Here is a 234,011-nt window from a genome sequence, read left to right as displayed (position 1 = left end):
GGACGTATAGAAACAAAGTTAGAAGCGATTTTATTTCAGATATTTTCATTGCCTCTACAGGTGCGAATATTAATAGATTTCGATTACAAATGATATCACTGGCTTCGGAGAGATTACAAGAGGCACTATGCAAATTTGGACTCCTTTATATTTTTTCCCGTGAAGCTGCGTCAAGTTATAAAGATTGTTTAAACATTGATGCTTATATCAAAATAATTAATTTTTTATCGACATTATACGAAAATATATTTATCATAGAATAAAGAACGCTTCTGTGTTAAACGTTTCATAATAAAACAAATCACTGTCGAGAATCAGGACTATTAATTAAAAAGCATTTTTCGTTCGTTAATTAAAACCCTTCTATCTTTAAAATTATTGACTTTAGAGAAATAACGTCTAATATGAAAATTGTTCGTTTCAACTTATATTTTCGATTATAACAAAAAATTAAAATAAAATAATATTATTCAGCACAAAAAGGATAATAATTTTTGTCCATTATTTTACCTATTAACGCTTTTTTTTACAAAAACTAGTGATCTCATCGAATAAGTGTCAGGACAACTTTTATTCCTCTTCTTTACCTCTACAATAATGCAAAAGAAAATTTTTTAAAATATTGAACGGTAATTCAATAATTAATTGATAATGAAAATTTAATTAATCCCTTATATTTCGAGAACACTATAAACGCCAGAGGGCTATCACGCAGATTCGGAATCAGGAGATCAACCTGAACAAGAATCTTTAACAACATTACCATATCAAATGCGAATCCGACGGAAGTGGTATGGCGTCCGGACTAGTAAGACGCAAACGGAAAAATCTTTTGGCAGATAAAACTTGGCAACTCCATCGTGATAAACACAACATTCCTGTGGCTCGTCAGGCTCCCTACTCCCTCGACATGGCTCCATGTGACTTTTAGCTATTTCCCAACCGCTGAAAGGAACCCGATTTGATTCAAGAGAAGACATTATGAAACCTACAACGGCCCGATTAAAAACCATTCCAACGAAGATTTCTGGCGACCTAAGGTTGGATACTTGTTGAGAACACCTCGCATGCGTCAATGCGTCACTTTTCTGTACTGTTTATAACGAGGGTTTAGCAACTCTTGAAGTGGGAATGCCATTGGTGAAATTGGGAATGCCACTTGTGAAATTGGGGAAATTGATGCAAAAGTACTTTAGGTGGTTCTGGGTCTGAAAATTTAACAAATTATATATTGCATTTTTGCTTGTTTTATGTATGTAGCAAAGATATTCTATTTACAAGTCTAGTCATACCTTCGATTATATTAATGTCGTGTTCAATTAAAGTTTTGCCACCAGCATTATTGGTAGAAGAAATGCGAGCATTTGTACAAGAATATAGCCCACCATCCAGTCTTCGTGTTGATATCGAATTGCTCCTGAAATTCTTTTGATCTAGAAAATTATAAGGGGAAAGTTACAATTAGTAATTTTCGACTACTTTAATCCTTATAAATTAGCAAAGACAGATCTGCCATAATGTTTTAAATCCTGATCCAAAGGAGCATTCAATTCTTTCACTGGGAAAAACAATTGAAATCTGTATAGGAGGATTATAATATAGTTGTAATGGCCTATATCGCCGATGTTGTGTAGTGACTAACCGTTTTTCCGTTGTGAAAAGCTTGGATCCAAATCTTACACCTTTTGGGATTCAATGTGATTTTATATCCAGAAACTTGTCTTTTTCTTATTCCAGGATTCCTCACTTTTCATCATTAAAAATATAGAAAAACATAATGACTCGTGTAAATTGTTTTTATTGTTAATTGCTTTTTCATATAAAAATACCGATTTGCCGCAAATGCTATAAGAAGTGGTTGAAAAAGAATAGTAGCTATCAGTCCAGAAGGAAGGCATTTGTTTCTTTTATTGTACTAGTGTTCGTCCTCGAATCTTTTGTTCTTTATTCATACACCGAGAATAATAACATATAATATAAAGGTTTATATTACCCTAAAAAATTTGAAGATACTGATTTGTTTCAAGTATATAATTTTAATTATGATAACATACAGATTTTGCAATATTATATCTGGCTAAACACGCATCATGCTAGTTGAAAATTCATCTTCTTGTATGAAGAATTTAACTATTTTAATTTAAAAAGTTTTTATGTTCGAATATTAATTGTTTTATTGACTGGGGTTTACTGTGAATATATTACAAGATAATACACAAATTTAATGTATTTTAAAAACATTCCTCAATTTTCCACAATTCTTTCATTTGTATAATACATAGACCAATAGATAATAAATTTTTTTGATTTCAAGTGAGTGTATAGTTATTGATTTAAAATGAAATTCGCCTTATTACCCAGTTACTTTGGCTATTAAAGTCGTGCAGACATGAAGACGGTTAAGTGCCACCTCGGATTCACGGAATTAGATGAAAGAAAGGTCGACGCAGATAGATTCGTCTAATTACCGTCATTTGGCCTATTGTCCGGGAATTAAGCCTAATGGCGTATTCAGCCTAGGACATATATATTGCATATAATTCCATCGTACCCTGTGGCCACCCATATCATGGTCCTTGGAAGTGGCCATGAGTTTGATTTCCAGCCCTTTTTACAGAGAACCAGTGTCATTTTCATTAATGGTAGTTGCTCCTTGTGGGAATGCGAATTTATTTTTATTGAGAATGACCAATACGTAGAATGCGCATAGGGATAATATCTTTCCTATATTATGTTTTGTAAATTGCAGTCTTTTTAGGATTTATATAAACTTCCTTCTTGGTATAAGAGCAATTATTTAATCATTTATTATTATATTCCAATAAACTTAGTAACTTTACAATTTCATATTCACAATAGTAATTTTTGCAAAAGTGACGCTATATCCTGGTTTGCACTGTATTATTGTAAAAATAAATATTATAGTATTAAATGTTATATCAAAAAGTTTCTATATGAAAATTGCTGAATATACAATTATATAATTAATTTTTGGTATATTAAATAACAATTATGGTTTATATAGACATCCATATTTAAATTTTATTTGGAGAGATAGTTTGAATTCAAGAGTAGTAAGAATAAAAAACTTACCAGTTTTTTTGATTTCGTTCAATTCTTCTACGTGGTATAACGCAGTTGCTTTAATTAAATACACAGAACCTGAAAAAAAATAAATATTAGAATACATATAAAAATGGGATAAAGTCCACCAGTTTTGCATTTATATACGAGTGACTTGTTTCAAATTGTAACATATATTTACTTTATTATACTTTTTTGCAAGAATGTTAATAATAATAATAATAATAATAATAATAAATCTTGATTGAATTCGTAAAAAAGGATATGTATATGGCGATCAGATATAACACGAGAACCCAAAGGGTGAAGTACAGCTTAAAGCTGCTTTCAAACCTAATAGTTTTTAAAAAGCTCACAATAATTAATTTCACCTATCTTTTTTCCAAATATTTAAATAATAAACTTTTTCAAAATACAACTTTCTTCCTTCCAATAGAAAAATTATTTACACTTATGCATATTCGAAAAATTCGTGATTTCGTCAAAATAATAATACATATATTTTAAATAGCATTAAAAAAAGAATTAGGCTTTATTGTACTGATAAGTTTTTATTTTTAACAGTAATTCATTACACAGAAAAACGTTGGTCACTTTCGTCTCATGCCGATATTTGTGGCGTGCTTAACCACGCTGTCGCCCACCTGAACACCTGTCAAAGCAACTACTTTGAGATTTTGACTAAGTAACTATTAATAAGGAAATCTTTTATTTTATATTTCTAAACGAGGTTCGAATATTCCCAAAAACATGGGACCGACCAAAAGATCCTACAGTAAAAGAATGGACACAATTAACAATAATAATCCTTTGCAGACTACATCTTATTTGGCTGAAATTTACATTATAAGCGATTTAAGTACATATTGAGATTAACAGAATATCCTAAATTATATACGTTTAAAATGTGATATCTGCCATAATATAACAACCCAAGGTGTCAAATTGTTACAAATAAAAAACAAGGGGTTCACTAAAGTTGCGGCTCAAATAGAAGTTGGTATCATTTAGAATTTGAGCTCCAATAAATACCTGTAGAGAGCCAAAAGGGCTCCTTTAGACTTTAGAGCGCTCTTGAAAAGAACATGGAGGCGCATTCACAAAATCACAAACTAACCGCTTGCAAAGTAGGGCTTCTTCCTTACCTGCTTAAACGTATTTTAAACTCAAACTTATTATACATCAGCGTTATCTAAATGCTCAATTTTGTTATATACTTGTTGGATGAAGAAATCAGGCTCAATTATAAATACACCCTCGCTAAAAAAATCAGTAACCGAATTTGAAAAGGTCAATGAAAAATCAATATTTTGAATTGTTTTTATCGCGAAATAAAGAATCTATTATAATATTCAGGGAATTCTTTGAAACCAACTACGTATTGGCCGCAAAACTTCATTTTGAAATTTCCTGATTTTTCCCTGAAAAATTTGGCATATTCTCTGACCATTAATATTCAAAGACCAGATTCTGCATCCTGTAACACATTTAACACATAATATTATATAAACGGAATAAAAAAATTATGATTAAAATTTGCAATTTAATTTAATTGAGTTTTCAACTCAATTGTTGTTTTCCAAACGAAGGAAGGAACTGAAAAATAAATAAATAAATATAAGGCAAATAAATTGCTGGCAAATAAATTATTTATAGGAATGTCCTTATTTCTCCAATTTCCAGGGATCCCGTCGTAACGAATGGTCACCACGGTCCTTGGCTCTTTCTGTAAGAAAAGAATAGGGTAATAGATCCTTCTAACATAAGTAAAGCTTGCATTTAAAATTTATAAAAAGACTATGTCAGCTGGTACTGTATTATTTTCTTTCACAAAAACACATAATCTATATAAAGGGAATAAAAAACTTCCAATTCAAAATTTTAATTTAATTCAACTCAGTTTTCAACTCTATAGTTGAATTTCAAACAAATAGTTAAATTTTTAGTAATAAAATTACTTTTCGAGCAACAAAAGGAATTTTATATAAAATAGCCAAATTTTTAATCAAAGGGATGCATTTTAAACTAAAACGATGAATCTGCAACTAAAACAATGTATTTTTAAGCAACTAATTTGTTTTTTTAAACCAGAAGTTTAATTTTCCTACCAAACAGACGAATTTTTGACAAATAAAGAATTTTTTCCGGATTTTTCAGCCACCAAAGAGAAAAATGTGCATCCAAATTGTTGAACTCTTAAATTAAAAGACGAATATTCTGTAAAATACAGTTGAAATTAAAAAAAAAAAACAATAATTTCAACCAAGAAGATTAAGTTTGTACTAAAATAGGCGAAATTGATACTAAAAATATAGTTTTTACCAAAAATCGAAAATTTACATATTCAGTTAAAAGAAAGTAATTTTGAACACACAAAAAAACGAATTTTCAACAAAATAATTTAATTGTCAACCCAAGCGATGAACGTTCCACCAGAAAAATAAAATTGTCACAAAGTGATTCAACTTGTACCCAAGTAATTGAATTAAAAAAAATGATTTTCGACAAAGAATTAAAACTTTTAACGAACGAGATTAATTTTCAATCCTTAATCAAAGAAGAATAACTTTCAACATTGTTAATTTTGTCAAGTGTTGAAATTTTTGACTAAAAATATAATCAGCAGGTGGTAGGGAATTGAAACAAACATAACTAAAAATGCAAAGCAAATAAATTACTAAACAGAATTTAAATCTTGTAACATTTGTAACACACTCTTTTATAAACGGAATGAAACAATTTAAAATTAAAATGTCTTAATTTATTATTCTTGACAGATATTTAAAGTGTCTCTTATAGAAATTCCCTGAATTTTGCATGATTCTTTTTTAAATCTTACTTTTCACTTCACCTGACTTTACCTGACCTACGCGTACTGAACCGAATCCTCTATATGATCTTTAATACATATTTCGTTCTAACATAAATTTGTAATCAATTCATTTTAATAAAAAATATTATACTAAGGTTTAAATCAGTTATTTGCGATAAGACTTCTGGTTAATATTGAATAGAAATTCAAACTTCTTCCCAATAGTTCCTAAATGATGGCGTTGTCATAGCTACCCAACAGGCGTATTATTCCAAATTTATATCGTCAAATATGCATTTTCTGAATAATTATCGAATCGATTTTTTGTATTAAATGAAATATAAAGAATTAATAAAGCAGTAATCAGAGAAAATTCGTCAAAGACCGATAACGGGGAAAAGGGGCTGTGGAATTGTGCTGCTTCAAAATATGTCGTCATTTCGCTGAACATCGCAAAAGAACGCTCGGATTGGCATACATTTCAACGTGGCCACACCTTTTGATGAAGGCCAACAAAACTTTACCAATTTTAAATTTGCTAGTTTATTCATTATTTTTGATTTTAAACAGGTAAATCATTCCCATTTCCGAGACCTAATTTCCTAATTTAAAATGTCAGCGCCACTGTGGGAGAATTCCTGACTAATTGTCAACCCAAGAAGAAGAAGAAGAGAAGAAGAAGCTTCAACGCTTGGACGCAGTGACGGAGCTTTAGCAGTTACGTTCAGTTTAGCTTCATTATAGTTTAACCTTCAAATCGAAAAAAGAAGAAGCTTAACCTCTTTTAAGTTAAGTCCGAGTGATAATTATACGTGAAACTAGCAGAATGGAAGACAATCAACTAATGTGCCTGAGATGGAAAGACCACCACAGTACCCTAATGCAAAAATTCGGCTCATTAATAAAATCCGACAACCTAGTAGATTGCACTTTAGCGGCCGAGGGGAAGTTCCTAAAGGCGCACAAAGTGGTCCTTTCTGCGTGCAGTCCGTATTTTCAGGTGTGTTTTCACATTTTCTAATCTGCAATAACCTCTAATTTTGTGTAGCTTTCCAGTGAAAATAAACTAATTGTGGTGAATTCAGAAAAATACACTAGAAGCCCTCATGAATTTCGCTTACGACAATCACGAATCGGAGCAGGGTGTGAATTTGTATAAATTCAGAAATAAGTCATTTATTCTCCAAGTTTGCTATTTTTCCGAATTAGGCAAAAAATGTTGAGGGGATCTAATTCACTCAAATGCCTTAGAACGAATTAAATTCAGTGCCAATTCATTTTAATTCGCGGGGTTTGAAGTTCAACTCCAATTCGTCTGAATTCGTCAATGCGAATACTGCTTAATTCTTCGTAATTCGGCAAATTGAAATTCGAACTCAAATACGCCCTAATTCATAATTGCGAATTTAATCAAATTATGATTTATTCAGTTCAACTCGTAAAAGGAGAACCAACTTGTGGAGCATAAGGCACCCTTGTTATTCTAACAAATAGTCCCGTAGCCCATTGGGGGTTCTCTGGATTGTTACACGAAGGATCGCTGGTTCGATTCTAGTCGTATACACTTTTTTTTTAATTGACTTTGACCATGCATTCAATTAGCACAGTTTCAATTCATCCCAATGCGCCCTAATTCCTTGCAACGTATATGTAAATTTATACCATTGGAATCAAATTCAGTTTGCGATTCTTGTTTTCATTTCTCCTGACCATTAATATTCAAAGATCAGCTTATCGATATTTTAACATCAAACCATTTACGAACGGAATAAAACAAATTGATATAAAAATTTTATTTTTATATTTGAAACACAAGAGATGACTTCTGCTATAAAAGATTCATTTTTTATCAGAAGAGATGAAGTTCCAACCAAACAGTGAAAGTTTTTACCAAAAAAAATGTGACTGTAAAAAAAAACTTCCACCAAAATAAGTTGACTGTTCAACGAAATAGTTGAATTTTCAAGCTAAAATGTCCAATGTTTTAGAAAACAGTTGACTTTTTAAGTTGAAATAATGGACTTTCAACCAAAGAAATTATTTTTAAGCAAATAGTTGAATTTATTAACCCATTAAGTCCCAAAACGAAGAAATTTCTCTCTTACGTTTGAGCTTGAATAATTTTATAAAACAGGCAAATAATTTATTTAAAATTTTTAATTATTTCGGTAAAAAGGTATTTGAATATTTTATTTTTAAACAAAATAAAAACATTTAAGTGACGGACGCTAAGCGGACATAAATGAGTTATGCAGAGATAAGAGCGAGAGGATATAACCGCGGTTCCACTGTACTTCAATTCTTATGCTTCAACTTAAGTGTTGCACAGCCGAGTCATGTAAAATTGTATATCAGTAAACATTAACTTTTAATTTTATGAAAATAATATCAGTGCATCACGCAATGGTTGGAAAAAAACGATATTTCACGCACTGCATTGGATTTTGGTGTGAAAATGACGTAAAATAGCAATAAAATTATTTTTTATAATCTTAATATCATGATTTTACCTATTTAACACTAAATATTTTTATTTTGTTTCAAAATTAACTATTCAAATACCTTTTTTACTGAAATAATTCAACATTTATATGATTTGAGCGAAAAATATCGATAAGAAGAAATTTAACATTTTTGTTTTTCGTTTTTTGGCCGCCATTTTATTTTTATAAATCGTAGATAATAAGCGACAATAAAAAAATTCCTTCCTCTATTTTTTGATTGAAAAAAAATTGCTTAAGAAAAAGATTTTTTTTAAAATTTTTGAATTATTAATTAAAAATCAATATATTCCGTTTTTTGAACCATTGCATCGTTTAGAGCATACCCAAAAATAGTAAAAAAAAGAGTATTTTACAATAAATTCTTTTCCTTTTTTATAAAATGATTCAAGCGCAAACGTAAGAGAGAAATTTTTTCGCTTTGAGACTTAATGGGTTAACCTAAAAAGAATAATTTTCAATCAAATATCCAAATTTTTTAAACTCTAGTTGACTTTTACATTCAAAAAGATGAATTTTTAACGAAAAATGTAGTATGTAGTCGATATTTTAAATTAACAACAAGATTTAAAGAAAAAAATTTAATTTTCAACTGAATTCGGAATCAAAAATGTAATAGATGATGTTTCAACCAAAAAAGATCAAATTTCTACCAAAAGGGATGGATGTTAATACCAAAAAGACGAATTTTCAATCAAGAAGATTCACTTTTTATCAAAAAGTAGAATTTTCAAAGCAACAGTTCATTTTCGGCAAAAGAAAAAATAATTTGGTTAAACTTTTACTGAAGCAGTTGAATTTTCGAATAAAAAATGTAAATTTTTAACTTTCAACCAAAGAGATGAATTTTGAATGAAAGAGATAAATTTTCAACTAAAATAATAAATCTCCAACAAAAAATGTTTTTTTTTTTTGTAACAAAGTGGTTCAACTTTTAAACAAGCTGTTCAGTTTTCAACAAAAGAAGATGGATATTCAACGAATAATGTAATAGTAGATATTTCAACGGAAAAATGTTTTTATTTTAAATAAATAATCGTTAAATTCCACAAAAAATATGATTTTTGAACAAAATCGTCGAATCTTCAACCAAATAAGATTTATTTTCAATCATATAGTAGCATTCTAGACCAGAAAAGATGAAATTTCGATTAAAAAATGTGAATTTTTAATAAAACAGACGAATTAAAAAAAGTTCATTTGCAACCCAGAAAGATTTCAGGTGCATTTTCAACACCAAAATATTAATTTTTAACAAAAAGTAACATTTGTACCAAAATAGTTGAGGTTTTAACCCAGAAAGACTAATTTGCAACAAAAAAGGTTAGTTACCTAAGACGGCCATATTTTCCGAAAATTTTCGATTTTAAGGTACTTCAGAAGCAAAAGCGATTATATGCACCTTAGTTTGATTTTTTCTTTACAAAGTTCATAAGCTTAAAAGTTAAAAAAAATGTTTTAAAGGCAATGAACTTAAATGTTGAAAAAATATGTATTTGTAGACGGGCCCCTTTTTAAAATTAAAAAAGCTATGCAATTAAAGACTAGATATCGATTAATTTTATTCGTAGCGTAGTATTTAAACATATTCTTTACATTTGTGATATATTCATGCAAAGTACATTATAAAACGTAAAATAAGCGCTAAATAAGGTATAATAGTAAATAAGTGTTAGCGAAGTTCAAGGACGAAATATCTATGAAAAGTTATAAAATTTCAAATATTATTCATCTTAGGTCAATAATGTACTAATATAAATCGAAAACCCAACATATTAAAAAAAATTCATATTCATGATTAAAAACAATCACGAGGTTAGGTAATGTTACAACTGATTGGCGGGAAGTTTAAAAATCTGAAATATTTTCTATATCACTTTGGGAATTATTGAATGTTTTTTGTATAAAATTTCGACTACTTATCGTTTCCCTTTTTTACTGATGTCTGCAACATTATTCTTAATGAATACTCGCTGGTTTTCTGCAACTAATTTTTAAAGAATATGCAAAACACATTCGAGCTCAAATCATTACCACCGGTACCTCGCAAGTAAAGCAGATTTCACTTTTACCTACATTTTTCTAGCCTAAAAGGGGCTCGTCTTAGGAATTTCGCATGATCACAATGTTTTAAATATTTTTATTGAACAGCATAAAAATTAATAGAACGTAAGTACCTATTGCAAAGCTTACAAACTTAGCCATAAAAAATAACGTACTCCTTCAAATTATTAGAAGTTATTAAATCACAACTTCTAAAACAGGTAAAATTTCGTTCTCTAACGTACAAAAGTAATTTTTAATTTCTGTTTTTGTTAATTTACTTCCAGTACTTGCAAAATAACTAGAATTCTGAGTTTCCTGCAAAAATAATAAGGGTGGCCCGTCTTAGGCAACCTTTCCCAACTCCAACGACTTCCAGACCACTAAAAAGTTTAATTAAATAATTGTCAGGATAAAACTCGTTGTAAACTTTTGAGACCAGTCTGGTGTCATCGTCGCACCTTTCGTATAACAATTAATAAAATTTGGCAGAAAGTTTTTCTAATTATAATAAGTAAGGTGTGATGATGAGACCAAACTGGTCTCAAAACTTAACACTAAGTTTCATCCGGAAGTTTATATGATAAAACTTTTGAGTGGTTTGGAATTCGTTGAGGTATATTTTTAAAGTTTCAGTTTGAAAAGCATTCTTTTATATTTTAAAGTTTTATGACACAATTGAAAAAGTAAATTTTGATGTGAAAAATGTATTCATGAACTTATGTATAATTCTGATTTCAGGGCCTTCTGCGTGAACATTATGATGAGCACCCCGTTTTCATACTCAAAGATGTTAAGTTTAATGAGTTGAAGGCCATGAAGGATTACATGTACAAGGGAGAAGTGAATATATCCCAAGATCAATTAGCAGCCCTCCTCAAGGCTGCAGAGTCTCTACAAATAAAAGGGCTTTCGGAAAGTAATCCCTAGGCAGACTTTATCACAAATCTTTGCAAGAGATCTACCCAAAGAACCGTCAATCATCTCCATCCCACAGGTAAGAATCACGAAAATCATATCTCTTAAATATAAAAATATGCGTACGTCCAAATGTATAAGGCCCAGGTTGTCGGTCACAGAACCTATTCCACTTAAAAATGGTGAAAATCTACATTTATTTAAAAAAAATAATGACAAAAAATTGTAACAGTTAAATAAACATGCCAATCAGTCCTTGTTGACCAGCCCTATCCCAATCCCCGACCTTTTGTACAGCAACTGTTGTCGCTTATAAGTTCCACATGACAGATGAACTCATCCGGTAGCCACCAGAAAGCGCCTCATTCGTCCTGCTCGAGAAAAACATTGAGTCTAATGAGTAAAAACTTTCAAAATAATAAAATAGCGGTTTTTAATGTATTATTCTGGCTTTTGCTGATAATAGTGAGATTTAGTGCATTTTTATTAATCTTTTGATACATAAAATATGGGTCGTTACATGCAGGTCGTGCAATTCGGGATACAAATCCGGCAAGAAAAGCAGACCCTTCTTTTCATTCCTTCAGGTTCAGATCGTCTTCTCGAATGCGAAAAAGCAATTCTTCGACAGGATTACACTTTACAAAGTTGTCAATTTGTTTTTGAGCTATATTTTTTACCTGATCAAATTACTAGAATAAACGAGAAGTGAAGGATTCCAATGACAAGGTTATATCCTCGTTATGTTTACATAGAAGTCATACTAAGAATTAAAAAAAAAATTTTATCACGGATAAGTTAACGAAACAGGAAATTTCAGTGTTTTGTCTGCATACAAAAGTAATACGAGAGTTTATTATCATAAGTAATATTTTATAGAACTTTGAGAAGAATTATTGATAAAATTATAAAGTAGGAAAGTAGGTATGTTTTGTGCTTTATGTTTTTTAAACTCACATTTTTTTGAATTCTCAACCACTTTTGACCTAATTGAGATATTTATCATTTTCATTTTGATAGTCTTTATTGTATTATTTTGAAACCCACCGAAAAATATAAAAAGCTTCAAAATTAATAAAATGACGGAAGTTTTTCTGAAAGTATTAAGAGTTGCTTTAAAAAAAAACCCAAAATTATATATTTTTTGCCAAATTCGTTTCAAATTTTAAGTTTCACAATAAAGATATCTTGTGAGTATTATGCGGGATAAATAACTTTTGTCGTCAGGCGAAGTTTTTATCATATAATCAAATTTTCTTACTTTTCTTTTAAACACCGACAGATACGAAAAAAAGTTGAGATACTACTTTGCAAGTCTAAAAACTTTTTACTGAAATGACCCTTACTCTTCTTTCGGCTTAAAAAATAGTTTAGCCCGCATAAAGCTGATAGAGACTTTCTTATATTAGCAGAAACTTTTCAAAAATATTAGGATGAATAAAAAGCTGGGATTTTTTAGAAACTATATTTTTGTTTCTTAAAGTTTGATGAAAAAATTTAAGATTTCTTGGTAAATGCCACCTTATCGTTTTTCCCAATATTTAAACAAAGTTTCTGCTAATAGAAGAAAGACATAATATCAGCTTTGGGCGGGTTAAACCATTTTTTAGGCCGGGAGAATTATATTTTGAAATAAAAAATTCATTGCTGAATTATTCTCGCAAACGATGCAAAATATCGCAAAAGGCCAAGGGCTTATTTTCATAGGAATTTTAGGCCTGAAAAGTTTGATCTAAAAAAAAATATATATCTTTTGTTTACAAAAAGAATTGGAAAATCCGATTATACGAAAAAAAATTCTCCTAGCGACAAAAGTTATTTGGGCCGCATAAAACTCACAAGATATCTTTATTATGAGACTAACAATTTTAAACGAAATTGGCAAAAAATATATAATTGTGGGTTTTTTTTTTAAAGCAACTTTTCATAGTTTTAGAAAAACCACCGCTATTTTATTAATTTGGAAGCTTTTTTTATAGTTTTCACTGGGTTCCAAAATAAGATAATAAACTCTTTTAAAATCAGAAAGAAAACGATAAGTATCTGAATCAGGTCCAAAATTATTAAAGATTAAAAAAGCTAATCAATTGAAGGAGTATGCCAATCTTCTTTAAGAATAAATCCAAAACCCCATAGTTGAAGCCAATTTAGCTTATCTTGAGTTCCTTCACTGATCCACTTATTTTGTAGGTTTCTTAAAGTAATGATGAATATCTGCATGTCTTAAAGGTGTTATTTATGTTCTATTTGCATTAATATATACATGATACTAAAAATTTGCATGTATGATCGTACATATATTGGATGTTATTAAGGTGTGAATTTTAGAAAAATATATTGAATTTATGGATTTTGCTTATATTTACTTATTCGTTTAATCCGTTCAACCCCCCCCCCCCCTCCCACATACACTTTTTACACGTGTATTTTGTTTAAAAAATGTATTATTCTTTGATAAAAATAGATTATGTAATAAACATTTGTTTTGAAATACAGAAATATTTGCACGCAACAATTTTGATTGGCTTGTTATATTCAGCCAAAAAAATTTCTCGGTCTTAAAAATTGAATTAATAACATTCAAAGTTATTTAATTCTTCATTTATAATACTGAAGAAAATATTAAGATACTATTAAATTTTTTAATTTCGTTATTTAACTTTCTAAAGTATCTTTATATCATAATTTTATTTTGTTATATTTTTTATTATAACACTTCGTTTTCTCTTAGGATCTTTATTTTTTCCAATACTTATTTACACATGTTTAATACATATTGTTAAAAACAACCATGTGTAAACTTATAATTTTAATAATTTTATATTCAAATTTCATTAGAATAAATCCATATATAATAAATATAAATTGTTAAACGCGTTTAAATGTTGCTTGCATTATATGAAATGTTGAAAATCCAGTATAATATAGCACTTTTAAAATAATCTTCTTTCAATAATCCTTTTACACTTCAATGACTTTCATGTTTTTTAAATATTAATTACCCATAAAAGAATTGTTGGTCTCAATTTTTTAAACTGAAACGATCTGGAATGTTTTTATTTAATATTAATTATTGAGTTTTCCATAAGACCAATGCTTTTCCAGAGCAGAACAATTGACGCGTCGCCCGGCGGATTAGTACACCCGAGAAGTGCAACTTATAAGCGACAACTACTTTTCTCAGTAGTCGGACAGGGCTGTTGTTAACATATTTTTTTATTTTTTGAACACCTCATGCTATATCAGGGTGTCTACTCGAATCACGAAAAAAAATTCCCCGATAATTCCAGGTATCTCAAGTTTTTTCCAGGTATACTTTTTCATAGGACGGAGCCATTCAAATATTTTCGTTTTTTTTTTAACCAATCAACTCGGAATATGTATACATTTTTTCGAGTTTATTATAAATAATTTCTTTAAGCTTCTGGAAATTCAATTAAGGTTTGACTTATGTTATAAAGCCTTGACAGATTATATTCCACTACAAGATATTCTAAAATCTATTAGAACCATCAATTAATTAAGCAATAGTAAAAAATATAATTAATAACTTCTTGAATTTTTATTTTACCTTCTTATTCAGTTAATTTCTTATGCACCTTCTGTGCATATTCAGGTCAAATTAATGTGGGTTCGAAATTAAATTAAAATCAAACGGCTTTCAATTCCTGAACTATTACATTTTAAACAAGAAAGATGAATTTTTAACCTAATAGTTTAATTTTAAACCAAAAAGAGTTATTTTTTGTCAGAAAGACGATTTTCTAACAAAATGCATGAATTTTCAACAAAATCGTTAAATCCTCAACCAAAACATGAATTTTTAACCAAGTAGTTGAATTTTGTACCACAAATAACAGCTTTCGACCAAAAATAGAATAGTGAATTTTCAGTTAATAAATTTATTTTTAGCCAAATTGATGAGTTTTCAACTATAATACTGATTTTTCAAGTGGAATAATTCAATTTTAAAACAGCAATTTGAATTTTCGACACAAAAGATAAGTTTTCAACCAAGAAGGTTAATTTCTACCATAAAAGACGCATTTTTCACAAAATACTATACATGAAATTCTAAACCAAAATAGATGAATTGTCAACCAAAATTTGAATACCTAAATTTTCAGTTAAAAAATCGTTTAACCAATGAGATGGATTTTTAACTAAAATTAAGAAATATTCAATTCAAATAGTATTTCAGTTAAAAAAATTTCAACCAAAAATACTAATTTAAAAAAAAAAGAAATAGTTACATTTTCAAACAAAGTGGTGAATTTTCGATCAAAAAGATGATTTTTTAACGCAGAAGGTTTCACACAAAAAAAACGAATTTCCAATTAAAAAATATAATTTTTCAACACAAAAATGAAGTTGAATAATTTTTAATTTAAAAAAATTATATTAAACCAAAGAGATACATTTTTAACGAAAATGATGTTAATATTTATCTACTACCTTTCAACAAAATAGCTAATTTTTTAACCAAAATATATTTTAAACATTTTTAATAAATTTCAATTAAAGCTCAATTGAAAATTCAAATATTTTGATGAAAAATTCGACTTTTGATTTAAAAAATCATCCCTTATCTGTAAAAATTGCACCGTTTTTTTGGTTAAAAATGCAATTTTTTAATAAGAAATTAATCTATTTTAGACGAGGATAAAAGTTTTTTGTTTAAAATTACTCTTTCTAGGTTAAATCCAATTGCTTTTTAGTTTAAAAAATCGTTTCTGTTGAAATATCAACTATCACATTTTTCGTTGAAAAGTCATGTTTTTATTTAAAAAATTCAACTCCTTGTTTGAAAGTCGAACTGAAAATTGAACTATTTTGTTGAAAATTTTACTGATGGGTTTTAAAGAAAAAGCGTATCTTGACATGAAAAATTCAACTTTTGGTACAAAATTCAACTATTTGGATAAAAATTAAACAGTTTCGTAGAATTTTTTATTAAAGATTAATTCTCAATAGAAATTATACTACAGTTTTAGAAAAAAAAACTTATCTTTTTAGTTAAAAATATATGTACTTTATTGAAAATTTGTTTTTCCCGTACAAAATTCAACTATTTGGTAAAAAATTTAGGTAATTTCTGGAAAATTCATTTTTTTCGGGCAGAAAAATTATCTTCTTAGCTGAAAATTAAACTTTTTGGTAAAAATATATAGATTTGGTTTACAATTCGTATTTTTTGGCAATAAATAAAGTTTTTGTGTTTAAAAATTAATCTGTTTTAGTTGCACATTCATAAAATCTTATATCTAATTTCTTATTTCTCTTTCCTGCGATAACGCAATTTAGGACTTATTAGCAAACGAGTGAGCGATAGAACGAAAGCGAGAGTGCAAGCGAGAGAGAGCATGAGAATGCAAACGCATCTTAGTCTACTTAACTTTTACCTTACCAGTACTTACAATTTTTACGCTTTTAATCTAAGCGACTTCCGTTTCCTTTTTCTTTCACTTTTCTATACCTCCATTTACCTTTTTTCACGTTCATTCTTTCATTCTCTCTCATTCGCTCCTCTAGCACCCTCCAACTTCTTCATCCATTTTTCTCCTAATCCATCTTCCCCTAGAATCTTAACCACATTCTCTTGCCAGCTTCCTTTATCTTCCATTCCTCTCCTACATCCTTCCCATACATGCTTCCTCCTCCCATTCACGTATTCTACACTTTCTGTTTTCTTCTTTTTCCCAGTACATCCCCTCCCTTACCTCGGTTCCCAATCCCCTCCTTTTTTATCATCTTATACCATTTATTGTATTTTGATTCCTCGACCCCCCCCCCCCACCTTCCTATTAATTGTCTTTCCCTCTCCCTTTTTTCCAATTCTTCATAGTTTACTCCAGTCCTGTCTTCTATTTCTCTATCATTAAAGAACTCCCTCCTTTCTTCTTTCCATCTCGTTAATTCGATTGCCCTCCGACTCCTCTATTCTACCTCCATCAAACACTTTCTCGCCAACTCCCCTCCCTTTCCCTCCCATACCTTCGTCTGAAATTTCCATGCACTCTTTTCCGCTCTAATACTTCAGCTGCATATTTTGTTCATATTTTTGGTTTAAAAATGTAGCTCTATAAAAAATGTCATCTTCGTTAGTTAAAAATGCAACTTATCTGTTATAAATGACCTTATCCAATGAAAATTCACATTTCCGGGTTGAAATTTAACTGATTCGTAGAAATTTTGGATTTTTGGCTAAAAAATTAAACAATTTGGCAGAAAGTTTTTCTCTTTGATTCAAAATTGATGTATTTTGTTTAAAAAAATCATCTTTCTAGGTCAAGTCTAACTGTTTTTTACTTTAAATTCATTTTTTTTTTTAGTTATCACTAATTATATTTATCGTTTAAAATTTATCTTTTTGGATTGTGAAAATGCAACTCTTTGGTTGAAAGTTGTACTAGTTTCTTAAAAAGTCTTTTTTTTTTTATCTTTGAAGATTCATCATTTTAGTTGAAAATTCGTTGTTGTTTTTCTTGGTCCAAATCTTTTTTTTAATATCAACTATTATATTTTTGTGCGAAAATTAGTATTTCCGATTGGAAATTCAAACGTTTTGTAAATAATTCGTCAGTTTGGTGTCAAAATTCAACAATTTTGTAGAATATTCAAATTTTTGGCGAGAAATTGAAGCGATTTGTTGGGAATTCATCTGTATTCATAATCAATTTTTAAATCTGTTGCAAAGTCCATGAATTATATGAATAATAAAAAAAGTTTATTATTTTCACATGTACTTAAAATTTAGTGTAAATTTAGCGTATTGATATTTTCGACAAAAAATAGTTTGCTGACAAGTAAAAATGAGAAAAAGAAGTTTGATTTAAATAATGATAAATTCAGTAATGTAAATTTACTTTTGCAAATTAAAAAACGTTCTTGGATTTAATCATTTCAATTTTCAAAACAAATTGAAGCATGCTCGAAAACAAATTCCCTGAGATTTTTAGGTTTTCCAGGTGAGTAGACACCCTGTTAATGTATCCTCCCCCCCCCCCCCCCCCCCCCCCCCCCCCCCCCCCCCCTTCCACATAAAACCCCAAAATCGACAATTTCAACATTACCTCGTCTGTTTGATTTCAGTGCAGATTTGGATTTATCCAAATACGAGATTGGACAGTCTTTTTTTTAATGTCCTTCGGATTTAACGAATACATCTACATCACGGAAATCGCGCTTCATGCTCGATTAAAAAAGTATATCCAAAATGCGATATTTTTTATAGTATGTTGAACTTCATTATATTGAATGTGTGTCTTATTAATTTCTGTAACATTGATCTGGTCTGTTTATTCAGATATCACAAAATAAAGTACAAATTTTACTATTTATAATTATTTTATTTGAGTTACCCTAAGAAAGGTCTGCGCACCTTTTTTTTAGATTATTAAATAATTTTACTCTTTATTGGTACGTAGTGTTTTGTATTTTGTATTCGAGTTTTTGATGGATAAAACCACAATAATCACAAGAATCATATCACTCAAATATAAAATAGTGTTTACCCCTTCAAAAAGTTTGACATCGTCTATTCTTTTTTATTTCAAGAGAGTTCTTAATTATTTTTTTTACTTACAAGTTCTTTTTCGCAATTAAAAAATATTTTATCGATTTTATTTTAATTTTAATTTATTATTTTTATTGATCTTTTCTGTTTCAAAAAATGTATAATAATTTTGTTTAAAAAAATCTGTTTTCAATTTTTTCATAAAATTAATTTAAATTCTATAAGTAGAAACTAGCAAATATATATATATTTTTTTTGATAAAATAAAGGAGTCTACGTCCGATTTTAAATAACCAATTGAATCGATACATAGTCACAAAATAGCGTTTTAAATTACCAATAGGTACACTAGGGTGGGATAAAATTTTAAAAGAAATGAATCAAATATTTTGAGCTGAAGGGATAACACAATTTTTGTAAAAAACTTGAATATGTCGAACCTGAAATATCTCCAGCTTGAAAAAAAATACATCTGAATAGAATCAAAAAATTTTAAAAATCCAAAACCCGAACAGAAGATTTTCTTTTAACCGATTTCAAAATGCTTCTTTTTAATACTTTTTTCTAATCCCAAACCAGGATTTTGTTCACCCTATAGCTCAAATGATTTGATTAATTTGATCATCTTCACTCCAACCTAGAGTAAAAGCATACTGATTTCCATTCAATTCTAAAGATACAAAGAAGTTTATATTGATTTTCCATTAATACTGCTGATGCCGGCGATGCGCAAAATTAAATCTTGCTAAAGGGTCATTAGTACCTTACCTTTCCCTCCCATTTATTTTTTATTTTGAAAGCCATTGTTACATAAGGCTTTAACCCTTTTATAAATTTTCCGATAAATACAATACCAGATTTAAATAAATTGCCTTTTAAAAAATGAGAATGAAAATTCTTTTGATAGGAAATCTAAACTCTTAAATTAGTATTTTTATATTTTTCCCATTAGCGTCTTTTGCATATGAGTCAAAATTCCTGAATAATAGCTTACCCAATAGTTTTAAAAATTCAATTGTTTCTTACTTATTTTTGAAATTAAATATTTTATGGAAATTCAAAAAGAATCGATTACGCCCAAACTACGAGCTAAAAAATTCGAAAAAATACAGTCATAACTTGCAATAAATTAACTTCACAGCAAAATAAAAAATTAAGAAAAAGAGTTGATTTAAGTCATTTTTTAATCTTTTGTTTTTATAAACAAATGCAATTTCTACTCAGTGTTCCATCTTAAATTGAAATTTTTTGATGGGGTATGTAGTAAGTATAATTAACAACAAGAAAATGCAAAAACGGTTGTGTGCTAACTGATGTTGTTTCATCCGCGTTTTGTTTAGTATTTGGTGGTTAATTTTCGTTAACAAGGTGAGCAAAAATTTAATTTTTTTAGCACTTACCGTTGAGACCACAAAACCGTTCTTACATTTTCATCTTGTTAATTATATTTACTACATACCCCTTGAAAAAATTTTAATTTAAGAGGGAGCACTGAGTCAAAATTGCATTTGATTATGAAACAATTATTAAAAAATGACTTAAATCAACTTTTTTTTCTTAGATTTTTTATTTTGTTCTGAAGTTCATTTAATGTGACCTATGCCTGCATTTTATTCAAATTTTTTCTGCTCGTGGTTTGCGCGTAATCGATTTTTCAAATAAATTCCGTACAATATTAAATTGCAGAAGTAAGAAATAAACAATTGAATTTTCTAAAAACTATGGGGTGGGACATTGTGGCATTGGTGCACACTTGACGACTGTGTGATACTTTTTATTTTTCATGACTTCACGAAAAATGACGTGTCTACTTCAGGGATTTGGACTCATTTGGAAATATATAAATTATTTTGAACATTTTTGTACATATATCTTGCATTTTCTACTCTTTTGGCATATCGAGCAGAATTCTGCAGTACCAACCGCTGCTACTTCTTAATTTCTCAGAAGGTTGCAGCTTCTCTCTACAGTTGCATTTGGGATATGAGGGCGTATCGAAGAAGAAAAATATTTTTGTTTTCTTTTGAAATAGAGATAAGAAAGTTGTTTTTCTATAGTACGTGCCAAAATCAAAGCTGTTATAAACCTATATGTAGCACTTTACTATCGAAACTATGATAAGTTTCAAGAACTAGAAAAATGCCATCAGTATCTGTCTCTTTTTGACCAATTTATTATAGGTTCGCTATTGGATTACAGCATCTAGTTTTATATTATCAGAGCCATATTGAGCCTTTTGCACAGAAAAAAAACATTTCTTTAATTACCGCAACTACGTTAAACGTCAAATTAATGAAAATTCTTTTATTTCTCAGTATTTTAAGGGCGAAAATGTTTCTGCATCAATATATGTATCTCTGAAGCAGAAGCGGCGAAGCATTTTTTTCTAGGTGGGGGCAGGGGCATATGCTTATAATATTAAATGGTACAATTTGGTCATATTAATAATGTCATGCTAAGTATAAATTGAACTTAAATAATGAACAAAAATAAACAGTAAATAATAAATATAAGTATAAAATTCACATTCACGAAGATTTCAATGATTACCTAAAGATTTCACAGGTTCCGAAAAAATTTCGGATATACTTAAAAGATTTTACAAAGAATGCAGTATTTTTTCTAAGATTTCAAATAATTCGCAAAGATTTCGAATAGATTTAAAAGACTTCACAAAGAATTCTATTATTTCATAAAGATTTCAGATACATTTCTCTGATTAAAGAAAGATTTCAATGATTTCACAAAGTATTCAAAAAGAGTTTTCAATGATTTCACAAAGTATTCAAAAAGAGTTTTCAATGATTTTGCAAAGAATTCAGATAGATTAAAAAGATTTTAATGATTTACCAATGATTTTACAAAGCTTTCGTATAGATTTAAAAGAAAGAAATCATTTTTCAAAGATTTCAATAATATCATAAAAATTATCGAATATTCAAAAAATATTTCACAGATTTTCAAAGAATTCATAAATATTTCAATGATTTCACAAATACTCAAAAGACTTCGGACACATTTAAAAGACTTAATAATGAATAATATAACCGAATATTTCAAAAATATTTGAAATATTTTTAAAGAATTAAAAAAGATTTCAATGATTTTCTGAGGACTTCGCAAGGACTTCACAAAGTCTTCTATTATTTCATAAAGATTACAGATAGTATTTAAAGATGTAGCAAAGATTTTAATGAATTCCCAATGATTTTACCAAGATATCGAACAGATTTCAAAAACTTCATAATAACTGCAATGCTTTGTCGACGATTTAAATAATTTTACAAATATGACCGAATAAATAAAAAATGTTTCAAAGATTTTAAAACATTTCAATGATTTCCCAAATATTGAACAAAGATTTAACGATTTCACAAAGGTTTAAAAGATTTTGGCATAATTAAAAGAGTTCACAGTGACTGCAATCATTTCTCAAAGATTTCAATAATTTCACAAATAATGCCGAATATTTCAAAAATATTTTTAATATATCGCAACAATTGTTAAAGTATTCACAAAGATTTGAATGATTTCAAATATCTTGCGAAGACTTCAGATAGATTTTAAAGGTTGAATAAAGAATTTTTAATGATTTCACAAAGATTTCAAGGGTTTCCGATAGATTAAAAAGACTTCACAAAGACAATGATTTCAATGATTTTATAAGTATTTCCAAATGTTTTAAATGTTTCGCAAAGATTTTTAAAGAATTCACAAAAACTTAAAAGATTTAAATGACTTCTGAAATATTTCACACAGATTTAATTAATTTCACAAATATTAACAAATATTTTAAATAGTTTGCAAAGATTTCCAAAGAATTGACAAAATTGCACAAAGATTTTGGATATATTTAAAAGTTCACAAAGACTTTAATGATTTTCCAAAGATTTCAATAATTTCACAAATATTACCAATTACGAACTGAACTTATTTCAGAAAGATTTCAATTATTCCACAAAGATTATCAAGACTATCAAAATAGACTTCAGAGATTGAGAAAAGCAAGAAAGAATTGAAACATTTCCATTTCCGAAGATCCGATGAATTTAATCATTCGATTCCAGAGGGGGTGAAATCAATACTTTACCCCTCTTTGGTCGCTTTATGGGGGGGGGGGAATTACCCCATGTACCCTCCGAGACTCCGCCGCCTCTGCTGTGTAGTATAAGCTATAAACCCAGTACATAATTATATATTCTCCCATTAATGTTTAAGTATTGAGTATTGAATATTGAGTACTACAATTTAATATTAAAAACTAAATTAAATCTTTCAAACTCAAAGCTTCTGAAATTCTAGAATTTTAACTTGTTATTACATAGTAAAATTAAAAGTTAACATTGAAGCTCACTAAAGAAATTTTTCTAAAATGAAAAATCAATGGAATTATTTTTTAAAAAACTTTTAAAATTAATAGTACTTTTAAATGGGAAACATTAACGGCATGTGATACTTCTGCGTGTGGTCAATCGGGTACAGTTTCCCGGCTTTTTTCCACAAAAATGAAAATGTTTAAAAACTGAATTCGGAGATGCTATAAAATATCATAACGGACGTCCCTGGACTCTTTTTGTAAGGATAATAACCAAGAAAATGGTATTGTGCTAAATAAAACTTGTTTATGTGCATTATTTTGAGGTGTTTGGAATGAACCCACAAAAAAGTGTGCATGGACGTCCGTTAGCACGTTCGCTATCATTCCTCACATTTTGAAGACAAAATATTTATTAATCTAGAAAAATAGCCGGTGGAATTTAACGCTGATAAAATCGATACTAATTCCTAAGCGCCATGCAAATTAATCAAATTTAGCGAAATATATATTTTTTAATTAACCCACAAAAAAGTGCAGGGGCGTCCGTTAGCATGTCCGCTATCATTTCCCAAATTTTTAAAACAAAATATTTATTAATCTAGAAAAAAAGCCGGGGGAACTAAAAACTGGTAAAATCGATAATTTTCTAAGTATCGCATGCCCTTAAAAATGGAAAAATTTCTATTTCGGAACGTTAAAACTTTAACGAATGCGAACTTAATTTAAAACTGAAGAAATTTATAGTAACCAAAAACTGTGATATTAAAAACATTTTTATTCTAAGACCCTTAAAATTTTTTATTATTTTAAGAAAATTCAAATCGCTTAAAAATTAATAATTTTTAAATAACTAATTATACTTTCAAAAATTCAACCCACTCATTTTGAATTGCAAAATTAAAACCTATAAAATTTTAAAATTATAAATTTAGCAAAACTTTTTTTATTACTAGCCCCAAAAGCCCATGTAAAGAAACAACAACTTATTTAATCTTTACCTTTTTTATTTTAAACTTAATCCCTTATTTTTAATATCAAATCTTTCTTCAGAATAATTTTTTATTCTAGAAATTTTCGAATCAAATATTTTAAAATTTAAAATGGTTTATTTGTTTAAATCTTCAACTAAAAACCGGACAATTTTAACATCTGACACTAAAAATTACAAATTAAAACAAAGAATACAAAACAATATTGCTATAATATAACATTTTTAAAAATATTATACTTTAGGCTTTTCAAATTAGAAATTGTTTTATATCTACATATACAATTATTAAATTCGAAACAATCAAGCCTTCTAATATGAAATTTTCAAATATTTAATAGCGAAATGGCCCGTAAAATTTTAATAGTCAATTTTAAACTGCAATATTAGAGCTTCTCCTTATATGTTGATCCTGTAAAATTACAAATTTGACTTAAAAACTTCACAATTATGAAATTTTCCGCATATGTTTCAAATGAATACCTCTTAGAATGAAAAACGGAAGAATCTCGAATTTATAGTATATGTAAATTAGTTCTTTCTCGAATCATCCTGTCAATTTTACGTTGGTCCCAGGATTTTTTTGCAAGTTTCTACTGCTATTAGTTGAAAATGGAATTGCTCTTTTAAAAATTCACAAATTGGTTAAGAATTCATTTACCCTATTAATAATTAATCTTTTTGGCTGAAACTTAAGATCTTCGGTTTAAAGTTATTTTCTCATTAAATTCAAATTCTTGTATATGGAAATTCATCTATTTCTTTGAAAATTTGTTCTTTTTTATGGAAAATTCAATCTTTTTTCTTGAAAATTCACCACTTTAGTTAAAAATTGAACTATTTTGTTAAAAATTCTATTTTTTTCTGGTGTAAATATTAACTATTAAACTTTTATTTGAGAATTCCTTTTTTTTAATTGAAGATTTATCATGTGGATTGAAGACTTAACTATTTTATTAAAAGTTACCTTTTTTCTAGCTGAAAATAAATGATTTTAACTAAAAATTTAATCCTTTCATCTTTGGGGTTGAAAATTTAACAGTTTCGTTAAAAATTAATGTTTTTTGTTAGAAAATTTACCATTTAGTTGAAAATGTAACTATTTTGTTAAAAATTCGTTTTTTTCTTGTGTTGAAATAATTACACTTTTTTTGAGAATTCATTTTTTTTAATCGAAGATTTATCATGTTCATTGAAAACTTAACTATTTTGTTGATTCTTTTTTCCTTCGCTGAAAGTCAATTATTTTATCTTGAAATTGAATCCTTCATTTTTTATTGAGAATTTATATATTGTGTTAAAAGCTCAACTATTTGGTAAAAAATTTATGTGTTTTACGTGTGTCTAACGTAATTTTTGGGTGATGACTTACAAAATTGTATATCAGTTTTTTCACGAAAAGTATTTAAAAGTGTTTAAAATTACTCTTACATGGGCATTATTGATCTTCTGGGTGTAAGGTTGTTTTTATACCTAAAGGAAAAATTTATAACGGTTAGGAAATATAAAAAATTGGTCAGGGAAAGTTATCAGGGAATTTCGAAATTCGGATTTTGTAGCAACACTGGATTTGTAATTTGAAATATTTGATTAATTTCATTATCTTGCCAAAAAATGACAAAAATCGTAAACTTACTGATTAAATGGTAGATGAATTATTTAAGAAAATCTGCATTTTTAAGATTAGAAAATGTGAACATTCCAAAGGTTTGCGAAATTTAGGTTTAGGTAAGTAACTTAATTTACAGAAATGATTAATTACACAGTTTAATTATTACGTTTAAAATTAATCCAATTTTTCTTGAAGAAAATTAAATTAACGAAGTCCTTCAAAATTTTAAGCGCTTTATTTGAATAATGAACACCAACTTTAACTTGGTTGTAACCAAATGTTTGAGTTTCAAACAAATAATTATTTTAATTTAAAATAATGCAATAAAAATATTTTAAAAATTGTAATTTTTTCACCGGTTGCAAAAATGCAAATTTTAATTGATATTTAACAGTAAAATTATTTTTGCTCATATCAAATACAAGTTTTTATTATGCTAAACATATCTGGCTTTAGTTAAACAATACAATTCTACATCAGTAAGTATTACATTTTTGTCAGTTTCATTATGCACACAAATATGTCAATCTTTGCCACTGTTTCTGTCCTTCAACTGAAACTGATTCTTAATTATATGTGTGAATTTGGCAACATTCTTTTCTTGGAGTTTCTTAAATTACACAATCGGCATTGAAGAAAAGCGACAACAATGCTTTTGAGATTTTCGTGAGACACCAATAATTTTTAAAAGAAGGATTTTTTTAAGACGCTACAATGAATAGAAAATAAAAGTGGTTAGTTATAAATTATAAGCTTACAATTTTATTATCCTAATTGAACTCAGAAAAAAAAATAAATCGTAATGCAAAATTGAAGAATTGGATTTATTTTTCCACTTATTTCATAATTGTTTTAAATGAAATTAAATGTTTTGAATTTTATAATTACAAAAAACAAAAAGTGTTAACTAACCGAAATTTAATTATGTAATTATCTTCTTAAGTGAGATTTTATATGTTTACTCAATATATCGACAATATATGAATTATTTTCACTCTAAACGAAATTTTAAGTTATTTCAAAGGACCAGAAAGTATATTTTTTTAATCAACAAAATTTTCACGTAAAGAAATTTTCACGGATTTTATGAGATTTCAAGGGATTACAAAAGTTTGAAACTATTCCAAACAAAAAATTTCATACAGAATATCAATTTTTATAAAGGTATTTCACGAGATTTTAACGGAAGATAATTTTTAAGCAAAAGATGAGTTTTTGAACAATAGAATTACTGTCTTGAAAAAATACAATTTTTCAACAAAATACATACATTTTTAACGAAATTGTTGAATTTTCAATTGAAGAAGACAAATTTTCAAAGAAATGATTGAATTTTAAACTAAACAATTTCAGTTAATAGCTAAAAATGGAATAGTTCAATTTTCAGTTAAAATAATTTTCTATACAAAAAAAGAAAAATTTTAGACCAGTCATGAATTTCAACATAAGATTTCCGCGGATTACAAAGGATTTAAAGGGATTTTAAGAAATTTTAAGCGATCTTGAAATATTTCAGAAGAAGTCACGGGATTTTAATATTGAATCAATCCATTTAACCAGTTTTTTTAGTCAGCTTTATCCATTAATAAAAGTACATCAGAGAAAAATCAAGAAAATCAAAGCATGAAAAATGGGTAAACCACAAAATAAAAAATGTTCATGTTTGCATTTTTTTAAATGTATTTTTATAAGTATTTATGTATATTTTCATTTCTTATTCTCATCCATTTTTTTCTATTGTTCTGTAAGTATAGAATCCAGGGTTGTTCATAGTATTTGTCTAATTAAGCTAGAAAAAAATACTATGAAAAACACAAAAATGACTGAAAACCTTACTTTTTCTCGAGTTTTTTTGTTGTTCTTTCGTTAAATGTATTTTTATCAGTTAAAAATATCAGAAGTTAAAAATTTTTTTTAATGTCAGCTGAAAAAAAGTATATATAATGTAAAAACAGAAATTGAAAAAATGATTATTCCCTACAAATAAAAAAATTATGAAGATAACAATTTTTTTAATACACAGTTTGCTAACATATGAAACCAAGCTATATCAGAATTAACTCTAAATTAATTATAATTTATTATAGGGTCCTAATATACGCTACTTTTTTGCGTATTATCTTCGAGTTGCAAAATTTTGTTTCCACAACCACAACTAGCATAATTTTCTCTGATACGTCGCTTTACGTATTTTATTATATATTTTTGAAATGTTAAAAATGAATCGAAATTCCTATTTATGTGCCCTGGACTTCACATTCTTTCTCCTCTTGTTCCTTTTTTTGTTTGTTCTCCACTTAAAAGCGAATGTAATTAATAACACACAATAATAAAATCCCTTTTTATTTGGTTCAAAAGTCTACTATTATATTTTTGGTTTAATAATTTTTGACGACAATTCAACAACTTTGTTGCAGAAACATTTTTTGGGTTAAAAATTCAAATGTTTCTGTATAAAATTGAACCATTTCTATTAAATGTGTATATAAATTAAGGGTTTAAGAGCATAAGGACTTTAGTGTCAAATTTCGGAAACGCGTTTTATTGCCCTAAACTGATTTTTCGATCTAACTCATGTCTCTATAGAATATTTTACACTAAAATATACTTGGATAGAATTCTAAATTGAATAAAAGCGATTAATTATGAATCTGTTACTTATAAGTTATTTGAAAAATGAAAATATTTTATCAAGTTTCAATCGGAATCAGAATCGTCTTGTAAAATCCATTATTGATCACCTTGAACCCTTGAACTGAAGTTCCAGTTTTAACAATCATTCGTTTATTTATATTTACAGATGACCAAGGCAAAACGTTTTTATCTGAAATTTTCAAATTTAAATATTTAAAAATTCCATTATTTAAGTCTTAAAAACTGTATTTTCAAACTATTTAACTTTAAAATGTACGTTAAAAATGAGTAAATGATTTGATTTTGTGTTCTATAAATCTGTCATATTTCCGGTCAAAAAATAAATTTACTCTCATTTCCCGGTCTCGAAAAATTCCCCGTTATTTCACAACATTATTCAGGAAATAATAAGGCGTCTCGAAAGATTTTAATGATTCAAAAAGACTTCCAGAGGTTTCAAACACGTTCAAGAGGTTTCAAATATTCCTTTATTAAATTTAAATATTCATCACTTTGGAAAATAGGAAATATTTGTGTTGTCTCCTTTTCTTGGAAAACAATATAATTTCCAAAATAGGTTAAAAAAGGTGAATATGTGATAACCTAGCATGGCTGAGAATTTTTAGTTTGTTTATTAAAATGATAGTATTTTTCAATTTTAATTTATATCAAAGAGGACGTTTGCTTTGCAAAATACCATAAACAAATGTTAAGCATGGACAAACAATTCTTTTAAGTTTATTAATTAATAATAAAACCTAAATGAACATGAAAAAAGATAAAAATTGATTTAAAAAGTTTGCAAAATAATTAGATAAAAAACACACAGATAATCACCTAAAACTATAGATTTAAAATTTGTATGGTAAATTATGCTTGAGTAGTGGAAATAATTCTGTTCTTAACATTTTGCTGCCCTACTATATACCTTAAACTTTTTTACACTTTTAAAGAGATGAGACATGGATATTTCAATACTCTGTCAGTACAGTAAAAAATTGCCGGTACCGGTATCCAAACAAAATTATCAGCACTGACAATAAAATTTCTGGAAAAATTTAAAGGGATTTGGGTTTTATTGGAAAAGATTAATTTGAAGTTAATTTTGCTGAATCAAAAAAAAAAAAGGAAAAATTCGAATCATTTTGAAGATAATATTAATTTTGTAAGTCTTAAAAAGATAAAAAAGTATTTGCAATTTTGAAAAGATTACGGATATCCTCAAAAGTTTTTAAAGTTCGTAACAAACACGAATTTTTCCTGATATTTTGTAAAATCATCTAAATAAAAACAAAATCTTTAAAATGTCCTAAATTCCTTTTTTGACACATCTGAAATTTTTAAGGTTTTCTGAATTTGATAACAAATCTCAGAAAAATTATATTCATATAACCTTAACAACAACTAAACAAATAATCTTAAAAAAGGATTGCTACATTAGAAATTCTTATTTTGTATTGAAAATTGTTTTTTGACGCTAGTTTCTTCAAATTGACGTATTTTGGATTTTTGTTCATCTTTTGCAGCTTTCTGTTGAAATACGTGAACCTACCGAAGAAACTATAGAATCAAAGTCTAAGCGCAGGATTTTACTTATTCAATCAGCTTTTCTGTTTCTATTCATTAGACCACTATTGCTACAAAGTTCCAGAAATAATCATTGCTTCAATTTATTAAATCAATTCTGTCCATTGAAATTCAGGTATATATTAATAGAAACTATTAAGGTTTTATAGTTTGAATACACAATCATAATAAATATTAATTATTTGACCCTGTTACTTGCGATCAAGCAGGGTAGAAATCATACATTTTGAATATCAAAAAAGATAACGACGAAATACACAGTTTTAAGATTTTACATGGAACTTTATTACATTTGTTGATGTAACATTACCTCAATCAATAATTTTGTAAAAAATGTCAACACCACTTTTCGGTACTTGGAATCATGCTCTTTAAGGTCCCGGAACTCCCAAAACATTCAATGACAATGACTTTGTTAACACAGTAAAATCTGAATAAAAGACCAAAATGAATTTTAAATCAGGAATGTTCTACATTTGAAGTCGCAGAATCTCTCGAGGACGGAGTATGTTTTTTTAGAGGACATTAGGCAAGACTTATTTTTCGGATTTGCAACAAACAAAAAAAGTCTACAAAGTTATACGCATAGTATTTGAATTTTTTGCTTTGTTTTTTAAAAAACTCGAAATTTTTTCTTGCAAGCTCTCTAACTTTGGACCTAATTCAGATATTTATCCTTTTGTTTCTGATTTTAATCAAGGTTAATGAATATTGTAATAAAAAGGTGTTTTTTTTCTCAAAAAACCCACACTTATATTTTTTGTCAATTTTGTGTTGAATTTGTATTTTAATAAGAGACAGATAGGAAAAATATTCGGATAAAAGCCTTCATGTCTAAAAAAAGTTATTTCACATCGTTCACAAAAAAAAAAGTTTTATTTTATTTAATTCTCTCAAACCAGAAAACCTTTTTTATTTTTTTTTCAAATTTGGAAAAACTGAAAAAGATAATTTCTAGAAAATTCCGTCTTTTTTATTATGGCAAATATTTTTGAAAAATGTCTACTAGGAGAAGAAAGGCATCCAATCAGCTTTCTCACATAACTTTTTTAGACGCCTGCATGAAAGTACAAATGCAAAACAAAAAATTAGCAATAAATATAAGTATGGGTTTTTCGAGAAAATCGTCTTTTGACATTCTCAGAGAAGCCACAGCCATTTCGTTTATTTTAAACCTTTTTTAAAATTTTCCGGCGGATTACGAGAGAAGACAAACTCTATTAGAATCATAAAGAAAACGATAAATATCTCAATTAGGTTAAAATGTATAGAGATTTAAATAAAAAATGTCGGGTTTTTTGAAAAAAAAGCAAAAAAACTTCCAATATGCATAACATCGTAGGAAGTTTTTTGTTGCAAATAGGAAAAATATCTGCCTAATTTCTATAAACAACATTTTTCGTCTCCACGAGATTCTGCGACTTCAAGAGTAGAACCTGCCTGATTTAAAATGGATTTGTTAAAAATAATTGCTGATTTAAGCTCCTGACAATAAGACATATATCCCAAATTTTTAAAAATTAAATATAATTAATTCAAAATCCATTCACGGCGATATAAGAAAGTTCAAGAAAACATAAAATTGGTTAAGAAAAAAAATGTTGTATGATTTAAATCGATCTCACATGAAAAATGTTTAAATATTTAGATTTCTACTAATTTTTCAAACGAAATTTCTTGAAATTCTTTGGGATAATTAAAACAACTTAACATTTTTCAAATGATTTCAAATTTCGTTATCTAGTTATAAAATTGATTTTATTTTGATTTTATTATTTTATTAAAATTGATTTTAATATAAATTAGAATACATTTCTCTAAAAAAAACATTTTAATTAAATGAATTCGAACAAAATGCGCGTTCACGATCCTGTATTTTTATTTTCTAAAATTAAAAACATAAACTTTTTAAAAATCCATATTATTAAACTTTAAAATTTGTTCTAAAATTTTTTGAAACGAACTTTCATGGATACCAATATTTTTTATGTATCTGAAGATAATAACTGTTTCTATAAATATTGTTAGTTATGTATTGTTAACTTTTAAATAGCAATATTTGTACAATCTTCGAATGAAAATGGTTTCTATTTAAAAACTTTACATGTATCATTAATAATTGATGGGTGACCATAAGGGTTCAGAAAAGCGAAAAACATTTGGTAAAATCTAGATGTCCACTCTAAGATAAAGCAAAAGTCCACTCCTTCGAGAAAGCTTACCTTAATTTATTGATCCAAAAAAGTTTGATTAGAAAAAGCTATCTAGTTTTGAGGTAATAGATGTGAAAGTTGACAATCTCAAAGTGACACTGAACCCAAATTAGAACAGGCTTGACTGGGGATTACGATAAAAAAGTAATCTTCAGTTTAAATAAAATATAAAAACTTTCTTCCGAGATAATCAGTTTTTCAATGAGAGTAAAAAAGTTTTAGCCTAAAAAAATCAGAAAAATAATAATAAAATTTTTTTTATATAAACAACTAATTCTGGTCCTAGAAACTAAAAATTTTGTGTGACGGTATCAGACTGAGATATACGATTTTTTTAATTAATTAATAAATTTTCGAAAATGTGTTCGTATCTAGTTTTGTAAAGCCACCCTTCGATTCCGAAATTTTTGAATTTTGCACGTCTAGACATTGTCTAGAAGCACAAAAACAAAATTATTTCATTTTATACGCTTAATGTATAATTTTAAACGTTCATTATTTGAAATTGTATAGGCACTAAAATAACTATTAACTATTAACACTTTCAAATTGAAGCCTGAGGGTCAAAATAATTTAAAATCAAAAACTGTTTTAATTTTAGAATATTAAAATGAAAAAGACCATTTATTGGTTTTATTCTGGTCTCAAATAACAATTTAGGTATTTTCACATAAGAAAAAGTCAGAGAAAGAGGTTTTATTAATTTCCGTCAAAATCTTTATATTAAATAAATATTATATGGAATGAATATTTAAAGAAACAATGTTTAACAGCTACTAAAAATTGGGCTTAAGTCTGCTGAACTGCTAAAAGCTGGTCTTTGGTAGTTTTTGTAAATTTGTTGAATTCTAGGAATTATTGACATTATTGAAATTTAAAATAAAAATTCTTTAAAATGGATAGATAGGCTATTGCATTTTATGATAGTTAATTTCAAAAAAATTAATTTTCAGGGTTGCCATTTTAATCAAAGAAAAAAATTCTCGGTCATTTGCCGATACCCGAAAATTTTTCACGATCAATAAATATAAAAAAAATCGAACTCGAAAGTTAAACGTTTTTCCATTTAAAGTAATAAAAAATAAACTAAAAATTATAGCACTCAAAGTGAAACTCTTGAATTCTAAATGCTTTAAATTGAAGTTTAAAAGTTTTTTAATTCAAAAATGTTGTATTTAAAGACCAAATATAAATAAAAACGTAAACAATGAAACGTACTAACGCTTGAATTGAACTATTTTAAAGGAATCACAGATAAACCGTAAAATTTAGAATTTTTAAATTTTACAAATTATGTGGATTTGAAAGATTCAGATTTAATTCCAAAAAACATAAATTTACATTATGATTTTCAATGCTTTAAGTTAAAGAATCAATTAATGAACTTAAAAAATTTTAATTATATCTATTATTTTCAGCAATTTTAAGTTAGAAACATTAAAAATTGATTTTTTTTTAAATTGAACACTTCTTAAATTAGAAGTTAAATTATTTTCATCTTAAATGGTTTAAATTCTGTTGAAAAACTTCAACATTTTATTTCAAAATCTAAAGAAATCTAGAAGTTGTTTTAAATTTTTTCAAATTTAAAATTATTTAAAATTTGTTCCCGAAGTTCTAAATATCTTTTAAAATGAATTGAATTCACCTTACAATTATTAGAAAAATCTTCCAGATTCTTGTTTGACAATTTTGGAAATCCTTTAAAATCTTTCTAAATGTTTTTTAAAATAGTTTTTTAAAATGAAAGTTCATTTTCAATTTTCCTAGTAATCTCAAAAAAAATGTTTCTTTTCTTTTTAATCCATTCAAAATTCTTTTAAAGCTTATACATTTTTTGTTGGAAACCTGCAAACATCTACGTTTTGTTTTAATTTAGGATGTCGCTATTCGAATCGAAATTTTAGTACGAATAGCCGAATTTTGTCGGTATACACACTTCTTTCAAATTATTAAAAATCATTTTAAATGTTTTACATTAATTTGGAACCTTTTAAAAACTTCTAAATATCTCTTAAAATTTATGAATTATTTTCTAAAAGTATTAAGTGTTCAATTGCTGTTTATACATCAAAATTCAACAATTTTACTTACAAATTAAAACTTTTTAAAAAGAACAATTGAAATTGTAACATTTAAAGTCAAAAGGTTTTCGAAATTTTAAGGATTCAAGGTTTCCTATGCCAAACAGTTCAGTCTTAAATTGTTAACTTTTAAATATTTTGTTTCAATTTACTCGTCTTAAATAAGCAGTCAAATATTGCGAAATATTAAATAGATATTCTTTTTCTGAATTAAAAATTGTACGATTGAATGGGTTAAAATATAATGTTACAGATTAAAACAAAATTTTTTATTTTTCATTTGAAATTAAGTTTATAATGTTGAAACCAAAAACTTACATTTTTTAAATTGCAGACTTTCAAATTGAAATAGCTTAATTTTTATCTTTAAAATCGAGAAATTCTTAAATTTTGAACGGATTTAGAAGCATTTAAAAAATTAATTATTGTTCACTTTTTAATACACAAAGTACAGATCCGTTTAAAAAATATTTTATTTATTTATATTTATATTTGAAAAAATAAAAATGTTTTTTATCCAAAAATTTCCACTTCAAATGCTTTTCCTTTTTCTTTTGCGAATTACGCATTGTGAACTGAATGATATCATGATTGAAAAAGATAAGTCAATTAATTACTTTTAAAAACTTTTGAAATCGAACTGGAACATATTTTTCTTCCAAAGATATGTAATATTCCCGGTCCAAAAATAAATTCACTGTCATTTCCCGATTTCCCGATCCAGCGGCCCACTGAATTTGTATAGATTTAACTAAAAAATATTTTTTCTCCAAAGTTTTATTTAAATCCTAGAAAGTTCAACTTGAAATTAGTCAAATTTAAACATATAAATTAATTATAAAAGTTACCTCTGAAAGTTAAAAAAAGATTTCACTATAATCTAGTTTTAAATAGAATAATTTTGTATATGTGAAACGAACAATTGTATTTTGAATGATCGTAAATTTCAAGTTTTAAAGACAAAAAGGGAAAGTTTTTCGAAAATAAGGAAAAGGGGAAAACGCAGGAGGATACCGAAAAGACTGTCCACTCTGCATTTCTTTTATTAGTCATTAAATATAAATATGGACTAATTTTTTAGTGATTGCAGTAATTAATCAATTCGCCAACCTTTCAATTTGATTTTTTTCAGTATAAAATTTTGTTTTTGACGTAAACGAATCAAAGTGTGTCACGGGCACGTTTTGAAACCTAAGCCTCAGATTTGAGGTTGATAAAAATGAGCCTATCAAAACTTACTAATTCGCTTGTTCTAAAAAAAATTGCCGGCTTTTGATAGGCTAACTGTTATCTCGACTCCCGTCCCGGAATTAGGTTTTCCAACATGTGCCAGGTGTACTGTTGCGTGTTTTATCGAATTCAGTGGTGTTTTTTGTGAGTGCCTGCATTAAAGGGATTACTTTTATCGTGAAAAAAGTAAGGTAAAATAGATTAAGTGTGTCAATAATTCTTTTTTTCCTTATTAACTTGAAATAACTTGTAAATGTGTTACGTTGGTTGGGGTGACATGGCCTGTTTAGAAGTTTCACAATATTGCCTTCTTATGCCTTTAATGATATCAAAAAAGTTCCACAATTATTTATTACTTTAACATATTTAAAACATGTAAAATTTTGCATTTCTCATGTTTCATATTACTATCGAATTAATAATGCTCCACTCATTTTTAGTGGCTCATTTTTCTCTAATTAAATTAGTAGAATTTCACTCGTAGATAGAAAAATTTAACAAATTTAGATTTGCAGAATATTCAAGTCTATATTGTGAGGTATAATTCTTTAATAGATGTGTTTTTTTTTCAAAGCTAACAATTTCATGATTATAAATTATCAGCATATAATAAGTATCTATATCGCTTTTTTAATATACCATATTGAAATAAATTGCCTGATAATATATGCAGATGCAGTTATTCTAACAGGAAATTCAAACTTTTAAATTAGCATTTTCATCTTTTGTTCCGATAAGCATATTCTAGATATTTTGGAAAGTTGGATACAGATATTATCTGCTGCAGCTGCTCTATACTGGCGTATGGAGCAGAATTCTACAGTACCAACGGTTGCTGATTCTCATTGTTAGTTCCCCACAAGGCTGCTATGTGGATAATATATCAACCCAATGAAAAAAATCGACGTCATTCTAAAGCTTAAATCATTTTTATGGCACAAAAATGAATAACAACTTTATTATTGATATTCGTGATCATGAATTTAAAACTTAATTTGCGAACTAGAAAAAAACCCTAAAGTAAAAAACTTTCAGATTTATAATTTGAAATTCAGAAAAAAAGATGTTTCGAAGTACCAAAATTGTTTTTTGAATTTAGTCATTTGAAAAAAATAAGCGCTTAATCAATAAACTTAATTATACTTTCTAATAGACGGTGTCTACTTATTTTCGCTGACAAAATGCACGGGGTTTCCTTTTCCTTGTAGGTATTGATCTTTTTCTTTCTGATTCTGGTAGAATTTCTCGTCTACTTTAAAAATCCGTTGGAAAATTTAAAAAAAGTTCAAAAGTGAGAAAGATTTGCGGTTTTTCTAAAAATATTTAGTCCATTTGCTCAAAAGCACAACCGTTTTTGTTTCTTCCATTTTTTTTCTAGACCCGCCCTAATATACATGGCATGTTCCATGCTAGTCTGCCATCTGCTTGCGGCTTGGAGAGATGAGTTTTTTTTTAGGAAAAACAAAAATTCGCGTTTTTTGCCAAAACGAGACAAGATACGAAAAAATTCAAATAATCAAAATTGTTTCTCTAAAAAAGCTATAAAATAAAGTTTGTCAACACTTTTTTCTATCTCGCGTTATAATCGAAATTTTTGCCAAAAATATGTATAAAATCTTGTAATATTTGTTTTTTTGCTAAATAATACAATTTTATTGTGTAATAGAAAATCAAAGAGAATTCAATTTGAACAATGTTTTGGTGGAAGAACATAGAAGTAAGAAAAATGGCAAGTATCGACTATTAAAAAAAAACTGATTTTTAAACAAAGAAATAAGCTGGCCATCAAGAAGATTAATATTCTGTCACAAAGGATGTACTTTTAACAACAACAAAAACTAATTTTCAACCAAATAGTTGAATTTTCAATTGAAGAAAATACATTTTAAACCAAACAATAAATAGTAAAATGTCCAGTTAAAAAAATTAATTTTCAGCCAAAAAAATAATTTGCAACAAAATTGTTAAATTTTGAAAAAACGGTGTTTTAACTAAAATCATCAATCACCAATGAAAGAAATTATTTTTTAACAACAAAGATGAAGCTTCAACTAATAAAATTACCTTTCTACTAAAGACGATTTTTCAAAAAAGTAGATTAATTTTCATCTAAATTAAATAAATGTTCAACTTAAAATAGAATAGTTAAATTTTCAGCCCAAACATAATTTTCAATTTAAAAAAAACGACTTTTCAACCAAACAAATGAGGTTTAAAATAAAAAGATGAGTTTTCAAACAAAAAGATGAATTAGGCACCAAAACGATTTACGTTCTACATGTACCAAAAAGGACGAATTTTTAACAAAATACAAGAATTTGCAACGAAATAGTTGAATTTTCAATCGAAGAAGATATGTTTTCAAAAAAACATGCGTTGATAAATTTTCAGTTAACAAAATAGTTAAATTTAAAAAAAATAAGAAAAAAACATTAATTCTTTTGTTAATTTTTTTTATTACAAAAGTAGTCTCATTATTTGAAAATTCATCTTTTTGGTTAAAACATCATTCCTTTGGTTGAAAATTCAGCTATTTTGTTGAAAATTCGTTGTTGAACTCTGTATATTGTCAATCTGCTTATATTTGTTAACGTTAGTATTTTCTGAAATTTAGGTTCCATTTAACAATGAATTTACTGTATAATTTCATGCACTAAATTTATTTTACCAAAAATTTTCCTAGAAAATTGTAATATTTGCAATTTCGTTATTGTTAAACTTTATTATGATGTTGGCAGGTTCCTTTCTATTTCGAGATTCATAATTGCTTGCAAAATATATCGATTATTTTAAAAATATCGGTTAAAAATTAAAAAGTCTGAATTGAAAGTTTTTCAAACTATTAAATAATCTTCTTCTTTGTTCCTTATGACGCCATTAAATGTTAGTGTTAAGAAAAAAATAAATCTTAAAGGATTTTATACCCATTTTCTTAAAAGTTCGGGAAACAACGCAAAATAACGCAAGATAGAAAAAAGGATCAAGAGAAATTTTTCTATAACTTTTTTAGAGAAATAATTATGTTCCTTCGACTCTTTTCTTATCGTATGTCGTATTGGGGGAAAAAAGCTTAAATTTTCGTTTTTCAGTCCAAAAGTGGTTTCTTCCATTCAAGGCGCGGACACAGGACAAATTGTCATGGAATTTACTATTTACATTAGGACGATGCTAGAAAAAATAAATAAAACGAAAGAAACAATGGTGGGGTTTCTGTGTAAATTTACTTTCAATATTTACAGAAACTCTGTAGGCCTTTTGTTGCTTTTGAGCTTCTTTGAAATTTTCCAACGGATTTTGCAAGATGACGACAAAAATGTTCTCATAAATAAAAAGGAATTTTCAATAAATCTTGACCTTAGCCGGAAATAATCTAATAGGCTATTAAAAGATATTACTAATCTGTATGTGCTGATTTAAAAGATATATAAATATATAAATATGATTTCCGGTTCGAATTTGTGTTTCCGGTCAATTCCCGGTTTTATTTTAATTTCCTAGGGTTTTCCGGTTAGCAGACCCCCTGTAATAATTTGGCGTAGTTTTTTCTTCTCGTATAGCTCAAAAAGAAAACAATAAAAACTAACAATAAGTCGTCATATAAATGAAAAATAAATCTGACCGTTTCTTCATTTGTTCCTTGCATTATTGCTGCAGTTGGACATCATCTATTTCCTACTTTCTCCCTTAAATTTATTTTAAGGAGAATCATATTTTAATGTGAGAACTACATCCATCAGCATCATTTTAACGCTGAATGTTACTCAATACTAGAGTGGAAAGTTACCAACCACACTGAAACATTCAGCTACTGAATCTGAAAAGGATCATGAAAAATATCGAAAAATAAAAAGTTGTGTTATTATTCGTATTGCTAAATAAAGAATTACTTCTTATTATATTCTAGTCGACCTTGAAATATAATAATGAATCGGATATTTAAATTAATTGTTTAAAGATTGAAAACAACATAAATTCTAAAGTAATATAATTATTCAAAATTTCACTCGTAAAATGCACATTCTCAGGAATAAATATTTGTCTTTTTTCAAACTTATGAAACATAAATAATTTATAGTGATTTTTTTGTTTTTATAATATATAGTTTATAGTTAAGTCTTTTAAAACTTTGTTAAGTTTTTTAACATAACTATATATTCTGAGAAAGGTGTAGCAGCTTGAAAAATTAAAATTGTTCTGTGTATCCCAGTATCATTTCTGAGAACTCAACAGAAATTTAATATTATAAACGTAAGCTGTAATATTCTGCGGAGCTTTTATAAATAGTAATACGAAGATAATACATTCAATGTTTCTTGTTACGGAAAAACGATTTTTTCTTTTACATTGTAATGTAAGCAAACTAAATTAAAACTGAAAAATTTAATTGTTGTTTAATTAATAAAAAAAAGATTCACTCATGTTTTCAGAGAATGGGATTTTTTTATAGATTGTAATTGCATTATTTTTATAATAAAAAGTAAAACAGGGGAATATAGCTGAATTTCACTTCCATTTAATGCGCACCCAAATCAGGGGAAACCCACAAATTACGTAAGACAAATGTAAAATTAATCAATTTGCAATTTAAATGTTGAATTTTTAACTTAAAAAGATTAGTTTTTGACAAAAAATTTAAGAATTAAGTTTTTAGTTAGAGCAATTAATATTCGACCAACTTAAAAAATGAATGCTTAAAAAAATAAATTTCAAATTAAAACGGGAAATTAAAAAAAAAAGAGGTGAGTTTTCCTCCAAGAAAGACTAGTTTATAACAAAACGAATGAAATTTGAACTAAAAAGGTAAATTTTCAGGAAATAAACAAACTAATTTTCAAACGAAGAAATAAGTTGGTCACGAAGAAGATTAATATTCTACCACAAAAGGTACACTTTTAACAACAACAAAAAACTAATTTTCAACGAAATACTTGAATTTTTGATTGAAGAAAATACATTTTAAACCAAAAATTAAATCCTTAAATGTCCAGTTAAAAAAAATTAATTTTCAGCCAAAAAAAAATAATTTTCAACAAAATTGTTAAATTTGGAATATAAACGGTGTTTGAACTAAAATCGTCAATTATCAATCAAATAAATGAATTTTTAACAAAAAAGATGAAGTTTCAACTAATAAAATTACCTTTCTACTAAAGACGAATTCTCAAAAAAGTAGATGAATTTTCATCAAAATTAAATAAATGTTCAACTTAAAATAGAATACTTAAATTTTCAGTTCAAAAATAATTTTCAACCAAGAAGATTTATTAATATCTATAAAAAAAGATCAATCTTCGACAAAAAATTCAATCGTTAAATTTTCAGTTTAAAATATGAATTTTTAATTTACAAAAAAAAAACGATTTTTCAACCAAACAAATGAGTTTTCAAACAAAAAGATGAATTAGTCACCAAGAAGATTTACGTTCTACATGTACCAAAAAGGACAAAATTTTAACAAAATACAAGAATTTGCAACCAAATAGTTGAATTTTCAACCTAAGAAGATAACTTTTCAAACAAACATGCAACAATATATTTTCGGTTAACAAAATAGTTACATTTTGAAAAAAGGACAAAAAACAAACACTTATGTTAAATTTTTTTTAGTACAAAACTAATTTCACTAGTTAAAAATTTATCTTTTTTGTTAAAACATAATTCCTTTGCCTTAAAATGTAGCTATTTTGTTGAAAATTCGTTTTTTAAGTGAAAAAATTTTTTTTCTCCTAATAATGAACTATTAAATTGGTGCTTGATTTATTTATTTCTAATTGAAAATATGTTTTCAATTAGAAAATTAATTTTTTTGTGGAAAACTAGTCTTTCTTGGTTAGAAAGTCAACTCTTTTGTTGATAATCCCTCTTTTTAGGCAAAAAATATTTTTTCGTAGAAATATCACGCATTACAGTTTTTGTTGAGAACTTGTAATTTTCTTATGTTTGTTTCACTGTTCACGAAGAAGTTGAAATATCAACCATTACAATTTTTTTTTTATAATTTTTATTTTATTTTTTTATGTTGATTCACTTTTAACTAAGAAGTTGATTTTTCAACCAAAAGGGATGAATTTTCAACAAAAAATGTAATCGTAGATATGGCAATACAAAATTTTGTTTAATTTTTAACCTAAAACAGTAAATTTAACCAAAAAGACGAATTGTTAACAAAATAGTTTGATTTTAAACAAAAATATATTAATTTTCCAAAAATGATGCAATTTTTTCCAAAATTGTTGAATTTTAAAACCGAGGACGAATTTTTAATCAAAAAGACTTACTGTTTACCAAAATTGTTGAATTTTCAACTAAATAATAAAATTCCCTTTCTTGGATTTTCAGATTTTCCCTGAGTTTTCCTGACCAGTTTTAAATTTCCTGATAATTCCTGACTTTCCGGAATTTCATGAACTGTAGCAATCGTGCAATAAATTTGCTTAAAGTAATTAGCTAACGATTTAAAATCTATTTGTAAATTCTTACTAATTAACATTTAGAGAAAAGTTAAAAGGCATTTTAATGCTTTTCACTTATGATTGCAGAAGTTTGAGAAACGTAAATTTGAAATGGTCCTATTTTAAATATTTCAATTTGAAAGCAGTCGTTTTGCACAATTTTTATTCAAAATTCTTGTTAAGGCTTCTAATTTAAATATAATTAGGGAATGTTCCAGAATTATAATTTAGAAATATTGCTAAAATTGTAATGCTCTAAATTGAGAATCGGTTAATGTGTAAATTACTAATATGAAACTACTCAACTTACAATGTTATTGAGCTAAAAACTACAAATTAAATTTTTATTTAAAATTAAATTTTTTAACGTTTCATGTTTGAATAATAAACTTCAAGACAAATTTGTCCACTGCAAAATTACGAAATTTGAAGATATTCAAATAAAAATATTCAATTTTTTACGCTCTGTATTAATAGTAATGGCACGACTGAAAAATTCCGAAAAATAAAATTTCCGACATTGTAAAATTCATAAATCAATAAATTCCGAATTGGAAAACCTCCGAATAATAAAATTCCCGAAAAGTTTGTATTATTAGCGAATAATAAAATTCCCGACATTTTATAATATTACAGATTTGGAAAATTTCCGAGTTGAAAAAATTTAATTGGTTATTTATAAAAAACTTCGCTTATTGTATTTTTAATGAATCAATGATAAAAAAAAAATTGTAATGGTTAAAGTCGGTAATTCTCTAGTTCAGAAATTTAATAATTCGTCAATTCTCTGTCGGGAATTGTCCAATTAGCTAATATTATAAACTGTTAGTACATTTGATTATTCGGAAATTGTATAGTGCCAGGAATGTTATTTTGCGGGATCTTCAACTGCCTCTTAGTAATTATAAACCTGAAATTACCTAAAATAATATTCACACACAAGTTCTACACAGTATAGATTTTCGCGGGATGAATATTATATTACCGAATCAAACTCGAAATTGATGTCAGACAATATTCCTAAAAGATGTCATGGTCTTCAATCGTCAAATTCTAGAATCTAGATTGGAAGATAAAGTCGCCTCAGATTACAAGCTTTTTTCAACCTAAAAATACCTGGAAAGGCTAAACGTGTAAACAAGATACGTATTCTCCCTTTTTTCTATACAAAAACATCGAAATTTTGATATTTGTCTACTATTCTAAAAGTTCATAACACTATTCTCTAAATTCAGTCTTATTTTATATTAGAAATTAAAATAAATATTCTAACGGATATAGAGTGGAACATCTTTCGCGATTTATTCGCTGAATTTTCCCCTACCAGGTGGTCCTGGCAGGGACCTCGAGTATTGATTTTTATACATATAAGCGAGTTACCCCCATTTATGACGCTGAAACCCTTTTAAAACCTCGAAAATAATATTGCAGCCAGAATAAAAAAAGAATTGAAGACTATTCCATGGAGTTCTTAATTTCTGAATTTCTAAAACCGAATTCTGTGTGCATCTATTAATTTTTTTATTACGAAATTTGGTTAAAATCTGCTATACATTATCGATGGCGGTCAGAAATATAGAAAAGGAAATTTAGAAAAAAATTCTTAACTAATAATGGCGAAAGAGCAAGGTTATAATTTCGCGACCCTTTCCCTAAATATATAATTTTTAACATAGTTTATTATAAGAAATAACATGAAAAATCTTATTATCAATACTTTCTATCAGACAGATTTGACAAAAACTGCAAGAAATATAGATAATATAATCGAACATTGTTGCATTTCCGAGAATTTTACAAAGACCTCGTGGTCCTCGTGTTATTTTTTCTAGGACGCTTACTGCGTCACATAGTAAAATCCCGACCAAAACCACCATTTATCTCATAATATCGCTTCCCATATTAAAAAACACCTAAAACCTCCTTCAAGGTACATTATTTTCATTCCTATTAAAAATAATAATCTAAATATTGTTAATTTGTCATGTTTCTGAACAGACATAATCCTATAAGCTCATTTCAAACTTGACTTATTTTGCACTGAAAATCAAAAACATAATTTGTAGGTAAATAATAAACATATTTTACCATTTCCTGCCTGAATTAATCGAGAAAATATTTCCTAAAACAGGAAATCAGCTATTATTCCGATATCTGAAAGTTGTTGCTGCGTCCCTGTTGTCGTTGCCGGTTACCACCACTTCCTCCCACTTTTCACTGCGTGGATGCGCAGGGATGCTAAATAGGTTTCTGCGCCGCGTTGCTTGGCTCATGTGGATGTGGGACCCGTACAGCCAGCGAGCCGCGAGGGCCATCATTGTGTAAAAAGACCTCAACAAGAAAGGATATAGTTCGCGCTGAGGGTCCGGATGCGCAGTTCTTCCCTTAAGGATTCGTCCTACTGTGATAATAAGAAGACTGTGTCAAGGTAAGTAACCTTTTCCGCGAATTTCCGTTTTTTTTTTGTTCCATTTTTGTCACGTATCGCTGATAAATATTTTTCGAATGACCCAACGGAATCCGGGTCAACGCGTCCCTTCGTATTTCCGCATTTCCTCTCTCCGTAACAATAAATTCTTTTTTGTTTGCGGTTTTTTAATTATTTGTAGAGCCAGTGCGGGTTTCTCGATCATTTTTTTGCGGCGAATCAATATGCGTTGGTTTTTAAGCTTTTTCAACAGTCTACTCGCCATCTTGTCCCGCAAGCCCACAAGTCGGCCATTGTCGACTTCGTGTTCAACTCGCGGTCCAGCAACTGTATGTTTTGAAAATCGATTTTCGGATTTCAAGTAGATGTTCGCGATGATTTTTCTTGAAATACGGGTCTAGCGAATTCAGTGTAATCATATGACTTCATGGTCCGGCTATATAGGGTATTATTTCAGAATTACGTGCGAGCGTCGAATGAAATAGAAAGTGCGGAATTATAAAAGTTGAGGTTCTTTTTTTTCCTCGTCTTTTTTGAAAGTATTTTTTCATTGTATGAAGGATTATGCGTATCAGGTTCGAGGATTAAATTTCGGGTTGGGCGGTTTCCCATGATTATGGCGGTCGCGCCTCGTCCTTTCCGAGAATCGCGAGTGCGCATGTCCGCGGTGGTCTTTTTATTCTCTTGTGTCTCGGGAAGCCTGCGCTGTGGTCGTGGTCGGGAAGACGGGTTTTGCGCTGCGCCATTGTTGAAAAAGGAAGCGCTCAATGCGCTCGCTGAGCAGACTCTCCCAAAGCTTGATACTTTTCACCGACCGTAGCTGTGATATTAGACTTTTTTTGTACCCAAAGCTAGGTAAGTGTGCTTCTCATTCATTATCGTTCGGAAATTAATGAATTTTCGCGGAATTACTGGTTCTGTTAATTTTCAAAAATCCAGCCGCGAAACGAAATGCCGAATCTTACCGAATTATATTTTGGCCTTTTTTGTTTTTAAATATCGGTTTGCTGTTTTTTATCATTGAAAATTTCCGAAAAGCGCTGTTTTTTGGAGACACGCTTAAAACGTATAACATTTTCTGATTATTTGCGTGTCGTAAGGCCATTTTGTACGCGAGGGACTCGATTGTCGGCCATATTGGGATTTCGCTTCGTCTAGATTGTTCCACAGGCGGCGTTCAACAAACTCCATACAGAACGGTTTAAATCTTTTTGTTTGTTTTTGTTTTACAATATTACGAGTCTCGTGGAAGTTGATGCAATTGGCACGGGAGATAATATAGATTATGCAATGTTGCGAGACGAGCCCTACGAACATTTGCGAATTACGACCACTTTGTTACACATGCGCCTTTCCCCTTGTCGGCCGATCAATACCGGCTCGTCGCGCATGTGACGCCAGGAATTGATTTTAGTTTTATTCGGCCCTATGCGCCATTATGGGAGTGGAATGATGTTTCCATGGCGCTTCCTGCTAATCAATAACTCTCTCAGAACTGCGCGTTATAGCCTTTTTGATTTTTAAAAATCATTTTACTTATTTTTTTTTTTTATAAGTAAAGCCCAGTCAACTTTATTTATTCAACAATAATTTAAAAATATTATAAAATCTTTTATCATGCCATGGAAACATACTTCGGAACGCTTTGGCCTTACCCAATATTTTTTAAATTGGAATATGATGTTTATTGTGATGATTATTTATGCCAACGTGACATTTGTGATTATTTTTGCCCATTTGTTGTGTCTAATTGTTTTATACCCGTTTTATTAATTTAATATTTTTTATATTTAAACCTTTGCAAATAGCAGTCTTATCAACGGTTTCAATTTTATTAAAAAAATTTTTTACTACTTTGCTAGGATTTTCGGACAAAGAATTCTGATTACAATTTCAGTCGTTTGATAGCTTCAAAAGTTTTCTAATTTATTTTTGTTGAAACTTTTTCGACTCCATTTACAATATAAAAATTCTAATTTTATATTTCAGCCATTCCGATTTTTTTGAGTAAATTTCCAATAGGAAACTAAAGATTTAGAATCGTAGCCTCATTTTAATTTTGTTTTATAAATCTAGGAATGAGTAAACTTTTTGAATCATCATTTTTTAAAAGGTTTTTTTTAGCGTTTGTATATTGACGAAGAATAACGTTTTGGAACTAGTACATTCTTATGACATGAAATTAGTTTATCCTCTGTCGTTTTATTACAATATTTTAAATAATCTGTTAGACTGAATGACATTATTTGACACGTTATAATGTTGAACTCTGTATTTCCAATATGTAAGTTCCATTTAAAAATGTATTTACTGTATGATTTCATGTACTAAATTTATTTTAGCAAAAAATTTCCTTGAACATAGTAATCTTTGCAATTTTGTTACCGTTTTTTTATTTTCCTAATTGCTTGCAAAATTCCATAAGTTCGATTGTACAATTTTTCTGCTCCTGTTTAAATGTCCTTGGTTTTTCGAATTTTGCTTTGATATTAAATGGCTGAATTTGGTAATATTATTATCTCCAGTAAAATATTTTCTTAGACTTGTATTCTCCTGACTCCGCCAAATCTGGTCCCTCGTGCATTTTTTGCCGGTAAAATAGCAGATGCAGGCGTTCGTTCGTGGCATGCGCTATTTTATTGATCTGAAATGTACGCAGCTTCGACAGAGTCAAATAGCGCGCGTGCAATTCCATGAAAATAGACCCTGGTAAAATGATCGCTCAAATGAAAGCCTCGTGAAATTCAATAACAATTTTCAAGCTTATTCGTTTTTCTATGTTCCTAAAATTCTGTTCAATGATGGTTCTAACTCGTTCGACCGTTAACTATTGCATTTAAAACTTCAAATGAAGTTCAGGGGTTTGAACAGAAAGTTCTTGCAAACTGAATTTAAGTTTGTCATATTTTTTTCGAAGGAAATTACTTCTTTAAAAAATCAAAGGTTTTTCTTATTTTTAGAAATTTTATAAACTTTACAAAAGAATGCAGTGTTATATCTTTGACATGGGTCCAATTTTGTAATCAATTTCAAAGGTTATTTTGACTTGGTACACGAAATTTGATGAAAAATGTAAAGTACGTAATCATAGGCTATGTCAATTATATTCAAATGTGTACTCGTTTTTGTTCTGAAGTAATTCGGATTTTGAACATCAAATTTAATAGTAGTAAAATGTTAATTTTTTCCCATTTTTGAATGTTGAAAAATTAATAATAGAACAAATGTTTAAAAAGTAGATCAAAATTTGTTATCTTGAACTTGTTTGGAAATAAGGTGCACTGCAATGGCAGCTCTAAAAAGGCAGAAAAGTGACTTTCCAAAATCTAAAACTCTGGTAAAAAATTAGTTACTAACTTTAGTGATAGAATTTTAATTGTAATAACAATTTACGTAACGTTTTTCCTGATAAGGCAGTTTTGTTTTAAATTGTGCATAAATTTAACTTCCCTAAAGTGACAATGTATACACTATTGTAATATGTAAATATTTATGAATTGTATCGAGTTGTGTACATTTCCAAGTTTCCTCACTAAATTTTTTTTTCAATTAGAAACGTTTTGATTTAATAATTAACTCTTGAGAAATTTAATACTCCAACGCGAATGGGATTTTCTATTTTTCCTAGTTTCCTTCCAATTTGTTTCTCTTAACATTAAACGGAAAAACAACCCTCGATCAACATTTAAAAGTTGATCAAAGGGTTTATTTCCCAAGTTTATATAAAAAATTTAAAAGTTAAAATTTCACTAAGGCTTTATCCCATCGCTTTTGAAGGTAATTCTTTACGGATGAGTAATTTACGGAATAAAAATGCTTTTGATCAAACATGTGAAGAGGAGTTAACAAAAAAGGGGCTGGGCCGTAACTTCGATCGAGCAGAGACCCGGGTGAGGTCAAAGCTTGGTGCGTTCCTGGGCTCAGGGCAGCGAGACGGTTGCGCATCAGCAGCGCGCATCCTTGGTGGAAACGCATGCGCAACATTTGCGCGTCCTCCCGTCTCCCGCATCATCCCCACTGCTTCGACCATTCCCGTTAGAACACGCACAAAGGGAAAGGCCACACCGTCCCAACCGACGCGCTTGCATCACAGCCATTTTGGAAGCTTCGGCGGTTGGAAGCGGAGCTTTTTCACTGCTCGTCCGTGAACTCGGATCAAGACTATAACGCGAAGTCGTCAAAAACGCGTTTAATAATACGAAGTTGTTTATAAAAGCGGTCGTTCATCAACACGGGGGCTCAATGTTCGCGTTAACGATAATAAGAAGGTAGCATCGCCAACAACGCCTTTTTTCTGTTTCCGCTCCAGCCTGACAAGATAACGAGAATTCAGCAGAATGGAGGACGATCAACAGTTCTGCCTAAGGTGGAACAACCACCAAACGACCTTAATACAAAATTTCGACACGTTACTAGAATCCGGTACCCTAGTGGATTGCACCTTGGCGGCGGAGGGGAAGTACCTAAAGGCTCACAAAGTGGTCCTCTCCGCGTGCAGTCCTTACTTTGAGGTGAGTTGTCACATTTTTTATATCTAATAATCTATTTCTTCCAGCTTTGAAGGCAGTTTTTCCTCGTGTCGGTCATACCGGCGAAATGAAAACGAGGCCACCGGCTTTTTTTATCGTTCCGGTATTCACTGACCTCAATTTTGTATTCTTGCTTTCCTGATCATTTTTGAGATACTAACTCGAGAAATGCATGCTAGAGAAAGGAAGCTTCTTAACGTTACAAGAAAAAAAAAACGTTTTTTAGGTTTCTTTGTTCCCTTGGTTTTCCCGAGTTGGATCAATACCAAATAGAGAACACAGGCCAATGCGGTAACAAGATGGCGGCTCATCTTGTTCGCCGTTTGGGCGGAGGCAGTCGTGCTTTGATAGAGTCTGTCCGGCGGAAGGGGAGGGGTAGAAGCCTGAACCCCCCTCCAGAGTTCTCCTGATCAATACAGGGAAAGCAAGATGGCCGGTTTCCAGGGCAGAGGTGCCCTGGGATTTTAGCTGTATGGCTTGGGGGAGGCAAAGGGGGGAACTTGCCGCCGCCTCACCCATACTTCATTCTCTCTATTCATTGAAGCATACTAAGGACTCTTGTTCTTGCTTTCTTTTTTGTTAATCTCGTCAGGAGGCCAGGAACCTATTTTCTCTTCGAGATTTTCTGAATGGGGTCTCCCTATTGTTCAAATCCTGCAGAGACTGGTTTTATTTCACGGTTGTAATTATTTTTTCATATAGGGAATGAAGTTCATGGGCCGTATGAAAAATGAAATTTTGAATGAGTGGATATAAAAAGATTTTAGGGATACGATTTTGTTTGCCTCTAAAATCTTTTTCTTGTTCCAACTTTACATCCTAGGTTTAGAATTAATGATTTTATCTGCAAGCTTGTGTCTATAATTAAAATTTTGTATAAATATTTTTTTTTTATCTTGTCGAAGTTTTCAATTAATTAATTTCAATAAGCGGTCCGCTATGTTTCAATAAATTTTTATACTTTTTAAAATATTTTGTTTTTGTGTTTGCAGTAATTTTCAATTATGGTTTGAAGTATTTTATGTATTTTATATGCGTCTTAAATTTAATGTTTTAGTTAAAAGGTCACAATTGAAGTTTATTATTTTTAATTAAAAGTTCTTTATTCTTTTTTTTCCGTTCTCTAAAATAGTTTTAATAAATAAAACTTAAAACAAGTTTTAAAAATATCTTGATTTCTAATTTTCAAAATTTTATGTTTATAAATAGCATTTGAATTAATAATCTCCAAACAAAAATAGGGTTTGATTTTTTGTACTTTAATATTGAAACGTTTGCCAGCGTCTAATGGTGGTTAGCTTTTTTTGCTCTCCCCCTTCGCTTCGTTGGCAGATCATACTTAGTATTCTGTCCTCCTGTAAGACTCTTATCTCGTAACCTTACAGATCGGAAACTGTACGAGACATTTTGTTTGAAACCTCAAATTGCAGTTTAGAAAAGCCTATTCAATTTGATTATTTTCAATGAAAAACACTTGTTAATAGCCGAATGTGTGTTAACGGTTTTTTTTATCTTTCTGATTGCAGGGCCTTCTCAGCGAACATTATGATAAGCACCCCGTTTTCATACTCAAAGATGTTAAGTTTAAAGAACTAAAAGCCATGATGGACTATATGTACAGGGGAGAAGTGAATATCTCCCAAGACCAATTGGCAGCCCTCCTTAAGGCCGCAGAGTCTTTACAAATAAAAGGCCTCTCGGAAAGTAGAACTGGTGGTAACGCCTGCCCGAAACCAGACACCAGGCAAAATAAAGTCAGCTCACAACCGACGGCTCCGTCGTTAGACATTCCACATGCGTCTTCCGGACTCACAATAGAGAAGAACAACAAAGTTCCCAGACAGAGTTTGGCTCAGAGCTCTGTTGGTGACCTACCTGAAGATTCTGCCAGCCCCTCCATCCCCAAAGGTCTCTCCTCCAGGTAAGAATCACAAGACGCAACTGTTCTGTAAACAAAAATACTGATAATCTTGATTTTTGAATCTGCTCTAATACTTTTCTTCTTTTATGATTGCAGGGAAGGTTCCCAAAGTCCTGTCTCCAGAAAGAGAAAAAGACTTAGAAGAAGAAGCGTCGGGGAAGACAACTCTGTAGAAAACCATGAATCCAACTCTAGTGATATGACCCAAGCCAATGTCCCAGCCATGGGAATCGCCCCTGTTGCCGATGAGAAGTCTCATGCCGACCCCGCTGACTCCCTCGGCAGGTCGGCACTGATGCAACAGTTGACGAAACCTGCCGATGAGATGCTTCAGGTAATTATCAATTCTTTATTGAAACTAAACTTATTTGGAATTTTCGATTTTTTCTTCCTCTAAAATATGAGATATGTTCGCCAGCGTCTAATGGTGGTTAGCTCCTTTTTTTGGCTAACTTCCTTCGCTTCGTTGGCAGATCATACTTCGTATTCTATCCTCCTGTAAGACTTATCTCGTAACCTTACAGATCGGAAACGGTACGCGACAAGTTTAGTTCGAGCCTCTAAATATATTTTGATTTTACACCAAATTTGTGTTTTTTTTTAAACTTGATTTTAATTAAATTCTCTTTTCTTTGTCTTTTCCAGCTTCCTGTCGAAAAACCTGAACCTACCGAAGACATGATACAACCAAAGTCTGAGTATTTGGACGACCCGGAGGAGAGTGTGGAAGACTTAACGTTAGACGACGATATGAATGACCTCAATGAAATGGAAGATAGTAATAGGGCTGGTCCAAGTACGCATGATCCTTCGCAACATCCTGGTAAGTCAATCTATCTTTTCAAATATGTATTTCTCCTTTTATTTTCGCAATTTACTTAGCAAGATGCAGTGTCGAGTTGCTCAGCTCGTTCAGAAACTTTTCAAATTCTAGTTTTTCATCTTCAAATATTCTAATTCACAAATTTAAGAAGCCATTGCAATTCCCAAAGCTCCGGTATTTTTTTGTTCAAATCGTGAACCTAGTAAACTCTGACCTTTGAAATTAAAACTGGATTTTTTCAGTTCAAATACTCAAACGGGTTGCATTTTTGTTTTGTTATTTTTTACTCGGGACGTGTAATTATTGGCCGACACTAGTTTGGGTTTCCTCGTTGCAGGTGGGGGGGCATTAGCACGGTGTCGGCCAAGAAGGGATTCGGGTGGCGCCCCTTGGGCCCCACATTTCCTCGATTATAAAAAGGGGCCGAATCCGAGACGTTTGCCATCAGATGTTGATGTCGGCGCGTTGCTTACGTCCCTGGCAAGTAAGCAGGGTCGAAAATATAGTTTAGATTCGGTTAAAATGTCTCTGGAGGCGATTTTGCAACAGGGTGTGAGTACAACTCATGCCTCGGAGATGTATGGCATTAACCGCTCGACCCTGCAGTTCTATTTAAAAAAATTAAATGTAGTCAGACGGCGATGGATTCAACCAAATACCCCGGTTCGATCTAAACCGTCTTAAATAGCCAGAGTAACACTGAATATAAATGTCTTTACGAATGCAGTATTTAAAAATACATTTTCTTGTAAAATCATTTACAATTAGGTTGAAATGTTAAGCATTCGAATTATTGTTAATACGCCTAAGTTAATTGCTCGTTAATTTTCTTTGTGTACGCGAAAGATCGAATTGAACAGTGGTATTTCTACTGTGTATCCTCCACCCCTTGTACCTACGTAAATAAACGTATGTCTTCACGACTTCAAGCGAGGAGTGTGAATGTTTTTATTGTCTTCTGCGTCTTGCTAAGTGATTTCAATGTATACTTAATTGCAGAAGTTAAATTCAGGTTGTTAAAAACAAGTCCATTCCCAAGATTTTCGTATGGAATAACTTTTTAAAGTCCAAAAATCAAATGTTGATTAATCTATTTTTAGTCTTGAAAAATAGGTGCGACAATAGACAAAAATGTCATTTTTTTATAGGATCAAATTTAGCAAGTTTTGCGTATTTTGAACTATCAAAAACTTTGCAAATAATGCTATATCTGGCAGCAATTTTGTAATTTTGTCCTTTGAGGATGAATTCGTTAAGATTGTTGTAATGCTTTTGCTGGCCCATGTTGTCCCTCATGTGTTGGCAATTGCAATTAGTTTACACACAAACTTTGCGATATTCATTTTTTTAATTTTTAATTGTTCTTACTGTTACAAGATTCATACTTTTCTTTACTTTTGTAATTTAGGAATTTATTTAGTTAAGGTTGACGTATAGCTATTTCTGATTCATGTTCCCTCATGTATTAGTAATTGCAGTCGTTGTACGCCCAAACTTGGCGAAATACATTCTCTTATCTTCGAAAGTGTTTTCCATATGCCTGATAAATTTTTTAAGTGTATTTTTTTCTCAAAGTTAATTCCAAACTTAAAACTAAAGATTTACAAGTCGTAATTGGATTTGTGTTGGCCACTGGAATCACTGATATTTTTTTTTTTTTTGTACTTGTACCTTGAGAATCAATTTTCATGTTTAGTGCCACGGCCTCTTGCTTTAAACTTCTGCACTGATCAAATGTTGTCAAAGCTGTGCAGAATTTTAGAAATAAGAAGCAAGGACGATCGTAATTTAATGTTTTCGCTCTTCATGGGCCAGTGGTCTGGCGTTATTCAATATTGCTTTGCAGTTTCTTGGAGTGGATTGTTTATGATTTAAAACACTTTTGTGACCATCTGTCATCATCCTCAATAATATGGTGTTTTTTTTTGTTATTGCTAGAGTCGTTTTATATAATCTTTGATTTTAAATTCATAGTTGCACGTTTTTTTTGTTATTTTTTCTAACAAGGTTTAGCGGCGTGGCATGTGACGGGCGACAGAAGTAACGCGGGTGGCGTTGTAGGAGTACCTGGTGGACCTGGAAATCAAGATGAAGTCTTTCTCGCAGCCCACGAGGCCGTCCAAGCACAACGCGACTCACAAGGTAGGCTCATCCTCGCCGTTTTCAATTCGCCACTGACCCCCGTAACAATAGGCACTCTTAATTGGCACAAAAAATTCTTAACCATCAAGAACAAGTCAGTAACGTGACAGTTACTATGAATTTTTTTCTATTCAAGTCTTTGTCACTATTTTTGCGCAGGTGTGCTCTTTCAAATGGTTGCTAAAATTCAATTTATTTAATAAAACACATTCTCAATTTGATCAAAATATACATGTTGGAACTGAAATTCACGGAGAAAGTTTTGTGACGTGACTATTTGAAAGGAGCTGCTGTCTCGAAATATTCCCAGGCGTGTCGTCAAAGTGACCCGTTGGAATAAAAAAAAGTGCCCATTGCGCAGGCGGGACAGGGTTTTTTTCGCTGCTGGATAACGTGGTTCAACCTAGATTTCGGTACGTTCAAGAGTAGCACGGTCTCTGAAAGAGCTTTTCTTTCTGGCCAAGGCACGTAGTTTTTTCGTTAGCTGTTTATGGTTTCTTTGTTTTCTCTTTTTTTAAATTCTAAACTGCCAGTCGCGATGCGAGGCCGACAATTTTTTTATTTTATTTTTTCCTTGTCTGCCTTTCAGTAATTTCTTTCGCCGTGTTCTGTTACTCACTCGACGACCCTCAATCTCTTTCTCACTCACTTTGTCCTGTCGCCCTCGCACCGCGACATCTCGACCTCTCTCTCCTCTGAAAAAAACGAAAATAGAGGCACCAGACTACGACGAAGGGAAACAAGTCCCTCGTCACTTGACTCGCAAATAGGCGATTCTTCGCTCTTTGAAATTGTCTGCTTGGAAGCAGATTTCCTCTCTTTGGATACCAGAGGAAGAGAAAAGAGACACTTCATATTATTATAATTCAGCTAGAATATAGTTGCTACTTCATTATTCAGATAGATTTTAACACGTGTTCTTTTGCGCAAATTACTAATGAACTTTTTGAGACCTCTCTCTTGATCATCTCCATATTTTTTTTTATGTAAAATTCTTGAGAACGCGTCATGCTTTTTCATCCCACAGAGGCGGGTCACTCGAGGAATTTGCCGATGCGCATATCACGTTTTTGTGTGTGTTCAGCCGAAGGTTAGGTTACACTTTCTCGCCACGCACACATACATACACAGAACCCTAGCTTAGGATCGAGGCATGCGTGTTGCTATGAGAAATTTAATCCGAAGTAACGCGAGAATATCAAATGTTCTCTTTTGAGACCAACCGCGAGTTCCTCCCTTTTCTCTCTTACCATCTTTGTCCACAAGACTCGACAAAAAATACTCTACGATAACAAATTTCTTTAAAAAACATTTTTTAACCGTTATGCAATATATAATAGCTACAACACAGGTCGTGCAAGAACATAATTTACCTGTAGTCTTTTTTACCGCGTCATTCCTCGTGATCAAGTGGCAGAGGAAATTTATTTTCCCACGTCAGTTTCCCTTTACTTATAAAACATCCCGAGAACTAGAATACAGAGTTTTCTCTTTTCGATGCAAATCGGGGGAAAAAGATTCGTCTGAATTTTTTTCAGAGCGGAGGGTCTGGTCGAGAGACGGTCCCACGAAAACTCGTTCACCTTGAGAGAGAAGCGAGACTCAGTTTTCGTAAGCTTAGGGGCCGACTATGCAGTGTTAGTTTCTTTTTATTAATTCCTGCCGGACACGAGTGAGAAGGGAAGAGAGAAGAGGAAGAGAGCGGTTTGCGAACAATTTCTAGAAGTTTTTTTAGCCGCTCGGTCGTCGATTTGTCGACCCAGTTTGTTTATTCTAGGTTTGCAATATTGCGGGAGCAACGAACTTTCGTTGCGCAGTCGCAACTGCCATCAATAAAACCTGAACGGAAATGACTCATGTTCAGGATTGAAATTTGAAACCAGATCAACGCTTGCAGTAACGCGATCCTCTTGCAATACGGTATCTTTTTTTTGATAAGAATAACATTCGAAAGCGGATATTAAAATGTTGAACCACTTGGTCGCTTGTGGAACGACGAGCCGACTTGGCAACAGTGTGTTGTTACCGTCTGGCGGAACCAGGCAGCTGCTCTCTCCCCTTTTGAGGGCCGCATCTGCGAAGCGACGGCAGCTGTCGCTGGCAGATGTTGCAGGAGGGAGACGGCCGGAATGCTGACCCTCGCCTCTGCAGGGCTTTTTTTATGACCGGGAAATATTTTAAGCGAAAATTCACCGCGGCTCTGCGAAAATAATAGACGCGCGCGGTTTGGAAAAAAATTAGGTGGTCGCCAAGCGCCGGTGATCCAACGTGGGAGAGCAGGTAAATACGGAGAGAGAGGAGCGACCTCTCTGTCAATGCCAGCGTGAAACCTCTTACCGGATTCAAATTAAAATTTAGATTATTAGCTATAAAATTCCGTTCGGGTTTCGAATTTTTTTTTTCGCAAACGTAAAAGATTATATCAATTATAATATCGAATTAGCCACAAGCCCAAAAGGTGCTAGCATTGATTGCGGAGGTCGTTTTTATCGTCAGAGACTTGTTACCTTGAATAATTTGATTAACGGTTCGGCAATAGAGGAACTTTCGTCACCTTTCTCATTTTTATTTTTTTAATAATGTTGCGTGGTGCCCAATACTACTTGAGTCAGAAAGTACGAATACTGTTTTCGTTTTTTTGCTTCAGTTAGATTTTGTTTCGTTTATGTAATTTAAAATACTTTTCGGTAATATGTAATACTTTTGTATAATATGTAAAACTTTTGTATAATATGTAAAATTGTAGAATCATCGCTCGTTTAGCGCCGAAGTTGCGCCACGTTGTCTGCAGTGCGTAGAGTTCAGTTTATTACATGTGTTATTGTGAGTAACAGGGGCGGCAAAAGAGGGTTTTAAATATTGTCCGGAGGACGGGGGTCCCTCGATTCATGTTCAAGGACGGTCCTTCTGACAAGTTCACGAGAATCCTCTTATGCCGCGGGCCTGACTAAGTCCCTCAGATCCTCAAGAAAAAAGAGTAAAAACAGAAGGCACCCCTCGTAGTCATGTTCGTGTTTTTTTGTTTGTAGTATTTTTTTACACACACGTAGTTTAAACAGGAGGATACTCTTTGGAAATATTGTGTTTAAGTACGAGGGCAGGAGATTTATATTTATTCGCACATCTTAATTGTTTGATAATTGTTCGTAAACGACGCGAGGTCAGTTAAAATCTTTCTTTCCACTTCTTGCACGAGAATGACTCGTTTCTCTTAACGACTCTTTGCTCGCCTTAAAACTGTCCGCGCGTCGCAGTCGTAATTCAAGTGTGCCAATATTATATATTTTTCTAACCGTATGTAGACACAATCTTTAACCGTTGTGCGTTTTCTGCGTAATTCGTCTTGCATGTCATGCTTCCTTCGGTAGTGTATTTACACTTAACTCACAAGGATTGCGCGCTCGTTCTAGAATAGCACGAATTTTTGCATACATTGGTGGTGGGGATAAACAATATCTTTTTTCTCTCCAAAAGCTCAAAGTGAGCATCTCTTGATTATTTCCGTGACTGCTGGACGAGCGCGCACAAAGGATTTTTTTTACTAACCACGTGTACATAACTCGCTTCTTTGTTCGTAACGCATATACATCAGATAATTAACCCGATTTACATATCTACTTTTATATATATGAAAGGAATTCCGTATATATGTACCTCTATTTATATACATACCCCGTATCTTGTATATTATGATACTGTTCTCTTCATTCATTATTACATCTGATGATTATTGCCAGATATATTATGTACTGCATACATATATCTGGCAATGTACTCACAAACACATACATTGTTATTATGTCGATGGTATTGCGCTTAATCGTACTCAACTTTGGTTGGGTCGATGTGGAATACCATGTCTTGCATATTTTCTTGTCTTGTATTTTACTTCCCAAGTGTCTAGCCACCGATTCTTGGAGATGAGGATGATTTTGAAGAAATCTGAGAAGACAAACTTGTAAAAATGTGTGTCCGTCGCGGTCGAGCGATTTCTCGATCGAGATGCGACTTCGCGAGTGTCCTGGAGATGTCAACACCAATCGCGAAAATCGAGCAGCGTGCCTTTTGTGCGTTGAACGATTCCCTCGTTTATCCCCCCTCGCTTTTTACACTCGCATCTCGATTTTTTGTTTCTTTTTTTCGCGTGCGGGAGCTTTTAATAATAAATCGGGTTTCCTGAGTGATAGCAGCAGGAGATTTGGTTATGATGCGTCTACTTTTTTGACGGATCTAATCGTTCCATGCGCTCAATTTAAACAAAATGGATGCCATGACGATGAGATGACCATGAAGGGATCGCTAAAGTTTTGGTAAAATGGTAAAATTGGTAAAACAAAATCTTTATATTTACATATTTTTCGTCATGTCTTTCGATTTCAAATATTGTTGTTTACATGTGTGAGAGATTGTGAAAGGTGCGTGCAAAGCGAATGAACAGTATTTGGTTTCATAATATGTGACGAATATTTCCTGCATATAAACATGTTATCTAGAAATTTTACTATGAGCGAAATGGATCGGTCATTTAAGATTTTAAATATTGGATCATTTGGCAACCTGGAAAAGTTTCTAAAATTATTTGGTTCATTTTTTTTGGCGCAACATTCTCGCAATGATTTGCAAATTTTCTTTTCAAAAATTTCAACTTTTTTGAAATTGGAGAAATTAAGTTTTGAGCAACCATTGATAGTTTATTGTTCCTTCTACTTTGTACTCGCAATTTTTTACGGACCTAAAGTTCTAAGGATATTTTCTATGTGAATAGTTCAGTTCATTTAGAAATAAATCACTTTTTTTCGATTTTTTTCTTAATGGCATGAGTATTTGCACATAGCCAGTGAATTTTTTCTCCGGATTCCATTTTTCGCAACTCCATTTTCGAATCGGCATCGGAGATTCCTGGAGTTTTTTTAAAATCGGTACAATGGATATTCATTTATTTTTGAGGTTTCGTATTTTAAATGTAAATGAATATTCTAAAAGTTGTCAAAAAAGTTTCTGAGGGCGTTTTGGTTCATGAGATCTCTTGAATTTTGATTCCCCTGGAAAAGTTTATTGATGATTTCGCGGTCAAGTGTTTCGCGATTGTTCTCGGAGGTGAAGAGCTGCGATTTCAGTTCTTCGCTGAAGAGTACCGAAGAGCAGTCTCCAATCCGAATGTTCAATTTTTGAACTTTGGGAGCGGAGTGAAAAAGATGACATAAACTATTTAATGACCTGGCAATTGGCATGACTGATAAAAATTTGGTACAGAATTGGAAAAAAGGATCTGATAGACATTTGGTACAGTATTGGTAAAAAGCTTCTGCTAAAACCAGGTACAGTATTGGTAACCAGGTATTATTAACTATATTATTTTCTAAAGTCCTTTTAAGAAAAGATTAAATTGGGTGTTGTGAAAAACAGGAATTTAAATTATTCTTGTATTGTTTAAATTCATTTTTTACAATTTACCTCCTGTTTCATCTCTCTTTACTAGGATCTTTTTCATTGCAACTTGTTTCTATTTTATATGTATCTTGTTCAAATATTGTATTTGTGCTCTCTTCATAGCTAATTCGTTTTCCTTTCGATGAAACTGATCACTAGTAAATCTGACTTTCTGATTTTTTTTTTGTTTATTTTTTTCTAATGTCTTTTATTTCTGATGCGTTCCATCTAGAGGTAAAAGAATTAGTTGTTAAATTCATTTTTTTATTCCTCTTTCTATAGGGTACTGCGAGAATCGACGGTGGCTGCTTTTAGCGCCTTTTTTAAACATTGAAGCTTTTTCAACAAAAATTTTAGTCATTAAAATGCCGTAAGTTTAAATTTAGTCCCTTTTTTTTCGTAGTACGAATTAAATTTTTACTTGCGTTATTTTCGTGAGTAAAGTGTTTTCTTGAAACAGGCTTACTTCCTTTTTTGAGCTCATATTTTCCTTACAGGGTTCTTGACTCTGAAATGAAAGAATGGGTCTTCTAATACTTTTTCTCTTTCTAGGTGTGTCTACGTTTCTGATTATTTTAAAAATCGTACAACATCTCTTACACTTGCACGTCTACACTCAATCAACTTTGCTCCCATATTTTGTGTTTTCGTTTTATATTTCAGGGATGTATCGTATATAATATTGTTTCCTAACTCTTGATTTTTCTTAAGATCTTTCATTATGTTATGAAAGTTATTTTATTTTTATCTTGCATAGATACTGAAAAATGTAGGAAAAATCAATGCATATGTTTGTTTATATTCGATTTAATATTTCAGGTTTGTCAACATATTTGTAAATATTTATTTTGCTCGAGTTCCCATTTTTCATTATTCTATGAAGGATTTTTTCTTTCTTAGATACTGTAAAATGTACTAGAAGCAAAAAAAAATCGTATTTTTCTCTTTTGCAGCTTTTCTATATTTCTTTCAGCTAATTATTAACCTGTTTAGAAAAATGAGTTCACATGAATTTGTGAAATTCGTGTAAACCTGTTTTTGTAAGCTCGTTCGGTCAATGAAATTTTGACTTGGTGTGCTTGTGATTTTGTACTCGAGTGTGTCTGATATCTGCTTGTGTGTAATCCGTCTTTTCTTTTCAGCCTCTTCTTGTATAATCCTTGATTTCAATTTTTCTTTGAACAAACTAGCCTTGGGTTTTTTTCCTTCCGGATTGAGTCCAATGCCTTGTTTATTAAAATTGAAATCAAACATTCTACGAAAAATCTTCAATGTGTGTGAATCGCGTAGTTGATCGAGATTCCCTTTTGGTATCTCGGTCATTGTCCAGCAAATCGCGAGTCACGAACTTCTATGATTTCCTTTTTGAATCTTGGAAGGCCGTATTGTTATATTTTGAACTTGTGAAGAAGAATGAAGAAAAATTATCTGGAAATAGTGCTAGTAAAATTGAAATATCAGCTTGCTGAGGTTGGATTTTACTAGTCAATGGAGGAAAAGGACTTGTTAACGATACTGGTATAATTGGTAACGCTAAAAAAAAATGGTTGGATGATAAACTACAACAGGTAATATTGCGTAAGTATTTTATCTTGCGCGTTGTATCGGCGCGCTGGATGCTCTTTCATATTCAATTCTAGAATATTGCATTGCTGATAATTTAGCTTTTTGCCATTGAATATGATTTCTGTTTCTATGAATTAAATTTGCCTCTTGTAATAAGTTAATAAATCTTCAGCAGTGTTTTATTCAAACAATTATTATGAACATTATAATCTGTTTTTTCTATGAATGAATATTTAATTTAGTTTTAAGATTTGATTCTTGGACACTTTAAGATTTTAGTCGTTCAAGGATAAACAATTTTTCATTATTTACACTCTGACAATTGTAAAGTTAAATTCAATTGTCAAGCAGTGTGTGTTGAATAATTGTTTTTCAGTCATCGTACTAGAAAATTTGTTTTTCACCTATAAGAGGGATATAAAATTTTTCAATTTCAAAATTATTTTTTTTCTTTTTGCTGGTTTTTAAACAATATTTTTCAGCTTTTACACCACAGCGTTGACAAATTCCGCGTCGTTCATATTCCGTTTTGAGGTTCAAATGTGTGAGAGATTGTTGGCTGGCTGTTAACCGCGATGGGTAAAAATTGTCGAAAAAATTTCCAATAATTTGAGATACATTTTTATTGTCTAAACATGGTTGCACCCTACGGCGCCAGGTTGCAAACGATGGTTCATGGACAATAATGGTTTATCCTAAATTTTGGAAATTCTGGTTAAAATATGGAGATTTAGGGAGAGGCCTCAATCGCAAGTTCATTCTAATATAAATTTAAATTTCAGCTGCAAAGGATCACGTATTCACGTAATTACACCGTTGCTTTTTTCAGAATTCTTTATGGAGGTGTTAGATTTATTCGTTTATAAATTTCGAATTCGAGAATTCATGCAGCCTGACGTATTTCAATATTGTTAATTCTCATGCGTGACGCCGTGTGATTCTCGAATGTTGGAAAATTTTCATTTTTCTCGAGGATCAGAAATAAAGCTACAGTGTGATTGCTACTTGTTTTTTGAGATTAATGTATTTTGGCGAGCAAATTGATTCTTTTATCGCTGACTAATTTCTCGTTGCGTTCTGCGCAGGGATTTTAGTCTTCAATACCAGTTTCGATTTTGTGAATCACCACTACAGTCTCGTCGGTAAAAAGAGCCAAATAAATTTGAATGTTTGGAAATTTTTAAACAATTCGTTTTACAATTTCTGAAGTTTTAAATTTTGTAGCGCGAGGTTTAATTATGGATTTTGAGTAGGTGTGAATATAAAAGCGATTTGTGGTGACTGATAATTAGGGACTTATTTTTCGCTAGGCTGCTCTCTTTTACAATTTCCCCTATTACCAACAATGCGTAATTTAATCTCCCTTTTTCCCGATGTTTCTAGCATAATCTCTGAAATACTTGGCCAGTTCTTGAGCAGCTAGAAATTTTCAGTCATTTCATTGCAGCTTAATAATTTGTTAAAAACATTTTTAATCTGTTTATATTGTTGTTTTTCATTAAGTGCAAGGGCACCAGGTCCGGGCGTGAATTAGTATGATTGTGGAGGAAGTAAATGGTGTTTCAGAATTTCTTGGATATTGTTGCTTACGGTGTGGCAAAAGATATTCAGTCCAGTACAGCTTGGATCGTCATCAGAAGTACGAATGTGGAGTCGTGAAGCAGTTCATTTGTGGGACCTGTTATAGACGATTTACAAGGTTGGACATCATGAGGGCCCACCAAAAAAGAGCTGGTCACGAACTGGCACCCTACTCCAGGGAACGGAACTCAAGGATCTTCAGGGATCCCTGATCGGCAAACTGGACATGGGCATACCAAATCCAGGTAGAAGGCGAGTAAATTTTTCTATCCGGATTTAGTTGTTCTGGCCAATTTCTGAGAAGGGTAAACAAAAATGGGGCATTCCGTGTTTTATTATGAATTTTATAATTTGTAAATTATAAAAATTGTGATAAAGCTATTGTATACTCGTTGTCTATACTTGAGAAATTGAAATGTAAATGTCGATGGTAGCGTCTTTTTTTCTGATTGTCGCTTATTGTACAAGTATAAGACTTTGCGAAAAGCGTTCCTTTCGAGAATACGCAATCATCTAGTCTTTTTTTTTAAATTATAAAACTTGTAAATTCGCACGTTCTTCAAATTGTTTGTTGTTCGACCACTTTTGTAAAAACAAATCTACGACTTCTAAAAGCTTTTTGTATTCAAAGTTTGTACTTTTGTAAAGATTTATTATCAATTTAGTTTTGAGATTGTTTATTTTTGACGAAATTGTTTGTAAATGCTATCAGCATCGGGAAAATTATATTTGTTAATAAACTTATATTTGTTGGAAAAATTTAATCAGGCATGTGTTGCAGTAATCACTTTATTTTTCATATTCAAAAAGTACAACACGCGCAGACTGCTTCTAACGAGTTCAGTTAAATTGTAGAATGTAGTTAATCTTTTGAACTCTTATTTGCAGACTGCTGAACGTTGCTTTCATTATTTCTAAGTTCGACTTGCATTTCCACTCCTCGGATCATGGATTGAATTTTTAAATTGTAAATTTCTCGAATAAATAGGTGGAAGCGCAATATTAGGAAATGTTAAGCCTGCCGCAAAATTCGTTAGATTGCAAAAAAAAATCCGATTCTGCGTTCCGATATTGCGGTTGCTTTTTCCAGCCTCGAGTTTATGGCAAATGACAAATTTGGAATGCGAACGCTGCAGTCGAGTTTACAAAAGATACAGCTCCTTGCGTCGTCATCAGAGGGTCGAATGTGGCAGAGAACCCTCAATAAAATGCACTATGTGTCCGTACAAGGTCTACTATTCGTCGACTCTAACATTACATATGATAAACGTTCACGGTTTTAAAATCACTAAATAATTTTTTTTTGCCATTGAGATAAAAAGCTATTCCGCACGTACAATTTTCTTGTTTTCACATTTAAAATCAATTTTTTTTTTTTACGAGACTGCGTCGATTTTGGACCTCTGGATCTTCAAAATAATCGTGAGGACGATGACTGTTGAATATACAAAAAAAAGTTGAATAAAAAACCATACATGGAATTTTATGCTATTTGTGATTTCCTGAACCTTTCCCGCTTTTCAGGTTTAGCTTGTAGAATGCGATAGTCGAATCGATCGAGGTTCAAATTTCAGGAACCAACTTGGGAAATTTAGACAATAGTTATGTACTTTTTTGGCCGTAATTAATGAGCGACGATCGATTCGATTTTTATGTCTTACTAACTTTAAAAAAAAATAGGGGGCTTCAGGACGTATCCATGTGGTTATTAAGTTCAAAATGCTGTGAGATTATGGAAAACGTTGGTGCGTTAGAGGGATTAGTCGTCGAAGATTCTGATCAATTCCATGAGACTTGATGTGATTTTGAGTTTTTCAAGTGAAGTAACTTTTTGAAAAATTACTTTAATTTTAAAATTTTTTTCTTTTTTCAATTTTTCTTTTCACAAATAAATTTACTTTTGAGTTCTTTTCGTTATGTCTTGGCTGCAATTTTGAGTAATTTGTAGGATTCCTGAGAAAGCAGGTGGCGAATGGTAGATTGGGTAGACGAAGTCAAAAAAAAAAAAATATATCAGGGATTTCATTTGAAACTTAGTCGTGGGGTCGATTCTTGCAGCTGGCAGTTTCTCATCACGGTCTGAGTCAAGTGGGGTCGTTTCGCACCCCATGGCGGATTATCGCAGACTATCCTGTCCAAGCTGCGGTCGTAGCTACAAATACAGAGGCGGTCTGCTGAGACACATGACTGAGTGCTTTTCGGAAAGCGAGAAGCTGGATGCAGTGGCTACGATGATTCAGCAGCAACAACCAGTCGCCGCCAAGGACGTCGGGGTGCTCTACAAGTTCTGGAAGCCCTAGAACTGACACTTAAAAAAAACCCATTAAATATGACAAGCGTCTTCCTTACCTTAAGCTAAAAAAATCCTTTCCTCTACTCAGGTGGGTTTCCTGGTCCTCATAAGACTAGGCCCTTTTTTTTCTTCTCATTTTCGAGCTCTGATGCAAACAAGGCTGAAAATAAGAAACTTGTTGATTTTGAAATTTAAAAAATTTTTCTTGTAAAAAAAAGAATAAATTTGATATAATTTGTATTTATATAATTGAGCTAAGATCTAAATTGTTCATAAAAGAATTGAAAATCAAAAAGTTGTTATTTTTATTGAACTGGTACTTTAAATAATCATTCATGTTATCACTCAGTTATCCCTCACACGTAAGATAAGTTCAGTATTTTCCTTTGCTTTTAATTTGTTGATGAATACTTAATTAATATAAATTTAAAGAATTAAAATTTTTCAAATTAATAAATATTAAAGTGTAATCAATTTTGTGGACAATACGGAATTCGTTAAAATAAGGTTGACTAGTTTGTAAATAAGATATGGAAATCGTGGGTTCGATTTTACTTCCTTAGGATTCTTTCAAAATTTTTATGGTTTCTCTAATTAACCCTTGACCACTATCTTTACCATTCTTATTATTTTGGCCATTTTAATTTAAGTTGAGATTTATGTTCAGATTTGTAAATAATAGTATTAAGGTAGTTGTTAAGGGTTGATTAATTAATTGGTGCATGTCAAAGATTTTGTAACAAATCACTCAGAATTCATATTCGATTAATGAAAAATAACAGGAATATCTGTCAGCAAAGACGAATTGATAACGCACATTTTAATGGAAATTGTTGGATAAGAGGCATCACATCACGTCGAAACTCAGTGGATATGTTGGGTGAAAATATACAAGGAGGCATTTTTACATTGGGTTGGATTAATTACATATTGGACATTACGGGTGTACGAAAAACGACTAATAAAAGCAGTTCGTTTTTGGGTCAGCATGTATATAACAACGGCCTAAGTTCTAGACTCTGCACAAAGTTATTTCGGACGAATTTTAAGAAATTTAAAAAATATTCTTGATAAAACAATTTAAAAAATGTACGTTTTTAAAGTTAACAATTTTTATTTTGCGAATTTTATTTGAACTGTTGTGCTGAGTCTTCTGGGATGAGCTTGAGTCTTGCCTTTCGTTTTGCACGCTTGCCTCGAGCTTTTCCGCTGCCGAGACAAAAAGAACGAGGAGTCCCCTTTCTTGTGAATGTGTGTGCGTGTTTCGCGAGCATTAAAATATTCAACAAATTCGAATTTTTTTTATTACTTTTTAAAACAGAAATTTTTTTGACAAGAATTTTGAAGTTTGAAAATTTTAGTCAGTTTAACATCCCAGTAGTAATTAAACTTTTTGTTTCAATAGATTTATTAAAGCAAACAAAATAATTCAGATGGACCTTGTTTAAATCGATTAACTTTTATTGATTTACCATAGTACTTCTTTTTGTCCTTTTTAATCACTTTTTTTTGTTATTTATAAATAAAACACTGAAAATATTTTTTTTGTTCACATCAGTGCAAATACATTTAACAAATTTCTAAAAATCCAAAGTAAAACAAACTTGAACATTCATTGCTCTTATCATACTCCTCGTTTAAAATATATTTGAAGTTGCTTCTTACGATTTCCTTTTCTTAATGCACAATTAAAGAAATTTGTTTATTGTTTAATATATAAACTAAATAAGTGGTTTATGTAGTGCCAAGTCAGATATCTGAAAAAAAATATCTTACTATGATTTTAAAAATCAAAATATCAAAAATTATCGAAAATATTAAAATTCACAAAAAATCCATCAATTTTCAGTTTTTTTACTAAATAATATTAAAATATAATTATTTGTTAAAAAAATGTTTTATTGAAAAATTGTAACTTTTTAAAGCCATAGAAAAGTTTACTTTCCAAATTGGAAACAGAAGTTGCAGATAACATTCTCCCGGAAAAATAAGCAGTCATTAATTAAACTGGAATTATTTTTCACAAATTTTTAAGCGACGATCAGAAAAAATTCAAATTAAAAAAACATGGTTAAAATTATTGTTTTTGTGTGAATTTAAACATTTTTCATCAAAAATAACTATAAAATACATCAACTTCCTTTAAATATAAATTTTGTAATTGTAATGAATCAATCATTTATTTTGTCTCCCACTAAAATAATTATTTTAAATAATTTGGTCTAGTCAAGATTTCTCTTGATACTAATTGTGAGAGACATTGTTTCTGGTATATTTGACTAATTAAAAAACTACTGCTTCAAACTATTGAAACAGGGGGGACTTTTATGTTGCCTTTTTTTTTTTTACATGTTCCATTGGCTTCAAACCGTATTCAAAATTTAATAATTGAATTTTATTGATCTTGAGTCACCCCAGTTTTCGCATAATTTGTTCGATTGTGTTCCATTAATGTTTGGTTGATTGTGAATGTGTTGAATAATAAAATCTAACAAATTCTAATGAGGGTGAATAAACAGTAGAGGTGGCCGAAAAGATTTTTAAAAATAATAAACTTAACAAATTCCAATGAGGGTGGGATAAAGCGTAGAGGTGGTCGAAAAGATTTTTTTAAAATCGAAAACGCGTGGTCAAAAAAAAAATACGGGCTGGTACACTTATCACCCACCTAATCTTTGATAAAAATAACAAAATATTTAGTTCCCTCGGGGGTCATATATGACTCCTGCTTTCTGTGTACAAATTGAAGCACCGCTTTTTAAAGCAATTATTGATCCTTGATGACGCAAAAGTATAAGCTGTAGATAAAAAAGTTATTTATTTAAAAAAGAACAAATTTCCGTTTTTCTAACCGATTTTTTTCATTAATTCAAACATTTTTATTACGTGTAGGCATTTCACGCAAAGAAGTGAGTTAAAAGTCGAATGTTTAAATTTTATTGAAAAATTTTTCGTTCTGCGGTTATAAAAAGGCATTTTGTTAAGATACTTTCTTACTAAGAAGTTTAGAGAAATATCTCGTTACTTTTTTTTACTTACTTTTTCACGTAGAATTTTAGTGCCCCCTTCGAATTTTATATAAACAATAAGAAAATGCAAATATTGATCATACTTTGCTTATATTAGGCTAGAACCAATTAGGGGGCAGGGCCAATAATTGGTACTTTTACGCTATTTCAAAAAATATATTTTTAACTTAATATATTTGCGCGTCAAGAATCATTAATTGCAATACAAATTAGGTAGAAATACTTATGCAGAAGTACGGGTTCATAATGTGACCCCGGGGGGAACCCTGAAACTTTAGCTGGGTACTGAGGGTGCCAATGCATAGTTTTTTTTTGCCCCCGCTGTTTTAGATTTAAAAAAAAATTTCGACCACCCCCGCTAAACAAACGTGATAAAAGAGCTCAAAACCCAGAAGTAAAAAGCCTCCCTGTATGTTTACAGTCAGCCCTGCAATGGAGGGTGGTTTGCCAGGCGACCTGAGATTTCGATGCGTCATGTGTGGACGAGGATATAGATCTCGAAGCTCATTAACTCGCCATTCACGTTATGAATGTGGCGGATTGGGGTCGAGATACACATTCACATGCACTCTCTGCGGAAAATATTTTTGCCGACCAGACCATCTCAAGCAGCACATCCTCAATATACATGGTGGATCAGTCTCTAAATAGCCAAACGAGAAGTACCTTCATCATTGGAATATTCAGCCTTTTGGTTGGGTTTTCAATCCAAAAATTGCTGCCAATGATGCTTCCGAAAGCACCAATTTTGCTTTCACGTCAATCCTGTACTATTTTTTTTGTAAATTGAGAAGGCATGGCATTTTTAAAATTTTGTAAATTAATATTAATTTTACATCTACAACAACGAAAAAATCTATTTTATACATTTATTTTCGAGAGATATTTAAAAAAGGGTTGTTAGAATCCGAGAAATTGTAAATTGCTGGTTAAAGAAATTAGATATGAATTAATAAATAAAAAATGTAGGGTAGCAGGGCTCAACAGAAGTCAGCCATTGACTGTCATGACTGACCATAAAGACCTTAATCCTTTGTGCAGTTTGTAGGATACTTGGAAACTAACGAGGAAAAAATGACATAACAAAGTTCTTCCAGGCACTTGTGTCAGTCAAAACTTGTCGGAAAGTGGTGAGCCTTGAGTTGAGCATCAGTTTTTGAAATTTAACCGAATTTTTGTTTATTATAGTTTGACTGGGGTAAGTGTCCCAAATAAAACTGCAGACTGAAAAAAAAGTTTTGATTAAATCTAGGAATTGTTACAAAAATATTGTAAATATGAATTTTATTTACTGAAAAGTGCAATTAAATGATATAATTGATTCTTTTCTTAGACTAAATCATATTTTGGAAATTGTTACTTAATTTTGAAATTCTACTACTGAAACTTAAAAATAATTTCGTCGATAATGTTAAATCCAAATTCTCTACGAAGACAATATATAGGTAGCAAATTAAATATCTTCGTGCAATTCGCTGTTCGTAAACTCTAATTTCCTTTATATGTACTATATAATTTATCACCTAATGCAAAATTTGATAATCTCAGAAAGCAATATTCTTCCGTTCATGAAATGTGAATTTTCGGTTGAGACGGGAAAAAACTGCCAAAAAGTGAATGCCAAATGGATAATCGAATATATGAATGCCAAATGATGATTCCTAATTCTAGTGCAATGTACGTAATCGTGCTTCTAAGTTATTTTAGATGATTTCTGCGAGTAGGTAGTCAAACCAAGTTTTTGCCGATTGTGGTTTATATAGAGAAGATAATCTGTTAAAGGGAGAGTATTTTCATTATAAATATTATAAATATGTATTAAAAATCTATTTTGACAAAAGTAATGAGTTACTTTCAGAGTTATATAATTATGTTCATGGACGATATTATATATGATTCGCATGTGAATTTTTTATACAGGGAATAAATATGTATCAGAATAAAAAAAAAATAAGGCTCTTGCTAAAAATGATCAAATGATCAAATTTGGGTAATTAATGTGGATTTTTCTGCTAGAAAATATTAAGTCTGGAACTGAGAACCTTATTATTTGTTTGTGGCTGTACTGTCCTTGGGAAGCCTTTCGTTATCATTGCACAAGTGAGCAATCTAAAATGACGTCAGAGGTCCTGTGGCATGGGCAGAATTGTCAGGAAGGTTAGGCGTGGACGATAACAATAATACTGAAATGATTGAGAATTTGTGAAAAAATATTCTTTTTGCGAAAGTAAAGAAAGAAAGAAATAAATAAAGAAATTCATTGTTAATTACATTTCTGAACTGTAAGTCATTCCCGCAAATGTTCAGCACTCTTTTTATCGGTAAGGTTCTTTTATTAAAAACATAAAATAAATAGCAGTTGAGGTTATGTTGTCTGGCCAATATAACCTCAAAATGTTGATAATTTCATTTTTCCGGTCAACACTTTTACACCTCAGAAATGCAATTATTAGACAGTTTCTTACTTTTACTTTCAGAATATATTTTCACCAATTACGACCGATTTTAGTATTATTTTTTTCAACCAAGATTAATTTTTCGGTCAATTTTCCCCCACCACAGGACCTCTGACGTTATTTTGGATTGGTGTGCATCTAATTTTGTAGATTTTCTATATAGTTGGAATAAAAAAATTGGAATATTATTGTCTTGTTTCTTTTATTTCTAGGTTTTTGAAATATAAGCATGATGAATAATTGCTGATTAAATAATCTTGCAAGTTTTTAGATACTTTGTATGAGTTCGAGATAGATTCCTGAAATAATATCTAAAAGTTGATAAAATTTTAAATACCGTAAAACGGGGAAATGGAACACACGAAATCTTAAAACTTCGCGAATTAAATTGAATTTTCTGATTGAAAAAACGGGTGCAGATCCTGTGTAGGGTAAAGTGGCGCACATGACAAGCGTGTGTCCAGATTAGCCCCGTGTTACGGTAATTTGATAAGATTCAAAAATGAATTTCTCACGATAAGACAGTTTGATTCTTTATTTAAGATAATTATAACTTTCTTAGTTTTCCAAATAATAATTGTAAATTACAAAAGACCTGGTTGAATGTTAAGATTAATGAAGATGTTAGAAATTGTTCAGTTGAAAAATATGCTTTTAGGGCGTGCAAAAAAGAGGCGGATTATTTAAACTTTTCCAATGAGAAGAGATATTGTTTAGTCTAGAATCTGGACTTTCGTATGAGCCTATCCTCTCGTAAATTGACGCCACTACGTTTTCTCTCTCGTTCCAGACGTGGCCTTCACAGCGGGCGGAAGCAGAGATCATCAATGTAAGGAATGTGGCAGGCGGTATAAAAACCAGTCATCGTTGTGTCGACATAATCGCTACGGTTGTGGCTCCACTAGGCTGAAATGTATTTGTCCTCAATGTGGAAAAACGTATTCCAGAGCTGACACTCTTGTTGAGCATATAACTAGAGTTCACTCATTCTCCGATGATCCCAACGCATACAATTTTAATGATTTGCTTCCAAAAAGCGAGTTTAATTATACTGAATAAAACTAGAAATAGTTTGTTATATTGTTGCTCTATACCTATTCTGTAATACTCTTTTTGGATTTCTAAATATCCCAAATTTTTCATTCTAAAGATTATTCATTCTGAGTGCCGTAGGTAATCGGATAAAAAATTTGATTAACTAATTGCCAATGACAGGAAAAAAGAAGAGATATAATTATTATCTAATTTTGATATGAAAAAATGTAATTAGCTTGGAGTCAAATTTGATCAGCGAGGGATTGTAGTAGCTCTAAATAAGTTGAGCAAAGTTTTTATAATTATAAATGAAGCCAAGTTAACCTGATCTTTCAAAACGCTTAATTCGGTTTGTTTAAGGTAACTTTGCGTAAAACTTAAATAAGATTACTCAAGCTAAGTTCCTGTGAAGTTTACAAAATTTCAGTTTCAGATGTTCAAAAAATATGCAGCTTTTTATGGAAGGGGGGGGGGGGGCATTTAAGAACCACTTTTGTTGTACTATATTTCCTTCAATATTAAAAGCTTTAATGTTTAACAAGTTGAAAATGCAAGCTTACTTTCAATTTATAGATTGTTTACAAATTTAAAAGTAAACGCCGGTTAAGATTTTTTATGTTTATGAGCTTGAAATCTTTTAGGTTTAGTTAAATTTACATTAAATTATAAATTAAAAAAAAAACTTATTAAATGTATCAAGTTTGTTAGCTAGCTTTGGTTTTTAAGCTTGTAAGCTAGATTTAGTTCTTAAGTTTAAGCTAAAACCTAATTTAGCTTAGTTCAGGCTAAACTGAGTTTTAAATTTTTATATGAACATGGCCAGCTTCAGTTAACTCATAAACTTAGAAAATTAGGCTTTTATATCAGCTAAAGAACTTGAATGAGCTTTTAAAATTAAGAAATAAATCAGGGAAATTGATGTTAAGAATAATTAATTAAAAATTTTTTATTTAAATATAAAAATGTTACATTAAAATTCTGGTCTTTAAATCTGAATGCCTTCATTATTGGTCAAAGGCAAATGAAAAATTGGTTAAGGAAGAATCAAGAAAAGGTCTTCGAATTAAAAAAATTTCGCCTCTAAACTTATTAAGTTAATTTCGTATTTTTATGAGTTATTATGATAAATGAATCTGAGAATTTAGATTAACTAAGCTTAATGGCGTCCCATGCAAAATTGGTTTGTACAAAAAAATCAGTTAAGTTTGATGAGGACTTTCCATACACAATGTTATTTAGTTTTTGTTTTTAAATTGGAACTTCGGATATCTTTATTTCAAATTATAAACACTTTGTTTAAGCTTAATTCGGGTTAAGCTATTACATTTGAATAGTTTCAAAGAAAGTATCATTTAGTAATGTAACTATAATTATGCTTTTATTTTCTTTACGAAAATTATCTGAAAATTGATTAGGCTGCGTTGGAAAAAGGTGGCTTAAAGAAAGTAGTTAATTTAAAATAAGACACAAAATTGTATGCCAAGTTACTATTGCCTACCTTTGTCTTTTTAAACGCATTTTTTTATAAATTACTGCAAATTTTTAGTTTCTTTACACGTTTTTCAATTCAAAGTACTAAATGTTAATAGCGTTATTTTTGACGAAGTATGAACTAAGAATAAAAGAATTTTTGTGATTTGAAAAACTTGAACGAAACTAAGAAAATTCTCAGAAAAAAAGCGATATACGAGAGATTTTATCATAACATTGTAACATAATGTAAATTTTATTTAATTCTATTAGTAAAAGTATATTTTTAGTAGCAGGAAATTGTTATTGTACAAAGTTATAAAAGAGCAACGTGCCTTGAGATAACAGGAATTCATAATTTAGTTATGAAGTTCCAAACTGTAAATATCTCTGACAAATAAATTGCAATAATTTTTTTTATGTAAATTAAATGTACCTTTATCTGAATAGGAATGTTCAAAAACAAATTTTGATAATATATTTATAAACGAGAAATGACCCCAAAGTTAAATTTTGCTTATCACCTAGTTGTTTGTACAATATACATAGATATAATAGATAGGTATTCTGTTTATAAAGTTCTATTGAACTTTTAGTTCGAAACCAGTGAAATGATTTCTACCTTGAATTTCGAGGGATTAAATGTATGTCCTTCATGAATTAATAATCGTTCACAAATTGTATACGACATTTAATAGAATAAATGATTTAGAAGTTCTGCTACAGTTTCAGGAAATAAAATTATGATGACAATTTAAAAATGGTTTATTTCTTTCTATTGTCGCTAAATCTTTAGGACTTGCTACATTGTGTTGCATTATTATTTGCAGGTAAAAATGGAAATTTCAGTTTCTGAAATTAAATTTCAATTACAAAATATTTGAGGCATAAACAAGTGACCTTGAAATATTTTTAATCAATGTATTTAATACTTAGATTATTTTGTTTGTACAATTTTTAACATATTGCTGTTATTGCCTCTAAAGTCCTTTAGCCTCTCTTGAAACTGAAAATTTTAGCAATTCGAGACTATAATTCGATCTTTTTTTATATGTTGCTTACAGGTACGAGACTTTATGAAGAAAATTACTACAAGTTTCTTCCAGAAATTTCCGGAAACAATACGACCAATGCAAATTCTGCATATCATCCTTGTCCACAATGCGGAAAAATTTATCGAACTCATAAAGTCTTGGCTGAACATCGTAGAAATGAATGTTGTCAGTATCCAAAGTACAAATGTCCGTATTGCAAATCAGCTGCGAAAAGACGGGCGAACACTTACAGACATATTCGTTTATGTCATCCGGGTCAACAAATTTTCTGTATTTATATTTAAGAAGAATATTTTCTTTGAAATTATTTCTAAAGACTTTTCATAGTCTGAAATTATCTCCAAAAATTAATAAGAGAAATAAACATAATTTAGGTTTTGGAACGATATGTTTCTATTTTTCAAAAAATCTTCGACACCGTGATTTGTACAAAATTAGCTGATTTAATTTGCGATTAGTAGATAATCATTATAGTTCTAAGCGTCGTCGCATAAAAATTTGATACAGTAATAAAAAATTTTCTTATATAAAGCTGCTTATTTATTAGAATAATAAATCATTTTTGTGCACATACAATTTTTTGTATTCAATTAGTTTAATCTTATTTTGAATAGATGGTAAGTGTAATTGGCTAGAACTTTTAAGAATGCGATTTAGTGCATCAAGTTAAATATTATACACCGGAGAAATAAAAGTATTCAGCAATTGTTGTTTCAGTGGCGTACTTTGTCTGTTCGTTTTTGTAATGCTTTAGTTTTTATTTTGTGGCTTGCAGATCACCTGGATTGATCAGAATAAATAGAAAAAATTGGTAAAATTATATGCGCCTAATCTCGAGTCCCTTCTTGACTGATTACAGATTCAAATTACAATGCTGGTAATGTATTCCACGTACAACCGAAGACTCATCATCCAAATTTTGAGTGCCCCAAGTGTGGCAAAACATACAAGGCAATGAATAATATGTCTCGGCACTTAAAATACGAGTGTGGACTTGAAGCAAAATTCAAATGTCCATATTGCCCTGCTAGATCAAAACAGCGTACAAATACTTATAGGCATGTGAGAATGTGTCATCCAGGGCTTAAAGTCGATTTCGTCGAGATGTGATTCTTGTGACATTTCTGTAAATAAAGTTTTTCTACTCTAAAAGCTATTTTGATTTTAACTTCAGAATCTCTTCTGCATCCTATTAGAAGAGACAGAGAGAGAGAGAGAGAGAGAAAACTTATATAAATTGAGGGCCCGGAACGCAGCTCGGCTGTCACATGCGGGGCGCACCGGTTAGACCAGCGGAAAGCAAGCGCCCCCACGCTGAGCAAGCACGATGCTATGCGTACCTTACTGCCTGTTTGGATGGTTTTCGTGGCGCCCGCTTGCCACTTGTCAACCGGGGTTCTCCGCATGTGAGAGCTGACCTACGCTCATCAGCTAACTTCACACTGACTAATCTGATCTCTGCTCCCTATTTCTAACCGGTTGTTTGATCAGGATTAATAAATAAATTAAAAATTAAATTAATAAATGCTTTGAGATTTTTTTTACAGGAATAATAAAACATTCTGCGACAATAACAGCGGTTTAAGGGGTGAGCTTTTTTCATCAAGATCTAAAAGACTAAACTCGTTTTGTACACAATTACCTTTCAGTAGGAACTAACCATTTTGCACTGTTTTGATTGAATTTTAATTTTACATTATATATTTATTTAATGGTATTGAGATGATCAGGGTAGAGATAATCGGTTTTATATTGTGGAAGATAGATTTGATATTAGTTCCGTTTTGATCTGGTTACAGCAATTTTTTGGGGTGATTATGCAGCCTCTGAAGGATTATCTGGTCAACATTATGGAGAATATCGAGATCCACTCAACGATCCAATCCTTGGGCATGTTTGCCCAACTTGCTCAAAAGTTTATAAACAAAAAAAGGCGCTATTTAGGCATCTTAGATATGAGTGTAACAAAAATCCGAGATTTCAGTGCTTATATTGTCCTTATAAAGCAAAACGGAAGTCCCATGTGTTTCCGCATATCAAAAATAAACATAAAGGTAGAAAAATCGGGGCTATCGACTTAGAACCAGATAGTTAATTCATAAAAGCATAGATTTAGTTTGGTATTGTTTTCGTTTATTCGTCGAATTATAGATTTATCTTAAATCGTCTCAGTGAAGAATTTTTTATTTTTAAGGAAATTTTATTCAGAGCTAAAAAAATGGTAGAAAGTTTATAGCTGATTTCGGATTTTGTAATCAAGACAATATTTTACTTTAGAATTGACCCATTTAGTCTTGAAGTAGAAATTTCAAAATATTATTGACCTAAATATATATAATTGTTTATGTACTTAATTTTGACTACGCTATATTAGTTTTAAGAATCGGTTTATATAAGCACTATTTTTTCTGACTTAATGTACAAATATTGTGAGCGATATTTTATCATTTGTAATTTAAACAAAATTTCATGTACAGAAATGTATTACTGGACTTTTAGTTTTAATTAATTTATTTACTTTAGAGCTTTCTCCTTTTCAAAATGTTTGGTAAAGCTTAGGATTTTTGAATGTATTAAAGTTTTTGAATCAATTTGTACTACCCTAAATCTTAAGATTTTGTAATTCTGCAATATATTCTGTTATTTAATATACACAGAACCCGAATTTTGTACAAAGACCAAAGACATATGTGTGAATCTTGATAAATAAAAGACAATTTTTTTCCATTTGAATCATATTTTCTAGTTACCTATATCCAGTTCACAAAATAAAATTCTATCCTACAGAAAAACTACTTGAAGATTTGATTGTCTTGAAAAGTTAATAATATAAAATATGTTATTTCACAATTTAATTAGATATTGGAAAATTGGACATATCTAGAAATTGTTTTTTTTTGCCTGTCGATTAAGCAAGTCAAAATTATGTTTTTTTTATTTACTCATCTATGTTACAGAATTTCATTCAGGTAGCGGTAAATTAACAAAAATGAAGCTTTTTAAATTATATTTAGGAAAAAGTAGCTTTGCAGTGGCTAGTCGAAAATGTTTAAAAGTAGTTTTGTACATAAGTGTCGTAAATCCAAAAGTATTCAGGTGTCCCTTATAAAAAAGAAGTATTGTTAAGTACTGGACCCAGTACTTTTTCCGCAAAAAAGTATTAGATTTCCAATGCTTATTCGCGAAAGAAGTATTAGATCCAATACTTATCAACACTTCTTTTCCAGATGGGGTTTTTCTTGGAAGTGGATTTAATGAAAGATTTTTGAGCTTTTGTTTGTTTCTGTGTTCCAGAGTCAGGTGAATATCGTTGCCAGTATTGTAACAGCCCTTATTCTACTACAAGCCATCTGAAAAGACACATAACCCGAGGTTGTTTTAAGGATCCTTCTTTTTCGGTGGAGGAAAGAAAAACCATGAACCTTATGGAATCGAGAAATTTTGTTTGTCCAAATTGCTCTCAAGGCTACAAAAATAAAAGAACTTTAGACACTCATTTGCGATCTGTTTGCGGCCAAGAACCTAAATATCAATGTCCTTATTGTGGATTGAGGAGTAAACACCCTCCCAATATTTATACTCATATCAGAAGGCGACACAAGGGAGAAGATTTATTTTTGGTTGTTGACCAAGGAGAAGAATTTCCCAAAGGAAAGACACTCAAAGTCGAAATTCCGAATTCCTAATAGAATTTTTTCAATTATATTTATTTATAGACTTGGCGTATAGAGAAGCCTATGCCTCAGTGAGAAACTGTACATTTTTACAATAAATTGAACATTATATTTTGAAAAAAAAATGAATTTATTATTTCAGACGTCATTTGTTTTTGTATTCAATTGAAGCCTTCCATTTTCCATGGCATATGTCGTGTTTTTTGCTAACACCATTTACTTGTATAAGATTGGATACCTTACAAATTAAACTAAAATTTTTAATATTCAAAATGGCATGTTCACTAGGGACCATTGAAAAAATACTTAATGCTGTCTAAAAATATTTTCTTATTTTAAATTGTCCCTATTGTGTTACCAAATACATAACCGGCAAGAAATAGGAGACCACTCTGGTGGAACTTTTTCGACTAATGGCACTAAAATGAAGTGCTTTTGTAAATTATTTTGAATATTGGGAAAACAGTTGAAATGTTGAAGGTTTTTATTTAAATTCTGAACAGCTCCGGAAATTTCTTTTTAAATACACACTTAAGGGTGTGCCGCTTTGCCCCACATATGCGCCGCTTAGCCCCTTGATTTAGCCGAAGTCGGAACTTAAAACGAAAAAGTCATAAACATTGAAAATATTCGTACAATGAAAAAATTATGATAAATTACGGATATTTTGATAAAATCCAACTTTAAAATAAGCTTCAGAATAATTAAATATATCCATCATTTCAGGAGTTAGTCGTAATTTAAGAAAACGTTCATTTTTTGACTTGTTTTTGTAATATCTTCAACAAATTCATGCTACTTTCAGGAGAACTGTTTACTTTATGCTCTATAAAAATGACGATAGTGAATGCAACTAACAAAATACGGACGGTTTTCAATTAAAAAAAAAATCAATTTAATTTTGACAAAACTTGACTTTTATTTAAATAATTATCCTTTATGATAAAAGCGTTACATAATTTTGAACTGCTGTGCTTACAAAAAAAACATAAGGTTTAGTATATCTTTTATTAAAAAATTAATTTCAAATTTATTTGTATTTTTTCAGAAACAGGATATTCACAATCTCATCCCAGACTGAGTCTTATGAATGCTACGTGTTTGCCTATGCCCAGGAATTTTTCAACCAATCCTCAAAGAATTTCTGATATATATATTTGTCAATATTGTAAAAAAAGTTTTGTAAAACCTACTATTCTTGCGAAACACCAGACCTTTTATTGTTACAAAAATCCTCGTTCAAAATCAAGCATTTCGAATCCTTCGAAGCCATATCGATGTTCAAAATGTGGTGCTAGGTACGGTTTAGAAAGAACCTTGACCCACCATTTAAAATATGATTGTGGTCAAACCAAAGAGTGTCCCTTGTGTGGAAAAATATTTTCTCAAATTTGCAGTCTAACTAGACACATGAAAAAAAATTGCTCAAATGTCAATCCTTTAAATTGACTGATAATAGTTTTATATTTCATTAAGTGTTTATTTCTAATATAAAAAATTGTTAAGTGACAGGAATAAAAGTTTATCCTTATTTTCGAGATACGTTTCTATTTTTTTATTGATCTTTTAAACTAGCCTAATATCTCTACATGCGAATTTACAAAGTAGGTGAAATAGATGAATCAACATAAGAACTAGTAATTAAAACTTGAAGCATGATTTTGGTGAAATTGAATAGCTTTCTACTTTTTTTCAATAGGATCAGCCATTAGTTACAAATTTTGGATTGTGTTACAGGGTGCAATTTGAGTGAAGTCGATATGGGTTCACGGAGGCATAACTGTGAATTTTGTGGAAAGTACTTCAAACGGTTGAGTAGGCATCAAAAGAAGACTTGTTACTGGAATCCCGTTTCAGAAAGCTATGGTGCTTGGAATGATAAACCTTTTTCCTGTAAAGATTGCGGTGCTTCGTATGTACGCAAGGCGAGATTACATTATCACTCTCGTCACGAATGTGGGAAAATTCAAAAATGTGAGACTTGTGGTGACACTTTTCTATATCTAAGCGGTCTACGTGAGCACCAGAAACGTTGTCCACTACAATGAGTCGACAATCATAAAAATGTTATATTTTTTCTACAAAATAAAATTTCTGTACGAGAGTTCAAACTGAGTTCCTAATTTTTTCGCACTCTTCTACCAACTAATCCATTTTGGATACTTTACGATCTCTATTTTAAGCTTGGCTAACTCAAATGACCTGTCAATTTTTAACTAGTTTCAAAGACTGCAACCTTTTCTAATTGTGTTGCAGAAAACAAGACCGTGATCAGCAATGTAGAATCAAGGAAATACAACTGCAATTTTTGTGGAAAATCATTTCTAAAACTACTTCGTATGCGGGCTCACCAAGAAAAATCTTGTTATTGGAATCCCCGATCTGAAAGTTTTTATGCGAAGAGTAAAAAACCTTTTGTTTGTTCGGATTGTGGAGCTTCATACTCTTTACGAGGCAGATTGAATTTTCATTCCCGCCATGAATGTGGTAGAATTCAAAATTGCCGCTACTGCGAAAGAACTTTTCTACAGTATAATAGTTTATACAAACATATGCGACGATATCATTCTCTATTAATGAGTGCATCGAAATAAACGAAAAATCTACTTTAAAAAATAAAATTTGAAAATAAATTTATAAAAAACAACTTGGCTTCAGTGTGACTAATTTTTTTATTGTATAATGTCTATGCATGCTTTATTATATAAAAGATCGGCCATATTTGAGACCAGAAGTACCTGATATTTACTTATTCTACATTAATAACGTATCTGGCAATTAATTTCATTATTAGGAGTTGATAAATTTTAAGATTAGTTTGTTAGTTTACAAGTGTTTTTTTGTATTTTGTTACAGACGTTACTACGCAAGAAGAGTTGGAATCTCGACCTCACAATTGCAAATTCTGTGGAAAAGTTTTTACCAGAGCCAAGTATTTGCATATGCATCAGAGGACAAGTTGTCATATGAATCCCCAATCGAAGAATTATTTTACACGAACTCAAAAACCTTTTTCTTGTAATATTTGTGGTTTATCTTACTCGACTCGAGTCCAATTGAATTTTCACATTAAACATGAGTGTGGGAAAATCCAAAAATGTAGCCTGTGTGGACACACTTTTTTGCACTATAGTAGTTTGTACAAACATCAGCTTCGATGTACACCAACTATGAATAATAAAAATTAAATTTTCTTGTTGGTAGGTTCCGATTTTTTCATGATATTTTTTATATTTTTTCGTTATTTTCTAGAAATTATCGTATCTAAAAAAGACTAACATTATGTTTTATATTTATGCAAACATCTGTGAATATATTCTTAAAAGTGATGGTATTGCAATTAACATAACTATGAAATCTTAGCTTTGTAAATAAAAATGTGCACTTTTTTTGCATTGCACATGAATGAATGTCGTTTCCTGTCAAATTATATTTAAGTTAAACATTATTTCAAGTGCTGAAAACTTTAATTTCTATCTTAAAAAGTGCCTTCAAGTCTCATGTGATAAAAGGTGATCATTGCTTATTCGATGTTATTTTTAAATTCATTTTTCTTAATCACATTCGAAAAATGTTACTAGAAACAATTAATACCGTATAAAGTCGAAATTTGCGCTGAAATCTAAATTCAATTTGGAAGTCTAATTTCCAAAATTGTGTTCCAGGTAGCATGACTTTTGCGACTGATGTTGGTGTTCGATCCTACACCTGCAATTTCTGCGGGAAAATTTTTAAAAATCTCAGAAGTTTGAACAAACATTCAGGGAATACCTGCTACTGGAATCCTCAATCTGGAGGATATCAAGCTCAAAACAAGAAACCGTTTGCTTGTTACGAGTGTGGAACAGCTTATACAAGAAAATCTGGATTAAATTTTCATATCAGGCATGAATGTGGTAGAGTTCAGCAGTGTAATCAGTGTGGAGATACTTTTCTTCATTATGGAAGTTTGTATACTCATAAGTTACGTCGATGTACTTCCAAAAGTACCGAACCTGAATTAAATATTTCAGAATCTGTTCGACAAGAATCTGCTGAAAAAAATTAAAATCCTCGATTTCTTTGAGAGAGTTTAGAAACGAGGCTGAATTTATAAAAAAATGTATTTACATAGCTGAGAGAACAGAGAAACGCTATCTGATTCCTCGAGAGTCAAAAAGTATTCTTTTTATATATAAACTTGTACTTGTAAGTTTGAAAATTTGGGTAAATATTGTTACATTTCTTTACAATTTTACTTGTTATCTCAACAAGACATTGTTAAGTCAAATTTGGTTAAAAACAAAAATCTGTTGTTCCTTGTTTCGTTAGGACAACCAATTTGTTGAAACCAAATATTTTTTTCTCTTTTAGAGAAAGTTTAAAGATCAGAATATATTCTCCTAAATTTAAACAATTGGTAGCGAAAATGTGGAAGAGCGTTGAAGTATATAATTATATTGGATAATTGAAAGAAGTCTGCTATATTCAATGTTATAATATAAAGAATTGAGAATTTTATACCCGTTAGTCTTAATTTCGTAATTTGTATGAATAAAAATTTAAGCAGTATTATCTGAATTGCACAGTATATTGTAGTGATCATATTAGTTGTACTTAAAATGCTAATGCTTAATTGTTGGATGCATTTAGTACAAAAAAAGTACATGCTTATTTACGTATTTTTTATGAACAATTAATTCATTAAGTTTGACTGAATAAAAAGATTTATTTCTCCGTATTTGTCAGTTATTTTATTTCAGATTTTATAATATATATGCTTGTTGTTTACACCTAATTATTTGCACCTTTCGCACTACTCTTACATGTTCTCAAGAATGTTTATTTTATAGCAGGCGGTATTATGTAAAAAATTCCTGCATTCTATGCATGAGCTCTCCTATTCAAATATTGTAAATTTCACTACTGTTTTTGTACCTTCATCATACCATGTTAGGAATTTTTTACTAATAACTTTTATGCACTTGACTAACGGGGTTAAACAGATCATTGGTATACGGAAGGTAGATTTAAAATACTAAAATATTAGGGAATGTTATTTTTAGTAAACTACATTTTTTTAACTGTTAATCGAAAATTTTGATTTAATTATTATTTTACTTAAAATTCATATCTGATATGAATGGCAATGTAGAAGCAGTAGTCATAAATAATTATTTTAATGTAATGATTGTCTAGTTCAATTGATACGATTTTTGATATTCTCATCTGATTAGCCTTTCGCCAACTTTGTTTCAGATAGAAGAATCCTTCCTTGTGAGAATGATGACAGTGCCGAAGTCAATCGAGCACACACTTGTCATTACTGTGGAAAAAGTTTTACTAGAATTGGGTTTTTGACAAAACATCAGAATAAATATTGCTACTGGAACCCCAAATCTTCTGATTATGGAAAACATAGGCCATACATTTGTCCCATTTGTGGAGCAAGTTACTCTAAACAGAGTATTTTGAATTCACATTTGAGATTTGATTGTGGCAGAACACAAAAATGTAACGAGTGTGGAAAGACATTTTTGCACAGTAGCAGTCTTCGAAAACACAAAACTCGAGCATGTGTGGCTAAGACATTGATATTTTAAAAAAAAATAATCTTTTTATCATGAATGTTATTCTTCTCAATTTAAAGCAAAACTGAAAAAATGTTGGTTCAATCATTAAAAAATATTTTCTTGACTTGCCCAATAATTTTCTCAGTATTTTGTGGTGATAGACGAGCTTAAAAACTACCAAAGTTTTAATGCATTAGTAATGATGGAAAATAGGGGCTAGCCGAAAATATTGATTGTAAACTGATATATTAAATAAAATGATAACTATTTCTCTCTAATCGAAATTCTGCTTTTTATTTCTCCTCAATTTCTAAGTTCGGAAAATATTTTATTTGTTTTCAGTCGTACAGTCTCTCATGCGTATTAGTTAACAGAAACTCAGAGATGTAGGCTAGAAGTTAAAAAATTAAAAAGATGTTATAGTAAATAATTATTATAAAAATCTTATTTTCAGAATCTTCTAAGAATGCAGAACTTCCTGAACTTCAGGATCTTGATTGGGAATCTCCACAGGAATTTACTTGCGAGTTTTGCAACAAAAAGTACGAAAAGTATAAAAGTCTTTCGCAACATCGATCAAAATATTGTGTACAAAATCCAAATGCATGTCGCAATAGAAGATTTTTCCAGTGTCCAACCTGCGATTATAATTCAGTTTTCGTTTCGAATATGTCGCGGCATATGAGGACTAAACATGCAGATTTTGAAACGAGTTTTTCCTCTACTGACCCAGCCTTTATAGAATAATGCTTTGTAAATATTTGTACATTTTTGTGTCTTTAATAAAGCGAACTTGAGGAAATCACGTTTTTTTATTCGCATAAACTTAGATATTATGACATTTCTAGATTTGAGTCACATGAATAATTTAATCAATTTTTTCCATCAGTTTCTTCATTGTCTAATTAGTAATTTTGCTCATAAGAATGCACATTCAGGAAATCATTTTCACGCAGGCTCACCTTAACAGAAGAAGCTTTTAATTTGTGTCAAAGTGTAAATAATGCCTTACTTTATTTTATTTAAACAAATAAAATGTTTATTTTTTGGTTGAGTAATATGAGTTTTTGCCTAATTTTCAGGAATAACGGATTCTTTCCCGGCAACTGTACTTGATGCTTTTCATCATATTTCTGGGGTTCAATCTACCGTTTCCGAAAGTAAGTTGTTCTTTATTTAAAACAAAATCAGATCTTATATACGTTTATCTTGATTGCAGAAAGAACTGTTCAATCGGTTATTACAGTTCGTCCTGATATCGAACTGATTAATCCAGGTATTAATCAATTTGCAAGTTCAAGTAAATCCAGTGAAAGAAATTTGGACCCTCTGCAAGTTGTTATTAAAGACAAAAGTTCGGGAATTAATGCTTTAGGTAATTTTTATGCTGAGAATGTAGTGCACTACAAAATAAAATGAAATTTAAATATTAAAAATCAAAATCAAACTATAATTGAAATTGAACTCTGATAAAAAGAAATTTGTTAATCACAATAGATAGAAAATTAAATAGATGTGTAATATTAAAATGGATTTAATTTCAATTTAGCATCAAAACCACCAATGGGATCGTCAGCAGGCAATGCCTCACAACCAAGTGCTGAAGGTAATTTAAATAATTATAAATCACAGATAAAAATGTAATTCTTAAATTTCTGTTAATAATTAGAAATTAATGATTTGTGCAAATTGTAATTATGATTACAGAATACTTCAAGAAAATAATTAATTTACTTAAAATTGTACACTTTGACATAAAGGATATTGGATCCAAACTAGATAATGTAGATAAAGTTAAACCTGCTTCAAATGAGAATGATTATACGATCATCTCACGTTATATTCCCATTAATAATATTGAAAAAATCAGCGATTTTGAGACTTTAATAATCACAGATAGAGAAGCTGTTTCTCAATTTGTAAGTATTATTATTATTATTTTTGGATTTTTATAAATAGCGTTCTTCATTTATCTCAACTTAATCGGAAATTGAATTTAAAAATTGGCTCAGTTTGGCTTTCTTACTAACTAATGAAGGTGCTTTGTTTCTAGAGAAAACTGATAGCCCAGACTGGAGGCCGTTCGGCAAAAGATAACATTCACAGAGTGCTGAAAAAGCTTTTCACAAATTCATGCGCTTGGCAGTGTTCATGGAAGGGTCAAAGAAATAATTACCGAGTGTCGGATTTAAACTTTATGCAAATCATGAAAAGTAATTGGAAATTTGCTATTTAATCTATCAACCAAAAAGTATTCAATCATTATTTATGTATTTTATATTGTTATTTCGATTTTCAGACACATTTTGTTCAACTTTTACGAATATAACAGAAGCTGAGTTCGAGACTATTGCTTCCGAGTGGTTCAGATTTGCAAGACAAAGACTCGTCAGGGAAAGCTTGAAAATGGCCCAAAAACCAGAACAACAGTTCTACAATAATTAATTATCGATTTTAAAATAATAATTAAAAATAAGTTGTAGAGGGTCAGAAAAATGTCTTCAAAGTTCCGCTACCTAATTGAATTAAATTTTAACGAATGTAAAACAAATCTTTTACAAATTTAGGAAGGATAAATTTACACAATACTCTTTTATAACACACTTGAAATAATTTTGAAGAGATAAACTGAAACTTCAGAGATTAGGGTGTTTGGCCAATCTAGTGGGTATTTTTAGATATTTTATTGACAAGAGGAACTTACACCCTTTGGAATTTTTTTAGTTATATACTTCTCCCAATAATAGAACATTACCAAAATTGTAACAGTATAAAGGAATAAGATGCACTTTTCAGCCATTTTGGAGAAAAACGATTTTAAACAAATCCATATACGTTACAGGGACTTTTGGTTGGATTTAAATCAATGTAATTGTCAATTACAAGTAAAAATTTTTAAAGGAAAAAATTATTTTAAAAACTCAGGCAACAGGAATTGAACCCAGACTTTCCAGTTAGAAACTTTTTTAAAGCCGTTTTTCGTGGATAATTGAAAAGCGCATCTTATTACTTTAGCATTATTACAAGTTCAATAATAATAACCTATTACAGGGTGGAGTATGCATTCAAACAAAATTCCGAAGGATGTAGCTTCCCCTTGTGAGTTAGAATTAGAGGAAGAAATTTTATGTTTACGATTCTTTAAACGACAGATAAAAAGTATTTCATTTGAATATTGAATATTTTGCTTACTTCTAATATTAAAGGATTTTTGTTTGTATAATATTCTTCCGCTTTTCAATAAATCATCCTTGTTATGCACATTCAGCTTTTTTATTCATTTAATCCAAAATTGTGAAATCTTATTTGCTTTCAAATAAAGGTCTATATTAGTACCTTTATTCTTAAAGCCTTATATTTTGAACTAATTTTCTTTTAGAAAAATTCTTGTCAAAATGTAATTAAGCAGATAATTGTTTTAAATGTGTGTTACGAGTGAAGGTACTTCAGCTTTTGAATAATGTATTACTAGTGGGTTAATTCAAATCTTTCTGAAGAAAAATTTTCATATCTGCCAATTTGAAACTCAATTGAGTTTGACAAATTTTTTCTCAAGAGCGTGTTTGAAATTTTTCTCGAGGGACTTTAACCATATAGATTAAATTAGAGAACGCCTCATAGAAGGATCTTTTTTCGAACTTAAATTTATTCTTCTACTCTGCAGGATATCCGCAACTTCACAGCTTGATGAAGAGACCTGGAGACGAGAAAAAAGTTCGCCGTCGATGCAGAATATGCTATAAAAATCATAGGGCTCTAGGCTACTCTCCAAAGGATTCTATGAGACTTGCAAAAACAGTTTCAACTTATTGTGCTGGATGCGACCGTGCACCCACACTTTGCATGAATTGTTTCAAGGACACTCATAGTGTACAAGTGCTACACGTTGACCATGGAACAAATATACCGCCTATGGCTTATATTCATCAAAGATATTAAAATATATTATAATTTCTATTTGTGTTGAAAGATATCGCAAATATTTTATTACTCTTATGAAAACTAGGCTAACTAGAGAGTTTGTAAAGATATAGATCAATAAAATTATATGATTAGATTTCAGTTACTTCATTTTTATTAGTTTAGTGGGTTTGCTTTGGTTTAGGACAATAATACGAAGTAGTGCGTTTTAATTTGTTTGGGGAATTAAGTAACTTTTTCTGTTATTAAAATGAATGCTTTTATAGATGTTTATTTAGTTTCCATGTCACTTTATTAAGTCTATTAAAAAATCTTTTATATGATATTGACCATTGTTTCAAATCAATGACTCATGTATCTATTGATAATGAGTTATTTTATGTTTCAGATACATCAGTCGGTCTTAGGCTGAATCCTGCCTTAGCTATGAATCCTTCCAACTTTCGTTTCCTCTGCACGGACCCAGTGGATAAAGAAGTTAAGAGATTTCCCTGTCCAAACTGTCCCAGTGTATATAATCGAAAAAGTGGTTTACTTTGTCATCAAAGATACGAGTGCAATCAAACACCTCACTTTAAGTGCCCCCACTGTAACCTGGTTTCCAAAAAATCATCTAACATTCAAAAACACATTCGCAGAAAACATCCCGGCCTCCCCGTTCATTACGTATTTATTTAGTTTTTCGTGGGTAGAGTTTTTACAACACTTTGTATATACAAATAAGGAGAACAATTTTTGTACGAATCAATAAATAATAAAAGTCTGATTGAAAGAAAGCCCAAGATAACTTTTACTCACAAGTCACCTAGAATATTTATAATTTTTCAGTTAATTCTGTAAATTATGCAGAACCAGTGGTGCAGAATTTGCTTTTTCGAATTGCGGGAACACTTATATGAAAATAAAAGGATTGTCTGATCACTGCGAAACGAGAGAACCGTACTTCAAATGTGTATCAACATATTCGAACTCTATATAAAAATACGAGAGTTTTTGCGAATTATTTGAGAGGAATTTCAATTAATTTATTCATTGTAATCACTTAGTGAATTAAGATTTTCTTATGATGCTTCTGGCCATGTTCTGCGACTACATGTGTTTTTAGAACTTATAAAAACTGGGGCTTATAGCTATTTTTTCCTTTGAGACGTTTTTAGTGTCCTTATGGATGATTTCGCTTCCTTTCTGGTTTCAGAAAAAATCTTCTCAGAGCATTTCGTGGGTGGAAATTTGAACATGTTCTCTGCGTTTCCTCTACAACCTAATCTCACCTTCCCTTGTCCGAAATGCAGCAGCGTTTTCAACCGAAAACACAATCTACAAAAACATTTGAAATACGAATGTTCACAACCTCCGAGATTCAAGTGTCCACACTGTCAATATACCTCAAAAAAGACCAGCAACGTTAGAGCTCATATTCGAGCAATTCACTTTGGTTCCAAAGTTTTTGTTATCGATCTCGCGTCACAACGTAGCGAAGTTTATACTGGCGAAAAATCAATAGAGCATAAGTGAGGCTCTCATTTTTAGAATTGCAAAGTGTATTTCGGCGCACCCAAGTGAGCAAGTTTTATCTCGGTATATACATATTGAAAGTTTCTATCTCAGGAACCCGATTGACAAGGTTATATCTCGGTGGAAAAAATCTGGAAGCTCAGTAATTGCCATCTAAATTTTATGGTGCCCTCTAGCATGATAACCCTTTCCGAGAACAAACCCCTTAGTATGTGCATTCCGAGATAGAACCTTGTTTCGAAATGGTGATTATAGAATTAGTTGAGATTTGAAGAATAACTTATGGCTAACTTAAGTTTTCAATCCCCATGTTTGAACAAAAAAGCTGTGAGGTGTATTTTTATCATGCAATTATTAGGTACTGAGTAGCAAGATACTTGAAATGAATTGAAGAGTATCAAACTATAAGAACCTAATTTGAAAAAAACTGAAAATTTTCAGATTTTATTAATATAGTTATTAGTATATACAATTGATTTTATTTTTCAGAGATTTTTTATTTCTTATTCACATTCAGAAAACAAACTGCCAATTTCTTTTTAGCCAACTGTTTTAATAGGTTCATTGTCTTGAATATAAAGGCGTTTCGGGTTTTTTGGTTTGACACCCTACAATTATAAAAATGATATGTAAATATATGAGCTAAGAATATTCATTTTTCATTGAATTACTCAAATCTAGCTTTCTTACGTTGCCTAGGAATTGCTGATAAAACACATTTTTAAGTACAATTATTTTTAGTTAAAAAATGTAAAAAGATTTGTAGAGCAGAAATTTTTGTGAAGTTTACAGGAGAGAATAGGAAGAATCTACTGCTACGAATGTTGTATTTTCAGAATAAAGTATGTGATACTAGACGACTTTATTTCATTCTTAAATGTGGTGTGGTTTATTAGGTAGAAGTAGTGATTTTGAAATGATGAAAAATGTGTTTTTCATACGCATCATTGTATCTATTTTTCCTCTGTTTCAGTTATACAAAACTTGGGTGGATACTACCACAGTCAACCACGGATTCGACGCAAAATTAAGTCCGCCAAGCACAAATTTGCATGCCAAAATTGTCCTAGTTCATACAAGCTTCTGAAATATCTAAATTATCATACGCGCTACGAATGTGGAAAAGCTCCACGTTTCAAATGCGGATATTGCAATTATGAAGGAAAATATTCTTCGAATACACGCACACATATTCGCAAAAAGCATCCAGGTTTTGAAATGTATATCATCGATCATTTAAAACAACAACATTATTGAAGAAGATCGATTTATGATTCTGACGGTTGCCTCTAATTGTTATTCTTTTTGCAGTACAAGTGTTTTAATATAAGATCCTAATTGTATACAATACCACTAATAAAGTGCAATATTCACTCTGTTGCTAATTTTCTATGAATCGATGAAACCAAAATTCAAATTCAGTTTTTTTCTTTACACCTTAATCTGATTTCAAGTCTATAAATAAAATTCTACAAAAGTAAAAGAGATTATTTAATTTTCTTTCGACATATCGTTTTAGGTCGTTAGACTTTTTGATCTTTCCAATACAAAAAATATTAGGACATACAGGAATGTTAATCTATTTGTCCACGTGTGTTCTTGATGATCTTAAAATAATGAGCATAAATTTCTTTTTTTTCAGATACCCTGTTTTTCAAAAATGATCAATCTAGAGGTTTCGCATCATCCGGAATGCAGAGGATGTCAGAGACAAAGCCAAATGATTCTACCATGAAATTTCCCTGTGGATATTGCTCGAGCATATTCAGCCGAAAACACAATTTGCAGTACCATTTAAAATTTGAATGTAATCAACCTGCCCGTATGCAATGTCCCTACTGTGAATATCGCACACGCCACCCGTCAAATGTTCGTGCACATGTTCGCAGGATTCATCCTGGAAATGAAGTTTATGTGATAGACGTTTACAAGACTGACGTTTTACTGCCAACGCAACATTTCTAAGATACATTTTCCTTTTTGACAGGCTTGTTCACAGAAGTATTTTTCTTTTTAAAAAAGGGCTTAATGTACTTACGATCTTTCCTCGATCAAACTTTCTTAGAATTGCTCAGATAAAGTGAAGCTAATGTTAGATATTAGGACTTAGGAGTTTATACAATTCTAACTTTGATCTCTTATAGTGTTTAAGTCCCGTAGGTGATTCTCCACCTTGACACTAAATAGTCAATACAATATTATTATAGACAATTTAAATTTAACAAAATATGTTCCTTTAATATTAAGTGAAAATGTATACTTTGAGTTTACTCTCTTTTCTGTCTGAGACAAGTTTTCATTGAATTACATTCAGTATTCGATTTTTGGGATATGCTGAAATAAAATGCATCTTCCACGAAATTAGCGTCTTGAATATTATTTTAGTGATCTAGACTTGAATATAGTTGTAGAAAAATATAAAAACTTGATTTAACTGCCGATCTTGTGGATCGATTCAAATAAAAATTAGTTAAAGAAAAAATAGTATTGCAATTGTACTGACACTTTTTGTATTTTTTTTTCAGGATATCAACAGCAAGTTATTCACCTAGACCATCCGGTCCATGGTTTTGTGAATAGAGCAGACAGCCAACAAGAAAAAGGAAAATTTCCCTGTCCAAAATGCTTTAGTGCCTTTACACGAAAAAACAATTTGTACAATCATTTGAAATTCCAGTGTGGAAAATTGCCAAAATTCGCCTGTCCCCATTGTCAGTATCGAACTAAACATGCCTCAAATGTTAGAACACATGTTCGAAGGATACATCCCGGCACGCCAGTCTACGTCGTCGATCTCAATCAGCAAGAAAACACAGCTCAGCCGCTATAAAAAAATCCAAAAATCTAATTAGAATAAGAGTACAATCTAGCTTCATAATGAAAATGAAAGCGACTTTTATGTAGCCTTACAATTAGTATTATTTAGTATTATAAAAATTCATCTTTAATATGTTCTGAAAAGCCTCTTTGTAAATTCATACATTTATAATTTATAGTTTTGTAATAAAAGTCAACTGCTTAGCTTCTTGATTCATAATCATTCTTTAACTGTGATAAACTTGTATATGATGAAACTGATCCATGTTATTGCGTTTTATTCATTTGAATTATGCTACCAAATTAATTCTCTATCCTCTTTGCAGAATTCAGAACTGTTGATGGGAAGTTTGCATGCCCGAGCTGCCCTACTTTGTTTAGTCGCATCAACAATCTTAGAAGGCACGTCAAATTCGAGTGTTGTCAGGATCCTCGTTTCCTTTGCCCGTTTTGCCCCTACCGTTCAACAAGGACTTTTGACGTTTACAGACACATCAGAAGAAAACATAAAGATCATAATGTATACACCATTGACTTGTTTTCCTCCTGAAAACTCAGATATCATTTTTAGTTTCAATAATTTAAAATTCACTGGAATTGTAGCTCAAATAAAGCATGTTTGCAATAATAGTCATTCGTGTATTTTAATTCCTCATCCATTTTCATCTAGATTCTATCATACCTTCATGAAATTCTCAGTCATAATGCATGTTTGGTTTTTGTCTCTTATTATGCAAATTACTTCTGGATGCTTTGTCTGTTCGATTTTCAAAATGATTTTAAGAATAGTCACAACTTCATTCGAAAAGAAATGTTATAGCAGTCGGATTGTATTAAAATATACTTGTAAATTTAACAATGACATTTGGACTATTTTTATTATCAAATTTGAAGTCTTTTGCAATTAGTATACTTCTTCCCAACTCAGTAGAACTTTTGGATTTTTTGACAACTTTTCAAAACCGCGCAAGCCACATATTTCCTAAGCATCTTAAAATTAATGTCTATTCCAAAATCTAATTTATTATTTTCCTTTGATTTCCAGAGTATGGCGAGTACATGTTTGTTGGCGAAGGGGACCAAGCTGAAGTTGTATGGGAATGCATAAATATATCTGATGAAAATGTAGAAAGCATCGCTAGCCGTACAGATGAAATTTTGCGTCAAGGGAAACTAGCAAAGAAAACTAAAAAAAGAAGCCAACCAGTCAGAGAACCCCAGGTTAAGTACCTAACAAGATCTCGCTTGCGACTACCAGAAGAGTCGACAAAAAATAAAAAAGTTCTTGAATGTCCAAACAAGTGTGGAAGCTCCTTTTTCTACCAGCACACTCTAGAAAAACATGTTCGTCACATTTGTGATCAACCCATGAGGTACAAGTGCCCATATTGTTCTCTTGTCTCCAGAAACCGTAACAATCTTAACGTTCACATAAAATTCCGTCATCCCGGGTACAAGAATTACGTGATTGACACCTTTATCGGAAAAAATGAACCACTTTTCGAAGATGAATATGATACGTCTTATGAGCAGAACATTGAACACTCATGGAACGAGGAACACGAAATCAAGATTCTAAGCGTTTCCAGCCTTGCAAAATCTGAAGACATCAAACACGAATTTGAAGATTTCAAGGACGAATCTATTATAAACAAGAGATTCTCTTGCCCCAACAACTGTGGCAGTTCGTACAAGCACGAATACACTCTAAAAGCTCATGTGGAGTTTGCTTGTCACCAAAATCCGGCACTGAACAACTTGCATCTGGAAGAAGAGGAATCAGAGCCTGGAACAAATGAGACGACAATGATGGAAGTTACGAAATTCGAGTCTCCTGAGGAATTGCCGAACCCCATGGCACTTGCAGAATCTTCAGAGTTTAAAAATGAAGAGGGTAAATGGGTTTGTCCCAAAAGCTGTGGAGGTACCTTCAGCACTCGAGGTAATTTGAATTACCATCTGCGTACATTGTGTGGAATTGAGCCAAGATTGGAGTGTCCCTATTGCTCCCACCGCATGAAGCAGCCTTCCAATGGCTTCACTCACATCAAAACTCATCACCCTGATGCTCAGCTCTGTTTGGTAGATACCGTAACAGGTGAAATTGTTAGACGAAAGAAAGACATGGGAAACGCTGATATGACAAACATCGACAACTATACATCTAAAACTCCCGAGACTAAAAAAATCTCTCCAACTAAGCTGGCAAGAACTTGTCAGACCTGTGGAAAGGTATTTAAATTACATCATACCTTGTCAAGACATCTTGCTGAAGGCTGTGGACAACCACCTCGTTTCAAATGTCCGTGGTGCGATTATCAAGTAAGGAGACTTTCGTACGCTTTCTTCCATGTAACGAAGAATCATCCAGGGTTGAAGGTCTACATGGTAGATTTGCTCACTGGAGAAAGCATCACCGATTCGACTCAGATAAAAAAAGAAGCCGTCGAAGAGGTTAAGGAAGAGAAGCCACTTGCTCCTAATCCAGTGCACTCTTTAAGACCCAAGAGAGCCCAGACCTCTGTTCCTGCTGGTCTTCAGAAAAAGAAACTGATGTGTCCAAGAGGCTGCGGTCAGTACTTCTTCTTCCAACCAAGTCTTCAGAAGCATATTAAATACAAATGCAGAAAAACCAGTAAACCTTTCCAAAGTACAGGTTCTGCTCGATTCAAATGTTCCTACTGCGTCAATAGTTTTGTTCATCGTACGAGCGCCCTAAGACATCTAAGGACCCACCATCGTGGTAAGACAAAGATTGTGATTGATACCCATGCGGAGGAAATTGTACCCGAGACTGCTGCAGCAAAAGTACTTGAGCGTAATCAAGAGAGAAAGACTCAAACGCGGACTTTGAAGACTCAGAAGGAGAAAACCGATAAACTGCCAAAATCCACTGATAATCAAAATGATACTGAGAAGACTGACTCGAATTCTCAGGGCACTTCCGAGCTGATTCATTGCCCTAACAAATGCGGAAGTATGTTTGAGCATAGTTTTAATATTAGTCGTCATTTACGTCAATCCTGTTCTAAAGTTCGTCGCTTCAAGTGTCCACATTCACAATGTACGTACCGTTCACAGCAATTTAATTTGGTTGGAAAGCACATCAAGAGGACTCATCGACTGAGCAAGATTTACGCTTATGATATTTTCACCAAGCAGTTGGTCTACTCAGAACCTAAACGTCGCCCACGGTCTTTGGCGCTACCTAAAAGGGCTATACAGGAACCTTCTGCCTCATCAGAGACAGAAGTTGAACAGAAATCGGATTCAGTAGTTTCTAAAACATTTGCTAAAAAATCTAAATTGCAGAGCCGGTATCCGTGTCCTAACAATTGCGGAAAATCTTTCAAAGTAGAACGCTCCGTAGACACTCACTTGAGACTGATTTGTGGCCGTAGTCCTCGATATAAGTGTCCGTATTGCATCCAAGTTTGCAGACATCAAGGAAATATAACTATCCACATTAATCACCGACATCCTGGGAGAAGAATTTATTCGATTGACATTTTGAAAAAGAAAACACCTAAGGAAGTAGGCAAGCAGACAAGGAAAGAGAAACAGGCTGAAGAAATTCAGGAAGAAGTGGAAAAGGAACAACTGCAGATTGCAACTGGATCAGATGACTTGTATGATCAAAATGTCCCTGATAATGAAACCTCTGAGACTGTCTTCCAGCCTCATTTGATGGATGTACCTGTTATACAGGAGGCCAAGAAGGCTAAGATAACCAAGATGGCTAAAAAGTCCTTGCCTGTAATGAAACAAAAATTGGATTGTCCTAACAATTGCGGTCGCAGTTTCATATCAACTCAAAGATTAAAAGTACACGTAAAGTCAAACTGTAAGAACGCTCCCACTTTTAAGTGTCCATACTGTGAGACAGTTTGTGCACATTCGTGGAATATCTCTATGCACATTAAACACCGTCATCCTCAATTTTATGGCGTTAATAAGCAGCAAGATGTTGGGACTGAAGAGGATGAGAAACATAATGAAGATTTGACAAAACAAAACGGAACGGGCGAACAATTAATGAATGTGGATGAAGAGATTGCGAGTGAATCACATGAAGTAGAGCATTTAGAACAAAGCAATATTGATGTTGCTAACGATATTGAGGAGGATGTGGAGATGGAGGAAAATGTAACTGAAGATGTGGAGATGGAAGAAAATATAACCCAGGAAGTCGATAATGAGAATGCTAACCAGATGGAAGCTACCAACGACGTGGATAATCATGAGATTCCGAATGACGAAGATGACGATATTGAATTTGAGCTTGAAGATGAAAACGAGATTGAACAAGAGACATCGCATGTAGCAGAGGCAAATATCACAGCCAATATTTCCCTTAATACGAGCAACTCGATCAACCCAACTTCACCGAAAAAATTCCCCTGTCCTAATAATTGTGGCAGTTTTTATTCTAATCCCAGTAGTTTGAAGACTCACGTACGTTACGCATGCGGCCAAAATCCACGATTCAAATGTCCCTATTGTACGTCAATCACTCGCCAAACTTCTAATGGTTATGCACATGTAAAGAAAATGCACGAGGGTCGTCAAATTTATCTGATTGATATTGTCACCAATAAGTTCATTTGTGGATCGAGGTATCAACCATCTATAAAAACAGCAGAGGTTCTTGAAAATCAAAATCTGGGGCAGAATGATCTTATTGAAAAACAAAATGCCCCTGATACCCAGGCCTTTGTTGGTATTGATCAAGTTGAAGCGATGGCTGATGATTCAAACGATGAACCTGATGAGCCAGATGAACCTATCGTAGAAGCTGAGGAGGAATTTGGAACATCTGGAACGTCAGCATCGCCAAAATCATCACCAGAAAAGAACAAACCTTTCCTCTGTCCTAACAACTGTGGCAGTTCATTTAGCCATGAGTACAGCTTAACCAGACATATTAGAGATCAATGTGGCCCTCCGCGTTACAAATGCCCTCACTGCTTCTACATCACAAGACAGCCCTCGAATGTGTACACTCACATAAAAAAGAAGCATCCTGATGAGAGGATCTACATGATTGATACTGACATGAACCAAAGCTGCGACGAACCAGGATCACCTCCTGGAGATGATGAAAATTAATTATAAGGTGTGTAAAAATTTATTTTAATCCTTGAGGGTGGTCAACGCATGTTTTTCCGGCGAAAAATTTAAGATTGCCTAATTTGGCAATTGCTCTGGTTGATTATGCCCAAATTGGCTTCATGTCTATTTCATTGCGGGATACCATTGAATACAGCTTTATTGTGTTACTGGTTACTTGTTTTGGAGTGTTTTATCTTAAGCTTCCTAACCTCGTTTGTAACAACGTTCGAGCAGAATTCTTTAGATTCTTTATTGATAAAACGTAAATATACTTTATAAAGTTGGAATTGTGCATTCTCCGCGAAAATAAAATGACCTTGTTTCTGTAAATTCCTACTCTGTATCTTGTTCTTTGCTAACCTGAGGATGTTTTCATTTATTTTTTCAGAAATCACTGCACATGCGTTTGGGGTTCCTCGATCGGTGCCATTGATACACACGTGTTCTACTTGTAAGAGCACTTTCCAAAGGAAGAGTAGTTTCGTAAGGCATATGCGCTACATTTGTGGCAGCGAACAACGCTTTAAGTGTCCATATTGTTACAGTAGAAGTAATTTAGCTAGTAATGTGTATAAACATGTTCGCTGCTTTCACCCGGAACGCGAAGTTTTTACTATTGATGACGTAATGCTTTGTAAAAAACAGCCCTAAGTGGTAAATAAACGCATATTTTTTAGCACAACTCTACCTCTAATCAATTTTCCTTGACAATGCTTATTCGTCAAATATTTTCTGATACTGATAATAATTTAAATTTTAATCTAATTGGGTTCTGGCAGATTTTATTGGGAGGCATTATTGATTTATAATTTGTACTATTTTGATTTGTAAATATAAATTTAATAGAATAAATATTGATTTTACTTTTCTTTCTTTTTATAAAAGAGTTTTAGTATTAACAAATGATTAAGAAATGTACGACAGTTATTAATGCAAACTGCCTTTTTGTTTTCAGATTTCTTAGAAAACGATTCAGCGTATTCACCAGTCGATTATGAGGCTTCGCGAAAACATTCTCAAGGGATTGTGTTTGCCTGTCCAACTCACAATTGTTCAAAAACGTTCAGCTGGAAGGGTAATCTTAGCAGACATTTGCGATACGAGTGCAACGTGCAACCTCGGTTTCAATGTCCGCATTGTCAATATAGATGTAAAGTAAAAAGCGATGTGGGGAAACACATAGTGAGACGACACAAGGGTTTAGAAAGTTTTGTTGTAGATTTAATGCAAACACCTACTCCCAATGCAACTAGATGGTAGACTTTAATAAAATTAACAAGTTCTTTTGTAAAAAGAATTCTGGTTGTTGTTTATTCATGCAGACATCACCTAGAGCAGTAAAACTATTTTTTCAATAAGTTCAATCAAATTAATAAATGTTCGTATTTTTGGATCCTGGTATTAAAATTCTAATTGTTGCGATTAAATATTGTTACAGGGAACATTCGACTATGGGGTCACCAAATTGCTTCGGAAGATTCTTTTTACCCACAAAGAAATAGAGAAAATTTCAATACAACCCAAAATAAAGAAAAAAGAAATAGACGATTTGGTTGTCCAAATGTGGGGTGCAACAGCATGTATAACAGGAAGAATAATTTAACGTATCACATGAGAAATACGTGTGGATTGAGACGTCGATTCAAGTGCGGATTTTGCAATTATATGTCTAAAGTAAAATCTGACATTCGTAGACATTCTTTAAAAAAACATATAGGTAGGGAAGTTTACGTGATTGACTTATACAAACAGGTCTTATGATATTAATAATGTGACGGATACATATATGAGATAAAGAATAGGGAACTATTTAAATAATTGGTCCAATTGTTGTCGTTTAAAGTTTGTAGTATAGTTTATATCTTTGAAATTGTGACATTTTCTGATCTCTTTAAGACTTAATAAATTTAACAGTTTACTTATGCAATAGCTGAAAATGCAAGAAAATGTGTGATATTATGAAATTGTTTTTTGGTCATCTTCTGGTGCTGTATCCATGTGAAATAAAAAATGTACAAGATGATGTTTTTGGTGTTTCGCATGAATTATAAATATGTAATTAAATTAAAGGCCCAATAGAAATCTTGAGAGATTTTGGATCCTTTTTTTACTCGAAGTCCTAAACAGTATATAGTTTTATTTTAATTCTTCTGAACAAATTTGGTTTTCTTTAGAATTTACTAATGATTACATGTGTGGTGTTTCTTGCTGACTTGTGAGAGTGTAACACTTATTTTTTCTCTCCTAGACTTGCACTCTGATCTCATCTTCACTGGAACGGAAGAGTACATTAGAAAAAATTTTGAAGAAATGCACCAGAGTTCACAGGAAGATGTTTTAGCGGAATTTGATGTATCGCCAAGGAAAATGTTTCCCTGTCCAAAATGCCCAAGCACTTTTCGACAAAAACCGAGTCTTACAAGGCACATCAAATACGAATGTTCTCAGCCGCCGAGATTTTCCTGTCCCTATTGTCAGCACCGAAGCAAAAAAACTTCAGATATTTATGTCCATGTCCGTAGAAGACATATCGATTGCCAAGTTTTTGCAATCGACATTCACGGTGATCCCAGCGATGGTAGCTTACATCGAGTGCCATAATATAGATTACAAATTTTGCATTTTTTTAGTAATGTGTAGGAGAGCAAGGTTTAAAAATAGTCAATATTCAAATATTTTTTATATTTATATAATAAATCGTAAGCCGTTTGTATACAGAGATTTTTATATATATTTTTAAGACGTTAAACATTTTTTTTTTAAGTCTTGCGTTGCTGAAATATTTAGGTTCCTATTCTGATTTTTACTACTGTACAGAATTGTTGTAAATATTAATAAAATTTTACAATGTGAATCTATATTCTTTCATTTTGTTCTTTAGTCAGAGAAAATGGGTTGAAATAGATTTCAGAATTGTGTTAACGAGATTGTATAACACTGGTTGAATTAAATCTTGGAACTTCGTGTTTTTGTTTGCATGATGGGTTTATTCGTGTATCTTCACTCTGCTTGAAAACTTATTGTTATTTTGAAAAGCCAAAATATTCACTTCACAAACGGAATCACCATGCAAGCGTTACAATTCTCAGTTTTCTGCTTCAATACTTTATACTGCGCTCACTTTATTATTTTATTCTACTTAAGATTTGGTTACATCGGCTTGTTTTATATAATTTTAGTTAATTACAATTCAATTGAATACTTTTTTTTATTAAATTTTTTTTTCATCGACAAAATGCATAGATTGAAGAAACTGCTACCTGCTTTCGCCTGAGAAGAAAGAAAGTGTTTACATACAGTGTAAGCAACAGGTGTAGTAATAGCAAAATTAATAATGCTTGGAAGAGGAAGGAATTTTCATTTAGAATACTTATTTAAGATGCGTTAAAGTTTTTTTTATTGCTAACAACATTTCCTTATTTTTACAGCACTTTTTCAAGTGTGTGCTCTGCCCTGGATCGAAGGAAAATCCACCGGAAGAAGTTCAAGAAAATCGAGGACGCGATTTCCATGTCCACGCTGTCAAAAAAGTTATACGACTAAAAGCGCAGTTACGGCTCATTTTAAATATGATTGCGGCCGACCACCGAGATTTCAATGTCCCTATTGTGGAAGGCTTAGCAAGAAGAAATTCAATATACAGGATCACATTCGTCACAAACATCCCTCTAAATCAGTTGTCTGTAACACTCTATTTTGAGTGAAGCCAAAGATCTAACTGTATATAATTGACTTAGATTGGTCTAAAATAAGTGGCTGATTGGATTTTCACGGGTCTATTTTTTTAGCCATTGTTCAGCCTTGGGAAAGCAATGGCTCCTCAATTTTTCCATAAGAAATTATTAACCATTTTAAAACATGTAGAATTTGGTCAAAATTTATAATGATTATTCTTTAAGTCTCTGAGATTAAAATTGGAAAAGAGAAGCACAGAAGGTCAAATGTGTACAATAAACACAGGCGTTTGACAAATAGGGGGAAAACTGATAATTTTACCGGAGGTTCATATGTCGTTTGACAGTTGAAAACGGACCTAATAAAACACGGTCTGCAGGTATACAAGCGCAAAGAGCCGCATTTACTTTAACAAGAATCTTTAAAAGATTTCCGAGAGCTGAAAAATGACTATTCTATAAAAAAAAGTATATTTTTTCGGCTGAACTTTAGAAATTTGGCGGCGGTGAATATCCAAACAGCCAAATATTTTGTACCACGCTAATAATGGTCTCATAATAATAAATGATGTCGTCATTGACGATACTACGTTTGTTTCGTAAAAAAATGTCTTCGGTTATTGATCAGATTATTATTGTACAAAGTTTGTTCTTAGTAGAAAAAGAAAAATATTTTTATCTAAGAGTTGTGAGTGTGGTATGAAGTCAAAAATTATGTATTTTCATTATTTAACGATTTTGTTTTGAGCGCCTGGTTCGTTTTGTTTTTGTCGTAAATAGTGCAAAATAAAAGGGTACAGTTTGCAAAAGTGTTCATCTAATTATTATAACTTCAACTACAGTGAAACTCTTAGATATAGCCCCCTCATATAGTAGTTCTTCCGATTATTGATGCCGCACCGCAAGTAACAGTAAAAAGAGATGGGAGCGGAGTTTACTCAGGCGTGACCAAACAAAAGCGTTCACATCTGGAGCGGAACTCTCTCCGGTTTGTTCTCCCGGAAAAACTGACACAATCTCAGTCATTCACTGTATTTGCATCAACAACTATTTTCAAAAGGACTAAATTCTTCAAAGCGATTTCATATTTCACGTTAACCTAGCCACATTTCTTGCAAACTGACAAAAATCTTTAATATAAGATTTCTTCTCTTTTTGATTCTAATTGACAATCGATATAAATTTTTTTTAGGTGGCATGTATGGGTACCACTATCAAGAAGAAAACTTCGAGGTTCAGTTTAACCCGGTAACCGGCAAGTTTCACTGTCCCAAATGTAATAACGGCTATGGGAGGCGAGACAACATGGTGGGACATTACAGATACCAGTGCGGAAAAAGTCCCAGGTTTCAGTGTCCATATTGCGGCAAACTTAGCAAGAAAAAATTCAATATACAGGGTCACATTCGTCACAAACATCCCTCTAAATTAGTTGTCTGTACCACTCTGTTTTAAATGAAACCAAAGATCTAATTCCATATAATGGTATTTGATAATAATAATTTATGTCTTCATTGTCGATGCTAAGTTCTATTAAAAATGTCTTCGGTTATTTATCAGATTATTATTGCACAAACTTTGTTATTATCAGCAAAAGACATATATTTTTATCTGAGGTGTGTGTGTGTGTGTGTGTGGGCGTGTGAGTGCGTGCGTGTGTGTGCGTGAGGGAGAGAGAGATTAAGATGTTCAGTAATCTGTATTCTCATTATATAACGATTTTGTTTTGACGACCTGATACGTCTTGCTTTTGTGGTGAATTGTGCAAAATAAAAGGGTACAGTTTGCAAAAGAGTTTATTTAATTATTATAAATACAACTTCCACAACTATTTTTAATAGAAGAACTTCATTCCTAAAGTTTATGGGATTTCTCATTTCCGACTGCATTAGCTATCTCTTCTGCATGATTATCTCAAAATCTAAAAGACGCAGAAACCTGATAAAAATCTTTAATATAAGTATTTCTATCTCTTGGAATCTAATTGACACTCGATATACATTTTTTTGTAGGTGGCAAACATGGTGGGCTGCATTTTCAAGAAGACAACTTCTGGCAGAAGCTCGAGGTTCAGTTTAACCCGGTTACCGGCAAGTTTCACTGTCCTAAATGTAATAATGGCTATGGGAGGCGGGACAACATGGTGGGACATTATAGATACGAGTGCGGAAAAAATCCCAGATTTCAATGTCCCTATTGTCCTATGTGCGCCAAAAAAAGTTCCAACATCTACCAACACGTCAGAACTGTCCATCCCAACGAACAAGTCACACTTGTTAGACTCTATTGATTATTGAATTAGAATTTAATTAAATCTTCGTACCATTTTTATCATTCGCATTTACAATTGCTCTTGAGATTTTTTTTTTTGAGTGTACGAATTAATTTTTGCTAGGAGATATATGTATTATATGCATATCAAAATGGATCATCGAAATCATCGATTTCTTTTCAAAGAATACGGAAATTGATCATTGTCATAGTAATGAGGTAAAGAGCTGTAAATATTTGTATAGAAAACAATAAAATTGTAAAAATTAGGTTAAAACTGCAAGTTACATACCGTACAAATAAAAAAGAAAATTAGTGCTTCATTAAAATATATTTAAATCGAGCTTATGATATTGTCATTCTTCCAAATTTATCATTTCCCAAATTTCCTGGTTAAAAATCGATCTTCGAGTTCTAGTTATGTATTATCTGTTTAATTGATACTAATTTTGAAAATTCGCCATCGGTTTCAGAGTTTTTTCTCTGAAGCTAGATTTTACATTTAGTGAAGAGAATTTGTTTTGGGATGTATGAATTAATTTCTAGTAGAAGAATGAGAATAGAGTTTAGTTGGATAGAAAAATTTTTTGGTTCCTTTACAATAGGGTAACTGAGTCTATATGTTTTTATGTTTAAAAACACATTTCAACGGTTTTAATTATTCCACTTTGTGTAATGCTTGCAATCTTTTACCAGAACCTCGATTAGGACCGTCAAATTCGGGGTTTTGAAGACTAAGTAGTACTATGAAGACTCTTGAAGTTGCTCTTTTATGATAAAACTGAGATTAAAAGGCCAAATTCACTCCCATTTTTTAAAATTGTGAAACAAGAAATAATATCTATACTGCGCTTCCAACCATTTCTGATATTAAGACAAATTTACTGGCGATGGTTTTTTTTATAATTATAAAATTAAAAATGTATGATATTTCATTAATTTATATTTATTTCAAAGAATGATTTCGGAACTAATAAATAATATGTGGTGACTTTTACATTATAAAAATTTGTATTAAAAATTAAAATTAATTTCAACTGCATTTGAAATAAATTGTCAGTAAAAAAAAGGCTGAATTTGACCATTTAGTCTCAATTTTGCCATACAATTGCACATTGAAGAGTGTTAATAGCCCTCTTGAATTTTTCTCAAAACTGCACAAAATTTGTTTTTCACATGATACCCCGATAAAGGATTGTATGCATTCCACACGATGGAATAATTAATAGTATGACATTTAAATCGTTACGCTTTTGGCATGAAAACACGAAACAACCTCTAAATATTAAAAGCTTTTAATCTTAAAAAAAAGTAATTATTTTCTCATAAAAATAAAGAAAACTTTTATTATGGTCTTAATACAATTCTGCTGCTTTAACCAGAATTTTTTGTTGATTGAATGTATAGAAGAATATTGATCAGAAAGTATCAATGAGTTGTAGATATTTTACTCTTTTTACAATCAGATTTTTTTTTTAATTAGCTAATTTAGAATATTAGGTTCCTCAGATTTAAATTTAAAATACTCAAAAGGGGAACGTGTCTTTTTTACTAATAATGAGAGCTAGTATTTCTGAAGAAAATACATTTAATTTTAATTTTAATAGTATTTTTCATTAACATAAAGTTTACAATTATTAGATCTAATAATATCAGAATTATTAAAGGATGAGATTGGTTGGATTTAATTTCTTCTATATGCTTTGTGATGAGCTTGTAGTTTTTCTAAGCTAAAATTCTTCGACTTTAAATATAAAAAAATGCTTATCTCTTGCATTTTGGAAGTAGGAATATGTTTTTATACTCGAAGTTCAATTCTGGTACTAAATACAAAAAATCATCATCGGTTTCAGACTTTTGGCGCCGTCAACGTGAACAGCTTACAGAACAGAAGGACGGCAGTAGTTCATCAGCATCTCAAAACGAAAAATCCAAGTGTCCAAAATGCAATAAAGTTTTTTCTCACAGTTATTCCATGTACAGACATTACAGATACGAATGCGATTCTTTGCCGAGATTCGCATGCCCCTATTGCCACCATGTTTCCAAGTGGAGCCATTCTATTTATAACCACATACGGAAAATACATCCCGGACAACCCGTTACTCTCAACAAGCTTTACTAGCATGAGGAAACATTTTCAAGAGACTGGTTACTGTACATATATTTTTTATACAATAAAGAGAGAAAATAATTTTAAACTTTGTTTTGGTATTTACAAAAATGCTCTGCCCTGAAAAGTATTTTTAAAATTCATAATGCTGGTTTTCTTTTGCTTTGTGGGTTTCATTCATTTTTCTTATGTTACTCTTTTTTATTTGTTTTTGTCTTAAACTAAAATTTCTAAAATTATTTCAGGAAACTTTGAGAAGCTCCGCTGTCCACGCTGCTCACACTCATTTTTAACCTGGGAAAGTATGCAACGCCACTTGCGGTCTCATGCTGATATTCACGAAAGTCGTTTTCACTGTGTATATTGTGATTACTGCTCGAAATATAGTAGCAATATTTATAAACATGTTCGACGAGTGCATAAGTTAGTCACGGTATCTGCGGGGACAAATAAATGTTTTAATAGATAAATTTGTACTGGCTCGTGTCTTTCTTTTAATTTGATCATTTACATTACAATTGCAATACAAAAAATTAATTCTACCGAAATTCAAGTTTTGTTTTCATGTGCGTTTTCAGATAGCAGCTCTAGAACGAAAAAAACAGGTTATTTTTTCCTCGTTCTAGTACTGAATTCACTATGGTGTGAAAAATGTGGAAACACTGTTGACATTTATATGGATATTGTGATAAAAAAGAGAAGAAGAAGGCTGTCGGCAGACACGTTTCTCAGTGGAATTCAGACAAGACGAAAACACGCTTTGCGACTCTGCTGATACTATGTATAAAAAATTTTTAATAAATTTTATTTTTGTCATTTTGAAAATTAAGTTTTTCGAGTTTTTATAGCTTTGCCAATAATGCTAGAAATTCTTCAATTTTTAGCAATTTTTCAAGAGTAAAGAAATAGAATCAAACTCTTCATCCAGAAAATCTGTAAATTCTGACAGATTAAATTGATTTGATTTTCTCTGTGTGCCGTCTGTTTTCTTTTGGAGGAAATCAGAAAACTGACCAGAGAAATTTTATTGTTCATAGGTCATGGTATCACATACGACTCTCACATCTTGGATATCATAAGGACGAATACAAATTTGAGTGGAGGAGCAGAAAAACCGGGAAATGATCAACCCATTTTTCAAGGGCCACAGATGGCTTATCATTGTCCACGATGCAATGCTGGCTACACCTATAAGAAGACCCTCAAGACTCACATGAAATACGATTGTGGTCGTGAGCCCAGATTCCAATGCCCCTATTGTTTAAAACGCGATAAATGTTCCTCAAATATTTACAAACATGTCAGAATGAGGCATGATGGGCTTCCAGTGAGAGTGATCAGAAACTAGTTTGTTCTTCCGATATTTAAAATCTCAACCCACAGTGTAAAACTTCCAAAAAATAATGCGCTTAATTAGTTTTACGGCGGATATTTGGTCAGTATCCTTCAGTATACTTCAATTTGAGTCTCAGATTTGAATCTCCAAGAGGCAAAAAGTTTTTGTACAAGGGTTATTTCGCCATTTCAGATAACGTAATTTTTTGATAGATTGGTTAATCTTTTTCCGACAAGTTGTGTAAAAAGTAAAAAAAATCAATCCGTCAAATGACCTCAAGTAAGGGTTACTCAGACATATGCCTAAATTTAAACAAATCGTATCTCAATTAACTCTGCTAAGCTTCATTTTGAGTCTTCCCCGAAGAAAATAGAACTGAAAGAATGGATTGCATCATGGGGGTGTTTTTAACCTTCAATTTTCCTATCCCTTCCGCTTTTGTTCCAAATGATGGTTTGATTACATTTTGGAAAATAAAAAGGAAATCGATTTTTCCCAATTGTTCACTTTATGGGGCGAGTATAAAGGCTAAGGGCCATGCATTATATTTTTTTAGACGACATAAGAGAGGGACCGATGCTGGCACGAGATTATAAGGGCCTCTTAGAAACCCAGAACATTGTTGAAAATTGGTAGCGCATATATAAGCATCGTCAAAAACTCTTTATTTTTAAAATAACAATAAAAATGTCTGAATTTTGAAACAACCCTATTACAATCAACAAAACTTTGAAAGAGACCTGTATTTTTATTTAAAAATTTGTAAATACCTTGATCGTGCTTTGAAGTTTTTATTTTCACAAAACTTGTGAGCTGACATATTTTTAATTAGTCTTCCGTGCTGTATTGCCTGAATTAATATTTATTCTTCAAATAGCGTTTCACACAGTAGTACTTCCTGTTAGTCAAATTATTTATTTATGAAGGTTTACAAATAGCAATTTAGTTGCAAATGCATCCATTATTTGATGATGTATATCAATCTACTTTAAAATAAAAAAAGATATAAAAACGCATAATAGATAAGCTGCTTTAATTATCTTTTTAGTCTTTACAGAAGACTTTATGATTTTCAAAATTAATTTGACATAAATTATGAAAAAATTCCGTATTATTTATAATTGTAGAAACTTTGGCATTAGTATCACACAAAAAAGAATTGACACTTGTCCTATTTCTGTTGACTCTTGACTCGATATTACCTCGAAACTTTGACTTTTAATCTTTGTCTTTTGAATTCTGACCTTTGCCAAGACCTGTTCATAATTATGGATTCTTAACAGAGAATTATCTGTCCAGGATTTTAAAAAATTGAATTAAAAAGCAAATCATTTTTTCGTTCCAGATTTCATCTCGTCGATTGGAATGGTGCCGCAGTAAGGCGTTGAATGTGTCTGTTAATATCAAAAGCATATTTTATTTATTAGAATACTAATAAACAAATTAATAGTTTTAATTTGCAATCATTTCATGTATGCTACCTTAATTTTTTTTTAATAAGGAATGTTATGTATTAAGGGAAACCTTTCATTTTTATCAATTAGAATATCCTTGGAAAGTAGCAGATGGAAAACTCATATTTATTTTTTTACTTACCCTATTCTTTTCTCATTTTCTTTTTCAGTGTGGAGGAATGACTTGTACAATCCTGAAAATGTGCAAAAACTGGCTTGTCCTAGGTGTACGAAAATGTTCAAGAGAAAAAAGGATCTCAATTATCATATAAGACATTTTTGTGGTATTGGAATCCGTCTCAAATGTCCATACTGTGAAAAATATTGTAAACATTCTGGTAGCATTGCATATCATATAAAAACTTATCATAGTGGGAAAAGTGTATATTACCTCAAACTAGTTTAGTTAAATTTATTAAGTTTACGTCTGACTTGCAATTAATTCCTGAAATCTTCTTTATCATCTAGATGTAATTTAGGTATGCATTTTGATTCTTTAAATTTTGCTTCAAAAATAACTATTCAATTTGTTTTGCAATAAATGATACTCCTGACTACTGTTTGTCTTTTTTGTTGTAAACTAATTCGTATTTATATTTAGGCCTACTATGTCTTTTCTAATTTCCATCGTACAATGTACTCTATCAAAAGTTTTATTCAGAAGAGGATCCCGGAAGATTTTGAGTGAGTACAAGTAACTATAGAGTAGGAAGATAGTTATCAGTTTCCGCCTTCAGAATTTTTTGAAAATGCTCGAGTTGCTTATAGATGTACATTTTGTTATCATAATCTGTTTTTCTTTATCCGCCTGGGATTGAGAAGTGTTAAACTGCACGGAACAATTTGTTTGTAACTTTGCATTTTATTAGTGACACTCGATTTTGATTTTTTTTCAGGCACTTTCTTCCAAATCATGAAGTGGAACTCAACGAATGCATCCGAATCTATGCAGGACAACCCCAGCGAGGAAAATTCTAGATATAGGCTTCATTTAAACGAAAGAAAAAAATACGAATGTTTGAATTGCAGTCGACGCTTCACTCAAAAAACAACTATAATGAGACACCTGCGGTATTTTTGTCTGAGAGGTCATCAATACAAGTGCCCCTATTGTGACATAAAAGGCTCCTGTTCATCAAATATTTACAGACATGTCAGGGCTAGACATACTGGAAGAGAAGCTCGTGCCATAAAATTATTCTCCTCTATGGATCCACGTAGGCTAACTTAGTTTGTATTTATAATTACAAATTAGAATAATGAGATTGAATAAAAAAAATCATTGGTACCTTTTGAGCGACCTAGTTATAGAGTCGTGTATTATAATTGTGTCGTTTATTCGTAATATATAATGTACATGTACCAATGGGTCTTATTATTGTCCTTAATATTTAATCGGATCGATAAATTATAGGAATTTCTGGGATTCGTTTTCTTCAGACAGTTTTTATAAGCTGAGATAAACGATTCTCTAAAGTTACAATGTAAAAATTGTACTAGAAACTACATTTTTTTAATTTGCACGAGGTGTTTGAATATTTCCTAAATTCCGTTTCCCCTAATATTTATCTATCCTAATTGCAAATTTACTTAATTTGGATTTTTCAGAATTACCATTTGACATAATTTTTGTTTTACTGAATTACTATGTGACTCATTTTTTTTCTTCCGAACAGCCTTGTGTATCTTTCCATATATTCCTAGTATCTCCATCGGTGCGCTGGAATAGCTCTTTTTTTGTATGTTAGTAAAGAAAATGTTATTTTCATGCTACACATTATCGAAATTGAAACAATGTTATTTGTTTAAAGTTTCAAATTAGGTTTCCAATCATTTTCGGAGACTACCAATGAGAAAATATGAATTAACACATCGTACAATAATCCTGGCAAAGCGGGATATAAGATTTGAATTTGAATATAAAGTGTAATGTGATCCCTAAAGTCCATTTCGAAAAAAATACTAAATATCAACAATGAAACATAAAAAGAAAATTTTAAATAGTATAAAGTTTAAACTTACTAAGCGAGTACTCTCGCTTTTGAATAAGTAATCGATGTAATGTGTTTAAAATTGAGTTAAACAAAATTTATATTTGACAAAATATTATTTCATAATCCGTGAAGAACATAGAAAATAATTGCTCCAATTGCTCCTTTTATAAAATTATAATTTCTATTTTTTCATCTGAAAAATATTGTTTTTTTTTCTCTAAAATATTTCACCTATTGAATAAATTATTTTTAATGTTGTTTACTTATTATTATATTACGTGTTCATGAATTAATAAATCAAAATTTAATTTAATTTCAATTAAATCCATTATATTCCAAAGTGTAAGTACTCGCTAAACACTCCAATGGTAAGTTTAAATTTGTACACTTTTACATTTTTTTCACGAATTTCTTTTTATATGTTATTATACATAACATTTATTGTGTTTTCAGGAATAAAAAGGATTATATTTAAGCTTTATGTAAATCGCTTGTAAAACTGTTTTTAAATATAAAATGAGAAAAATTGTTTTAATTTCAATTTGTTTCACGAAAGTAACATTTTGTTCACTAAAAATACAATATATCGAGGTTCGCAGAATCGAAGTCCGGCTGTATTATAAAAATTATGTCAAATTATAATTCGCTTTAACAGAAAGTAATTCGATAAAAATAAAAACTATGTAAATTAGAAATTAGCATAAATAAATATTATAGCAAATTGCTATTCAGGCAAATGATTCTAGGCAAAATAAATATCAGGGAAAATACAACTTGGGGGATATTCATGCGTCTCAATTGAGCCACTTACAAAATATAACATTTTCAACAGTATTATACTTTATTGTAATTTATTCTATTTTTTTGTAAGTAAATTTTTTTTACCAATGTAGTAAACTTTGAGTTAATTTATTTTCTGTTTATTAATTTTATTTATAAATTCTGTACATTATGGTCTGTAACTAACAGATGGAAATAATATTTTGGAATGAAAGTAGCTAAACTTAGACAGTCGAGATTGTCAGATTGATGCGAAATTATAATAGTAACTCATCAATATTGAACTTTGGAATTGAATTTTCAGGTACTGGCCAAATCTTTCACCAAAGATGTACGACTACCCACAATCATTTCTGTCCCTTCTGCTATCGTGGTTTCACTCTTAGGAAGAATATGTTACGACATTTACGTTTACGCTGTCCACAAACGACAGAAGGATATCAAAATTTTACTCCATAATGATCTAAAAATCAAACCTATATGTAGATGTAAAATAATATTTTTTGAAGTTACAAACTTTTTTCTAATCTTACAAATTGCGAGCTTAAAACATATCCCGAATTTAAGTTATTCCAAATTATCTAAGTTTTTTTACCAAAGGTATTCTTGATGAGTTTTATAACTAAGACTTGGCAGAATTGTATTTAAGTGCTTTCTTCGAATATTTGTATAAATTAATAAATATCAGAAAATAAATTGTTGTCGCTCTTTTTGTTCTTCCAAATTCTCCTTCGGATAAAATCTTCAAATTTTCACAAAATGATAAATGGGCTATGGAATTTGGGATTAATTGATATGAAATTGAACTAACCAACTTTATGTATTATCTTGGAAATAATCCTTACGTAAGTAGATATTTACTTGGCCCCATATTTACTCATTCTGGAGGTGGTATATAAACTGCATAGATGAAATTTTTCCCCTCTAATTCTTTTCTTTTACTTTTCAGATTTTTTTCTCTCAAGAAGCTACCGTCAGAAAAACCACCTGTGTGGTCAATGTGGTAGAGGGTATGTAAATGCCAAGGATCTGAAGAGACACCAAAAGTACGAATGCAATCGCAATCCTCGTTTTCAGTGCCCTTATTGCGAGAATACGAGAGCGAAATACCGATCGAAGATCTATACCCACATTCGCCATTGGCATCCTGAGGAGGAAATTGCAGTCATCGATCTCGAAAATAACGAATAAAACATTCTTTCATGTTTTTGTACAAAATAATAAATTTTGAAAGTCTACAAATTGTATTACGCATTTCTATTAATTGGCTTCCATTTTAAAATACTCGGAATAAACTTTGTTTCAGTCTAATGTACCGGGTGCGTTTGTCGAGTGAGTTCCGCGATGGGTAACGACTTTCGGATGCTCGATTCCCCGCAGATGTATATTTTTTTCAGAGGAATAAACCTGAAAATATTTCACATTGATTTTAAATGAAAACGATAGTAGCAAAAAAGTTGATACAAAATATAATTTGTAAAAAGTAATTATTATTAGTTTTCTCTATAATTTGGCACTTTTCTATGAATTTTGGCTACAAAGAGGACTTGTGTTTTCAGCATTTCCTGTTTTCAACGTGAGTCAATGTGAGTATACAGCAGTTGAAACTGGGACCAGGCGAAGATATTCCAACATTCCAATCCAAGACATTCATGCCAAAGGAAATTATCAGTGCCCCAAGTGTCCAAATTCATACAGATGGTATCGTGGACTACATAGGCATATAAAATACGAATGCGGAAAATTGCCCCGTTTTCGGTGCCCATATTGCCCATATATTGGAAAACATCGCTCTCATGTTTATTCACATATTAAAACAAATCATCGCGACAATGCTGTATATGCTCTCGATATCCAAAATGATAATAAGGACCTGTAAATAACATGTCTTCGAAAAATTCCAGTATTGAAGATTCGAGAATGTTATTCAAAATTCAGATTTTTTATTGCAAACATTCTTTTAAATTTATTTACACAATTGCCAATTAGATATAGTAAAATGGGGCTAAACGGCTTGTTTTAAAGGGTTTCTTTACAATAAAGTAAAAGAAGGAATTTAAATTTGAATGAGCTTTAAAATAAAGCTTAACATTTGTGAAAAATAAAAAATCGCTAATCTTAAAATTCCTTATTCAGAGAATGAGATAATTAATTATAAAGAATCCCATCCACACACTACTCCTTTCCCCTGCCGAGTGAGTCACGCCTACCCCGAAAGGGAAATGGCTTAATGGTGTAATAATAATAATAATAAAGTTTCGGATGAGCCGGTTTACTCCACACGCAACCGTTTGGCCCTCTTTTCCGGTATTGGATATTCAATTTAGATGTTCTGAATTTAGAAAGATAAGAAAATTATTTTTCACAGAATCGACACTATGGATACACTTGTACATAATTACATTTATCATAGAAAAATGTGATGCAGTGTCCTTCAACGTGTGTTGAATTAATTTATTCCGTCTGGTTTGTCAGTGTAAATTGGAATTTTTTAATTATTGGAAATGTTCCTCACTGTGGCAATAAAATAGACAATGTCAGCGAATTGTCATTCAATTCTGTAAAATGTGGAGTTGCTCCCTTAATACAAACTTCCCCTTTATAAACTGTTGTTACTTTCCACTGTATTATTTTTATTTTTAATTTAAAAAGTTTACTATTTATTTTTTTGGTGGTAAATGGTGGATTTCTGTTGGAATAATTTGATTTTTTTAGCATGATTGTAACCATTTTAATTAATATCACTCTTGCATGGTTTTTTATCACACAAAGAAATGTTATGATAAAAGGAAAATATTAATTATGATTTTCCTTATTTCTTGCATGAAGAAAATTGAAAATAGTTTTTTGAGACCAATTGGTTTGTAAAAGGGTTTAAAAATATGGCATATCTTGTCTGGTTCAGTCAGCCCGATATAAAAGAATTAACATCTTTTTTTTATTAATTTTCGGTTTTATGACTAATTCTCTGGTTATTTTAATTTCGAAATTTAATATGGAATATTCACTGTCCACAGGCTGGGTGTCAGCTATAAATTTTCCAAAGTACTATCCACGGAAAGGTACCAGAACACCGACTACACCGAATAATACTGAATTGAAATTCGCCTGTCCGCATTGCGGAGCTAGAAATAAGCGGAAGGACCACATTTATCGTCACATTCGCAGGAAACATCCAGACCATCCAGTTTGCTACGTCGATCTTTCACTATTGTGATGAAATTTGGAATCCGATTATTCTGAAAATTACCATTTTTTAATTTTTAAATTAGGTTTATATTGTCTTTCTTTTATATTTTCTACTATCTCATTTTCTATTCCGTGAAATAATAATTCATTTGAACAAAATAAGTTATTTTTCTACTTACTTTAGTAAACAACTCAAGGGTTTTTATTTTAAGATGAATTATTGTTTGCGAATGAAAATGAAACGTTTTGATTTCTAAAAACAATATTTGTTCATTTGGTAATGTTTGAAAAAGTGACAAGTGTGAACTGCATACTATACCAGTTCGATATTACTATTAATTCTTTTATTCGGCTAAACTTTAAGTTTCCTTATGATTTTTGTATGTTGCTTTATTTTTCGAAAATACATTTTTTGAAATTTACTTCTCGTTTATTTGTCATTATTATAATTTCAGGGGTCACAGTTTGTTGCATATTCCGCTGCGTTTTCCCTTTTTTAGCAAAATTCTCCTTCCTCTACCCAATTCTCAAAAATATTTTAAATATTAAATATTCTATGTTTGGTTATATAATATTGGAATTAATTAATTATTTCTATTAATAAAAAATTCACAAATGACCGATTTGACCGATTTCAAACTAAATTATTTAGGATTTAAATCACTTTTCAAAGCTAAAATAATTTTTCGGACAACAAACTATCTCGATTTAATTATTAATTAGTGTCTTTCAAAAGAGAAAATATTCTTCATTATGAGAATGATTAAAAAAAAATTGTATACTCAATAAAATTGATTTTTTCTCGCATTTTTTTATATCGCCTTGAATGGACTTTCAAGGGCTTAGCAAGGAAATGATCAGTGTTGGATTTTTTTACTTTTATAAATTCCCTATTGAGAATCCATTGGGTGACTGTTAATTTTCCAACGGTGATCATTTTCGAAAAATGGCCTTTTTTCGAAATTTTTGACTGGATTAAAATGTTTATTTATTAAATTAAATTTTCAATTTCAGCCAACATAGTTTTGAGAGAAATTTATCGAAAAGTAAGGAAATTTTTTTCGTCAAGTTTTGGAAATTCTCTAACCAATGAAAATTTGTATTTTGCAGAAATGTCACAATATTGGTCATCATGTGAGCCACCTTTAGAACAACAAGCAGAAGGAAGTCGGCATTTCTGCCCGAATTGTCAACGCAGTTATAAACACCGAAGCCATATGACTCGTCATTTTAAATATGAGTGTAATTCGCCCCAAAGATTTCAATGTCCTTACTGTCACGGTCATTATCGTCAACGCACAAATGTTTGGACTCACATGCGTACTTTTCATCCTAATCAAGAAATGTACTGTATTGACATTGTTACCAAAACTACACTTTTTAGAAAAGATAAGGCTGATTAATCAAATAAAAATGTCACTATTTTTGCAAATAAAAAAAAAATGATTGACTGACAATTTAGGAAGGATAGACTGAAGTATCAAGATTGGTAGTCATTGCTATAAATTAAGTTTTTTGTTAGGAATATTCAAAACATTGTTGTATTATTATGTTCCCATTTTCTAATTTAGGACTTAGTTTGCGACGTCGTGACTTAAAACAACATTTTTCTGTGAATAGTTAGGTTTTTTTAGAGCCAGTCTGAAAGTAGCTGACCAGCGCAGCTCGGTTCTTACATGTGGAGAACTCCGGTTAGCCCAGTGGTAAGCATGCGCCCCAAAATCGCTGGCCAATTTTGAGAACCGAACTGCGCTTGTCAGCTGACGTCACATTGGCTCTAACCCGCTCCATAATTATAAAATAGAAATTACTTAGATTTTATTTTTGTATTTTAAACTATCATATAAGTGGGATTTATTGTATCATTTTAATTATGACTGGGAAAATAGCAAATATAAGAAGCAGGAGATATTTTTGTATAGTCGTGAAAAGAAACCAAATAAGATCTAATACTAAGTTTTGTTAAAAAATGTTCAAACCTAGAATTGTTTAAGTGCCTTAAAATATTTATGTTCCAACTTTTTTTCTTAATTATATGAATAAAATAGCAATTTTATTCAATTCATACATCTTTATTGACTTGAATTTTTGCATAAACTTCTTATTTATAAATAATATTAGATATTGTCGATTGAGCACATATGTGGTTAGTTAATTAGCAAAAATTCATGTTCAGTTATCCTTGTTTATTTATATTTTTCCTTTAATTCCAATGTTCTCCTCATTTGTTGTTTTTGGATAGAAAGATTGAAACAGAAGATGTGTCTTTTTTCCATACATTGTGAAATTCTATTTTCTCCAGTCAAGCCTAATTAAAAATTTTCATCTTTATTTTTCAGGATTTTCTCAGTTTTCGCGGCTAAGGTCAAGTGAGAATTATGACTACCAGGATCCAAATCGACATTTCTGCCCAAATTGCAATCGAAGTTACAAACATCGAAGTCACATGGTTCGTCATTTTCGCTACGAGTGTAATTCGCCTCAAAGATTTGAATGTCCTCATTGCAATCTACATTTACGTCAACGTACACATGTTTGGACACATATACGTACTTTTCATCCTGATAAAGAATTATTTTGTATTGATATTGCCACTAAAGCTAAATTAACTCGACATACTTTTAAAGACAAATAAAAATCCTGAAAAAAAATTAATTTAAATTCGAACCAGTCCAATCACCCGACCTGATATAAATGAGAGGATTTTGAAATCCGAATTTCAAGATTTCGGACTTTTTAAAATAATCCATGTCCGCAATTCTTTGGGCACATTTATTAGTGGAACTTTTAAGTGAATATTTATAAAACAAATTATTGAGAGATGCCGTATCTGTCTCACACCCCCAGTTTCTTGAAGTTGATGTTAAAGTAATTCCGGAATTTCTCAGAAATTAAAAAAAAATTTCAACACGTGATCCAAGGTTTTTATAAACACTTATCACTGAACATAATTTAACCTCTAATTTTATTCCGAACACTATCCCTATACATTTAAAAAACACCCTTTATTAAAAATAATATAATAAAAAATTTTATATGTAATATAAATAATATAATATAATATAAATAATATAATATAAATAATATAATAATTATGTTATATGGATTAAAAATTTATAATGTGCTTTTTTCATAAAGTTAAATATTTTCAGCCTTGAATGATTAAAAATGCCGTTGTAATAATTAAAGTGAGTATCACTGATTACAAAGCTACCCTTGAGCTTTTTTAAACTACCCTTGAAACCATGTTTTGCACAGTTTTTCACACAATTGTTCATAAAAATGTCTGAGAATCACTTTCGAAATATCACATATATATTTTATAGTTACTTTAATAATTTGGAAACAAATTTGAACAGCTATTTTTCAATAAAATTGAAAATGACTTTAAATAACATTAGTAAAGCAAGAAAATATGTTTTTTCTTCATGAAAAGGTGAAATCAACATTTTACAAAAAAATGATATTTCGAAAGTAATTCTTTAAATTTTCTTATATGAGAAATTACGTGAAGAATTGTGAAAGAAACAAAATATGGTTTTAAGGCGTAATTAAAAAAAAAGAATGTTATTTTTTTATCAGTGGCACATATTTTTACTTTAATAATAAAAGGTTTCAAATATTTTTAGTCATTTTTCGAAAGAAAGAAATAGTATTTAACACTTTTTAGCCTTTAAAAACATCGAAACACGGATTAGCCTTTTTTGACTTCATAAAAACAGCACGATTATTTTTACACTGTATAAAAGAGAATAAAGGGGTGAGGCAGCAAAAAAAATTTTGTTTGCCACGCTATTTGGCAAGTGGCCAAATAGCAATATTGAATTCTTAGAGTATAACATTGTGTAAGCTTAAGTACTTTCAATCCATAATTACTTTGTTTTGAAAGCATTTAATTTTAAATTGATCAGAGTTCAAATATGTCAGATTTTTCAATGTTCACTCTTGAATGCTTAGGTGTTGATGAACTTAAAATAAAACTCCTCTGTTAATAGCTTTCGTTTTGAAAGTACAATTTTTCTGATTTTGTGCGCCTGGAGCTTTATCCTTCGAAATTTATGAATTGTAAACAGATATTTTAAGGGCTTTTTAAAGCATTTTAAACGTTTTTTATTTCAAATGATAATTTCTAGAATCTTTCCTAATTTTTATTGTGGAATTCTTTTAGTTTCTTTAAAATAATGTTCTTTGTGGCGATTCTTTTTGGCGACGTTCATTTGGCTGCCTTCAACGCAGGGTCCATTCATTCCGACAATTTTATCTGGAATTTCCTAAGGACCAGACACGGGCCTTTATTGAGAATAATAGGCCCCTTTTGGGATTAAATAATGCCTCCAAATTAGTGGATACTTAAGATTTTAATCCTAATTTTGCGTACGAAAGGTAGGGGTCGATTCAGGTATATTGTCACAGGTTATCACCTATACTTTCCCTCAAATTTTCAGCAGAAGATCTTTCACCGCCAGTTGGTAAGCATCTCGTCTTCTTGCTTTTATAAAGTTGTCCTTATACTTATTATTTAAATTCCTGACGAATATTTTACCTATTGATTATTTATAAGGTAATCTCTTTATTCAAGTTTCCCTCATTAATTTGTTTATAAATAATTACTATAATATTACAATTGTAATTACAGGTGCCAAATTCTCAAATATACCTTATTTATATTTGATGTATTCCTTATATTTGTTAGTAAAAAATGCCTCATGTGATATCAATGTTGAATAAATCTTGTAATGAAGTTTTCGTTGTTTTACTCTATTTAATACCTCATTTTATTACAGCTCGTCAAAACTAACTAAAATATTGTTATTTATTTATCTATATAACTACAAAATTTTTATTTAAATTAATATATGCCTACGTTCAAAGAAGCGACTTATGAAAATAGCCAGAGAATTACGTAAAAATTGTTATTAACATACTAGAGTCTTACTCTATCTGACGAATTATACATTTTACAACTCTCTGATTTCATTATTTATTTGTTAAGTTCCAGGTAAAAGAGTGCATTTAAGATCCTCTGGAGAATACATTGTATTTGTCGATCCATTCAACAGTCAAGGAGAAACTTTTCAATGTCCAAGATGTTTCAATTCCTACAAATCTAGGAAGTCCATGCTAACACATTTAAGAATTCAGTGTCAAAAATTACCGAGATGGGAATGTCTTTACTGCGGTCTCAAAAAATATCAGAAAATTCATATCCTTAAACATATGGATACTCATCATCCGAATATGTCACGCTTAGTTCGTGATAACGGAAAAATTAAATAAATTCTTTAAAAAGTCAACATAGGCTCGATACGGGTAAGTGTGATATGAAAATCAAAGGGTAAACTTTGATTGGCGATAATTTAAATATTTGAGAATATATACATTTCAAGTTTCCTCAACATCATAATTACAATTATCAATTTTTGAAAGTGATGGCTGTCAACGGGTTTTCGTGATTAGTGGTGTGTTTTGTCTAGGGTTAGCGTGATACCTTCAAAAATATTCCTAAAACATAATTCCTTGTGAGAAAGTGATTTTTTATAAATAGAAACATTAAAAATTTTCTTAAAATAAATTTTTTATATAATTTTACGAATTTTCATAAATATATGCAGGAAAACGATTTTTGGAATTTACATAGTTGTAGTAATCTAAAATACGTAATAAATCTAAAATAAACAGAAATCTTACTACATTAACCCCTGATTTAGATCTTCTAAATCACAAAAATAAATTATCAGTTAAAAGTGATAAAATTCCTTGTTTTTTTAATTTCCCCTATTCTCGAAAAACTTTTCCTTTTCTCTTGAAATAATACTGCATTTAAACGTACATGATTTGGATTACGCGAAAAATTCTCTATAATTATGTAGTGTTAGTAAAAACTATAATAACCATTGTTCGTTTCACTTCTACAAAATTATTATATATTCAAAACTAGAATAAGCAACTGCGTGAAGTAAGAGTTATTTTTTTCTTCTAGAATGATTCATTGTAGTTGACGCAACTCTTGAATTTAAACTCAAAGTGTTAATTATCAAATTATTAATTATAAAAATCAAAATAATTAATTTTTTTAAATATTGAAGCACTTAACTAAGTTTATCAGCTGTATTGTGCAGTCTCAAACTTAATTTTTAAATCTTACCAATAAAAAATTGACAAATATTTATTTAGCGAATTACAAACTAAAATATTTAATAAATAAAAGAAATTATTTGAAATTATATTTTCGGAGAAAATTGCAACTCTTGGAAATAAATATGCAAGTAATTCTTATACCTTACAAGTATCATAATTTAATTAATAATGATGGTATTATTAAAAAGGAAAATAATTTTGATTATGAAGATAATTTTAGACATATGGAAATTGTTTTTTTAACCAAATTTATTTATTGTGCTTGGAATATGCCACAAAAATGCAGAATAATAGTTTCATTAAAGAAAATTTTCAGAACCTATTTTTATATTCGATGATTTCCAAGTTTGCAAATAGTTTTAATCAATTCAAATGTTTAAACAACTGATTAAGAACTTCTTTATAAAATAAGCGATATTGTGTCAGAAATTTAGAAAACTAGAGTATTCTCAACCTTTCCAATAAAACGTCAGAAGTGAATGATTATAATTTTTTAAAACATTTTATAATGTATTAAGAAACAAATATCAGTGTCATTAATTTCAAAATATACGAACTTTTCGTAATTTGGAATGAAAAAAATTGAAATAAATATAAATCGTTTAAACAATTTAAAAGTGCTTTAAACGAAAAACATTATTTTTAACATTCTCTTACTGGATTATTATTTTAAACAAATACTAACTTATCATTTAAGGGGAAAATACAAGTACAAATAAACAAATAATTGTTTAAACAATTTAGAAATAGTTCATAAATACTTTCAAGCTGGTAACTTATAGATTACAAAAAATTCATCTTCAGATGATTAAACAAATTCCCGTCTTTAACATGAATTTTTAAACTTCTATTTTGCATTATTCGGAGAATTTTCTTGGCACAATATATAGGGGTGGCGGTATCCATATTGAGTGAAAAATAATTTCGCATTACATTTTTGGACTACATTAATGAGGACATTCTCCACCATTTCAAACAAATTGAATATCGAAAATATATGAAAACATATTATCGTTTATCTTTTTCCAAGAGTAACTGAAGGTTCAGCCCATCCGTTGTACTAATAAATTACAACAAATAATTCCATCCTTATCACAGTAAGAACGTTATCACACTTAACCGTATCGACCCTACCAAATTATTTTTCGGTAGAGAAAAAATTGACTGAATGAACTGAATCATGAACCGATAATTTTAAAATATTTTATAACATGTTGTAATCTACGATATGCATTGTTTATAGCTTAATTTTATTTTTGTGAATAAATAAATATAGCATGTGTTTATATTCACAGCATTACAAACACGTATCCTTTATTTCTTATTTATTATTAAGTTCTTGTTTGCTAAAGTAGTATTTTATTTAAAAATGATCGTGCACAGAAAAAAATGAAGTTTAATTTTGGAAAAAGAAACGGATTCAAAATATACTAAAACAATATTGAACCATAATTGTTTCATACAGAGCAATACGAATATTGTAAGAAATTCAATTGTTTATTAGTTTTGACATTGATGAAGAGAATGAACATAACTGCAGTTCAAAATGAGTTTGTAAACAAATTACGTGCAAAACATAGAAACGCTAGTTTTTTTCTGTGTGTGGATGCATTAATTGCGAGGGAGATCGTTGTCAAATGTAAAACTAATCTTTGGTGAATTTTCCCTGATGAAATTTCCCTTCTCGAGATTTATTTCAATAATTTTTTTTACTGAATTTCAGGTCAGGAACCAAGCATGCGAGAATATAAGGTATACTACCAAAATGCATTAAATCAACCTTTGGTAATGTTCCAATGTCCGAATTGCAACAATGTTTACAAGTGGAAGAAATCGTTGATCATGCATTTACGATATCAGTGCGGGAAAATTCCACGTTTCACTTGTCTTCACTGCGGTACCAGAAAATACCAGAAGATTCACATTGTCAACCATATAAAATCATATCATCCTGACTTGCCTGAATTGTTTTTAGACAATGCGCAATAAAATAATAGTTAAGAAAATAAGTTATTTAATCATGGGAAAAGATATTATGAACTTTGCAGTTTCTGCTTGACAATAATCATAAAGAATAAGTCATTTTTTTTATTCTTCTACAATGCTTTACAACCTAGTAATAATACTGTGTATAAAATGTGTGTATTTTCCATTTCTTACTTATGTATACGAAATAAATACTTTTATTTAAAACTACCTGCACAAGTTTTATCAACCTGAAAGGAAATGTTAGTTCAGAATTGGCTTCGTGTTGTTTTGCGTGTTTTTTTGTACGGTATATACTTCGGGAAAATAAGAACAATTTTCAACAACAAAATTCGGATCATAGTTCAGCAGATCATCTTTGTGTTTCAGATTCTATCTCACCATCGCCAGATGCATATTTCGATAATTTCTCTGCTGTTACTACCACTTCGGTGGCAAATCTGAAGGAGTCGAAAATAAGATCTTACAAGATCGAGATGGAAAAACCGTTCCAGTGTAAAAAATGTGGTAGGGGTTTTGCTTTGAAAGGAACAATAAGTCGTCACTTAAAATACGAATGTGGTTTGCAACCGAGATTCCAATGTCCATATTGCAACCTTATTTCCAAACAAACTTCTCCAGTTTATGCACACATTCGAAGGAAACATCCTGGAGAAGAAGTTTACATTTACGATCTTAAACTTTAGAAGCTCTTATGAATTCCGAAATTTCATATTCTTCTTAATTTCACGTTTACAAAATAAGAAATAATATTTTCTTTTTGTACGAACTGAGACTGCTACATGCTTTTTAATCCAAAGCCCCTATTAATTTCAATTTCACAAAAAAGGGGGAAATTATTTTTATACGTTTTTAATGGGCATCAAGATTTATAAGTTGTATGAATATTTCAAAAATGTCCACGATATTTATATCAATTTCACTCGCCAGTAAAAAAAGTATTAAAATATAAGTCTGCGTACATTAGAATAATTGACTTTCTTAGTGACATTGTACATTTCCTATTAATCGTTAGTTATGAATAAAGAAAGAACAATTGAAATCTACAAGTTCCTGAAAAGAAGTTACTTAAAAATGCCCTTTGTAGTAAAACCTACCTTGTAAAAAATCATGTTATCGTTGCACTAATCAAACTATGTCTCAACAAATACTAATTCTGTGGTCAGTCAATGAACGGAATTTTTACAAGTAGAAATATAATTTTTGCTTTCAGATCTTATGATGATGGACAACTTCGTCAGTTTCGTAGGTTCTGGAGTGGAAGTACAAAACGACGTGTACAACTTTCGACCTCAGAAGAATTTGTATTATTGCCCAAAGTGCCTTCACGGTTTTACTTTGAAGAGCAATAGAAATCGACACTTTAAATATGAATGTGGGAAAAATCCGAGGTTTCAGTGTCCATATTGTTCACTGTGCTCGAAACAGACTTCACAAATTTACTGCCACATCAGAAAAAAGCATCCTGAACAAAGAGTCTTCTTCGTAGATTTAGAATCGCCGATTTTATCCGGAAATCAAAAGACAACTTTTTGATCAAGTTACCGAAGTACTTTTCGAATATTTAGTTACTGAATCCATTTTAAATCAGTTATGCTGCACACTTGAGGGAAATAAGAATTTTTTGAACATTTTATTTATTTAAACCATTTCATATGCCTCTGACGAACAATGGTGATAAGTTTATATTATTAAAGGAATTCGAATTTAATTAACCGAAGTGTTGCTAAAGGATATTAATTGTTATTTGAAGACATTTGTGCTTACTTTTGACAGCATAAGAAATTCAGCTTTTGTTTTTTGATCCTGGCCAGATTTATCGTCTCTTTTCGTAATCCATCGTAAAGTTGGAAAAATGTTCAAAATTTAGAACACTGGAGCGATGTTTTTGAAAAAAGGCGTAAAAGTTAAAAAAAAATAATAGAAGGATGCTTTACGTGCAGAATTTTTTTTGTGGGCATAGTTGTCCTTTACGCAATATTTTTTGCGATTTGTTTAATGTTTTTTTTTAAGATAACATTTTTGGGAAAATAAACAAATTCTACTGGTTCTAAACTTTTTCCTTATGCATATAGTCAACAATTAATTGACAAGAAGAAATAAAAGCTGGCATTACAGAACTAGATAATCAACTAAATCGGACATTTTCAGGAAAGAGTAAAAATATTCTGCAAAATCTAAATCGCTATTATAAGATGAAACAAAAATCAAAACCTGAGCGGTGTTGTTAAAACAAGGCCTAACAAATTTGATTTGAAAAAATTATCTAGTTTTGAGGAAATATATGTGGATGTTGATAATCTCAAAGTGACACTAACCACAAATCAAAGTAGGGCTCCTTTGCAGATTGTGATAAAAAATGTAATATTCAGTTTAAATAAAAAATAAAATCTTACTCCCGAGATATTGAGTTTCAAAATGAGAGTAAACAAATTTTTTTCTAAAAAACTTTCCAATTTCGAGTAAACCGTCGAAGTATTTTGAAGTTATAATTTCACAGGTTTTGAAAATCGGTTTTAAATAGCGATTGAAGCTCGAATTGTCAATTTTTCACTAACATAACAACTTACTCGCGAGATATGGGGAAGCCTAATAAGCACTAAAGAAATGGTTAGTTAGGCCAATTATTTAGTTCGTAAGATATGGCACTGCTATTTTATTAGTTGATACTGCAATTTTCTTAATTTGTACAACAATTCCATTAGTTGCAGTAACTATTCAGTTAGCACCAGCAACTAAGTAAATGGTTGTCCCAGCTAACACAATAGCCGTACCATACCTTACAAACTAAATAGTTGGCCCAAATACCCATTTTTTTCAGTAAGAATAGCAAATTTTTTATACAAGCGTATTATTCTGTTCCGACAAACTCAAAATTTAGTTTGACGGTGAAACACTGAGATTTTTTTTCTATATAAGGGCTGTAAAGAGACCAATTTCTATAAAGAGAACAATTGTTTTAAAAACTGTGCTATTATAACTTCCAAGATTTTTGAATGGTTTTTTCGGAATTGACTAACTTTTAGATCAAAATTTCTTAATAATAAATGTAAATTATAATTGCTTGCACAACTTTGTAAAGGTTTGCGTAAAATAGGAAAAATTGTAGTTTTTAGTATATTTTTTTTTAATTTGAGCAAATTACACAAAATTCTGCTATGATCTGCAAGTTTTTTCAAGATTTTGTACACTTTTTCACAATAATTTCCATTTTTTACATAAAGGGCGAAATCCCTTGAGATTTTTATAAATAAATAGATTTTATTGTGAAAATCGAGTTGATAATACATTTCGACCAGGGTTGCAGTTTTTGCGAACAAAATTGAAAAATATACTCTTTGAAAAAAATGTTGGGAAAATATACCGCTAATGTGTTGATTAAGGGCTTTTTCAAAATATAATTGTTAAATATATGCATTTCCTCTGAAAAACAAAATATTTTGTAGGAAGATACTGCGCTTTAAATTCCACAGCCTGCCTGATTTCAAATAGATTCGGTACTATACTTTTGTTTTTCGAAAATATAAATATATTTTACGACTTAAGATAAAGCAACTGAAATCAATGTGTTATTACTCATTAGTTAGAAATTAGCTTAAAATAGTTATTTTAGATGAGTTAATCATCAAGATCTCGAAATTCTATACTTTGTTTTCTAAAAATATTTACTATTGTCAAAATTCTTTTGTTTCTACATTTGTTATGATCTTGCATTGCAACTTATTCCGCGAATAAAATATTTTTTTATATAATCTACACTACTTACGACCTACTTTTCCTATAATGGGCATTGTAAAATATTGTTGTTAAAATCGTAAACGAAGGCTTTAGTCATAGTCAAAAAGTCAAATGGGACGTATGATATTGATGCGAAATGCAGACACTTAATTGTGATATGCCGATTGGAGGTAATGCTTATTAAGCTACGAACAATGTTATTTTGTGCTGTTAAAGAGTTAAATAAATTGTGAAATGAAATTTCCTAATTTAAAATTTAGATTTTAATGCCAGATGTACATTTTTTACAAGATTGATAGAAGATATTGGTATTATTTTTGCAATAAAGCACTATCAACTTAATTGTTTCTATCAGCTCGTAGTGAATTGTAAACCTGTGTAGTTGAGACTTTCTCAGGGGCAGAGTTGTTAATTAAAATTCTGTTCTCTGATTCCAGAGGAGTTAAGTTCGCGATATCCCTTCAGGGAATTCGGAGCCAGTCTGCTGACTGGGAACTTCAGGAAAGAGATGACAACAAGGAAGAATTACGAATGTCCCAAGTGTGGCAATGGGTACAGCGCTATGAAAAGTTTACAAAGACATTTGCGTTATGAATGTGGAGTAAAACCTCGATTTAAATGCCAATTCTGCGAATATATTGGAAAGCAAAAAGCTCATGTTAAAGACCATATTCAGAGAAGACACAAAAGCAACTTGATTTACGTTCTTAATCAGCCTGGTTAATTTAATTTTTCTAAATCTGGACTTCCTTCACTCCTTATTTTATTTTATTTTAGGTTCTTGGCTGTGAAGTATAGATTTTATTGTTCTGTTTTGTATTTAGGAGAAAAAGTTAAAAACAAATTTCAAAGTGATCCTGAATAGTTTTTTATAATATTAATGTGAGCACAAATTTATAAATTCGAGTACTTTTGGACTGAATGAAAGTATTTCGAGAAAAATAAAATTGTCTATGAGATGCTTGGGGCTTTAAATTATTCGATTATCGTTTATCTCCCCTCGAATATATATTTTTGTTTCGTTCTATATTTTACCAACGATTTTAGAAGAATAATTCGAAAAGTATTTAATCTAGATTTTTAAAAGAAAGCATGACGGTACTGAAATATTTCAAAAGGCACGTAATAGTACATAAATAATGCATTTTTTAATTTGGGTCTCGAGTCTTTAATTTTCGATTCGATCTAAACGGCGATTGGTATGACTTTGCAAAAAGGAAAGCATGAAAGTACGGTTAAGTCGAGTCTCTCTTCTAAATAGAGTTCTCCATAGTTTTTTTTCTATTTTCAACCAATGATTTTGTCTCTAATTTATTTTCTCTTTTATTTATGATTTACAGGACCACTTTCGGGTTTGGTGTTGCCGAAAGATCTACAAAGAAACTATCCAGTGTTGCCTTTGATTAAAGATTTTGCTTCAATCTGGCTAGCAAAGCAGCAACGAAGTGAATATTCTTATCGGTGTGATCAATGTGGAAAGGGTTACCAACATCGAGCAACACTTCTAAGGCATACTAGACATGAATGTGGGAAAGATCCTCAATTTCACGTAAGTTTCAAATTATTTTCCTAATAATGTGATCCAGTGATTACTGAGGTGCATAATGATATAAGTTAAAAAAAAGTATTAACAATTAATAATTTATATAATGTTTTTTTTTCTTCAAATTTTTTTCAGTGTCCCTACTGCAGTCACCGCACAAAGCAGCGTGGAAACTTGTATCAACATATTCGTACTAATCATCCTGGCAAAGAAGTTTTTTGCGGCGAAATAGGAACGAAATAAAAGTTAAAAACTCAACATAGAAACCCAAGTAAAAATATTGTAAATTGCAATATGTATTTTCAAAGCAATCCTAGAAGATTTGACAAAATGTTTAAAACATATTTTGTCAAGTAAATTTTTAAAATGTTGTATATAAATTCATAGCTTCCTATACATTTTTTAGTCGGGCTGCATGTTCGAGAATCCACTTCCAGTTATTTTATTTAAAATTGCGTTTTAATAATAATTTAAAATATTCCTTTTGAAGAACATTTCATAATAAATGATTACTATTATGTCAAGACTTAGATTTAAATTCTATCTCACGATAGAAAGATATTTTACTCAGGTATTTTATTGTTTTATTTAGAATGTATTTTGATATTAGTCTCGCTACTGTAAGTTTTTTCTATCGAAAAGTTTTTTTTTTAATAAACTAGAAAAATCCGATAAATTTGAAGTATTATTAATTTAATGATATTGTTTATACTGTACTGAAATCCAGAACACTGAATGACTTTTGTCTAATTTTGTAAGTAAAAAGTTTGTATAGTTTTTGAACACCCTGAATTATTTTCCTGGTCCAATTCTGATTAAAGTTTTTGATGTTTTTTCAGGTTCTTCTTTGCCTGCTTGGCGCACTAATGATATCATCTGGGACATTTTAGAGTCCGAAATAAAAAATTTAATCTTTTTTTAAATTATCACATTAGGTAACAACAAAGATCAAGTAATAATTCAGATTAAAGAATCGGGTTTATTTTAAGTGGGCAAATTGTAAAATGAGCATTATCTCATTGAAAAACGATAGCGAAGTCTAGAATATAGATAAAAATAATTAAAGAGTGTTGGAAAGCTTATTTAATTCTGCGTTAAATGAGCATTAGTTGAAGTAATTTGGCCTTTTGGGACTTCAAATACCACGTGAAACAGACAATAGTAAAATTACGCGTTTGAAGGAATTTTACACGTTACCACAAAAAATTATTATTTCATGAACGTGTGAAGATTTTTCAATGTTTAGTGGCTCCTCTAAGAGTTAAAGTCGAAGTGAAAGATTCTTTGAACATCGGAATTGAATTTTTTTCCTTCTCACATGATAATTAATTTATATTCTGGATGTCGCTATCAAATTTTAAAGTTAATGCTAATTTTGAATATATCTTCCGGTCAGAGGCTCGATGTTCTCCGTCAGTAAAGTATGTAAAATTTGAAACTGAAGTCTGGCTTCGAGTCTTTAAAAGGTTAAAAAAAATTGAAGTTGCATAAGTTTGTAAATAGGAAGATGAAAACAGTGACGAGTGAAAATATGGAAAGTAATGAGTAAGTCATAACAAACCAAAAATTGTCAACCAAATGTAAATTTAATGCCGATATTTAAAAATAAATATGTACAAAAAGATTAGTTGAATTGTGTATTAAACTCCCAGTAGATTTTCCTTTAGTTTTTCTTGAATAACATTTTTCTTTTTAAAATTTTTAACACTTGAATTTTCTCTCTGAATCTTGTTTTTTAACATTCTATTTTTTTTAGAATCTTTCTTGAAATTTATTTCTGGGTCTACAAATATCGATATTTGGAAATTAAATTTTTTCACTAATATTAATTTTTGTTTCAGGTGTTTCAAGTGTTTCCTATACCTGCGATTTATGTGGTCGCTCGTTTGTTTGGCCATCAAGTCTTCGTCTTCATCAGAAAATGGCATGTGGAAAAGTTCCAGGTTTCGCGTGTTCCTTCTGCGATTACAAATCGAATTTTAAGGGAAATATGAAGCGGCATTTGTTAAACAGGCATCAGATTAACATGTGTTGATGATTGGCTTTAATAATTAGGAAGGGCTTTAATAGTTAGGAAGATTGTGATAAATTAAAATTCTTAACATTTGAAATATATATCTTTTGTGTTTTAAAGTACCATCCTTAAAATATCCACTCCTGAAGATTGAGTTTTAAACACATTCTTCAAATTATACCATTCACGTTTTGATAACACGTTTGTAATTTGAATGCAAAAGAAATAGCGTTATTATTTCACGATTGGATACGATATTTGATACGATTAATCAATATTCTATAATTTTCTTTGACAGCACAGCATGTAGATTGATGTATATTTTGTTGTAAACTACACATTGAAATTGAAGCTTCCTGATATCTAAAATTTTGCACATGTCTCTGAAAATATGAGTTTGATGTAATGTTTATTAGGCCGTGTATACGTTCATCGAATTTCGATGGTCGTAGCACAAACATTTTCGGTGAGCGTAGAAACTTCGTTTTTTTTTAATTAAAAAAAAACTTAATTGAACTGACATTCTTTTCTAGATGTTCCATTGTTTCCAATTATGAGGCCTCGGATGCATGTTTGTCCAAGATGCGGGCAAATGTACTCGTGGGCTTCAAATCTTCGAAAACATCTGAAAATTGGTTGTGGATCGGTTACCTGCGAGACGCACTTCTCGTGTAAATATTGTCCATTCAGATCAAGGATCGAAGCAACTTTTCTGAAGCATTTAATTTCGGTGCACAATATCAAATAAAGAAGTTATATTTTCAGTAAAATGTATTATTTTCGAATAGAATGAAGATAATAATTAATTATAGAATAACAGGTGAGGCAATATTGAAAAGAGAACATTTATATGCCATACTATGAAAACTGATATGAGTTATTTTATTTCTGTAATAATATGCTAGTATTTCGTCCTTAGATTGTAGAAGAAGATTTAAATTTCTTTTATCTATACTGTATTGAGATGAATCTAGTCAGCGTAAATATACGGCGAGCTTAATTCGACAGTATTAATTTTTTCAGTTTTCATCATGATTAACTTTACATTTTAGAACTAGGGTTTTTTAATTAGCTAGATTGTGTTCAAAATATTTTCTAATTGATACTGTGGAAGATGAAATGAAAACTGTATATATTTTTGAGTCAAGACCGTATTTAGTATATTATAAATTATATATTTCTTTTTAAGGGTATATTACTTTAGTATCAAAAGGGATGTTAGATTATCAGGAAAAAGAATCAAAACTTACGTGATACGTTTTTTTTTTAAATATGTGATATTATACTTTTGATTTTTAACTAACGATTACTAAATATTGTAATCGCTTGAACCAAATTTCTAGAGTATCGTAAAAACTTTGATAAATCTGCAAAGCAATTTTTGTAGTTAAAGGAAGGACATAATGATAAGGACCTCGACGCGAATATTTTTGTAAAAATAACCAGATTTACGGACACCCTAAAAAATATGTCTTTAAATCAAAAAAATATTGGATTTGTATATTGTCAGAAGGATGATTTGCTTATTTTTAGGTAGTGCATTAGAGCCACTGTTAAGTTAGCCTGCGAGCGCAGCTCCGCTCTCACATGCTTAGCTGCGAGAGCCGAACTGCGCTCGTCAGCAAACAATACAGTGACTCTAATCTGCTCCCTGCTATTTTTTTTATTCCTAGCAACATATTTATCATGGCAATTTCTTTTAATTAATCTGCACAGTAATCATTCTCGTCAAGTGTACTTACGTAGATTTAATTGTATTTAATTTTACATATATTTAGACTATTGTATCACCCGTAAAGTAATGATCTATGTAATAATTATTCTGATACTGATTTTTAAATAAATATGATGTAAATATCAAAATAGTTGTATTATGTTTTATTTTCTGTAGATCAGAACCTTTTTCATGGATGATGTAACATACTAACATCTTCTATTGTAAATAAAAACGTGTTTCATGCTACTCAGTCTGTTAGGGTTTTAAAAACTTCTTAATAATCTGTACTTCTATTTTAATTTTTAGTAACTTACCAACCGATGCTTCGAGGAGGATACGCGACGAGAGCATCTGAAGATAGAGTCAAACTTGCGATGGAAGCTATTTCAAATGGAATGTCTTTGAGGAAAGCACAAGAACGTTTTTCTATTTCAAAATCTGTACTACATCGATATAAAAAACACGGCATACCTATAAGCGTACAGCAGCGAGTTTATGTGAAAAATTATAAATCTTATTCTTACTTAAAAAGCACTTAAAGTCGTTTTTTAATTATGTTCGCACTAATTCAAAGATTTAATACTTCACCTATACTGATACTTGAATCAGGGCTAGGGATCTTGCGGCTCCTCAAAATAACCCCTCAAACAAAATTGTTAATAAAAATAAAAAAAATAAATAAAAAAAGACTCAGTGTTAAAAGTTACACATATTGACATTAAGTGCAATATGAATGAAACATATAATTTCTTCTAGATTTTTTTCGCTGAATTCAAATCCGAAAACTAAATATATAACATACGGTTTTTGAGAAAATTGAGGTCAAGATAGGTTATAAACTGGTTTTTGGAACCTTTGACCTCACCTATCTCAAAAACCTGACGCGTTAGAGAGATTTTGGATCATCCAAGTTGTATTTTTTTGTCGACCTGTTTAACGATTGTCATCGTTATATCATGTACCTTCGTGATATAAACTTGCTACAAATATTATATTATATTATATTATATTACAAAATGTACATTATATTAATTTATATAGCAATAAAATGCAGAAAAATATCTACCCTAATTTTTTAGGTCTAATAACATATCTTATTCATGGAAAAAATATTCTTTACAAAAAATATTTTTTAATTTCGCAATGAAATATTTTCTTATATGTTTTGGTTTGTTGTTATTAATGATGCAAAATAAGGGATATGTGACTAATAATTTGTGAACTTTTTGTTTTAGATTGGCGTTCAAAACTAGAAGGACGGATGAAGTTAGGCTTGACTTATAATTGCGCCCTGTGTGGAGTGCAATTTAAGAAAAGAAGTTTCCTTCTAACACATCGAAGAAAATCTTGCAAAAAATCGACTGAGATTACTACAAGCAATACATATAAATGTGTGTATTGTGGATATGAAACAAAGTTTAAATACAGCCTTCTGAAACATCTTTCCAGAAAGCATCCACGTTTGCGGCAGTTGCTTTAATAAGAGTTGGCACTTTTACCAATGATCTATAAAATACCCAAAAATTTCTTATTATGATTATATTATATTGTAAGTAGAAAGTGGATTAGCGAAAATCTGAAGTTAAGTGACGAAAGCAGCTCGGCTCTCATACTTGTCACTTAACCGATGTTCTCCGCATGTGAGAGCCGAACTGCTCTCCTCAGTTGACTTCAAAATTACGCGAATTCACTCTCTAATTATAAGTCTATAGCAATAAACTTAGTCATTTAGTTTATCTCTGAGTGATAATTTCTGCGTCACAATTACTAACAAAGGAGTTTAAAAGTATTTAAAGTACTCTGTTCTTTTTTAAAGTTATTATCTCCTGATACTAAAGATAATTAATAACTATCGATGATATAAAGGAATAATGAGTTTGTTTAGAGTTTCATGAGGCTGGTAGCTTAATTTATTAATATTTTTTTGTGTTTGTGATTAAGAGTTGTACAGTTCTGCACTTCACATGCACATTTTTGTTAATGCACACAATTCTTTTTAGAATCTCTACTCAGTATGAAAGAAATATTCATTTGGAATAATCATAAAACAGATCGTACTCGAATATATTTACATCAACTATAAAATGTTGAATATTGGAGCATTGTAGGACAATGCAAAAATAATATGCATATGTCAGCTTAGGAAAAGTTTGATTACAAATATTATTGAAAAATTAGCCAAATCGGTGGACAGTTTTTACAATAACTTTATTATTGAAGACCTGACTGGATTTCTTCGCAATTTTCTCACTTATTTATCAATTTTATATATTAATGATTTATTTTGGTAATTATATACACTCTAAGAGTGTATTAATCATAAGAATCGTCAGTGTCTCTTCGATGTATTATAAAAATTGATTATGTTTTACATTTTCTGACAATACTCATGAAAATGTTTTACTTTGGTAAATAAAGCAGCTGAAATTATCTTGGTCTTTTCATACCAGAAGTAATTAGCTCAGAATATCTTTTCTTCAGGATTGCAGAATTCACAATCTGAGGTATCGTTTTTTTATTTTTTGTTAATGCACTTTTTATCTGGAAACTTCATCTAATTTGTATTGTTATTCTACTAATTAATTAATAATTATATATAATTAATATGAAGCACGTAAGATTTGTTGTTTTATTGTTTAGAATGATCTTTTCATGACAAATTTTAAACCTTTCCAGAATGGCCATCTGAAGAATTTCAAATTGGTCCGAAGATTTATCAGTGTCCTCAGTGCTCGAGATCTTACAAGGTGAAAAGGTCCTTACGTCGGCACATAAAAGTCGAATGTGGAAAAACGCCTCAACATCGCTGCCCTTTTTGTCCCCACTTCTCCAAATACAAAGCCAGCATATTGAAGCACATCATGCACATTCATCCCAATTTGCCTTATACTTAAGTTTTTATTTTATTTATTCTTGATCGATTACTCATCTCGTTATTGTGATAATTTTCATAACTGTATATTCTCGTCTTGTAAATAAATTTGATGAACATTCATGTTAATTACTGCGACTGATTATTTTCATACTGTTGCAAAAGAGCCTTTAGCATTTTTCTGAGTGTTTTATTTTTAATAGTCAATATAAAAATCGTAAAAGGACCATTTAAATTAAATAAAAAATGTTCTTATTGTAATTTTGGTTTTCTTTAATCTAAAGGATTCATGCAGTCAATATTATTTCTTTCAGTTCATTTAATTTTTCAATGGAATTTTGTTATTTATTTTTAAACAGATATAATAAATTTAAACTTTATATTCAGTTTATATTATCGGAATAATTATGTTTAAGCCGCTATTGCTCTGTAGATTATTAATGAAATTATAAAATTCTTGAAGTTATACATTATTACTGTCCTTCCTTTTAATAATAAAAAATATGTATTGTTTCAGCAATCCTAAAATATTCATATATAATAATAACAAATTTTCCTAACGTTGCGAAAACATACTTTTTGGTGTAGAAATAAAAAAATATATCAAACTCCAATTCTGCTGTAAACTGTTTGAACTATTTTGAACGTATTTCATCGGCTAACCTGTAAAGGATAATTTTTAAAAACGAAAATTTCTTTATATTTTTACCTGTTAGTGCCCTTGATAAGACTTTATTATTGAAACCTAATTAAGCTTACTTGCTACACGTTAATCAAACTTCATTAAGTAATTTAAGCTGGGTATTCATAAAACTTGAAAGTTTTTAGTCCAGAAGTAGCTCGTCAACTTGACTTAGCCGGTTCTAATTGTGAATACTAGATCTATTTCCGCTTCTGATTACATATCCCAAAAGTCATTTTCAAAATATGCAAAAGAACAAACTTTTTTTAACCCTTTTTCCTAATTGCGCTTTTTAATCAAAGTTTCTGATCTGTTTTACAACTGCCTAAACCATTCTTCTGATTACTATTGTATTAGCTACAATAACAGCATCTTTGCATCTATGGGTATATTTCTTCCACTTTTCTTCTGCTATGGATTTTTAAAATTGTGTATTTCATTCCGTTTAATTATAATATTTTTACTAAGGTTTATGTATTTTTTGTTCGCAGGTCGCAAGTACAACCCTTCGAATTGGACCATACCAACATTGCCAAGTTTATCCAGGGAAATACAACAGAGAAGACTTCGTTCGACAAATTTTGACTTGGTGGCGAATCCTTCCTTCAAGCATTTTATGAAACCGGGTGTAAAAAAATATCCTTGTTACGATTGTGGTAATTCCTTTGGCCTAAGGGCTACCCTTATGCGGCACAAAAATTTCGAATGTGACAAAGTTCTTATTAAAGGGATGAACAAGGCGCCTGATGATAAACCTTCAATAAAGAAGAGATACGTATGTTCGAAGTGTCAAAGAAGTTACACAATTTTCAAAAGTCTTTGGCGCCATCAACACTATGAATGTGGAATTGAAGCAAAATTCTGCTGCGATTTTTGTTCACACAAAACCAAATATAAAGACAGTTTGATGAAGCACATTATGTCAAGACATATGCAGATATTTATGTCCAATTTGTAGCCAGCGGTACAAACTTAAGATTTCAAAATGATTTTAAGAAATTTTTATTTATGTCGAATGTCATCCAATACTTCTAAGTTAAATGTAAGATTTTTTACATTAGATAGTATTAATCAAAGTTTTAAGAAATCGTACGATTAGTTTTTTATAAATGAATCCTGTAGGAATTTATTTTAAGAGATACAAGATCGATTTAAATGTTCCTTACTACAGATTATCCATTTTTGCGTTTGTTCAAAGGTTCTTATATGAATTAAGTAAGGTCAATTTTTTAATTATTTATCGTTTGACTATCGAAATAAAACAATACTCAGGATAATGCTTACTAGATTAGAATGATTAATGATAAGAATAAAAACCAGTGTAGATGTTATGTGTACTGTAATGCCTATAGTATGAAAGTGAAATAAATGCTTCTTCCAGCCAGAAGATTTTTAACAAACTTGATGGATTTTTGAAGATAACACCTTTTTACTTTCTGTCAGATTAATATTGAGATTCATAATTAAGAAATTATACTAATTGCATTACATTTACCGCAAATAATTTTTTCAGCTTTGCACTCATCGTAGTATTGCCGATTTCGCAGTTTGCAGGTTTGCTCATAGAAATAATTCTCCGCATCTTTTAAATTATTATTTGTCTTCAAAAAATTATTTTTTGTTACAGAACGCATTTACAGCTCATCGAACTGGACAGTCCCAACCTTACCCTCAACGTCAAGAGATTTACATCTGCGGCGATTACGTTCAATGTCGGCTATGGATTCAATATCTCTAACCAGTGGATCATCATACCAGCATATGAAAAGCTCGAATTGGAACTCTCGAAAATACCTTTGTCGTGAATGTGGTAGAACTTTTACCTTAAAGGCTTCATTAATGAGGCACAAGGAATTCGAATGTAACGAACGATTATTAAAAAATAACGTAGAACCTGGAGACGACCAAAAACCAAAGAAGAAACATGTTTGCAACACATGCAAACGAAGTTATGCTTTTTTTACTTCTTTGTGGCGACATCAGCGTTATGAATGTGGAGTGGAAAAAAAATTTGCCTGTCCCGTTTGTCGCGCTAAATTTGCGCAAAAAAGCAATCTTGATCGTCACGTGCGAACTCGGCACTAAAGTATTTTAAAACGTTTATTTTATCTCTTGCTTGTGCAAGTATTTTAGCAAAGATAATTTAAAAAGAGAAATTGTTTACATTGTTAATTTTATGTATAATAAATATAAGAGTCGTTTGTTTAATTTATAATTTTGTGATCAGTCTTGTAATGTATAATTTAAGTTTTACTTAAACGAGTAGCATTTTATATGAACAGAAGACGATAATCTTAAAAGGCAATATTATACAAGGATTTAAGAAAAATATTGTCCATTATTTAATCATCAATATTCAATATTTAATTTCAAGAAAGGAATATCTAGTATATTCTAGAATCTAGATGGGCTTATACTTATATTAAACATTTAAGAACTCTTTTTAAGTGGTGTGCAAAAGTGTTATTCTACCAAAGAACTTTGAGTTATTATGTTATTATTATTTAAGATATTATATGTAAATATATAAATTATTTTATATAATGTTCTGATTTATTCGGAACTAAAAGAACACATTACCGATGGACAGTATCTAATCATTAAACAGATGACCTATTAAAAATTTGCCTTAACTTTGAAAGATGATAGCGCCGAGCAGAATATAAATAAAAATGTATTTTTTTAAATCGTTGGAAAGTTTGCTTAATTTTGCGTTAAATAAATCCTAGTTGAAGTCTTTTGGCATTGTGGGTATTGTTTTATGACGAGAAAAAGGACATAATAAAATTCCGATTTTAGTTATTAATTTGATATTGTACAAAAGGGATCTTAACGGGTTCATGAAATTATATTTTTTCTCATGTAATAATTCAATAGCCATACGGCCAAATTACTTCAACTAGGACTTATTTAACATAGAATTAAATAAGATTTCAAACATGTACAAAAATAAATTTTTGTCTGTATTCTCGACTGCGTTATTACTTTTCAAAGTCAAGACTCATTTTTGATAGGTCAGCGGGTGATAGTATCGGACGCAAACTGTGGCATTTAGAATGTTAGATTAAGTGTTGTAAGAAACCTGTAAATTTAGTTTTAATAAATTCAGTCATCAGAAACCAAACTTTTCCTTTCTATTTTATAAAACTCTTTTTACAAACAATTGAAACTCTGTGTAGATAACTCGAACTTGATAAAAATTCAAATTTTATAAATTTGCTAACAATCGTCATTTTCTTCTTAATTTACAGATCGATCAAAAGCTGGCATATTCAGGTCCATGAATAGGAGTTCCAATCAGAAAAACAGTTTTAGTGACGCATCATTTCAATGTCCCAATTGCGGAAAAACGTACAAAGTGAAAAGAAATCTTACAACGCACATTCGACTCGAGTGCCAGGGGCAGCGACATTTCATCTGTCATCTGTGTGCTGCAAAATACACACAGAATATTAATCTCCGAAGACATTTACTGCATCACCATAACATTTATTTACCGCCTAAATTCTCTGTTCCTAGACGAATATTTGCAGCGTGATATTGAAAATTAGAAAAATGGTAAAAATTTTGTTTTGATTCTGGCCTTTGTCATCTGTTGACAAGTCCATTTTGGATAAATTTTAATCTTGTTATATTTGTGTAACAATTTTTTGACGTTAGTTTAAACTAAATGACTGAGTTTAAGTAATTTTAAGTAACATTAATGCCGGTACGTTGTATTAGATTTAGTGAAAGTGTGGAATTTATAAAGTTCCAAGTCATGCTGTTTTAATAAAAGTCTACTTTTTCTTTTCCTTATTTGTTTTCTAATTGTATTTATTTTTATACGTCAGCAGGCGTTTAAAAAAATGATGCTATGTAATAAGTCGTAGTTTAGTCAAATGTACACTGAATGGCAATAAAATTAAAATATGATGTACTATCTATAAATGTGGTTGATTCTTAAAGTTTTTATTTTTGTAGTCAGTTTCCTTTTAGTTTATCTGGTTATTGGGAACAAAAGATAATATTTTTCTTTAGTTTTTTTTTTTGTAGCTTAAAGTAAATTGGAATCAAGATACTATAGTGTGCAAAATATAGGCGAGATAGATAATTTTCTAATATGGAATTCATTTCTTTTCCAGGTTCTAACAAAAATTTTGAATTTGTTGGAGTGCCTTCTGAGCAGAACTTTCATCAGCAGGAAAATTCTCTTCCCAGTGGACTGCAATGTCCTACTTGTGGAAAAATGTATGCTTGTAAAAGGACTTGGCAGAGGCATGTCCATTATGAATGTGGGGATCAAAAACGTTACAGGTGTCATTTATGCCCTTCAAAATACAGACAAAGTGGAGGTCTACAAAGACACTTAAAAAATTTCCATAAAGCTGCTGTATCTCTAAGGGGACCAAATTCTATTCGTTTTGTCAACAGAAGGACTTGAATCCATTAAAAAAATTTCTTAGTCGATGCCAAACTCAATACAATTTTATTATCTATTCACGTAAAGCAAATGCTAAATTATCGTTCAAAAATGATTAATCTCAAGAGGTCACGCGCCTTTTGAAATAAAACTTTACTTGATTGAAATAAAAAATGCATTGAGCTTGCAAGTTTTTATTTAAATAACACTTTTTTGTATGAAAATGTAAGATGTATGTTTGTTTTTGTGTGAAAAATATTTGGTTATTTATGTATATTTTAAAGATTAGTGGTAAGTTATTTTCGAGAAAATATCATTGGCGTGATAAATAAAAATTCATTAAATATGGATACTTCTGATTTTTGAAATACGTTTCACAGATTCCTATTTATCTTTGCCTGTTGATGACAGAATTGGTTGTTGTTTCATAATCTGAAGATGAGCTTTAGGTGCTAATACTTCTATTCGAATATTTTTATTTCGGATTATCCTGATTATTAAAGATAATAGAAATTTCTTTTCGTGTGGAGGAAATGACATAAAAACTTAAATATTTTTAGGTAATCATCCTTGGACTAAGCTGCCAACGATCGTTTATCGAACAAGAAAGAGCGACCAGCGGAGATTGATTCAATACGAAGATGGATCGCGTTCAGAAAATATTAAAAATTCTGGATATAAGGAGGATTTCTGTTGTCCTGATTGTGGGAAACAATATGCATGTCGAGATACTCTGCGAAGGCATAATCGATATGAATGTGCAGGGGAGAGACATTTTTCTTGTCACATATGTAAAACTTCATTTACACAAAATGGAAATTTAAAACGACATTTAAAAAACGTGCACAATATTATTTTTTCACCAAAAGTATTATAGTGTTTACAAAAATATGTTTAATATTCTACTAGTCGGTTACAAGTGTGACAATTTTGATAGTATAGAGATCTTATTTTTGTACAAATTGTACATTACCCTTGAGCATGAGATTGCAATTTTTTCAAATCTAATCTATATTTAAATTCTTGTGATAAAACGTGCATGTTATATCTTTCAATTTTTATTTTGTTTTTCATTTTGTTCTTCAATTTTGCGTCAATTGTTGTAAATTGTTATTATCTTAGTAGCTTATGTTCTTGATGTATTGATCTGAAAGACAATAAAGTTGCGCGAATATTGAAAAAAAATTGTATTGTATATGAACCCAGCTTAGAGCAAGAAGTATAAATTTCTACTTACTCACTCGCGAATAATTATATTTTCAGAGCATTATTGGAATCCTATTTCCTCATCATCTGAGCACCAATCACATTCTTGGCGGCGGCCAAATCAAGACATTTCAACTCAAAGTGGACTGAGGAATGTGACTACAGATTCGGCCAAAACAGGCAATTTACTGTGTCGTTCTTGCGGAAGATCTTATTCATTCAAGCAAAATTTAATGAAACATTTACGTTTTGAGTGCGGAGGGCAAAGAAATTTTTCTTGTAATATTTGCAGTACTACGTTTACTCAAAAAGGAAGTCTTCGAAGACATTTAACAAACACGCATAATATTGCTTTGCCTTCACAAAAGCATACGATATGAATTTTTTAAATATTTATTCATTCAATAAATTATTATAAATTCAAAGTGATATCATGTAAGGAATAATGTAAATAAATGATAATTTTAGAGTTTTTATTATTATTTAGAATTTAGAAATATTAAAAAGTTTTCCCTGATTTTATTTTATATCTCGATTTCTCTCTTTACTCTAAATCTTATTTATCATTACATATTTATTATCATTATCTAAAACATTAGACGGTGTCTTCTATTCATACTATTAATCTTGCTAAATTGCTTTATCCTTTTGACTGCGTTTTGAGATTTTTATTAAATTCAGATGGTCTTTTTCAGACTTTTATGAACGAGTGATTGAGTCTGATCAAGGAAACAGCCGTCGAAAATTCATTTGCCCTTGTGGAAAAAAATACACGTTAAAACGAACTTTAACAAGACATCAGCGATTCGAGTGTGGCGGGAAAAAATTCTACTGCCAGTATTGCCCTGCCAAATATAGTCGAAAACAAAATCTACGACTTCATCTAGGAAAAACTCATAATATATATTTCTAGGAGTACGCAGTTTTAATTGCTTTAAAAGTATTATTAATTAATAATTATTGTATAAATAAAGTATTATTAGTCATGCAAAATAATAACTATAATTAAATTTTAACTTTCTTCAGCATAATACCCCTTTAATACATTGTTTTGTTTGTAATTTAGTACTATAAAAGATGCTGATTACATGAATGTTTTGCACGAATTTTGCTCTAGATCTTAAAATGTCTGTTTCCAGAAAATTTGATTTTTAAAGGCTTTTTCACTTACGAATTGAAAAATATACGATAAAAGTAATTCTTTTCCAGATTTTCATGAGAATCAACGTCGACTACGACGTAAGCACCATCAAAGGAAGTTAATGATGGGGCGAGATTCAAATCGAGATCTAAATCTCCGATGTTCAAGATGTGGGAAAGCTTATTCTACTAAACCTAATTTAAGAAGACATGAACGTTTCGAATGTGATGGACTTCGTCGATTTTTTTGCCATCTTTGTCCTTCCAGATACACACAGAATGGATCATTACGACTTCATCTTTCAAAGTCCCATAACGTTTTCGTACCTCCAAGGAAAAAGTTTCCATACTTTTCGAACTAAACTATTTTTGCTGTCAGTCTATATATAAAAGATAAATATAATCCATCATATATAGCAGAATATTTATACTTTGTATCAATAACTCCCGCCCGTTTGATCCGTTTTCTTTGATTAGACAATAGACAGTGTTTTGAATTCTGATAATTTTGTATTAAATTTTTGCTGCTTTCTACTTACTTTCTTTTCTTGATCCTTTTACTAGGACGAGAAAGTTGGTGTAAAATTAAATTATTCTTTTACTAAGTAATGAAAATTATTTTCTGTTTTCAGATTATTATGGAAGTTGTTTTTCCACTGGGGCGCCTGCTGGAGTTCATGAGATTCCAAATCAGCGTGATACCACTAGGGAGGGGGAAAATATTTCAAATTCAAAATTACACTGTTCAACTTGTGGGAAAGGATATACATTTAAACATAATTTATTAAGGCACGTTCGTTTTGAATGTGATGGTCAAAAACGGTTTCGTTGTCCTTTTTGTAGTAATAAGTATACTCAAAATGTTAGTTTGAGAAGGCATCTAATTCAGCAACACAATGTTGTTCCGCCATCGAAAAAAACGAGTGTCTATTCACAATCTCATCACTACCTTTAAAAATAGAAACTGGCTTTTAATTTGCATCAAATATGTTTAAATCCTCTTTTCTATTCGCTACCTTTTTACTTTTATTTTTTATATTTTTTTCATCAGCATTTGTAAAAATATTTATTTGACTTTTTAAGAGAATAATTGTGAATAAATTTTTGTATTTCTTTCAATACAGAATAGTGTATTTAAGATCATGGTTAATAAAAAAACTATCACAATCTTGATGTAGATGTCTTCAATGTAGATGGCTAATATGGAAATCTTTGCTGTTGATTGAATCGAAAAAGAATTTATAGGGCTGTGGTACAGTATTTCAGTATTTTTGAGATACTAGTACATGCCTAATTTTTGCTTTTAATTTATTTTTATTAATAGATTGACTTGAGGTTAATGCTGGTCTGAATTAAATTTTCTCTTCAAAATAGTTCTGATAAAAAATGGATTTTATTGCAATTTTGTTTGCAGTTTTTCTGGGTCAAACTTCAGCATATCGAGGATCACGTCACTCAAGTTATCTCGCCCCTGAAGATTTATCCCTACATTGTCATCAGTGTGGAAGACGATACAAAATCAAGCAAAGTTTGCTCAAACATTTAAAAAATGAATGTGGGGGTCGGAAAAATTTCATATGTGACATCTGCAAAACAACATTCACTCAAAATGTTAGTCTGCGTCGACATCTAATGAAGCACCATAACATTTACAAACCACCTGGAACTCGTGGTCGAACTGGCTCCAACTGAAAATTATCATATTGAAGATTTTATGCCTAAAGTTGTTTTACCCAGTGAATTAAAAATAAATATATTTTAATCAATAGTATTTCCGTTAATTTGATAAATTATCACTTTTAAATTGATCAGATAAAAAACAATCACATCTTAATTTGCAGATCATTTTCATCTGCCGAAGAAGTCTCAAGATCGATGATGGATGATGGCTAACCTTCTTTATAAAATCTCCTATTTCTGCATGTGTCCCATGTTTCTAATATTTTCAGTTTCAAAATAGAATTTCTGCTTCATCTGCGATTAACATTCCTTGCACTAGTTTTTGTAATTTTTTGTTTGTTTTTCAAGTAATTCCATCCAAAAATTGAGCATTAAAGTTATTTTACAAATTTGTTTTTATATTCTTCACATCATCACTGAAGACACCTTACATCAATACTAAATACATTGCATGCATTTTTTAACAATATTGTACGTTTCTTTAGTTTCAGACATCAGCTGCGAAAATTCGAATGAAGGATTCGATGACGAGGGAAGTCCAATCGATCTTGAACGGATTGAAGACATTTGTCAACAACGACAATCTTCTAGCTCGTGGTTCCCTGAGCCAGATAAGCCTTATATTTGCGCAAGTTGTGGGAAAGGTTACACTAATATTTTTACTTTAAATCGTCACCGAAGAACTGTTTGTGGAAGAATAAGAAATACTTCAGGAAAATGGAAATGTCCTCGTTGCTCGAGAGCATACGTCACAGAAGGGAATTTAATGCGTCATATTAAATTCGAGTGTGGGGTGCGAAGAAGGTTTATTTGCATCATCTGTAACCATAAATTCACCCAAAGGTGTAGTCTTTTAAGGCATCTGAAAAAATTTCATAATCAATAGTTTTAAAAGTTATTTCTCGTGAAAGAGTTATTACAAACAATGTTATTAAAAAAAAAAACTTTGTTTTAAATTTACTCTCCGGATGATTTCTAAAATTTACCAATACGAAATACTATGGATAGTACATTTTATTTAGATACAAAGATATTGTTACCAAAATAGTGTTGGAGAAAGAAATACAATTTTTATAAAAGTTACGATCAAATGTTGGTAATACAAGTTGTGAATTGAAGGCCAGTATTTTTTTTGTTGTTTTAAAATGTTTAATGTTTATGTATAACTTTTCTATTCGTTTTTGTAACCGGGAAAAAGTGATATAGTGTAACTTTCAGTTTAACTTTTAAATATCTAATAGTTTACAGTGGGGCTGAACTGCAAGACAATTAGCAATGTTGTCTTTATAAGCTGAAGAAACTTGCACCTTATACAAAATTCTTTTCTACTTTGGATGTAATTGTTTGTAAAGTATACGAAAAATAAAATGATGATATTTCTTATTATTATCTTTTTATTATCTTGTACACAGGTTTTAAGTTTATTATGGATAATTCAAAATAACCACCTTGGCGCATGAAAAAGATTAAAAATACATTTTTTTGAATCAGCTTTTATTAAAATATAGTAAAAGGAAACAAAAAAAAATCACTGCGAAAAGGTGGTTGCAAAAATGATATAATAATAATAAGGTTACTAAAAATGAAATCGTCGGGCTGTTCTTTCTAGTCGAATTATTGTTATTTTATTATTTTTATGCAACTAACTTTTCAGAGTAAATTATTTTTTTAATATGTTTTAATAAAGATTTGTTATAAAAAAAGGTTCATAGAGAATATTAATGTTGGTTGTTGGCTTTAGCGCCAGGTACATTTAAAACAATTAAATTGCTTTAATTGCTTTCAATTCACCTGACCCTAAAATAAGAAATTTATCATTGAGAGTCCAATACAATCCCCTAGCGATTATCATTTATTTTTTATTCATTATAATTGTTTTGAACTTAAATTTGATAGAATTTGGTATTGTCAGAGGAAATACGTATGTACACAGAGTTTTAAGGCGATCCGATATATTGAAGTGTATCAACATTGGAATGCAAGATTTGACTGTCATACATACAGACATACATACCCACATAGCAATTAAAATAAAATCTTGTAATAATAAAAAAATGCTCTCTTATGACAAATTGTTTCCTGTAAATATTTAGAAAGTTTTAGCTGTCAAAGTTGGGTTTTCTACATTGTTGTATTTGCTTTTGTTTCAGATACTCTCGTGTGGAACATGCAGCATTTAGCCAACAGCCAACAACTGGCAAAATACAATCAATTGGCGCTTGGTAGTACCAATGCTGCTAACTATAAATTTGATAAAGTTGGAATGATGCCAGCTCAGTGGATGTCTTCTCATATTATGCAAAAGCGACACATTTGCATGTTTTGCAGAAAAGCCTATCCGTTGAAGTCTCTGCTGAGTCGACACATACAATATGGTTGCAAAATGAATCCAAAATGCTCTCATTTTACTTGTAGCTACTGCCCATACAAAAGTTTGTACAAGGCAAATATGGAACGTCATATAAAAAATGTACACGATGCTGGTGGATTGAAGTTCAAGTGTGATTTGTGCAACTTCCGGAGTAGTTACGCATTTTGTGTTCGGAGACATATGAAAACCTTCCATCGCGTGATTATGGCTGATATTCCAGATCAGTAAAATCAGGCTTCGGGAGGTCCTGTTTCAAATGACACAATTCAAATCATTTTTTAAATAAAATTCCAGATATTATTCAGTGCTTCCCTAAGTCAGCTTTTGCTCAAATTGGTACCAAAATATAAAATATGATAATTGTATTCACTTTGTTTGTAGATATTAAAATCTACAATTAAGCGTAATTCAAAAAATGTATTTGTAACATTTTTCAACATTATAAAAAGTCTCTATAGTTATATAGAAAATTCTTTGTTTACGATATTCAATTTTTTTTCAGTAGACTTGTAAACTTTGGAAATTTATTACTCAAGCAAATAAATCAGGTTGGCTGAAAAAGATATGTATTATTAAAGTAAGTTATTTTATCTTCGAGGAATAATAAGAGGCGAATAAGAAGTAGAATGCTTCTATTCGGAAAAATATTAAATAATTAATTTGTAATGCAGGCATACTGATTAGATTATGCAAGTGAGTTTAAATTAAAATTTTTTGTGGGAATAAAAGGTTTTCTATTCTCCTGTTTCTTCCATATTTTTATGCAGCAAGTTGAATACGTAGATCTAGTAAGTCTTTCATATTGCTTACAATAAATGTTAAATTTTTTATAGTTTTATAGATTTACTTAGTTTGTTCTTTCCTTCCCTATAGAATTGGTGGAACTTCGATTTACCACAAAAAAACAGGATAATAAAGAGACTATCCCTGTGTTGTTTTGACTTATATTCAGCAGCATCAACTTAGAATTTTTTTCACAATTAGTTATATTCTGTTTGCATGCGCGCTTTGATTCAAAATTTGGTGAAAAGGCGTTAAATTACTTTCTCGGATGGTTACTGAAACTTCCACGATTGCAACATTCAGCAAATGGTCACAATTATCTGTTTAATCTTGAAAAAAAAGAATTAACAAAAAACAGATAACTTAGATTTTTTGAAGATCTTTAGAACATGAAAAATACAGTGGGCTCTCACCAAGCGCCTTTTTACAAGTGCCTTTCCTCTCCCTTCCATTACCTTCAAAATTGGTAAGCGCCTTAAGCGTGGTATTATATGCGCATGCGCGATACGGTATTACAAGAATCTGCCAAAGCGTCTCTGAGATACTTTCCGCTCAGCTTTATGTGCGTGGCTTAAATAAGCGGGCGCTTAGTGAGGACCTCGGTTCCGAGCACCGGTCGTTTTGTGAGAGTCAACTGTACTAGTAATTGCACGATAGTAAAATGGATTTTAAAATCAATAAAGTAGCACATTTTTATGATCCATTCTCCCATTTTTGATTAGATAAGCATTTTCTACTTTTACTTTTGTAGTTGTATATACATAAATAGATTTGCTTAATGTAAATAATACAAATAAGAAAATAAAAATATCAGACCGTATTCATAGGTTATATTAAATAAAAAGAATAAACGACTAACCAATTTAACTTTTTTTCAGGATTCTCAGCAAGATTCTTCCGTAATCAACGTCGAGAGATAATTCATTCTATGAAATATGAATGTCCTCGTTGTCGACGACTTTATAGCGGAAAACCATCCCTCAGCAGGCATATGAGAAGAGAGTGCGGAAAATTAGGGGCTTATCCCTGCCATCAATGTGGTTATCGAGCAAAACACATGCAGACTCTTCAAAGACATATTTGGCGCAGACATCAATTGTGATCAATAATTTTTTTCAGTATTTTAAATAAAAGCGATATCATTTAACTTAAAGAAATAACCAATTTTCCAATCCCTTACTGTATTGCTTCCGTTTGTTCCTTATTTTATATTTAACAAGAAAATATAATACAATTGGTTAGATTGATTATATATTCGTGCTCGAATAGCCTTGTACTAGATTATAAACTATAAATCTTGTATAAATAATTAATATATGTTCTTGTTTTCTCTTCAGCTGACAAGCGGAAGCTGCATCTGTCGGATTTTTATTTGGATTCATTCTCCTCCCAGTAATAGGTAATTTATGCAACATGTAATATATTAATGTAATAAGATACGCTTTTCAGCAATCCTCGAGAAAAGCGTATTAAAAAAAAGCACGTTACATGGACCGTGATTCGAAAAGTCTTTCAGCTTCTGGTTGAATATGGCGGTAGCGCTCCGAGTTTATAACAGGAAGCTCGAAGTCCTGTCGCCTGATCTAACCATGGCGGTTGAAGTACTCTCGCGTCGCAGTCCATGTAACGTACTAGGATTTTTTTAATCCGTTTTTTTTTTTTTAGAATGACAGATAAACCATCTTATTACTTTAGCATATTACAAGATTCGTAATTCCCTGTTATTATGAAGAATATGAATCCAAATAAAAATTCTGAATTGTGTAGGTTCTCTTTTTAAGCTTTTAATGGAGAATTATGTATCTAGTACATCTAATCAGAATTTGAAATGCGATGAGTGTGTGTTTGATTCCAATGAGACTATAAATGCTCTGCCATTATTGATAGTAGTACACTTGTAGATGCAATGCTTTTTTCCTGAGTGCGATGTGGATTTGACGAAAATCCTCTCGATTTTCGATATTAACAATCGGTCTGCTTTTGTGCTTTCAGCTTATCGGAAGATGTTCATAGGCGAAACAATGCTCGGCTACACTTGCACAAAGTGTAGTAAATTCTACAAGATGTGGAGCAACTATTTGAAACATAAATGCGAACCGCCCCAATTCAAGTGCACACTTTGTCCTTTTGCTGCATTCAAGGCTTTCATCCTCCACGCACATCAAGCAGAACAACATTTTAAAGTGTCTTCTTCAAAATCATAATTGATGAAATAGGCATTCAAATTTTATCAGTCATTCGAGCTTAGAAGACTTTTAATTCCTAGGATTACTTTGAAGATTGCCTGATCTTCGAAGTCTTATTTAGCTGTATTTAGTCTCAGAATTTGTTTCATGTCCATTTAGATTTGGAGCCGTTACCACTTATCGTGTTTTGCTTGCAATTTTTACGCTTTTAAAGTACAGGAAGTAGATGAGTTTCGAAATAAAACACATTAGACTCTCGCGAAGCGCCCGGAGCTTAAGACCGAGGTCCTCGCATAGCGCCCGTTTAGCTGAGCCACGCTTCTAAGGCTTTGCGGCAAATAACGTAATGGAAGGGAGAGGTAATTGACGAGAAAAGGCGTTTTGTGGAAATGGCGCTTGGTGTAAATGGCGCTTTGTGAGAATCTACTGTATTTTATTGTGGAATGGCTGAAATAGACTCTAAAGTTAAATCAGCCAATGTTAAACTAATTTAATTATTCAATCTAACTGATTCGATTAGTCACTTCAAATGACTAATTTGTAGTGAAAAGTATTTTATGATTTGTCTACCACTTTCTAAGGATATAAATAATTTGTTCTAATCAAGCTCACTGATTCATTCAGCGTAAATTACTATTTAAATCATTCTGTTTTTGTTTATATGATGCAGTGAACATTAATGATTTCTATCAGATAAATTGACAGATTTTCGCAATAAAATCTATTTAATGAATCATTGAAACTAAATAATATAATGATTGACTAAAGTGCTCAGTCAGTTTTCGACTGATTTGTCAATATAACCATCCACATGGTTTAAAAGAGTCCCAATTTATTACGAAGCAGTGTTTTTTACTGATTAAATTTTAGAGTTTAAGAAGGTATCTGAATAAGTGGTTCAGCTTAGCACTTTTTAGAAAAGTGTCAAGAAGCACCATTTTTCAAGACTAATTAGATTAATTATGAAAGGTCGATTTATCATAAATTTCAACCCCTATTGGATTCAAGGCGAATTGATTTAAAAAACTTATAAATTTCCAAGATAAATAGTGTAATCTGAGCTTTGAAATGTTCCTAAAGAAATTTTGCGATCTTCAAAAAAACTGAGAATACACTCTTCATTTCTAAATATTCACTTATTTTTTATATCAATTTTCTTGGTCCTAAGCAGTATTGAGATTTAGCCATGAAAAGTCGAACGTTTCCTAACTGAAAAACTTGTAGAGGTTTCTCATTTTATGATATTCAGCAGATTTTTTAAAAGTCTGTAGTATCAAGTATTGTACTGGTGTTCAGCCTGTGCCCTGAGAGTCAGTGTCCATTGGATACGTCTACCTGCTTGCTCTATCTCTACAACCCAACTGCCCCATGCGGCCGAGGGATTCTTGCCAGTGCGGTCCTTTGTAATTAATGAGAAATGAAATACACAACCTTTCTTCATTTTGAACTTAGTAATTTAGAAATACTTTTCTCGAAGTCTACGATTTTTAAGGATTCCATCAATAATTTGTTTACCTTATTTTAGTATTTAAAACTTTTTTTGAGCGATGCCACTATTTTTTCTCTGAAAAATATTCGGTGGCTTTAAGAGGGACCGATTATTTTGTATTTTTCTTCGTGTTTAAAACAAAGGAAAATATGTTCCTTCGTTTAAAGTGTTTGGTGGTCCTCAAAAGGGTTGATTCAAATAATCTGTCCTTTTTAGGGCCATCAAAAATTTTACACGAAGGAAAAATAGTGACATCGGTCAACAAAAAGTGTCAAATATTCTCAATGGTGACATAAATATTTGACAGTGCTTACTCTAATTTTCAACTTATGAAGGCAAGTAACATTATTAAAGTAGCCAGAAAGGTTAGATTTCGTATTTTATTCCTAATTAAGTGCAAAGGACCCTCCCTAAGGCGGCAGCTGTCTGTTGGTCCCTCAGCTGCATGAGAGGAAGTTAGGTAGAGGAGGGAGAGCAAAAAAGTTGGCAGCGATCAGATGAGCATCGCCCGCCCTGGGTGATGGGCTCCTCGATTATTATTATATCTTCTGTTATTTTCTATTCACAGTCACACATTTTTTTGCCTCTCCACTGTCTTCATAACCAGTGCAATGAAATTTTAGATACTAAAATTATTCGATTCGTGATATAGAAGTATGATAAAAATGTACCTGTCTTGTAATCTAAAATTTGATTATCCTGTCTTGAAGAATTTATATTATTATACAAGTATAAAGTCACAAGGCAATGGTGAAGTGAGACTGTTAATTATGTGTGGTGTTTTTAAGTTTACCATGCATGTATCCCAATATCCCATTTTATTGTTTGAATGAATTAAGGTTTGTTCTGCATCAAAGTACTCTTGTACTTACATAATTACACACATAAGTAGTACTTATTGATACATAATATGTATTTTCGTAAAAATATGAATAAAGTTTCGAAACCCATTTTGGTATGAATAGAAATCATTTGACAGTGTCTGAGGAACTTTAATTTTTAAACCGAATTATATGATAGCCGAGTATTCAAGTCATAAATTATATAGAATAATAAATAGTAAATGAAGTAATAAACGAATTTTTAATGCTGTATGGTAAAATTTTAATGATCAAGATTTTAAGATGTAACTGTTTCTCACTGAAATTTTATTTTCTTTCAGAGCGTCATCTGTGTTTCGAATGCAAAGCATCCTATAAATCAAGGGTGGCCTTAAATCGTCACGTTAGAGAAGATTGCGGTCGAGTTTTGTACAAATGTCCCTATTGTTTCTGCATCATTCCTATGAAATTCAACCTCTACAACCACGTGAGACGAGAGCATGCTGCAGAACTAATTCGGGATTGAAAATCAACGTAAAAAAGTCTTCTAACTAGAAATTAATATATTTTCAAATATTTTTAATTGAATATATTATTATATGTGTCAATGGAGCCGTTCTCATGAAAAATCACCTAAGTCGAATTTAGTTTTGGCACAAAATCGCAAAATAAAATTTTCAGAATGGCTTCTTACAAACCGAAAAGAATATGGTATATTATGGGGTTCAGAAAGTTTGCACAATCTGAAATATGTATTTTTTAAACACACACATTTGAAACAGTTTCTTGGTTAATTTCGCCCGAAAACCCAAGTCGAATTGGATGGTTTTTCTAGAGAACGGCTCAATTTCACAATTTGAAGAAAATATGGATTGATCTATGTATAATGCAGTACATCGAAATTCGAAATATTTTTATTTGCAAGAAAAGAATAAAGAAACTTTTGCTTTGAAACCAAACGCTTCATTCATTTGTTTGATTTGGTAATTGGTAATTTGGCTAATTGAAATTATAAATTTTGCTAATTTATGTAACAGTGTATTGTAATGTCTCGTCCACTCGGTTAGAAAAGGAATTAAAATTGGAAAATTGTGATCAATAATTAATTAATTTTTTGTTTTTCGTTTCAGGTTATATGGCACATCACATTTGCAACACGTGCGGTAAATCGTACGCTTATCACAGTTCCTTGATGCGGCATGTACGAGAAGAATGCAATCAACTTCCAAAGTACCAATGTCTTTTTTGTCCAAAAAAAACTAAGTTGCACTGTAACTTACTGAAACACATGAGGTCAAGACATTCGAATCCTTCATGCGTGTAGTGAATGTTTTGATTAATTTCATTTGATATCTATATATATATATATAAATTTTATTTTGCAAAATTTTATTGAAAAATTATATATCTTGTTTACCATATTTTAGAAAAAGTAATGTAAATGGTAATAAATTATAATAAGTAACCCTTTTGTTCGATTTATATTCTCTAAACTTTCCCCCGCAGTGACCGAGCTTGCTTAAAAAATATCTTGGTAAGAAGTCTTTCACTTCGTAAATAACACATTTCATATTTTCATTAACACTTCATGGAGGTTTATAGTTCAATAAATATATTAACACAAAAGAAACTGATTCTCGCTTATCATGCATCTTTTACTAAACACATCATTCCTTAGATTTTTTCTCGTTATTAATTTTGCATTTATTTTTTCAAAATATTTTATTATTTTATTTTCAGAGAATGCTTCTTTTGTAGAGTCAAGTTCGTTTGAAGAATCTGGCCTGAATCTTGTTCAAGAAGAAGGAAGCAGGGAGAAATCTATTTCTCAAGGTGAATTTTAATTTTTTAATGAAAACTGAATTATTGTATTAAGATATATAATGAGAAACAAATTAATATACTACAATTTAATTTTTTTAATTTTCAGATAAGGTTGTAGCACCAATGATTACAGTACGCCCAGTTACTGAACTGATTGCTTCGTTGAGCGTACAAAATTCTCTGCCCAGTGAACACAAAAATGACAAAAATCAAAATGTTTTTGACGAAATGTTTATCAAAGTTGAGGAGCAAGAAACTTCATTTTCAGGTAACTGTGTTCTTTTGTTGGTTATATTTGAAATATTTATAATATTTATTTCACTTTAGTTTGAGCTTTGGAATTTGTTATAATTATTTTCTAGATTTAGAACCCTTGATGGAGTCATCAACATCTATTGATCCGCAGTCAAGCCTAGAAGGTATTTCGTATTCCTTCAAAACTCAAAAGCATTTTCTTCTCATTTTTTATAATTTTTCGCAGTAAAAGAATTTCAGAGGCAAAGGGGCATTTGGTCGGTTGTGCAAAATTTATCAAACGCAGTTGTAATATTTATAAAGACATTTCTTTCGAATGAAGATAGTTTCTATCCAACAATAAAGTTTTGACAATGATTAAATTACAAATATTTTGATTAACTAAAAATGCAGGATTTATTAGTGAGACGCATGATTTTGTGAAACGTCAGTTTTAAATTGATTATTTTAAAGTTACTAAGAGGGATTTTGCAATTTTTTTTTGTAGATTTAAGCAAGCGTGTTGCTTCTCACAAAACTAACAAGTGGAAATACAGTCTTCAACAGCATTACAAGAAAAATCCAAAATGTCGACGCCAAGCAGCTTTAATTTCTGGAAATTGTGAAATCCTTACAACGACCAAGCGCACAAGCCCAAAATATCAGTGGTTATTTTGCTCATACAAAATAAATTATCGAACAATATTACTGCGACATATAAATAAATCGCGCGGGTTTTCATCATAATTATTTGTTTTGTTTGCCTTTTTTGCATTCAAAATATTTTTTCATTAATCTGTCCATACTTTGATCAATCGTGTAATAAGCCTCTAACTTGTGTTTAAGTTTTGTGATTATTGACAGGCATTTAAGAAAACACGTAAATTCAAATACATTGGAACTTGGAATTTTGACGGGCTTAGGATATTATTCGAAGTAGCCTTGGGCATACTAACGCCAGCAGTTCTCGAAAGGATATCAACTCGGACGCCTTCATTCCAAGTTCCAGTGTAGATTATAATTTGATATGCTTAACTATTCGCTTCATTGGGAGAGTTGGAACTTCTTTTTTCTTCTTTTCATTCAAAAATTTCATGCGGAAAACATGGGTAAGATAAACGATTTTTAATTACAAATTTCAGATCTGAAAGATTTGAATACATGTGCATCGTGTTCTAAGTCCTACAAATGGAAACTTTCTCTACAGCGACATTTCCAGAGGAGTCCAGCTTGCTGGCCAGCTGTTCTCCAATCTCGAGATTGGAATGCCATTTCTATTCTTAATCAATCGATGCCCAATCAGTGTCCATATTGTCCAGCCCGGACAAAATCCGGACGCGCTTTACAGTGCCATATTACAAGAATGCATACTTTTATTACTAATCTATAATTTTAATTGTTCACATGAGGAAGGGTTCAAATATTACATTTTTTCCTCAGGAAGTGAACTAGAAGTTGTATAAAATTTAAAATAAGTGTAAAAAATCAGTTCAAGGAGAGGTTGGAAAGCGCCCTCAAAGATGGTTTTTGTAGGCTAGGTCAAAGGTCAAAGTTAAAGGTAAGAGACCAGAATTCTGAGGTCAAAGGTAAGGTTTTAGAGGTGAAATGCGAAAGATCAGAGGTAAAAGGGAAAGGTCCAACATTTATATGATTGAACAACATTCAACTGTAATTATAAAGGTTTCCGGCGTATCCTACCGAGTATCCTATGAAACCTAAAATATGCATAATTTGTTTATTTATTGTATTAAGTAATATCTTGTCATAATCTTTACGGTTTTTGAAAATATATTTTAACAGAAGTTATTATATCCGATCGTTACCTAATTTTTATAAAGGGTATGAGACTAATTTAATGTGATATTTAAAGTGCAGTGGTAATATTTGAACTGTTCCTTTAAGTCTTACCATAACTACACATTATATTATACAAAAATTTGGAATTAGACTAAGGTAATTTTTCTCAAATTGTATTCTTCAGAATGTATTTTATAATAAGTTTTTCATATTTGGAATATGTTATTGTGTATGCCGAAGAATTTTACTACAATGTATAAATAAAAGTATACTAAATAATGTTTAATAAAATTGAAGATATATCAATTGTTCATTGACTCATTTCAGCTGAAAGGATTTTTTGAAATTTTAATTTCCTTCTCTTTATTCACATAGTTTTTTAAGCTTCACGCGAAGAAAAATTACTTGAAATAATGAGGAGATAGTGTAATTTTTTTTTAGATTTTTGAAGCTGGTTTGGTATCTTATGGTATGTTATGAACTTTTTTTATTTAAGGTTACTAAATTTCTGTTGAGCTGAATGAGTGAAATGTACTGATTCAGAATCAAATTCAGAAAATATTATTGATATTTGGAGAAGTTTCATGGATTTTATTTTCAGAAAAAAGTTTCAAGGTACTTTATTATTATTTTTTGACTTTTGAGATTGTTTTAATGAGATTGTTGCTTGTATATATACTGTATGTTGATGAGTATCTAGTATTTTGAAAGAGTTTGTTGTTTGGTGATTGACAAAGATATTTTCAAAATTTTCAATAAATTTTCGTTCTGATTGTTAATTTTTTTTGCAGATCATATAAGAAGCATGTCTTCGATCAGGAGGAGCATCTACCCTTGTGGAAAATGTGAAAAAGTCTATTCGAATGCCTCGTCGCTATATAGACATCTAAAACTCGAATGTGGAAAATTGCCCCAGTACCATTGTCCTTTTTGCCACTTCAGCTCTAAACGAAAATTTAATCTTGATTCCCACGTCGCTCACAGACATCATGGCATGAAACGTGTGTACGGTCGACAGTCAGAACTTAGTTGAAAATAAAATTCTCTTAGCACTTTGATGCAGGATCAGTCAAGTGATAAATGATACTGAACGAAAGAATCGGCTTTCTGTTATGCATTTGTTTTCAATACTCCTATGCTTTGATTTAAAAAATCAAACTTCGCTTTAATTAGAGTTAAGAAATGTATTCTCTTCATTACACATGCATGATTTTAGCCCTTTTTAATGCGAATGAAGCTGGACTAAAGTTATACGACGATTTACCATAATTCGCCATAATTTACAGAAAATTCCCGGAAATTTTTGAATGGTCGGAACTTTCTTAAGTTAAAAAAATTCTAATTATGTAAATAATTTATAAGTTTAACATAAACTTCTAAAATTAAACATTTTTTGTTATTTTATAAATGTACCATAAATTTCTAAAATTAAACATTTTTTATAATTTATAGATTTAGTATACATTTCTAAAACATTTTTTAAATGTTTGTCAATTGATAAATTTATCACAAAATTCAAAACAAAATATTCATTGTTGGTAAATCATTAATTTACCATAAATTTGTACATTTTTAAGATTTATGTCATTTATAAATTTACTGTAAATTTCCAATGTTCCGAAAATGTTTACTACATAATTTATAAATTTACTATCAGTTTATACAGTTTTTTAAAATTATAAATTCACCACAAATTTCTAAAATTTTTTGATAATTTATCAATTTACTATGAATTACCAAAAGAAATTAAATTATTGGTGATTTCTAAATATATCGTAAAGTTTGAAAATAAAAATAAAAATTCAGCTTATAAATTTACCGTATAATTTCAAAAATCTTAATTATTGGTCATTTATTAGTTTACCATAAATTTCAACAATTTTGAGCATTTTTGTAATTTATAAATTTCCCATACATTTCTAAATTTATAAAAATTTTAGTAAACTACACATTTTTAAATAATTTTTTTTTTAAATTATAAATTTAACATAAATCTCTAAGATTTTGAATTTGTTAGTGATTTATAAATTTACCAGCGAGAGTGACGCCAAAGTTAGCCTATTTTTTGGACGTCCCTAGCGACCTTGGGGGGGGGGGGGGGGGGGGTATAAAAATATGTTACAGGTATCAAATTAATCGTCATTGGCAACCAAAATGATATATTTATTTGGGGGTTGAGAAGACGCCAACAAAATTAAGAAATAGGAAATACCATAAATTATAAAATCATTTTTCATTGTATTTTTTTTCTATAAAATAAACTTTGCAAAAGTAAAGTCACGTATTTTCTTGATTGAGAAGGGGTTGATGTGAAAAATGATTTTATAATTAGTGGTTTTTCCTATTTTTTATTTTTATTTTTTGTTGGGTCTTCTCAACCCCTAAATAGGGGTAATTTTTAAATTTTTCTAAAAACGAAAAGCGATGCTCACTTTGCTTTTCAATTACGAGTAATTTAATACCTGTAACATTTTTTTATATTTTTTCCTCAGGTCGCTAGCGAGGTCCAAAAAATAGGCTAAAAATAGCCTATTTTGGCGTCACTCTTTCTAACATTCTAAAATTTGTTTGGTAAATTAGAAATTTGCCATAAATGTCTAAAATTAAAAAAAAATGTCTAAACCATAAATGTACCATATATTTCTAAAAAAAAAATTAATTTCAAATTCACCATAAAGTTCCAAAATTTTAAAAGGTTTGGTAATTTTTTAATTTATCATCAATTTAAAAAAAATTGATAATTTAAAAAATGTACCATAAATTTTGAAATTTTTTATAATGTTGGTAATTTATAAATTTACCAGAAATTTTCAACATTTTTGGGTACTCCAAACAACCGTAAATTAAAAAAAAATTAAAAGTTTCAAACAAAGTTTAGTGTTGAAAATTCCAAAAAAATTTACATGTTCAAAATTTCAGAAAAATTTATTTTTTGAAAATTGTTGGTACTTTATAAATGTACCATAAATTTCCAAAATTTTCTTAATTCATATCAAAATTAAATTAAAATTTCTGAAATCATGCATTTGTTGTAAAAAATATCGTATTCACTAAGAGGGAGGGAACTTTTTACGACTATTGTATTTTTACTGTACTCATCGAAAAAGTCCCGCTTTACTCCCTTGGTGCATCATGTACTATTTTGTTTCAAACGGCTTACTTTTGATGGCATATATATTTAATTTTGCATAGATATGTGTACATACAAAATATGTCTACCGAAACTGAACCATTTACTACTTACGGGTGATTTTGTAACAAATTGTTAATAAAAAAAGATAAACCTCTTGATTACTTTAGATTTTTTATTCATTTATGATTTGTATGAGATGCGAAAAGAAATATCTAGACGAGTAAGTAACTCTTTTATTGTAATTTACAAATTGAGTTGAAATATTTTTTTACTGATTCTATGTTTTTCTTTTTTAGGTTTCGGCGAGGATTCAAGAGGCCATTAAAATTTTCCCTACAGCGAATGCTTTAGAATCTGTACATAAAGATCAGCCTTGCCAGGAAACAAGTTATTCTTTTTTATCTTGGGCTTACTTATGTAATAATAAATGATAGAGAAATAAATTTGATTTCCTCGGGTTTTTTTACTATTTGTATTCGATAAGATTTTGCTTTATTGTACTATTATTAAAATTAATTTTACGATACACACAGCAAAATTGGTTGAGGAAAACTTAAAAATTTTGTTTCAGGAGAATTCACTACTTTGGGTTCCAGAAAATTCAAGAAGCCTTTTCCCTGCCCTCAGTGCGATCGCAGCTACAAAAATAAAAGTTCCCTCAATCGACATTTGCAGTACGAGTGTGGTACTTCCAAAAGATACGCCTGTCCACTTTGCGATGTTCGAATGTTTCATAGCACGAGTCTTCAAGAACATATTATATTTGCTCATAGTTGAGTTCGTCCCTTATAAAAATGATTTTTCATAACACATGCATGATTTCGACCCTTTTCGTTGCCAATTCAGCGGAGTCAAAGTTATACTTTTAGTCTCTAGGTAGTGAAAAGTTCCTTTTACGCCCTAAGGAGGAAAAGGTGATGTCAGAGGTGAATGATAAAAATTAACAAGCGATCATGCATTTGCTATAAAAAATATATAATAATGTCTGTTTGGTACTGTATTTGAAATTTGGAAATAATTCTTGTCTTTTAAATGTATTTCTTCATAAATATAAAAATGTGTTGCTTATTATAATATTAGATGATTATACTATACAAGAAATGTATCTACTTCTTCTTAAATATACTATCAATTTTATGATTTGGCGATTAGTGATTTATCAGCAAGAAAATTTATCTATTGTTGTTACTTTGTATTTCGTCTTTGTTTTATTTATTGAACTACATGAATTTGTAAAAATAGGTATAGGTTTCGAGGTGATGGGAAAATAAATGAAGAGATCTTGTACCAAAGATAGACTTCTTGCGGAATTAACAAATCCTATTGATGAAATTCAATTTTTGTATTTAAAAAGCAACCTCATCTTTTCTTTGTTATGTAATTTTGTTCTTTACTTCTTTCTGTTATAACTTTCATCCCTTGTAAATTTTTAATCCTCGGTGGCATCTGGGTTCTTGGATGGGAATTTGGTGGTCTGGTTAAGGGTTAACTTTAACAACACATTTGTAAGTAGTCATCGTCACGTCATCACAGTTCTGGGACTTGGATTGTCATTTGTACGTGTCTTTTTTGTTTTGCCTTATTTTTAATTTGGTTTCTTTGCCTTTTTGATCTGGTGTTGCAGGAATGGGAGCCCTTCTTTCTTTGCTGCGCTCGGAGTACAAGCAAAAGGGAGTGAGAAAAATTCGATCAAGGAGTACAAGTGAGCAGGGGTTGATGAATTCGTCGATGCGAGAACGTCATCTTGATTCTGGAAGCAACAGCAGCATTAACAACAATAACAATAGTTTTGAAAGTAACGATCGTTCAGCTCGAGAAGTTGTTTTTCCAGATTCATTCGAGGTTTTGCCTCAACCTAGAGATCTGAGTGTTATTTATATGGGCGTTCCTCACGAACAACAAAGGAAATTTAGGTGCAGATTTTGTGGTAAAGGATACCGCTGGAAAAGCACAATGCGTCGTCATGAAATGGTCGAATGTGGTGGAAAACCACCTGCATTTCAGTGTCCGGAGTGTCCTTATAAAGCAAGACAAAGGGGCAATCTCACAGTTCATTATAAAAGACATCATCAGAAAGCTGGTGTTTTCGAAGAAAGTCAACACGAAACTCATGAAACAATTTAAAAATGTTCAAAATAGGCCAAATTGAGCGTAACATACATTTTTTACACGCTTCCATCCCGAGCGTAAATTTGGATGCTAAAGAGGAGTCTATTGAATATATACAAGTACATTCAGAATTTATTTCCATCTAGGGATTTTCTTAAAAGAGCTGGGTTCAATATATTGTAGTTTGTAATTTGTAATCTAATTACGTTTGCATGGAAATACTCAAATATGTGAGTACTTAGTTTTGTAATTAGGGAAAAATACTACAAGGGGTTAACCACATAAGTTTCATTTGAGCAATTAAGTCGCTCTCTAGAAAAACCATTTAAATTAACTTTGATTTTCGCGCAAAAGGACCAAAGAAACTTTTCCAAATATCTTTTCACAAACAAAAAAGGATGTATTATGGTTTTAGAATGTTTTCACAGCCTGAGACATGTATTTTTTGGTTTGTAAAAACACATTTTGAAAAGTTTCTTTGGCAATTTCGTCCCGAAGTCGACTTAAGTGGTTTTTATAGAAAATGGGTAAATAAATTTTTCAATGTAACTTTGTTAAATTTTGAAATATAACTAAAGGCAAACTTCTAAAAACATTCCCGCTTACAATTTTTTGTTTGACAATAGTCATTTATATTTTTATATTTTAGTTTTCTCATTAGGTAAATGTTGCAATTATTATTTGATCCTAATGTCGTAGGGCTTATATTATTTCTTGAAGGATTCTCTACAAATATCTTCAGTACGTTTTTATTTAAAACATTTCCCTGCAACATTCAAATTAAATAGGGATTAATACTTTCACCTAAACACAATGCAAATATATAAGACCCTTAATAAGTACATATTGTTAAACAAACCATTTTAATCTGAATTTTTTTCGACAGTTCGCCTTTAGCTCTCTTTCAAACTTATTTATGCTTAAGTATGAGAATATTTTAATTTCATATTTATTGGAATTTGTTTCGACTCAATTGTATTTTTCAAATTCATATCAATTTCTCTCAGTTCCTTTGAATTTTTCTAAATACAGTTCAGTTTCTTCATACAGTGAAACCCTTCAATAGCCCTCCCTTATATAGCCCTTCCAAGAATCGAAGCCGCGCCGTACGCAGTTGTAAGAGGAGATGCGCGGGGTCTGCGGTTGTTACTTTGACATGAACAAACAAAAGCAGAGCGAGCTGTAATGAGTTAGTTCCCACCCACCGTCAGCCCCAAAATCGGCGCTATAGAAGAGTTTCACAGTAATTCAATTTAAAAAATCAATATTTTTAAAGATTCGCTGAAATTTAAATGGATATAGCATATAAATTCCCAAGTTTTCAGCCCTGTTTAATCCCTGAAAATATTATTTAATAAATATAACTTATTTGATAATTTAACAATAATGCACTTGATGATAACGTACTATTCTTATTAGATAAACTCGAAAAAATGAAAATATTTTCTTTTTAATAGAAAATACTCAGCCGTGATTTTATAACTTCCTTAGTAAACAATATTTTCACTTATTGTTGTATAAATTAAAAACTTAGAATACAAAATATAATAAAATTACAAATTATAAATTACTTAAACTCAAATGTATGTGCCTAATTCCTATACTCAGGAATTAATACTGCCTAGCTCTTTTTTTATAAATTCCAGGAATAGTTTTCGTTACGGTTTGATTGCGATTTATTGCTGCTCGCATTAGGATAATTTTACAAAGAATTTATCAGAGTTTAAGGGCTAGCTTTTTTTTTTATTATTATAAATAAGTGGTTGGCGGAACCAATGGGGATTTCCGAGAGAGATTTTTTAAAAGTGGTTCTCACTTATTCAGAGGAGATTTTTATCGATCCACGCTCTGAGAGCGATCAATTAATTTAACAAATTTGCTATATAATCACACGGAATCCACATCTTACTCGAAAGATGCAAATGACAAATATTCCTTTTTTTCTTAAGTTTATTTTTATTATTTATTACTTATCCTTTTCCTAGTGGTGTAAAATCCACGAAACGTCCTTTAATTTAAGTAGGCTAAATGTAATCCAATGATAACGAGATGCTAGCAGATTTAAGATTCAGGCAAGGATACTTATAAGAGGTGAAACAAAAAATAGGTGGGGAGAGAAACTTTAAAAAATATTTTACGTCGGTTAATTTAATTTTTTAACTATTTTATGCGAAAAAATAATTAACGATTTAACAAATTTATATTTTATCACAGAAATTGAATTACTTAATTTTTTAAAAAAATTATATGCCTAGGTTTGGGGAAATGTTTAAGTGACTAGTATTACGGACTATCAAATAGTGCATTGATTTGTATGAGATTCAAATGAAATAAGATCGACAAAGTATTTTACAATATTTTTTATACTAAACAGGAGATTATTTCATGTACAATAAAAGTTGGGAATTCATTTTAAAAATCTTAAAAATGTATTGAAAGATTTTTTGAAATGCATGATCCGGCTTTAAAAACTACGACATTCCATTATTTCCTATTTCAATAGGAAATTCCACCTCAATTTAGTAAATATGAAATGTGCCTTTGTGAAGTTTTAGGTGCAGACTTGAATGTCACAATAGAATAATAATAAGGCATTAAACCCTTTTACGGACTTTTGTTATTTAAAAAAGATTCATTGTTGAAGAAAATGTATTATTTCATTGCAGATATTCAGGGAGTGGATTAGATCCACTGCAAAGTTAGATGAAAAGCCCAGCTCGGCTCTCATATGTGAGAGTCAAGCTGCCCCCGTCAGCTAAACTGACACTGGCTCTAATCTGCTCCCTACAGATCTTGTTCATGAAAGGGTTGCGAAAATGCATTTTTAAGACTTAAAAAAAGTTGTTGAGATACTTAAGAAGAAGAGAATGATTTTTTTCGAGAGACAGTATTTTTTATATCAGTATTTAGCAACTTTTGCATTCACTGCGATTGTGACTGCAAATCAATAGGCTACTCTACTTACTCTGCCGTCTTTCTTCTGTTACCGACGATGCCTTAAATTACAGTAACGGCTACTCATTTTATTTTATTTCGACATTTGACTTGAATTATGTTAGTTGATTTTATTTTTACTTAATGAACTAAAATTTACCCTTTAACTGGAAATTTGGTATCTATTTTATCTATTTTAATTTTATTAATCACTACAAAGTGTTTTAACAATTTCGTCTCTCTTTTTCGGTTAAGGTAGTAATATCGAATCAAATCGTAGGCTACATCGAATATGTATACCTTTGATATTTACTGTTTCTTTTTTTAAAGATTTATCAGGCGAATCATCGATAATTAATCTTTATATCGAATATTATTATTGCCTTTATATTATAAATGATTATTAATAAAACACAATTGTTGCGGGTTATTTTATAAATGTTGAGTCTTTTTTTCATCATATCCCAATTTTTTCAAAATTAAGAGCTAATGTATGTTTTATATTTATATGTTAAAGTCATGAATTAATGGAGTCTCTCTTCGCAGGTAATTGTATAATAGGAAACAAACTCATGGATTCTTTCTTGAGTTGAGATTGTAGTTAGAAATATTTTTCATTTATTTGTAAATTGCTATTCAATTTCTGACAAGTGTATTTTGTTTTTTAGTGCTTTCATATTTGTCAGCGGATGGCGAAACTATCTTCCCTTGTGATACCTGCGGAAGACAATATCGAAGAATCATAAGTCTTCAGCGCCATAAGAAGTTTGAGTGTGGGAAAAAACCTCAGTTTGTGTGTAATAAATGTCACAATCGATTTAAACACAAACACAGTTTGCTTCGACATTACAAAGTGCACTCAAACGTTCAACAAAGTTCCAGCGAAATGCAACAATTCGATTATCTCTGAGAGATAAATTAAAAAACACTGGAAAATGTAAATTATAGAAATTAATTGATCATATAAATGACTTGCTTAAAGTTAGCAATGCAAATAAAAGAATTTTTTTCTATGCATCATTTTCAGAGTTACTTCCCATCCTTTTATTTGATTCAAAATAGCCTTATTTCCTTAGTGCTTAGGTTATAAACATTTTATGTTTGAAAATATATTTCTTGATTATTATAATGCTGGTAAACTTAGTCGTAGATTTTGATTATATTTTCATTGATGAAAAATTAAACAATATTTTGATTTGTCAATCGAGGGGTTGACAATGTTTAAAGTCAGGTTTCATTTGAATTCATTTTGATTTCAAATGGAATTATTTCAATAGAATACAATTTAAAGAAAAATGAATTCATCCGAATTTTTGAATGTAAGTATACATTTGATGTGTCACTGATTTTGAGTTTGAAATGAATTTAAGCTTAAAGTGATTTCAATGCAGCTTAAATTCATATTAAATGGAATTAACTTTGATACAACTCAATTTTTTCTGTTTGTAATGAAATTCAGTTCGAATTGAGTAGGATTTATTCATCCTCATTTCTTTTTTATTTCAGTTTAAATAATTTAATTATAAGTGACCATGCAGGATATAAATAACAAAATTTTTTTTTAAACTGTAGGAAGTTTGTTAAATACTGCGTTAAATGAGCCTTAGTTAAAGATAATTTGCCTTGTACAGATTGAATTATCACGTGAGAAAGACAAAAATAAAATTCTGATTTTTAAACAATTTTACACCTCAATTTTAACTCTTGTAATGCGCTAGGAAAATGAATGTATTAACTTAGTATTTTAAAAGTCTGATCTTTAGGATTTTACTTTCAATTTGAGCCACTATGAATTGAAAAATCTTACTGGTTCATGAAATAATAATTTTTTTATGCGAGCATGCTAAATTTAAAATACGTTACCAACAGGATAGTATCAGACCACTAACAGGGTGATCTGTTAAAACTTAGGTTTGGCTTTGAAAGGCAATGACGTCTTCCAGAATACAGATAAAAGTGTTTTTGAACACTCGTTGGAGAGCTTATGAAATTCTTTGTTTAATGAGCCATAATTGAAATAATTTTTCCTTGCGGGTATTTAATTATCACGTGAGAGAGCAAAAAAAATCTGTATTTTAAGGAATTTTGTACTTTGATCTGTAATACTCGTACAAGAAAGTGATCCCAAAGATCACTCTTGTTAAATACAAATTAATAATTATATTTCCTAAGCTCCTGTCAGGAGTTGAACTTGAACTACAATAATCGGAATTTTATTCTCTCTCTCTCTTTCTCACGTGATAATTCAATATTAACGATTCAAACTACTTCAACTAGGGCTCATTTAACGCATAGTTTAGTAAGTGTTCCAACGATTTAAAAAGATATATTTTTATCTATATTCTGGACGGTGGTAGCACCATTCAAAATCAAGGCTCATTTTTAATAGGTCACCCTGTTAACATTCCGATAATATCCGTCAATGGAGAAATTAAATATAAATTCAATTGGATTGAATTGAATAAAATTATTTCACGTTTCTGTGATTTGCATCATTATAATTCAGCGGCATTGTTGATTTTGCAACCCCTCGTTTTCGTATGAATTTTGCCTGCTAGTTGCTAAGTTGTAGAAGAAAAATAATGCTCTAGGGCAGCGGGAATCTAAAAAATATATATATTTAGTATAAATGATTCTCTGCATTTTCCTTGTTTCTTACTACTTTTCGGTTGAAGTTAGATTATCTTCACGAAACCTACAATCATGAAGTAAGTTAGACTGATAAAAAATTTTATTTATAGATAATGTAATTTGTCGGTATTATGATGTGAATTCCAACTTCATATTCTTCTTCTCTTCCAGATTACTGGTCACATCTTCAAGCATCCTCTTCAGTGATGCATGTTGGAAACATGGAATCTTACGCTGGTTCTCGAACGAGCCAAGTTGTCTATCAACCAGTGAGAACAGCACGAGGACAATCTTCGTACAAATGTCCAAATTGTAGTCGATTCTACATGCGAGCTTCTTGTTTGAAAAGGCATCTCCGAGTCGAATGTGGACAAACCCCAAAATTTCAATGTCGAATTTGCCAGGGTTGGTTTAAATATAAGCATAATCTTGCAGCTCACATGAAACTTCATGTCGAGGAACCCAAGCATCATTGTATTCTTTGTCCAAAAAAATTCTACAGACGTGATAAACTTGTCGAACATGAGCGAAAATGTCATAACGTTTTATCGAAAAGCAATCAGTCTGATGGAAATTTTTAGATCTTTAAGCTAGTTAACAAGAAGACGCTGCACTATTTAGAATTTTGTTTGGATTCACGCTTCTTCCAGTAATGAGTCCTTACGAAATTGGTAATATGCTAAAGTAATAAGATGCGCTTTTCAGCCATTTTCGAGAAAAACTGGTTAGGTCAGGCGATAGCACTCCGAGTTTGTAACCGGAAATTCCTAGATCAATTACAGCTGCTTGAATTTTTTGTCCATTTTTTTATTGCAATGGACTATTACATTTATTGCAAGTTTAGTAATAACCTATTACTGGAAGGAGTATCAATCGAAACCATATTCTGAAGGATGCAGCTTCCCATTGTCAGTAAAAAATGTCGACCACGAAAGTCATTTATTAATTTGAAGGATTTATTATTTAGGAATTGAATGAGTTTTTGCTCTGATACCTGTGAACAAACTTATTTTTTTAATGTATGCCAGTACGTCCAAAAAACGATCAAATATTGATTGTAATTTTATTTGCGTTAAGTTTCTTTTCAGTGAAAAAGTAAATCAATTTTTCTGCAAAGATTTAGAAATTTGTCTATTTATTTATATAGTTGCAATTTCCTGTTTTGTTTGTTGAGAAAGGAGTAAGATTCAACTGAATTTCATAAAATTCTTTTTGAATTAATTTTTTCTATCAATGGACACCTCGAAAGTCCCTGCGATTACTTGGATTATAATCCAAGTTTTATCATTATTTATTTTACAAATTAGAAGTTTATTGATTCAAAAAGCAATGATATATTTGTGTTAAAAAAATTTGTTGACATGAGTCAATGAAGAGAAAATTGGAATGTTTTTTCTCTGAAAAGTTTATCCTTGTAATATAATTCTGACCAGTGATGTAGGTTGTCGAATATCACTAATTTTAGAGCTTCCATTAGCCAAGATTGCCAATCTCCTATTATCCACTTTTTGATAAACAAAAGTCAAATTTTATCTCCTTTTTTATGCTGAATTTTGAGAGTTTCATTTATTTAACACAATGTTGTGTTATTTATTATATAGAAATATAATTTCTTATGTCTTCATCTCATAATTTAGTCCCTGTTACGATTTCTGAATTAAATCAATATTTTATACCATGAATTTGTACAATTTACAAGAAAACTGAGAAAAATGCAATACAATTTGAGTTTGCGATAAAAAAAAGTTGTAATATTGAAAATAACGACTGTAAATATTATAAATAGGTCATACCTTGTATAAAAAATGTATTTAATTTCTTATAAAAACTCTGTACAGCGTTGTGCTGAGTAGGAAGAAAGGAATAAATGAAATCCCATCATTTTTTAGAACATCTATTGTTTTTTTGTCTAATGTGATATTTTATCACAATTTAAATGAGAATTTCTTGAATTTTTAATCCAAACTTCTGCCTTTAAAAAAAATTTTTTGCACCATGCTTGTTCGTCCATTGTTTCTAAAGCTTTTTATAAAATTTTCTTTTCTATTTGCAACTAGAAAAAAAATCTAGCTCCCTGAAAGGCACTTTTAGACTGTTTAATTCTTAAATTTCAACATTTAATTTTATGACCACGAAATGCTTGAAAATTCTCTTAACTGTTATTCTGCTTCTGATGATAATAAGGATAATTAGGTAAATATTAATGAAATACTTGTTCCCATTTTTTCAGATTATGATGGACAAAATAACCAAAAACGAGTGGGGTACAAAAAATATCCTTGTCACCTCTGCCCTAAATTATACAAATCAGCTGCAGCGTTGAGATTCCACATTGGCGTCGAATGTGGTCAAAAACCAAAATTTGGTTGTTTATACTGTAAATACATGTCTCGTAGAAAGTCCGATATTCATCGACACATGAAACAGTATTGCAAAAATTCAAGGTGACTATTTTAAAAATTTTCTTTGCCATATTTTATTATTTTTTGATCTCGATTATTGACAATTGCAATTTTTCATTTCCAGAACCCTGCAGTCATAGAAGAAAAAAAGATGACTATATTCGGCTTTTCACTTTGAAAGCGGATCTGCTAATTTATCACTTCAGCCTTATTATCGCAAATTATAGTGAACTCTTACTTATTTCAAGCTAGTCACTTTCGCGTATTCCAAGTGGCGAAGCTCATTCTCCTCCCACTTCTGTCCCTGCGTACGGCCTTGCTCGCGTCAGGGGCTAACCAATTAAAAAGAGGCCCGAAGATCGGGAATCCGTCGTTTTCACGTATGCGCCAATGAGCGTTGCTTGACAAAATCGCTCCACGACTCGTGGTAGGTGGGGGGCCTCCGCAGACTTGGCATATCCGAATTTTGACGTTTCTCGGCCCTTGGAATAAGTGAGAGTTCACTATAATGCTAGTTTATAATTGATATTTTCTACTTCGTAATTTACTTCTATATTGAAATACAATTTTTTTTTAATATTTACACACACAGAAATTTATAAAAACAGAGATACACCTATTATAAATATTTCAAAACCCCATAAAGAATGTTTTATATCATCAGAAGTGTTTCCTGAACGGAAGCGTTCTGTACGCTCTTGAATAAAAATGTAATTCATATTATTAAAAAGGCTCACATTTCTTGCAACATTGACGTGGTATGTTATACCTATAATTTAATTATTTATTATTTCATTGTTGTTTCCTGATTTTTAAATATTGTTTAATTGTTGGAACGGTATTGCATTCGTTTTTATTCTTGCAGGTTGTTTCCAATGGGCCTATTCAGCTAGAGTCACACCATACCAATGTCAGAAGTGCTTAAAGTATTTTAAGTCTTCAAAGTCCCTTTCCAATCATCGTAGTGTTTGTGGGAAAGAAAAAAAATTCGGTTGTGCATTTTGCCCTTACCGGTCGCATCAAAAAGCAAATGTCGTGAGACATCTAAATTCTCAGCATCCTGAAATCAACGAAAAAAATCATATGGATTATGTGGTGAACACCAATCCATTATAGATTAGAGTATCCATTGTATAATCAAGAGTGTGATATTTGTTTGCAATAAAAAAAATTCACCACCATTGTGTCATATTTTGCAATTAGAGAATGTATATTTTTGGAAAAAGTATAATTATCAATTATTCTTGGAAAGTTTATTATTGTTTCGACGATTGTGTATATTCAATTGAGGGCGAGATCATATAACTGGTTATAACTGTTTATTTAATCTGGGGCCTCAACTGTCGTTCTTATAAGTATGATTAAGAATTTCATTTTGCACATCCGTTGTTATTCTAATCGTTTTTATACAAGCTGTAAATGCTAGTGATAATAAAAATACACAATTTATTACTCAATTTATTTTTATTATATTGAAAATGTATCAAAAACCTCTTGTCTCTAAAATTCGCATGTTTTCTTTCACTTGTCAATCGTTTTGAAATAAAAATGTGTATACTGGAAGACTTTCTCTCCGAATTTAAGGTTTCTCGTAGAAAATAAGAAGTCAGGTGGATCTGAAATGTCTTCAAATCTGTCGAAGTAAGTTGAAAAAGTGAGGCAAAAGCTTGTTGAGAAAATGTCTAGAAGTTCTAAGTTTGTTTTGACGGGTTTGTAATGAACGAGCAATGTTTCTTTTTGTGAATTTTTCGGTGGTGGGAAAATCCATGGGTGATGAGAACACAACTAAATCTGCATTTCTCTTTCAGATGACTACGATAGTTTCATTGAAGAGACTGCTGATCTGCCATTGCAAGCTTTGAGGATGGATAGTAGGCATTTTGCTGAATTAAAAATACCGAAAGCTCGAAACTTGACAGCAAACAGAAGCTTGACAATAAAGAAATCGAATGGCAAATTTGTATGCGTCCAATGCGGAAGATCGTATATGAGAAAAGATTCTTTGCAAAGACATGTTCAATGGGAATGTCTGAAGGAACCTTCTTTCCTCTGCCCTTTTTGCCCTCAAAAATGCAAGCGAAAGGCTCATTGGCTGAGACATATTCGACGTCAGCACGGGGACGAAGTTGATGATATCGAAAGATTGGCAAATTATACACCCAATCTCAATATGAAGTGACTTGTGTTGAATTTTTTTGGGGGTGGGGGGAAGAATCTCATTAGAGCTTCAGATGCTGTTTCTACATTAATCCGTTCAGAAAACTGTTTTGTTGGGACAAGAATCAAGTTTTGTTAGTAATTTGCGCAACCAGGTTTTATTTTGTCATAAACAAACTTTTGTTGATTTGACAAAATCTTATTTTTTTTTGGAAGATCAAAAATTTAGTTGCACAGGAAGCAAGAAAACTTTTTTTTACTATTCCAACAAACCAAATTAGAATGCCTTTGATTTTTAAGACAATTTTTCTAAGTTGAAGAACATTTTTCGTGTAAAAAAAATCCCTTTGGGATCCCAGATAAAGTCAAAAAAAAAGTACTGCTGAAATAGGACTAAATTACAAAAAGAGTTAATTTTTTATTTTTCAAAGCCCTAGATAAATTGTTTGAGCATTCATGTCTCAAAAAAGTACTGCTGGAATAGGAATAAAGTACCAAAAAAGTTAAAAATATGTTACGTATCACGAGGCCTTTTATAGGACAAAAATATTGGAAAACTCACACTTATTTTTTTTTTAATTTTTGCAAGGACTAAATAAGTTTTAGAAGGAAAAAAGTTCGATTTAGTTTTTTAAAGAATGTTCACAAGTGCCGATGATGATGTATGTCCCAAAAAAGTACTGCTTAAATAAGACTAAAGTAACAAAAGTGTTCAAAATGTATCTCGTTTCAACAGGACTTTTTTAGGACAAAAGTATTTAATGTCGAAAAAAATGAAATTTTTCTAATACTTTTGTCCCAAAAATCATGTAGAACTTGTAAAGTTTTCCAGTAAAAATTAAGTGGAACTTTTCCGGTACTTTTGTTTTAAAAAATTCCTGCTCAAAGAAAAAAATAGTTAGAACTTTGCCACACTTGTAAAAATTTAGAAAAAATTTAGTTGAAACTTTTCTCGTATTTCTGTCCCAAAAATTAAGAAAATAAATTAAGCGGGACTGCTGAAAATGAAATAAAATTAAGCTGGACTTTTCGACACTGTTGTTCTACAAAAGTCTCATCGACACTTGCAAAAATTTCCAAAAAATAGAACTTTGTAGTAGTATCTTTATTTTTTTCATATCTAGTACTTTAGCGTGACATTATCCGGGATCTCAACGGAATTTCAATTATTTTACTACCCGTAGTTCAAGAATTTCAACTATCTTATTCTTATATTTTCATATTTTGTATTCATGTCTTATAATTTTTTAGTATTAATCAGCTGTGTTTTCTCTTATTTTAAATATGTTTATTTAATATCCTAATTTTGATGTATGTGCCTTTATATTCCCGTACCTGTAAGTGCCTTATTGACTGCTTTAAATCTTTTCGATTTGAAATTGAAATGCAATTTTCTAAATGGAGTTTTAGTTTCAAGTCGAATTGGTGTAATCAGTCTAGAATATATTTCCTTAATAGATTTAATTGTAAACATTAAGAATGTAAGTTTGTCAGAAAATACATTCTCGTTAAATCTTTCTTACAAAAATTATGTAGAAAAGAAAATGTTATGAAAGGCAGAAAAATTTAATTGATATTTTTATAAAATGCTTTAAAAATACTTTTAGTTCTCAAAATCTTCGGACCGTACAAATTTTGTATCACACGCAATTTTTTTACAGGGAATCCTACTTCTTGATTAATTGATGTTAAAAATTATATTTTAAGATTCTAGTTTTCTAGGAATATCAATAATAATTATTTTGAATAAATTTGAATAAATAAAATAAGATAAATTGAAAATAATATTGTTAGTAATGTTTATTGTTAATTTCAGCGTCGTCTAATAACTAGTACACCTCATTATTTTTCTGCATTTCTGATAGTATTTTAGAAAAAACAATCTGTTTAAAAATTCGCATTTAAAATATCTGCCTCGATCTTCTCTGCATTTCTTATCTCACTCTGTAGCATCACTTGCAAATTACCCCCTGTATCGAGGAATTTTGACTCGCTTCAAAATTGAAATATTTCTTCTCTTCTTCTCATTGGTTTCCTCTAGCTCTTGTTTCTTTGCGCTTTTTAAAAAATATTTTTTTTTTCCTTTATTGTTCTTTTTCTTTTATTGTCTTTCAATTTTCTTCGATATGGGGAAGTAGGCATGCGCACTAACTTATATCTAAGCCCTGTATATAGAGCCCACGACTTTCATCGCTTGCGCTTCGAAAGGAACAGCCAAGAAGGATCTTAAACTAATTAATGGAATGGAGATATGAAAAGGGGTGATAAATATATTCTTGAGGTCCTTAAATCGCACGTTCTGTTCCTTTCACAATGCGCGGAAACTGCTCTTCCGTAGCTGAAGCTCATAACTAGCCGCTTGGGGTTCCAAAGTAAGGACACACATTCACACGCTCATGCATTAGTTTTTAATTTAATTTTTTTATAATTAGGTACGTTAATCGATGAAATTATTTAGGACCTGTTTACAGAGGAAGTGCAATAAAATATTTTTTTCTGAAAACTAATCTTTTCCCGAGCATAAGATCTCCATAAAATTTGTCTTTAAAAGTAGATTTTTATATTTAAGGCAAGTGGTTTTTTATTTAAATTTGTATTGCATATATAGTAAGAGAATTTGGCTGCTTATTATATAAATTTTTTTATTCAATTCTTAGACAAAAAATAGTTTTTATTGATCCTATCTTTTAATTAGAATATGATCAAATCTCAGAAAAATTTAGTTTAGTTATAACCAGATTGTGTTTCTTATTTCTTACGCTAATTTTTTAAGTCGATTTAAAAATGTTAAATACAAGGGTATCATTTTCAAAATTATTTTATTGTTATATTATTTATAGCATATACGTTGAAAAAACTCTGTCCAATTTACAGGATTTTCAGATAAGATAGAGAAAGCACAGCTTTTCTGTAAAGACTGCCGAACTTTCTGTAGATTTTACAGAATTTTCAGTAATTTTATAAATTTACGGATATTTTCTGTAATATGTACCGGATTTTTATATCAAGTTTCGATATTCATGCTGTAAACTATAATAAAAAGTTTGCAAGTTTTAAGGACAGGATTCATAATTTTGTACAATTACGGAAAATTTTTTAAACTCAGAAAAAATTTTGGTATTTTACTCTGTAAAGTTTACAGAAAAGCTAAGCCGTCCCTATTTTCAGAGATTTAAAAAAATACAGTATAATACTAAATTGCAATGGATCTTTAAAGATTTCATGGGATTTCAAGTAATTTTAGAATATTTCAAAAGTTTGCATTTTAAATGGATTTAATTGAAATTCTATTCAATTTAATTGAATTCAAGAAATTGCCAATCAACTCAGGGCACTTCAAATTTAATTGAAGTGAAGTATATTTAAGTTAAGTAAATAGAAAAAAAAATCTGGATGAATTCAAGTTAAATTAAAAGTGAACTCAATTTAGACTGTATTAAAGTTTATTAAGGTCTATTCATTTAACTAAGTTCAAAGAGAACTTAAAATTAAATAATTTTGATTCAAAATAAAGTTTAAAGAATTCCATTTAATTTAAGTGATTTTTACTGAAATCAAGGTGTATCAGTTGTACAAAACTGAAAGCAAATTCAGTCTAAATATATTTTGAATGATTTTCAGCTAATTTAGTTGCATTTAACTCAGTTAAATTGGATTATTTTTAATGAATTAAAAGGGAATTAATTTCATCGATTCCAAATTCAAGTCCAATCAACTTCATTTATTTGTATGCAAGCAAATAAACAAGATTCCAGACAAATCAAAGATTCATTCTATACTAAGTAAGATATTTATCTTAAATTAAAGAAACCGTTTCTTTAACATAATTTTTTGCATTTGACAAAAAAAAAACTTCAAAGCCAAGAAAATCATTTTAACCTAATGAAAAATTTTAATCATAACAAAAAACAATTTTCTTAAATCAAAAGAAATTTGTTTGAATTAAACAAAACTTTTCTTTGACTGCAAGCCAATGAATATTTTTCTTTTATTTTGAGAAATTTTCTTTGAATCAAATAATATTTTTGGAGCTTATTAAATTCAGGTGAAGTTAAGTCAATTTCACCTACTTCTATAATTCATCGATTAGCGTTCATTTTCCACAGGATATTTTTCGAAAAGTCAAAATCGAATCTCTTTATTAATTTGATCTATATAAAAAGTTTATTAACAATTAAAAATGTAATTTGGAAATTTAAAAGTATAACGCGGTGGGCTTCGCTGAAACTTAACTCTAAAGGTCCTCCACTTCCAGGTTTTTTCTGTTCTCATTACTATGATACGTCAAAATAGTTTTAAAATAAAAATGAACAAAATGGTTTGGAACTGTTTTTGAAAAAAAAATTAATTTTTGACTTTTTCGCTTGAGGGGCACATAGTTTTTTGTAAATATCACTGAAGTGGTGAATGATTACCACGCAATCTTTATTTTGGCACCTAAAAAGAGCCTTGGTATATGTTCAATATTGTTCGATAACAAAATACTTTTTTTAATGTTTTAAAAAAGGTACAAAATTTGAAATAATTCAGTTAAAAGAAATGCTCCTTTTTGTGCACAGTAATGCGTATGCATACTTTGCTGGAATTAAAGGTCATAGAATTCCCTGCAAAATGAAAAAAATACCATTAAACTTCTATATTTTTTATAAAAAAATGTTTCCTATTAGTTTACCTAAAATAGCTTAGGCTCCGTGCATCACAATTGAATATTGTCATAAAATAAATTAAAGTAGACTAAATTTTCTAAAAATCTATCAAAAATACAATGCTCTAGCTCTAATAGAATTTTAGTTATGTCCTCCTTTTTATTATTTTGAGTAGATTTTCTCAAACCGAATAAAGCAAAAGCATGAAATTTCAGAAGAAATTTTACTTTTAAAAATAAAACAAGTAAATAAATAAATAGAAGGTCTTATTCTGGAAGATTTCTGAAGTTCCATTAGAGCTAGAGCTACAACATTCTATTCTTTTTCGATTTTTAGAAAATTCAGTCTATTGAAGGCGTCATTTCGATTTTTTTTACTTTGCGAATTTTATGCCCCCAGAAAGGAACAATATTGAAAAGGCTGAATGTTGTCATCCTTTTCAACTATTTTTAAATCTTAAATAAATTTTCTTTTCACAAGATGTTTAGCATACAGAGGTTCTTTTTAGGTGCCAAAGTAAAGATTTCATACTAATCATTCGCTCATTTCAGTCTTACTTTCACAAAAATACACTTAATACCCCCCTGCCCACAATCAATATTTTATTTTATTCAAAATCGGCTTTAAAGATTTTTTTTCATTTTTTTCCTCAAAATGATCGCGAGGTATCACACTAGGGAAAGCAGAACAAAAAACCGAGAGTGTGAGATCTTTCGGGTCGAGTTCCATCTAAGCCCACCGTGATAAGAATATAAAGTTTAACTTTGCAAGAGGATTTCGACTTTCCCACCACACATTATCTTTTCTAACCAGATAAAAATCTTCCAGTGCCCAGAGACCAGCGTTTTCCCAATCTTTCTGGGACAATTCTCTAGTGTTTTAAGTAGACTATTAGACATGCCTAAACTTAAGTCTAAAACTAAAACCTGAAGTAACCCTAGTTTAGACTTTAGACCTAAGTACCCCTTCCTTGGAATACTTAACTGATTCAATAAAGCCGGAAACCTGTGTTCCAGCCGAGGACCTGAGCATCACAGGCTTAAAGTGGGCAGCAGCCTGGCAAAGATGGAGTGCCGTGCCTTCTATTATGTGGCGATCTGGAGCCGGATTAGGAAAAGGTCTCGTATCACCTTCTTCCTCGCCTGAGGGCTTCAGCTGTCCCGCATGTGGCAGAGTCTACAAGCTGAAAAGCAGTCTTCGGAATCATCAGAAATGGGAATGTGGCAAAGATCCTGCGTTCGCTTGCCCTCATTGTAATTATAGGGCCAAACAGAAAATGCACATTGCTCGCCATATGGAGCGAATGCACAAAGAGAAAATCTACAAGCAGGAAATGGTCTAAGTGAAGGAGGTCTTTGAATTTTATTTGCAAACAAATATTTAAAAAAAGAGCGAAGAAGAAGCTATTTCGAATTTTTTCGAATTTGTCTTCCTTATTTTTAGTCACTTGTCGCTCTTTTTGCCTTATACAGACCTCAAACGTCCTCAGAGATGACTCACAAGGTATCAGTGAAGAGTATATAAATGCGAAGAGAAGAAGATAAAGGAAGAACGTCGCGGCGAAGTTGTGGCGTTTTGATTGATGTATTCTTAAAATGCCTTATATTATTATTTTATTTTTTTAATTTTTAGATTGTACTTGTACGCATCGAGATACCGACGATACGAGAGACGGGTCGATCTCTCGCTCGGGGTACTCCAGTATTTTGTTTATGTTATTAACAACTGGCACGATGACTTTGTAGGGAGATTTTTCAAAATTGGGAGCTCGGTTCTGTAAGAATCGAGAGGTGATTAGTGAATATGTCTGTGATAAATAGAGCAGAAGATTGTGAAATGATGGTAGCTTTTTAAAGGGAGGAGTAATTGTTATTTATGTTATTTTCTGTGTTTAGATATTTAGTGTAACTATCCCGGTTATATGATCTAGTTTTAAAATCAAATTTAATAGTAGCAATAGTTTTATTGAAGAGATTCAGATAATACTGAATCAAAGAAAAAGAGCCATGCCTCTAGCGGTATATCAAAACTTTTTAGAATCTCATTTTTTTGCAGTGATAGGAAGTAAAGTCATCGTGCCTCTATAAATTGATTTTTTCTTTTAGGATTTTTATTTTTTTAGCAGAAAATATAAAAGCAGGATCGCCCCGAGCCAGATTTAAGACTACCGGTAAATCGGAGCTCTTCCATAGCAACCATTCTGGTCACACTGGTTCCATTTTTTAAATGGACGTTGCCGTGCACGTGTGGTCCACCGGGGACTTTCCCACGAGAAACAATAAAATATAGCTTGCAAGTTTCCTGCGTCGATCCAACTATTGCGAATCGTTGTTAATAAATATTCAATGCAAACTTAATTCCAAGCGTGAACCTCAGTGAAAGTAGGAATATTTTCCTATCCATAGTTTTTATCTCATTATAGTTTATCCTAGCCACCAATAAGTAGATTTATGTGGTCCTTTGCCACGTAACCCGAGTCAGAATATTATTTTCTAACAATATATAATTTATGTTCAAGATTTCTACGTGGCCAAAATGACAAGATTCCATCATGGAGAGAACATCTTTTAATTTGCACTCTCCGAGTTAGACCCTTATCATATGGACACGTCTGCAAGTACAAATTATATTTTTCATAACACCTCTATCATTTTGGCCCATTTTCATGCCTGTGGAGTGGACCCACAAACTCGTTTCTCAAGAGAGTTTTGTCACGACTCGAAAAGCAAGATTGTGGAAATGACCCACAGACTTGAAAAGTGCCCAAATCATAAGCAGTGTTAAAAAAGTGCCGTGTATGACTCGGAGAGATTTTGTCACTTTTCTACAGTGAGTAGAATGTTTTCAGCACGAGTTGGAGGCGAGAGCGCAGGCGCGAACCGCGGTAGCGATTGCGCTCTCGCCTCTGGCTCGTGCTAAAAACATTCTGCTCGGCGTAGGCATCGAAAGATCTCCCCCGTAGTAATGCAATAAACTATTGTTATATCTTAAATTTCACTTGGGTGAAACAAGGCTGAATTTATTCCATTTAGCCGAACTTTTGTGATTCTCAGACTGTCAAGCATTGCTGCTGATTCTTATGTAATGCATTTATATTTATATATTGAAAAGACTTTTCTTAAGCTTCCTTAAGGATGTATTATTACGCTGTTATAGTATTATATACTATGATACTTTCCCCTATGCAGTAAGACATTTTTATTGCATGAGTCCGTATGAATCTTGTGCGTATGCTTCACTAAAATTCGCATAGTTGGAACGACCAATCCGATAAAGTGCCAAGAGCCGAGTGCAGTATTGATTTCATTCTAGTATTGTTCCTATCGCTATTTTTATACTTTTTTTCTTACTGTAGACAGAGAATCAAAAGCGAGATATATTGTAGGACTTGACATGTATTATATCTTGCTACCTAGCCTTAAATGCGAATACCGTTAATAATTATAATTATAATTAACGAGAGTACACAGTACACACTGAATACTGATACTCCCAGGCTCTCTGGCATTCGTCCCATATTCCTACGCCACGCAATTCGCGTGTCACGGCCGTCCAATTTTCCATACAGTAGACAATATTTATGAAACAAGCTAAATTATAATATTATTATTATAATATTATAATCTACTCATTACTGTAAGATGTAGTCTAAAGTTGAGCGATGCGATAGGTTTAATTTGCTAGGAACGAATCACCGATTTAAGTTTACCTCATCTTTTCACAATATTATTTTGACGGAAATGTTACTCACTGTAAAATTAAAATTTTAAAAATCTTAGATTCCGAGATCAGGAATTTATTGTGAATCGATGATATTGTCACATAGCAGTTCGTAACTCGTTAATATATTTTTTTTATTGAATGATCGTTGTACGATCATGGGATTCAACATGTTACAACCCCCATACAAAACAGATTCTGGATCAAACTGAAATAAGTGAAGAATTTTCATCAAATTACTAAACCGCCATAACGTAATTTTTAATTGACATTTTAAAATTATGATTAAATGTATCCTTTATAGAATCTAGTGTGGTGAAAGTTCTTTATTTCATTCTGTGTGATTATTTCCTCAATAAAGTCGAACTCTTAAAAGTTTATAAGTTTCTCCGTAGATTATAATGACAGAATGATGAAACAAATAGCATAAATAGTAATGACGCTAAAGTTGATGATAAACGTCGGTAACGATTAGGTTAGTCTATCATGCATCCTTTGATCGACTCGATATACAATTATACATATATAAATATTATAAAATTATTATTCGATGATATAATAGTACTATAGTGCCTCACGAGGCCTTAATGCATGATGGTGACTGAGTTTATGGGGTATTGTAAGCTTTTGAAAATTAAGGGGGAAATTAGTTAAATTTCACTCGCCAATGGTCGCCATCGTGAGAACGGAGATTATTAGGTTATTAGTAATTAGGGAGATTAAGTAGGCTTAGGTGTACTCTTTTCAAATGCACCGCCATTGATGGCAAGATGGGAAAAGATGCCTAGTTTGAAAAAGACGGTTGTGTTCGGGTAAACATCTTTTTCAAATCATTGCCGTTTTCAAAATATACATTAAAAATCACAATCTGATTTTTGTTTTGAAAAATATCAGAAAAATTCAAAGTCAATTTTTGTTTTCTTCGAACAATAACCGGGGGATTGATAATGCCAGGAAACCGGAACTATTATAAATTATAAATTTGATGTCAAACATTCTTAGGTTTTAAAACTTCATAGATTTAATGAAATTGTTTTATCTTTGATAGGTTTTTCGTTAAAGATTTTTTATTAGAACGGAGTGAAAGTGCTGAAAATTATTGGCGAAGAAAAGTTGTGGTTTGGCATCATACAGAAGTAAAAAGTCGTAGAGTTTTTAATAGTGAAAAAGAATTGAAAAAAAAGAAATTCATATTTGTAAATTTTTGCGTTAAAAATTCATGCTAATATTATAAAAATTAATCAAATTTAGTAACAGCTCAAAAAACAGGCGTCATATCAGGTAGAATAGAAAAGAATTTAATTATTTGCTTATGAAAACAAATTATATTGGTTGATTTTAAAGAACGTGAATGGCTTAAAACGCACTATTTGCGATTTTGAAAACCACAAAAAGACTTTTTTCTAAATAAAAAATAATCGCATGTTTTTGTAATTTAAACTGAAGAAGTTTTCGGCACATTTTCTCAAAATTTGAACTGCTGGGTCAGTATAAGTCAGAAATATCGGGATCTGCAAGTAGTCGTTCAATTTGAAACTTGGCAAAATTATACTATCATATAAGAGAATTTTTGTACCTAAAGGAATAAAAAATTTTTAACCACGCGGTTTACGCCACGTCTAATTTCGGCATCACATTTTCTTGAATTATCATATTTCGAAGACTGTAAAATAAATGGCAATGAAAGTTTAAGGTCATGTAGGAAAAATTATACATTTTAACACTATTATACAGATTTTTTTTTAATTTTGACAACAAATTAAAAAAAATTAAACCTCATATTTTGTTTATAACGCACCTTTTCAGTTGTTTTTAATTAGAATATCAATTTTTTTATGATTTTACCTATTATTAAAAAAAATATATATGGCGACTGTTTTAGATCATGAGATATAGTCATTTTCGTGGGACCGTTCTCTGACGCCGAGTTGCTCTTTCGTGTCGCGTCGTTCGCAAGAATACCAGGACGTTGGACAGCGTGTTGGCGCCGAAACGCTCTCACTAAAATTATGATATCAACATTTTTAAAACTAATTTTTTTTGCATGATAATATTAAGTTGTTTAGTTTTTTCTATGATACATTAAAGTTTTATTAAAATTCGTTTCACGGCTTTAAGAATATCAATAATTCAACAAAAATGTAATGCCGAAGTTGAATATGTGGTATTCACCCCTGATTTTGAAAATTTAAAAAAATCCTCACGGCGCAAAATGTCTGGTATAACACTCTAATTTTGCCAAGTTTCTTCAAAATCAAACGACCACTTGCAGAGCATGATAACTATTTCTGTCCCAACTAAATAGTTAGGGGTATTTTAATCTTGTACAAAGGCAACATTTTCCCGCTATTAGTTTTATTAATTTATTTTAAAAATGGCAATGAGTTTTTAAAGATGATTGGTGTCAATGATTTCCTGTGATGAAATGAAAAGATCTCTTTTCTGAATGTTTAATTGAGCTTCATTAGGCAGAATAGAATTGTCGAGCGCGTTTGACTCCATCAAAAGTGATGACAAAAATGAAAAAAGAAAAGATGTGACGCATTTATGAAAAGAGAAGCAGCAAAAAGTATCGAGGACCATGTAGAATATCTTCTCTTCCGCGAAAAATGGGTCATCCGAATATTATTCTTTAAATACACGTGCCTTCGAAACTTGTTACAACGAGATGTTAAGGTATAATCTTTATAAGATATTCATTCTTACAAAAGCAAGATATAGTAGATACATTTTGAGAATTAGAAATTACGCGATTCTTGGCCGAAAAAAGTTGAGGAAAGATTAAAGCTATATCATAAAGTAATATAATTTGCCGCAGCTATTATATTATTATGATATACGTGATGGTTCTATTTTTTAATTACTGGTTCTCTTTTTTTAATTATTGGTTTAATACGAGTCTTATGCGCATAATCTGGCTCATTGATTACGATACTTAGATTGGTTATAAATTAATCATAATACGGTGCAACGTGGATTTGTAATAATGTCGATGATAACACAAATTTGGTTCAGGTGTCGGATTGGTGGGATGGGAAGACTTTAACAGAACGTTAAAATTAAAATAAACAATCGGGATATCAAATTAAAAAAAAAGATAAAAAAATGTAAAAAAAAAAACAAACAAAAACGTGATTAAATTAATGATAATTTTCTCTAATCTCGATAACATTGCTTATTTTTGTACTGTTATCTATATATGCGAGATTCGTCAAATTATATACTTTTTATTTTGCTTGAATGTTTTTGAAAAATTGGTTTGGTTATATAATGGATTAGATATGATTATTATACATTGCTTTTTATGAATTAGGCTTAATTGAAACTTTTATTACTGTATTTTTGTGAATGAAAATCATTAATTATACTCGACGTAATATTACATTAAAACGCGTAGACTCTTATTTTGGTAGTGTTTGTCTCAAAACACGCCGCGCATCGTGATATTTAGAAGCTAAATTTATATCTTTTTTCGAAATTTTAAGACAATTTGAAAATAATAAAGAAAGTGAAAATTATGGAAAAAAGAACGTGATATTGGGAAGGGGATATTTGTAGTGAGAGAGGGAAGGTTGCGAAAGTCACAATGCCATCCGCAAGTATTCAGATGGTACAGTGTTTTATTTTGTATGATATATGATAATTTTGTTAATATATTGTAAAAGAAAGAGTTGAGGTTTGTGGGAAGATCAAGAAAAAGAGAAGGTATTTGAGGGAGCGAATGGTATTTTTTTAAAAGTATTGTAAAGTTTCCTTAGATTTATTGTACTACTTTTGGCTATAGCTTTGTCGACGATGAAGAAAAAAATGTCAGTGAGAAAGGATGGGAACGAAAATTTTGCCAAAAAGATATTATTTTTTTATAATAATCTGTGAACGATTGAAGCGAAAGGAAAAGGGATGTGAGAAATGTTTTGGCTATGATGCATTGAAGAGGGAATAGATATTATTTTTTAATTTTTGAGATGTATGAGCGCAGAAGTAACTTTTCCAAAAAGAAACTTTTTGATCAATGTCTAAACATTTTTGTTGGTATGAATTTCATATTTAAACCGTGGCCTGGTTTCAAACCGCCGAAAACGTGATTCTTAAGTTTTAGGTTTTATAACAAAGAATTTATTCTCATTACTGCCAAGCGTATTTATAAGTTTTATGATTTAATTATTACTGTTGTAAATTAGGATCCTTTCTTATTATTTGGAACTAAAAAAAATTACGCCTTTTTAATAATCTAAAATGTGCCTGTATACGAAAGTATAAATTGAAATATTAATGTTTCCCTATAATTTACGTCGAGTGTATTTAGACCAGTTCCGGGCCACGTTATGAAACTTGTGATTGGTAAGTTTTTTTCGGGGAGGTGCGTTCTTCAAAATAAAATTTTGTGGAATTCGGCTACTAACGATCCGTAAATAGGTAAAAATTGTTTCCTAAAAATAGGAAACTTTTTAAAAACTAAAACTTGTTAATCAAACGAGTAGATTTTCGAAACGTGCGAGCCTTGTGTTAAGTGCCTTCTAATACGACTTAGATTTTAGGCTAGAACAGAGGCGCTGGGCACATCCAGCTGTGAATGACTTTTTAAATGGTATTAATTAAATAGCAGTGAGTGATTCGGAAGTACGGAAAACATTTAAAATTAAAATTAACCTGGGGAAAATCCCTCTAAAATGGGCGCAAAAAAGTGCAATTCTTGTTTCACTTCTCGAATGGCTTTAAGAGTTTTGTTAATCTTGTTTGTTTCGTCGGTAGATCCGGATAGTTTCGATGAAGTTGTGATTTTTTTCATCTTGTCGCCAAGAAAGGAAGGTCGAAATTGATTATGTTTAAAAGAATTATTTCTATGTCTGGAAGAGGGTTTTTTTTCTCAGTCCTCTAATGTGATTCTTAAAGTGATCCGTACTTCTGCCCCATTCGAAATATTTTTCGAGACCAGTGATATATATTTTTTTTTTACTTAAAATCGACTTATCACACCGAGGAAAGCAGAAATAATCTCAGCTACTTTATATACTGCCAATTATCTGCTAAGGCCGTGTATTTTCTTTATCATTGTAATATCCGTATAGTAGTCTTTCTGTAAGATTTCATAAGTCGTTTACAAAGAAACTTATGTAACAAGTGAGCCTATTTTTATTTATATTCCTGTTTTAGTAACTTGTGCCTGTGTTCTTTTTAGGACTTGTCAGTTTATTTTAATAATTATTTAAGATTGTACCTCACGTGAATGTTAATCAAGTGTCTTTGACTTGATTGAATAAGCACGATACTCTTAGTACAAGCCCATTCATCACTCGAATGTACAGAATATTAGTAATGATAAATCGAATAAACTTCCGCTCAGCGCCTCCTATACAAAAATTATTTGTAATCATAATCCTTTTTGCCATGTATTTGCCAACGAACGATTATTTTTTGTCTTCATTTATACATTAATATTACATAGAAAACAATTATTATCTAGGCTATAGAAATAATTATAATCTTTCTAGATACTTTTGCTTTTAGCGATGGAGATATACTCATAAAATGAGAGACATCGAATATTAGTCTTATAATACTTAAAAGTTGAAACATCTTCCCATCATGCCTCTAGCAATTCAATTGCTGGCTTTCGTATGTAATTAGATTGTCAAAATTTTATGTAATATTGACCATTCCATTTTTATTCGGAAATTTTAGTGTTTTGCGGCGCGTCATGTATTTCGATTTTTAAACATTCCAAAATAACTGTTTTCATGATTTGAAAAAAATCTATTTGTAGATGCTTTGTATTGAATTTGGAGCAAAATAAAGTCTAGAAAGGCAAATTTCCTTTGCTAAATGATTAATATCCTTTAAAAAAAAAAGTATTGTGAAAATGCATTTCTTTTTGAGATTATCCTTAATTCTTCTATTATTAAAGGAATTATTTTAGCAATATATTTTTAAATATAAGTTATTTTCAGTAAATGTGTTGGGTAAAGTATACATTCTTACGTAAATTTTTTAATTACCGTTTTTTACAGAACAAGGGATACGAAAGAGACTTCTAAACTTTTCTTCATACTGATTGATCAATTTTTTTCAGGTGTTCCGGACTCTCAATGGCAGCGGAAAAGAGAAATAAGATTGGAGATTTTAATTGGAATTGCGGAAGAAATTCAAGAATGGAAGAATGAAGAACATCATACAAATGTTAAAACTTTATTTTTAAAATAAAGGTTTTAGTTTAAACTTAAATGATAATCGATGAATAATAAAAATAAAATATGAGGTGTGCCTTCAGATTCCTATTTCATTAAATAATTCCTTAGAAATAGGTTATAGTAAATCTGGAAATAGATCAGATTTTTTTAAAGTTATAGGGCTCATCCAAATAGCAATTCTTCATAGTCTTTTTCTAAATTGTTAAGATATATTCTTTAAATCCTAGATTCCGTCCCAGGGCCCTACATGATTAACAAAAAGTAGCAAAAATTAAAAAACATATAAGTACTAATAAAATTTTTATTATAATCGTTATTTATCATATTTCAATCAATTTGAGTAATATTTATAAAAATATTATTGTTTTCGATTTTTTAATCATATGGTAAATACAATCATTACTTGAAATTAAACGACTGTTTTGCACTAAGTTTGATTCTACGTTGGATTGAATCTAGTGACAAAGGTCTAAAAATATCTTATGAGGAAATATGAGGAAACAAGTTTGTGATAATATTTTGTTAATTAAGACACTTCCACAACAGATTTAAAAATACTGAAATGATATATTTTAACATAAATTTGTGCAACATTTTTAGATGTTTGAGTTAAATGCTGAAGTCCAATTTTTTGGCTACATGATTTTGTAGCGGTGTAAAATTTGAAATATGTATTTATATATCTACAATTTTTTTAGAAAATAATACTATAAATTCTTAATTGTATAATGAATTATATTGTTTTCAGAAATGTAATTTTATGTTTGGTCAATTATGAACTATTCTTGAAGTTGTTAAATACTTCTAGAATAATACAATTATTTTCATTAAAAATCTGTAATTTGTCTTTTAACCTTTTGTTCTATTTTATTGTACTATTGGAATGATTTATTATAGTCTCAAATTAAAAAAAGGTTAATATTGCTTACAGGAGCCTAATATTTTTATTTAAAGTAATTGTTGTGACAAAAAAAGTTTAAAACTTATGAAAAATTAACGAAAAAAACATCTTAGCAATAGTTTTTGGAATTGGATTTTTTCTTACTGTCGCTACTTACTTTAATTAATCATGGCTTATTTTTTGAATAAAAAAATTCCCCACGACCTTATTTCGATTCCTAAAATTGTAGAAAACTATTTTTTGAGAGATATAACTTTTGCCCGACAACTACATTGATTAAAAGTTTTTTGATTGTAAAAAATAGTTGTTTAGTGGATCTCGGTATGAAAAAGCTCAATAATTTTTGTACTAATCAAAATTTTATTTTTCTCTTTCAGAAGTCTCATCGTATTTTCAACTGACAATGTTTTTTCCTCCAAGATATTTGTTGAAAGTCGAAATCCCAGAAAACCATATCACAGCAAGAAATCAGCCATCTGGAGATCTTCAAGATTCCCGAAAATTTCCCAATTTCCTTTATTATCTTAGATCCCTTAACTACAATTTATCAGTACAAGCATTATTTTATCACCAACATCACACTCAAACCTTATCATTTTCCATTTTGATCAATTTCCACACTGAAAAGGAATGATATCATTGAACAATTCTCTGCTAATACAAAATAGCTCGTGAAAATACAGGTTCCAAATATATAAAATTCCACTCCAACATCTGTGAAAAGTATTTACTACCAAAACACTTTATCTGAAAAATAAAAGCCCGAGATATTGTTTATTGGCAGAAAATTAATAGATTTGATATTTTTTCTTGAGATCAGTCCAAGTCCATTTTGCTCGTTGTTGCTAGCTTGAAAATTGAATGTTTGGCATGGCCCGCGCCGTATGAAGCAGATTTTTGCAAAATCGAAAGCTCGCTGACAAAATTGCTCGCTTGTATTTTTATTAATGAAGGACGATTTGCGATTCTGTCTTCCAGGATTCTTTGCTAGCCTTGGCTGGAATGCAGATGGCACTCGAAGGGTCTCATTAAGAAGTTCTGGGGAAGTTCCGGCCCCACTGGCTCCACAAAGACGGGCCAGGCTCCATTGTCCGTCTCGGCACGTGGGCCGAAATAACAACCGCCCAATGACCATTTCGGCCCTTGACCGTCGTCACAATTGTTCTCGGTGTGGTAAAAGCTACAAGAATGCCTACATTTTAAAACGTCATTTGCTCTATGAATGTGGTAAAGCTCCAAGTTTCTCCTGTCCACATTGCACTTTCAGTTCCAAGTATGAGAGAAACCTTAAGGCGCACATCAACCATCGCCACATGGATGCCCAATCACAATCGAGTACTACAATCAATCAGCGAGCCTGAACACGATTTTCGAATCTGCATAGAAGCTCGGGTGATCTTTGAATAAAGTGAGAGCAGTAGGTTTGAATGTTTAAACTGTTTAAAGTTTAAACCAATGGGGGTTATTAAAAAAATTTTTAATACACTACTGATTGACCTATTCAAAATTAGCCTTGACTTTGAAGGTGCTAACGCTGTCCAGAATATAGATACAAATATTTTGTATAACCTCGCGGAAAGGTTATTAAACTCTGCTTTAAATGGGACCTAACTGAAGCAAGATAATAAATTTAACATTTTAAAAATGAAATCATCAAATAAAATTCAAATTAAATTTGCAAATGAAACCATCCGATCTGAAGTTCCACTTTTGACAAGAGCTTTTCAACAGCGAAAAATATTAAGGGTTTCATGAAATAATAATTTGTTTGCGCGAACATTTCTTAACATTTCGAATTTTATTTTGGTCTTTCTAAAGTGATTTCTGAATAAATAAAAATAAAAAAACTCCAAAAGGTGTTTCAAAATAATTTGTATCTACGTTCTGCACGGCGTTAGCTCTTTTCAAAGTCAAGACTAATTTTGAATAGTTCACCGGGTTCATGGTCGGATCGTATCTGTCTGTAGTGTATCTTTTATTGTTAAAGATATTCTCTGTATTGTACATATGGCAATGTAGTTTGGTAAAGATTGCTATTCAATACTTAAGCATTCATGAATTGTATAGTACTCAATACTATATTCTATTGTCTCTTATCGTAATCGATATTAGTATTTGCCATACAAAATTAATCATTTTAGTTACAATTTGGAATTTTAGATGAATACCTACCATGTAGGTTACAATATTGAATATTGCTATTTTCCCATCATTAGCAGGTATTAAGATTCACTGTTTCTTCCTTTTATATTTTACTCAAATCATTTTTTTTTGCAAACTTAAAGTTTTACAATGTTTTCGAATGATTTAAAATGGACCTGCTTCTCCTTTATTCGAAGAATACCTTTCGAGTAAAAATAAAAAATTCTTAAGCGTTTGTAAAGCGAATACCGTATTTTAAATACATTGACCCCAGAGCCCAGGAGTTTTATAAAAGGAACTATTTTGAATTTTATAAACACTCAAAATGGTTCAAAAATTTCAGTTTAACAAGGTGCCATATTTATGTGTTCAAAACATAACATGTTCTTCCCCGGTGCGCCATAATAGCGTTACTTGCCAAAGATTTAAGTGTTTTTTTTTCTTTATTCTATGTATGTCATTTTTTGCTTTATATAATTATTTTTCTTTATTCTAATTTTCAGCTTGCCGAAGATTGTCAATCCGAATTGTCATCCTCTGAAGTTTAAACAAAATAGCGACAATTTATATCCTTTTAAAATTGGCTAAAAGTTGGGCCTGAATAATAATTTGGTCAGTCTTTTTGAATTCGGATTGTAATTTTGGTTAGCCTGAGTTCGTACTAAGCAACTATATCCATGACAGTTTATTACTTTTATACTGTAAACACTAACCATTTATTTTGACTTTATGGATATAATTTTTATTTTTAATCATTAGGTAGTTAATTTTAGTGTATTAGTTCATCCAAAGAAGAGCCAAACTTGACATATATTAATATTTCATTTGCGGTGCAAATGAATGTTTTAAGCTACATATTATGAGCGACTTCGAAAACCAAATATTTTGGATTTGAATCTCTGTGACAATATTTTACGATTTGATTTCCTGCCTTAGATTCAAACTCTCTAAAAAGTTTCGTAGAATTATACGTAGCGATTTATGATGAAGCAGTACTGAAGAAAAAAGTTATTTTTTAAAAGGAAAAAATGTTTACACAAAAAACAAAAATTCTTCAAATTAAAAAATCCAAATTAGACTTATATTTAGATTTTTTGTTCTTTTTTATAAAGATAGTTGACTGCTTCGTAACTTCTTAGAAAATTAGGGTGCCCCCGTTTGGCGCGAGGCTAGTGTTTGTTATGTCTCTTAATTGATACTAACAATAGGATACGAATATCGAAAAGAAATAGAGGAGGAGAGAGATTGTTGATTATTCTGTCGACTTAAAGGGACCTCGGAATTAATTCTGTTTCACAAAACTACAGGGAGCCAAATCGAAATATTATATAAGGTTTTTAACTTTCAATTTCCTCAAACTGAAATATATTTCTACAAAAATTGGAATCTGCAAAATTATATTTTTCCAATAAAATTAATGTCTTCTAAGGTCCCCTTGCAAGTCCAATAACAGCCAAGTGATCCAATTATTTTTGTACCAGGTTAGATGAAATACATGGGAATGGTTACTCTGGTAAATTAAAACTAGATGAATTAAAAGGGTGGGTACAGAATGGCTATAATATATCATTAGGCACTCTTTGGAGGTTGTTGTTTGCTTAAAACAAATATGAAATCTGCAGTTCTCTTGATAATTCGACAATTTTTACATTATTGAAATCGCGCTGTTATATTTAGCATTAAAGATTAAAGGAATCAAACGTCTCGATGCAACGAAATCCCGACCTTAAAGAATCTTACAGCTTTCTATAGTGCAGATTTAAGGTCCTTTATAATAAATATTTTAGTGTCACTAGAATAACCGCATAAAGCGCATGAATATTCGCCAAAATATACAATACCTAATATTTATTTTACCGAAATTCCTTTGACTAAATAATAATTTCAGCTCATTTATAGTTTTTCGAAATACTGCTTGATCTAATCCTAATTTTTTCAAATTACCATTTGGTATCATTTACATTTTTCATCATTTTCATATCACCTGCTTTCTGTTTTCACGAATTAAAATTTAGTCTTATTGTTTTTTTTTTAATTACCATTTTCCCTCATTTAAATTATTCTAAATTACTATTTAGCATAATTTAGAATAATTTAGAATAATCAGAAAAAAAGCAAACTTTTTCGAAACTTTCTCTCTAGTCAAAAAATAAAATATTAGTCGGAGGAGGCCGAAAAACATTTATGTTTTTGCAAAAAAATACTAAATTACTCCAAACCAATTTTTTCCAGAGTTAATTTGATTCAACGTTTCGGTTCTTCCATAAATTCGGGTCTTCCTCGAATGATATTTACTTGAGGACTGGAAAGAAGGGTTTTCAAAAGTTTTTGAACCATTTACTTTAAAATTTAGAAAAGACATAAGAGTCAACAATTTTTTGAAAAATATGTATAACAATATAAAAAATATAAAAATACCTACAGTTTACTGGTGTACTGGTGATTCAGAACAATAAAATAAAGGGTCAACATTTTGAAAAATATAAAATGGTAAAAATGAATTTCGGTTAAATAATCATCAGGGAAAGTAGAAGTTGCAAAATATTCATGAACATCTAGAAGTTGAGACTTTACATTTTTGGAAATCTTCCTTCAAACATTTAAAAATATCTCTTCCAGTTCTGTGATCACAAATCTGTAGAATTAAGATTCTGTTTTCTCAATCACTTGTTACTCAATTTTGATATACCACACCAACTTGTTGTACTTTGTATTATAAATTATGAAGTTTGAAGGAAATCTTTCGATGGTATAATCTCACTTTGAATGAAATATAATTTTGACCTAGTCTTAGCATATGCCTATATGGGTGAATACCCAAGATATATAATAGAGTTCCCAGATAGAGAATATATTTAAATCAAAAAATTATATATAAATTATATAGTATAGTATATATTATAGACATTTATAGGAACATAATTTTAAAGCTATATTCACTGCGATTTGCAACATGAAAAGTAACTTTTCAAACTGAAATCTAAAACTTGGTCGGGAGAATAAAACATAAAATAGTTCTTCTAAATTCTAAAGGAATAAAGATAAAGTACAATTCTATAAATGAAGACAGGCAGTGTTCAAAATTAGCAAATACGCTACTTATAAGAAAGCTCTTTATTGTTATCTTTTTATCCTATCAGAATATTTGTGTCTTTTTTAGTCAGAGTCTCTCTACTTGTTCACCCGGCCAAGTAAACCTAGTTTTTAGAAAACTAAAATTTCTTCTTCAAGTTTCTCTTACTCTGCATCACTCATAGGAGCATTTTAACGGGCATCATATTCTCTGTGTATCTAAGTATCTAAAATAGAAAAACATCTATTAGCTAACTTTTTTAGCGGGGTAGACATTTATTCATTCTTTGAGAGTAGTTGTCGCCGAAAATAAGATTTAAGCTATGAAATTTAAAAGAAAGTGCCAATTACTCTCAAGAGAGTCAATAACTGTATTATTTACCCCGAATCGAGTGACGGCACATCTTGCTAGATCTAGACTTTGAAATGTTCCACTGTGTAGGAAATCTTTTATCCATTCTTACATAACTAGTAACTTGAAATATCTTGCTGTCAAAATGTATTTATCTTGCCAAAACAACCTTCTATCTATAAGGACGATTTCAAAATGAAAAAAGTGGCCAAACTAGAATTACGATTTCTTTTTTTTCTGGCTTAAGTCGATCACTTGTCTTTTCTTCCTATAACTTCTTTGTGCCAAAAATTTGTGCTACTCATGAAAACATTCTCTTACCGTAATTGAATCGACGCTGCTATAAAACGATGATCTTTTACTAAAAACTATTAGTCCTGTTTCCTTTCGAGCAACATTGTAAGTAGAAGCTAGTATTTTCTTCTTACTACAAAATTTGCGATTACAAACATATTTTTGAAAAGTAATTATACAGGGTCGATACAAATTGTAGTAGGAGACATAGTATGTCTTCCAAGTCCTCAGAAAAAAATTCCAAACGAGTACAACCTGGGATAACATGAATTCAGGTTCAAGTGAAAAAGTAATACAAAAGGGCTCCCAAAAATCAAACCTCGTGCATTGAAGAGTTAGGCAATTTTGCACCTAAACCAAAAAGTTCGAAGCACAAAGACTGATACATACGAAGTGAGACATTATTATGATTATATATTATTATTATTCTAATATTATTACTGCAAACATATACGTATAATATATTGTAAAAGGTCTGTATTGTTTACACACATGCAGGTAAACAATTTCCGACGAAGAATGTCTGCCTTGTTCAAGGTTCTGACTTCTTATACCACGTAGAAAACTACGTCGGAAATCGGGTAGTTTTTTACGTCGTGACTAATAAAACATTTGGTGCAAATAATTTTGTTTTATTCTAAAAAAATATTGAAAAATTTCACAAATAAAGTTGTTGGAATTCTGCAAATATGAAAATCAAATAATTAAACATGCATAATTATTTAGTTTTCTGCATAACTGGCTCAATATTTTGTTACGATATAATTCCAGTTCAAATACAGAAGAGAAAAGAAAGTAAAAAGTACGCGCAATGTTTTCGAACTCAAAATTCTATTCGTTACAATTTTCTATTTTTAAAAATTTAGACTTTTGATAAACAGAGTTTTGCGAAAATCTTAACTTTTTGGGGATTTTCAAGAACCTTTTTTAATAAAAAATGAAATACTCACACCAAGTTTTTGTTTCAAGTCACGACGTCGGAATTTTCAATAGGGTAGCGAGTAAATATGATTATATATTTTTATACAAATTGTGATTTTGTGTTAATTGGTTTACACTAATGCATTATTTTTACTTAAATTTTAAGTAATGTTCAGATTTCATAAAATCAAGGTAAAATTGTTTTCTTGCATATGTGTATATTGATTTTGCGATTTGTGGAAAAATCAGATTATTTTTTTTTGTGTCAGCAAACAAAAACCAGCGATGTAATATTCTAGTCGTCGTGTCATTTGTGAACGATGCGACATGAGATGCCTATAAAGTTGCTTTAAAGCCATAGTACGAACGTAAAATGTCCTAATTATTTAACAGAAACAAAGTTTTTTTAAAGTTTTGACAAAAAATTTGTATTTATAAATAAAAAGAATGAGTGAATTGAATTATTTTGTATAGGACATTTTGCGCGTACAGAATATAATTTATGAATTTAAGAAAAATGATACATATATATTATTATAGAATATACATAATTGCATATGCAGAAAGTATATGTAAATATGATAACCATATGTGCAAACATAAATTTGCAGAACAAGTTTAAATAAAACAAATAAAACCAAAAAAAAAAAAATTGTCCAAAAACAGATAAGCAGTTAAGGAGGTCAAGATAATAATTAGCATGTAAGCGTTCTGGAAGTTTTTTGAGAATTAAAGAAAAAGAAGTTCAGAAAAGTAGAATAATGTCTCTTAGCGAAAAATGGACGGTGAGGTATTTACAGAATATGTAAAAAAGTATAAGATTGATTTGCGGGTAATTTAAGAATATATACCTGTGTATTAATTACACAAGGGTAGAGCGGAACAGCAGTAACAGATGCGTTCTATAACAAATACATGAAATAGTGTTTACAGCTAACGGTTTTTTGTGAATTAACTAATAATGATCAATTAAGAGTGTACCACTGATAATTTTATGTTAAAAGGGAAGAAAAGGATAAATAAAGAATTGAATTATATCTTCAAATTTTTGTACAGAAAGTTATTTTCTTTTAAAGTGTTCAAAAAAATATTAAGATTTGTTTTTATTCACGTTTTTTGTTGGGTTGAATTTTCTTGTACTAACACACATTTTTTTTCCAGGTCGTGTAAAATGTCCTCGCTGTGGTCGACTCTTCAAACATGAATTTTCAATGGTATGTCATTTGCGATCAGAATGCGGATCAACTTATCGATGTCAGCGATGCAATTTTCGTTCAAATAAACTGAGCAACTGGTTACATCATATCCAAGGGTGTTACATTACACGCCAGTCTGAAGTAAAAAAAAGTTTGAAATAATATTCGAAAATTTCGGACTGATTTTTTCTTTTTACGTACTCCCCGTTTAACCAATATGCATTTCAAATACAGTTCATTGTTGAATAAAAATATTTATCACGTTGTAGTATGTAAGCGGATCGAAAGTTTTTCTTTAATTTGTACCTCAGACCTCCATTAGTTTAATTATGGTCTTCAAAATTATCTTATTATAAATAGTTCTTAATTATATTTTTGATTTGCATGGTTGACAATAGTTTATATATTAGTCAAAAAAGTTAATGCGATTTTGAAGAATTTGTATACATTTTTATTTACAATCAAGCGTTTCCGGTTGATATGAAGCAAATGGAAATACGTATGTGTTTATGTGTTAGTTTAATGTTCATATTTCTGTTTTTCTGTACTGCTTAACGCTCAACATGTCCACTTTTTTACCAATTTTTTCATTCTTTTTTGATACTCTTTGCGGGTCCCTGGTGGTGGCTTTTGAATCCATAATTTCTTTTTTTTTCTTTATAGGATATCTAGATTCGAGGAAAAAATCGTACGAGTGTGATCGCTGTGGTAGAAGATACAAATGGAAGAGTTCACTCCACTGTCATCAAAGGGACGAATGTGGAAAGAAAGCAAAATTCTCATGCAATTATTGTTTTTATAAGACAAAAATCAAATCCAATTGGATTCGTCATGAGAAAGCTCATTTTAATGCTCTTAAAAAAAAAAGTTTTTCGGAGAATACGATTTGTGCAGAAGGAACAGAAACGTGTGAACAGTTCGATTATTTCTTTCAAGATTAATTTGTATGCGAAATTATCAAAAAATATTTGTTATTTTTTACAATGCTATTTGCACCTTAAAAAACATACTTCTTTTTTAAAACCATATTAATATTCTTTAAATATTTTTTTATTTTGAAAAACTAGCCAAAATGAAATTCCGAATCGAGATTTTTTTTGCTTTGTTTTTTTTGTTGATTTTTGACATGCTTTTTTTCTTTAAAGCATAAAATAATTTATATAAAGTCATAAATATAATTATAAGAGAAACATTAATAAAAGGACTAAGAAATATTACAAATTTTCTATGATTTAAATGAAGATTTTTTTTTTATTTGGCATGAGAATAAGAAAAATATTTAAGAAATTATTGCAGGTTGGGCATACTTAGTGCCCATTGAAAAAATAAAATTCTACTATGGTAAACGATAAAGATTACTTGAATAAATTTTGTTTAGTTTAAGAAGGAAAAACACGATTTATGTATTTTAAATATTATTTATAAGCAAAAAGGGTCAATTCAAACCAAAGAGTTGTGATACACTAATATTTATACGACTTATGCTTAATTATAACAGTGATAGCTTATACAGTTGTATTATTTTTATGAAAATTTTTGTTAGTGAGATATGAAAAATTGTCTGTCAATATTGACAGAGTGTGAATACAATTAATTAATAAATAGTTAATTTTTTTGTTTTTTCAATTGTTGTTATTTATATAGCTACTGTGTAAGTATTTTAAACTATTTGAATGATAATAAAAGAATCTTCTGTATCATGCAAAGAAATGATGATTTCGAATTTTTGATCATGAATGTTTAAAATATGTTGGAATGTGTGCGGAAGTATTTAGAAAATAATAATTTTATGAATGAAAATTTGGAACTGAACAACGTTTAAAAATACTAATTTATTGTTTCGTACAATGTTCGATTAGCAATTACTGAAACTTTTTAAATTTGTTTAGATATTTTGCTTTTATTACTGAAGCAGCTCAGGTAAAAAACTGGACTTTTTGGAAACCCTTCAGAATACGGACAGCATTTGGATGACAAATTGTATGTACACAAATTAAATCAATTCATTTTTAATAACTTTGATTTTTCACATTTTGTGCACATTATCGAGTGACATCGCAGAAGTAACTGCCTGAAGCAATTAATATGGGGTTTAAAATGAGGATTTCATTCTAATGGGAAAACCTTCGAAAATATATTAAAACATTCAATATTCACTTTACAATTGACGATTCTGATCAAAGAATCGGTCGTAACTTTCTGGCGCTCAGAATGACAGCCCCTCTCTCCGCCCCAGACGCCAAAAAGTTATCGGTTCTTTGATCCAAGCCTTCAATTCTTTATATAATAGGATTTTCTTTTAATCTTTATTTTTGCTTGAGTGAACTAATAAGGACTGTCTTTAGAAAACTTCATTTCCAACAATATGAACGCAAAAAACTTTGATTTTTGAGTCGTTTACTATTTTTGTTAAACTATTAAACAAGAAATTGTGTAGGGACTTCGCCTACGGCTTTATTCATTTTAAGTAAATGCATTTAAAGAAGATTTAACATTTGGAGCAGAGTTTAATATATTGAATTTGATTTCAGGTACCAGAAGAATGGAAATTCCAGCCCGGAATCCCATTATTCCAACTCCATTCAGTTGTACGCTTTGTGGAAAAGTGTATGCCTGGGAAGTTTCATTAAGACGACATATCAGGGAAGAATGTCAAAAATTACCTCAAAATGTGTGTTTTTGTGGAAAAAGATTCAAGCAAAAAAGTAGTTTTAGACGTCATATTCGCAATATGCACAATACCCGACATTTCAAGAAATCATAAATCAATGCAGTGCTAATAAACAAAATAAGGTTTTGGATTTTTAATCAACTGTAAACCACAAATTATAAGGGCACATATTCTAAAATGAAGACGAACATCATTCAAGATAAACATCATTGAAGATAAACATCACTGAAGATAAACATCATTAAAGATAAACATCACTGAAGGCGATCATCACGAAGATTCAAGCAAACAAGCTTGAGAACTTTTTTGATAAAAATAGTATTTTATCTTTTTATACTGTATAATCTTTTCATAATCTCGGGATAAAAAAATATTTTATGAACCCTTTCAGACAAAGTTGGTTAGTAATAAAAATATGAAGCCTACTCTTAATTTAGCAATATTTTCAGTTATTTTATTCAATGTTTCACAGCCCAAAAATTAAAAAAATTTAATTTCAGATATTTTTAGGGTTTCTAAAAACCTTGTTTATCTTCACCCTTTCCTGTTATCACGACTGAAGATAATTTTTATAAAGTTTCCAGTGCCAAAGGTAAGATACAATTTATCATTGTCTCACATAAAACAATTTTACAACTTTTACACTCTTTTACATTTAAATAAAAAAATTTTCTCTTTTCGTATTTAAGCCAACATGGACAAAACACAAAATCTTATGAGTAGATATAAAAAAAAATTATTTTTCTACAGTTTTTTTTATAGTGTTTGTAAATAGTCCTCTATGTACATTAAGTAATGGGTATAAATTAACATTCGAGGCTCCTCTAACAAATTTAAATCCTTCACAGATAATATAATGTTTATTGCGATTTATTTTCCTGCTTATTCTAATCTAGTTGGATATATTTATGTTTTATCATGATTTAATGTCTCGAGCGTTTTTCGAATTGTTAATTAATAATAATAAAGGACCGAACTTAATAAAAAATTATATGATTTCAGGAAGTAAGCGAAACACCTTCACGCCAAGATTTCGAAGTTATCGGAAGCAGTTTCCGTGCCATAAATGTGAAAGAACTTACACAAGAATGGACACCTTGCGAAGACACTTGCGCTATGAGTGCGGAATTATTCCGCAATACCTTTGTTGTGTTTGCAAAAAAAGTTTTAAACAAAAATCAAATTATCGAAGGCATGGAGCCAATGTGCATGGATTAAATTTTTAAATTATATTTGCATTTTTTATTTCTCAAATTATCAGAATTTTTCAGCTCAGATGAAGATTTTTTATTGTATATATATATATATATTTATATTTATAGATATTTCGAGATCTAACATGTATTTTAAGAAATAGTGATTGCAGTATGTTAAGGATTGTTTGCCATTTATTAACGATTTAAAAATAAAGAAGATATTTTTCTATTCGTCTTTAATTTTCTCAACATCAACATCTACATCATCACTGAAGATCGAACTCCAACTGAAAACATTTCGTCACACATTTGTTATTGATTTTTTTACTAAAGTAAAATATTTTTCTATTTTTTTAAATTTTATCGACAACTATCATCATCTGAAGATTTTTGATGTTCTGTTTACCCCTGTCCCAGGTAAGAATTTTGTTCGAATGGTGAATTTAAAAAGACTTTCGCGAGTTCCTTTGTTTTAGAAATTCTAATATTTAAAAATTAAATTTCGAAAATTGCTATATTTTCGGATCATTTTTTTCATCTTATGAATATTTGATTAATCTTGATAGTGGGGAATTGAGTTTAAAATATCACAAGAAGTATGAAAATAAAAGAAATAAATAATTGACAATGAACGAATTACGGTAATTCTATGAGAGAATATAGCTAAAGTTGCAAATTTTTCAAATTATTAATAACTATTGTGACAGTAAATATTTTTTAATTATTTGAAGATCATTTTAAAGTGCATTTTTTCCAAGAAATTAAAAAATGTTACAAAAAGAATTATATATGTATTTTAATGAAATTAAAAAAATTTTAAATCGTTATTTTCCACTAGCTTGCTAAAACGTTTTTTTTGTAAGTAGGTAATGATCCTACAGTATACAATCATTAATTATAAAAACAAATATAAGTAAAAATATCAATTTGAATTTTAATATGCTATCACGTATTGTGTCTTAACTATTAACGGTATACAATTAATTATTGTACATACATTTGTATTTTAAATTAATAATTGTTTACTGTGGAATGGTCTGCTCTACTACTAATTTTTAAAAGTTTTGCCAATTGAGAAATATTTACTAATTCAAAAGTTATTGAGAATTGTGAAAAATTTTAATTTTGATATTTTTTGCTTAATATTTTTATAAAATCGGCCTCATCGGCCTCCCTTTGGGCCAATTTAACGCTGAATTTCGAAACCTTTGATGTTTGTGATTAGAAGTAGGAAGTTTCAATTAACTATTATCAAAACAGACAGCATACTTTTTCCAGATTATAAAAATCGAGTTACATTCAATTTGGTTATGAAAGATAGAATCAATTAATTATTTAAAATTTGGTTTTAATTCTTGCAAATACATATTTTTCACACGTAAAGAAAACCACATAAGGTTTCAATTTGTTCAAATGGTATCTACCAAACGTTTATAAGCAGATAATTCGATTTTAATTTTTTTTTATCTACTGGTCTTGTATCAATATTTTTCTGAATATTGCAGATTTTAATAATTTAAAAATACAATTGATATTTAAAAAAATATTCATAGAAGATCAATAGAGAAAAAAGAATTAACCTTACATTATTTATTAGAAATTCTTTTTGTTAAAGCGTAAGTAAGCCCGCTACGAATTAGTAAGATTTGTCTGAAATTTCGGTAATTTTGCACTGACGATTAGTTCATTTGAACTAATTCAATTAATTGTTAAAATTTATTTCATTTACATTCGAAGTCTGTATATTTTAAAACTTGCATTTTTAAAAGTAATTTTGTGATTACAGTTTTTTTTATTTACAAGAAAGACGTTATTTCAATTTTGTACATAAATTTTGTATTTTTGAATGTTTTATATTTAAATCTTGACCATACGAATAATATCTCCATATAATACTTTTGTATATATTAAATGCTTGTCACGCTTTATATATTGAGCATAGTTCGAGCATCCTGTAAAAAAGTAGACATTTTTTCAACATAATTTTGCACCTCAGTGTAAAAAAAATTAATTAATGTAACTGTCATTTAACTAATATGTACTTTTACACGTGGATGAAATATTTAACACTAACTCAAAACTCACACAATCAATTGCCCTCAATTCAGGTCCCCAAAAATTTATATTATTTCAATCTTCACTATCAAATTTTATAATTCCATTTGAAAAAACATAAAAATAAATTCTAAATCCCCAAGTTATTTAAATAAAACAATATTTGCAGTCAATAGGCAATTTAAGAAAAGTCGCGCTCATTCAAAATGTGAGTAAAATGCTCGTTTTTTATATCTATATGTGTTGTTGTTTACCTATTTGCTTGCGAAGCGAATTAATTGTAATTTCACGAATGAGCCAAATAAAAAAAGACTTCCTCTCACCACGGGACCCAAATTAACAAAACAATGTTCTTTTGCAGGAGTTTTCCCCGCGGATCTCGTTTCGCTTCCATTCAGTCAACACCTAAGTATTACCGAAGCTCCGAAGCCATTCCCTTGCCATAAATGTGGAAGATCCTACAGAAATAAGGGCAGTCTGAAAAGGCATTTGGTGGATGAATGTGGCCGGCCACCAGGTTATATCTGTAATATTTGTCAAAAGGGATTTAAGCAGAAAGCAAATTATCACAGACACGCTGCCACCATTCATGGTCGTGTCTTGACCGAGGGACTTACCACTGAGAAATCACGGATTGTAACTCGAGAAATCGCGGGAGAATTTTCGGGAAACTCTTTTGGAAGTCTCGTCAATCCAGCATTTCCAACAAAACCTTTCGCTTTCGTTAATACCGGCATTAAAAAACCGGTTCTCGACTCAAGCAGCCTCGGTCCTGCATTCGTGTCTGTTCGGTCTGAGTCGGTCATGTCCGACGATTCGGACGTGCGCACGAAGTAATGATAGACCTGCGCAAGAGAGATGACGTCGGCGGCGAACGCACAACCGAGCGAATCCGATCTTCGCCGAGTTAAGTCGAGATTCAAACTTCGTCCTACAAATGAAAATTGCCGCATGCCCCTATTGATAATTTTGACGTAAAGCAGGCCGGAAGTTTAGATAGTAAATACCGTAGTTTCCGACATGGATCACGACGTCAAAATTTTCAGTTTCGGTTAGTCACCTTTGATTTTTTCAAGTCAAAGATAAAACTCATAAGGGCCTTTCTTTCCGGTTAGGTTTATAAACAATAAAAATCAGTGATCTAACAGGTGACCTACTCAAACTGTGGGTATGAGTATTTACATTTGAAGAACGTCGAGCTTATGAATAATTCTAGTAGATATACAGGCTTTGTCTGAATGTAATTCAAGATTCCTATTTACCGACTTTACTCATATCGACAATCTTCAATGGTTCATGCCAATGCTAAGTTTGGAACACCTGAAAGGATGCGCTGAATCCTTTCAATTATTTTTATTTTCAAAAATTTAGCACGGACGCAAAGCCTTTTTAGCATGGACGTAAACAATCGAAGACTCATTATGTCAGAAAATAGGAATCTTTAATTAATACGCAGTCGACATATCTGCTACCTCGCTTATCAGGTGGCGCTATTGTCAAGGTCAAAGAGGCTACAGTCGTGTCCCTAAATTCTAGGGAGATTTCAAAACTCACTACGAGGATTTCTAAGATTTCTCAGTGAAAAGCCCCCTGATCCTGGGGATCAAAGCGCTTATCAAAATGTACACGAAAGGGTCTAATTTATTTAGAATTAAGAGGCAAAAAGTCATTGACTTATATTTTTTTAGGCTTGTACAAAGAATGAAAATTGTATGGCCAAAGTAAAAATATTGTACTCGGCAAAAGATTTCTCTTGTTTGATTTCTTTTCTGAGGGTGGATCACAAAAATACGTTTGTTTTTTTTTGGAATCCATGAATTTTCATTTTTTTCTGTTTATGGGAAAAAATGATTTTCAATTTTATGTTTAAAATAAAATATAAAATACAATAAGTACTATTTTCTACTTAAATTATGTATCATTTAAAAGATATCTTTGCATAATATCTTAGTTCAAAATTTGTACAGCTTAGGAGAAATTCGGACAAAACTAAAATACCCTGGGTAAATTCGTGAACTCGTAATTTTCTTTGGGATTTCTAACCAGTAGAAAGCAAAAAAGTGTTTTGGTGATCTACTTTTCTATGAAAGGATGATAGGTCGTTTTTGTATCAAAACAGGCTTTTATAAATTTGATATCTCCATAATTGTGTCTATTTTTAAGTAACATTTCGCGTTACTTAAATTTTAAAACTTTTTCTTATTGTATGTATATTATATTACATTATATAGTATATATATTTTTACTTTAGAAAGTTTAGTGAAAGTAAGAAAATTATTGTTAAATTGTTTAAAATAATTAGAAGAGCTCATGCGAATTTTTTAGTAGATTCTCGTGTAGAAATTTTCAACAAATTATGCTAAAATACTCTGTTTTTTATTTTCTATGAACAATAAGTTTCAATAGAAAAATAATATATCGATATATCATTATTGTTTATCAAGGTAGGGTGAAATAAAATATTAGAGAGTGCGTGCTATGAATAAAATAATGTAATAATCTGAGACTGCTTAAGAATTACGAGAAATTTTAATCATGTATATTGAACAAGAAGTCGGATCGAACATAGTACATTTTTTTAATGGAAATGAAACCAATCAATACGGTTAATTAATTCGATTAATCGGTAATTAAAACTGACTATGATGCAGAGAAACAACAAATTGTTTTGAAGTAATTCTTACCCAAAAAAGTAAATATTGTATGTAGTTTCATTTCAATCTAAAAAAATTGCTGCATTTGACTAGACTAGCCATATTATACAAGTGTATATAAGATTTGAGGAAATCCTCTCTTTATAATTTTGTTCTGATATGAGCATTTTCACAAAACTGTCAATTTTAGGTCACATTACGGGTTCGCAGTGTTCGAAAATTTAAAAAAATCATGGTTGTAAATTGGTTCATAAGCTCAAAAAATGTCCCGTAAGTTAAAAAAAACTCAAAAATGTGATATAGTTAAGTGAGTTAGCCAAACCATGACACTTTTCTAGCAAAAAAGACTAATTTCTATGAAAAATTGTATTGGAGAGAATGATAATCATTTATATAATTAATGAAAATTATCAAGAACCAATTTTTAGAAGTTTGTATTTATTTAAAAATTTTTTTTTGACGAAAAATTGCGCACTTTTTGTGGAAATGTCCCATGTAGCTACAACGGGTATACGTATATTATGTTTAGAAATATATGTATTTTAATAAGAACCATAAAGTACACTAGTCTTTATAATACTGTCATTATAAATAATTCAAATAACGGAGATTCTACCATACAATTGTCCATAATTGTAATCTTATTATCTTCCTAGGATAACTAATTTTTTATCGCAAATACCAAATCCATCTGATATAAATGTCTTTAATTCGTACAACTAAAATTTGTTTTACGTTAAAACGTACCAGTCTTATAATAATTGTATAAAGAACATCAGTCTACGCAAGAAATCCTTTTGGCAGTTATTTTTACTTCTTTGTGTTTAGGGTTTTATAGAATTTGAGTTGATCTGTGTTCAATCAATAGATTCTTCAATTGTTAATCCCTTCATCCAAAATAGATTTACATACTTGAAAAAATTTGTTTCTGAATGAAAAATTCGTTTTTGAGAATAAATTCAATTACAGAAACAAGTGTCTTCTTCATTTCTTGCCCCTAATTTATTATGTATGCTTAAACTAAAACTTTATTTAAATTATAATTTCAAAAGATTTTGATAGGCTAAGTTCATTTTTTTCTATTATTATTAAACCTAATATTTTTTCCAAAATCTTTGAAAGACTATTTTGTATAATTTTGATTTCAATTATGCTAGAGATTTTTAAGTACAAAAGCCTAACTATTTCTGATATAAAAACAGAGTAAATTAATTTTGTGAGTGAGTATAAATATTCTCTCTTTTCGAGTACTTTGAGTATTTTCTTAGTGAATTATTGATCAAATTTCCATTATTAATAAACGATCTTGTTTGATTTCAGGCCTGCAGCACGCAAGGAACTATCTGAGAATTAGGAGTAACAAACCTTATCCTTGTTCAAAGTGTGCCAGATCATATTTAAACAGGAGCACTTTAAATCGGCATCTCCGGGAAGAGTGTGGAAAATCACCTTCATATATATGTGGAGTTTGTCAAAAAGCTTTCAAACAACGTTCCAATTTTCAGCGACATTTATGGAATGTACACGGCAGTACATAAACTTACTTTTAAAAAATACATTCATGATTAATTTATTATTTTTTATGCTTGCTACCTTTTATAGTGATAGCCAATTGATTCTTTTGAACAAAAAGTAACACAGCCCCACACCAAAATAGTATATCCGACGGAACAGACTAGCCAACTCTTACGTATTTCGGGTCATTGAATCCGAATCCGAACTTAGCTCTTTTTTTTCTTCCTAACTTAAAAAGAAAACACTTCTTTTGTACATGTCACAGCCCCGCAGAAAAAAGTGGGAGCTCAAAAAAAAAGAATAGTCAACTTTCACGTATTTTGGATCACTGAATGTAAATCGGAAGTGGAAATGTCGAAAATAGTTCTTGTTTTCTTCCTAACCTGAAAAAACACCTTTTTCGTAAATTTTTTGCGGTGAGGAAGAAAACAGTAGCTAACTTCGGGATTGTGACTTCGGGTTCGGACTCAGCAACCCAAATACGTAAGAATTCACTAGGCTGGTTGGTCGGAACTCTTAAGTTTGTATTTTTTGTTGGGCTTTGAAATGTACGAAATAAAGTGCTTTTTGACGACGTAAAGAAAACAAGAGCAAGTTTTTATATTCTCACTTTTGATTCAGATTCAGCGACCTAAATGCGTATGAATTCACTAGTCTGGCCGTCAGTTATTTTACTTTTTTTCTTGCGGAACTGTGTTATTGAACATGAAAGAAGATTATAAGTAGAAAAGCGAAAAATAATTTGTTACCGAAAAAAAAACTCAGACAAAAAGACTGTTTTGTTTAAATCATAATTAAAATGTGTATATATAAATGTATAAGATTGTCATTAGCACATGCCAATTTTGTGTGAGCCTGGATGCCATTTTTCGCTATTCATAAGGTAACCAATTAATCATACCTTTTTATATTTAGTGAGTGGCTAGTTCAATCATATTAGTTTCTAAGCAAGTGTAAAAGGACTGTATTGTTTCTCAGATTAAGCATTAAGATAACGATTAAGAAGATTTTGTATAAATTATATTTGAGATACGACAGAATTATTAATTAAAAGATAAAGAAATTTAATAGAATTTAAATCATGTTTTATTTTTAAAAATGTATCCTTCCTGTGGCATGAGTAGGAAGAAATTTTTTTTTTTTTCACATGCATATCTATACTAAAAATTGTGTATGTTCACGAGGGTGATTCTTATTATAAGGAAACGAAACTTGAGTGTGGACACGCACAGTAGTCTACATTGTGCATGTAAAGTCAAAAACTAAAAATAAATAAAAAGAAAAATTAATCGGAATGATTTAGAGGTTTCCTACTGGGGGGTTTTCTTCTTTATTATTTTTGTTTTTCTTATTTTGATATTTACCCCACAAATATACTGAGGCGACTGTTCCATTATTCAATTGGTTCCTGCGATCCCTCACCACCCATCCTGTTATAGAATAATGTGGAACGAGTAAGAAAAAAATTATTATCTTAAAAAATGAGTTTAAAATTTTTCATTCGGTTAGGGCACGGTGTAAACTGGTTAGGGTACGGGGTGAAGTCGGCTAGGGACTTTCTCTACTTTCTTTCCCCTCATTTCTTCTCTTCCAGAAAAAAGTACGACTGCCCGACATTAGACCCAAACTATAAGGGTTTCCGGCCGCGGCTGCAAAACCCTAATAAAAACAAACAAACAATGAATCTCAAATATGGAACCTCTAAATCAAATTCGATTTTGAATTTTTGTGTTCGAAATTTTTTTCGGCTAAACGGGTACAACTTAGGCTATTGGACGTGTTCAGGTTTATAAATATATATTTTCTAATCAGCTTAGTGTTGACATGATTCTTCATGATAAACAATTTGATTTGAGACTATCTATTCTTTATAATATCATTTTTATAAATTGCGTTGTTTATTTTTACTTAAGATAATAGTAAATTATCACATCAATTTTACACATGTTTTTTATAATAACTAATCAATGTTTTTAAATTAAATGGGCTGGGTCTCTTTCAAAATCAAAACCTTATTTATATTTCAGATAGGATGCAGATTCTGAGAAATGGAGTTTTACAACATTTTGTTTAAAGGGTATATCAGAGAACAATTGAGTCACAATGAAAAGAACTATTACATTGAATACACGTGGAAAATAGGGAGATACTTTTTTTTTTAATTAACATAGTGACATTTTTCAAGAATATTGTAAAATTTTGAGGATTAAATCAGTTTTTTTTATCAAATTTTACTGTAAAAACTGTGGAATATTTGCAATTCTTAGTATTAATAGGTACTGATATATTCTACTTACCATAAATGTCCCATTTAGCCTTTTTCTAGAGTAAAAAATTCTTTTTTTTCTTTTTTCTTCATAAATTAAGTCACGAATTTTTCTTGAAACTATTGAAATAATCCTGTCAAAAGTTGAAAATGATTCTAGTTATAATATTGGGTAGTGTTTGATGTAAATACAATTTTTAATATTTCAAATAATTATATTGGCTGCGAAAATTGCTTTTTCGGATGACAGATTAAACTGTCCAAATTATGAAAAAGTGTCTGTAATTTGAAATAAATTCACGCTTTTAATTTGTAAAAAAAACTGTGACAGCTTTACAACTATTTATCATTTCTTTCTTTTTTTATTAGCTTCGAAACACCTAAAATAAACTTTATAAACCGAAACAAAAAAAGCCTTATAATTGGAAAAATTGGAAAAATTCAAAGTTTCGAAAAAATCAAGAATAATTTTTTTCTCAAGAAAAACAAAAAAACACCAAATTGAAAATGCATGGCAAATAGTCTATATTAGTACCTATTATTTTAAAAAATTTCAGGAAAAAGTTGGGGCTTCTAAGAATGTTTTTTTCAGTCAATTATAATTTTTAACTATTTTGAATATATTTCTGTAGATTTTAAAAGATTGCAAAATAGTAAAACCTATAAATTTTAAAAATATTGGCAAGAAATGTCGCTATATCTATTAAAAAAATTTGTGGCTTCTTATTTTTTAAGAACAAAAACATGTTTCATTGGCAAGCCCATCCTGAATATATAACTCGCAGGCCTGCATGATTCGTAATGTATTCGTTTATTATTGGTTTTGATAAACAGTATTCTTTTGAATATTTATTTGATAATATTTTAACTGACCGGATAAGTTTCTATTAGACAGTGTCTGTACACCGAAAAAATTCGGCTATTCATACCGAAATTTCGGTACCCTAAGCCACGGCCTTTCTTTGTTTTTCAAAGTAACACATGTTAACATTCAAAGCTACAATTAAATTTTTAGAACGTTCCAATCTGGGTTAAGGAGAACAAAATGTAGATATTTAGTTACTCATTGTGAGAGTTTGAATGCATCAATTTTTTTTCATGAATAAAAAGTGTTCATCTTTCATTTTGTTCCAAAATGTAGAGGAACTTACATTAGTAACTATGTATTTTCACAATTTTTTGCTCACTATATAACTTAATTGTTTCAGAACCCAAGAGGAGCCTAAATAGGGTCAATTATGATGCTCCCTTCAGGTGCCAAAGGTGTGGAAAACTGTACACTTGGGCAGACTCATTAAATAGACACTTGCGATTGGGTTGCGGAGCTCTTCCTAAATATTGTTGTGGCACTTGTGGAAAAAAATTTAGCCGCAAAGATGTTCTACAACGACATACAATGAAAAAGCATCAATGTGCAACCTAAATAAATTTCAAATGGTCAGTTTTAATCTATACAATTGGAAATTTTCATCTTGGAAATTATGTACATAAATTATATTATTTGTAAAATCACAATAAAGAAAAATGCAAGATTATTTATGAAGAATTATCTAAAACTTGATTTGACCACATTTATTTAATTTTCAATAGGTTTTATTTCCATCCCCTGTTTGCATTTACAATTGTTGCTGGTCGTCTTAACTCTCCTTTGGTGCCAAAAATTCTGTTTGTAAATTGAAAACGATTTTTATTGCTTAAACATTATTTTGGAGATCATTTTGATCCTGAGGGATCATTTTTATTTTTCAGGATTTGTTGGGGTCGACTATTATAAGAGACTGGGAAGACATTTTTGCTCAAAGTGTGGAAAGGAGTATAGATGGATGCAGTCACTCATCAGGCACGAAAGAGAAGAATGTGGTAAAATTCCGCAACATTGTTGTTCCGTTTGTGGTATTCGAATAAGGCACAAATGGATGCTAAAAAAACATCTGATTAAAGTGCACAACTTAACTATGCCAGAATGATATAAAGCGCAAAAAAGCTATTTTGGACATTGCACAATGTAGATTATAAGTTGGAAATTGTATGAGCGATCAACGACTCGTCCTCACACCTGCTCCAGGATGAAATTGTTCACAGGGTTTGGCAATCTCCCACCAACAGCGCTCTGTTACCCCTCCTGTCTCTTACTCGGCGACGACGAAATGATTCAGTTAGCTTTAAATTTTTAACTTGATAACTCTATAATGATATATAAAAGGCAGTACTGAGTTATTATTAATTTATCACTAAATGAATTCATGGTACTGGGTTTTCCCGAGTAAGGAAAAGACTGGAGGGGTAATAGAACGCTGATGAGGGAGACTGCCTTTCGTCAACACGAGGGATCCACGAAGGCCTGACCGTGCGTACGATCTCGTCCTGAAAAAAGGAATGAGGACAAGTCGTGGAACGTCCAAATTGTATACATTGTATTATAATTGGAAATGTGACAACTTTATCATTTTTCGCAGTAACTCATACATGAGAAACAGAACCCAAATTGTATACATATACTTGTATATAATATTATGTTTGAAGTGAATAAATTAAAACAAAATCAACTTTTTGTTTTTCATTTCAGAATTTTGATCCGATTAATTTCATTCGATGAATTTAATGTTTCATTGGGTTCTCTAACTAATAAAATATTGCGCTGTCAAGTGTTGATCTTAGTAGTGTTTTTATTTATTTGAACTTTTATCTGAGATAGAAATAGCAGAAAAATTCAACAATTTTACTGAATTCGAGTGAATTTGTACATTTTCAGGTCGGTACGTCTGCCTCAATTGCGGAAAATCGTACAAGTGGAAAGGCACTTTTCAAGTACATTTGCGTCTCGAATGTGGGGTTGATCCCCAATTTATTTGCGTCTACTGTCAAAGAAAATTTCGTCACAAGCATCATTTAAAAGGACATCTTACAAATAAGCATCGATGTCACGATCACGAAGTGCAACGACTTTTAAATTCAATTTTGATTTGATAGCTTATATATTTTCTAAATGAATTATTTTAAATTTGCTGGAAAAATGAAAAAATTAGCAATGAAATATTAGTCTAATGTTTCAATATTTATTATATATTCAAAAGAATACAAATATTATGTTGACTTTATCCATCCAAATGATATTAAAGTAAATTAATTATTCCTTTTTGTATGTCCTCTGTTCAAATAAATTGTTATTTACATTTTGTAAAGTTTCAATTTTCTTCATATTTTACCCTCTACTCCTGATAGTAGTTACAAAATCCAGCCTCTTTGTAGAATTTCTGAATTTTTTAATCCTGTGTAGTTTGAATTTATGATGCTGTAGTCAGTTTCTAGAAATTGAACCTCTTTTTTTTGCTTGAAAATTATATTAATCAGTGTAGTTTTATTCGCTGTTATGTATGAAGCTTTCTTGAACATTTTTTACTAACCTCTTTTGAAATTAAAACTTTATAATTATTTCCTAGGTGGAGCCGCTAGACAACCTTTTGTTTGTGATGGCTGTGGAAAAAACTACAAGTGGAGGGAGTCGCTTAGCTTACATAAAAGAATGGAGTGTGGTATCCTTCCAAGATTCTGTTGTACTTTTTGCGGAAGAAGATTTAAACATAAGCATCATTTAACTAAACACCAGCTTTCTATTCATAAATATGAAATGCAATCATCGTGTTGAAAATAAAAGTTCTGTCTTTTAATTCAATGTCTTTAATTATTTCGAGTACCATTTTTGAGCTTAATTCTAATAATTACATTTATTCTGTAGATTGTGAGTGAATGAATAAAAAAATTGTTTCATTCAGTACTTGAAATTAATTTAAACATTGACAATCTAGCGTGAAGTATTAATCAAAAAGGATTAGTGTATCACTGCAAAGGTCTGTTCAATATTAACCAATTCATGTAATTTTAACACTCTTTAATAGTATAAATTAGAATTGAATTGTTCAAAATATCCAAAATTTAGTAATTAAAATAAGCAAATTGCTGATCTATGTTTTTCACTGATAAAACTTTTTCTTTTTCAGATTCCATGGATAAGCTGTGGATCTGCTCCCAATGTGGAAAACGATACCAATGGCGAGGATCTCTTCAAAATCATATTCGCGTGGAATGTTTCCGCGAACCAAAATATTGCTGTCCAATTTGTGGCCGAAAATTCAAGCACAAGCATCGATGGCAGTCCCATGCAAAGTGCATGCATAAAGTTGATTTAAGTTGAATTCAGAAAAAGCTTTTCTAGAATAAAGAAAAATGTTTAAGATGAAAAAAATCGTCTCTTAATCTTATTTTTGATTTTTTGTTCAACAATTGTAAAATCTTTACATAACGCGCAAATGTGGAGGAAAATCTACAAAACATTCATAGGCTGTCTACAAGATGTGATTTCTCGAAAATAAATTTCGTGCTACAAATAAAATTAAGTCTAGATATATAATGTTGATACAGTATTTCTCAAACTTGTATTAAAGCGTAGAAAGTTATATAAATATAAGGGAAATATGTTTTTTAAAGAGCTGTTTCTTTATTTAGGTGATTCCAATTTGATAATGGTAAAAATAACTAATTTAATTAGCAGCTAAGTATTTTTTTAACCAATTTGTTATTAACTTTTCTTACCTCAGTTTTTTCCTGCACCTCTAGCAAGACATTGGTATCTGTAGAAACAATAAATCGAAAAGTGAATTCTAAAACAAGATTGAATATGTGTTAATTTGCGAATTATATTTTTTAAATTTTGTTCTCTCGTTTTTAGCATTTTTACTGAAAGGATGGGTCTGTTACCAGTGTGGTCATCAATATAAGAAGAGAGACTCTTTAACAAGGCATTTAAGACTGGAGTGTATGCGTGAACCATCCTTTCCATGTGCGGCTTGCGAGAAAAAATTCAAGCACAAACATCACATGGAATCCCATTTTAAACTTAAGCATTGTACATTCAAGAGAAAATATCGATAAAAACATTTGTAATTAACTATTGTAAGAACTTTAAGATTATTATATTTTTTATATTTATTTATAATTCTAAAACATAAGACATCTTTAAATTTTAGGAGTTGTGATAAATAAACTTTAAAAATATTTTTTAAATTAATAAATAAATAGTTTTTATAAGTATAATCTTCTCAAGTTATTCGAAGGTTCATAAAGTATTTAGAAAAAATCTAAATTTTCATCTTTCTAAGCTAATTAAACAAAAAATTAAGATTTTAATTTACTAATCATATTTCTGTAACCTATGCGCAATATTAAATTGTATTCAAAATATTTCAACAGAAAGTTGATATTTTAGCAGTAAATAATTTAACGCAATGCTTCTAATGTTTTCGTTTTTTTAGCGAAAGAGTCATTAACGAGTCATTCGAGACATGAATGTATGCAAGAGCCAAAATTTTGTTGTGTTGTTTGCGGGAGGAAATTCAAACACAAGCACCATTTTGACACTCACAGCAAAATTGTTCACTCGATTTATTTCACATAATACTAATCTCCATGTAAATTCTACATGTATTAAAAATTGGTGTTATTAAAAATATATATTGTTTACAAAGTTCAATTACTTTCCATGGACCCATGTTTAGTATTGTGCTTATTTAAAAATAAAATACTAACACCTTCTACTTTTAACATCCTCTTTTTATTAAAATTTGGTGTATTCATTTGGTGAAAGGAGTAAGGCGCGAACGGATGAAAATTGGAGGGACATTTTTTTCTTTCTTTAAATTTATTAATTTTGATGCAAGTAGTTAACATTGATTAGGGCTTAGTAAGTTTTATTAATGTTGAAACTTTTGTTTTTAGCTATTGGTATCAACCCTTGGATTTGTTCGCAATGTGGAAAGCAGTACCAATGGAGAGAGTCATTATATAAACATATTAGAATTGAATGTGGCAAACCGCCCGCATGGGAATGCTCTATCTGTGGGAGAAAGTTCAAGCACAAACATCGATGGCAGTCCCATACAAAATTGAAACATTCTATCAATTTTAGCTGAAATGCTGAATCTGCGAATATTAAAGGCAGAAAATTAAGAAAATAACATTTAGATTGCAATAAAAATTATAATCTTACCTTTAGCAGACAACAGTGTGATATTTACACGTATGTTAGTTTCGTTAAGCATTATATTTTCAAGATATATTTTTCTTTATCTAAACTATAATTATAATCATAATTATGATTATAATTATAATGTTACTTGACATCAAAGAATATACTAATAAACTTTATAATTAAAGAACCCTACCTTAAATTTGACCTATTATGCATATGCTGTATTGTATATTTTGACTGTGAATAAATTAGAACTGTCTTTGATTTAACTAAAAAAGAATGCAATATTTCAATAGTGGTTCACTTTATCCACTCTGCATGTCAACTAATTAGAAAAATCTTAAATTTTCAAAGCATACTTTTCTTTTTCAGAATACAACATGGATCGTAGTTTCGATTTCGTATCAGTGGCCTATCCGGAATTTTCAGACATTACAAGCAGGAATTTTCATCAGCCATTCGAGGAGCCTGCCTTTCCATGTGCAGTTTGCAGAAAAGTATTTAAAAGAAAATATCATATGAAAAGGCACATGGATCATGTTCATGGTTTCCGACCATATTCCAAATAATTATTTAGATCAACGTTTTTCTGAAAAGTCACATATTTAAATAAAATTATACTTTCAACTGTATCTTGCAAGTGCCTTTTTGTTTAAATATATATTCAGAGTGTAGTTTCCTAAGAGATTTCCGTAATATAAATTTGTGACAAATTCTGTAATATAGAATGTAAATTTGCAAAATACAGGTAATCCAATATATTCATCTTTTTTATTTTTTACACATCGCACGTTTTAAAGCTTAAATTTTACCCAAATTTCCCTCACGCAAATGTGAGACCGCCAGACTGCTGCCGCCGAAACCTGCACATTTTTTGATTTTCCAATAATAATCATTTTTCCTCATTTATAGAAGTCCAATTTCGATATTTTTTGTTGCCAGTTGATTGAATTTTGCATGAAACTTTTTAACTAAATTTTCTATTCCATGGTTTCTTCAAAGACAATTAAAAAATTCTAAATCTTACGCTGGCAGTTCTGTCTCAGAAAAATTCCATTTTTTGAACGTTTTTTTTTTAATTTGGAACTATTTAGGTCTTAGTTTTTTTTTATGTGTATTCAACTTATTTCAAAGATGAAAAATGTGAATTCTCTGTTCTTTTTATGTATTTTTTTTATCATTTAGATTTTTGTTTATTATTTTTTTATATTATCATTAATATTTAAATTTTTCTTCATTTTTTATTAATATGAACTTCATTCGTTTTCAAATTTGAAGTTACATAGGAGTCGGCAAAAAAGGTTGATTTCAAAGACAATATTTCTAAATTACTAATTGCAATATTAGACAAATTTGATCTTTAATATTTTATTTATCAACAAGTTCAAAGGACCCCTGCTAGGGGTCGCTTAGCTGCGTGAGGGGAAGTTGGTCAGTGGAGGTAGAAATAGCTAGTAGATGGCGATCGAATGTGCTCATAATATTTTACGAAATTACGTTTCGGGCTTAAAATTGTTATAAATATTTATTAGTCTTACAGAATGTGAGGATAAACACTTAGAACCAAAAAAAAATGTATTTACTGGATAAAAAATCACTATCGACCGTTGTTATGGATTGTTAGTGAATCAGAATCCAAATTTAGGAAAAGGGGTGAGAGGCAGCAGGAGGAAATAAAGGGGAGGGGAATTTCGTAGAATGTGGAAAGTGGGAAGGGGTGGGAAATCGAAAGGGGCAGGAGGGGAACTGGGTTGGTAAGGGTTAAAGTAAAATGTGGTTCAAAAAAAAAATAAAATGGTGGGGGAAATGTTGTTATGTGGTAATGAAGGGGTTGTTTGAGAGGTGAAAGGGGTAGTGTCATTTTAAAATATTTTCTTTCTCAAATTCAAGAAGATATCTCAGATCTCAAAAGCTTTAAACTTTCTATAGATTATAATCTATATAAAGTTCAAAGCTTTTTAGAAACTCTTGACATATATTTCAAGAATTTCTTGTTCTCCATATGATATTGAATGTTACGTTTTTTCTTCTATTCTTTATGTGGTTCGAAACAAAGGTGAAATGGTGAGGGTACAGGGTGGTATGTGGCAATGAAGGGGTTGTTTGGGAGGAGGAAGGGGTAGAGTCACTTTTTAAGTATTTTCTTTCTAAAACTTAAGAAATTCTTTCAGATCTGGAATGGCTTCAAGCTTTCTATAGATTATGTCAACAATTTCTTGTTCTCTTTTGCTTGGTTAGTAAATTTCTATCTGCTCATTGCTCAGTCCCGACTTTTTTTTTCATATTTATCAAATAAAATGTTAATATATCCCAATAAACTATGGAGTTCAGTGGTACTGTTTTATGGATTGTCTCTCGTTTTAATATAGTTTTTTGTTTCAATTTCAGGAATTTTGGCAAGTATGTTATTATCACAAGAGGTAAGAGATTCTGCAGGAGAGGGAGACCTATCATGGAACAGCTCGGATGGATTTCGATCACATTCTCACTACAACGTTCCACCTCAAAATCCATTTCAAACAGATGCTGAAAAAAAATATGTTTGTAATCAGTGTGGAAAAGCTTACAAGGCAACTACTTCATTGAGCAGGCATATCCGTTTAGAATGTAATGTTGTTCCTGCAGAAATTTGCCCACTTTGCAATAGACGATTTAGGCACAAATTTGTCTTGAATTCCCACATCGTGGGATGCCAGCGTAAACTTAACCACATTTTAAGGAAAAAAGACAATTAATTATTTGAATAATCTATATTTGTTAATCAAAACTTTCAGACTCAAAGTAACGTTATGTCAGTATTACTGTATATATATATTTTGCATGAATATTATCCCTTGTTCTAGTATATAATAATTTTGTGTAATATGCGTTGACGTTAATAAAGGCCAGAGATTCTGATTTTCTACATAAAATTGATTTTGTGCTCTGAGCAGTAGTCCTTTCGTGATAATAATCTCATTTGTTTCTAAAATTAAAAACACAACTGGACGTATTTGATGACTTAAAATATTGTTCGGTCTGCTAAATAATTTAGTATAAGACGTAAGTGAGTACTACAAATATTTTTGAGGACTTATTTTTAGAATTTTATAATTGATATATCATTATTATACATACATTATGTGTAAGTTAAGATTTTTTTATAGCTTCAGTTTTCATCCATTTTTATTAACATGTATTTATATTTTTTGCTTACAGATATTACTCTTCAAAATATAGGTCAGAAATGTCATTAAAAAACCTATACCAACAAAATATGAGTAAACGCCAACCAGAAAATTCAAATGACTATGTAGTCTATAATGGAAATGCATAGTCGCCTAAATTATTATAGTTCCTATCTGTTTTATATATAAAAATTTTAGATTTTTTAAGGTAACTTTCAAGTTCCTAAAAAACATAATCCTATTTTGCATTTTTTAAATAGAGATAGTGATATAAAATATTTGTAGTACCAGAAATTATATAATAAAAACTTATTTTGTTTCCTTAATGTTTATTTTACTTCATTAAAAATTTATATTTATTTTACTCTATTAACATTAGTATTTTTGCATCAGGGTATGGAAAAAACTGACCATTTAGTACACAAAAAAAGACACTAATATATCTTACAAACTGGACTGCCAGTTGGTAGTGGGATGTTATTCAAGTATTAATCATTGTCAAAAAATTATGATATTAATTGGAAATTATTTCTGTATACAGGATATCGAGAAGAAGGAACATGGCCTGAAGAATTTGACCAAAGTCAAAGTTTCGAAAATCAAAATTCCTCAAGTGCATGCAATTTTGATCAAAACGTCTTCACATGTTTGTTATGTGGAAAAGTTTACACTTGGTTGTACAGTCTGAAACGCCATCAAATGAAGTGTGGAAATAAGGAAGCTCAATACCAATGTCGAATGTGCGATAAAAGATACTACAGAGTTGATTCTTTAAAGTACCATCAGGAAACCGTGCACAACTCATACGAATATGAAAAAAGAAGATAATTTTAAATAATATTTTACAGTGTTTTATTAATTAACTTTCAAGTCCATTCCATTTAAATAACACTTCATATAAATTTAATCAAGTTCCTGATTTTTGTGTTCCTTTATAATAATCATGTGAAAAATTAATTTGAAATAAACACTACTCCGTCCATGAAGTAATTATAAATATGTAAGTGGCTTTTATGAAATAAAAAGAAATCTGAAGTACAATAATTTTTTTTTGTTAATAACTGTTTGTTTTAGTTATGCTTCCGTTGTCGTCCAAATAACAAAAACGTATTCTCCTGAATGATTTTATTTTATAACTTGTTATAATAAAAGTTGCATTCAACGATTTTTTTTTATGTGAACAGGGTATTTTACTGAGAGCTGGAACGAACTTGATGAAATGGAACACTTTCGTGAAGAACTTGGCCGCGGTACAATGACTGAAGAAAATGAAGAAAGTACACAGCAAGGCAGTTTTAGTTGTCATTTTTGCGGCAGGGAATATAAATGGTTGAAGAGCTTAACGCGACATCAGTGGAAGTGTGGAAACCAAGGCTCCAGAAAATATCTATGCAAATTTTGTAATGCGGAATTCTTCCGAGGCGATCATCTCAGTCGGCATCATAAAAGAAAACACAATTGCGACATCGTTTTTTCACGCGGACGGAAGAAACCTTTTGTATGATTATAATAAAGTTAATATTATTTCGAAAAATAATTTTGATTATCAAGCCTCACCTTTAATTTAGAGTAAAAATAGTATATTGTGTAACAAGTGCGCAAAGTAGGTGATCTGAGACGAGTCGAGAATCACCTACGCGCACGCGTGCCACATATTTTTTGAAACTGGGCGTGAGAAGTTCGATTTTTTTCATAATCACTATCACTATTTTCATTTTTCAAACGAATTCCAACTTTTATTATTCCCTATTTATTCGTTGCAAGTACGTGGTAAAATTTAACTAGCTGAAAATATTTGACAACTAGAGCCGTCTATCGTGATCCATGAGAACATGCATGCGAACATGTATGAATGTAATCAGCTGTGGTTGCATATGAGTGCTGTTTTTTGATTGGCTATCAGGCGTGTGCGAAGAATTGGTCGATGCACTTCACGCACGTTTGGAGCGTGCATGAAGAACTTTTCCCTCTTTAGTGTGCGAATCGGACACCTCGCGTTTGCTACTCAGCCACAATAAATCAAACTCCGCATGCAACTGTTTCAAAAAATATGCTCTGCACACTTAGTTTATAATTTGAACTTCCGGTTATTTTTAGGTATAGAATGACGTAAACGTATGCCGATGACAATATTTAGAAAGTGTGTTGTTTCTTGTCTTTGTTTGTACTGCTTATGGGAGAGATGAGATTTATTTTTCTCGCATGAATGTTTGATTCATAAATTACGTTTTAGAGCATATATTAATATGATTTTTTGTTTGTTGGCAGAATTGCAAGAGTATCAAATGTTTCCCGGTTGGAATTGTAATCCCGAGACCCTGGAACCGCTGAGAGAATTTCAACCTAGTGAATATTTCCAAGATCGACGATTTGAATGCAATCGTTGTGGAAAGGCCTACAATTCTCTAAAAAGTTTAAGACGTCATCGCTTCCACTGTGGAAAAACGTTCGATCCTGCTATTGGAGCGTTTGTCAACAATTTCGAAGAAAGTGATGATCGAGCTCAGTTTGAGTGCATTTATTGCAATCGGGCCTATCGATGGAAAAAAGGTCTGAAACGTCATCAGCAACGTTGCGAAGCAAAAATGGCACAGGAAAATCCAGACCAGACTAATATAGAGGTCAATCAGATAGAAGACTCTCGAGATAATCTACCAGAAAAGTCTAAAGAGAATTTGGTGAATGAATCTCAAGATAATTTAGTGAATGAATCCCAAGATAATTTAGTGGATATATCTCAAGATAATTTGGTGGATAAAACTCAAAATAATTTGGTGGAAGAACCTCAAGATAATTTGGAGGAGGAGCCTGAAGAAACTTTGGGAGATGAAGCTGGAGAAGATTTATTCGAAGAGCATAAGAGTTTCCCAACAGAGCCATCGAGAAATTCACAAAAAGAGTCTGAGCAGTCGGATGAAGAAATAATTGTTGAGAAGAATTCGGATCCAGATGTTTCTAAACAATCTGGAATAATGCGAAACAGAAATGCAACTTCTGGTCGCTTTCAGTGTATCTTATGTGGTAAAAGGTACGGTTGGTTGAAGAATTTGCGACGCCATCAGAGAATCTGTCGTAAAAAAGTGAGCAAACATCGTTGGAAGGAATGTAAGGTGATGATTGAGCCTCTCCAGTTGAGAAGTTCTAAGAGAATTTCAGAGCAAAATTTTAAGTGCCAATGTTGTGGTAAAGAGTTTAGATGGTTGAGAGATTTGAGGCAACATCAAGCAATTTGTACTAATTCATCTCAAAATCTATGGAATGTTAGTGAAGCTTCTGCAAGGCCGGATAAAAATCCATCGACTCCAAAAGATTTTCAGCAATCTTCTAATTGCGAGGGTACCAACAATGAAGGTCCTGGTCTTTACAAATGTGCTTTTTGTTCTAAAGAGTACAAGTGGCGAAGAAGTCTCAGACGTCATTATTTGAAATGTAGCGAAAAGGGAGAATTATCTTTAACGCGTGTTTAAATATATGGACATTTTTTCAGTTTGTAGGATTGAGCTTAAACATTGTCCACGATTCTGTTATGGTTAGAGTAGCAAACAAAAGTTAGGCGTAGATTCACTCTACTTTCTTAAAAAAGTTGTTTTTCCTTTTAATCACTCTCATTCTTGAAGCAACCAAAGTGCGATTTAAAATTTAACTTAATCCTTAGTTTTATCTTCATGTATAATCATTAATGTAATCGCTAGTTTCATAAGATTATTTTCAATCTCAGATGCTTAGAATAGGAATAATTTGTTATTATAGAAGAAGATGCATTTACGAAATCATGTTTTTGGATTTTATAAAACCTTCAAGTGGTCCAAGTTTAACGTTGATAAAATATTTTAAAAATATGTAAGTCATGGAAAATAACTCAAGAAAATTATATAATCATAAAAATGGTCGAAAATTTATGGGGAATATTCTCATCATACGAAAGAAAGATTTTACAAAATCTAATAACTTAGATTTCGATTTCAGGAATAATCTGCTATGACTAAGTTATAAGACAATGCATAATATAGTAAGAACTGATAAGACAGGTACAATAATTTTTTCCCCAAATCGTGTTTTGAGTTTTTCAGCACCGAATAAGTAAGAAAATGGAATCGTAGAATTAGTTTCATATTTATTATTACCATATGACTGAAGTTTTTCTTCCATTATACTCTCGAATATTTCGAAATAATTTACAGCCATATTTTCCACCTATTGTTTAAATGCATTATTATAGTTTTAGGGTAACTTCGTTGTAAATCATAAACAAGGTTCTATCTCAGTGCATGCATAATAAAAGACTTTTTCGGAAGTCCAAATGAAAAGGATTTATCTCGTTGGTAAAATCTAGAAGCATGCAAATTGTCATATAAACCTTTTCATTCGGAATTGACGACTTGTACGAATTCGAAATCTACAAGTAAAACGATACGTAATTAATAGTGTTAGATCACTAGCAGTGCTAGAAACTATTCCATTAGCATAGTAAGATACTTTTGTGAATTATATTATAATTTATCCTAAGTTTGATGGTACAATTTTACTGTTATAAACGAAATTGGTACTTGAATATTTAATTTTTGTATTTGGCCATGATAAATAAATAAAGTTAAAAGCAAAATCTTCTTCCTTCTCCATAATAAGACCATTTATTCCATCTTTAATTTAACTCATCAGCAGCTTTACTAAACAATATCTTTAACAACAACCTGTACTAGTTCAAATTATTGTAATTCTGTGTTTTATGAATGTCTGTTTGATTTATTTCTAACAAGAATTGTTAAATAGATCTGCAACCTTATTTGCAATATCTCACCGTATAGAAAACCCTTCACGATTATTTAAATTTTGAGAATATTTCTTGCAACAGGTTTATTGCACTAACACCATTTTTCTGTTTGTTTGAACAGGTTGGGATGAGTCTGAGTGGAATGAAAAAATGATTAAATTCGAACCGCCGCCAATCGACGAGACTGGATTTGAGCAAAGTATGGAAGAAAATGAGAACGAAGCACAAGGCACCTTCAGATGTTCTCTCTGTGGAAGATTTTATAAATGGATGAAGGATTTAAAACGCCATCGACATGGCTGTGGCGATAAAAAACCGAAATTTCCTTGTCGAATCTGTAAAAATGTATTTTCTCGTGGAGATACTCTCACCCGCCACTATAAACGCAAACACAATAAAATTCCCCTTAATCAAATTAGAGAAAAGAAGCAGAGTTAAGAGAAAAATTCGAAAGTTGTTTGAAACCAATTTGTATTAGTCAAAACTGTAAATATAATGCTTTATCTTGAAGTCACTCTAAGATCACGAGAGTGGAGTTTCCACAATTCTGTGAATTACTATTTAAGATAAATAAATTAATATGACGTATTAATCAAACTTCATTTACTGTATGTATATTTGTTTATATTCTTCAAAGAACTTGATTTCAGGATTATGGATCCCAAACCGGAGGATTTTTATTCTAGGTAAAAGGATTCTGCTCAAAGGTTGCACTCTAATTGATGTATTAGCACCAGTTGTATCTCTAAATTATAAGATTGTCTGGTAGATTAGTTTGAGTAGATACCAGTGTATGTATATAATCAGTTGTGAAGATACAATTGTAAGATACTATTCTGACATAAAACAAACTTTTTTTTAAACAGGATGGACAGATGATTCGTGGAGACAACTAAGAATAAAGGACGAAGTACCTTGGCCTGGATTCATATTAGGAACTGAAGAAATTGATAAAGGACAAATTGATAAGGGACCTCATGAGTGCACTCGATGTGGAAATAGATATAAGTGGATAAAGGGACTGCAACGGCATCAAATGATATGTGGCAATAATACGAGATTTATTTGTTCTGTGTGTAATACTATGTTTACTCGTAAAGATAATCTTCGGCGTCATTATATTGAAAAACATACTTAATTTATAGTAGGATTAAAATAGAAAAGATCAGCAATATCTTGTCTGTACATTCTGAATGTTTAATTTATTACTACATACTAAAAAAAGTCTTACTTTTATTACAGCTTAAATTAAGCCCACCTCAATGACTTAAAATAGGACACTTTTTCTGTAAACAAGACATTGTTTACAGTGTAGGTTTTAGCATGTAAGACAAAGTCTTAGCCTAATAATTCCTTTTATATGTATTGTAAAGTATTATATTAATACCTTGATCAATGATTGAATCAATATTATTTAAAAATATTTGTAGATTTAAATTTGAATAAAAATACTCTAGGAAAATGAATATCTTATTCTTCTTCATTGTTCTGAGTTATTTTCGATCTGCATGAAAAAATTGTTTCAAATCAACAACAAGACACATTTTATATATTTTTTCCGTAGTTATTTTTTTGTTTTTGAATATATTATTGTACTAACATGATTAATTTTTTGTAAACAGGATGGCTGGAAGGTCAATGGGGAGGAAATCAAACAGCCTTTGGAAATTTACATCCACAAGATCTCTGTATTGAAAATGGTAACCAACTATTCTGAACAGAAAATGTATAACTCATGATTTTTTTCGATATTTTAACATGTAATTTTGTTTCTTATGCAAGAATTTAAAAATAAAATGTCAAAATCAATGGAAAGAAAGTCATAGTTTAGCTAAATAATCATACTAGTGTTTGTACGTATATTACGAAAAATCATGAGAAAGTACTAACGATTTAAAAATAAGTAATGACTAATTTTTTTCAGCTTCTAAAAACTTTTTTTGGATGGACGTATCTCGAAAATATCGAAAATATCGCAATTTGGTAAGGGCACTTAAAATAAGTAAAAATTAACTGCTGAAATACTTATATTAGATTTGTATTTTACAAGAAAATTTATTCTTTAGGATTTGCTAAGTGCTATAAGAAAGTCTAAAGATGGACGAAATATTATACGCGAATATGAGCAAACGCAATGTTTGGTAGGAACCAATCGTAGAAAATTAGTCAATATTACAGTAGACGCTTTGGTAGAAAAATTTGGACATCATCCAACCACTGAGGAAAAAGTTGCGTTTGCCAAGGAAATTATTAAGTGTTTCCCGAATTTGAGAGATCCAACTACTCCTGAAGGCCATGTAAGTTTTTTTATTTCTAGCTATTCTAAATCAAAGTTTCTGTTACTGAAATAAACTTTTTATCTTTTTTGTGCCTCAGGAGATATTCTTTGATCCTTCCGACAGGAGTGGATTCATTTCGTGGAGATTGAGAACTGTTAATCGCAAAAAGAAAGCTGAACTACAAAATTTCCGTAGAAGTCAGAGACAATCTGTATCCAGCGAAGAATCTACTCCAGAATATCAGCCAAGGCCTCGGAATCGTATAGACGATCGTTTCTACAATTTAGAGTTTTTGTCAGCTGCTTGTGTCGAGACACAAGAAGAAGAAATTATAGCCGCCATGAAAGCAACCATCGATCTTCGGACAAACGAACCTGAGAAAATCTTAGAGCATTTCCCAAGATTCAAGGAACTTCCATATCTGGTTCGTGAGCGAATTTTTTCTTAAATAATTATGTAATAGTTTTATCACAATTTGTACATTTAATAACGAAAATAACAATTTTACAGATCGATCTGGAATTCTCTCTCATGTATCCCACTGTAACAACGCGGCCATTTATGCCGGAACTTATTTTTCAAGCTGCTAAGAGTGAACCTGGAAACTGCGATTTAATCATTAAGGAGGACACAGGTTTTTGATAATTCTTTTTCGATAAACTAACGCTTTTTTTAATATCTTAATTTAAATTTAATTTTTTATAGAGTGGGACACTATTACGAGGGCCTATATAGAATTGTTGAAAATGCTTCTACCTGAAACAAGAGGAAGAAGTAACATTGATTCTGACGTATTCGTTGGTAGATTTATTCAATTTGTAAAGGTAATATAAATGAAGTATTTTTGAGTATCATATTGCTTGTCAAATTGTAGATTTTCTCTTCTGCATTTTTAATAAACATTTAATTATATTTTTATTTTATTTTATTTTATTTTATTTTATTTTATTTTATTTTATTTTATTTTATTTTATTTTATTTTATTTTATTATTATTTCATTCTAATTTTATTTTTATTTTCATTTTGTTTTAATTAAATTTTACATTATTTTCCATGAAAAATGTTCAGAACTTACGAATAATAATAATTTTACAAATTTTTCTTGTACTTTACATTTTTCTAACTGTTGCTTTCCACCAATTTTGAAAATCTTGCAAGGAAAATATTTCCTGCGAATTTACTGTTTCTATTTAAAAACAGTCAATAATCTTCAAATATAGTTACTTGTTTAAAAAATGTTTTCTTTGCAAAAACTTATGTAAACAGTTTCAGCAAAAGAAAAATTTATTTTCAAAATTGGAAACAGTAAAGTTCTAGACTCTAGAGAATGATTTCCTGAAAAAAATAATACTTAGTAAAAAGCGATAAAAAGAAAAAATTGTTTTGCAAAAAAGATTGTTAAAATATTTTTTTTTACATTTTAAAATTTCTTAATCAAAAATTTTTTTTTAAGAAGTGGCGTTATCAGTAATATTATTTCGTATCCTAAAATAATAGAAAAAATATGTTTCTCAGATATCTGATTTTGGACAAAACTACCTTAACATTCCTTTTTACATTTTTATGGAGTTCGAATTATTTTATAATTGATTTTAAAAAATTAACAATAATAATGGTCGTAGAATTTCTGAAAATAAAAAAGGCAATTTTATTTTTATTATCTATGTGAAATGTAATAGTAAACGCAAGAAAATATTATTATCCTATAAAAATGGTGGAATAGTTCTTGGTTGCTATTTTCTATGACTGGGACCGTTTCTTAACTTTTTATAAAAAAATAACATATGATAATTAATAAATTAGGGTGACTTCTTTCAAAGATTTTCTGCCTTTTCATGATTCTAGGAAAAATTATTGTTTTTGGGCCTGAAGAATATAAATAATTATTTGTAGAAAAATACTACTTTGGGAAAAATATTGTTAAAGTACAAAGGGAATTCTGCCAATACAAAATGGAGTATGGAAAGAGGCGATTGGAAAGGGCCAAATTTGAATAAAAATTATAAACATATTCTTTAAATATCTTTTCTGATAATGTTGATGTTCTCTTGTAGGCTTTAATTCAAGGGAAATTAAAAAAAAATTCAGGCAATGAGCTTATTATACTACATCAAAAAAAATTGGTAAAATAATTTGTAAACATACATATAATTTCTATACAAATGTTTAAAACAATTATTTAAAGTTAAATTTTGCATACAAAAAATTAAAGAAAAATGTACGTCGCTGAAAAATAAAAAAATAAGTTTGTTAAAAGAAATCTTGAACTACGATGTTTATGGATAATTTTGTATGATTACTATACAGTATGATTTTTTTTTAAATACATAAAATTTCTTTTATCTATTTTTTAAAATTTCGACAATAACCAAAGAATACTGCTTTCACTTGTTAATTGTGCCCCTGCAAGAAATTATGTAATTTTTGTGCCAAAACGTTTGAAACAATTTAATTGTTCTCAATTTCCCTGATCCTCAAGCCAACAACGAAAATCAGTGTTCTGAAAAAATTTCATATTGGGGGTATATGCAATCCCCCAGCGATTCTTTCCTAAACAATTTCAAAAACAAAAAGTTATTACTGGAAAAAACCTATAAATCTAGGGAATGCTCTGCTCAATGTAAATGGTTTAAAAAAATTGGAACAAGTGCGAGTATACATAAAAAATAAATTAATCCCTATTTGCCATTGATTATTTTCCTTATAAAAACAATTTATATATATGAACAAATTATATTAGCAAAACGCATTTTTCGGAACGAGATACTTCGTAAGTTAAAATAATTTGGCCGGAAGAATTCAGCAAATAATTAACTGAGGAAGCCGCATTTTTTCAATTTCTAATTCTCAATTTTTAGGTGGGTACTCCATTGGAGAATATATTTGTTCCCAATGACCACAGACCTTATCTTGTGGCAATTGGCGAGGACAAAAGCGTCATAAGTTCCTACTTGATAGCGGCCAAAGGAGAATTTTTGTCAACAAATACCATCAATTTCGAGAGAGCCTTCGACCTGTTATTTAAGTCTCACTTCGTACTTCGAATTGAATTCGACAATAATATTTCATCGTTCTACGAGTTTGTACAGTCGTTTTACTATGGTATGGAAATTAAGAGTCAATATACTCCGCGTATGAAAGAATTAGAAAAGTGGTTATCCGGCTCCTAAAAGCACATCTGGATAAGAAAATGTTCTCAGATCGGCAGGTTTGATAGTATTATATGTATAACGATAGCTTTTTTCATTCCGTAAGCTATGGAGAGCTTTTGTATTGTTTAACTAACATTAATTATATTCGATTTATATTTTTATAACTTGTATTGAATTTATGGAAGTTAGAAACCTCAGGAATCAAGTTCGGGTAAGTCCGTATGAAGAATTACGTTACGGTTACTCCGTATGAAGAATCAGGTTTGAGTTGTTGCGTTTATGGAATCAAGTCCTTTTTGGCCATCTTTTCAAGAGAGTCAGTTTTTTCGTGTAATCTGATTAGTATTAAGTATAATATTAATTAGTTATAATGAAGTAGGTTAATTATGTATTTATTAATTACTAAAATAACTAAAATTACCGGAGAGTCGATCTCAAAAAGGCCCTCAAAAACTCAGAAAGTTTCGAAAATGAAGAGATGTTGCAGTATAACACGGAAATCTAAGAAAGTGAATAATGTTATTTTCCCTTATCTCTTCTCAATCATTGTATAAAATTCATAATATTTTGCTCAATCTTTCAGATAGGTCTGGTTATTTATTTTATTTAAAAAAGTCAAAATCGATAAAAAATGGACTTTATTCCATATCTGAACTTGATTCCAAATTTCATGGAGAATTCGAGCTTGGATTCTGTCTTATTGTACAATGTGGTCTGTCTTCTTTTTACTTTTTTCACTACACGTAAATAGTTTAACGATTACAAGTCTTTGAAATAATAACGATATCTTAATATACGAATTCGTTGATTATTGTATTCATTTATAAAACGAATAAAAAGAATATATTGTTCATCTTTAAAACACTTCTTTATTTTCAGATAATATGTATTTGTTTTTTAAGTCATAGAATTTAAGTAATTGAAAATATTTAAAAAATATATTTATGTATACTCCCATGGTTATTATTGCCTGCATGTTATGCTCATTTGTATAATTAACTAATAACAAATAAAACCTTCTATCCAATAGGTGATGTACATAAACTTTTGATACTTTCTTGTATTTATTACGTTAATGTCAAATTATAAATTATTAATCTAATAAATATTAAATGTTGATAGATGCTCTCTGGTACGATGAATGGAACGAGATGAAATACATGATTCCAAGTCAGGAAGACGTGATTGAATCAGAATCCGACTTGGATGAAAAGTCTCTACTTGTCCAAAGGCGTAAAATATGGGTAAACAGTTCAGGAAATGAAATTAAAAAAACGAAGAAAAATCGTTTACAGTGCGAAATCTGTTCCAAAATTTTTTCATGGGCACATACTTTAAAGAGACATCAACTTCATTGCGGGAAAAAAGATGACGAGGGACCACTCAAGTGTGAACTTTGCGAGAGAGGCTTTTTCAGAACTGACAAACTTAAGGATCATGTTATTAAGGCTCATAGAGGAAAATCGATCAAGAAGGAGATTCCACCTACGCAAACCCGTTCTACCAGACATCCACGCCAATGCAAGAAAAAAAGGAGGTTTAAAAGAAGAACAGCCTGATTTTCGAAAAGAACTTCTCTTACATTGAAGATTTTTCTTTATTTTGGTGCTATTGTAAAATATATTCATTGGGTTCTTTACGCTCTACATTTTATAATTCAATAATGGGTTTTATTTACTATAAAATAGAATAATCTATAATAATCTAGAAATCTGGAATAATCTAGAAATTTTGATAGTAATAGTCGATAGCCAATGGTAGTCGATAGCCTTTAATTTGAAAGGTGATAGCGCCGTTCAGAGTATATAGATTAAAATAGTTTTTAAAAAGCCTTGTGGGTATTGAATCATCATTTAAGAAAGACAACAATACATTATTATTTCATACGCCCGTGAAGATGTTTCAATATTTAATGGCTCAAATGAAAGGTAAAATCCTAAAGATCACTTTCGTGAAATACAAAATTAATAACTTCGTATTTTGGATGACGCCTTTCAAATTAAAGGCTAATTTTTAATCTGTCACCGGGATATTATAAAATACGTATTTGATTAATATACATAAACGTCTTAATACAAAAACTGGATGCTATTATTTGAGTGGTTTTGGTAATCATATTAAAGTTATATCTTGTAATATAAATAAGCTTGTAACCTTAATCAATTCCAATAAACATATTGAATATGAGTTTGTCAACCTCATTCATTTTCATTTCTTTGCTTAAGTTTCTTCGAGTGAATGCAATTCTTGAGGTTTTTAGTGAAAAATCAAACCAGGAATAACTTCAATTCTTTTAATTGCAGATCGTCTTTCTGGAATTGAATTTACTGGAGTTGAATGGTCTCCACAGGATATTGGAATTGTACCATTGCGAAGTCGCGGTCAAGCGACACCACAAGACCAACAAAATTACATGTGCGGAGAATGTGGAAAGGGATACAAATGGATGGATAATTTAAGAAGACACCAAAGACTAGAATGTAACAAAAAACCAAAATATTCATGTGTAATATGTGACAAAACATTTTATAGACGTTATGAATTAAAAAATCACGTAAATACTAAACATGCTAGATCTTGATTAAGAGATAGCCTGTGACAAAGATAATAGACTTTACATGTGCAAATAATAATATAAAACATATAATATATACTTGTATTGAATAATCCTCCTAAATAAAAAGCTTATCTAAAATACTTCACTGATCTATTTTACTTCAGAGTTTTATTTTCAGCATTCCTCTCAAAATTCTTCATCATTTCATCTCTTCCGGCGGTTCGTTTTGCGATTCAGTTATTCGCGGCTAATTTAATTTTTTTTCGTTTATTCTATTTACTTGATGCTTTTTACTGATTGTATCATCCTAACATTCTATGTTATTGATTTAGTTTTCAGATTTATCACAACACAGAATGAAGGACTGCAATCGTCTTATGAGTTTGCTCCTATACATCTTACCCCGCCAGTTAAACCAGTTAAGCCAGTTAAAAATACTCCAGCCTGGAAGATTCTGCCAAAACCTTCCAATTCAATGGGACTAGCAACTGTCCTTGTGCCATCACCAACTGGAGGAATGCCACAAGTAGCATTAGTGCATATGCCAGAAAATATTTACGAACAAATGAATTTTGTTCGTTCAGGATCACTTGTGAAAGTCAATATATGCGAAAAGTGCAAAAAAGTTTTTCCAGATCAGGATGTATTCGTAGAGCATGTTGCCAAATGTTTTCTTGAGTTGTGTTAGAGTTTAGTAAAACTTTAGTTTTGGATGAAGTGTTTTTAAACATAGTATAATTTAGTTGCAATGTGAAAATAAATTTTTCAAAATTAAAAAAAAAATGGGTAATTTTTACTTTGATGACTTTTCCGAATTTTTAAGTGAATGTTTTGAAACCTTTTGAATAACCTTCTTTCCAGTCCAAACTTACCATATCAGTCCGAGGGCACCAAAATACAGTTGTATTTTAGTCAAAAATACAAAAATAATCAAAAAATCTTTACTAGCAGTTTTTTCTTAACGTTTCGGGTTTTCTATGGAACCATAATCACTTTAAAAAATCAGTGAAGCTAAATATTAATTTTAAATTTATTATTATATAATATGTTATAATATAAATAATATAGTATAATTGATATATTACTTTTTAATCAAACTATTAAATGTCAATAGATTGGAATTATTTTGATGAATTTCAATAATTATTGTTTAATTTTAATATTTAACAGGTGATCAATTCAGTTTCAAATCAGGCTTACAATCCAGTATTTTGAGTTTCTAAAAAAGTTAAAAATTTTTATTGTAATAACCATTCTGTCATATGTACTACATATCTCGTGAGTTTTTTTATTTATAAACCACAGATTCGCACTGAAGAAAATTATTTTAAAAAATCGAATTTTTAAATTTTTTTACGAAGTAACGAAAGGAACCAAGAAATGTTTAAATAAAAGTTTAAACAACCAGAAAAGTTCTACAAAAAAATTTCTTACTCTTTCGTGATATTTTGAATCTTTTACAAATAAAAAAATTATATTTTAAGACATTTTTTTTCCTGGACTCAATAATGGTTAAGCCCCTATAAAACTGATGGGATGCTTATCTATGTAAGCATAAACTGTAAGCAAAATATAAGGCAAAAATTAAAATTTGGAGCGTTCCAGAAAATCTTCATTTTTCCATTGAATTTTGAAAACATATAACGAAGATTTTCATGAAACTCTCACCTTCAAAAAAATTTTTTTTTGAATATTTCGCAATAGTTTCTCGTAATATGATTATGAATTTTTGTAGAACTTTTCTATTTATGTAAGCTTTTATGTGCACTGTTTTTGTACCTTTCATTGTCATTTTTCAAATAAGACATGTTTTTGGGAATAGTTGAAGGATCAAGAATTTCCACGTCTAATAAACAAAGACTTTCCTGGAAAATTTTCCGGATTTGAAATGGAATTGGTCAACTTTGATTAATTTTAAATACTAGAATATTAAAAATGGAAAATTGCTATAATTAATATTAAAATTATAATATTCTAAATAAATAATGTTTTTATAATTAAATGTTCATAAAATATTTATTTATGTAAAATGGTGATAGTTAGGACTGGAAAAAGGAAGGGGGAAGTTCTGTCACACCCTAATCCTTTTTGAGCTCATAAAATTACCAATAATTGCTGTTTTGAAAATTTTATAACTATTTTTTCGAACCGACCTTGACTACATAATATCCGATTTTAAGAGAACGAGAATGTTAGATTTCTAATTTTCAGATTTTCTGATCGTCAAAGAAAACAATTACCAATAACGAATTCAAATTGTCTTGAATAACTCTATCGATTTTTTAAAAATTAATAATAAGTTTTAATTTGGATATTATAACATTTTATTTTAAATAAAATATATAATTTATTTGTAATATTTGTCTAATTTGATTACAATTCCTGAATTATTTTCCTTTAATGCGTGGGACTTTTGGTTACAAAATTAGTGACAAGTAAATGCTTTATTATTTCTAATTTCTAACTTTTTTTTCGTAGAATCGCGTCTAACTAGCCTCTGGAACATGGAAACTGAAGAAGACTACACAAATTTCTATGGCATGGAATTGAGGGATGAACGAGGTCTAGCCACGATGAATTTAAATCCTGTGTTTGAAAATATGGATTTGGAAAGAACAAAAGAAGTGAAGCTTCGAAAATCTACAACGAGTGTGGAAATCCCGAAATGGGCCTTAACTCCAATTACCTGCAAGAAGTGTAAAAACAGCTTTTCAAGAATGGATAGTTTACGAAGACACGAAAAAAGTTATTGCAAAGTTAAAAAAGAAAATGAGACAGCTTATACGTGTGCATATTGTAAACAAAAAATACCAACTGAACGGTTATACGCTAATCATTTACTTGTTGTGCATAACGTCCGAGATTACGAGGTTCAAAATTAATGTCCATTCAATATTATTTTATATAATTTTTAATCATTGTAGTGTGAGCAGTTGCAAAAAATAAAAATTTATCCAAATGTAAGGCTTGTAATGTTCACTGCAATTAATGGTCTCTTATGTTTACAGGATTGTATATTATCATGGGATCTTTATAGAATTGTGTTTTTAGCTAAACCACCAGTGAAGATTCTAACCAAACATCGTTTATTTTGTTCGTAGGTTCTGATGACACTGATGAATACAACGCTTTGTGGATGCTAGAAAAAAATACTCAAGACCTGGAGATGAGGACCCCACATTCTGGATCAAATCTCCGTAAATCTTACAGGTGGAAATTATCTAGTCTTGGATCAAGAGCGACGGTTCAACCAGATAGTGGAGAATTTGTTCGAGTGCAATTACCAGAATATGTCTGCTCAAATTGTGATAAAAAATATAAGTGGTTAGACAGTTTAAAAAGGCATCAAAGAGTCGAATGTGGAAACAAAGCAAAAAAATTTCACTGTCACATGTGTGACAGGCAATTCAAATATCGATACGAGATGCGCAATCATATATCGTTGCAGCATGGCATTTTATCATAGGACTAAAATATTTATAAATGAGAAGTAGAGTGGTTCAAATCACTTCTACTTTTAGAAAATTTCACTGGACCTTGATATTTTTGTCCAAATCCTGAAATCCAGATAAGTTATAAAAAAGATTGTTGTAATTTTTTGTTTAAATTATTTCTATTATTTTTAGAGATATTGTTTACCATTTTTTTTTATTTTATGTTTTTTTAACGTTGTATAGTAAAAAGGTACATAAAAATTGGAGAAGGTATTATCGCAAGACAAAATTGTTGCATATTTTATATTTTTTTAGTTGTATCATATTTTTAAAATACTTTACGATTTTAAATTATTTGTTAAGGCTATATATGTATATTCTTCGGCATTCGTTATGTACTTTAAGTTTAATACTATGTTCGGGATTGAATATACCAATGAATAATTGGTATATTTTTCAAATATTTTCAAAATTTTTTCTAGAATTTTATGAAAGAATCAGATAACTGAGGATTTACACTTTGCAGCACTTTAATATAATAAGCAAATTATTATGTTACACTCTATAAAGTACAATAAAAATATAATCCATTGTCATATGGAACATAAATATTCCTAATCCGTTTACTTAGTTTAAATGTGTCGAAATTGTTCGTGCTAAGTAGATCACATTGATCAAGCTTTAAAAATCTGAAAATACGACTGCTGTAAAAACGCAAACTTCTAATAAAATTATTAGTCTCTGAATAAAAGATTACTTATTTGCTTTTCGTATTGTTTTTAAAAGTTAATAATTATTTAATTTAAATCTCGTCCCCATAAAAAGTTTCTTCTAACATGCCTTTTCTCCTTTTGTTATTTCAGATTTCGGTTTTGAATATGCAGCTGAGAAAACGGGTTTTTTACAAAATTATACATTTTCCACTACACAATCAAGTCAAGTGAACGTCTGTGGTAGCTGTGGAAAACGGTACAAATGGCGAACTAGCATGTTGCGTCATCAGAGGGTGGAATGTGGCAACAAAGAAAAAAAAATTTCTTGTCGTTATTGTGCTATGAAATTTCATCACAGTTTCACGCTCAGTACCCATATTAAATTACGTCATAAATTTTCGGATAATTGATGTATTTATTTTTGATAACAGTTTATTAATTTTAAGAAAACTATCCTTGTTGAAAAAATATAGAATATATCAAGATGATGCCTACATTGTAAATAATGTCTCACAATTATTTCTCATTTCTTCTAATTCCTTGTGATATTCTTAGTAATCCTATAATGCATATATCCGCGATACGACAAGGAAACTGCAAACAAATATCGAAATTTTTCTTTCTCGAGAAATCGAAGAAAAGTTTCATTTTGAAAACGAAAATTATCCTGGTAATTGTTGGTGACTGGTATTCCTCTTAAAACCCGTGTTGTGTTCGTCCAAAGTTTCGTAATTTACCTATTCATGTTCCTGGGTTGTTTCCAAGAAAATTCCATGATGTAATGATGCACAAATGAAGGAAAAGTATATAAATTCACAATTTTGAATTTATTCCATCGTTAATAATTGACGATTATTAACAAATAAAATGTGTTTTTTTTTTTCTCCTAGGTCAAAATTCTTCTCCAGGTGGGATGGTTGATCAGTACTATCATTACCAGTCTATCTACCTTCGCCTGATAGCCAAAAACCAGTTGAATGAAGCACTAAATTATGGAGTGACCAAAAATCAAATTACGACTGGCATTCAAGACATGTGTAAAAAAAAGAAGAAAAATGTTATTTTTGAGCCTCAACATGGGATAGATTCCGCACATCAAAGTTGTGAAATTTCAAATATCGAGGATACTTTGTTGCAAGAAAAGGAAGAACAAAACAATGAAAAAAATTTGGAATGTACAAATTATGGAATTTTGAACTTAAAGGATAGTTTTGGTTATTCCTGTCGGCGTTGTGGAAATACTTACACGAGAACACATTCTTTAAATAGACACATTCGTTTTGAATGTGGAATAGAACCAAAATTCATTTGTCCCATTTGTCATAAAAAATCAAAGCACAAACATAATCTTTTGATTCACATGCGAACACATCATAAACATTGAGTATTACACCATTTTTTTCAGGTTCAAACGAAGGATAAAGTTTGATTTTTTTCATTACAATTTTTTAATTTATAATAGAGCAATCTATGATCAAAACACATGACTTCATGTTTTGGTTAGATTTTGAAAATTTTCAAAGTATTATATTTGGTAGTAGAGAACTACCAAAGAGATGAAATATTTATAATGTTTATTTGCCAAATAGGTGACTTATATAATTTATTGTTTAAAGACTTCCTCACATCGTCATATAAGTTAAGGTCGTGTTTAATGATTCACCGAAATTTGGTGAGCCTAAAAACTTCGAAAAGTTAAAAATTTAGAAAGTTTAATAATTGTTGCCATATTACAAGTATATTTTAGGTTTATAAGGTCCCAAGTTCATTATTAGAATTAGTTAAAAATCAGATTTTTTGGACTTGACTGGATCCTCGATCTCCTATGTTAATCTGATTATTCCAGAATTTCTAATCTGACGGAGAAGTTCATTTATAGACTGATTCATTGCCATCGTAATTATTTTTCTGCAGTTATAAACTGGCAAAAACGTAATGCAAAAAAGTGGTCTCTAAAGACAAGAAATTAAAAGTATTATTCTAGTTATATAATTTATTTTCGAAGAGTTGTGAACGAAAAGTTTCAATTAGTATAGTTATTATATAAGAATTATATTTCTCACTTATGCAGAAACTTAGAACGATTATTTAAATGTATAGTTGACACCAATTTTTTTCATTCAGGAATTTTTGTTTCGAAATTTTATAAAACTTGATTTGTCATACTATTCGGAATTTTCTGCTAAGATAGAAAATAAGACATGCATTTTTGTGAGCATTATGTACGCTGATATTAAATAAACATGTTTTTCCTTCATGACTGGAAACGGTGATATTAATATTTAATAGATATTACTTGATATCCTCCGGATTTAATATAAATTTTAGCCTATATTAATTTGTATTTTATAATTGAAATTGTTTAGTGTAATTGATTGTTTTAGCTTTATTTGGAAAATAATTTTTTGTTCCAAGAATCCTCAGCAGCATGAGTTGTTTCGATTCGTTTCATTTTTGTCATTATGTACGTATTTTACTTAACATTACTGCTTTGGGTCCTTCTTTTTACAATTTTTGATAAAATCTAACAACAACAAAATTTCAATGTTTCAGCTTGGACTAAGCCTAAAAGTACAGAAGATGGTCCACCATTTTTCTGCCCAAGATGTGGCAGGTCTTACACACACAAATGTAATTTAAAACGCCATTTACGACTCGAATGTAATGTGGCGCCAAGGTTTCAATGTGACAACTGCAAAAAACGATTTAAGCATCGACATCACTTGCGAGATCATCAAAGGACTCATTTATATTCCGATTGTGCTTTTGAGAGTTTTGAGCCCCAACATTGAATGTTTGAATTAATTAATTAATTTTGTCCTTTGCTGTGTTTTACGTACCTGATGGTTGAAATTTAAACCTCAAGTGTTATATAATGGCTGAAAAACTTTGCCGTTACTTACCCTACTGAGATTGCTAATGGCGTGAACTACGTAGGACTACGAAGTTTAGGGCGTAGTTTACGACGTTGGAATTTTCAAT

At 30.5% G+C, this 234,011-nt stretch overlaps 10 protein-coding genes and 1 pseudogene across 12 annotated transcripts in view; all 11 read left to right on the top strand.

Annotated features, from left to right (window-relative positions):
- The first annotated feature begins 6,177 nt into the window (after positions 1-6,177).
- Positions 6,178-18,694, top strand: LOC117167574 (longitudinals lacking protein, isoforms H/M/V-like). 2 transcript variants are annotated; one of them, XM_033352616.1, is made up of 3 exons: positions 6,178-6,896; positions 11,182-11,437; positions 18,456-18,694. In XM_033352616.1, exons 1-2 carry the CDS (start codon positions 6,723-6,725, stop codon positions 11,368-11,370), a joined length of 363 nt encoding a protein of 120 aa, XP_033208507.1. In that variant the 5' UTR covers positions 6,178-6,722; the 3' UTR covers positions 11,371-11,437; positions 18,456-18,694. The 2 variants fall into 2 exon arrangements, with proteins under 2 accessions (XP_033208507.1, XP_033208506.1); XM_033352615.1 differs by having other exon boundaries at positions 18,451-18,694.
- Positions 18,695-44,281: 25,587 nt separating this feature from the next.
- On the top strand, positions 44,282-97,023 carry LOC117167161 (zinc finger protein Xfin-like). Of its 2 annotated transcripts, none has more exons than XM_033351886.1 (8): positions 44,282-44,420; positions 48,730-48,931; positions 50,476-50,870; positions 50,967-51,204; positions 51,516-51,693; positions 53,701-53,835; positions 92,275-96,345; positions 96,730-97,023. In XM_033351886.1, the coding sequence occupies exons 2-7, from the start codon at positions 48,758-48,760 to the stop codon at positions 96,336-96,338; spliced, it is 5,184 nt and encodes a 1,727-aa protein (XP_033207777.1). In that variant the 5' UTR covers positions 44,282-44,420; positions 48,730-48,757; the 3' UTR covers positions 96,339-96,345; positions 96,730-97,023. The 2 variants fall into 2 exon arrangements, with proteins under 2 accessions (XP_033207777.1, XP_033207778.1); XM_033351887.1 differs by lacking the exon at positions 44,282-44,420 and adding an exon at positions 45,072-45,275.
- Positions 97,024-107,723: 10,700 nt separating this feature from the next.
- On the top strand, positions 107,724-110,576 carry LOC117167172 (zinc finger protein 586-like). Its single transcript, XM_033351899.1, has 3 exons — positions 107,724-107,873; positions 108,086-108,406; positions 110,268-110,576. The coding sequence occupies exons 1-3, from the start codon at positions 107,798-107,800 to the stop codon at positions 110,420-110,422; spliced, it is 552 nt and encodes a 183-aa protein (XP_033207790.1). The 5' UTR covers positions 107,724-107,797; the 3' UTR covers positions 110,423-110,576.
- An 18,011-nt stretch (positions 110,577-128,587) lies between these two features.
- LOC117167178 (zinc finger X-chromosomal protein-like) lies at positions 128,588-130,433 on the top strand. Its single transcript, XM_033351904.1, has 2 exons — positions 128,588-129,037; positions 129,105-130,433. The coding sequence occupies exons 1-2, from the start codon at positions 128,977-128,979 to the stop codon at positions 129,317-129,319; spliced, it is 276 nt and encodes a 91-aa protein (XP_033207795.1). The 5' UTR covers positions 128,588-128,976; the 3' UTR covers positions 129,320-130,433.
- A 175-nt stretch (positions 130,434-130,608) lies between these two features.
- LOC117182883 (histone-lysine N-methyltransferase PRDM16-like) lies at positions 130,609-144,869 on the top strand. Its single transcript, XM_033375996.1, has 6 exons — positions 130,609-130,708; positions 134,334-134,617; positions 135,470-135,554; positions 138,805-139,035; positions 142,756-142,905; positions 144,421-144,869. Exons 1-6 carry the CDS (start codon positions 130,609-130,611, stop codon positions 144,867-144,869), a joined length of 1,299 nt encoding a protein of 432 aa, XP_033231887.1.
- A 2,084-nt stretch (positions 144,870-146,953) lies between these two features.
- LOC117182882 (zinc finger protein 425-like) lies at positions 146,954-157,902 on the top strand. The gene is made up of 9 exons (XM_033375995.1): positions 146,954-147,047; positions 147,417-147,473; positions 151,661-151,753; positions 151,851-152,012; positions 152,107-152,163; positions 154,567-154,776; positions 157,076-157,128; positions 157,205-157,295; positions 157,480-157,902. The coding sequence occupies exons 1-9, from the start codon at positions 146,954-146,956 to the stop codon at positions 157,683-157,685; spliced, it is 1,023 nt and encodes a 340-aa protein (XP_033231886.1). The 3' UTR covers positions 157,686-157,902.
- A 632-nt stretch (positions 157,903-158,534) lies between these two features.
- Positions 158,535-159,032, top strand: LOC117182881 (gastrula zinc finger protein XlCGF64.1-like). Its single transcript, XM_033375994.1, has one exon. It carries the CDS (start codon positions 158,535-158,537, stop codon positions 159,030-159,032), a length of 498 nt encoding a protein of 165 aa, XP_033231885.1.
- A 3,446-nt stretch (positions 159,033-162,478) lies between these two features.
- LOC117182880 (zinc finger protein 93-like) lies at positions 162,479-169,163 on the top strand. Its single transcript, XM_033375993.1, has 4 exons — positions 162,479-162,497; positions 162,620-162,748; positions 164,754-165,056; positions 168,793-169,163. Exons 1-4 carry the CDS (start codon positions 162,479-162,481, stop codon positions 169,161-169,163), a joined length of 822 nt encoding a protein of 273 aa, XP_033231884.1.
- Positions 169,164-192,138: 22,975 nt separating this feature from the next.
- On the top strand, positions 192,139-202,020 carry LOC117182879. The gene is made up of 5 exons (XM_033375991.1): positions 192,139-192,167; positions 195,105-195,180; positions 196,247-196,408; positions 196,611-196,857; positions 198,857-202,020. The coding sequence occupies exons 1-5, from the start codon at positions 192,139-192,141 to the stop codon at positions 199,330-199,332; spliced, it is 990 nt and encodes a 329-aa protein (XP_033231882.1). The 3' UTR covers positions 199,333-202,020.
- A 28,219-nt stretch (positions 202,021-230,239) lies between these two features.
- LOC117182878 lies at positions 230,240-233,212 on the top strand (annotated as a pseudogene).
- A 481-nt stretch (positions 233,213-233,693) lies between these two features.
- Positions 233,694-234,011, top strand: part of LOC117182877 (gastrula zinc finger protein XlCGF8.2DB-like) — a 5,072-nt gene continuing 4,754 nt past the window's right edge. The window contains exon 1 of the mRNA XM_033375990.1: positions 233,694-233,823. Coding sequence (XP_033231881.1) covers positions 233,694-233,823 — 130 coding nt within the window. The remainder of the gene's footprint in view (positions 233,824-234,011) is intronic.

This window comes from Belonocnema kinseyi, chromosome 2, assembly GCF_010883055.1.
Source record: "Belonocnema kinseyi isolate 2016_QV_RU_SX_M_011 chromosome 2, B_treatae_v1, whole genome shotgun sequence".
NCBI classification, from domain to species: Eukaryota; Metazoa; Arthropoda; class Insecta; order Hymenoptera; family Cynipidae; genus Belonocnema; species Belonocnema kinseyi.
Note: the sequence above shows the minus strand (reverse complement) of the source record. Positions and strands in the feature narration are given on the sequence as shown.

Excerpts from the sequence above, each read along its gene's own strand:
- LOC117182879 (XM_033375991.1), top strand. The coding sequence starts at position 192,139 with ATGTCTCTTAGCGAAAAATGGACGGTGAG. Across the intron at positions 192,168-195,104 it reads AGCGAAAAATGGACGGTGAG|GTACCAGAAGAATGGAAATT; the intron begins GTATTTACAGAA and ends ATTTGATTTCAG. Across the intron at positions 196,858-198,856 it reads TCTGTTTACCCCTGTCCCAG|GAGTTTTCCCCGCGGATCTC; the intron begins GTAAGAATTTTG and ends GTTCTTTTGCAG.
- LOC117167172 (XM_033351899.1), top strand. The coding sequence starts at position 107,798 with ATGTCTTTTCTAATTTCCATCGTACAATGTACTCTATCAAAAGTTTTA. Across the intron at positions 107,874-108,085 it reads AGGATCCCGGAAGATTTTGA|GCACTTTCTTCCAAATCATG; the intron begins GTGAGTACAAGT and ends ATTTTTTTTCAG. Across the intron at positions 108,407-110,267 it reads ATTCTCCTCTATGGATCCAC|GTACTGGCCAAATCTTTCAC; the intron begins GTAGGCTAACTT and ends TTGAATTTTCAG.
- LOC117167161 (XM_033351886.1), top strand. The coding sequence starts at position 48,758 with ATGGAGGACGATCAACAGTTCTGCCTAAGGTGGAACAACCACCAAACG. Across the intron at positions 50,871-50,966 it reads CCCAAAGGTCTCTCCTCCAG|GGAAGGTTCCCAAAGTCCTG; the intron begins GTAAGAATCACA and ends TTATGATTGCAG. Across the intron at positions 51,205-51,515 it reads CTGCCGATGAGATGCTTCAG|CTTCCTGTCGAAAAACCTGA; the intron begins GTAATTATCAAT and ends TGTCTTTTCCAG.
- LOC117182881 (XM_033375994.1), top strand. The coding sequence starts at position 158,535 with ATGGGAGCCCTTCTTTCTTTGCTGCGCTCGGAGTACAAGCAAAAGGGA.
- LOC117182883 (XM_033375996.1), top strand. The coding sequence starts at position 130,609 with ATGCTTCGAGGAGGATACGCGACGAGAGCATCTGAAGATAGAGTCAAA. Across the intron at positions 130,709-134,333 it reads TTTGAGGAAAGCACAAGAAC|GTCGCAAGTACAACCCTTCG; the intron begins GTTTTTCTATTT and ends TTTTGTTCGCAG. Across the intron at positions 142,906-144,420 it reads GCCTTATATTTGCGCAAGTT|ATACTCTCGTGTGGAACATG; the intron begins GTGGGAAAGGTT and ends CTTTTGTTTCAG.
- LOC117182882 (XM_033375995.1), top strand. The coding sequence starts at position 146,954 with ATGGCGGTAGCGCTCCGAGTTTATAACAGGAAGCTCGAAGTCCTGTCG. Across the intron at positions 147,474-151,660 it reads CTACACTTGCACAAAGTGTA|AGAATGCTTCTTTTGTAGAG; the intron begins GTAAATTCTACA and ends TTTTATTTTCAG. Across the intron at positions 154,777-157,075 it reads CAGACATCATGGCATGAAAC|ATTTTTTATTCATTTATGAT; the intron begins GTGTGTACGGTC and ends TGATTACTTTAG.
- LOC117182880 (XM_033375993.1), top strand. Across the intron at positions 162,749-164,753 it reads GAAAAAACCTCAGTTTGTGT|ATTACTGGTCACATCTTCAA; the intron begins GTAATAAATGTC and ends CTTCTCTTCCAG. Across the intron at positions 165,057-168,792 it reads CGAGGAACCCAAGCATCATT|ATGACTACGATAGTTTCATT; the intron begins GTATTCTTTGTC and ends TTTCTCTTTCAG.
- LOC117167178 (XM_033351904.1), top strand. The coding sequence starts at position 128,977 with ATGTTTATTAGGCCGTGTATACGTTCATCGAATTTCGATGGTCGTAGC. Across the intron at positions 129,038-129,104 it reads TCGTAGCACAAACATTTTCG|ATGTTCCATTGTTTCCAATT; the intron begins GTGAGCGTAGAA and ends ATTCTTTTCTAG.
- LOC117167574 (XM_033352616.1), top strand. The coding sequence starts at position 6,723 with ATGGAAGACAATCAACTAATGTGCCTGAGATGGAAAGACCACCACAGT. Across the intron at positions 6,897-11,181 it reads CGTGCAGTCCGTATTTTCAG|GGCCTTCTGCGTGAACATTA; the intron begins GTGTGTTTTCAC and ends TTCTGATTTCAG.